The following is a 222,790-nucleotide window of genomic DNA, read 5'->3' as shown; positions in this document are numbered from 1 at the left end:
TCCTCGGGATTTTTGGATTAAGCAGTTTCTGCCTCGGTTACCGAACCTGCTTCAATACATTGTTACTGTTAAAAATGCATTTCCAATAAAGTGAGTATTGGAAAAATTAATTTTGCTGCTGAATGTAACTACTAAAGTAACTTGTAATCTAACGTAGTTACTTTTAAAATCAAGTAATCAGTAACGTAACTAAGTTACTTTTAAAAGGAGTAATCAGTAATCGGATTACTTTTTCAAGGTAACTTAGCCATCACTGTGTATGTATATGTATTAATGTATTAGTATATCTTGTCATAGTTTGAGTACATACACTACCTACCACACACACACACACACCCCTACCTAAATGTATGTATAGTTTGTATGCATATCTATAGTATATGTATAGTATATGTCAGTCATGCCAATGATGTCAGTCGTATCAGTCATATCAGACATGCCAGTAAAGTCAGTCATGTTCTGCCAGTCATGTAAGTCATGTCATGCCAATCATTTCAGTCCAGTCATATCAGTCCACATTCATACTTTGAATACACAGACAGTCATGTTAGGCGTGCTAGGTGTACAAGGAGTGAAATAAAGCATCGGCTCTGGCTCCCTCAATCTCTCTCTGTTGGTAATATACAGGCCCAATCATGTATAGACACGTGCAGGCCTTCCCATATTGTTCACATAGATGCAGCCCTAGCCAGATGTGCTATTTCTGTGTCTCCTTTTCTGACACACGCAGATGTCATCACACACTATCTGTAGAGCACACACTGGCCAAACCCAAACTGTCAGTACGGGAGATGTAGGAGATGGAATCCCCCGCGGATGTTTTTAAGAAAACGAACCCAAGCGTCTCGTCCGCGCACCGGACGATAGAATACCCGCGAGTGGAAAGCCACAGCGTGCTGAGTTTAAAGAGCTAATACGAGGGAGAACCGAAAGTAAACGCGGAGAGACTCGACGCGTAATAACAGGGGAGAACTGAAAATAATAGCGGAAATACTCAATGCCAGTAACGGGGGAAAACAGAAAACAATCGCGGAATAACTCAACGCATAGCGAACACACAGAAAACCAAAAAGGAAAAAACAAGGACGCCAGGGGAGGTAGATGGCTGGCCGGCAAACGCCGCGACGAACAAAAAACACTTCCCAAGAACCAAAACCGCACTGTAAAAAAAAACAGTTTTTTTACAGGTTTTTCCCCAATAAATTTTACAGTTTTTTCCTGTATTTTAAAATGACAGGGAAAGTGTATTACAATTACCAGAACAAACTGTTTATTTAAAAATGTCATGTGATTTAACAAGAAAAATCTGTATAAATTAAATACATTATAAATCTGTTTTTTAACAATTCTTAGATAATAATTTTAACTAAACAAACTGTAAAAAGGAAAGTAATATTGATTAATCTTAATGAGACAAAGTAATAGAATCTTCTGGAATTAATTTCAAGGAAATATTACAAGACAACATTGATGCATGTTTTAATTTAAGTTTTGACATGTTAAATATGTGATTTTCATGTTATAAAAGTGAGTAAAAAGTAAAATGTTCTTGACTGTGATTTATTTTTATATTTATAACATACATAAAGAGTTAAGGCGTTCCAGATCCATCTCATTTTCAATCCACTATTAAATATGCACTGTATCTGTATCACTGTATCTACACTGTAAACCCGGATTAGGTTTTAATAAATTATTTTAGTAATCATTAATTATTATTTCATGTTTCATAAAAAATATTGCCATTACTAAATAAAACTAGTTGTTATCATTATTGAGCTGAAATAGGCATTGCAATGATCATGTTAAGTAAAGATAACTGAATATGTTAAGTTTATGATTGGTAGGGGTGGGGCCTGTTTGAATCGGACCACTACACAGTGTGCATGAAGAGTTGTTCTGGTTGTGCATATTGTTTGAAGAACCTTTCGTTATCACCCCGCTGCAGCCCAAATGCATGAGTTTTGAAATCAGTGTTTCTTCAAATGAGTATTTGCAACGTCAGCTTTCAGTGCATGTAACTTATTTAGTTAACGCGTAATATATTCTTATCGGTTCATATAGTGCTAGAACATGTGTCTGGCATTCCTGTCCGATCATAGTTTAACTATAACCGTAGCGTTGAAATGTGTGTTCTGACGGTTCGGAGTTTATGGCTCATTTTAACTATTAATGTTATATATATTTTTATATTGAAGCGTCGGTCCAATGGGGGACGGCGCTACTTCCCATGAGTCTCTGCGACTCCGGTATCGTTATCTGTTAATGTGATGTCTATGCATGTGTTGATTAATTGTGTACTTGATTATGTGCATTACTTGGTTTAAGTCCCCCTTCATCAATTTATGTAGTTGTACTGTGTGAATTATTCTATGCCATGTTTGTGTAGTGTTGTCGTGTTATTGCCATTCTCTCATGTTTTGTGTCTAAATTAAGTCTCTTCTGCGTGATCGTGGGGTCTGGCGTGATTATGTTGTTGAGGCAGTTTGAATTTAAAAAGCCTTGTGCTGCGGTGGATCTGTTTGCTACCTCTCCTTCCTACACCACACTGCAATATTGTTATAATTGAATGTGAACTAGAGTAAAGACCACATTCAATTTTAGGAATATTTCCTGTAAAATGACAGTGTTGCATGTTAAGTGTTATAATCACCGTTTTTTTACAGTTTATGTATGTTTTTAAATTTACAGTACTTATCTGTTTTTTTACATAAACTGTAAAAAAACGGTAATTTTCTGGAAACGGGGGGCGCCAGAAAATTGCCGTTTTTTTACAGTTTATGTATGTTTTTAAATTTACAGTACTTATCTGTTTTTTTACAGTAATTTTCTGGCGCCCCCATTTCCAGAAAATTACCGTTTTTTTACACTTTTTTTTTTTACAGTGCGATAGGAAGGATAACAGCGGGAGGAAAACTTGAGAGAGGCCAGGGAGCGGCGCAGGAGGTAAGTACTCGAAGCAGACAGGGAAATAAACAAAACAGCAGAAACAAGCAAATGGCAGGGTGGCGAAACACCGAGTCGAGACAACGAGAGAAAAAACGGTCTTGAGGTTGACAATATGAAAGCAGATAACTCAGCGGTGAGGCACTGCGTCTGTCATCCTTATAAACACAGGATGACAGGTGAATGCCATTACCGCTGATTTGTCTGTGGTCTGACTCGCAGTGTTCTGAATTGTTTTCTGCATCTATTGGTCTGTGTAGTAGACTGGTGGAAAAATGAACAAGATGTTGAAGTTTATGATTATATTCATGAATTCATTCTTCATTCAAACTTAAATTAATATTTCTCATGTTAAATACTGAAATGCGATTAATTTCGATTAATTAATTACAAAGCTTCCGATTAATTCGATTAATTTTTTTTTATCGCGTCCAACCACTAATATATATATATATATATATATATATATATATATATATATATATATATATATATATATGGATAGATAGATAGATATATTCAGGATTGTAGTGAATCGTGAGTCACAAGTACGTTAAGCTCTTGTAACAAGCGAAAACACAACGTGACGAGCAAACTTGAAAACTTAGTGATCACTGAATGCTACGAAAACAGGCATAAGCATAGAGCAGCAATAACCAGTAAGACATAAACATTAAAGAGCAAAGGAGAGACGGGATAATGGAGTACACCTAAATGTACAGAGTGTGATAACAGAGAAGTGAAGAACTTTACCAATGGGCGTTGCCGACAAGGAGAACATAAACACAAAGCACATGGTGACACACTGACGAAATGATTTTCTCAATTTTTTTTTTCACATTTTGTCTCTCATAGTTGAGATCTACCTATGATGTCAATTACAGGCCTCTCTCATCTTCTTAAGTGGGAGAACTTGCACAATTATAAAAATCACACATCAAACCTAACATGATTTGGTTAAGTGAGATAATCATTTATTGTTCAACATAATGTGTCATACAATATATGTTATCTGGAGAATCATTCTGTTTGTAATTATGTTGACTTTAATCTTATTTCTTAATCTACAGATTTTGAAACAGTTCCAGAAGCCATTGGAAGCAATGCCTACTGTCTTTACAGCCTTTAAACATGGCCTGACGTTTGAAGCCAGCACTGCATCTTGTGAAAATTCATTTTCCACTCTTAAAAATGTCTTCACGGAGCATCGCCAAACTATGCTTCATCAACGCAAGGCCAATCTGATCCAGTTGGCATTTGAGAAGGACTTGACTCAGAAATTTAGGAATGAATGGAAGGACAGTGTCTTAAGAAGGTTTCAGACACTACACAAACGCCGTCTGCCACTCTACTAAAAGTGGAGTAAACCTCTTTCTGCTCATCACACCTCCTCCCTCACATGCACAAACTTAGGTTTCTTGCAGGCAGAACAGTTCTGCTCCTTGTACTCCCTAGCTGTTGTAGTTAACCCTCCTAGCATGAATGTTTACTTCAGTCAGTGTTCTGACATCAGTGCTTATGTTTTTCACTGCATGTGTTTTTGCATATATTTGACTTTTAATTTAATTGAATGAACAAAGCACTGCACTATTGTTTTTTTTTGTTTGTTTGTTTAGATTTTGGGATTTTATTGACAGATTGTTGTTTCTCAGCACTGGAGTCGCCATAGAGCCGCTGTTCAATTTTAAGCAAATAAAAGGCTTTTTGAAAAAAATGTGCCCCCCTGAAAAAATACAATGCCCCCCCTTTAAAATGTTTCTGCAGCCGGGTCTGGTCTGACTGCTTGAATATTACGTGCGTCAGGTGGGTAAACATGTGGGTCTGGTTCAGGGTCTTTTGCTTGTTGGTCGGTCATTATCAGGGGGAGACCATTCTGCTGTGCCATGTTGTGTAGCACGGCACATGCTCTCACTATCCGGCAGACTTTTTCTGGGTTGTAAAGCAGTCTCCCACCTGATGCATCTAAATCTAAACAGCGCCATCGGCCTTTTAGCAGCCCGATGGTGCATTCTACAACAAAGCGTGTCAGAGTGTGCACGTCATTGTAGCGTCCTTCTGTTCTTAATCTTGATCTATTCGGGATTAACTGATGCGTGAGGATGGTTTGCGCATTTACTTGCAATTCTCTATTTAACCAGATGATGTCACTATTTCCCCACTCTCTCTATCTCTCTCTCCGCAATGTTTTACAGGTTTACGGCAGCTCTAGAGTTTGCTTAAAACTACGCACGTTTTTACGCCACATACTTTTTTATAAATCACAGTTTTTGCGCAAGATGTTGCGTGCGCACATTTCAGACCCGTTTTTGTGCGTACGCACGCTTTATAAATGAGGCCCCAGGACAGCACGTTGGCTTGCTGGTTCTTCTCCCCAGGCCGGTATGTAACCTGAAATTGGAAACGGGAGAAGAATAGGAACCACCTGTCCTGGCGAGCATTCATACTATTGGTGGTCTTAATGTACTCTAGGTTTTTATAATCCGTGATGACGGTGAACGGACGTTTTGCCCTCTTTCGCATAGCTAGCAGCTCACGGTCCCCCACACCATAATTTCATTCTGCTGCTGTTATCTTTTTAGAATAAAAGACTATCGGTCGGAGTGAACTGTTCTTCTTGGGCCGCTGCAATAAAACGGCGCCTACACCAACATTTGATGCATCTACCTCCACTATAAAGGGCTGGTTAGGATTGGGTTGGTGTAGGACGGGCGCCTCCACAAACGCTCTCTTAAGCCTTGTAAACGCCTTTGCTGCCTCTGCATTCCAGTTTAGCTTGTTCTTTCCCCCGTGCAACAGATCAGTAAGAGGCTCCGCAATTTGGCTATAAGTGCGAATGAAACGCCTATTAAAAAAATCGTGAAGCCCAGAAACCTCTGCAGCTCGCGCCGTGTGTGGGGCTGGCTTCATTTCACAACCACCTCCACCTTTCCTGGCTGCATGTGAATGGAGCCTGGCCTGATGGTGTAACCCAGGAAGTTCACCTCACTGAGATGGAACTCGCACTTCTCCAACTTGCAATACAGGCTATTACATCATGTATGTGTTGGTCCGGGGTTGGCGAATAGATCAAAATGTCGTCTATGTAAGCGACAACACACCTATTCCGGTATTCCCTCATTAATGAACGCCTGGAAGAACGACTGAGCCGATGCCAAGCCATACGGCAAGACGCGGTACTCATAGTGCCCGGTAGTGGCCGTCTTCCACTCATCCACCTTGTGAATGCGGATGAGGTTGTAGGCGCTGGGTAGATCTAATTTGGTGAAAATCCTTAACTGCTCCAGTGCCGAAGGCACTAAAGGCAGTGGGTAGGTGAAGTTTCCCAAGAGGGAATTGAGCCCTCAATAATCCATGCATGGCCTCAAACCCCCATCCTTCTTCTTAACGAAGAAGATGCTGGCTGAGGCGGGCGAGGTGGAGGGAGTAATATAGCCCTGCAAGAGAGCCTCCTTTATGTACTGACCCATTACTCTGTCCTCCTCCTGTGACAGTGGATATACACGACCTCGTGGAGGAGTAGTGCCGGCTTTGAGTGTGATGTGACAGTCCCAAGGGGCGATGAGGTGGTAGCTGAGTGGCCATGGTGGCCTAAAGACCTCAGCTAGGTCATGATAGGGAGCGGGAATGTCTGGAGTGGCGCTGATGTTGGGGTTCTCTATGCTGGTGGACTGCGCAAACACATTGGGGGATGACCGAGTGCCTCTGAGGGGCGCAACCCATTTTAGTAAATGTCTCATCTGCCAATCAATCACCGGGTTGTGCAGTTTGAACCAAGGGAGACCTAATGTGAGTGAGTGACGTGTAAAGGGGAGAACATAAAAACTGATCATCTCCTGTCGGCCCTGTACTGAAAGAGTGATGGGAGCAGTGCGAAAATAAATTAATCCACCACCCACAGGCCGTCCATCCAGTGCATGCACACGACGGGGCTCCTCCAGTCTCTTCACGGGTACGCCTAGCCGGTCTGCCATGCTCCTCCTCATTATGTTTCCCAAGGCTCCCGAGTCCACTAGAGCGAACACTTCCAAAGACATCACCCCTTGAGACACCATAACTCCCCAAGTCAGTAAATTGCCCATCAAGGAGTTACTCACCCGAGCGTGCCCCCTCCCAAAATTGGTGTTCATCCTCAGGGGGTGTGGACACTGGAACCTGCGGGGTGATGGAAGACGACGCTCTACCTCTCCTCTCCTGGAGTAGCCTGTCAAAAGTGATGGCTAGGCGCACCACCTGGTTAAAGTCCAAGTCCTCATGACGACAGGACAGCTCGGCTTTTAGGTCGGGCCTCAGTCCTGCCAAGAACACGTCCGTCAAGACGGCGTCATTCCACCCGGTCCAGGCTGCTAAAGTGCGGAAGTGCATAATCTGCTGCGCTGCGGACTACCTGTCGCAGCTGCAGCAGGCTCTGTCCGCACGCTCTCCCCCTAGTGATTAAACACTGCCTTGAACTCGTGAACAAAATCTTCGTACATGTTTGTACAGGGCGCTTCCCCCGTAATTCCAGGGCTTTACCGCTCAGCTGCGACACCAGGAAGGCCACTTTTTCCTGGTCGCCGAGCTGTGGTTGACTGGCAAAGTATAGCTGGCACTGTACCATGAATCCCTCACACCACTCAGGATCCCCTCCGTACGGCTCAGGAGGGGCGATGGGAGCTCTGGCTGGCGCTGTCCTTGCTGCTGGGACCTGCACAGACAAACTCTGTAGGCAGTTATTTACCATTGTCAACAGGGTTCTGAGCTCCTGAAGCTCCTGTTGCTGTTTTCCAAGTGCCCTGCCTTGGAGGGCGAGTATCTCCAAAGGAGAAGGCTCCTTGCCTCTGGCTGCTTCAGGCTGCACATTCTGTGATGTCTGAGATGCGGGGACAAAGGCGGCCAGAGGCGAGGGTTGAAACTGAGGAGGTTTATTATCCATAAGCGTAATAGAAAAGGCAAACAAAAATAGAACTGTAAACAGACAGTGTTAGCACTACTCTAAGTAAATAGTGAGCACACAAAGGTAGCAGCAGCAGAGAGGTCCAGCGTGAAACATCCAGCGAGGCAATGTGCAGCAGTGGACCGAAAAAAAAAAGGGTGCACACATAATGGGGAACAGGTGCTAGTATTCAGGTGAACGGGACGGTAGGAGTGGTTTAGTGCTCGGGAGCGTGTGTTGTGAGCAGTGTTGGGAACGTTACTTTAAAAAGTAATTAGTTATAGTTACTCACTACTTGTTCAAAAAAGTTAACTGAGTTAGTAACTGAATTACTCTATAATAAAAGTAACTCGTTACCAGGGAAAGTAACTATTTGCATTACAGTTAAAAAAAAAAAGTTATATGCCAATGAATAAGGATTTTTTGAAAAAGCAGTTTTCACAGTCAGTTGAAATGATTAGATCATAAAGATGTTTAACTTTTGATATTTATTGCACATCAACAGACCAGTGCAGGATAAAATCCTTTAAAATCCCAAATCTTTGGGAAAAAAATAAAAAGCAAAAGTAAACAGTAACACTATATAAAGTGCATTTACATCTATCAAATTAAATTAAATTCTCAACCTGAGACAACTGGACAATAAAACCTCTATTGTTAATTAAATAAATCAAGTACCCAGTCTGGTAGACATTCAGGAACTTCAAATATTTTCTCAAATAATGTTTATATCGCCACCTTGAAAATGCTAATTGTTCTTCGGCTTGCTCCTGACTCGTCATTTCAGCCTCTTCTCCGTTTGTGTGTCACTGGCTTGCTTCGGCATGCATGTAAAAACACTGACTCTGATTGGCTACCATAATGCTGCCTTAGCCAATTGCTTACTGACTTGTTAAGTTAAACAGGTGTTACACCAAGAACTGTGACCTGTCAAAATCTGTTACTCCTCACTAGCCGGGTCAGGGGTCCACTCAGATTACTGTTAGTATATCAATAAATAGTAACACACCGCTTTTAATGACCAGTAACGTCAACGGCATTGTAACGACAGGAAAAGTAATTAATTATATTATCCCGTTACTGACAAAATGACACCGTTACCTAACACTGTTATTTTTAACGGCGTTATTCCCAACACTGGTTGTGAGTGATCATGAATGGGGACACACGCCCTCTAGTGGTGATCACTAAAATCCTCTACATGTGAACTGGACCAACATGTATTTGTATGCAGGTTCTGACGATTATTTAACGATTCTCTAACAATTGTTAATCAGTCTGTAAGTTTTCACAACTGGGAGACGAACGCAAATGCGAGAGGTAACTGAATTTATTGAGAGAGACACTCTGAGCCTCTTGGAGGCTAATCGTACCGACCTGTACCACACGGGTGCGGCGAGGCATGTTAAACACGAGACAACTCTGATTTAAAAGACAAGCAGTACGACTCGGAGCCTCGTATAGGCCAACCGTGCCGACCAAGTGACACAACGCAAAAACACAACCAATGAACAAACCAATATACACATACCACATAAACCAGGACATCAAGGGACTCACATAGGCACTGAAATGTGAACATCCAAACAAAACAAGAAGTAAAACGAAATGAAACAAAAAGAACAAACCCACAGGAGCACAGAATTACAGGAATGCAAATCTAAACTAACAAACCTGACAGATACACAACCAAACCAAAAACCTAAGACACATCAACACAATCTAGGAAATACATGTATGCAGAAACACCGATGATATTAAACAGCCCTGCAAACTTAACAAACCAAAAAAACCAAGGACAAAAGCAATCGGCTACTTCACCTAATCCTTGGTGGCGGGGATTAAGAAAGACAGAAACGATAGGTGAGTACGACTCAACGACCAAGGTCAAAAGACAAAGACTGTACCCAACCAGACAGATTAAACCTAACCACGGAGAAGATGCGAGACTAAAGCACGGGTAACGGACAGAATGACTCACGCCAGAAGATCCAACATCAGGGAATATAACCAGGCTTAATCAACAGAGAAACTCAAAGCAGCTGAGTGACTTCAGTAACAGAACTAAGACAGAGGGCGGGGCTACCACTACACAAAGATGACTAAAACGTAAGAGACAGGAGGGACGGAATATGAAGACGTAACACAGTCTCTGCAGCTGGGAGAATTCCTTAGTATTCTTAAAACTAGTGGTTATAGCACTACTAAAGAACAATGATTGGCAAAATCATTCAGTCTAGTTTCAGAGCCCTAGTTAAGGTCATAAATGACCTGAGATTGAATAAAGATGCAGGCAAACTCTCCTTTTTATGCTAGGTTTAAGTGCCACTTTTGACACTGTTGATCATGAAATCTTTCTTGATTGACTCCAGAACTTGGTAGGCCTTAGTACCATGATCGGGTGTGATTATTATGTTGCATTAGGTACTTCTTCCTTCACACATCAAAAAACAACTTGTGGGGTCCCCCAAGGGTAAATTCTTGGGCCTTTACTATTCATCCTATATATGCTTCCGTTACCACATATCATTAACAAACATGGTATTAGTTATCATCAATATGCAGATGACACTCACTGCACCTGTTACCTGTCAGTTTTAGAATACTAAGGGTCTGGTGATAGTTTTTAAATGTCTTTGTGGCCTTGCTTCTCTTTTCCTTGGTGAAATAATGGTTAGATATATTCCAGTCAGGTCTCTCAGGTCTTCAAACAGCAATCTACTCGTAATTCCTAAAATACAATTAAAGATTGGAGAGGGTGTATAACGTTTCACACTCAAGCAAAGTGCAGGGAACAATTGCAGGGAAGAAAAAGGCTTATTCACATCATGAAGGACAGTAACATCCGGAGGAGAACAAAGTGCAATGTGTCCTAAGGACAAGCTAAAAGCGCGTTTGCATGAACGTCTCGGCATATCGCTGAAACATAGACACCGCTAGTAGCATATGACTTCAGTGTCAATTCTGACCAAAAGAACTACTAACAGTAGATGACAACTTAGACATAATACAAAGGAAAACAAACTAACACAGAAGTTCACGACTCTGGTTTGTTCTAATTAGTTTAATAGCTTTGCCATCTTATTATTTTACTACATTAATTATTGTTGTTTTCTTCTATTTTAATAATTGTCATTTTATTATTTTATTACCTTTATTACCTATAAGAGACAACAAGGTACAAATACCATCTGTCAATAAACTGCCACATATAGCGCCGCCCTCTGCCGCTGTCTTGTATGGTCTGCCCTAGTCCGACCTTGTTTTTGGTTTCCTTGGTTTCCTTTCTGTCTATCACGCCCCTGTATCTCGTGTCCCTGCCATAGTGATTATCATGGTCAGCTGTGTCTTGTTTCATTCCTCGTTTAGTCTGTGTTATAATCCCGTGTTTCCCTCTCATTGTTGGTTATTTTAAGTTGCTATATTCATTGCTCCTGTTCATTTCTTTGTGAATCCTGTGTCCTGGTTTGTTCTGTGTTTCTTAGTTGTGTGTTAGTGTTTTGGTCTAGGTCCTGTTTAGTTATTCTCCCTTCGTCTATGTATCCCATTAGCGTCTTGCTCCATGAATTTAGTTCATCAACTACTTGTGGGTGTTTGTTACTTTTGAGTTGGCTTGTAGTCAGGCCCGTTGACAGTCTTGCTGGGGCCCGGGACAAGAAAGTTTCATTGTTTCATCGCAATGAACAAAGTCATGTTTGCAGGGTTCATACACCTTTATAAGGTGGAATTCAAGCACTTGTACGTCACTTTAAAGGTCCATTTCAATATTTTCCAGCACGTTAAACTTAATTAAGTTAAATATTTTTACATATACTCGAAATGATTAGAAATAATTCGCTTTTTATCACATTATTTAATGGTGGTTTATTTTCAAAACGCCCAATATTAACATTCTTTCATGTTTCGTCCTGGAATTACAAGAGGCTCGTATTTGTTAATGTAATACAAGGGAACTGTTCAGTCAGATAGCTATTTGTTGTGAAACCAGCCGGTTACGGTCGGTGCTGGATCAAACCATTTTTCAGTGGGAGGCGGGGGTGTATGCACTTAACGGAAAATATGAAGATAGGTAAAAACATATATTTTAGCCATTGAGGTTATTTTGAGTACCAAATTTTATATTAATGAAAGATTTCAAGATTATTTAAAAATTATAGACTAAATAAAAAATAAATTGCTGAGCTCATTGATGGGACCCCCTGGGGCCCGGGACAACAGACCCGGTTGTCCCCCCCTGTCGACGGGGCTGCTTGTAGTTGTATCCACAGTCGTCTGTTATTTCTGTTTTGCTCATGCTTGCCTGTAAAACCATTGTCTCCTACACACCTAGAAGTATTTGATACACTGCCAATTTTGCAAGTGTTCCCACTATTCCCACTGTAAATTTTTCTTTAAGCCCTCATTACTCATTATCTATTAATGACACCTGTTTGAACATGTTGCCTGTGTAACGGGAAGACTCCATTACAGAGTGTGCCTGAAGATACAGCCCTTTTTAAATAGGGGCACCACCCATATTGAATTAGTGCACATCACGAAGGGTACTTAAACTCTCGTTTGTTCTCGTTAGCCCGGAAGCTGATTGATTTGACGGGACGAGAGACGCGCTCGGGTCTGGGTTGCAAGAGTTTTTACCCATTCTCATGGAGTTTCTGGGTTGCAAGAGTTTTTACCCATTCTCACTGAGTTTGAGATTGTTTGGGGCTTTTAGAAGCTTGACTGGGTGTGTTGTGAGCGGCATATGAGCGGTAAGCAGGATGATGATGGGATACATTCCATGTCATTGGTGGAACAAATTAATTTGCTTCATTTGTTCGCGTGCTGTAGGTCGCTGAGGTGGCCAAGTACCGGGCGATTTGAGTTATTCCAGCCATTGCACGGTAGGGCCGAGCTTTGAGCGCAGACAATGTTTAAATGATGTTCGTCCTAGTTAAAGTGCGTTATTGTTTTACAGGAGCCATCAGAGTGCGCGTTGGAGCTAGGCCACTGTTTTCTCCCCTTTAATTGTCTCTTTTAGGGATTGTAGTCTTTTAGCGTCAGATGTATTTTATGGAATGTGATTTATTGTTGATGTGTTTGTATTTTTAGCCCGGTGGTACTGTTGTGGAACGGTGGGAGCGGAGCGAGCGAGGTGTTGGCGGCACCTACATATTTGGGTTTATTTGCAGTGTATTTGAGTTTATTTGGATCGTTTCACGCGGATGTGTGGTGTGGTTTATTTGTTTATTGAGTTGTTTGTTTGGTTTATTCTTTTAGGTGCGCGCCAACCCCCGCTGGTGGAAGTGAGGTAACCTGTGTTAGGTAGCTGCTCCTAAAAGCTTGTGGCTGTACCGCACGGTGCTTCTTTTTAAATAAAAAGAATGTATTGTATTTTATATGTTGTACAATAAATGATCTGCATATCAGTCTCTGCAGTCCAACAATTTTATTTCCGCTGGCAGTAATCTAGCGCGGGTGAGACGTTATTGATTGGGTTCCCTCTAGTTGAGGGTGGCGTAGTCTAAAGCTTATCATAGTTATCGCCGTGTGACGCGGTGAGCGTTACACCTGTATAAAAGACATCTGTACACACAATCAATCCATGCTCTCCACCATGGCCAAGACCAAAGAGCTGTCTAAGGACACCAGAGACAAAACTGAAAATTGTCTTGGTGTGGCAGGGAAGTTGAAAAGAGTCTTGCCCTCCCAGTATTGAGAGAGAAAAGGCTATTTCTCTAAAGCTGTGCTGGAATGTTTGTAGTCTGACAATGCTATTGAGAGTGGCCAGACTGCTTTCTCGAGGTGAGCATATATTACATTTCGCAATCTATAAGTATGAAAGAGTATTTTTTTTTTTTGTTTTAATTTATTGGAATTCACAGCTGAACATTTTTTTTTATTTAGGAAGAGCTGCAGCAACTCATGCACCTATTGAACACCCACAATATTCAACCCAGCAGGAATGCAGTGGCACCACATGAACGTCCGTTTATGATGTACACTCTGCCACAATTTTGGGGGGCAAGAGATTACCTGAAACATGTCTCCCAACAAGCTGTTGATGTTTGTAGAGAAGAATGCCAAGAGAATGCCACTCTTCAACTTAAACCCAATATCTTTGTGTATTCTCAAAATGTTATTTTGTTGTCTCAAAATGAATATTTAGTGCTCCAGTGACAACCTTGAACAATATCCCACTGTATTATTAAACATGTACATATTTTACTTTACTATTAGTAGCAGACAATTCAACGGTTTGTACAAATATTGGTATTTCATCTGAAATTATAACTGCTTGTAAACCTAGACTGTAACGTGCGGAGGAGCAGACACGACGAAAAACGGAAACGGTGCAAACACAGAACTTTACTGACACAAAACACGTAGCTTCAATACGGTAGTGCAAGCACAGTACAGAAACACTCACACTGGCATGAAACCTTAGACAAAGACGAGCACAAGACATTGCGCAAACGCACATTAAATAGGTGATTAACACAAACCCTCGTGATCTTGAGACAAGGCACAGGTGCGACTACGAACACGCTCACAGACAACCCACACCCACGGAACTACTAATATGGACATAACAGCACACAGACAACGTAGCGGCATGCCCACAGGGAAGGGTCCGGAGCTGTGACCGTGACATAGACAACACCTGTTACTCTATTATAGGGCACAATAAAGGGTATAATCACAAGTGACAAAACCACATATTTAGTTTAACTTTGAGCACAATGTTTTTGCACTGCATTTGTATGACTTTATTAATGGTGAAAAACACACAGACAAAATTATGAAAAACAGTCGGTTTAATAGAATACAAGCTTACATTTAACCCTGGTCAGAAAGTGCCACTTAACTGCATTTGCACAGATGAACTAACAGTGAGATTGACCATTATAATACTTATCTCTGTGTAATAAAAGTCTCTTCTCTAAGTGAATGACACTGTTTTCTTTTGTCCTCATACAAGAATGTAAATTTGAACAAAAATAGGACCAGAAACTACTATGAAAATATTTAATAATTCTAACAAAAGCTAAAAAATGAAAATAGGAATCTGTAGTTACATGAATTCTCCTGGTTAACACGTTCAGCACATTAACGTAACGACATTTTCAGAAAATTTTCATTAAAACAACAGTCATATTCACTGCTTGACACTTCTTGTGATCATGAAAACTTATTTTCAGAACATAACAAATGTATGTATATGTATATATATACAGTTATTTTACCATACTTGCATAAAAAAAGCTATGGGTGATTAGCTTTAGCTCTATCCAGTGTATTCCCTTACCTGTTACATATCTTTGATTATGAGAAACACTCCTAACATATCTCATAGACCTGAACATTTGCATGTACTGTATACCCTATGAAAACTTTCCTTCAAATAGTTACAGGGCATACTTTGTGGACCCTTTGCTTTAAACTATGTCAATTATATAAACATTTTTATTGGATAGGATGCTCTCCATTTCAGCCCATAACTCAGGATAGGAGTTATAAGTACAAGGCAGCTCCAATACAGGACCACATGTGTGTGCAACAAGCCATCTTGATAGACCATCCAAGGGTGTGAACAGGATTTCAATCTTCTCAACACACAAAACATCTGACCCTGTCATAAATCTCAGCATAAATTTTTTCTTCATACATTTATTCTATCTCCTGTGCACTGGTGAAGGTTTCCCTGAGTATCTGTTGTGAGACTTCAGACATGTTGTCCAGTGCATATTTTGGTTGCTGGATTATCTGCTTGTGTGCCACCTGCAGCAAAATTGATTTCAGGTTGTTTTGTGTGGGAACTATTGTCACTCCCATGTGATCCATAAGATCCATTAATTCATCTTTGTCATCACCAATGAGATCTTCCTTTAGGGCTTTCAATACTAAATCTCGTTCTGTGTGGCTCAGGTATAAAAGCAGGGATTCATACAACTGATGAGAGGAGACTGAGTGCTCCCCAAAAACAAGTGCCACTGTAAATGCCTGTGCCAGATGTGTTGGGAAATATCCATGATCTTTAAACCCTTTGGCTAAAATCCTACCTATAGATCTCCATTCCTCTTCCTGATACTTTGGACAGAGAGATGGTACCCTCATCTCTTCTCCCTCTGCTGAACAATCCAAAAATTCTGACCAGAAGGCTGAGTAGACATCTCTGGATACACCATCTGCATCAGCTTCTTTTTCATCAATGAAACTGTATGTTAAAGAATGGGTGACTATAGCTGGATCTTTGAATTGGCTAATCATCTCTTCCAGAAGGGTTGCTCTGTGAAGCCTTATTCCAACATTCAGAACTTCATAGTCTGCATTTGAGAGGACAGCACTGTCAACTGAATGGTTCCAGGGTGGGTGTTCAGTCTCTCCAGAACTTGTCCAAGGAAGAATGATGTCATCTGTTGGCTGAAGGATGTCTGTAATTATCACATCAGGATCTTTCTCTTCATTCAGATGACCAGGGTCATGCAGCAGAGTGTCATCTAACTGACATGCTGATGGTTCACCAAGAAATGGACCAATGGTAACTTCAGATGAGTTAGACAGATAACTCACATCACTTGTTTCAACAACACTCGATATGACAAAAATAGGTTCACTGCATTCTTCTTCTCTGCCCTTACGTCTGCATGTTTGTCAGCCTTACTTATTATATCTGATTCAGATTCATCATCATCAGTTAGAAACCTTGTGTTGAGGTAGAATCTTAGTATGCCCATTTTTAATACAGAATAGAGTTCTCCAATAGTAACATCATCGTCAAGCTCAGATTCCTGATAGTCTAAAATGTCATGACTGAAGATTTCCCATTTTCCTTTTTTTGAGTTTCCATTGGGGAAAAACAGATCTTTGGCATGATGTAATATGTCAGCTTTTTTCGCTTCTTTGGACAAATCTAGAATTCTTGTTCCTCCACCAGAACGTTTTCGCACTTGCTTTCCCTCATGAACCCACCCTATCTCAACCTTTCTGGTCTTTTTTACTGCTGCCTTGTTGTTCCTCATATGTTTACGAATTCATACAGGGCTCCATGCTGTCTTCACCGTCAGCGTCTTCATTTTCTATTGTCCTTTTCCTAATTCCCATTTTCTGTTGAAGCTTTTCTAAAAAAGACTGTCTTTTAGCATCTGTTCCATCCTTCTTTTGACTTTCTATGCAGAAGTGTCTTGTAGCAATCCTATCCCCATAGACAGGAATATACACGGCCAGGCTTTCATCATTCAGCTCTCCTATAACCACTGCATCTACCTGTAAAACAGAAATGAATCTATCAGCACTTTAGCCTAAGGTATGGATAAATAGGCAAATCAAAATTTTAATCATGATCATGAAACCGGTCTTTGCTAGAAGACAGTAATACGTAAAGTCTTTGACCAAACAAAGGCCTTTATTGTGTTCTGCGAACACCCTCAATTACCATAATCAATAACCAGTTCCTGGTCAGTTTAATATAAGTGTTTAAATTAATGCAATGCAAATATATGTCCTCAGATAACTGAAATATTTAACAGTATAATAAATGTGTTTTGGCGTTGATTTTATCATACTACTAAACTAAATAGTACTTCTCTACAGGGACTAGACAAGTTGTGTGTCACGGTACAGCCCCTGACCCCTCCCTTTTGGGCATGTGTTTATGTCGTCTATGTCTAGACGTCTGCATCTGTGGATCTTTGTGGGTGTCTGAGTGTGTTCATCAGTCTAACCTGTGCCTCGTCTAGTGATCACTCGGGGCTTATGTTGTCTGTCTTCGCGCAGTGTCCTGTGCTCGTCTTTGTCAGAGTCTTACACGTACTTCTGTGTGTGTGTTAAATGTGCGCCGTCTGCGCTATTTTTGTTACAATAAACTGACGTTTGTGTAAAGACCATTGGACTCGTGCCTCGTCCATCTTCCTGCGCCCAGCGTCACAGTGTGTGTGTTTGTACTGTATTACCAATGTGTGAAGCTTGAATTTATTAGAAAGGGAATTTAGACGAATAGAGTAGAATATCCATGTCTGTCAAACTCTAGCTGCTTTAACTCTAAACAAGCAGCATCACGTCTGATAAAATTGTGCTTTAAGGACAGAGCATTTTTAAAAAGTGTATTCATGCGTAGGCTACAGGTAATTTGATATGAAAACCTGCATTCTGACTAGTCCTAAAACAGCCATACTTCAGGTTTTGTCAGTGTAAAATGGGGGAAAATGAAGCCCCAAAATTCATTTACATAATTCAAATAGGAGCACGCTGGTTATATTATGATTCGCACATACACACACGCACACATGCACGCTCGCTCACTGTAACGGACGGACACACACACGCACACACACACACACACACACACACACACACACCTAGCTGTGGTTAATGGTTGCATTTAGGGCTGCACGATTAATCGTATTTTTATCGTTATCGCGATGTGAAGTTTCACGATAAACACATCGAAAGAGCCACGATAACTCCTTGAATAACAGCAAACTCAAATTGCATTATTCTCGTCCAGCAATAGAGGGAGCTATTCGCGCTGCAGACTATGATCACGTGACGTAAGTAGGCAAGAGGCAGAGTGAGGCAGAGTTGCCAGGTTCGCGGTTTTCACGCCAAATTGGGCTTGTTTGAAAATCCAGCCGCGGGTAAAAATTCTGGGGCCGCGGGGTGCGGTTTTTTGGGCTACTTTTGAGTTGGGCTACTGCGGAAGTTACAAGTCAACACTAAGAATCGATCGCGATATAATACTTAATTTGTCTCCAGTTCACACTCGCAACACCCCCCCCCCCCCCCCGCCGATAACTTACACTCGCAGATTTTGTGCGGAATACTTTTGTAGGACCTGGCAACCCTGGAGTGAGGTGAACACGCTCATCAGACACGCGATTTGGTTTAAGCCTGGTTGGCGAAAATAACGTAATCGCGGTGGCTTCGCCCGTGTGCAATTGCCTCGCGCGCTGTCGATTCACGAGGTCGTGCACCTCTCGAATTTTGTAAGTTCGCGCGCGCCGCGTCTCGGCGCAATGAGAACAGTCATGTTTGCAGGGTTCATACACCTATACAAGGTGGAATTCAAGCACTTGTACGTCACTTTCAAGGTCCATTTCAATAATTCCCAGCACGTTATTGAATTAAATATTTATACATATACTGAAATAATTCGCTTTTTTATCACATTATTTAATGTTATTATTTATTTAAAGTTCGTGCGCGCCGCGTCTCGGCGCAATGAGAACAGTCATGTTTGCAGGGTTCATACACCTATACAAGGTGGAATTCAAGCACTTGTACGTCACTTTCAAGGTCCATTTCAATAATTTCCAGCATGTTATTGAATTAAATATTTATACATATACTCTAAATGATTCGAAATAATTCGCTTTTTTATCACATTATTTAATGGATATTTATTTTCAAAACGCCCAATCTTAACGTCTTCACGTTCTCTCATGTTTCGTCCTGGAATTACAAGAGGCTCGTATTTGTTAACGTAATACAAGAGAATTGTTCAGTCAGACAGATATTTGTTGTGAAACGAAGTAGTTACAATTTCAAGCCTTTTCAAATACTTTAGCCTAAATTCCAGCACCTGAAACACAAAGCAACATTAAAATTGGTCAGGTAAAAGTTCATTCCCCTGTATTTGAGGGGTGTTTTTTTATACTACTAGGCCTACATATCGTTTCGGACAACACTGCAAAGAATGTGACACGGCAAGATTAAACGCTTCCGCCGTTCGCGGAGGTTAACGAGGTGTGCGGAGTCGCTCACTCCTGAAAGTATAAACCTAGATTGAATCTATTGTTGAATAAACCTGCAAAATATTTGAAATTATTCTGGATTCATTACACAGTAAAAAACAAAACAAATTAACGTGCTGCTGTTCAGAGAGACACTACATTTCTGTATTTTAATCTTAATTTATCGTGGTTCACATCGATATCGGGATATCCAACAATGTTATCGCACATCGCAATTCTAGTCCATATCGTGCACCCCTAGTTGCATTCTATCACACATACTTGAGTAAAGTTAGGTAGCTACATTAGCTGTGTTCCATTCCTGCTAGCCATCATCGTTTCATTCTAAAATGGCCAAACTAACCTTATCTTGCTTCATTTTCAAAATGTTATGCTCTGGAAGTCCACGCTTTCTCAGAAACGTCCAAAGGTTCACTACCTGCCATGGCTGTTTCTGTCCTGAATAATAAAATATGTTAACTGGAGTACGGAGTGCTCCTAATGTTAACGTTACATACACGTATGCCCACTTATGTCGTTTTAACGACATAAGATCTCGTAATAACGAGATAGTTTTCTCGTTTTAACGACATAAGATCTCTTAATAACGAGATAGTTTTCTCGTTTTAATGACATAAGATCTCGTAATAACGAGGTAATTTCTCGTTTTAATGACATAAGATCTCGTAATAACGAGATGCTGAAGAAATTTTTTTAAACATTATTGGCAGCAATCCGTACTTGCGCTGTACGTCGCGCTGAACTTCGCGTTTGTGTGTAGGCTAATAAACCTATGTTTCACCACGATATTTGTCGTCGTGCCTGCCTCCGCCAATCATCACAACTAGTATGGAAGCCCATTCCCGCCACCTAAAATAAAAAAAAAACAGCTCATATATATTTTTTTCTCATTATTAAGTAAATTGATATCTCATTATTTCGAGATAAGTCATTATTTTGAGATATTAAGTCATTATTTCGAGATAGTATCTCGAAATAATGACTTAGTATCTCAAAATAATGACTTAGTATCTCGAAATAACGACTTAGTATCTCAAAATAATGAGATAGCAATTTACTTAATAATGAGAAAAAAATATATATGTGCTGTTTTTTTTTTCTTTTAGGTGGCGAGAATGGGCTTCCATACAACTAGTGCACTTTCTGCTGCAGATAATCTTGTTTCTGTCCAGGCACAACACTATCCATACCACTGTAATTTATACATTGTACATTTTTCACTGCAATTTATACATTGTAACCTCTGGTGTAAATTTAAGAACTCTACTATAGTAGCTTATATTTATTATTTATTTAGTGTGTATCTCTTGACTATGTATATACTATGTATATATATGTATATACATTCTTAGGTATTTGTTAATTACATGGTTGGCATTCTTAGCGAGGACCAAAGTAAGTTTATCATTGTATCTAAGGAAACCTGTTTCCTCTGACAATAAACACTTTGAACTTGAACTTCCTAAAATAAATTCAGTAAATGAAAATAAGTTCCTAGTTACCCCAACATTAGGCTGGTTATCCTCTCTTGACAATGTAATTACTGCATTTTATTGGAAGCACCAAAAGCCTCAAATCAAATTAGCCATGCTCCAAAATTGTTGTACCTCATCACCTTTAAAGACAATGTCTCTATAAGGGGGTGTGATGGGGAGATGGTGATGCAGACAACAATACTGGCTATATTGCCAAATGCTTTCGCTTTCCTTCCAAATCATCAGAATCAGGTGTTCAAATCACTTCCATGGCCACAGGTGTATAATATTAAGCATATAGGCATGCAGACTGTTTTTACAAACATTTGTGAAATGAGCTCTCAGGAGCTCAGTGAATTAGAACATGGAACTGTGATAGGATGCCACCAGTTGTGAAATATCCTCACTTCTAAATATTCACTTCTAAATATATAGACAGTCAACTGTCAGCTGTATTATTCGAAAGTAGAAGTGTTTGGGAACTATAAATTAGGAATGGTATGTCACTTAAGCTCACATATGAGTCAAGGAAGGTGAGCAAATACTTTTGGCAATATAGTGTATATTAGCATAGACAAAGGTTGGTAGCAGATGTTATAAGGACTAGAATATTTATGATATGTCTGCTGCCATTTAAACTATAGACGCTGGCTCCAGATAGGTTAGGGCTGGCTCTGCAAAGGGCCAGCAATGTGCAAAGCAACATGTACTCTTACAATAGAGACATGTTTGGGCTTGTAAGGCTGGCAGTTCAATCCCCATGAGCAGCAGTAGCTGTGGCTGAAGTGTCCTTGAGCAAGGCACCTCACCCCCTGGGTGCAGCAGCCAGCGGTGGTCTACTTCCCTGCGTATCACCCACTAGGTTAAACGCAGAGTGGAATTTCCCTAAAAGGATTCATAAGGGTGCTTCTTCTTTTTCTTCTTTTCTTCTTTTCTTCTTGAATAACTTTACTTCTTGTTCCTCTTGCGGATTTGCAGCTTCACCACTTCCCACTCTTGTGTCAGTTTGTCAGGTGACAAATCAACTGTCCAGAGAAGCAAGTAACACTCACAGTCTCTCTGTATCTGTATCTGTTTTGTCTCTGATTGTCACATGAAAAATGGACTGGAATTTTCAAGTCTACTTTTTCATATTTTCTGGTAAGAACAAACTTAGCACAGCTATTGTATATGTGAATGGCTTTCTTATTATTAATTGATAATTCAGTCCAAATTCAGTTATCTGTAGTTTTTGTCTTGTAGTCGATGGTGGCTCAAATGTATCAATGTTAGCTTTAATAAATTAGTTACTGTAACAAAAAGACTTACTTATAATGGACAGATGGAAATTTTCAATAAGAAATTACAGAGTCTGATGCAAAACATTATACATGAGACAAGATCAAGAAAACAGTAGACAGAGCATATATATATATATATATATATATATATATATATATATATATATATATATATATACACCATGTCGTGAGTGATGTCAGCAGCACAATGCAGATGGCACTACAATGCATGTAGTTTCTGTTCAACTTAAGGAACCCCATCTCTAAATGCCTCTTTGAACAATTTGAACGAATCATAGTACTGAAACAGCCCTGGTAAGGGTCATGAATGATTTACTGCTGGCAGCTGATTTTGGACTAGTGAACATCCTTGTCCTCCTTGATCTTACTGCAGCATTCGATACTGTCTGTCATGATACATTGCTCCACAGACTGGAATCCTGGACTGGTATCACAAAATGTACATTTCAACTTTTTGAGATCAGAACAATGAAACAATTGTCAGTTGAATACTCATGTGACCATTGACATCCATTAATATTATTCAGTCTCCCTAAAATAAAAAATAAAAAAATAATAATAATAGAATTTTATTTATAAGCACCTTTCAGCACACACAAGGACACTTTGCAAGGAAATAAACAACAAGAGAGTTTATATAATAACTAAAAAGGATTAGAATAAATGACCAACAATTTAAAATAAATACATAAATAAAAAACATTAGAAAGAAGAAGAAGCAGACGAGAAAAGAGACACACACACACACACACACACACACACACACACACACACACACACACACACACACCCACCATGTCGTGAGTGATGTCAGCAGCACAATGCAGATGGCACTACAATGCATGTAGTTTCTGTTCAACTTAAGGAACCTCATCTCTAACAGCCTCTTTGAACAATTTGAATGAATCATAGTACTGAAACGGCCCTGGTAAGGGTCATGAATGATTTACTGCTGGCAGCTGATTCTGGACTAGTTAACATCCTTGTCCTCATTGATCTTACTGCAGCATTCATACTGTCTGTCATGATACGTTGCTCCACAGACTGGAATCCTGGACTGGTATCACAGACATGGCAATGGCCTGGTTCCGGTCATATCTCACGGACAAGCAGCAATTAGTTTCTCTGGAAGGTTTTAGATCAGACACTTTATCTCACTCCTACAGTGTCCCTCAGGGTTCAGTTCTTGGCCCCCTTCTTTTTATCATCTACATGCTTCCACTTGGTGATATTATCCGACAACATGGTCTTCAGTTCCATTGGTATGCAGATGACACACAAATTTAAATTTGCATGAATCCTTCTGACCCATTGCCTCCTGATGCATTGGTCAGCTGTTTAGTTGACATTAAAAGATGGATGAATAACAACTTCCTGAAACAGAACAGTAATAAATCCGAAGCCATTCTTGTGGCATCACCTTCCACACTCAAAAAGATTGGCCAACCAACAATATCACTTCCGGGTTTCGTTACGTCCTCGGTGGCACAGGTTCGCAATTTAGGTGTTATTTTAGACTCCAAACTCTCTCTGGACGCTCACATAAAGAACGTCACAAAAATAGCCTTTTTCCACCTTAAAAACATTTAAGCACCCCTCCCTTACTGACTCAGTGGCTGAGACACTTATACATGCTTTTTTTACTTCTAGACTCGACTACTGTAACTCGGTTTTAATTGGGCTCCCTACTAATAGCCTCAAGAAGTTGCAGTATGTCCAGAATTCGGCAGCTAGAGTACTTACGCACACCAGGACATGGGAACACATTACCCCCATATTAAAAGACCTGCACTGGCTTCCGGTCCAATACCCTATATAGTATAAAATACTGCTTCTGCTTTTTAAATCCCTGCACGGTTTGGCTCCTTGTTATCTTTCTGGCTTACTGGCTACATATACTCCATCATGCTCACTTCGGTCTGCAGATGCTCACCTACTATCTATACGCTCTGCAAAACTCCATATGTATGGTAAAAGAGCATTTAGTTTTGTTGGTCCAAAGTTATGGAGCTCCATCCCGCTGTACCTCCGCACATGTACATCATTAACTACTTTTAAGAAGCTTTTAAAAACTTGTATTGCCTTCTTAAATATGTAGGTTCACTTATGTGTGTGTTTATGTGTGTGTGTGTATTTGTGTGTGTGTGTGTGTGTGTCTCTTTTCTCGTCTGCTTCTTCTTCTTTCTAATGTTTTTTTATTTATGTACACTACCGTTCAAAAGTTTGGGGTCACCTAGACAATTTTGTGTTTTCCCTGAAATCTCATACTTTTATTTATCAAATGAGTTGCAAAATGAATAGAAATATAGTCCAGACATTGACAAGGTAGAAATAATGTTTTTTTTTTTTATTTGAAATAATTTTCTACTTTAAACTTTGCTTTCGTCAAAGAATGCTCCCTTAGCAGCAATTACAGCATTGCAGACCTTTGGCATTCTAGCTGTTAATTTGCTGAGGTAATCTGGAGAAATTTCACCCCATGCTTCCAGAAGCCGCTCCCACAAGTTTGATTGGGTTAATGGGCACTTTTTTCGTACCATACAGTCAAGCTGCTCCCACAACAGCTCAATGGGGTTGAGATCTGGTGACTGCACTCCATTACCGATAAAACACCAGCTGCCTGCTTCTTCTCTAAATAGTTTGTGCATAATTTGGAGGTGTGCTTTGGGTCATTGTCCTGTTGCAGGATGAAATTGGCTCCAATCAAGCGCTGTCCACAGGGTATGGCATGGTGTTGCAAAATGGAGTGATAGCCTTCCTTATTCAAAATCCCTTTTACCTTGTTCAAATCTCCCACTTTACCAGCACCAAAGCAACCCCAGACCATCACATTACCTCCACCATGTTTGACAGATGGTGTCAGGCACTCTTCCAGCATCTTTTCAGTTGTTCTGCTTCTCACAAATGTTTGTCTGTGTGATCCAAACACCTCAAACTTTGATTCATCTGTCCATAACACTTTTTTCCAATCTTCCTTTGTCCAATGTCTGTGTTCTTTTGCCCATATTAATCTTTTTCTTTTATTAGCCAGATATTGCTTTTTCTTTGCCACTCTGCCCTGAAGGCCAGCATCCCGGTGTCACCTCTTCACTGTAGACGTTGACACTGGCGTTTTGCGGGTACTATTTAATGAAGCTGCCAGTTGAGGACCTGTGAGGCGTCGATTTCTCAAACTGGAGACTCTAATGTACTTGTCTTCTTGCTCAGTTGTGCAGCGGGGCCTTCCACTTCTCCTTCTACCCTGGTTAGAGCCTGTCTGTGCTCTCCTCTGAAGGGAGTAGTACACACCATTGTAGGAAATCTTCAGTTTCTTGGCAATGTCTCGCATGGAATAGACTTCATTTCTCAGAACAAGAATAGACTGTCGAGTTTCAATTGAAAGTTGTTTTTTTCTGGCCATTTTGTGAGTTTAATCGAACCAACAATTGTAATGCTCCAGATTCTCAACTAGCTCAAAGGAAGGTCAGTTTTATAGCTTCTCTAATCAGCAAAACTGTTTTCAGCTGTGCTAACCTACTTGCACAAGAGTTTTCAAGGGTTTTCTAAATATCTAATAGCCTCCTTACAGAGTTAGCAAACACAATGTACCATTAGAACACTGGAGTGATGGTTGTTGGAAATGGGTCCCCATACATCTATGCAGATATTGCATTAAAAACCAGATGTTTACAGTTAGAATAGTCATTTACCACATTAATAATGTATAGAGTGTATTTTTGATGCATTTAATGTTAGCTAAATTGGAAAAAAAAAAAAAGAACATTTCTAACTGACCCCAAACTTTTGAACGGTAGTGTATTTATTTTAAATTGTTGGTCATTTATTCTAATCCTTTTTAGTTATTATATAAACTCTTTTGTTGTTTATTTCCTTGTAAAGTGTCCTTGTAAAGTGTGTGCTGAAAGGTGCTTATAAATAAAATTCTATTATTATTATTATTATTATTTTAGGGAGACTGAATAATATTAATGGATGTCAATGGTCACATGAGTATTCAACTGACAATTGTTTTATTGTTCTGATCTCAAAGAAGTTGAAATGTACATTTTGTGGCTTGCTTATCAAATCCTAAAAATAACTAGATGACATATAGGGGTTCTATATATATATATATAGAACCTCTATATGTCATCTAGTTATATAGTCTATATGTCATCTAGTTATTTTTAGGGAAGGGAAGGAGATAGCAAATCGACGTGTCTCATACCAGACCTCATTTAGTGGGTGCTTAGGGGGGGCAAGGATATTGCGATAAGGTGCACTGCCCCCCTCCCCCCAAACCACCACTGTAATAAAAGTTGGTCATTTTATCCTGAAATTATGTGTTCTGTCTTCTTCTTTCTCTCTCTCTCTCTCTCTCTCTCTCTCTCTCTCTCTCTCTCTCTTTCTCTCTCTCTCTCTCTCTCTGTTTAATCTAGGAATATTTTACTAACAATAAATGTTTAAACAATATCAAGATATATGGGAATGGAATTCTGTGAGCAGTATGATTATCAGAATCGGAAACATTATCAGAATCAGTTTTATTTTTTATTTGCCAAGTATGTTACACATGCAAGAAATTCAAATTGTCTTGTTTATAAACTCATGGACATTGCATTTGGAAATAATATTAAAAATTGGTTTGGGTGTCCCGGGTCCTAAAACGAATATTTGGCTTTTGATCAATAGCATTCCAGTCAGTGGAAGCATTTAACATTGAGCCAAATGCTTGGAAGGAATTTTCCCCAAACCAAAAGATCATTTTTGGATATAAAGTGGTGCAGAAAGATACATTAAGGTGAGTAATGAACGGAGTGCTCATTGAAATGTTCAGTATTGCACTTTATGTTGATGAAGCAAAGCTTGACGATACTCCTGAGTTCTGCAAGTGTTTTATGCAGAGGATGAGTGAAGGTGTCAAGAAGTGAGTCCAGTTTCCCTCTCATCCTCCTCTTAGTCTCTGGACTGTCCATTATTGGCCCCACAAAGGTTGTTCTTGATCAGTTTCTTCAGGCTACAGGCTACTACAGACTCCTGTAATTCTCCTTAACATCATTCCTTAAATGATGCAACCCTAACACTAACCCTAACCCTATATCACACAGTCAACTGAGAATGAACAGGGAAGGAGATAGCAAAGTCCCCTGGGATGATCCAGTGCTACACATGAAAAGAAAGACTTTACTGTTTTATCTCTGTAAACTGGCATGGGAGAGAATGCTAATGGTGCCTAATGGTAGTAAATCTGCTCAAGCTTTAGGCTACTACTCTGCTCTTATCGACTGTTCAGGACACCACTCCCTGATTAGTACCCAGCTCCAAAGATGTCAAGGAGCACATAAATTATCATTCTGAAAAATAAACAACTGTAATCGTCACAGTGAAATAGATAAATACAAAAGTTTAATTTAGCTAACATTTTTTTGCCTCTCCTCAGTGTGATTGTGAGTGATCCTTTATTTCAACAAAGTGAGAATAAAAGAGGACAAGTTTACAGCTGTGCAGTAAAAACAGGAAACTGTTCACCATTACAAATAAATGGTATTGATTCACATTCAGCATTCATATTTAGAAATTACATTTTTCCAATAATGTAAAATATTGATGCGTGACATGTTAATTCTGACATGGCATTTCTTTAGAGGTGTTTTTGGGGAAAAAATGCAACTGGTTTATCTATATTTATGTTTTACAATAGTACCTGCTGAGGCTGTTAATATGTCACTTGGACTTTCAATGACTAGAGGTCTGCAACCTTCTAAGTTATTGGTAAGATTCAGATTCATTATGCATTTGATTCCTCATTATGAGGATGGATCAGTGCACACATATCCCTCTGTCAACATATTTTACTTTTGAATACAGTCTAAATTTGAAAATATGTAAAATCCAATTTTAGGATTATTTTTCCATTGCTTGGTTAAGGGTGGCATTTATGTAAGCAAGGTCTGTGTTGCAGTTATTTAAGTAAAAGCAAACCCTGTCTCTCTCTCTCAGGTGTGCGGCCCCACCATTCCCAAAGCGTGTAAAGTAACTACTACCTTCAATGGCATGTGTTTTATTCATGAAACCAATGTTCCAGAAAGCCCTATCCCAAGGGCTTTAAGAGGTCATTCAAACACACCCCACCCTCCAAACAGCACCAATCACCAATCTTTCTTTTACTGAATCTGCTCTATTTCTGAAGGTTTTCTTTTGTTCTTCATCCTCAGACTGCCCACCTCCTGCACAAACAGACATTGCCTTTTTATTGGATGGCTCTGGGAGTGTTAATAGAGATGATTTCTCTAAAATGCAGACTTTTGTTGAAAGACTTATCCGAGGGTTAATCAACCGAGATATTCAGGTACAGCATGCACAGAGAAGTCTGTAATAAATGCATTGCAATTTCACCCAACTGTTCAAAACCTTGTATAAGGTGAAAAACATACTGTGTGCAATAACTAGAGCACTGCCTTGTGCAGGGAAAGTAATGTCATGGCACCATATGCAGTGGCATGGTCCAAAGTTCTGGCACCCCATTGCAAGAGGAAGGGTGGAAGCTGTGTGTTTTAATTTTTCTCCTTTTTTTAACAATCACCTCCTGGGGCCCCCATAAACTCAAGGGCCTCCTGGGCCAGTGAACATCTGCTTGCAATGTTTTTGGAAACATTAAACAGCACAACCTTCCTATGCATTAAGTAAAAAAAACACCTGCCAGAACTCATAGCATGAGCTGAAGTAAGAACAGAGAATAACAGAACAAAAAGTTTTGGCATAACTGGTGCAACCAATCAAAACATTTAACAAAGTACAATTCCACATCAACAAAAAATAATCTGCATTCACACCACAATACACACAGCTATACTTATATAGTTATACTTACATAGCTATACTTGCATTTCTCTGGAGTGAGTAGTAACTGGAGAGTACTGAAGAGTATGCTGTGCTGTTGCACAAAGATAACACTGTATATAAATAAGTAATCCATCTGACGTGCTGGCAGTAATCCATCTGACATACTGGCAGTAATCCATTTGATGTGCTGGCAATAATACATCTGACGTGCTGGCAGTAATCCATCTGATATGCTGGCAGCAATCCATTTGACGTGCTGGCAGTAATCCATTGGCAGTAATCCATTTGATGTACTGGCCGTAATCCATTTGATGTGCTGGCAATAATACATCTGACGTGCTGTCAGTAATACATCTGATAAGCCAACAGCAATCTATGTGATGTGCTGGCAGTAATCCATCTAATGTGCTTGCAGCCATCTATGTGATAAGCTGGCAGTAATCCATCTGATGTGCTGGCAGCAATCTATGTGATGTGCTGGCAGTAATCCATCTGATGTGCTGGCATTTATCCTTCAAAGGGTGACCAGGGTAGCCGAAGGCTCAGATGAGGACAAGATAGGCAGTGCGGTGGCAGCACTGCTGGGAGAAAACTGTGGGCTTTTATTAGGTAGAGACACAAACGATACACTAGAGACTGAGTTAGGTGGGGTGTGTGTGTGTGTGTGTGTGTGTGTGTGTGTGTGTGTGTGTGTGTGTGTGTGTGTGTGTGTGTGTGTGTGTGTGTGTGTGTGTGTGTGTGTGTGAGAGAGAGAGAGAGTCAGTAGGTGTGCGGTGTCCAGTGCACCGTGACAACCAGCTATTGGCACAAGGATTACTGCTAAGATTTTATATCAGCTGTACTTTAATTTATGAATTTATTTTCACAGTTTGCTGTTGCACAGTTTTCAAATGATTGTACCATACACATATCATTCAACAACTTTAGAGACTTCAGTCAAATAATGAACATTAAACAAAAAGGTCGAGGAACCTACACTGCAAGGGCCATCAATAAACTTGTGTAAGTATTATTCATGTGTATAAATATATTCAGCCCTTTATGTGCATTATATTTGTAAATTACTATATTTTTATAAATTATTATTATAAGGAAATTTACATTTTGCTTATTTAACTCACAGCCAGTATATTTAGTATGCTTAGTTTTATTTAATCATCATAAATATCTTTTACCTGGGCCAATCTCAAAATGATCCTCAATTTCATGTCCAATTTTATAATTTTTTTCACAGGAATGAACTATTTACCAGCAGGGCAGGGTCCAGGGCAAATGCTAACAGAGTTTTGATTGTTATTACTGATGGTGAATCAAGTTATGGCGATGACAATCTGAAAGAAGCAATTGAAAATGCAAAACGGAACAATATCATTAGATATTCTATAGGGGTAGGAAAATTCTACTTGCAGACATTTTAAGAATAAAGATATTCTAGAACAAAAAGTACTGGTTAAGCAAATGAGATGAGGCACAAGATGATACACAAGTTTCAGAAAACGCACTTAATACCCTTGTTGGCAACTCAGCTTCTTCTTTTATTTCTTTGCAAGGTTGGTAAGGCTTTTGATAGTGAATCTGCACGGGACGAGTTGAAAACCATTGCATCTGAACCACATGATGAACATGTGTTCAAGGTGGAAAACTTTGACTTGCTGGACAAAATCCGTGATATCCTGGAGGGCAATATCATTGCGATTGAGGGTATGTTAATAGCTCTTTTGATGTCCCAGTCAAATTATTCATTCAAATATTACAAATAAAGTTTTGTTTGTCTTGTTTTGTTTAAGGAACCCAGACTTCAGGAGATTCCAATAAAATGGAATTTGCACAGGACGGGTTTAACGCAGCATTTACTCCAAATGTAAAGTTACTGTTTTGCATTAGTTATGTATTTCTTTATTGAGAATGTGTGTGTGGACTTGTGTGTGCACATATATATATATATATATATATATATATATATATATATATATATATATATATATTAGTGGTGGGACTTTAACGCGTTAATTTCGATTAATTAATTACAGGAAAATTAACGCACTAAAAAAATTAACGCATTTTAACGCATTTAACGGACGAGACACTTTTGCACCGTGGAATGTTTCTCAGTGCGCGAGTTCCGGGCATACAGATTATGGACACACAATAAGATGATCATGATGGAGATGACTGAAGAGGCTACGGTGGTGGATGGGAAATTTAAATATAAGAAACTTTCAGATGGAAGTACAAACAAAAATAGTGTTATTTACACTTTATGTAGGAAGGAGTTCGCTTATCACAGGAGCACTTCCACCCTTCGTTACCACCTCAACGCAAAACATGTTGCGGCTAAAGCTGGGCGTACACTGCGATATTTTAAATCGTGTACTCAGCTCCAGCTCAAACTGTACGACTAAATCGCAGGGAGAGTCGGCTCGTGGAGCTGCTTCAACAGTGCGATACTCTCACGAGGAGCGATTTGAATTTCAAACATGTTTGATGTTCTTGCGACGCTGCGATTTCTGATCGGGAGTTGTGAATCGCTCCTCGTTTACCTGTGTAAACTATACGATGCACGACACGCGATTGAGCCGAAACGAGTGAAAAATCGGCTGAAAATGGGCCAAAAATCGCACAGTGTACGCCCAGCTTAACGCGCAGGTCAGTAATGATAACTTAGCTGCTAAATGTATTCCTAGTACGATAGGGTGACCAAACGTCCGTAATTCACATCCTGTGAGGAAACGTCCTGGTTTTTAAATGACCTTCATTGGACCATTAAGACTGGATTAAACTTTCGCGAATGGCCGTAGCGCGCGACTCCGCACGCGTTTATACATGATGCGTCACATTATTTGTGTTGTCCGCTCTCTGTGGTCGAAGATAAATGCTTACAAGAAGCGCTGCGAATTGCGAACTGATGCAAGTTACGAACTACCGTCCAGGGGTGAGTTTCCCAAAACGTTCTTAGCGCCAAGTACTTCTTAACCTCGTACGTAAGAACGAGGTGACGAAGTACTTGGCACTAAGAACGTTTTGGGAAACTCACCCCAGAAAGACAATGTCGAAGAAAATCCAGCAGCTGTATGATGAGGAAAGAATTAAAACAGGTTATTGTGAAGAGTGCCACAAATGTGGCTCTGACTGGGGATCACTGGACCTCTGTTAGCAACAAGAATGATCTTGGTGTGACAGCTCATATTATAGATGATGAATCTATAGATGATGAAGATCCAGTCATTTGCTTTGAGCATGCAGAAGACCACTTCTAGGCACTATGAAGATGCTTATGGCAGAGGCCTGGGAAATTAAAGAAAGTCTACCATCTAAAATGGTATTAAAAAACATCTTCTGATTTACTTCAATTCTTCCAATATCCTGAGCAAAACTCCCTAAATTAAACAACATTTTTGGTCAGAATTTCCAATGTTCTGAACTGTTTTCTGCACACTACACATATATTGGTCTTCGTAGTAGACTGGTGGAAAAATAAACAAGATGTTGAAGTTTATGATTATGTTCATTGATTCATTCATCATTCAAACTTAAATTAATATTTCTCATGTTAAATACTGAAATGCGATTAAAATGCGATTAATTTCGATTAATTAATTACAAAGCTTCCGATTAATTCGATTAATTTTTTTAATCGCGTCCCACCCCTAATATACAGTTGTGATCAAATTTATTCAACCCCCAATGCTGCGAAGGGTTTTATGGAATTCAGTGCACATTTGTAATTGTGTTCATAATGAAATCTTACAAGGACTTGTTAAATAACTAAATGCAACTAAGATAGCATCAATTTTTTTTGTCATAAAGTATTAAATGGCCTTTTTGTGATTTCTTCATTGACACAATTATTCAACCCCTTTACGACTACCACTCCTAAGAACAGAGGTTCATTCCAGTGTTTTCCATCAGGTATTGAAAACATCTGTGGATGTCAACGAGCAGCAATCAAGCATGATAAGCACCAATTAGGCAGATTTAAAGGGACTGTGATACTCAGCTCCTTCTAGACATCTACTGGTGTGTTTCCAAGCATGGTGAAGGCAAGAGAATGGTCCCAGAAGACAAGAGAAGAGGTTATTGCTCTTCACAAGAATGGCAATGGATATAAAAAGATTGCGAAGTTGTTAAATATTCCAAGAGACACTATCGGAAGTATCATTCGCAAGTTCAAGTTAAAGGGCACAGTGGAAACGTTACCTGGTCGTGGCAGAAAGAAGATCCTGACTGCGACTGCTGTGCGCTACCTGAAGCGTAATGTGGAGAAAAATCCCCGCGTGACTGCTAAGGAACTGAAAAAAGACCTGTCAGATGTGGGCACTGAAGTTTCAGCTCAGACAATAAGGCGTGCACTGCATAACGAAGACCTCCATGCCAGAAAGCCCAGACGCACCCCCTTGCTGACTCCAAAGAACAAGAAAAGTCGACTGCAGTATGCCAAAAGTCATGTGGACAAGCCACAAAGGTTTTGGAACAGTGTACTGTGGTCAGATGAAACTAAATTAGAACTGTTTGGGACAATGGACCAGCGCTATGTTTGGAGAAGGAAGAACCAGGCTTATGAACAAAAGAACACCTTGCCTACTGTGAAGCATGGCGGGGGGTCAATTATGCTTTGGGGCTGTTTTGCTTCTAATGGTACAGGAAAGCTTCAACGTGTGCAGGGTACCATGAATTCCCTTTAGTACCAGGAGATCTTGGAGGAAAATGTGATGGAGTCAGTCACAAACCTGCGGCTTGGGAGACGTTGGACCTTCCAACAGGACAATGATCCGAAGCACACATCCAAGTCCACTAGAGCATGGTTGAACATGAAAGGCTGGAACATTCTAGAGTGGCCATCGCAATCACCAGACTTAAATCCAATTGAGAACCTCTGGTGGGACCTAAAGAAGGCAGTTGCAGTGCGCAAGCCTAAGAATGTGACTGAACTGGAGGCTTTTGCCCATGAAGAATGGGCTAAGATACCCATAGGTCGCTGCAAGACACTTGTGTCAAGCTATGCTTCACGCTTGAAAGCTGTCATAACTGGAAAAGGATGTTGTACTAAGTACTAAAATATAATGCCACTAGGGGGTTGAATAAAACTGATAATGATGTGAGCACAGTAAAGACATTTGTGGTTATTCCATCATAAATATTATGTTATGTTTGTCTAATTTATAAGTGCCTCTTTGATATAATTGTAAATAAGATGACTGAAATGATCAAAATCAATGTCAAACTGGCCAAAACACTTTATTTCAGTGGGGGTTGAATAAATTTGATCACAACTGTATATATATATATATATATATATATATATATATATATATATATATTAGGGGTGGGACGCGATAAAAAAAATTAATCGAATTTAATCGGAAGCTTTGTAATTAATTAATCGAAATTAATCGCATTTCAGTATTTAACATGAGAAATATTAATTTAAGTTTGAATGATGAATGAATCAATGAACATAATCATAAACTTCAACATCTTGTTTATTTTTCCACCAGTCTACTACGAAGACCAATATATGTGTAGTGTGCAGAAAACAGTTCAGAACATTGGAAATTCTGACCAAAAATGTTGTTTAATTTAGGGAGTTTTGCTCAGGATATTGGAAGAATTGAAGTAAATCAGAAGATGTTTTTTAATACCATTTTAGATGGTAGACTTTCTTTAATTTCCCAGGCCTCTGCCATAGGCATCTTCATAGTGCCTAGAAGTGGTCTTCTGCATGCTCAAAGCAAATGACTGGATCTTCATCATCTATAATATGAGCTGTCACACCAAGATCATTCTTGTTGCTAACAGAGGTCCAGTGATCCCCAGTCAGAGCCACATTTGTGGCGCTCTTCACAATAACCTGTTTTAATTCTTTCCTCATACAGCTGCTGGATTTTCTTCGACATTGTCTTTCTGGGGTGAGTTTCCCAAAACGTTCTTAGTGCCAAGTACTTTGTCACCTCGTTCTTACGTACGAGGTTAAGAAGTACTTGGCGCTAAGAACGTTTTGGGAAACTCACCCCTGGACGGTAGTTCGTAACTTGCATCAGTTGACGCAATTCGCAGTGCTTCTTGTAAGCATTTATCTTCGACCACAGAGAGCGGACAACACAAATAATGTGACGCATCATGTATAAACGCGTGCGGAGTCGCGCGCTACGGCCATTCGCGAAAGTTTAATCCAGTCTTAATGGTCCAATGAAGGTCATTTAAAAACCAGGACGTTTCCTCACAGGATGTGAATTACGGACGTTTGGTCACCCTATCGTACTAGGAATACATTTAGCAGCTAAGTTATCATTACTGACCTGCGCGTTAAGCTGGGCGTACACTGTGCGATTTTTGGCCCATTTTCAGCCGATTTTTCACTCGTTTCGGCTCAATCGCGTGTCGTGCATCGTATAGTTTACACAGGTAAACGAGGAACGATTCACACCTCACGACCAACTCCCGATCAGAAATCGCAGCGTCGCAAGAACATCAAACATGTTTGAAATTCAAATCGCTCCTCGTGAGAGTATCGCACTGTTGAAGCAGCTTCACGAGCCGACTCTCCCTGCGATTTAGTCGTACAGTTTGAGCTGGAGCTGAGTACACGATTTAAAATATCGCACAGTGTACGCCCAGCTTTAGCCGCAACATGTTTTGCATTGAGGTGGTAACAAAGGGTGGAAGTGCTCCTGTGATAAGCGAACTCCTTCCTACATAAAGTGTAAATAACACTATTTTTGTTTGTACTTCCATCTGAAAGTTTCTTATATTTAAATTTCCCATCCACCAGCGTAGCCTCTTCAGTCATCTCCATCATGATCACCTTATTGTGTGTCCATAATCTGTATGCCCGGAACTCGCGCACTGAGAAACATTCCACGGTGCAAAAGTGTCTCGTCCGTTAAATGCGTTAAAATGCGTTAATTTTTTTAGTGCGTTAATTTTCCTGTAATTAATTAATCGAAATTAACGCCCACCACTTTAAGTCTTTAATTAAGTCTTTAATTAAGACTTTAATTAAGTCCCACCACTAATATATATATATATATATATATATATATATATATATATATATATATATATATATATATATATAGAGAGAGAGAGAGAGAGAGAGAGAGAATGAGAGTGTGTATTGTCAAAAGTATTCGCTCACCCATCCAAACTATCGGAATCGGGTGTTCCAATCACTTCAGTGGCCACAGGTGCATAAAATTAACCACACAGGCATGCAGACTGTTTTTACAAACATTTATGAAAGAATGGGTCAGGAGCTTAGTGAATTCCAGCGTGGAACTGTGATAGGATGCCATCTGTGCAACAAATACAATTGTGAAATTTCCTCATTCCAAAATGTCCCACTGTCAGCTGTATTATAAGAAAATGGGAGTGTTTGGGAATGACAGAAACGCCACAAAACCACAGTAGGCCACGTAAACTGATGGGGCGGGGTCAATGGATGCTGAAGTGCATAGTGCGAAGAGGTCATCAACTTTCTGCAGAGTCAATCACTACAGACATCCAAACTTCATGCCTTCAGATTAGCTCAAGAACAGTGCAGAGAGTGCTTCATGGAATGGGTTTCCTGGTCGAGCAGCTGCATGGATGGATGGATGGTTTATTGTCACATTGTACAAGTACAAAGTGAAATTACATTCTCCGGGACCAGTGTTAAGGCACTGGGAGCCCTGAGTCAGAGAAGCCGCAATAGCACTTTTGCACACAGCCCTACACTCTTCAGGACAGGGAGAGAAACATAGAAAGATAAACATTAGGAGGAGACAAAAAAATATGACCACAGATTATTCTCACAACAGGACAACAGTCTGTCTGCATGCAAAAAATCCCCATAGCACATACAAGCATTGATAACACAGACAGTAAGCAGTGAGAGGCGTGATTCATCCAGATAGGGGGGGGGGGGGGGGGGGGGGGGGCTAGAGGCCTGGCACAGGCGAGTGTGGATTTGGCTTTTGCCAGGAGATCGGTACTTGTCTGACTGCTTTGTGCCAAGTGTAAGGTTTGGTGTATGGGGGGATTATGGTGTGGTACCCCCTAGTTCCAGTGAAAGGAACTCTGAATGCTTCAGCATACCAAGTCATTTTGGACAATTCCATGTTCCCAACTTTGTGGGAACAGCTTGAAGCTGGCCCCTTCCTCTTCCAACATGACTGCACCAATGCACAAAGTAAGGTCCATAAAGACATGGATGGAGACTGGTGTGGATGAACTTGACTGACCTGCACAGAGTCCTGACCTCAACCTGATAGAACACCTTTAGGATGAATTAGAGCAGAGACTGAGGGCGTACTCACACTAGGGTCTGTGATCCGGGCCTGGGCACGGTTCCCTGCCGAAGCACGGTTTGTTTGACTAGTGTGATCGCTCCGAACCGTGCCCGGGCCCGCTTGAAGAGGTTGGCCAGGGCACAATATACTTGGACTCGTGTGATTGGTTCATTTTGCCGTTACTCAAACATGACGTATGTAATGTGTAATGTGGTCAGATGAGATGAAAATAGAGATTTATGGCCTAAACTCCACTCACCGTGTTTGGAGGAAAAAGAAGGAAGAGTACAAACCCAAGAACACCAGGGCGACTGCACTGCATTGAGGGGAGGATGGATGGAGACATGTATCGCGGGATATTGGCCGAAGTACACCGCCCGAGCAACTAAGGAGTGGCTACATAAGAAGCATCTCCAGGTCCTGGCGTGGCCTAACCAGTCTCCAGATCTGAACCTGATCGAAAATCTCTGGAGACACCTGAAACTCTGTGTTGCACAGCGACAGCCTAGAAACCTCAAGGATCTGGAGAAGATCTGTATGGAGGAGTGGGCCAAAATCCCTGCTGCAGTGTGTGCAAACCTTGTAAAGAACTACAGGAAACATCTTACTTCTGTAATCGCAAACAAAGGTTTCTGAACCAAGTATTAAGTTTCGTTTTTCTAATGTATCAAATACTTATTTCCTGCAATAAAATGCAAATTAATGAGTTAAAGTATTAATAATAATTAAAAGTCCTTCAGTGTGATTTTTTGGATTTTGTTTTTAGATTCCATCACTCACACTGGAAGAGCACCTATGATTACAGATTTCTACATGCATTGCAAATGTGAAAACCTGCAAAATCGGCAGCGTATCAAATAATCTTTATGTGCTGGCATAAGTTTCTAACATTAGACGTATTACATTACCTTACTCAGTGACAAGTATATGTTCATGCAATTACGTATTAAGAGTCTGTGATGATGGTGATCTTTATGTCTTTAGGGAAACATAATACTGAGTGCAGTTGGAGCTTTCCAATGGAAAGGGGGATACCAGGAGTATAATTCACTTGGACAAGCCTCCTCCTCCTTTCAGAACGGCAGTGAGCATGACAGTTACTTAGGTAAGAATCCAGCTATTTTAACAACTATAATTAGTAGAGGAAAAATGTAAGATGTCACTTATATTTATTTTCCAAAAAGCTACCTGATATAAGATTACAAGAGGAACAGTAATCTTACAAAATAACTATTGAGAACAGAAACAAAAAGCAGTCGAAATATATATAAAAATCCTTAAAATTACTTTTTTAAAGAAAATAAATACTTGCTTTGAGACTTGGTCACATAGCTGACTTAGGAACATCTGGGGACCTCTAGAATCTCAGATAAAAGTGATTCCTTAGTCAATTCCAGTAGGTGGTGTGACGCACAAGGGAAGTGCAAAAATAAGGAAGTGATCATGCCAGTCTCAGGAATAACGGAGATGTAATGAATAAAAAGTGCACCAACTCAAAACCCATAACTAATCTGAATTAAGGAAACAATAACCATTAGTCAGCTTGTACATAGTTAAGACATACATAGACAGACAAACAACCCTCAGGTGGCGAACACCCAAGGTGGCGAACCCCCTCAGGTGGCGAACCCTCAGGTGGTGAACCCCCTAGGTGGCGTCACCTGAGGGACCAACACAATGCAACAAGGACTAAAAATACATAAATACTGCTGGCCCCTTCCATACTATGACAGGTGGTCATAATTTTTCTCCAAACATGGGAGTTTGAGGTACTGGTTCCCAAACACAGAATCATTTCAGTTGCAGAATATTTATAATAATAATAATAATAACATTTTATTTAAGAAGCGCCTTTCAGGAAACCCAAGGACACTGTACAGGTAATAAAAGCATAGAAAAGTAAAAAGTAGATCAAAATACAGTATTACAGAACTAAAATGACCAATAAAATAACCAATAAAACAAATTAAAACAAATATTGCTTAGCTGTAGGCTATCTGGAAGAGGTGAGTTTTCAAATGAGCTTTGAATGCTGAGAGGGATGAACAAGAGCGCAGGTCGAGTGGCAGACTGTTCCAGAGCTTTGGACCAACCACACTGAAGGCTCGATCACCAACAGTGCACAACTTGGTGCTGGGCACCTGAAGTAGATGCCGCTCGGATGAGCGCAAGGTGCGCACTGGAGTGTAGGACTGAAGCAGACCACCTAGATAAGATGGTGCACAGCCATGCAGTGATTTGAACACCAGTACAATCACCTTGAACTGTATGCGGTACTGAACCGGGAGCCAGTGTAGATGTTTCAGCACAGGTGTAATGTGCTCCCAGGATTTGGTGCAAGTTAAAATCCTTGCAGCTGCGTTTTGCACATGTTGCAGCCTGTTAAGCAGCCGAGCCGGAAGTCCATGCAGAACAGCATTGCAATAGTCAATTCGTGAAGTAACGAATGCGTGGACGAGAGCCTCAGCGGCATTTTGGGAGAGGAATGGCCGGATTCTGGCGATGTTCCTGAGATGAAAGAAAGCTGTCTTACAGGTATTCTTGATGTGCTGATCAAAAGAGAGTGTTGAATCTAGAGTGACTCCCAGGTTTCTAATAAGGGGTGATGAATTTACAATAAAACCAGGAAATGAGACAGTAACATTGCTAATCTTCTTCACATTAGCTGGAGAAGCAATTATTACAGCCTCTGACTTATCACTATTTAGGCTAAGAAAATTCTCAACCATCCATGACCTCACATCAATTAGGCACTTTAGCAGAGCAGGAGGCGGTAGGCTGAAAGAAGGTTTGGAATAAATGTAAATCTGGACATCATTAGCAAAGCAATGAAACTGCAACCCATGCCCACGGATAATGTCGCCAAGTGGGAGCAAGTAAAGTATGAAGAGGAGTGGGCCAAGGACCGAACCCTGCGGGACACCATGCGACAGAATGCACGAGTCAGATCTAAAACCTCCCACTGAAACAAACTGATGCCTGTCAGTGAGGTAGGACTGGATCCAAGCAAGTACAGTTCCAGATATTCCAATCTGATTACAAAGGCGCGTAAGTAAGATGTTATGGCAGACTGTGTCAAATGCAGCTGTGAGGTCCAACAATACAAGTAGATTTACAAATCCCTGATCGGCTGCCCTAAGCAGATCGTTAGTCACCCTCACTAGTGCAGTTTCAGTGCTGTGATTTTTCCTAAAGCCGGACTGAAACACCTCAAATAGATCATTTGATTCAATGTGTTCAATCAACTGAGCAGCTACAGTTCGTTCCAGAATTTTAGAGAGGTATGGAAGATTTGAGATAGGTCTGTAGTTCGCCAGAACATCAGGATCTAGGCCATTTTTCTTGAGAATAGGAGTAATGGACGCTAGCTTCATGGAAGCTGGGACTGTGCCTGAGATCAATGAAGCGTTAATACACTGGGTAATAAGGGGGCAGACTGAGGTAAGACACGCTTTCACCCAGGATGTTGGGGCCGGGTCGAGTTGGCATGTAGTGGCTCTTGAAGAAGTAATTAATTGAGAGATGTAACTTTCCTGCACAGTCTCAAAAGAGGACAGACAACTGCCAGTGTAAAGTGTAGAAGAGGAATCATAACCAGCAAATGGTGGAATGGATGGAAATTGTGAATAAATTGATGCTATTTTATGATTAAAGAATACCATGAACCGAGAACATAGTTCTATTGATGGAATTGTGTTTAAGCATTTTGCAGGCTGGAGTAGCTTATTTATTGTTGAAAACAAAACTCTGGGATTGACTTGGGTACTATGAATGACATTTGTGTAGTAGAAAGTTTTGGCTTTCTTTAGTTCCTCCTTGTAATTGGCGACATAGTCCTTGTAAGCATGAGCATGCACAGTTAAGCCAGTTCTCTTCCAGAGACGCTCAATTTGTCGTCCAGCAGCTTTCATTTTGCGCAGCTCTGGTGTAAACCAAGGAGCAGAATGAGAAAATGTAACTGTGCGAGTTCTATAATATTTGGTGTATTCCTTAGATATATTTAATTCCAAGAATGTATGTGTTCCCATTACCAGGTTATTCAATGGCAGTAGGAAGAACACAGTATGATAGATACGTTATTCTGGGAGCTCCAAGACATGGACACAAAGGAAGAGTGACCATCTCATCACTGACCACAACAAAGCAGCTGCATTTGGATCCTCCAGAGGTTGCACATGTGACAGTTCCTTTATAACCACATACAATACTATACTAACAAGTAAAACAAAAACCAAAGTTTTCAGAACATTACAGTAGTTGACAAAAATGGCTTAAACACCAATGCATAAAATTATACTTTTATAGCAATAATGACATGGTCTAAGACCCTGATACTTCAACAGTGGAACTTTCACAGTCCCATTTGAGAACTATGAAAATGTCACTTTCTCATAGCCTCAAATAGGTGCCTACTATGGAGATGGAGTGGGTGTTGTAGACCTGAACGCTGACTCCTATGCAGATCTACTACTAGTTTCTGCTCCACTGTATATAGATGATGATCAAGAAGGAAAAATCTTTGTCTACTCCTTTTCACACAGGGTAAGGAGAAAGCAGAGCAGCTGCTTAGTTATCATTTACATTTCTCATAAACCAAAAGCCTAATTTTTTTCCCTCAGGTTATATACAAAAAGCACTTCACTTCTTGCCATTGCAGACTTATAGTGGCTATTTATTGGTTGCCTCTTTTAAGTTTTATTTTCATACTTTTTAAGAACTAACTTCTTTTGTATAATTTTCATCAGTCACAATCACAGGTACTATTTGTACAGACACTGGAGGGAATGGTAGGACAAAAAGGTAGGTTTGGATCTTCTCTGGCCAGCCCAGGAGATCTAAACGGGGATAAGTTCACAGATGTAGTTGTAGGAGCTCCTCTGGAGGATGATGGACAGGGAAGCATCTACATCTTTAATGGAAGATCAGATGACATCTCTAAAACCTTCTCTCAGGTAAGGGAAAGCAAGAAAGAGATTATGAATGATGCATTTTACAATCATTGACTCTGCCTAAATTGTTGCTAATTCCCCATTTTGTGATGACAGAGAATCAGTGGTTCATCTATACTCAGAAATCAAGGGTTTTTTGGCTTGTCTTTGAGTGAATTTGCTCTGGACCACAGTGGAGATGGTCTACTAGATATTGCTGTTGGAACAAAAGGAACAGTCATATTGTTCAGGTTTGAACAAATGTAGTCAGCAACACACAACTAAGCTTTTGCCACTGTATAAACAAATCATGTTTCAAAGTGTGTATTCATATGTATGTTTATGTTGTGTGTGGGAACTTTAGGTCCAGACCAATTGTGACTTTGGTGACCACAGTGACCTATAATCCATCCAAAATCCCAACCAAAATCACCAATTGTGAAAAGCCTTTAGAAAACACCTTGCATTTGTGTTTCAGGATGAGCTTGTTAAGTTACAGTCAGAAAAAAGGTATGTACAGATGTGCAAAAGTCTTATAAACACCAGGAGATTCTAAACTGTTAATCTGAACGGAAAATGTTTATGGTCAAGTAGTAGGGGAGTTGATCTTGTGATTTGAGGGTTGTAGGTTTCACGTCCCACACTAGGCCATGACTGAAGTGCCCTTGAGCAAGGCACTTAACCACAACTGCTCCCTGGGTGCAGTGGATAGGGCTGCCCAGTGCATACACAGCCATATAGTGTTCACTAGTGTGTGTTCTCACTGCACAGATGGGTTAAAGGTGAAGGAAGAAAGAAGAAATTCTGACTGGGGTGTAAATCACAATTGGAAACTAAAAAACACTTAAATCTGCCTGTAAAGACATACAAGGTGCAATTTGTAGTTGGATATTGTATTAAGGTTGTAACTATGATGAAATACATATATCCAAATTATACATTACATTTACTTTAGAACTCTGAAGGCTCTAATGTTCATAACATTCCAAATTGTGTAAGATGTATGTCAATTTATTGCAATGAGGTGGGCATAATTGTACAATAGGGGATATGACGTTTAAAATTTGCTCAGGTGCTGTACCCATTTTTGTTTAAAACAATGTTAGTGCTTCTGCTGCTTCAGACTTTCTCTTCTTGCAAATGCAAGAGCAATTTGGTATTTGTGTGTCGTCAAGTAGGCATGTAAAGATTTGTCTAATTTTTCATTACAGTATTTTGACTGTGAATATTTTCACCCTAAAATATATCTCACAATTGCATTTTTGTAAGGGAAAACATTTATCTTGTGACTATTGTACGCCAGGGTGATAAGAGGGTGGAAACATTCAGAGTAGAGTGAGAATGAATTGTGTGAGAATTCTCATTACATTCCAGGGTCAAAAAGCCAGGTAGACGGGAGAGAAATACACGATTTACTAGAATCACAGGGTTAGACATTTCATTGCAATAAACACAATGACCATAGAACCACAAACCATACCACATTGACTTGAAATGGCTGAACATGAAACAAAGACCAGACACTAGTGACCAAACACACAGGGATAAATATATATAGTAACTAGAAACAAAGCAAGGAACTGCAAGAGATCACCCCGCCCCCGCTGTCTATCACATCCATTGTTTCCCCTTTTGCCTCGTCTTTCCATTCTCTGTGTTTACCTTTTCCCCGCTTCAGTTCAGCCCCTTGTTCTAGTCATGAGTTTCACCTGTGTCATGATTCAGTCTTCACCGTGCATTTAAACCTCTCGTCTCACCCTGTCCTCGTTGGTCATTGTTGGTTGTACTCCAGTAGCTTTTCCCTCTGCTCTACAGTGTCTCTGGACTCCTGCCTACCTGAATTGATTCTCATTATTGTATTTCCGTTTGGTTTTTGGTTTTTTCTCTCCCCTAAACTAGTTTTGTAATCTGTTGTTCACCTCTGTGCCGTTTAGTTCCTACTGCTCTGTTCCCCTTGTGTTCTTTAGCAAGGTCGTTGTATTACGACTTGTTTTCATGCTTGACTTGGCTTAGTTTCGCATGTGTGTCTCGTGTTTTTTTCTGGTTTCGTTTTTCCAATGTACTTACTTTTAGTCTGTTTCTTTCTGTTTAGTCTTTTATTTAGCCTGCCCTTTAGGTATCCTGCCTGGTGTTATAATGTTTACTGGTCTTGGCTTATCACCTTGTCTACCCCACTGTCTATTTAGTCCAGTCTTGTTCATACCGAAGTTAACTCAGTGTTAATTTTAGTACATCTTTATGTAATTTAAATATTTAGTTGTATCACAGTTTAAGGGAATGAGAGATCTTAATCTAACTGCATGCTGCAAACACAACCACACCCACAGATTCAATATAACTCAACTTCTTTTGGTAATTACTCTAATCAGTGCATATGTGCCAGTCCTTTAAACAATGAGAGATATGATATGACCTAACAGTTCTGCTCTGACTGGCCTCCAAGGTTTGATTCTTGGGCCATTTCACTCTTTCAGAAACCTAATTTTCTATTTCAACAAAATAGAATAATAGTGCTTACCAGAGGTGGAAAGATTACTGAAAAATTGTAATTGAGTAAAAGTATCATTACTTTGCCTAAAATCTACTCAGAGTAAAAGTAAAATTACCCATCTCAAAATTTACTTGAGTAAAAGTACAAAATTACTTCATTTAAAATGTAATTTGAGTAAAAGTTAGTTACTTTCAGTTATTTAATGCATGGATGAATCATGAACCAAATTCAACACAAGTTGTTTTAATCGATTTTAGTGTATTTAAGTGCACATCAACGCTTGCAAAAAGGTCAGCTGGGCTCAGGGACATACTTCCTCACAGCACAAGGACAGTCACAACCTGTACCATAAAGTGCAAACAATTTTCAGTCATATTGTCCAATGGACAAAACTATGATAAGAATAAAGAAATTATATTCTTTATAAATTATAAATTATTCAAAAAACAAAATGCACACAAAATTAAGTGCCCACAAGATGCTACAAATCAAACTAAAATGCAACAGGATTCCACTACTCACAATAAAATGCCCACAGGATCCCACATCAAAAATAAAAAAATGCTCATAGGATCCCACAATTTAAAAGTAAGTGCTCACAGGATCCAACTATTCAAAATACAGTGCCCACCGGATCCCACTATTCACAATAAAATGCCCACAGGTTGCCACAACTCAAAATAAAATATAAAATGACCACAGGATCCCACATCTCAAAATAAAACAAAATGCGCACAGGATTCCACTATTTAAAACGCTCACAGGATCCAACTATTCAAAATACAGTGCCCACAGGATTCCACTTTTCACAATAAAATGTCCACAGGATCCCACAGAACCTGATAGATAGAAGATTTAAAGATAGAACAATCTCATCCTTTTGGAAAAAACGTGCACCAGATTACGACCTGATTATGAGACAATGGAAAGGGCGCGCGCAAGGCAAGGCCATACAATTGGCCTTCAGTTCTGGGACTCGAAGTTTAAATTACTGCCCGCATTTAATTTTTCACCATCAATATTTTTTTACTCAGTAATTTGAGGCCGTTCAAATGTAGTGAAGTAAAACTACTTGGGTCAAAATGTACTCAAGTAAAAGTAAAAATTAAATATTTCAAAAACTACTCAGAAAATTACAAATTACTCATAAAAAGTACTCAATTACAGTAATTTGAGTAAATGTAATTAGTTACTTTCCACCCCTGGTGCTTACCCCTTGCTTTGGCAGAGTTTCAGCTGATTTACTGAAGTTATACTCTTAAGCCTTTGGTTGCTTCTAAATATGTGCTTGTTTACAAGATGTTCAATTTGGTCTTGTAACGATTACAGGTATATGTGTATCCTTCTCTGATGAGAAAGAAGGATCTATTTTCTGTTTTTGATTTTCAAACTGCTGAAGAAGTTTCACTGTTTCCACTGCCAGGTCTCAATATTTCTCAATATCTGCAATATCTTTTGTGGTTCAAAAGTTATCAGAAGTCTTTCAGAACATTGCAATTGGGAAGGTTTGATGTGTTTAATGTGCTGTACATGGTGTTAAACATGGTGCTCTGTGTTCAGTACCAGGGACAGCACATTGAACACATTGAACACACTGAACAGGCTGTGTTCAATAGCTCTTTAATAAACTAAAGCAGTTTATGCTGGGATTCCTTATCCACTGGAGCACTCCGGTAAGAGAGGTGACACGGAGACAGGGAATGCAGTTTTGGTCTTTACTTTGACTAGTAGCTCAGCAGGAGTGTACAGAGTTACAGTGGAATGGTTTTCTGGAATAACAAATACAAACACTAAGTCCAAGAAAGACACAACCATTCTTCATATATGAACTTTCTTAGTTACAAACGCTAATAATGTGATTAAATCGCACATTAATTAAATAGTAGTGCATTTTACATCTCTGCTGCTAAGCTCATGTAATATCTATAACTTTAGTAAATATAGTTAACTGTACTTAGCGGTAGGATAATTAAAATAACTAGCACAGCTACAAATAACAACACAACCAGAAGATATGTGACTAAAGTTTCATGAGCTGTAAACTGACCTCTTCACGAACACATTAACTGAACTCTTTCAGTGAGGAAACAGAAAAACGTCTAGCTTGCTGCTGCAGCTAAACACCGGGTGCTGAGGACCTCCTCAGCGCTGCCCAACTATCGCCTGAACTAAAACCCATTCTATGCCTGTCTTAGGCCCCGTCCACACGACGCCGGAGGTTTTTAAAAACGGAGGTTTTTGTCTCCGTTTTAGCCTCCCGTCCACACGACGCCGGAGGTTTTTAAAAACGGAGGTTTTTGTCTCCGTTTTCAAAAATATCTCTGTCCACACGACACCGGAGGTTTTTAAAAACGGAGCTTTTTGTCTCCGTTTTAGCCTCCCGTCCACACGAAAACGGAGGTTTTTGAAAACGCCTTCCAAGGTGGAGACTTTTGAAAACTCCGGTCTCTGCGTTGTCGTGTGGACGGGGAAAACGCATGTTTAGGAAAACACTGACGTCACATAGGGATTCTGCGCATGTCTTTTTTTGTTTACATTCGTTCAGCTTGTTCAGCATGGACAGCTCCGTGATTGCTTTCGTTGTCACTGCAATTGGCGTATTATTAACATGTGTACAGTTTAATTTAATGTTACTTTCGCATTACATAACACAGCGGAGGTGCCTAAATGCGCTGCGTTCAGTTTTTTCAAATCGTTCCCATAATCCCTTTCGTGTCATATTTGGTCGCTAAGTTTAGTGTTATAATGTCTGTAATGTGCTTGTGATAAAGTGCTATGTGATGAATGTGTCTGTACAATGTAAGCTTCTAATCGATGTATGTATGAGTGTTTTTAATGTGCTTGTCAAACCTACCACCCCCGTGTGTTCGTACTCATTCGATACCCCGCACCCATTCAATGTATGTGTAAGTCCGAGTTCACAAGCATTACCCGTTGTGTTGAAACAGGGCTGCTTTCTAATAAAGAAAGCAAGTATTCAAAATGGCTCGTTCCCTGAATCAATCATCCGCATTACACGCTACATTATTGTTAACTTTGTAAATCCTGTAAAGCGCTTTGGGACAACGTGTGTCGTGAAAAGCGTTATACAAATATATTTGATTTAATTTAATTCTTCAAGTGTTTTGATGTCATTCTGTGGGAAGTACGATCGCCCTCTACTGGGCTGGCATGTTAATTGCAGCGTTTCACGGCTGCGTATCAGCTGCGTATCCATGCTGAACAAGCTGAGCGAATGTAAACAAAAAAAAGACATGTGCAGACTCACTATGTGACGTCAGCGTTTTCCTAAACATGCGTTTTCCCCGTCCACACGAATACGCCGAGACCGGAGTTTTCAAAAGTCTCCACCTTGGAAGGCGTTTTCAAAAACCTCCGTTTTCGGTGACCGAAAACGCCGTTTTCGTGTGGACGGGAGGCTAAAAACCTCCGTTTTTAAAAACCTCCGGCGTCGTGTGGACGTAGATATTTTTGAAAACGGAGACAAAAACCTCCGTTTTTAAAAACCTCCGGCGTCGTGTGGACGTAGATATTTTTGAAAACGGAGACAAAAACCTCAGTTTTTAAAAACCTCCGGCGTCGTGTGGACGTAGATATTTTTGAAAACGCTGATCGTGTGGACGGAGATATTTTTGAAAACGGAGACAAAAACCTCCGTTTTTAAAAACCTCCGGCGTCGTGTGGACGGGGCCTTAGTGTGCCCCCTAGTGGCGCCAGAAATAAAGTCTTAGAAACTGAAGGGAATTCGCAACAGGCTGAGTATTGAATATCTTTTGAAATTTTTGAGATATTGCATATTTTGCAAATGACGTTTTCTCCTTTTTTTAAGATTTGTCTGCAAACATTCAATATACCATAAAGCTTGATGCAAAACGACAGAGCAATCGAGCATTCTTTTTAGCAAAAAATCGCGATCTGTCCGGAAATACGACTGTTATCTTGGATGAGGTATGTAAAGATCATCACTTCTGGATAGAGGTGAGTGCCATGCTGGCTTTGTTCTGGCAGATCTTTTAAAACTTGAGTTTATGCAAATTCAGTGATCTAGTTAAGAACTGAGAAAAGCTATTTAATTTCACCACCCACTTTTGGAAACACTTAGTTTGCATGTACAGTTGTGATCAAATTTATTCAACCCCCACTGAAATAAAGTGTTTTGGCCAGTTTGACATTGATTTTGATCATTTCAGTCATCTTATTTACAATTATATCAAAGAGGCACTTATAAATTAGACAAACATAACATAATATTTATGATGGAATAACCACAAATGTCTTTACTGTGCTCACATCATTATCAGTTTTATTCAACCCCCTAGTGACATTATTTTTTAGTACTTAGTACAACATCCTTTTCCAGTTATGACAGCTTTCAAGCGTGAAGCATAGCTTGACACAAGTGTCTTGCAGCGACCTATGGGTATCTTAGCCCATTCTTCATGGGCAAAAGCCTCCAGTTCAGTCACATTCTTAGGCTTGCGCACTGCAACTGCCTTCTTTAGGTCCCACCAGAGGTTCTCAATTGGATTTAAGTCTGGTGATTGCGATGGCCACTCTAGAATGTTCCAGCCTTTCATGTTCAACCATGCTCTAGTGGACTTGGATGTGTGCTTCGGATCATTGTCCTGTTGGAAGGTCCAACGTCTCCCAAGCCGCAGGTTTGTGACTGACTCCATCACATTTTCCTCCAAGATCTCCTGGTACTGAAGGGAATTCATGGTACCCTGCACACGTTGAAGCTTTCCTGTACCATTAGAAGCAAAACAGCCCCAAAGCATAATTGACCCCCCGCCATGCTTCACAGTAGGCAAGGTGTTCTTTTGTTCATAAGCCTGGTTCTTCCTTCTCCAAACATAGCGCTGGTCCATTGTCCCAAACAGTTCTAATTTAGTTTCATCTGACCACAGTACACTGTTCCAAAACCTTTGTGGCTTGTCCACATGACTTTTGGCATACTGCAGTCGACTTTTCTTGTTCTTTGGAGTCAGCAAGGGGGTGCGTCTGGGCGTTCTGGCATGGAGGTCTTCGTTATGCAGTGCGCGCCTTATTGTCTGAGCTGAAACTTCAGTGCCCACATCTGACAGGTCTTTTTTCAGTTCCTTAGCAGTCACGCGGGGATTTTTCTCCACATTACGCTTCAGGTAGCGCACAGCAGTCGCGGTCAGGATCTTCTTTCTGCCACGACCAGGTAACGTTTCCACTGTGTCCTTTAACTTGAACTTGCGAATGATACTTCCGATAGTGTATCTTGGAATATTTAACAACTTCGCAATCTTTTTATGCCATTCTTTATTGCCAATCTTTATTGCCATTCTTGTGAAGAGCAATAACCTCTTCTCTTGTCTTCTGGGACCATTCTCTTGCCTTCACCATGCTTGGAAACACACCAGTAGATGTCTAGAAGGAGCTGAGTATCACAGTCCTTTTAAATCTGCCTAATTGGTGCTTATCATGCTTGATTGCTGCTCGTTGACATCCACAGATGTTTTCAATACCTGATGGAAAACACTGGAATGAACCTCTGTTCTTAGGAGTGGTAGTCGTAAAGGGGTTGAATAATTGTGTCAATGAAGAAATCACAAAAAGGCCATTTAATACTTTATGACAAAAAAAATTGATGCTATCTTAGTTGCATTTAGTTCTTTAACAAGTCCTTGTAAGATTTCATTATGAACACAATTACAAATGTGCACTGAATTCCATAAAACCCTTCGCAGCATTGGGGGTTGAATAAATTTGATCACAACTGTATACTCACTAGCGACCATTTTGGGCACACCTATCTCACAGATGCTTTATACAGGTGTACAGATTATAGATTGCAGCCCATCTGTTGTAAAAAAAAACAATTCATCAGATATAATCTACCCCATCAGTTTGTAATGAGAGCACGACAGCTGGCTGGATACTAATTATCGTTACACTAAATCCCATATCCACTTTCATATTTCACATCGTCTATACATCAAATTAATCTGAAACTATAGTCAAAATGTCAGTGTTCAGTAAAATCTTGCAAATCAGTATAAATCTGTTAGGATCAATAATGCTCCCATCTGTTGCTACTAAAGCCTACAATTTTTTGTTGTTTCCTGCCCCACAGGCCTGCCCTGAGGATGCTCTAAACCCACTGTCCAATGAGTTAACATTTACATTTGAGGGCCTCCCTACTAACACAATGGAAAACCTAAGGCCCATCCTACATCCAAGCATAAAGAACACTTCAGATCATAATGTAAGGAAAGACAGAGAGTGAGCCTTTCATCTAAAAGTAACAACAGACACAGAAATACAGCAACAAAATACAAAATATAAGGAAGCCGGTTTTAATTTAACAAAATCCACCTTAGCTGCATTTATCTACAGTAGTTGCCATCTGAGTAGAATTATAATGAGAACTAAACTTAGTAGTAATGTCATTGACAGTGTAAACTAATTTCACAGCTGGATTTTGAAATAAACTGTGGAAACGATAACGTCTGCACTGACAATCTCAAACTGGATTTCAACTTCTCTGGGTATGGACTTTATTTGTAAAACACAAACATGTAATTATTTGTAAAACACAATCCCAGTAATATACTCATCAGAGGTCACAATGTGGTTACAGTTCATTTACTGTCTGAAGAAAATGTAATCCACTTCAATATTTATCTTTATATTGTTACTTTATTTATTATCTTTAGTGTATTGACTTCATATAACTTTTTCCAGATCCTCAGATATACAAGTTGGAATCATGCAAGATTTGAATGTCATGGTGTTTGTGCAGAACAGAGGGGAAAACTCCTACAACAGTCACATAACTCTTTCCTACCCCTTTGGACTGTCATTCAGGAAATTCACCAGAAAACAGGCAAGACCAGTATCGACACACATTTCTTGCCCTACTTGGACACACATTTATTGCTCTACTAGCTTATGCTCTATGGGCCCAAAGTGTGCCAGGAAAACATCCCCCACACCATTACACCACCACCAATACCAGCCTGAACTGTTGACACAAGGCAGGATGTATCCATGCTTTCATGTTGTTAACGCCAAATTCTTACCCTACCATCTGAGACCAGGCAACATTTTTCCAATCTTCTATTGTCCAATTTTGGTGAGACTGTGCGAAGTGCAGGCTCAGTTTCTTGTTTTTAGCTGACAGGAGTGGCACCCGGTGTGGTCTGCTGATGTAGCCCATCTGCCTCACGGTTCAACATATTGTGCATTCAGAGATGCTCTTCTGCATGCCTCGGTTATTTGAGTTACTGTTGCCATTCTGTCAGCTCCAACCAGTCTGGTCATTCTGCTCTGACCTCTGGCATCAACAAGGCATTTGCACCCACAGAACTTCTGTGGATATTTCTGTGGATTGGATATTTTCTCTTTTTTGGACCATTTTCTGTAAACCCTAGACATGGTTGTGCATGAAAATCCCAGTAGATCAGCAGTTTCTGAAATAAGACCAGCCCGTCTGGCAACAACCATGCCACGTTCAAAGTCACTTAAATCACCTTACTTCCTCATTCTGATGCTCGGTTTGAACTGCAGCAGATTGTGTTGGCCACGTATACATGCCTAAATGCATTGCGTTGCTGCCATGTGATTGGCTGATTTGACATTTGCGTTAATAAATAAAGTGGCCTGTGAGTGTATATACAGGTTAGTACACATCATTTAGGGCATTTAGCAGACGCTCTTATTTTATATTAACATACCGCTTGTTACAATAGGCCAGTCCCAGGGCTCAGGGGCGACGCCCATTGCCAGACACACCTCCACAATGACACTTCCCCGCTCAGCCACCCGCCTACTGACACACCTTCCTATTACTCATGCGCCTGTTATTATTTTATCCCACCCTATAAACACCTAAAGGTCCCGCGATTCAGTGCTGTGTATTCCTTGAGCCTGTCCAGAAAGAGACAGCATAATCCACAACCTGAATGTGTTGTCTTTTGCTCCTCGAGCATGCCGAGTCAGTTTGGGACTGTATTGCAGGGCCTAGCGCCTTCTTTCTGTTCTTTGGTGAGCCGTTTTGCATACTTCTCTGTTAACATGGACATTAAAGACTTAACAGCTGCAATCTCGCCTCCTGCTGCTTCTGCCTCGTCACAGTGCTCCATTTCATACTAACAGGAATTGTTGAATCATTGCTATGCAAATGTTTCCATGGTTACTTTCAACATAATATTAAACCTAAAATAGCTATGCTTGATATTCTACATTGTTTACCTTCTTTTTTGTTTCCAAATGTGGCTAGCTTGTCCCTTTCCATTTTACATTACACTATGGGACAATGGTGTCCATCCAAACCATACTCAAACAACCATGCTTTTTGAGTATACTCACCTTTGACATTTTTAGCTATAGGCTACTATATACTCAAAAACTAGTATTAATCAGTATTAATAATCAAACATTATTTGAGATGGTTAGGATGTTGCTGAGCCGCTTTGTATTTGTCATACATGTTGCTGTGGCTCTTTGTATTTGTCATACATGTTGCTGTGTGTAATGTGCTAGTGCTAGGAGGCAGACACACTCGTAGAGAGCAAGGTCTATCAAGAACTGGGCTGATATCCCTATTTGGGGTAACATTGCCCACACGAAGCACATGTGACCAACGCAGTATCTTAACTAACAGTAAAGCAATGATCACCGATCACTAGAGGGAGATCAGGAGAATCAAAGAAGACACAAACACAAAGGAAAGTACTCATAAATCCTAACAGATATATTTACAGGAAACAGAACACAAGCAAAGTACATTCTACACTGTACTAGAACTACAAGCTGACAATATAAGTCAAGACTACTAACAACAACCTACATAAAAATATACCTACAAAAGGGAAGAACTAGCTGACAAACTGAGACATGACATATGAACACAGTACAGGGGACGGAAGAAAAAAAAAACTAAGGAAACCAAACTGAAGCCATTAGCATGAACTTGAGCGGATGCGAGAGACAGCCAGAAAGTACAAAAGCAAACTAGAATAACATTAATGTATCATATGTAATCTGGTACCCACATCATGTATTTGTGATTGTAGTTATTGAAGTGTGCTTTGTATTGCTTTAAATATGTGTATATCATAAATAATGATAACAAATAATCCTTGTTTTACCTTCTGCCCAATAGGGCAGAGTGGAATGCACATCTTTGGACAGTGATCAAAAGGTTTCTCTGGGAACCACTACCTGTCACATCAGTAAACCCATCTTCAGGGAGAATGACTTGGTGAGTCAAAAACATTTGATCTGCAGTTATATAGTTAGTTGAAAAAAGGGGAATTGATCAAATGCTGATCAGTAATGTTAGATCAGTATAGGATTAGTATTGGTATAGTCAGGATTGGGTTGCAAGTTGTTGTTAGAATAGAGCTAAATTAAATATTAACTCATGATTAGTATATTAGTGACTGTTATGATTGGGTGGAAACAGTCATTGAAAAATATTCACTACATTAGCAAAGAATAATAATTTTTATATTTCATTGTATACACTGACCCCCATGAAGGTGGCATCGAAATGACCAATATAAAGTATTATGTGAATGTTTTCTGTTCATTTGTGCTGTATTTGTACTGGAAATTGCTACAAAAGTCATCATTTTTGCTTCTTCCTGCTTTTGAGAAATTAAACAATATGCCTATGATTACCTGTGTTGTCAACCAACCCTTCTGATCAACAACCAAGTCACAACAAAAGTGTGTTGTTGGTTTGTTTTAAATTTGTAAATTTTAAAATTTGTGCTGGTCTGTACTATTTAAGAAAACATTAGCTTTTTCCACACACACACACACACACACACACACACACACACACACACACACACACACACACACACACACACACACACACACACACACACACACACACACACACACACACACGTTGCTTTACACAGCAACATCTGAGAGAGATGTTCATTTATAATAAAAGTCCATAACAATTATGTTACACAACTGAATCTTACCTGCATTTCTCCTTCCTAATGAAGATTGTTTTCATGTTAGAAATGTTGTGTACAAGGTATTACACAACTGCAACAAAAATGTCTTAACTGCAGTCTATCTTTCACATAATTTAACTTGTATTGACATATATTCTTCCCAATCTCCAAGCAAGTCTATTGCTCTCTCTTTTCATTTATTTATTTACTTTTTATGTAGGCTTTGGGCAATTTATACAGTACGTCTAGTGTGGCCATTATGTAGTATTAATCCAGTATTAAAGGACCTTAATGAAATGTTTTGAATTAATTTAAATGTGTTGCTTATCTGGTTTTCTTACATTTACCATATTACTTAGTGGTAACTATGGTGGTCAGTTATTTAGTTCAGCTGTATGGCCCAATTTGACAGCAGCCTTTATGGCCATGAGGACACTTCTATGGGCTCATCCCATTAGCTTTATGGAATCAGAGTGTAAAATATCTAGAACTGACTCAACTGGGTCCAAGAAAACACTGGCAACAGTCTGGAGCATCTCTTTACTCAGAGGCAATAATTCATTGTTGCAGTCTATGGGACAAAGGGGAAGCCTTCAAATCAGCTTGGACTCATGTGGGTCCCATGTCTCTTGATCTACCTTCACTCTCAAGCTCCAATTTCACCACACAGAACACAATGCAAGAAATATAAGCAATGATTAGGAGCTGACCTGAATGTAGCTTCAGTTTTATGTTGCTTGAAAGTTTTGGTGTTTTGAGTGCCACCTTGTCGTTAAAGCTTATTACATCACATCTTTTGTCTAGCTGGCATTTTTGTGATTTGTAATTTGATGTAGCCTACCACTTTTTTGCCTGCTTGAGTCAGTGAGCTCAGTGGTTTATAATTCTGTACTCAAAACAATTGATTGAATGAAATCAGATCTTCAAGCTTCAAATTGCCTCTTTTCTAAGCAGACCCTAACAAAATTGTTAAAATTGTTAATAATCTTCTGGCCCCTACATCTGATCAATGTAATGCATTTCTTAGTTTTTTCACTAACAAAGTCTCAGTTATCTATCAGGATCTGCTGAAGGATTTGTCATCTTGTAAATTTTTCTCTTGTTTCTGACCAAGTTCCATTAGATTTAAATACATCTGCCATCACTCCGGTTATCAAAAAACAGAATCTTGACAATACTGTTCTAAATAATTATTGCCCAATATCTAATTACCATTTCTCTCAAAGATCCTCAAACATGTGGTGGCCTGGCAAGTACTTCTGTACATGTCTTCCAATAATCTCTTTGATAATTTCCAGTCTGGAGACAACTCTTGTTTATGTGTTAAATTACCTTATTCTCTACTCTGATAATGGCTATGCTTCTCTTCTTTTACTCCTCGATCTCACTGCTGCCTTTGATACAGTCAATTATGCAATACTGTTCTCACAGCTCCGTGATCTTGGTTTTTCTGGTACCCTTATTTCTTGGTTCACTTCATACCTTTCGGATAGACTTGGTCAGGGCTTGGTCCTAAGACCACTGCTCTTTTCCATTTATATTCTGCCACTCGGTGAGTTGTTATGGCAGTATGGATTACAAATCCATCTCTATGCTGATGACACTCAGCTTTAAACCTCATGCCCCTTTCCCACCCCCATCCATCACTAAATGTATCTTTGAACTCAACCTGTGGCTGCATGCTAATTTTCTTTTATTAAATGCCCATAAGACTGAGTTTCTTATCATTGGTACTAAGTCTGGGGCCCTTTCCCTTACATTGCTTACTGTTGCTGGTATGCTGGTCAATTCATCCCCTGTTGCACGTAATCTTGACGCTCTGTTTGATCCGACTCTTTCATTTGAACATCATATACGTTCACTCACTAAGTCAGCCTTCCTCCAACTCCGCAATATCTCCCGCCTTCGTTCATTTCTGTCTCCTACATCTGATGAATCCTTGGTTCACACTCTCATCACTTCTAAACTAGATTACTGCAACTCATCTGACCCTGGTCTCTGAGTTGTTCCGAGATTCAAGTTGAGCACCATGGGTCGATCTTTTAGTGTGGCAGCTCAGACCCTCTGGAACTCTCTTCCCCTCTCCCTCCGTCTCTTAACATCTCTTAACACATCCAAGGCTCAACTAAAAACCCATCTATTCAATCGACATTTTCTCACAACTTCAACTTTTTTATTGGAATTGTTTGCTGTTTTTCCAAGGATCCATTTGGGTCAGCTGAAGAAACATTCATTTGAAGTCTGCATTGAACCTACAACCTTAGCCACAAATGAACAGAAATGTTTACAATCTATTTCTGATCAAATGGGTTGCCTGCTTCACAGTAGCAATATGGCGTCAGTCTCCAGATATCCATATTCTTTTTCCAGGCCATGTTTGACATTACATATAGCATAAACAAAGACAATGATTTTGACCAGATGGTGACATTTACTGCAACAGCTGACAGGTATGTTCTAATATTCTACTGAATGATGCATTTCACATAATGAGTTGTATTTAAGTGGAACTTTTTCATATTTTGTTAAATGTTTTCAACCAATCACAGCACACTGTAGTTTTGGTCGTCAGTCTAGTGCTTTGTCTTTCCTTTGTCATAATTAATTCCCTGTGTGAATGAAAAGTCATGCCTGAAGTTGTACATAGACAACTCATGTAGCAGAATATTGTATGGCATGTTTGAGAATTTTTCTCTTGCTCTTTAGTTTCAAAAGACAATACAGACAACATTTTGGAAGCATTTAAATTATTTATTTTACAGTACAACTATTCCAAAACATTGACCTGTCACATTCAGAATGTCTCTATTTAGAATATGAATGGAACTCACCACAATCAACTGTTTCTGCATGTGTTGTAAAAAGAGTGATATCTACAATAAGCACTTTACCAAAATATACTAAACTTTACAGTGGCAATGACAAGCACTCTGAATACAGCGAACTCTCCAAAAACAGAACGATCGATGTCAAATATGCCATCTATGTAGCAATGATAAGGTATGTTCTTTTTTCTTCTTTATGTTAGTTCTTTCATTAATTTTTCCTTTCTACAAATTTAGCCATTTCCAGTTCCCAAAATTGCCATGCCATTTCTGATGAAGGGTAAAAAATAACCCTCATTTCCCATTAAGCCTATGAAAACTGTGTCACGGTCACAGCTCCGGACCCTTCCCTGTGGGCCTGTCGTTATGTCGTCTGCATGCAGTTATGTCCATGTTTGTAGTTCCGTGGGTGTGGGTTGTTTGTGAGCGTGTTCGTAGTCGCACCTGTGCCTTGTCTCGAGCTCACGAGGGTATGTGTTAATTACCAATTTAATGTGCGTTCGCGCAACGTCTTGTGCTCGTCTTTGTCTAAAGTTTCGTGCCTGTGTGAGAGGTCTGTTTACGCTTGCCCTCCGCACGGAGCTTACACGTGTGTTTGTTGTCATTAAACGTTTTATGTGCACTGTTCGACGCTCGTCGTGCCTCCTCCTTCCAGCGTCACAAACTGCATATGAAAACACAATATGAAAACACATAGTTAAATCTATTAACATTGTCCTACATCTCAATATACTCAGCATACTGAGAAAATTTTTCTGAGAAAATTTTTTTTTGATCCTGTACACACTAACAAGTTCAACATTTAGGCATCTGTTCAAGTTTTAATAACAATATACTACTGATTTTATGTCAAGGCATGAGAATTCCAGCATACATATTAACTTCACTGCAGGCAAGAACAATCTTCAAAAAACAGTCACACAAATATTCAAGGTAAGAAGAAAAAAATGCTTTTGGCATTATTTGAAAAACAGTAAAGTTTTCATTCGGCTGAGAATGGGTTAAAATACCCCCTCCCCAACCCCCTTTGCGACAGATGGAGAATGACCTAAGGGACCTCAACCTCACTTTTTTTATCAGAGTCCCCATAAAAGTAGGAGATGAAGACATCTGGACCAATAAGAACTTGCAGGTACAGTATATGTGTAAAAATACACTGCAGTAAAGGTAAACATAAGTATAGCAAATGTTATGACTAGTACTGTTTAACTTTACAAAAACAAGTTTTACTGGTACAAAGCATTATAAAGCAGACTGTTTAGTAAATATCCAACTGTCTTTAGGAGCAGTTGTGAACTTTTTTACCTCCTGTCTTGCCCTACATGTAACTACAGTGACTGGTATAGCAATATTATTCCAGAAAATTCAACCCTGATCATTCTTTTCAATCTAAAAGCTGCATGTTAACTGCAATACTAATTATTTTCAGCATAATAAATGTATATAATGACAGACTTAATATTTTGAGAAACTTCATACACAATAAATTTTGTACATTATTAAAGTGCTATATTGGCAAGAGTTCCATTAGGCGTTAGTTGAAAATGTATATAATATCTGATTCATTGACTTAAAGAATGTTGGTACTGTAAATGAACAAGCAAACAGGGAAATGCAGAGTTCATCACAATACTGGAATGAATCAGATATCAATTTGAGGACAGATATTATTACACTTCTATAATGCTCACAGTTCTGGATCATCTTTATTTTATTAAATAATGAAAAAGAGAGCATTTTGCCATGTAAAAAAAGAGTCATTCTTGAGTGAAATGTTCTCTTGGCACTCTGTCTTAATGTAAAACTTTAACTGGCAAGTGAGTGTCTCTCCTAGACTAGCTCACATCAGTCTTGGGCTGTGAGACGGTTGAGTTGGCGATGGGTAATTTGGTCCAATGGAGAAATAAAGTGGAGGGAAACTTGGTTATTATTAGAAGTGCCATCATTTAGAAAAAATCCATGACAAGACACCAGTCACTGGCAAAAGTGTGCCGCTATTAGACGTAAAAACATTTGCAAGCTATTTGGATACGTTATGCATGTAACTTGAAAGGAGTATGGTTTGAGATAACCTTTTACAGGAAGTTTTGAGTGAAGTGTAGCCCCTGCTCACAACACACCTTCCTTGAATGACCCCATTATAGATTATTTGTTTGTTTTTTTGGTGTGTGAATGGTAGTGTAAGAGTTGTACCTGTGTTAAAAATTGTAAAGCGACCTTGAGTACCTAGAAAGGCGCTATATAAGTTGAACATTCATTCATTCATTCATTCATTTTGCTTAGATTGAAGGTTGCAGTTTTAACAGAGATGAGCAACCCATGAGCTTGGATTTTCTGACAGAATTACAAGGGCACCACAAGTTGGTGAGGAATTGCCAGGATTTTGTTTCATTACTCACAATTCATCAGTAATGCTGACAACTAATTCTAAAAACTATTCATATGTGGTCTTTGTTAAGGCTCTTCTCTGTTTTAGAATTGCTCCGTGGCTAAGTGCAGACTGTTTACTTGTAACACAAATCTCATGAGAAGAGCTTCAAAATTCTACACTATCTCTGGGAATGTGAGCTCAGGGTGGATCAAACAGGTACATTTCTATGAATATATAATTCTATATAAGTGATACTGCCCATTTTCCACTGTAAAACCAGACAGTTCTAAGTACAGATAGTAGCCATTCCGATCACATTTCCACTTGAACACCAATTGTGGCAGTGAGAAACCATCACTGCCACAAATATCTGATTTCCAGCACAAAGTTGTAGAACATGAAACTGTAACTAGTCTGAAAAGTCCAGAACTATACATGACTATAGTAACATTTACATTTACGGCATTTAGCAGACACTCTTATCCAGAGCGACTTACAAAGTGCTTTGCTTCTGATCACAGAATACATCCTAGGAAATAGTACAGATAGGCCAGAATTCAAGACATCATTGAGTCAGACTACTACTAAACTACAGGAGTCAATATCATTACCTAGTGTTTTGCAAGTTAGGCATTTGCCAAGAAGCACAAATAACCATAGACAGACACACAATTTAAGAACACGGCAAGTGGTATCAGCTGAGTTAGTGCTCTGGTAAGAACTCAACAAACAGGCGAGTCTTCAGTCTACGCTTGAAGATAGCAATAGACTCTGCAGTCCTAGCAGCTAATGGAAGATCGTTCCACCATCTTGGAGCCAGGACGGAGAATAGTCTGGAGCTTTGTCTTCCATGAGACTTTAAGCATGGAGTTTCAAGTCGAGCCAAGCTTGAGGTTCTAAGTGTTCGCTGTACAGATCAGCTTTTGACCATGGACATCATGTAGGGAGGGGCCAGTCCATTTTTGGCTTTGTAAGCAAGCATCAAGGTTTTATATCTGATGCGTGCCGCTACTGGAAGCCAGTGAAGAGAGCGTAGTAGAGGAGTCACATGTGAGAACTTGGGTAGATTGAAGACCAGTCATGCTGCAGCATTCTGAATTAGTTGTAGAGGTCTGATGATCCGTAGAGGAAGACCTGCAAGTAGGGAATTGCAGTAGTCCAGCTTAGAGATTACTAGAGACTGCACAAGCACTTGAGCAGCTTCCTGTGAAAGGAAGGGTCGTATTCTCCGTATGTTGCAAAGGAGAAATCTGCAGGATCTGGTCAGCTTTGAAACATGTGTTGAGAAGGACAACTCGTTGTCCAACGTTACACCTAGGCTTCGAGCAGTTTCTGGTGGTGTTAACAAGGTGTTCTCAAAGGAAACTGTGAGGTCGTTGTGTGGGTTTGGGCTTCCTGGAATGTACAAAAGCTCAGTTTTGCTAGGGTTGAGCTTGAAGTGGTGAGAAGTCATCCATGAAGTAATATCTGCCAAGCATGCCGAGATACGCCTAGAGACCTGGGTGTCAGAATGAGGGAAGGAAAGAATTAGCTGGGTGTCATCAGCATAGCAATGATAATAGAAACCATGAGACAAAATAATGTCACCAAGGGAACGAGTATATAAAGAGAAGAGAAGAGGGCCTAGGACCGAGCCTTGGGGGACTCCAGTGGAAAGTTTACATGGATTGGATGTAGATCCTCTCCATGTTACCTGATAGGAACGGTCTTCAAGATATGACTGGAACCATTTCCAAGCAGAGCCAGTCACGCCTAGGCTAGAAAGAACAGAGAGGAGGATGTTGTGGTTGACAGTGTCAAAGGCTGCAGAAAGATCTAGAAGAATTAAAACTGATGATAGCTTGTTAGCCTTGGCAGCATGGAGCTTCTCGGTCACTGCTTTGAGGGCAGTTTCTGTTGAGAGTGCCCGTTTGAAGCCAGACTGATTAGGATCATGGAGTTGGTTCTGGGTGAGGAAGAGAGATAATTGGTCATAGACTACTCGCTCCAAAGTTTTTGACAGAAAAGAAAGAAGTGATACCGGTCTGAAGTTGTTCATGTCAGAGGTGTCAAGTGTTGCTTTTTTCAGGATTGGTACCACCCTTGCCATCTTGAACACGGTAGGCACATGACCCAAAACTAAGGAGTTGTTGATGATTGCCGAGATGAACGGAAGGAGTTCTCTTGACATATTCTGGAAAAGAGTGGAAGGAATTGGATCCAGTGGGCATGTAGTAGGATTGCTAGAAGTCAGAAGTTGATGTATCTTGTCTGAGGAAAGAGGGGAGAAAGAAGCCAAGGAGTTGAGTGTTGGGTTAGGGGTACTAGTAGGAAGGTTGGGAGCTGGGGAGAAGGACTGACAGACTGCTGCAATCTTCTCTTCAAAGAAGATGACAAAATCCTCAGGAGTGAGAGAGGATGGAGGAGGGGGTGAGGGAGGGTTAAGGAGTGAAGAAAAAATACTGAATAGCTTGCATGGGTTGGATGCAGATGATTCAAATTTCTTTCTGTAGTAGGCTGACTTTGCTGATGTGACTTCCAGTGAGAACTTTGAAAGGAGAGATTGATATGATCAGAGGTCTGAATCTAGGTGACTTCTCTTCCACCTCCTCTCTGCAGTTCTTAGATCTCTCCTGTGGCTGCGAAGCACTTCAGTTAGCCAGGGGGTGGATGGAACAGATCTCTTAAGCCTGGGGGAGGGAGGACACAGAAGATTGATGGATGAAGAGATCGTAGAGAGGAAAGTATCAGTAATTGTGTCCAGCGAGAGAGAAGACAGACAATTCTGATGAGGAAGGGAGGACAAAATAGTGGTAGCAAGGGTTGAGGGATTGATGGAACGCAAACTTGGGTGAAAGTAAGAAGAATGTACAGGGGAAGTGTGAGTGGAAATGGCAGGGAGGGGGAAAGAAAAGGATAAAAGGTGATTGTCTGACAGGTGGAGTGGGGTGACTGTGATGTCCGATGTTCCGGTGTCTCGTGTAAAGACCAGGTCCAGAATGTTGCCTGCTCTATGAGCCGCAGTGGATGGGTTGATGGTGAGGTCAAATGACGACAGCAGTGGAAGGATGCAAGATGATTTAATTTTGTCGGATGGAAGGTTGAAGTCTCCAAGGAGAATGAGAGGGTTTGCTTTAATGGTGAATTGACTAAGGAGGGTATCAAGTTCATCAATGAAGTTCTCAAGGGAACCTGGAGGGTGATAAATCACAATGATGTGAAGAATAGTGGGGTAGGATACAGTGATAGCATGGAACTCAAAGGAAGAAATTGAAAGAGCTGAAAAGGAGAGTTGGGTGAAACGCCACTCTGGAGATAAAAGTAGACCTGTGCCACCTCCCCTTCCAAGGCTTCGTGGGGAATGGGTGAATAAGAAGGCAGAGGACAGAGCAGCCAGAGTTGCAGAGTTCTCTGGAGTGATCCAGGTTTCGGTCAGAGCCAAGAAGTGTAGCAAGTGGAGGGATGCAAGAGCTGAGATGAAGTCAGCCTTCTGGACAGCAGATTGGCAATTCCAGAGTCCTCCAGTCACTGTGATTGGAGATTGTGGTGAACATTGTGGGTAAGTTAGGTTCCTGGTGATGCAATGGCTATGATGGTATCTATGAGCTCTGTGAGATACATGCACAGGAATTGGCAGACACATTGTGGAATAAAAACAAGCTTTATGAATACTAGCAGGGTAAGAAAATGGCAGAATAAGTTAAGACTTAGCTGGGTTAGAGATTCAGTGTCTATGGAGGAAAGTAGATGAAACAAAGAGCGTAGAAAGTTACTGCATACCGTAGCGGAGTTGTCCTAATTTATCTGTTTTAGTCAGTGCTGTATCTGCCCCTTAATTCACACCTTAGACCAGGGCGAAACTACACCTGGAGTGACTAATTACAGCCAATAACAGCTAACAAGCAACAAGGTTATGGTAAGAAGCCTAGAATCTACCAGAATCTGAGGCAATAGTAATTAAACTCAAGTCCTACCTTAACCAATCACAGGATGTTCCAAGACTAGATACACAAAGCACACTGTAACTGTTTTGGTCTGCAGTAAAAAAGAGGCTTGTGTTATAATTTTTCCTGTGCATTTAGTTGTAAATGTGTCCCCTCTCTTTTTCAGACTAAACTCAAGTCAGTCAATTTTGAGCTAATTAGTACAGCAACTCTGGAATACGACAAAAGTAAATACATCTTCATTCCTTCCGATTCTGCGCCCATTGTCAAGGTAATGTTACAGTTTTTTTAAATGTTTTTTAACACACTTTTAGGTGCTGCATATGCACGTACGCATGACTGTAAATGACCAAACACATTAAAGTTTGATTTTCATTTTGTCATTTTAATGTACCCTCTCTAATGTTGCCTTTATAGCCACAGTCAGCAGTCAGCTAATGACTTTTGAAATGCTAATATAGTATATGTCAAATGATCACCTGTTTGAATCCATGCTTTTCATATATATTCTTGTCTTGCATACAGTAACTTAATATTTCATTTTCTGGTATGTAAAAACACAATTTGTTTTTGATAATGTTAATCTTGTCAGTTAAAATGTATCAAAAGGAAACATCATTATGCAGTCCAGAGGGGTATTGCACAGACGTGTGGACTCGAGTCACATGACTTAGACTCGAGTCCGACTCGAGTCACTAAACTGATGACTTGTGACCTGACTCGACAACATCACTTATTTTAACTAGGATGACCAGATTTGGGTTTCTAAAAAGGACACCTTTTACAAATTTATTTTTTAGCGGCGTGTGTGTCAATTGTTGACGGGGGGGTAGCGTGTGTCAAACCCTAGACGTCGGATTGGCTACCATGTATGTCAATCAAAATACAACCGTCAGTGCAGATGGACGATAGCCTGTCATTCATCCACTACTTTTTAATGTCATGCGACCCACACTTCCTTCGCAAAATACCGGACGATTTTGAAATTCCCCCGGACATTTTTTTGGTCTCAAAAGTAGGACATGTCCACGGACGGACGGACGAATGAACGAACGAAAGTCACTGAGGGGGGGGGCTGTAGGTGACGACGACAATTGCGACATCTCACTCAAGCGAACCGAAACACTCAAACACCTATCGTTAGTTAGTCTGACTAACTTAATATACTACTAATCAACTGCATCAATTGTGTTAAATATTGAAATTACATCTGGTGACTTGACTAGGACTTGAAGTTTAAGACTTGGGACTTGACTCGAGACTTGATTGTATTGACTTGGGACTTGACTCGAGATTTGATTGTGAAGACTTGAGACTTACTTGTTACTTGCAACTTAGTGACTTGTTCACATTGTAAAAATCAAGTAAATTGTACATACCACTAAACTTTACATTTCTAAATATATTAAGTGAAGGTTACTTAATTATATTGAAGGCAAAAGATATATGTACTTAAATTAATTATGTACAGTCCATTTAGTTTTTCTTCATACATACAAAATTTGGAGTAGGGTTTACTTAAAAAAACTTAGGAAAGTTTTTTCTACGTAAAAACAGCAAGTAAATTGAACAAACAACAAATATATTGTTTATTACAGTATTATTTTCTGATACAAAACATAAATTTAAATGTTACATGCTGTGAAACCAAAGAATTGCACAACATATTGTGAAGAAGCAAGAAAACTCACGCCTTTTATTGCTGCAGCAATAATTCCAGCACACGCGAACAGTGTGTCAATTTCACACAAGAGATGAACACTTCACTCTTATGAACACCTATATAAAACGCAATCTCACTCACCTCTCTATTCTAGCTACTAGACACGGTAACGGTGCCTAAGATGAACTCAAGTGGCATTCTGGGTAGATGAATGCCCCGCCTCCTACTAAACTACAATAACTCCAGGCCTAGCCTGCAACGTTACAATGTATAAAGCTTTAAATATTCTTAAAATATTCACATATTGATAAAATAAATAAAGACTTCAGTATCTAAACTACATAACTAAGACGTTAACAGGGCGAAGCCTTTCCAAAAACACACTTGAACCTAAAGTACATTCAAATGATATCTACACTGTTAATACTTTAATGGTGACCATCTGTATTTCTGAACGTAAATTGCTAATCCCGGTTAGCACAAGTTACTTTGCTAATACTTCTGTCAGGCAGGTCAATAATCCAAACTGGAAATAAACTAACATTGCCTGAGCTAAGCTAATTGTTTGGTTCGTTAAAATGACAGGCTTATCTCACATCTAAACATAACGTTTATTTTAAAAGTGGAAAATGTAAGTTAAACTGTACGTTAAATCTCTGATGCACTCCGTGTGAAAAACGTTTGACTTGTTGACATCACTGCGCATGTGTGGATCCTGCAAGTGACCTTTTACTTGCTGTTTTCAGTTTTGCATCTCACAAAAAGAAAAAAATTACAAAAACGTTGTAAATTTTACTTTGCCATTTAGACTAAAATTTACAAATGTATTTGAAGACAAACAATTACAAAGAAACACCAAGTATTGCATATAATTTTATGTGAAATTCTTAAGTAACTAGACTGTACTAGATTATTCTTTTAGATAGTACTTAAATAAACTTAATAATATTTAAAGTCAAAAAATCATTTTTTACAGTGTATGTTGGTTATCCTGGCTGAATTTTGCCTTGAGTTGGTTGCAGGAAAGCAGGTTAAATCCACCCCAGTCAAGTTACTATGGTCGCCACTTCACAGTTCACTTTTCGTGGACTCGCGGATTTCGTGAAATCGCAGATTTTCGCTAATTCGTGGATATTTTGCAGAACTCAATCTGTGGAAAAATATATATATTTGAGGTTTTACATTAAGAAATCCCAAAATGTCGCCTTCCTTGACTCACATGTGAGCTTAAGTGACATCCCATTCCTAATCTATAGGGTTCAATATGACATTGGTCCACCCTTTGCAGCTAGAACAGCTTCAACTCCTCTGGGAAGGCTGTCCCCAAGGTTTAGGAGTGTGTTTATGGGGATTTTTGACCAGTCATCCAGAAGTGCATTTGTGAGGTCACATACTGATGTTGGATGATGTGAAGTTTGTACTCTCAATAAACGACAAACACCAAATAAGAAGTGGAATATGATTTACTCATTTGACTCTTTTTGCTCTTGCTTTCGTCTCTAACATTGTCATCCTATATCCTACAACGCATGTGCACCTTTCCTTTGTGTCCTATCATGGTGCATTAAATATCTTAACATTACTACAGACGTTACAGACGAGAAGGCCTGGCTCTCAGTCTCCGCTCTAATTCATCCCAAAGGAATCTTGCTTTGTGCTCTGGTGCACAGCCATGTTGGAAGAGGAAGGGGCCAGCTGTTCCCCCAAAGCATGTAATTGTGCAAAATGTCTTGGTATGCTGAACCATTCAGAGTTCCTTTCACTGGAACTAAGGGGCCAAGCCAAGCTCCTGAAAAACAACCCCACATCATAATCACCCCTCCACCAAACTTACACTTGGCACAATGCAGTCAGAGAAGTACCGTTCTCCTGGCAACCACCAAACCCAGACTCATCTTGCCAGATGGAGAAGCGTGATTCAACACTCCAGAAAACGTGCCTCCACTGCTCTAGAACCCCGTGGTGGCATGCTTTACACCACTGCATCCAACGCTTTGCATTGCACTTAGTTATGTATGGCTTGGATGGAACTACTTGACCATAGAACCCCATTCCATGAAGCTCTCTGTGCACTGTTCTTGAGCCACTTCATGGCTGAGTTGCTATCATTCCCAAATACTTCCATTCTCTTAATATTCATCTGACACTATTTAGGAATATTTAGGAGGAAAATTCACAATTTGTTGCACAGGTGGCATCCTATCACAGTTCCATGGTGGAATTCACTGAGCTCTTGAGAGAAACCCATTGTTTCACAAATGTTTGTAAAAACAGTCTGCATGCCTAGGTGTTTAATTTTATACACCTCTGGCCATGGAAGTGATTGGAACACCTGATTCCGATAATTTGGATGGATGAGCGAATACTTTTGGCAATATGGTGTATTTGAGGATTAACATATGAAGATAGGCCTTAAAGTTAGGTTTATATTTCACATATCGCAACTGGCGCAAGGTTACACATACTCGAAAAATGACAGTCGTGGAGGCTCCACTTTCAAACATTTTCAAACTGTAATGCAGCATACGCTGCTGAGCGAGGAGGCGGACACAAATGCTGAAAGCGAGATTTAATGAAGAGAATTCCATATTCGTGGTCATTGAAACAGGCACGGGTCTTAACAGGAGGGCAATCCAAATATGACGGGTTTTCCATCCACCGAGTTTTTGCGCATTTTGAAAATGCGCATGAAAAAAGCTGGATGGAAAAAGACCAAAATTCGAAAAAAGCTCCAAATATCGCAAAAAGATTTTTACGCTAGGAGGAGGTGAAAAAGTTAGACTATCGCATCGCCAAAATTCGGAAAAACTGGATGGAAAAGGGTTTTTCGCATAAACGATGACGTATCATGCCTCAAGTCATGTGGTTCTGTACATGATCGCGATGTAAAGATGGCAAATGCATACAAAAACAGTTCTGGAGAGAGCAAAAATTGAATTTAACTTCTCCATGTATATAAAAGAAAAAGAAAAAAATGTTTCAAAACCTCAACGTGCAAAAATGCGTAACTGCCAGATGGACGTAAAACCAATATTGTTTGGCGTCCTCTCACGTGATCTAAAGTTTATTCGCATAACTGTAATGAATGGAAACAAGGCTTAATTCGCATTTATTTCTGCCGAAACTTGGAAATTGCGCATTTTTTTTCCGAAAGGTTTGGATGGAAACCCGGCTTATGACAGAAAAATCAACATGACTAACAATACTGAACTTAAACACACACAGCAGGGAAACACTAAACAGGCAAGCGCAAAGTACTAGATAGGTTATTTTGTGGATTTTGTTCTATCAGGGACAAGAGAAACACTGGGACTATAAATACGTAGATCTAACAAGACACAGGTGGAAACACTGACGACACGGGTGTGGCAGATGGAGGGAAACTATGGAAACAGACAAGCAGGGAATACAGACACAAGGAACAGGGAACCGGAGTGACAGCTAGAAGAGGGGGCGTAGCCCTATGTGACACAAACACTTTCAAGGTCAATTTTCAATATTTTCCAGCACCTTACAGCTGTAGTAAAAACCCCTTACAGCTGTTTATATAAGTACACATATACTCAAAATGATTAATAAACCTTTCATTACATTAAAAGTAGGGGTGTAACGAGATGTAACTCAGCGATATTTCTCGTCGCGTAAAAAATCTGTCTCACGGGATTTGTGATACAGCAAGCAGCCAGAATGACGTCAGAAAATACAGGTATTACTTTTGAAGATGCACCCGCCACATTCAAATCGTTTGTTTGGCAGCATTTTGGGTACCCGGCGGAAATGATAAATGGTAAGAGAGTGACTGATAAGACACGGGCCATATGCAAACATTATATGAAAATAATGCCAGAGGTAGCAGGGACAGAAAGGCACACTTTGGCAAGTTGAGACAGCAAAGGATATCGGGAGCAGTGTGGGGATGCTAATATGTGGACATGCTAATATTCTTAAAAACGAACATGGCAGTGTAGTTGCAGCAAATTCAGTGACATACTTGGTCAGGCTCTATTTGCACTATTTGCACTCTGTATTGACAGAGAAGAACTTTTTATTTTGCGCATAATACAGTGAGTCCCTGCTTAACAACGGGTCCGGTTAACGACGGACCAGAGTTACAGAGTTTTCGCGCAATGCACGGAGGAGCAATGGCAGCACAGTAGAGTGTTGTGGGGTGTTGTGCACGAGAACATTGTTAGTTTTTTTCTATCCTGTATTTACACTTAAAGCGTATCTAAATCTAGGGTCATGCTTAACGACGAAAACTGCTTAACGACAGACTTTTCAGTCTATAACCCCGTCATTAAGTGGGGACTCTCTGTAATATTAAAAAAATTAGAAATATTTGTATTTTAACTTTTATGAATTTTTTTTTCCAATTTGTAGAGGAAGAAGTTTATTAAAAGTTCATGCTTACATCGTGCATGTTAAGAGTTATAATAAAACATTTCAAAATGCATGTGTAACTCAGTTAAATAAGTCTGTTGTCCAGTCATATAATTTGTCATTTTAGTTTTCTTAAAATCTCATCTCATCTCGTGAACCCAATATCGTGTCTCGTCTCGTCTCGTGAGCTGAGTGTATCGTCACACCCCTAATTAAAAGAGATGGTACCATGTTTGGTAATTGTAGATGTCATGGTAGGCTGGCCCAGATCCTCTGGGGAGATACCCATCTCACGCATCAAGTAAATGCTCCTGCCATCCTGCCTCACAGGTTCACCAGGTCCCTGGTGCCAGGTCTTGATGCCAGGTCCATTTCTAGCTAGACAAGTTTGACCAAGCAGCTCTTGTTTAGCTGTCCTGGGATTTCCTTATTCTACTTTTTTGCAATAGCACTCAGGACTGGGGTGAGCAGGGGGTGGGGGGGTGTTGCAGAGAGAGTTGTGCAAACGATATTTCTGTGAAACAGAAGTCAAGCTAACAACAGAGTGTGACAACAACCAACACAACTGACAGACATGCACACAGCAGACTGTAACTAAGGGTGCCTACACAGGGGGAGTTGTGTCTTTCCATTACAATGTTAAAAGGCATTTTTAGATGTTCTCTGAAATAACTTTCACATTACTTCTGTCCCAGTTTTGTGAAAAGATGAGAGCTACTTTAACACACCTGTATTAAATTTAAATTAGTAAAAAGATTGATGCATTCAAATTGGCAAAGAAATTAAACTACTTCAAGAAATACCTGGGCTGTATACAAAAGAAAGACCAGCAAACATACAGAAAATGAAGGAGACTAAACCAGGGACACATGAAATCAATTACAAGGGGCAGGATTACAAAATACCAGGCCAGGCAAACCAGACTGAAAACATGGAACATGACAGATGGGGGGCAGAGCCAGGCCTAACGACTGGTGGTATCAAAAAAAAAATTCTGGATCTTAAATATCAGTGAGTGGATTTTTTGTGAGTAAATTTACCCTTAAAATGTAAATGAACACACCAGCTTGATAATGCTATCTTTGGACATGATGTGCAGCTTGTCAGTCTGAAATCAAATTATTAGCATTAAACTACGTGAAATTCAGTTTGTTAGTCCTGCTTACTATCAGGCTACATTTTGATATTATATTTAATGTATTATTGTTTCTACAAAATTCTGGAACGTTTGCGCCAAAGACATTTGTCGATGTGTGTGTGTAGATTATTACCCAGGTGGAGGTGTATGAGGAGAAAAACATCCTTAAGGAGGTTGTTGGAGGTGCAGTAGGAGGCCTGCTGCTTCTGGCTCTCATCACTGCTGCTCTCTACAAGGTCACTGCAGCTCGCTATATTGAAATGTCCTGAATTCCTGAAATAATGCATAAAAATCTGTTCATGTCTTACAGTACATTTTCTTGACTTGATGTGTCTTTCTATAACAGGCTGGATTTTTCAAAAGCCGTTATAAGCAAATGTTGGATGATGCAGACACAGGGGCCGAGGGGCCTAAAGAAGAGATGAAAGCACATGTGGAAGATTCAGCCGCTGCGCAGTGATCACCCTGCCTGAATTTGTCGAGCTGCCAATGTTGCAATCTGCCAATGTCAGTCGCTCAGTTCCCTTATAAAACATATATCTGCCAGCTGTTTCATGCATTTAATGCTTTAATTGCAAACTAGCTCAGAACTGAAAGTCGTTCTATATACATGTGTATATTTGTCATTACACTGTCTAAGATGTTTCTGGATACAAATTATTGTGTTAATAATAAAAATTGTATTTCAAATGGTTAAACAAACTGAAATAATTGACAATCATTTATGAACCTAATATTTATAACTGAGGATGAAGCCCAGAAGACAGCTCCTATGGACAAAGTCGACATGCTGGTGTCAGGGTTCGACCCAGGCACGTGCCTCCTGCTGCCACTAGGCGGAGCCCGCGAGCTGGAACCAGGGGCAATCAAGCCCGATAGGTTGCACCTGTTCAGCAGCCTATTTAAGACAAGCGACTTCAGCAACTCATTGCTGAAGTTGTTTGTTGTTCCGTACACACACACAGCCCAAGCCAGTTTTCTCTCGTCTCCGGACTACTTCTAGTTTCTCTAGTTCTCCTGTTTCTACCCTGAGCGTTCTCAGGTTGTTTTTTGTTTCCTTCGTCTTTTCCCTCTGTTCTACGTTGGTTTGTTCTCCAGTGTTCTGGTTAACAGACTGACAGGTACCAGGTAGAAGCTATAGGTCTTGTTACCATAGCTTCATCTTTTGTTTCTTATTTTTTCCCTTCCTCTCTGACACGTCGAGTCTGTCTCCGTGTAATTTTCGTTTTTCCCGTTTTTCTTTTGTGGACGCGTTGTATCTTTTTCCGCGTGTTTTTTGTTTGTTTTACTTACCTGCTGGTTTATGCACACGTCGAGCTTCTCCGTGTTGTCCTGTTTCCCTCTGGCTTTTTTTTGTTTTCATTTTTTCCCGCATTCGCGGAGGTTTCAGTTGGCTGTTTTTTGCCGTTTGCTTTAACGGGTCGCGTTTGAGTCCTCATCACGTTTAAACCAACGCGTCACCGCCGTGATCGGCGGCGAGGCGTAACAGCTGGATGTGTTTGTAAACCAAACCCCCCTCCTGATTGCAATGTCAGACACTGACACAGTGGTGAAGCTGAAATGGATGCTGTCAGTCTGCTACGATCTAGGCAGGTGGTTGTGACCATGTGCATGTAACGAATGAAAGACAGAAAAAACACAAACTTTTCCTTGCTCCACACTTGCACAGCTGATGAAAGACATCTCCCTAAAATGTCCAATTTCTCTGGAAACTTGTGTGTGTATGTGTACATTTTAGACTCGGGGTGCATGGACATGTGCAATAAAGAGCAATATTTATTTACAAAATAAAGACAAACCAACACTAGGAGACAGAGAATGACGTGGCATTAGGACAAGATGTATGAACCAGAAGAGAGGATCAGTGACAACAATAATGCAAGGGAATCTACGGAGAACAAATTACAACGAAATTACAGGAGACGCATGCACTACACTTCAATAAACATGTAGACTGTAGATTCTACAGTGTAGAACATGTAGAACTAGATTTGCATTTCCTGAAGGAAATACGAGAGAGCTTGAAAAGGTGTGCCATGTTCTGACTAAGGTTATGGCTAATACCCTTGAGTGAGGAAGGATAATGTCAGTGTCCGGCCTGGGACCAAGATTTGAGTAGTGTGTGTATTAAGCTGTGGTATGGGAGGTATTTCCTGCCAATAATAAAACTAAAATGAAAATACCGTTTTGCCATTTCTTTTTCCATACATGTGTGAAAATATTATGACAAAATAAAATCACTTAATTTGCAATTTAATTTTTCACTCGAGCACGGGTCATATGTGACAAATATAAAATGAAAATTAAAAAGGAGGATTGGCGCTACCTGCTGGTGATTTTCTTTTTCCACTTTTCTTTTTCGTTTTCAACTTCACCAGCATGCAAATACATGTAAATGAACAGTAGGCGGAGCTACAACTACAGAACCTCCCGTGACTGTCCAGGAGTTGGCGGATGCTTTAGTCCAGGTCTGGGAGGAGATCCCTCAGGAGACCATCCGCCACCTCATCAGGAGCATGCCCAGGCGTTGTAGGGAGGTCATACAGGTACGTGGAGGCCACACACAATACTGAGCCTCATTTTGACTTGTTTTAAGGACATTACATCAAAGTTGGATCAGCCTGTAGTGTGTTTTTCCACTTTAATTTTGTTTGTGGCTCCAAATGCAGGCCTCCATTGGTTAATAAATTTGATTTCCATTGATGATTTTTGTGTGATGTTGTTGTCAGCACATTCAACTTTGTACAGAACAAAGTATTCAATGAGAATATTTCATTCATTCAGATCTAGGATGTGTTATTTGAGTGTTCCCTTTATTTTTTTGAGCAGTAAGTGTGTGTGTGTATATATATATATATATATATATATATATATATTAGGCCTGTGTTGAAAAAATCGATTTTCCGATTCAGAATCGATTTGCATAAGATGATCTGATAATCGATTCGTACGTCCAAAGATTGATTTTTTTTTTTTTTTTTTTGTGAACTTTTACCCCCGCCTCGTCACTGAATTCACGCAGGCGTGCTCGGTCTAACTACCTGTAAAACAACATGGCGTCGGACAGTGCCGGTAACGACGATAGTCAAATCGGCAATCTAAAAGCAGAAGGACAGTTTATCCAGTGTCAGTTTAGTTAGTCCATGTCACTGACAGTTTACCCAGTGTTTTTACAGTTTAAAAAAGTTTAAAATGTTCTTGTAACGTTGGGCGCAATGCGATGGACGAGACAGAATCCTTTGCACATTCCAAATCGTTACGTTTATTACATTTACAGAAGCGCAGACAGCGCACATAAAAGACGTTTACATAGAACATGTGTGACTCAAACAACGATGAGCACAGGACGCTGCGCGAACACACAAACCCCACGATGTGAGACGAGCCTCAGGTGAGACGGACTATCGCAAGACGCACCTGCACCCACGGAGATCTACAGACGCAGAGGAGTAGACGCAGACAACGTTAACACACGCCCAAAAGGGAGGGGTCGGGGACCGTAACATGATAGTTCTGTTCTTATATTCGCACTTTAAAGAAAAATACACGTTTACATTTTATACTTTCAGTTTATTAAGTGTGAGCACTTTTAAAATAAAAATGCATTTGGTAGCAACAGCTTTTGGGTGAATTCTTAATTATTTCAATCATAATAATAATGCACTGGTTAGTGTCCCAGTAGGAGTCCACTGTTGCAGATATAGACACCTCAAAGATGTCCTCTGTATATTGTCCTGGATTACCTTTCTTGAAGGTAGATTTATGATGACCCTTTTCACCAGTCTTCCAGCCATCAGTAACTACCAACTACCAGTAACTATTTGCTGATTAATATCGATATAATACTAGTTTTAACATGTTGCTTCTGTACATAGTCAGGAAATAGCTCAAATACATTTTTAATAACACTAAACCCCGAATTGGATCGAATCGATTAAATCGGATTAAATCGAAATAAATCGATTCTTAATCTTCAGAATCGGAATCGGATCGATTCTTGGAATTTGAATCGATACCCAGCCCTAATATTTTAATATTTTTTTTCTACATTCACAAAATCAGTATGGGAAACAATAACCTCTTAATGTATGCTCCTATGCTCGTTTGTTTAATCTATCTCTTTTAAACAAAGTGCGCAGCAAACACGCATCGTGAACCGAATACGGAGCTGCGAATAAGTAACCAAACGAATCTGAAACTGCGAATAAGTAACCAACTTCAGCGTCGTCTCTTCGGCAACGTCCAACCTAGGCCGACCTCGCACTGAGCGGTTTTCCATGGTCCCCGATCCAGACCTTAAGCGTTCTACCACTTCACATATATTCCGACATACAACAGTATTAACCTGCAAGATTACTTCACATCTAAGCAATATATAATCTGGCAATTCGCCAACCTCACAATCTCATTTGCCATTTCTAGTAAAACGTCAGCCATGTTGCTGTGTGCTGCCCTCTCTGGATTTCACGGGAGGTTCTGTAGTTGTAGCTCCGCCTACTGTTCATTTACATGTATTTGCATGCTGGTGAAGTTGAAAACGAAAAAGAAAAGTGGAAAAAGAAAATGAAAAGTGGAAAATGAAAAGGAAAATCACCAGCAGGTAGCGCCAATCCTCCTTTTTAATTTTCATTTAATATTTGTCACATATGACCCGTGCTCGAGTGAAAAATTAAATAGCAAATTAAGTGATTTCATTTTATTTTTAATTTTGTCATAATATTTTCATACATGTATGGAAAAAGAAATGGCAAAACGGTATTTTCATTTTCATTTTAGTGTTTTCATTTTAGTTTTATTATTGCCTGGAAATACCTCCCATAGTGTATGGTCTGTGGGAATGTATTTAAAATGTAAATGTAAATGTGCCATATTTCTTCAATTGTGATTTTTTACACCGCAATCGAAATTTGTCCTCCGCTTTTAACCCATCTGTGCAGTTAGAACACACACACACACACACACACTAGTGATTACTAGGGGGCTGTGGATCACACGTGTAAAGGTGTATGAACCCTGCAAATATTACTTGGTTCATTGCGCTGAGGCGCGGCGCGCGCGAAGTTACAAAATTCGAGAGGTTCACGAGCTCGACAGTGCGCGACGCCACCGCGATTACGTCATTTTCGCCGCTGATTTTAGTTTAAAAATGTAACGTTTAATCTATCGCTTTTAAACAAAGTGCGCAGCAAACACGCATCGTGAACACACCCTTTTTGAATAAGTAACCAACTTCAGCCGCCGAACACGGAGCTGCGAATAAGTAACCAACTTCAGCCTCGTTGGCGTGTGAGTGTGTGAAGACAGTCAAATGCGTGTGTCTCACGTTCAATGCGTGAGAGTTGGCAACCCTGTATATTATATTTGGTCGTTCGTGCTGTTAAATAAAGGAGACTAACACTATACAAAACACGCCATCATCTTTGGAATATTCATATCAATAACATTTCTCCATTACTTTGACTAGTGAGAATAGTAAAGTGTCCCCAGTGTCCAGGAGCAGTTCGTTGACAGCTTTTTCAACGTTTTCGTTTGCATGAATTGCTTTTGTGCGGTAGTATCATCCTAACGTTACTTAATGTTTTAGTGCTGCGAACCTTTGATTGTTTCCACAAAAAACTTTTATTATTATATGTTCATTTTTATAATATTGGGCCAGGTGAATTTCGCTTCGACATGGGCGCTGTGCTGATGTTTGCTGTGTAGGTGGCAGTATATGTCCAGTAGGCCTACTGTAGCCTACCACTACCACAAGAAGAAGACTGTTAGCTACTAGTAACGAAGTGGTCCACTGGAAACAAGGATTTTGTCGATGTTTCGTTGGAGTTTATTGTTTTAGTTCATGTTTCACGTCTACTTTTGCCAGTTTATATCTACTTTATTGTGCAAACATAAAAGACAGGTAAGCTACCTGCTTCGTAACGTATTTTGACAGTCTAACTAGCTAGTTATCATTACAAAATAGTTAAACCATGGTTATTATTGCAATCTGCAGGTCGTTTACACTCTTAAAGCATCATATAATTAAATCGATGTTGCGACTTATAATATTTATTGCAGAGAGTGTTTATATCAAATGACTACCCTGAGTTTTTATGATATCCACTAACGTAATGCTAGCTAACGTAGATCTACCCGTCAGCCATTGTTTAGCAGCTGTATTAGCTTAGTGATTTGAAATTAACAGGGGAATATGCATGACAATTTACTTGAGAAACTACAGTTTAATGTAATATAATTGATGTGGTTTTATCTGCAATAGTATAAGTACTAAACAAAATATATTCTTGATTCAGAAATTTACTTTCTTTCCTCAAAATCAGTTTTTTTTTTCTATGGAATCGGCATGTGCCTGTTTCCAGCCTTGATATTCATGTGGGATCAGGGAGGAATTGGGTAAACACTGGAATGATTATATGACTCCTATCATATCTGTGATCGGTGGAATTGATGTGCTGATTTTGTGCTGTTTCATGAGCGTAAATATTTTAATATTATATTTTATATAGCCAGAATAGACTCAGGAAATTTTAAACCGGTCCTTCAGCAGTAAACGCTGTTTCGTGATACTAAAAAGGAGTGTAGGAAAGGAAAATAATGATTATCCATTCTTTATTTAGTATCACAAAATGGTGTTATAAATGGATGATTATCCATTTCTTTTCCTCCACAAATTCTTTATATTTTTTCATTCCTCCATCCACCCATAGGAGTGAAGTGATTTTATAACTATTTTAAATACAACTAAACTGAAGGTAGAACTAGATTGGCATTTCCTGAAGGAAATACGAAAGGGCTTGAAAAGTTGTGCTGTGTTCTGACTAAGGTTATGGCTAATGCCCCTAAGTGAGGACTCATAAGGTCAATGCCCTGCTTGGGACCAAGATTTGAGTCTAGTGTGTATTAAGCTGTGTGTGGAAATGTATGTGTTGTTGTGTATGAAGGTGTGTAGCGTTTGCTGTGTATATGGTGTGTATTGTGTATGAATGTTTGCAGTGTGTGTTGTGTGCTTGAAAAAGTCTATGCTTGTATGTGAGTGTGAGAGAGAGTGATTGTGTGTGAATAATGGTGTGTATACGGTAGGCTTGTCACGATACTAAGAATTACAACTTCGATACGATACTTAAAAAAATATTGAAATTCGATACCATTTTCGATACCAAAGTCAGATACGGTGCTAATTTCCGTTTTAAAGCCTTTTTATTTTTTTTTTATAAACAAACAAATGAATGTTGCTTTGTGTTTGAAAATGCTTGAAATTGTAACTTCATTTCACAACAAATATCTGTTTGACTGAACAGTTCTTTTGTGTTAACAAATACGAGCATCTTGTAATTCCAGGATGAAACATGAGAGAACGTGAAGACGTTACGATTGGGCATTTTGAAAATAAACAACCATTAAATAATGTGATAAAAAAGCGAATAATTTCGAGTACATGTATAAATATTTAACTTATCCCAACAAACATGCGACGTCAGAAAGACGTTAAAATCAAGTCTGTATCACGTCGGTCAGTCCAGACCCATTTTTGCATGTCTGGTGGACGTTCAAAACTGGTTCAAAATCTGACAGTGTGACTAGGACCTTAACCTTTTAACTTAACATGAACGTCTATGACGAGTTTTCTATCTGAACGTCTGACTAGGACCTTTATTGGATGTCAGGACGTGCAAAAACTGCAACTGAACGGCAGTAATAGACGTTTAAAAAAGACGTCGCTAAAACTTTCATTCTGGCTTTTCAGTGGACGTCTTTTGAACGTCTGACAGAGTGTCTTTGCTCGTGCTGGGAAATATTGAAATGGACCTTGAAAGTGACATACAAGTGTTTGAATTCCACAAGGTGTATGAACCCTGCAAACATGACTTTGTTCATCACGCTGAAGCGCAGCGCACGCGAGGTCGTGCACCTCTCGAATTTTGTAACTTCACGCGCGCCGCGCCTCAGCGCAATGAACAAAGTCATGTTTGCAGGGTTCAGTTCAAGCGCTTGTACCAATATTTCCCAGCACGTTAAACTTAATTAAGTTAAATATTTATACATATACTCAAAATGATTCGAAATATTGTGCTTTTAATCACATTATTTAATGGTTGTTTATTTTCAAAACGCCCAATCTTAAAGTCTTCACGTTCTCTCATGCTTCATCTTGGAATTACAAGAGGCTCATATTTGTTAATGTAATACATGAAAACTGTTCAGTCAGACAGATATTTGTTGTGAAACGAAGTAGTTACAATTTCAACATTTTCAAGTACTTTAGCCTAAATTGCAGCACTTTTCAAACCTGAATCACAAAGCAACATTAAAATTCGTCAGGGAAGTGTTCATTCCCCTGTTTTGAGGGGTGTTTCTTTTATACTACCACATATAGTTTCGGACAACACTGCAAAGCGGAAAGTATAAAGCCTCCACAGCTCACGGAGGTGCGCGCGGAGTCGAGCGCTATGGTCACTCAACCAGGCTTTAGCGCCCTTGTTGAAATGTTCCAAAAGCACCGCTTGCAAACGGGCTTGTTCATGTCCTTCAGTTTTCCATCTGTATCTGCTTCGAATCCAACAGCACTGCGTTTGCTTTAGATGCCATATTAGCATTACAAACTGTCCTGTGCATTACGGCAGCTTGGGTGGGTCAAACGAAAGCGCATTTTATGTAAAAAGAATCGATACTTAAGGGAAACGAGTATTGTACCGTTTCAGAATGTTCAGTACCGATACGTATCTATATCGATTTTTTTGACAACACTAGTATACGGCATGAATGAAGGTGATTGTGTGGGTGTACAATGGTCTGCGCTGTGTGTATGAAGGTGAGTACAATATGCATGTGCATATTGTGTGTCTGTGTAATTGAAGAACACCTCCTTAGGTGTTTCTTCTGTCTGTGTAGTGTGCGAGTGATTGTGTGTGAATGAAGGTGAGTGTGAATGTGTGTATGAAAGTGTGTACGGTGTATGCAAAGTGTGTGTGTTTGTGTCTGTTTATGCGAACAACACCTCTTTAGATATGTGTCTGTCTGAGTTGTGTGTGTGTGGGGGGGGGGGTGCGCGACTGCTTGTGAGAGGATTAGAGTGTAATGTATGTAGAGTCTAGTGTGTATTAAGTTGTTTATGGTGTGTGGGAATGTAGGTGGGAATGAAGGTCTATGGTGTATATGGTGTATGTTGTACATGAAGGTATGTACAAAAATTGTGGTTTGTATGAAATTGGGTAGTGTGTATAGTGAGTATTATGTGTATGAAGGTGTGTATTGTGTGTGGTGTGTATGAAGGTGTGTAAGAAAGTGCTTACAGTGTGTGCATAGTGTGTCTGTGTTTCTGTGAACATGAAGAACACCTCCTTGGGTGGGTGTGTGTGTGTGTGGAGTAGGGCTGAGCCGCTGGCTGTGAGAGGATGAGAGTGCAATGTAGAGTCTAGTGTGTGGGTATGAGTGGGTATGAGAGAGATGTGTGTGTTGTTGGTTGGGGGAGGGGGGGGACATTTAAAATAACTGCCACTCTGTCACTGCTTCTCTTGGAGAAGCCTTGTTTTAGTCAAATTTGCTCCTTCTGAACAAACAGTCGTAGTTTGGGACATATTTTAACAAAGAAATGGTCAGAGAGAGGACCTCCTGGCAACGAGTTTTGTCTAATTGTGTGTGATTTGACTCAACATTGTCTGATAATGACAAGTTAAACATGCTGACAAATTGAGACAAAGTCAATTCTGAGTTTTAGAGATTTACATGGGAGCCAATGGGGCAGTTTTCGGTGCCTAAGGCCAAACAAGCTCATAACTCTAAAATGATTTGATGAACTGGTGAGATATTTAAGAATATTTAAGGTTTAAGGATTTTACAGCAGTTTATCCAGGAGGTTATTTATAATTTTTCATGACAGCACACACACTACCTGGCAGTTATAATGTGAAACTCTGAACATTCTGCCATTGAATTCTATGACGCTTTTAAAAATTTGAAACTTAATCGTATTAAAAACTACAAATCCTATTGACTCAGAAAATACATAGCACAAGTCACAGCATCAAGACCTTCGAAACAGTTCAAAAGTAGTCTGCACATTATGCGGTTCAGGCTGTAAACGCAAAAATGTAGACAAAAAGAAGCAGAAGAATAAGAAGCATTTGGATAACAAAAGATAACAACTTTTCAAGCTAATAATTAAACATTCAATACTGATTGAACTATTAGGTACAGTCACCAAACTACACTTCATACTGATGGCACACATCTATCCACACCTTCTGTAACTTCTTCAGCTGTAAGAAGTAATCTTTTTTCAGTTAACATAGCCATAAGCTCTGTTCGAAATAGACTACTACATACTGGATACTGCATACTGGACTCAGTTGCATTGGACGCTGTAGCTCTGTTGAAAACGCGGGTTGTTTCATTTACACATAGTGCTCCATGGTACACCTCAGAACTACATCAGCTAAAAACAAAAGGTCGACAGCTAGAGAGACTATACTCTAAGACTGGACTTTTAATTCATAAACAAATGTATTCTGATCATGTACTCCATTATAAGAATGCACTCTTAACAGCAAAAACTAATTATTATGCGAACATTATCGGCACAAATGCAGGGAACACTAAAACTCTTTTCCACACAGTGAAAAGATTACTCAAACCTTCCGATATAAATATGAGCAGTAATAACTCAACTGAACAATGTTCTGTTTTTTTGAAGTTTTTTAATTCTAAAATTGCTGAAATTCATAAGCAGCTAATTTCTGATAATGGTCTGCAGTCTAGTTCACCACTAGTGAGTGTTATGAATCTGTCTCCATCAACTGTTTTGTGTGATTTCTGTCTTCCAACCGAAAGTCACATCTATGAACTTATTTCAAAATCAAATAACCCCACATGCAACCTGGATCCTATTCCCACAGCTTTAGTTAAAGCTTGCTTACCTTCTATTGTTTCTCTGATGACCTTAATTATTAATTCTTCCTTGACTGCAGCTATAGTTCCGCCTGCACTGAAAGTTGCTATGATTCGACCAATTTAAAAAAAACCTGGTTTGGAGCCCAATGATTTAAATAATTATCGCCCTATTTCGAACCTACCATTTATTTCTAAAATTCTTGAGAAGGTAGTTGCAGCACAACTTCAAGCTTACCTTGATGACAATAATCTTTTTGAACAGTTTCAATCTGGTTTTCGTCCTAAACACAGTACAGAGAATGACCTTCTCCGTGCTGCTGATTCAGGCTTGGTTTCAATTTTAATTCTTCTCGACCTCAGTTCAGCCTTTGATACAATATCACATCAGCTTCTTTTGGATCGGCTGGCTGGTTTTGGCCTCTGTGGCGCTGTGTATCAATGGTTTGTCTCCTATCTTGCTGATAGAAAACAATTTGTTCAAATTCAGGATTGTCGATCAGAGACTTCCAGAGTTTGTCACGGTGTACCACAGGGTTCAGTATTAGGGCCACTTTTATTTATTATATATCTTCTTCCTCTTGGCAATATTTTTTGATATTATGGGATTCATTTTCATTGTTATGCTGATGATACACAGCTCTATGTGTCCAGCAAATCAGCCTATGTTCTTTGGATTCACTTACTGCTTGTATCCATGATCTACACTTATGGATGACAAGGAATTACTTAAAATTCAACAACAGTAAGACTGAGGTACTTCTTGTGGGTTCTAAGTCCACTATCTCAAAAGTTTCACCTTGTTCTCTTCTCATTGCTGGAATCACTATACCTGTCTCTACGCAGGTTAAGAGTCTTGGTGTTATTTTAGATAGTACTCTCTCTTTCTCCGATCATATCAGCAAGGTCTCTCGGACTGCCTTTTATCATTTGCGAAATATCTCCAGACTACGTCCTATTTTAACACAATACTCAGCAGAGGTTTTAGTTAATGCTCTGGTTACATCGCGCATTGACTACTGTAATTCAATTTTGGTAGGCATTCCTAAAAAGATTATTCACAGACTCCAGCTAGTTCAGAATTCTGCAGCACGAATAATTACACGCTTAAAATCTTTTGATCATGTTACACCTCTGTTGATTCTGCTGCACTGGCTTCCTGTGTAGGAGCGGATTCAGTTTAAAATTTTGCTTTTAACTTTTAAGGCACTACATAACCTCTCTCCTGGCTATTTAGCAGATCTCCTTCAGATATACACCCCGTTCTCTGCGGTCTTCATCAGCAATGATAAAGTTTTGAAATAAACTTACTTAAATAAATTTACCCCATCTTGATTGGTGCAATGATATGAGCAACTCCTAGAAATCAGATTGGCTGTTGTTGCGCAAATATTCAGAATCAGGTGTTCCAATCACTTCCATGGCCACAGGTGTATAAAATTAAGCACCTAGGCATGCAGACTGTTTTTACAAACATTTGTGAAAGAATGGCTCGCTCTTAGGAGCTCAGTGAATTCCAGCGTGGAACTGTGAAATGATGCCGCCTGTGCAACAAATCCAGTCGTGAAATTTCCTCACTCCTAAATATTCCACAGTCAACTGTCAGCTGTATTGTAAGAAAATGGAAGTGTTTGGGCTCATAGGCCACACAAACTGATGGAGCAGGGTCAGTGGATACTGAAGTGCATAATGCGAAGAGGTTGGCAACTTTCTGCAGAGTCAATCACTGCAAACATTCAAACTACATGTAGCCGGTACTTGTCTGACTGCATTGTGCCAAGTGTAAAGTTTGGTGTATGGGGGGATTATGGTGTGGGGTTGTTTTTCAGGAGCTGGGCTTGGCCCCCTAGTTCCAGTGAAAGGAACTCTGAATGCTTCAGCATTGTGGGAACAGTTTGGAGCTGGCCTCTTCCTCTTCCAACATGACTGTACACCAGTGCACAAAGCAAGCTCCAAAAAGACATGGATGGCAGAGTCTGGCGTTGATTACCTTGACTGGACTGTACAGAGTCCTGACCTCAACCTGATAGAACACCTTTGGGATGAATTAGAGCGGCAACTGAGAGCCAGGCCGTCTTGTCCAACATCAGTACGTGACCTCACAAATGCACTTCTGGCACTAAAGGGTGGACCAATGTCATATTGAACCCTATGGATTAGGAATGAGATGTCACTTAAGCTTATATGTGAGTCAAGGAAGGTGAGCGAATACGTTTGTGTACTATAAGGTACTTGAAGTTGGGCGACAGCCTGGCAATATTTGTCTCTCTATACTGCTTCCTTAGGTTCTTATTAGTTACATGTTTTCTTATCAAAAAGTATTTTCCAACTACTCGTTTTTCTCTGAATTATTCTGATTATGGCCACCTAGTTGTTAGATTAAAGCCATAAAGCAATTAATTACAGAATCCATTGAATATTGAATTCTACAGTCCAGGAAACTAGTTTCAATATCACAGAATTGTTTAATCAAGTGGGATACACTTTGGGATATTTTCTTGCTTATTATGCATTTTTTAAAGGGTTTCACTGAAAAACTTTCTCATCTCTTCCTCCCCCCTCTTTTAAATAAGACATGAGTGAGGTGGAACTGTCCTGCCTAGCTTATGTGAAGATGTACCTGCACGCAAGCCTGTTTCCTCGCTCCAGTGTGAATGGGCTGCTGTTATCCTCAAGTCCAGAAGAAGGAGCTGTGTGTGTTACAGACTGTGTGCCCCTGCTGCACTCCCATCTCCCTCTGGCTATGATCAGTCAGCTAGCCCTTACACAGGTATGCAAGTCTCATACATGAACATGCACCATTTTGTTTAGATTCAGGGAGGTTGTTAGTATATCAGGTAAATAGGGTTGCAGCGGTAACCGGTTTCACGGTATACCATGGTATTAAAATGCATGGTTATCATACCGTGTGCGTTTGCTTATTTGCATTATAAAAGGCAAGCCAGCGGAGAAACTCACCCGCGCATGCGCAACTCTACTCCGGTTCAGGTACTCAGCACACAGCGGTGAGAATGGCAGGAAGTGCATTAGACTTAACAAATTTTTTTTACAAAAAAAAGGCTAAACTAAAATCAGCGGCGCAAATGACGTAATCGCGGTGGCTCCGCCCGTGCACGAGGGTCTCGCGCGCTGTCGATTCACGAGGTCGTGCACCTCTCGAATTTTGAAACTTTGCGCCATGCTTCAGCGCAATGAACAAAGTCATGTTTGCAGGGTTCATACACCTAAACAAGGTGGAATTAAAGCACGTCACGCATATATAAAACGACGTTAAAATGGTACGCATATGTGGGGAAAATTGCCCAATTCTAAAGATCGATCTCAGGTTTAATAAATCGATATTGAATCATTCAAATGAAGATCGATTTGAATTGAAAAATCTATTTTTTAAACACACCCCTACTGTTCAGTCAGACAGCTATTTGTTGTGAAACCAAGTACTTACAATTTCAAGCATTTTCAACTACTTTAGCAGAATTTGCTGCTACGCCACTGCTACTGCATATCGTTTCGGACAACACTGCAAAGAATGTGACGTGGCAAGTATGAACACTTCCGCCGATTGCGGAGATTCACGCGAGGTGTGCGGAGTTGCGCACTACGGTCACTTGCGAAAGTAACATAATACAAGAAGATGATAAAATCCTGCACCTAACATCTGGAGTCATGCAAAAGGCTTGGCTAGGATATATTAACCAACCAACCACTATGATCTAATAATACCCTACTACTATACTCATGACCCATCGTGTCAACTACCCAGTACTACTAAGAAACTACTGCGATGACAAGATAGATTTCACACACCCTATGCACACACTAGTTGCTTGAACAGAACACAGCAGCAGCTACAATCTGATACTGGCTCAACAAGGATCCAGAAGCAAAGCACACCCTGTTCATGGTACTTTGCCTCAACTGCCAAGTACTCAGACCACCACACAAACCTGGACTGACCTTCAAAACAAAGTAACAAGGACACGCACAATACCTTGCAAGCTTTTCATTGGGGTCATCAGGAAGGCACCTCCCTTTGTTGGTGTTTCGTGGAATTGAGCCCCTAACACCTCCAGAAGGCTCATCAGTGGAGTCTGGCATCCCAGACCCACCCCCCTCCAAACTCACAAAGTAGTCCATCACAAGATTTTGCTACCGCATGCTCCATTGTGGAAGGCATCTGCTAACAACCTTGCTACCCATATCTCACATCCCAACATCACACACACCAAACAATTTATCTCTTCAAATACTATCCTTACCCCACCTAACCTCAGCCCTTCTTAGCCACACCCACTGACTAGATCTCTCAGCTACCGCTGACAACTCCTTTACCACTGCTCTCATCACACAGCCTCTAAATCCAAACTCAGCCAGCAGTCTTGTGGTAGACTTCGCCACAAAACCCCTAGCCCCTACCTCTACGGGTCTAATATATGCTTGCCAGCCCCGCTCTCTTACCTCAGCCACCAAATCTGCATACTTCAACCTTTTCTTTTCATATGCTGCATCAACTTCAAATGGAACAGTTAACTATGAAATGCACAAGGTTGTGACTACAATACACTCTGGGACCTGTAATATCATAAACCTAGCTTATAAACCTAGCTTTTTAAGGTCCTTGCTTTCACTGGATGTGAAAGACGCCATTAATTTACATGTGTTCATTTTGAAATTCTGACGTGCCCATTTTTCATGTTAAAACCAGACTCTGTGTGAAAGCCTTAAAATAGAAATCTCTATTGTGAGGATCATGTCAGAAATAAATCCTCTCTTTCTGCAGTATCTGGTTATATTCCAACTTTGCAGTAAAACGGACCTTTACAACAGTTGTTGATCAGACACTGACCCAGGCTCAGTTTATCAGATATTAAATAATTTAAACTTTAATAATTGTAGGCCTACTGAAATCCATTATTTAGGTTTCTCTAATTTTGCAGTATTTATATAAACTATATATAAAGGTGTACAGTTTATAAGTAGACATTTTGTGTACAATAGTTCCAGGTTTCTACAATAAATAGTTCATTGAACAACAAAAAACTTTTGTTGTAATTTCTTTAAGGGTCAGTGTAACTTTTAATAATATATGTAACAAACTGTGACTCAGAAAATAAACTGTTATCATACCGTGAAAATCTCGTACCGTTGCAACCCTACAGGTAAATAAGATGTACTGGTGAAACAATTAGACATCTTGATGGGCCTGCCGTATCTATTACTGCTGTTCTGCATATTGCGCCCTAAGTTATGGAAACATCCAAATAAATGTATAAGATGAGTTGGAAAAATACCAGGGACTAAAGAGGTATGGCACTGGTAGTTATGTCTGAAATCCCATCTGGCACAGGATGATATGGCCAGGGACATCAGCACTCTGCCACAAGAACCTTGAATGACAAAAGAGAGGTGAAGTGACAGCAACAAAATATTCCAGTTTGCCATAACTCTCAATGCCCCAATGGTAGTTTTCCTTATTCAAGGTACAAATAAAGAGCCTGCACCTTTTTGATCTAAGCAGATGTGGTGGATCACAGTGTGCTATATCATTAAGGTCAGTGGCGTGCACAGACATTTTGGGGGGCAAGTGCTGGGGGGGAAGGGGTGAAGGGCACTTTTTAGCGCATGTGGAACACTTCATTATAAAAAAAAATTACAAGCACATGTTTGAAATTTGACTTTTATTTGTAACATTCTCTAAACGTGAGTTTTCAGTGGAAAAAAGTCACGCAGCCGACTGATAAAATTCATATCCAATATTAACTATATACAGTCATGTCCTTCAGTTAACTTCTGTTTACCCTCCACTGTCTGCAGGCCTTGTTGCATATATTTTGCAATTAGTCAATCAATATAGGCCTACAATTAAGACAGTAAAAAGACTGAAAAGTAGGAGAAGGAGTTATAGGCTACTGAGTGTTGTCATTACATGAATGCAGATGGGCATTTTTCACAGGTAATGGGGAACTTCCCGTTTCTTCTTTCACAAATGAATGTGTTAATTCTACTTTGGTAGATTGAAGACCAGTCGTGCTGCAGCATTCTGAATTAGTTGTAGAGGTCTGATGACCCGTAGAGGAAGAACTGCAAGTAGGGAATTGCAGTAGTCAGCTTAGAGATGACTAGAGACTGCACAAGTACTTGAGTAGCTTCCTGTGAAAGGAAGGGTCGTATTCTCCGTATGTTGCAGAGGAGAAATCTGCAGGATCTGGTCAGCTTTGAAACATGTGTTGAGAAGGACAACTCGTTGTCCAACGTTACACCCAGGCTTTGAGCAGTTTCTGATGGTGTTAACAAGGTGTTCTCAAAGGAAACTGTGAGGTCGTTGTGTGGGTTTGGGCTTCCTGGAATGTACAGAAGCTCAGTTTTGCTAGGGTTGAGCTTCAAGTGGTGAGCAGTCATCCATGAAGCAATATCTGCCAAGCATGCAGAGATACGCCTAGAGACCTGGGTGTCAGAATGAGGGAAGGAAAGAATTAGCTGGGTGTCATCAGCATAGCAATGATAATAGAAACCATGAGACAGAATAATGTCACCAAGGGAACGAGTATATAAAGAGAAGAGAAGAGGGCCTAGGACCGAGCCTTGGGGGACTCCAGTGGAAAGTTTACATGGATTGGATGTAGATCCTCCATGTTACCTGATAGGAACGGTCTTCAAGATATGACTGGAACCATTTCAAAGCAGAGCCAGTCACACCTAGGCTAGAAAGAACAGAGAGGAGGATGTTGTGGTTGACTGTGTCAAAGGCTGCAGAAAGATCTAGAAGAATTAAAACTGATGATAGCCTGCTAGCCTTGGCAGCATGGAGCTTCTCGGTCACTGCTTTGAGGGCAGTTTCTGTTGAGTGTGCCCGTTTGAAGCCAGACAGATTAGGATCATGGAGTTGGTTCTGGGTGAGGAAGAGAGATAATTGGTCATAGACTGCCCGCTCCAGAGTTATTGATAGAAAAGAAAGAAGTGATACCGGTCTGTAGTTGTTCATGTCAGAGGTGTCAAGTGTTGCTTTTTTCAGGATTGGTACAACCCTTGCCATCTTGAACACGGTAGGTACATGACCCGAAACTAAGGAGTTGTTGATGATTGCCGAGATGTACGGAAGGAGTTGTCTTGACATATTCTGGAAAAGAGTGGAAGGAATTGGATCCAGTGGGCATGTAGTAGGATTGCTAGAAGTCAGAAGTTGATGTATCTTGTCTGAGGAGAGAGGGGAGAAAGAAGACTTATTAATGAAAGTAGAGGCTGTATGGGCAATAAGGGTATTAATAGTGTCCGTGTACTATGGTTGGCACTGTCAGAAGAAGGATTAATCCGTTCTCAACCATCAAGTTGAATTCCAATGCTAAGTCCATCACACAAATGCCTTTTTCATACTTCTCTATGATCGCTCTTTTCAACTCTATTGTTATTCTTTTTCCTCTTTTCTGCTATGTCGTTCTTGGGACCCATGTTTTTTGTCTAAAACAGTACTAAAACCACAAACAAAAATACAGCAAAAGCTTGGAGCACAGCCTCAAAATGGTTTAAAACATGTTGAACAACTAGTGGCATGTGAACGAAGCACAAACTGTATTTTGTTTACAAAAGTCACGTGAGTCGGTTCGGATTGCGAAGTTTTGTTCAAGCTTCGAGGCAAAATATTCTCAAAATTTTGCGTCGAACTCTGAATATGTCGAGTACTGAGGCGGTCGAGTTCCGGGGTTCTACTGTATTTTATAATCAATAAAAATTTGACTGGTAGCCAATGTTGTCCTTCTCAACACGTTTCAAACCTGACCAGATCTTGCAGATTTCTCCTCTGCAGCATACATAAATATTTTTTTCACAGGAAGCTACTCGGGTGCTTGTGTAGGTACCATGCTAAACCAGCAGGTGGCAGTACCACTGGTAACACATGGAACAAGCTTGCTTTGATGGAAGAAAGGGTGTGTCTAAAGTATGTGTATTCCAGGTGTTTAAATACCCTGATCAGCCATCCATTTCTCTCTCTCTGGTTTGACCGACACACAGGTCAGAAAGTTAAGACGGCCAACAAAGCACTTTGTTGGTACCTTGACTTCCGGGTAAAGGGTACGCTGTGCGCGTCTGTGCTGCCGCTCCTTTCACCGGTGTTTCTTTTTGCTTATTCTCTTATTTATTTATTTATTTTGTCATCATTAAACTATCTCAGTGTCCTCTATACTCTTACATCTCTGGATTAAACAAGGATTGCTCTTGTTGGATCTATTCCGAGTTGCGTGAACTCACTGAATCTACTGCAACTACCCACTTTACTTAGCCGGCGGCTTTGTGTTTACCTGCGAGCTCTCTGTGTGCCGTCATCAGTCCCCTGTGATTCGACATGCATGAGTGAGTTTTTCTCTCTCTGTCTGTTGTTTCTTACCAGTCTGTGATCGGGGATACTTATCGCCGATTGTCAGCTTGTGGTGCTGGTCGGTAACACAGGCTAACGCAGCGTAAGCATTAGCTTTTCCGCTTTGCTATTGTGTCTACTATGGTGGTCTCCGTGCTAACAGTTCTGGTCGTTATGCTGGTCTCGAGTGCTGCTGAGGATTTCCAGCGAGTTTACTCTCTGGGTGAACTTTACAATCTTCGTTTTCCATCTCAACTCGACTCCACTACATACGGCATGTGTCTCTCCGCTGGTATCGCCCGTCGGCCTCCTTACATTCACCGTGGATCTAGACATCGCTCTCTAGTGCACCGATCCTCTGTCTCCAGCATTCCGGTGGTCTTCAGCTCTGTTCGTCTCCCCAAGCTCGGTCCGTCGACGCCTCGACGCGGAGTGGACCCTCGAGCCCTGAGAGAGGTCCCGCGGTCCCGGGTTTTTCCTACTACTCTCCGCCCTTCATCTGATCATCCTCGCCTGCTCAACCTGGGTCTGTTCAACTGTCGTTCCATGACTGACAAAGCTGCCCTTATCAACGACCTCATCGGTCAGCATCGACTCGATTTCCTCCTGCTGACTGAAACCTGGCAGTTACAGCATGACTACTACTATTTAAATGCTGCTGCCCCGCCTGGGTTTAAACATCTCTCTGCCCCTAGACTGCGTGGTCGTGGCGGTGGTTTAGCTGTCATATTTAATAGCAAATATACTTTCAGTGAAATTACGATTCAGAAAACGATTAAAAAAATTCACTGTGAATGCATGGCAGTTAGAACATCTGGTTACAACTCATCTGTATTTTTGTTAGTTTACCGCCCCCCTAACAGCTCGGTCTCTGAATTCTTGCAAGAACTTGGTGAAGTCCTTTCTACTCTCAGTCCTCTATCAAATTCTCTGGTTACCCTTGGAGACTTCAACATCCATATTGACTCTGTCTCATCTGGTTCTCTTGAATTCTCATCACTGTTACGCTGTTTTGAGTTGCATCAGCTTGTTGATTTTCCTACCCATAAACATGGTCACATTTTGGAATTAATTTGTTCCATTCCTGGAACTATTACCAATGTGGTGGGTCATGACACTGGGGTATCTGACCATCTGTTTATCACTTCATGTCTCTCTCCTAGCACTCTGCCTCCTTCCTCCAAAACACTTCTCACCTACCGTAAACTTACATCTGTAAACTCTTCAGTGTTCTTCTCTGCCCTAGAATCATCTCCTTTTCCCACTATTCCCTCTATTCCCAATCTTGACACTGCCCTATCAGTCTACAATCATTCCCTCTCTGACACTCTGAACTCTTTAGCGCCTGTAATAACTCTATATGTTCCCTCCACCCACGTGTCACCCTGGTTCACACCTGACCTACGTGTTCTAAAGAAGGCGTCTTGAGCAGCTATTTAAGAAAACTGGTTTGCCTGTTCATCACCAGGCTTATATTGACCACCTGACCAAATATAAGGATGCCTTAAACTCAGCCCGTGCTCTATACTACACGTCTGCAATAAATAACTCTGGTTCCGACCCCAAGCAACTATTTAAAATTGTTAATAATCTACTGTGTCCCCCTTCATCTCCACTGGCCCCTACATCTGATCAATGTAACACATTTCTTAGTTTTTTCACTAACAAAGTCTGTTATCTACCAGGATTTGCTGAAGGTTCAATCACGTAGTTCTTCTTTCTCCACTTCCTCCCAGATGACTGTCTCGCCCTCTCTGTCATTCTCCACGTTTTCTCTAGTTAACTCTGATAATATAATAAAACTCCTCACCAGTTCTAAGTCTACTACTTGCATTCTTGATCCTATACCTACATCTCTGCTTAAACAGGGCGTCTCTTCTCTGTCCTCCTCTATCTGTCATCTTGTTAATCTTTCCCTTGTTTCTGGTCACGTTCCATTAGATTTAAAGACATCTGCCATCACTCCGGTTATCAAAAAACAAAATCTTGACACTACTGTTCTAAATAATTATCGCCCAATATCTAATCTACCATTTCTCTCAAAGATCCTTGAACGTGTGGTGGCCTCCCAACTACTCCAGTACATGTCTTCCAACAATCTTTTTGATATTTTCCAGTCTGGTTTCCGTGCTCGGCTCCGCTCTTGTTTATGTGCTAAATTACCTTCTCTCCTCTGATAATGGCCATGCCTCTCTTCTTTTACTCCTCGATCTCACTGCTGCCTTTGATACAGTCAATCATTCAATACTGCTCTCACGGCTCCGTGATCTTGGGTTTTCTGGCACCGTTATATCTTGGTTCACTTCATACCTCTCAGATAGGCGTCAGTTCATACGCTTGGGTAATTGTAAATCAGATTTAGCTCCGGTTGCTCAGGGTGTTCCTCAGGGCTCAGTGCTAGGACCACTGCTCTTTACTATTTATATTCTGCCACTCGGTGAGTTGTTACGACAGTATGGATTAAAATACCATCTCTATGCTGATGACACTCAGCTTTATCTCAGCTTTAAGCCTCATGCACCTTTCCCACCCCCATCCATCACTAAATGTATATTTGACCTCAACCTGTGGCTACATGCTAATTTTCTTCTATTAAATGCCCATAAGACCGAGTTTCTTATTATTGGCACTAAGTCTGTGGCCCTTTCCCTTGCCAATACATCACTTACTGTTGCTGGTATGCCGGTCAAATCGTCACCTGTTGCACGTAATCTTGGGGTTCTGTTTGATCCGACTCTTTCATTCGAACCTCAGATACGTTCACTCACTAAATCTGCCTTCCTCCAATTCCGCAATATCTCCCGCCTACGTCCATTTCTGTCTCCTAAATCTGCTGAAACCTTGGTTCATGCTCTCATCACTTCCAAACTAGACTTCTGCAACTCTCTCTTCTATGGTCTTCCCTCTAAATCTCTTCGGTCCCTTCAGACTGTTCAGAATGCTGCTGCTCGTGTTCTGACCCAGTCAAGGAAGTACGACCATATAACACCTGTCCTAGAGCATCTTCATTGGCTTCCGATAAGTCACCGTATCCAGTACAAAATTCTAGTACTTACTTTCAAAGCACTCTCTGGTTTGGCTCCCATATACCTGGCTAATCTTTTGCACCGCTATGTCCCTACTCGCCGGATTCGGTCATCTGATACTGGACTTTTAGTTGTTTCCAGATTCAAGTTGAGCACCATGGGTGGTCGATCTTTTAGTGTGGCAGCTCCGACTCTCTGGAACTCTCTTCCCTCTCCCTCCGTCTCTTACCATCTCTTAACACATTTAAGGCTCAACTAAAGACCCATCTATTTAATCAACATTTTCTCACAACTTCCTCAACTTAGTTCTGTTCTATGGGTTTTTTCTTGTCTGTCTGTCTTTTTTTTTTGTATTTCTCTGTACAGCGTCCTTGGGTACTTTGAAAGGCGCTATAGAAGTGGAAATTATTATTATAGGTTAGACCTATTAAAGAGAGGCTCCGTCATTTATCTCTCTCTGGTTTGACCAACACCGAGGTTAGACCTATTAAAGAGGCTCCGCCATTTCTCTCTCCGGTTTTCTTTGAGAGCACGCGAACTTTGGTACGACTAACAGCAAACAGCTGAAAGTCGTATTACTTCATTAACAAGCCCGAGTTACGGTGCAATCTAACCAAAAACCGATCAACGTTACCACGGCAACAGATTCACCGAACTACTTCAATCAAGCTTGATGACGCGGCCACACGGACTGAAACGAAGGCGATCAATTCCCTGTTAAACCGTGAACGAGACTCTCATTCGTGGATTTCATATCCAGAAGGACCTGGATGACGTCGCTTTTTATCAACGAGGACCCTGTGGTGGAAATTCCCTCCTAATTCCAGGAGAATTCAGGGAGGACGACAAACATCTCACAACCCTCAACACGCGAGACTCTTACCGGTGGGCATAGTTTATAAAAGGGCATAGTTACTTGAACTGAAGAGTTAACTAAGTTTTCTGTTAATACATTCTGAATGTGTTTAACTTTATTTTCATAATCTTCATTAAGATTTGTATATACAAAGTTCTCCACCTTGCATGCAAACTCTCCATGTTTTTATCTGATTAATGGGCAACTTGTAGTCTTCCCCATTTTCAGACACATCACATACATTTTTAGTTAAGCCAGCTCCATTACCCTTTGTTCTGACCACGTTGGAATAAACCAGCTGAGCTCATTAATAATAATAATAATAATAATAATAATACATTTTATTTATAAAGCGCCTTTCATGAGACCCAAGGACACTGTACAATAAAAGATTAATAATAATAATAAAAATGATAATTAAAAATGTTATATAATAATAAAAACCAAACAATGATTACACAAACAATTGCTCACTCATATGCTAGCTGATATAGATGAGTTTTCAAACAGGTACGTAACTGTAACGGGAGATCATTCCATAGTTTAGGACCAGCAACACTAAAAGCCCTGTCATCTAGAGTACGCAATTTTGTAGATGGAACTGCTAGAAGATGTGAGTTAGAGGAGCGTAAAGTGCGTGTTGGAATATAATTCTCCAAGAGGCTAGACAGGTATGAGGGGGCAAGGCCATGACGAGATTTAAAAACCAGTACCAGTATTTTGTACTGGCAGCCAGTCAAGATCCCTCAACACCGGCGTAATGTGCTCCCGAGATCTTGTATGGGTCAATACCCTGGCTGCAGCGTTTTGGACATACTGCAGCCTGTTCAACAGCCGATTGGGGAGACCATGTAATACTGCATTACAGTAATCAATACGATGTTAATGTTACAAATGCGTGTATAATGGTCTCAGCAGCAGAAAAGGAAAGATATGGGCGGATTCTTGAGATGCTCTTGAGGTGGTAGAAGGCAGATTTACAAATATTTTTAATATGAGGCTCGAATGACAGTGTTGTGTCAAAGGTAACACCCAAGTTGCGGACCTGATCCGAGGAAGAGACAACAAAGCCCGTTATAGTGAAGGGGATGTTACTGAGCTTCCTGATAGTCGCAGGTGAGGAAATCAGCATGGCTTCAGATTTTTTGCTGTTTAGGCTTAGGAAGTTATCACTCATCCAGGCCTGAACATCAGTTAGGCATTCAAGCAGTGTAGTTATAGGAAGAGTATGAGATGGTTTGGTGCAGATAGAGATTTGTACATCATCTGCATAACAGTGAAACTGGAGCCCATGCCTTCTAATTATATTGCCAAGAGGCAGCATGTACAGTATAAAGAGCAACGGGCCAAGCACTGAACCCTGAGGGACACCATGGGACAACACACACAGATCCGACTGATATCTCCCAAACGAAACAAACTGCTGCCTATCAGCAAGGTAAGATTGGAACCAATTTAGCGCAGTTCCGTTCACGCCAACCAAAGTAGCAAGCCTGGTAAGTAGCAAGTTATGGAAAACCGTGTCAAAAGCAGCAGTAAGATCCAATAAAATCAACACATTCAGCATACCCTGATCAGCAGCTAAAAGTAGATCATTCACCACCTTTACCAGTGCAGTTTCTGTACTATGATTCTTTCTAAAACCAGACTGGAACACTTCAGACAATTCATTTGATTCCAGATGATCATTTAGCTGAGAAGCAACAGTTCGTTCTAACACTTTGGCCAGAAAAGGTAAATTAGAAATTGGCCTGAAGTTTGCAAAGTTGTCTGGGTCTAAGCCAGGTTTTTTTAGCACAGGAGTAACTGCTGCTAACTTCAAACACACTGGAACCAATCCTGAAGTGAGTGATGCATTTATGGCCTTTGTAATAAGGGGACAGATGGCAGGGAGACACTGTTTCACCCACTGTGTTGGGATAGGGTCTAACTGACAGGTAGTGGCTCTTGAGTTTAAAATGAGCTGAGCAACAAAACCCTCGTTCACAGTAGAAAAAGTGGAAAGATGCTTACCCGTAAATTGAACAGACAGAGAGTGAAGATTAACAGAGGGTGAAATGACGGGAAACTGTGCATAAATAGTCAATTTTACGATTAAAGAAGTCCAGAAACTGTGAGCAGAGGTTAACGGAAAGCAATTGAGTGGGCGTATCAACTTATTGACAGTTTGAAAGAGAGCTCTGGGATTGCCATTTGCGCGTTGAATGAGGTTGTAGTAGTAAAATGATTTTGCTTTTTGCAATTCCTGTTTGTAATAGCTGACGTGGTCCTTATATGCGAGAGCATGCACCGTCAAGCCAGTGCTCTTCCAGCGACGCTCAAGCTGACGAACCACTGCTTTCAGCTTACGCAGCTCTGGTGTGTACCAGGGTGCGGGATGAATAAAAGTTGCTTTGCGAGTCTTTAGTGGTGCCAATTCACTAAAGATAGCAGAGAGGGTACTGTCATAATAAGCCACAAGTTGGTCTGCATTGTGACCATCAAGATCAGTGTGATCGGTCTGACTGAGCATTTCCATGAGGACAGGAGGAGTGATATTTCTAGTATCCCTAAAAGAGAACTGGTGTGATGCGCGCTGCCCACGCTTAAAACATGGAATGACAAAATTGAAAAACACAGCCTTATGGTCCGAAATAAATAGTTCAACTCCACACAAGTTAGTAGGAGCAATGCCAACAGAACAAACTATGTCCAAAGTATGACCTTTGTTATGCGTGGGAAAATTTACATTCTGAACAATATCAAAACATGTGAGCAGATCTAAAAAACTTTTAGCAAATGAGCAGTTGTCAGAATCAACCTGAATGTTGAAATCACCAAGCAGCAGCACATTAGGGTACACCGGTATAAGAGAACTGAGCATGTCAGAAAATTCAGTAATAAAACCCTGTGATAATTTCGGTGGCCGGTAAATGAGCAAAATCAACACAGATCTGGAGGCAGAAATAAGCAGTGCAAGACATTCAAAAGAAATCAGAGGGGGAAGTGGAATCGTTCTAACTTTAAGATTAGATCTGTACACCACAGCAAGTCCCCCACCCCGACCCGATAAATGCGGCTGCGATACGTATAAATAATCAGCAGGTAAAGTTTGGTTTAGTGCGATAAAATCATTAGGTTGCTGCCATGTTTCAGTCAAAGTACAGATCAATATTATGCTCCACAATAACTTCAGCAATGAGTGATGCTTTGTCATTAAGAGAGCGTACATTCAATAGCGCAGATTGAACGTTAAAGTCAGTGTTCATTGGAGGCATATTTATTTGAACATATTGTAATGTCCGACCACTAGTTTGTGTAGACGAGTCTGGCGTTTCCAGGGTAATGTTTGGACGACACGATGACCAAAGTGTGGGAATATTGTTCAGATGCGGTTTGTAAATGAATGTGCGTCCAGAGCCTCGGTGGCAGTATTTAGGTCTCCGTAATATGCCGAGGTGGCGAAGACGAAGAAATGAATCAGGGAGTTTATAGTGAGTGTTACGTAGAGCGTGTAATTCACTAAAAGAATACCTTACAGTCCTTGCAGCCATGCTGAACTCACAGTCTTATTAACACAAACAGAAGCAGCAGCAGAAATGCGTAATCCATAAAATAAATGCCAGTAAAGATCCACGCCACAGGTAAGAACAGGTGTAGCAGATTTGAGCCGGCAGAAGCTGCCCAGTAAGAATACGATCCAGCACGAGAGTGAACAAAAGGAATAAAAATACAAGCATCTAAAAAAGTATTAAATTTTAAAAATATCGGAGAGGTGAACAATTTAAAAATAATAATAATAATGAAAATGCAAATTTAGCGGGGGAGAAGCGGCAGCCAAACACGCCAGCGTACTCTCGCAACCCGGAAGCCATGACATAACATACAGTCGCACTGCTCTACTGTTTAAAGTCGGCGCCATTTTAGTTGCTTTGTTCTCCATAGGAGAACTGAGACTACAACTCCCGCCTCCTCACAAGCGCACGTGCACACACTTATTCTCCTCCCCTTTTTAAAAACACACACACACTAGATACCCAGTCTTCACTGTTAATATACTGATCCTTGTTGATACTGTTTGTTTTAGAATAGTTGGTTTTAAATAAATGTATCATTTATTTTCACTGAATTGTCTGTGTTGATGTCATTCAAAAGTGGTTGTTGCCAAAGAATTCATAGTTAAATCCTTCAGATACCAGACCATTAATTGCCTTTAATTGATAACTAAACACTGTGGTTCTGGTATAATTAGAATGAGAGTGATTCTAAATTAATGAGACTGATTAATAATTAAGGTAAAACAGATTATATTTACCTTTAAAGGAGTAGTAGGTGAAACCCCTACATTATGCATCCTTTTGTCATCTCAAAGCTGAAGTATGTGGGTCTTACTCTACGGGTCATCAGAACTTTACAACTGATTCAGAATGCTGCAGCAAGACTGGTCTTCAGTCTCCCCAAGATCACACATCACTCCACTGCTACGCTGTTTTCAACCATGATGCTTGCCTACAAAGCCAAAAATCTACATGATGTCCATGGTCAAAGCTCAAACCGTCCACAAGCACTCAGAATCACAAGTATGGCTTGACTTGAAATGCCATGCTTAAAGTCTTACAGAAGACAAACCTCTCTGGTATTCTCTCTATTGGCTTCAAGATTGTGAAATGATCTTCCACTAGCTTTTCAGACTGCAGAGTCTTGCCATCTTCAAACGTAGATTGATCCCTGGGCGCCTACCAGGTCAGGTGTTCCCACATATCCAACTGGGAGAAGACCCCAGCGAGGACCAAGGACACACTGGAGAGATTATATCTCTCGCCTGTCCTTGGAACGTCTTGGAATTCACCCAGAACAGCTGGAAGAGGTGGCTGGGGAGAGTGAAACCTGGGCCCAGGCATGAAAATCTGTCACCTTTCGGCGAAATTCGGTGTTTTGAAGTTAAAAAGGGTGACATACGTGAATCGTGTAGATCCGAGGCGAGAGATTTTATATTTATATATATATATCAGTAGTGAACTGCAACCAGTAAACCTGGGCCCGCTCCCATCCCCACCGAAAAAAATTGTTTCCTCTCCTAATTAACTGCAATAAAGAAAAAAAAATGGAGACGACAGTACAGCTTTAGACACGCAATAAACAATAATATCTGTACTAGATAACTTCTTAAACAAAATAAGGTTCCACAGCTCCGAGTTCCTCGGCAGCGGAATATGTAAACAACGCGCACAAGGGCATCAAAGGAATGAATTGAAACTAGCTAGCGGTGGTACGCTAACGCTAGCTAGCGAGGCCACAGCGGCCGGAAATTATCATACAGTTGAGCCCGCCCACTAAGATGGCAGATATGACTGGTCAATTTTACTGTCATTTGAAACTAGTATTTCGCTGAATTATAACTGCCTGGTCCTCTGTAAATGAATAGCAGGACCACCAATCACCAACATTCTGCGGAGGCATCACAGTGCTGATAGGGGGAGACACAGGCTCACAGGCTTCCACTTAACCCCTCACCTTCAAACACAAATTGAATAGACACGATTGAATAATTTATTTGCTTATATTTTTGTAATTGTTTAGATGTTGATTGTCAAACTGTAAGTAGATAAAATAAAATGGGATAAATTATATGTAAATATTACGGGTGGGACGCGATAAAAAAAATTAATCAAATTAATCGGAAGCTTTGTAATTAATTAATCGAAATTAATCACATTTTTATCGCATTTCAGTATTTAACATGAGAAATATTAATTTAAGTTTGAATGATGAATGAATCAATGAACATAATCATAATCTTCAACATCTTGTTTATTTTTCCACCAGTCTACTACACAGACCAATAGATGAGTGCAGAAAACAGTTCAGAACACTGGAAATTCTGACCAAAAATGTTGTTTAATTTTGGGAGTTTTGCTCAGTATATTGGAAGAATTGAAGTAAATCAGAAGATGTTTTTTAATACCATTTTAGATGGTATATTTTTCTTTAATTTCACAGGCCTCTGCCACAGGCATCTCCATAGTGCCTAGAAGTGGTCTTCTGCATGCTCAAAGCAAATGACTGGATCTTCATCATCTATAGATTCATCATCTATTATATGAGCTGTCACACCAAGATGATTCTTGTTGCTAACAGAGGTCCAGTGATCCCCAGTCAGAGACATATTTGTGGCGCTCTTCACAATAACCTGTTTTACTTCCCTTTCCTCATCATACAGCTGCTGGATTTTCTTCGACATTGTCTTTCTGGACGGCAGTTCGTAACATGCATCAGTTGACGCAATGTGCAGCGCTTCTTGTAAGCCTTTATTTTCGACCACAGAGAGCGGACAACACAAATAATATGACGCGTCATGTATAAACGCGTGCGGAGTCGCGCGCTACGGTCACTCGCGAAAGTTTAATCCAGTCTTAATGGTCCAATGAAGGTAATTCAAAAACCAGGACATTTCCTCACTTAAAAAAACCCGGGACGACCGGGACAGGATGTGAAATACGGACATGTCCCGGGAAATACGGACGTTGGGTCACCCTATACATTTAGCAGCTAAGTTATCATTACTGACCTGCGCATTAGCCCCAACATGTTTTGCGTTGAGGTGGTAACGAAGGGTGGAAGTGCTTCTGTGATAAGCAAACTCCTTCCTACATAAAGTGCAAATAACACTATTTTTGTTTGTACTTCCATCTGGAAGTTTCTTATATTTAAATTTCCCATCCACCAACGTAGCCTCTTCAGTCATCTCCATCATGCTCATCTTATTGTGCGTCCATATAATCTGTATGTCTCGTGCACTGAGAAACATTCCACGGTGCAAAAGTGTATCATGCGTTAAATGCGTTAAAATACGTTAATTTTTTTAGTGCGTAAATTTTCCTGTAATTAATTAATCGAAATTAACGCGTTAAAGTCCCACCACTAAAATATATATATATATATATATATATATATATATATATATATATATATATATATATATATATATATATATATATAATAACTTAATAAGCAAATAGAGCACTTCTGAAATTGGCAAGAGACACAATGGCAATTTCCGCCCAGAACCATCATAGAGGTCAAATTGCATTTATACAAATGTTTTTCATTCATGTTATTCATTTATTGCGGGACGAGAAGCAGGACCTAGTGTGGACGAGAAGCAGGACCTAGTGTTATCTACACCGGGGACAAGGCAGAAGAGCGTACATTTACCACTACATTTACCAGATTGTACATTTACTACTACTGTCACAGTACAGCTCCCGACCCCACCCCTTTGGGCGTGTGTTTATGTCCTCTGTGTCTAGTCGTCTGTGTATCTTCGTGGGTGTGGTTATTTCCGAGTGTGATTATTAGTCTCACCTGTGGCTCGTCTCTCGTCATCACTTAGGGTTTATGTGGTTTGTCTATTTAATGTGCGTTCGTGCAGTGTCCCGTGCTCGTATTTGTCTGAGTCTCACACGTTTGTGTTATCATTAGATGTGCGTTGTCTGCGCTATTTGTTCATCATTAAAAGTAATTGCTGTGTTGGAGCCGGTCTTCGTGCCTCATCCTTCCGCCTACACAGCGTTACAGAAAGACAAGCCGAAACAGTAAAAATGCCAGGTCGTTCATCCCATGCCAAGAAGGGGAAGAGGGCGAGTCGACACCACTACCCCTCTACCCCTGTGCGACACCGTGATGTTCCCACAACAGAGGAGGAGCTCGAGCAGGACCCAGTATGTGCGGCCCTGCTACGGTACGCACGGGAAGCAAAGGAGGAGTCGAAAGAGGAGCATTACCACCAGGCTGCCTAGCGAGCTTGGCGAGCGGAATCCCGCCCCCCGACGACGGACTTCTCTCCCCTGTCAGCTGGCAGACAGGGGTTTCCCACTACGTCATCTCCACGCCCCCCGGAGGACCCGTTGGTGGTGTATGCGGGGATGGTGGGCGTGACCCCTCCCGAGGAAGAGTTTGGAAGTGAGGACTCGGGAGAGGGAGAGAGAGAAGGTGGAGCCAGCTATTCCCCGTCGGTGTACTCTGCCCCCACAGAGTGCTACGGGGAGGACGCGTGTCCCCCTTCATCTGTGTATTCCGCTCCTACTGTCTACTATGGAGAGGGAGAGGAGGAGGTCAGCCCTCCGCCGTCAGTTTACTCAGCCCCTACTGAGGACTAGGGTGAGGAGGAAGACTATGGCAGCCCTCCTCCATCTGAGTGTTTCGCTCCCACAGTGTACTATGGTGAAGAGGAGGAGGAGAACGACGTAAGCCCTCCTCAGTCCGAATACTCTGAGGGCGCGTTCTATTCCAAGAGGGAGAGTCCAACGCCTACTGACCACTCCGGGGAGACCGTGAGGGAGAAGAAGCGTTGGAGAGAAGGCGTGCCTCTTTCCTGCCCCGAGGGCAGCCCAATGGACTGCTCCCGGTACGACACATCGGAAGAGCCGATGAGGGGGAGTTCGGGCAGCTCTGAGGAAGAAGAGATGGAGTTGGAGGAACCCGTACAGGGGACACGGCCAGTGGAGCGACCTCCCAGGGGAGTTGGGGGTCCCCTAGGGGGAGTTTGGAGGGAGGAGACGGAAAGGCGGCAGGCGTACCCTGCACCGCGTCCTCCAACAACTTCCCTGGCGACCGGTTGTGCGCCCACCGAGAGGGCTGCTGGGGAATACGCCACGTGCAGGGGATCCACGCCAAAGGCGGAGGGAGTACCGCCCACTGCAGTGCCTGCAGGCCAGGGAGCGTTTTCTCCCTTGGCAGCTCTCCTGGCCATGACAAACGTGTTCCCATGTCTGTCAGTACCTGTGTTTGTGTCTGTCCCAGTGTTTTTTCTGAATTCCCTTTTCCCTCTTGTGCCGCTCGTATTTCATGTTCCGATGTGTGTGTTTGTAAATGTGCCGTTATGTGTGTCTAATGTGTTTTCCCCTGTCTTCCCAGGGAGGGTGTTCTAGGCCCAGACACAGGACTGAGGGCTCCGGATCCGCCCATCGGTGTGGGTTTGGGGCGTTCGGTCCTGTTGGCATCCCGGGACGGGTAGTGCCCTTGGTGAGGAGCTCTGTCACGGTACAGCTCCCAACCCCACCCCTTTGGGCGTGTGTTTGTCATCTGTGTATCTTCGTGGGTGTGGTTATGTCCGAATGTGATCAGTCTCTCCTGTGGCTCATCTCTCGTCATCACTTGGGGTTTATGTGGTTCGTTTATTTAATGTGCGTTCACGCAGTGTCCCGTGCTTGTCTTTGTCTGAGTCTCACACGTTTGTGTTATCGTTAGATGTGCGCTGTCTGCGGTATTTGTTCATCATTAAAAGCAACTGCTGTGTTGGAGCCGGTCTTCATGCCTCGTCCGCCTACACAGTGTTACAACTACATTTACCAGATTGTACATTTCCCAGTGGATTTAATTGGGTTAGTAATGGTTTCAATCGTTTTCATTTTTGCGGTAAAACAAAGTTACTGCCGTTTGCTACAGCTTGCGTTGAACACTGTCAGAGCAAGCCACAAGCTCTTGTGAAGAATAGGTAGATAGATAGGCCACGTCAACCCTGTGTAGTTAACAGTGACATAAAATAGGACGTAATGGTAATCACCGTATCCCCGTGCCATCACCTGTCATAACACCCTACTGTCCCTTTCTGCTGTAACTGAATCTCCCCAGTGTGGGACTAATAAAGGCTTATCTTATCTTATTTCTTATCTTTAGTGCACATGTTCTAAGGTGACTGTTGAAAATGTGCTGCATGATTCCATGCAAACATGCCCGTTTAGCTTAAGCAGTGTGGTAGAATCCTTAACACAAGCAAATTCGTAGTTTTTTGTACTTTTAATCAGCAAAAGTCAAAATGAATATAAATTGTTATTTATTAAAACTGTTATGGTTTTACAAATTGTGCTTTCTGCAAGCTTCTTTACCATTGAAGCTGAACTGATAATCAGGTTTTATGGACTTTCATACTGCTGTGCAAGATTTTGACATTGAAAATACAAGGTGCTACTATTAGTAAATATGAATAATTTTCAGTCCAGGGGTGGCATGATATACTTTTTAAAAACTTAGACATTGCTCATGAATAGGTGTTTATACCTTAAACAAGCCATAGCATTTTTGTGTAGTCAGTGTCATTCCATACCAATGACTATAACCATTGGAATAAATTTATACATATACTCACCGGCAACTTTATTAGGTACACCTGTCCAACTGCTCATTAACACAAATGTTGAGTCAGCCAATCACATGGCAGCAACTCAATGCATTTAGGCATGTAGACTTGGCAAAGACAATCTGCTGCAATTCAATCTGAGCATCAGAATGGGGAAGAAAGGTGATTTAAGTGACTTTGAATGTGGCATGGTTGTTGGTGCCAGATGGGCTAGTCTGAGGATTTCAGAATCTACTGGGATTTTCATGTAAAACTATCTCTAGGGTTTACAGAGAATGGTCTGAAAAAGAAAATATCCAGTGAGCGGTAGTTCTGTGGGCACAAATGCCTTGTTGATGCCAGAAGTCACAGGAGAATGGCCAGATTGGTTTGAGCTGATAAAACAGCAACAGTAAGTCAAATTAACCAGTCGTTACTACCAGTGTTAATTTTGACAGCAATTTTTTATTTGATTTAGTCTTTTGACTATATTTATGACTGTTTTAGTCATAATTTAGTCATTGGATTTGTTTTTAATCTTAGTCTAGTTTTAGTCGACTAATTATCAAAAGAATTTAGTTGACTATAATATAAATGGTGTAATAGTCATTATATACACTTGCACAAAATTAAATTTATTAACCAGTTACAGAATATTATTGTTTGTATGTGCAATATTTACAAACACAAATTTCCAAACAACTTTATTGACCTGAACTTAAAATTATTGAGCATAATAACAAAACATTGATGACCAGTATGTCCGCTCTACCTGAAAACATATGGAGTTTGTTATGAACAGGACATATTACATTCTATATAAAACTGGGTTCTGGAAAAACAGCAATGCCATAGCCCGCAGATGTTTCATTTGTCGTATTTTTCCCGACATCATCGTCCCATATGGTTTACACACCATCTTCTTTTTCTCAAAGTCAAAGGAGAAATGTGTCCATATATCGCCGCTCACCTTTCTCCCTGCTGACATTGTCGAGTTGAATTTCATGAGTGACCACAGTTCACAGGGTAGTATGGTCTTCCCGGGTTGTGTGCGATGTGAAGAAGTTAGTACTGATTAGACGGTTACCCGGTTTGTCCTGCCTCTCCGTGTACGCTAAAGTAGTTACAGTTGGATCTCTTATTAACTTATCTCTACCTTTCTCAAAAATAAATCAGATCTGATTGGATGTCGTCGCTGGCCAATATTTCCGTCTCGTTTTTATTAGTTGACGAAAATGTCCATTAATTTCGTCATCGTTTTTATCCCTTCGTATAGTTTTTATTTAGTTATCGTCTCGTTTTTGTCATGAAAAAAAGGTTAGTTGACGAAAACTATGTCAAAAATTATTCGTCAGCGAAATTAACACTGGTTACTACCAAGGCATGCAAAAGAGCATCTCTGAACGCACAACACGAGAACAGGAAACTGAGGCTATAATTCGCATAGGCTCACCAAAATTGGACAATAGAAGATTGGAAAAACATTACCTGGTCTGATGAGTCGATTTTTGCTGCGACATTTGGATGGTAGGGTCAGAATTTGGCATCAACAACATGAAAGCATGGATCCATCCTGCCTTGTATCAATGGTTCAGGCTGGTGGTAGTGCAATGGTGTGGTATATATTTTCCTGGCACACTTTGGGTCCATTAGTACCAATTGAGCATTGTGTCAGTGCCACAGGCTACCCGAGTATTGTTGCTGACCATGTCCATCCCTTTATGAACACATTTACCCATCTTCTGATGGCTACTTCCAGCAGGATCACACGCCATGTCATAAGACTAGTTTCTTGAACACAAATGAGTTCACTGTACTTGAATGGCCTCCACGGTCACCAGCTCTCAATCCAATAGAGCACCTTTGGGATGTGGTGGAACGGGAGATTCACATCACAGATATCTAGCCGACAAATCTGCAGAAACTGCGTAATGCCATCATGTCAATATGGACCAGACTCTGAAGAATGTATCAGAATCAGAATCTGGCTTTATTGGCCAAGTATGCTCACACATACAAGGAATTTGTATTTGGTTACAGTAGCTCCCAGTGCACAATAACGTCACCGACATAAAACATTTACTCACACAAACACAAAACAGCATTCAATTGTAAACAGTGTGCAAAGTAGTATATCTGCAATAAAGTACTGAGTGCAGCAGTAAAAAGGCACTGAGGTGCAGAATGAGTTAAATAGATAAATTAAACTGAATTAAAATAAGGCATGTAGGTAAGAGGAAATTACTGGCAGAGACAATAGGTACAGTGGTTCTTAGGCTCCATCACCAGATTAATAAAGTGCAGTACAGGTGGTGAACAGGGTGAGAGGGACGAGCTGGATGTATTGTAAGTAACAGTCTTGTATGTATGTGACTGACTGTATCCTGGATGTTGTGTGGTAGTGTTCAGCTGTTCATGAGTGTGATGGCATGTGGGAAGAAGCTTCTCTTCAGTCTGGTGCTCTTAGTCTTCGGTTGTCTAAAACGCCGTCCTGAGGGAAGACGCTGGAACAGGTGGTGTCCAGGGTGCAAAGCATCAGACACAATGTTCTGTGCCTGCTTCCTGGTTCTGTAGGTCCTGTAGGTGTGTAGCTCTGGCAGGGTGGGTAGCAGACATGTGAACAAGTCACTAACTTGCAAGTAACAAGTAAGTCTCAAGTCTTCACAATCAAGTCTCGAGTCAAGTCCCAAGTCAATACAATCAAGTCTCGAGTCACGTCCCAAATCTTAAACTTCAAGTCCTAGTCAAGTCACCAGATGTAATTTCAATATTTAACACAATTGATGCAGCTGATTAGTAGTATATTAAGTTAGTCAGACTAACTAACGTTAGGCGTTTGAGGCGTTTCGGTTCGCTTGAGTGAGATGTCGCAATTGTTGTCATCGTCACCTAACCCCCTCGCGTCCGTCCGTCTGCCCGTCCCCCGGTATCCGCTTTCGAATTATCATTGGTGCGGACCGCTGACACAAGTCCAGTTGCTCATGTGGACCCTTGTAAAAGTTCATTTTCTACCCCTGAGTTATCACATCCCAGCTAGCTAGCTAACCGTTATAGCATTATGTGAAATATACATAGCAGAGACTTGCTTTTGTTTGTGCAGCCTCAAATGTCGAACAAAGTTTAAAGTGGCTGCATCTCCATCTCTTATCCTGACTCCACATGTCTTGCATGTCTTAGTTCTTTTATTCACAACAGCATAATCTTTATGATTGAACAGGATAATTTTTGGGAGCATGTTGCTTGTCCTCTCCGCACAAATTCAACACTGCTGCCCCCCCCTCCCCCTCTCCCACGATTGGTTATGGATAAACTGAGCTGCACGGTTCACATTTTACAACACCATTTAATACAAAATGATCGTTATGTGATTCTATATTACTTATTTATTATGTTAAAATAAGGATTTCAAGTCTTTTCAAGTCTTAAAGCTCAAGTCCGATTCCAAGTCAGTAAAGGTAAGTCTAAGTCAAGTCGCAAGTCTTCAGTGATGTTGTCGAGTCAAGTCACAAGTCATCAGTTTAGTGACTCGAGTCGGACTCGAGTCCAAGTCATGTGACTCGAGTCCACATGTCTGGTGAGTAGTGTCACACCGATGGTCCTCTCTGCAGACCTGATGATGCGCTGCAGTCGGTGGGTGTCGTGTTTTGTAGCTGAGTTTCCCCACACTGTGATGGATGCAGTGAGGACTCAATGGTGGCGGTGTAGAACTGCACCATCAGCTCCTGGGGCAGGTTGAATTTCCTCAGCTGACCCAGGAAGTACAGTCTCTGCTGAGCTTTCTTGGTGATGGTGCTAAGGTTGTAGTCCCATTTCATGTCCTTGGAGATTGTTGTACCAAGGAACTTGTAGGAGTCCACGGCTGGCACACTGAGTTGGGTCAGTTTGGTGTGTAGATGTCCGGGGATGATCATATTGAACGCAGAGCTGAAGTCCAAGAACAGAACTCTTGCGTATGTACATGGATGGTCAAGGTGCTGGAGGATGTGATCAAGACCCATGTTCACTGCATCGTCCACCGACCTGTTGGCTCGATAAGCGAACTGCAGGGGGTCTAGCTGGGGGTTGGTGAGCTCCTTCAAGTGGGTGAGAACCAGCCTCTCAAAGGATTTCATGACCACGGAGGTCAGTGTGACGGGTCTGTAATCGTTCAGTCCTGTAATGGTGGGCTTTTTGGGGATGGGTATTATTGTAGAGCGTTTGAAGCACGACGGTACGACACACAGCTCCAGTGATTTGTTGAAAATCTCTGTGAAGACAGGAGCCAGTTGGTCTGCGCAGATCCTCAGGCAGGAAGGTGACACTCCGTCTCGGCCTGGTGCCTTCCTCACTCTTTTTTTTTTTTTTTTGAAGAGTCCGTGCACATCTCATTCACTGATCTTCAGGGCAGGCTGGATGGGAGGCTGAGAGTCAGGGGGGTGTGAATTGGTGCCATCAGGTGGAGCTGGGCTTTTCAAACCTGCAGTAAAAGCTGTTAACACTAGGAACCCGACGGCCGCGAAAATTTTCGCAAGGCTTAGTAAGGTCCATGTAGCCCACTCCCCTGCTGTGAAGAGATTAACGCCCATTGTCTTGGTAATGCGGTGGAAGCGTCTCACCCCCAGCTCATACGCCTGCCAAAGCACAAGCGGCTCACCTCCAAGCTCATACAAGGCACCAAACGTGATACTTCACGAAAAACTTGGTTACAAACAAGCAGACTGTATATGTTACCGATCCTACAACAAACAGCGGAAATTTTGTAGACTCGTGTTTCAAAAGATACAATTCAAGCGCACGTAGAGAGTTTCTCAAATGAGTCCCGTCAAACAATAAAAATAAATAAAATTGTCTGAACCTCTTTGTATATTGTTTGAAGCTCTTTGTATATTTACTACACTATATAATATTTGTTACACTTTCTGTTTCCGCGTTTGAATTCGCGTTTGAAAAGCTAAGAAATTATATGGCGCAATTATATATATGGCTGATAAATGTTGTGATCTAAACAGCAGACTGGAAAAGGAGAGGAAAAGACAGGAAGAACAAATTCATGTGCTGTAAAACAACTTTATTTTGATCAAACATGGATGTCTATTCCGGGTTTCTTGAAGTGGAATGTCAAGAAAGTTGAGGGTGTCTTGAAGTTGAGGGTGTACTCGCCAGATGCACTTGCCGCATGCAACACACGCGTTGATGCTGTGGAGAACAATTCAAGGTACACCTTACATTTTGAATAAAATCTTTCAGAAGACAAAAATACGTAACATATGTGGTGTTACGTATGTAGGCCTACTTATCAACGTACCTTCATGTAGTTGTAGCCAACAGTTGCTACACAGCCAGGGTGTACTCGCTGCATGCAACGGGCCACCGGCGTGTTCCTGCGTGCACTGTGTATGCACGCACCTTCATGATGTCTGTCAACGGCGCACTGCAAAGAACAAAGTACATGTTATATTTTGAACGAATTTATTCATGTGTACCAGCCAGGGACCCTCTTTCTTACATTTGCGGCAGGTTCATCGTTCATCGCTGCCAAGGTCAACGGGCCACCGGCGTGTTCCTGCGCGCACTGTGTATGCACGCACAGAAGTACATGTTATATTTAGAACGAATTCATTCATGTATAAATTGATTCTGTGAAAATGTCACAGGCATGGGTCATAACAGAACGGGAATCCAATTCCAGCAACCATGAGAAAAATAACCAGCAACCACGACGAGAAATAAACAGAGGACTAACACGGAAACAGACATGAAATGGCAGGAGATGCGGGGCAGACCGTGACACCGGGTTTCATGATGTGCGACTGTGGAACAGAAAGAGAAGAGATTTTTGGTTATGTTCAAATAATAGTGTGTGTGTATATATATATGTGTGTGTGATTGGTTGTCTGTATATATATATAATATATTTATATATATATATATATATATATAAATATACTTATCGACGTACCTTCATGTAGTTTTAGGTACACAGTTGCCACACAGCCAGGGACACTCTGCCCTACACTTGCGACAGGTGTACTTGCCGCATGCAGCGCACGGGGTTATGCTGTGGTTCCGGTTGCAGTTTGTCTGCACCTGACACGTAGTCTTCTTTCCAGGAGCAGGCGAAGGACGTGGCGTTCTCTTCAACTCCTTTTCCTGTAGGAAACGAAGACGGAGTTCCTCAGCAAGAGTACACATAAAAACTCTCCTACTCTCTGTGGACCCCGTACATGCCGTGTACAAAACATGCGCGTTCATCGCTGCCAGGTCAAGTATGTTATAAAACACTGCAACGGGCCACCGGCGTGTTCCTGCGCGCACTGTGTATGCACGCGCCTTCTGGTCCATGATGTCAACGGCGCACTGCAAAGAACAAATACAAAGAAGTACATGTTATATTTTGAATAAATTCATTCATGTATGATAAATTGATTTATCAATGCCAACACATGCATACCTTCGTCCGGTTGTAGTCCGTCACAGTGTTTGGCTTCTTTTTGCGGTCGTCTGCAATCTCCACGTGCGTGTGCATAGTGCTCAGAACGCAAACTGTTTTGTTGGGCTTGGAGGCATACACCGTCAGAAGCGCATCATCGGATCTGTACACCTCCGTTGACAACTTCTCACGTCCCTTGGCGTTTTTGGCTTCCAAAGGAACTTCTCGGCGAATCTTGTTCATTGTCCCAAGCAGAGTCGTGTTGCATTCCAGCAGCTTCTTAGCCAGGGAAAGAGATGTGAAAAAATTGTCTGTGGCTACAGTTCTGCCCTTGCCCAGGTATGGCTTCATAAGCTTCATCACCACATTCTCGGACACTCTTTCCCCCTTGGGACGATCGGGGTCCTTTCCAAGGTATGGAATGGCGTTGCACATGTACTTTGTGTTCAACTCAGAAGCAACCCAAAACTTTATTCCAAACTTGTCCGGCTTTGAGGCAATGTACTGGGTGAATGGACAGCGAACCTTGGTCGGAAACAGCTGCTCGTCGACTGTCAGTTCCTTGCCTGGGGTATAGCACAAAATGCAGTTGTTCACAAATCGCTGCCAGATGTCCGAAATCGCAGCAAATCTGTCGCTCTTTGCACGCTCCGCACGGGTGTCCTTATTATCAAAGCGCAAGTACCGCATGATTTCTTGGTAGCGGTCCCGTGCCATTGTCTCCTGGATCGAAGGCACAGCGAACATTGCCGACCAACAGTCCGACATCGCTCCAACTGGACAGAGGACTGCTCGTAGAAATAGGATTGCTACGAATGCCATAAACTCGCTGACCGACAAACTCCAGCTGCTGTCTGTTCTGCGGGCTTCATGGACAGTGCAGTCTGTGATGATTCGCAGCATCTCCATGTCGAGCAAACACAGAAAACTCTGCAGTCTGCTTGTGATCCTACGCTGTATTAGTAAAAGTAAACAAATGACGCTAGGTAAATTACACGTACTAAATATCATTCAAACACAAGCAGAAACACTGGAAAGAAATATGAAGTTACTATACCTTTGCATGCTCTGTAGGCCCGGACGGCTCAACAAATGTTGAATTAGGCAAACAGCTGCTGACACGAGAGCGTGCGATGCCAACCTTCTCCCAAACAGTTCCATCTTTTGCCCGTACGGTTGGTGCAGGTGTGGTGTCAGCCTGTGTCCGTCTCTTCCTTGGAGGGCTCTGTTGTACCTCATCCGATGTACTGCTTCTTTCTTCATCGGATGAATCGCTGGTCAAAAAACAGGAGGGTCCTTCTCCCGCATCGGACTCACAGCAGTCCTCGTTGGTCAGCAAAGCCGCAACTTCTTGACCGGTGAACGTCCTCTGTCTTGCCATGGTGTTTTGCGTCGTCTCCACACAGGATAGTAGTGAAAATGTAAGTCGCCTGCCTTTGGGTTTCAGCTTTTATCATGACTCTGAAGAACACACCCACAACAGCGCATACTAATTATACTTTATTGTAATAGGTGGCGCTTCACACATAACGCCGAAACCGAAACCGGGCTAATCCCCTGCATACACGGGAACAATAAAAGTTGATTGGACCCGTGATAATGGTTCACGGCAATCCGTGAATATCAGTCAAACACAAGCATAAACACTGCAAAAAATATTATATTACTATGCTGTATGAGTAAAAATAAATAAATGACGCTAAGTTATTTACACAAACGAAATATCTTATTTACACAAACGAAATATCAGTCAAACACAAGCATAAACACTGCAAAAAATATTATATTACTATGCTGTATGAGTAAAAATAAATAAATGACGCTAAGTTATTTACACAAACGAAATATCTTATTTACACGAACGAAATATCAGTCAAACACAAGCATAAACACTGCAAAAAATATTATATTACTATGCTGTATGAGTAAAAATAAATAAATGACGCTAAGTTATTTACATGAACGAAATATCTTATTTACACAAACGAAATATCAGTCAAACACAAGCATAAACACTGCAAAAAAATATTATGTTACTATGCTGTATGAGTAAAAATAAGTAAATGTACAAATAAATATTACTTTACTATACCTTTATTACTTTGTTGCTGCTATTGAAGTGCATACACAAGAAAATCTGGGACGCTTGCTTCATACATAACGCCAATACCACGCTAATGATAATGTGTTTCACGGGAACAATATGAACCCGTGATAATGGTTGGTTCAGCCATGTAAATGTGTGGCGCTATTGAAGTGCATACACAAGAAAATCTGGGACGTTTGCTTCATACATAACGCCAATACCACGCTAATGATAATGTGTTTCACGGGAACAATATGGACCCGTGATAATGGTTGGTTCAGCCATGTAAATGTGTGGCGCTATTGAAGTGCATGCACAAGAAAATCTGAGACGCTTGCTTCATACATAACGCCAATACCACGCTAATGATAATGGTTCACCGCTCTAAATAATACTTATGTCAATATGTAGCGCTTCACACATAACGCCGAAACAGGGCTAAACTTTATTTATTTATTTTAGACTACAAACTAGACCTGGTGCACACAGACTGCACACAGACTAGACCTGGTGCACCACAGAGCTCCTGCCACAGAGCTCCTGCCTGTCTTTCTGCTCCTGTCTTGCTCTGAAATTAACATATGTATGGTCCTGCTAATTGGGCAGGAGAAGGAGGGGTGATGTCCTCAGAACCTTGAAATCTCAGGAGTTCCAGTGTTAAGGTCATCAGCCAGTTGACGATCTCCCATTGTCTGGTGGGGGGTTCTTTTGTAGCCTGAGAGATTGTGCCGGCATCTCCAAACAGCTGATGGCTCATTAGTGGACATCAGTCTGCTCAGCTTGGTGGAGTAGCTCTTCTTAGCAGCTCTGATCTCTCTGTTGAGTGTGTTCCTTGCGTTGTTGTAGAGTGCCCGGTCCCCGCTCCTAAATGCTTCCTCTTTAGACTGGCGCAGCTGCTTCAGTTTGGCATTGAACCAGGGCTTGTCATTATTGTATCTAATGCGAGTCCTGGTTGGAACACAGATGTCCTCACAGGCTGCTTGTAGCGTCGTCAAACACACCAGTCTGTTGACTCCATGCAGCCCTGAAGCCTTTCTTTTGCCTCACTGGTCCACTTCTTCACAGTACTAACCTCAGGCTTGGCCCGCTTGAGCTTCTGTCTGTAAGTTGGGAGAAGATGGACCATAGAGTGGTCAGATAGGCCCAAAGCAGCTCGGGGAACAGAGCGATATGCACCCTTTAATACAGTATAGCAGTGATCGAGGATATTACTCTCCCTGGTGGGGCAGGTAACATGCTGTCTGTATTTAGACAGCTCACTAGTGAGTTTAGCTCTGTTGAAGTCCCCTAAAATTATGAAAACGGAGTCTGTGTGTTTATGCTCCACGCTGATGATCTGGTCAGTGAGAGCGCGCAGTGCCTCGAGCACGCACGAGCTTGGCGGGATGTAAACTCTGACGAGCACCACGGAGGAGAACTCACGCTGGCAGTAGAACGGTTTACAGTTTATGAACACAGACTCCAGATCAGGACTGCAGGTCTTCATGAACACAGTGACATATGTACACCACCCGCTGTTAATATAAAAACAGATTCCGCCGCCTCTAAGTTTTCCCGAGGTCTTCGCGCTGCGGTCCGCTCTGTAGAGGTGCAAGCCAGGATGGCCTCGGTGAGCCAGGTCTCGGTGAAGCACAGCGCCGCAGAGAGAGAAAAGTCGTTATTGGTCCGGTTCAGAAGTGAAAGTTTGTCCATTTTATTGCCTAGCGAGCAGAGGTTGGCCATATGAATGCTTGGTAGTGCTGTGCGGTGTCCGCGCCGACGAAGTTTAATGAGCCCCCCCCCTTTGCGTTCGCCTGCGTCTCCGGCCGAGCGCGGCTGCTCTGCTCACTAAAACTTCCAAAAAGCAGTCCGAACAGGAAATCAGGAGTAATGCCTTGTGGCATGGACTGCCTGATGTAGAGGAGATCCTCTGCGCTGTATGTGAACGTATTAGGTTCACATGTAGCGGCACAAACAAACAAAAACAGACAAAGTGCAACGGAGCTTCTGACCAGTGTCGCCGTCTGCGGCGCCATCTTGATCTAAAAGTTTCCAGTATTTTGTTGAATCTATGCCACAAAGGATTAAGTCAGTTCTGAAGACAAAAGGGGGTCCAACATGGTACTAGCAAGGTGTACCTAATAAAGTGGCCAGTGAGTGTATGAATACATTTAAATTTACACTTATGGCATTTGGCAGACGCCCTTATCCAGAGTGACTTACATTTTTATCTCATTTATACAAGTGAGCAGTTGAGGGTTAAGGGCCTTGCCCAGGGGCACCTCAGTCATGGCCTCAGGCCTCAGGTTTAAACTTCTAAAAAAGGATATAAAGCACCTTTGAAATGTGTACCAAATTGTATATAAATTCTTTGATAATTGACAACTTTCATATCATGCTTCCTTCTTTCTGCAGGTGGATGTATGGTGTGCACAAACACAGCAGAGGATTGTGGGATACTATCAAGCCAATGCCTGTTTATCAAACAGCAGGTGATTCTTTCTTTGTCATTCTCTCATTAGATTTATTGTTTAATTTTAGTCTCCTTGATGCACAAACTCTTTTTAGTGTACGTCCCTGTTTCCTGTATCAAAGCCGACTTTTTATACTATAATATCACAGCAATACTATTCATATATGTATTTTTGTCTACTAACTGGATTCTAAAAAATTTGGGACACTAAAAAAAATTGTGAATAAAAACTGAATGCAATGTTGTGGAGGTGCCAACATTTAATATTTTATTCAGAATAGAACACAAATCACAGATCAAAAGTTTAAACTGAGAGAATGTATAATTGTAAGGGAAAAATGTTGTTTCAAAATTTCATGGCATCACCAAATCCCAAAAAAGTTGGGACAAGGCAATTTTTTCCCCTGGGTGACATCCCCCCTTCTTACAACACTCAACTGATGTCTGGGGACAGCGGGGACCAGTTTCTCAAGTTTAGAAATAGGAATGCTGTCCCATTCATGCCTAATACAGGCCTCTAATTGTTCAGTCGTCTTGGGCCTTCTTTGTCGCACCTTCTGCTTTATGATGCGCCAAATGTTCTTTGAAAAGATCTGGACTACAGGCTAGCCATTCCAGTACACGAATCCTTCTCTTACGTAGCCATGATGTAATAATTGCTGCAGAATGTGGTCTGGCATTATCTTGTTGAAAATTGCAGGGTCTTCCCTGAAAGAGATGACGTCTAGATGGGAGCATATGTTGAGAACATAGTTCTCTGCATTAATGGTGCCTTTCCAGACATGCAAGTTGCCCATGCCACAAGCACTCATGCAACCCCATACCATTAGTGATGCAGGCTTCTGAACAGAGCATTGATAACTTGAGTTATCTTTGTCCTCTCTGGTCCGGATGACATAGCATCCCAGTGTTCCATAAAGAACTTCAAATCATGACTCATCTGACCACAGAACAGTCTTCCATTTTGCCATACTCCATTTTAAATGACCCCTGGCCCAGTGCAAATGTCTGAGCTTGTGGAGCTTGCTTAGAAATGGCTTCCTCTTTGCACTGTAGAGTTTCAGCTGGCAAAGGCGGATGGCACGGTGGATTGTGTTCACTGACTATGCTTTCTGGAAGTATTCCTAAGCTCTTTTATACCCAATCATGTTGTCAATTGACCTAAGTATGGACTAGACATTTCATGTTTGATCCCCAACATTGTGGAGACCTGAGCAAATCCATTTGTACAACCTTAGGAAGACCAAACGTAGTAAAAAATGTAAGTAGGGCCTTAACAATGATCTGACTAGTTATCTTCCTTAAAGGAATAGCTTCAGGAAAGCGTGTGACTGCACATATGATTGTTAAGAGAAACTGATTTCCCATTTTTGTTTTGGGCAAAGGCCCAACACAATCTATTAAAACCCTCTCAAATGGTTCGCCTGTTACTGGAATCGGCTGTAAAGGAGCTGGAGGAACAGGCTGATTTGGTTTGCCTATCCTTTGACAGATATCACATGAACGACCAAAGTTTACAACATCGGTACGTAAACCGAGCCAAAAGAAATGTTGTAAAATCCTTGCATATGTCTTAGTAATTCCCAAATGTCCAGACCAAGGATGATCATGAGCAACACTCAAGACCAATGAACGAAAATCAGATGGTACTACGATCTGAAACACAGCATTTGCACAGCTGGTGATTGAGGTCCATTTTCGCATCAACAGGCCATCCTCCAAAAAGAAGGAACATGTTTATCTTTCACCTCATCAAGGCCACACACAGCATGAAAACACTTGTTTAGACTGGCGTCTTGTTTCTGAGCAGAAACCAAGTCCACTCTGGTAAAATTACCTTGATTTTCAACTAACTTGTACAACCCATTTCCCTCTTCTACAGTGGGTAGTTTTGGAGAAGACACCATTGGGACTTCTGCTAGAAAAATATCTGATAAGCCAATTGGCTCATCATCACTTCTAGCCAACCTTTGGGACCTAGTTACAGCACAAGCAGGAAATATACTGCTTTCAGTAACACACTGGGCTTCTGGCTGTCCTGAAACTACCAACACAGTAATTACTCGTCCTCCAGCCAAATCATTTCCCAAAATCACATCAATGCATCAACAGGCAATTCATGTCTAACACCTATCTTGATATCACCACATACCAGATCTGACTGTAAAGAAATATTATACACGGGGATACCTGTATGTAGCTCATCTCAATCCCTTGGCAAAGTGCATAAAACCCACTAAAAGACTTGGGGACAATACACCTTCTCGAGTAAAAGACTGTGCCACGCCAGTGTCACGTAACATGACAACAGGGTGAACTACATCAGAGCCTAACACAGATACTAATCCCTTTAGAATAAAAGGATGGAAGCATTCATCAGGTGAGTTTATAGTTAACAGAATTATTCTGAACCAACCCTACTGTCTTGTCCATTATTTGGTTTACATTGTTTTTCCTGTCTCTCTTGCTTTCGCTTAAGACTAAAACAGTCAGCAGCTTTATGACCCAAATTGTGGCAATAATAACACTCCAGCTGCTCAAATCTCCCATTTTCTTTACTATAATGTGTAGGGGACCTGTGAACATGCTTTTGCATACTGGCTGGCTGAACTACAAAGTTGCTCTTATGAGTTAAACTTTGCAAACTCATCTGCTAGAACAGCAGCTTCTGTATTCACCTTGCTCTCATTTAAATATACAGCAATTCGATCTGGCAGACACTTCTTAATATCCTCCAACAACATGAGTTCCCTCAACGACTGCGGATCAGAAACTTTATGAGCAGCAACCCACTTATCAAATAGAAGAGCCTTTTCCCTTGCAAACTCCACATAAGAGAGTTCAGATGACTTCTTTAATTCCCGAAACTTCTGTCTGTATGCTTCAGGGACTAGTTCATAAGCACGTAAAAATGGCGGTTTTCACGGCTTCATAGTCCATACTTTCAGACAATGACAATGATGAGCTTTTCCAGTCAACTTACATTGCAACAGCAATGTCCAAAACTCCTGAGGCCACTTTAAAGAAACAGCAATACGCTCAAAAATACTGAAGTAGGTGTCCACCTCAGACTCACGAAATGGAGGAACAAGGGCAATATGCTTAGTGATAGAAAAAGACGGCAATGATGGTTCATTAACAACTGCTGCCTCAGCACCAGAGCTAACAGCAGGAATCTGAGAAAACGTAGACGGCTCAAACCCAGTAGGACGAGCTGGAAAAACATCCGACCGGTAACCAGTCCTTGGGTAATCATTCACTCTCAGTTCCAACTCACACAGACGAATTTATCTCTCTAGTTCTATTTCCATCCGACGAGACACTATCTTGTATTCAAACTCTGCTTTTCTCTGCTCTGCCCGTGCCTCTCGTTCCATTTCTAATCAAGCGAGCCGCACCTTCAAAAGAGATTTTTCTCTAGACCCAGATGACAAAGAAAGTGGTTCAAACCTAGGCAAGGTTGCCTGCACTTTAGGATATACACAGACAGCCTCCCTCTCAGACACAACTGGAGTATGCATGTCTCCCTCATGCTCCTTGACTGTGCTACCACCAGTAGATGAAAGTGTTTCCTGGTCAGAGTGACTTAAAGCACCCAACTCCATCAATTTGTCAAGCACAAGTTGTCGTATCACATCTTTCCTTAACTGTCTAGTAGCCACAACCTCAAGATGCTCACACATGCTCAGCAAGTCCACCTTAACAATAGGCATCTTCTTTATTACACATTAATAAATCACACCCTGCAGTTGCACAATCCAAATGAGCGGAGCTGAACACACTACACGATAGAGTTTAGATTCTCTGCCCGCACCCGAACTTGAACCGCCACTATCCTCGGGTCGGACCGGACCGGGCGTGATCGAGCTTTTTTTTTTTTTATCACTATTAGCTTAATTGGTAGAGGCAAAATTATGTAATAATTAGACGAAATATTATATCGACAATATTCTTAATGTATACAAAGTTCCACATGTCAAACTACGAAATTGCAAAAGGCAACGTGTCACGCGCAGTTTTCCTCCACAAGCGTAACACCGAGCCCGCCCTGCTGTGTTAAATTGGCTGGTGTGCAACATGGAGCCTGAACAAATAAAGGTATGGAAATATTTTAATCAAGTCGTGGGTAGTGACAATGTGTGTGTCTGCTTTGTGGAGTGCAGTAAGTGGCATGCTGCTAACTTACGATAGCAAAAAAACGGGTACTTCTTCAATGAACAGACACATGAAGCAGGCTTGCCATGGCAGAAAGGATGATAGTCAGCCTTCAATGTCCTCTTTTGTTACTTCTCCAAGCATACCCCTGAGAGCGAAGCAAGCCCTAACAGAGAAATGCGTTGGGTTTTGTTGTAAGGACATAAGGCCATTTTACGTTGTAAGTGGCCAGGGCTTCCAGGAACTAGCTCAAGAACTCATCAACGTTGGCGCTGCATATGGTCGTGTATCAGCCCAGTCCATCCTGCCTCACCATAGCACAGTTTCCAAGGTTTGCCTAGAAAAGGCAGAGGAGAAGAGGGAAGTTCTGGTACAGACCCTCAAAGATGCTCTGAAGAATGGAGACGTGGGAATGAGCACAGACATGTGGACTGATGACTACAAAAAGATAAGCTACATCGCAATAACGTGTCATTACGTCACCGACGACTTTGCATTAGTTGGTAAAACTCTTACCACAGCAATGTTTCCCACTGAGGATGCGAAAACAGGGAAAAACATCAGACGGGAGATAATCCGCCTGCTGGTGAACAAATTTGGCCTCGACCCTAGCTCCCTCAATCGAATAGTGTGGGTAACAGATGAAGGCAGCAACATCATCAAAGCCCTGGAAATATATAGGAGACTTTCTTGTCTCGATCACTTGATTAATACTGTCCTTCGCCACGGTCTCCATTCCGACGCATTGGCCGACAAAGCGTCAGACATAGGAGAGACAATATCTGCTGCGAAAGGACTCGTGAAACATCTCAAACAATCTGGCCTTGTTGCGCAATTATCGAAGACAGTGCTACAGATGGGAGAGACACGATTCAGCACCGTTTACCTCACACTGAAGTCAGTGCAGGACATCTTCCACGAACTATGGGAGAAGCTGGAGACGTGCGGTGAGCTTCAGCGCATCGAAAACATCGCCCCAGACTTATTGGACTTTCTGGTCACCTTTTTGGAGCCTTTTTATAATGCCCAGAGAGAGCTGGAAGGCGACAAATACCCAACTATCAACCTGGTCTGCCTCTGGGTTGAGAGACTGAAGAAGCATTGCGAGCCCTCTCCCATCGACTCTCCACAGCAAGCCTTCGTGCGCCAGAGACATGCTGAATTCATACGACAAAAAATCAAAGTGGACATGCTGCACAAAGTGGCTCTTTTTCTGTGGCCAAAATTCAGCAAGTTGAGGATGATGACTGCTGCGGAAATATTCGAAGTACATGCCTATGTTCGCACCCTACTCTTTGCTTAAACCACCTGATGAAGTAACTCAACAGTTTGATTCTCTGAATCTTTATCAGCTTATATCACATCCTACTAGATACAATCTCAATACTCCAGATAAGGCTACTCTGATTGATGTGGTTCTTACAAACTCACCCTACATGTACTATTCTGGTGTATTTTGCAGTGATCTAAGTGACCACTGTTTCATTGCTTGTGTACGTAAGAGCCACTCTGTACAATTACCAGTTAAAATTAGCAAGAAGAGAAATTTTAAGCATTTTAATAACCAGGCATTTTTACGTGACTTGGCTGAGGTCAATTGGCAAAGAGTCAGTTTGGTACCTACTATAAATGAGGCATGGAGTTTATTTAAAGATCTTTTTATCTCTGTTATTAATAAGCACGCTCCTGTCAAGAAATTACAATTGCATAAAAAACTGAAAAAGTCCTTGGTTTTCTAAGGATTTAGCTGTACTGTTACAACAAAAGAATGTAGCCTGGCGTAAAGCACGCTTATCAGGGTCTATTCCCGATAGGATTGCTTTTCGTCAAATTCGAAACAGGGCTACTCTAGCAGTACGTCAATACAAGGCTAACTATTTTAAAGAACAGTTTAAACGTTGTGGTTCTAATCCTAAGCAGTTTTGGAAAACAACAAAACTTCTTGAAAATAAATCCCCACCCTTACCATTTTCGTTAAAATATAATAATATTCTGATTACTGATAGAAACTGTATGGATAACACCTTTAATCAGCACTTTATAAAGTCAGCCTCCACGTCTGCAAATCGTGGTGGATTAAATGGTTTAAGTCATGGTTCTGTCGTTTCAGATTTAGTGATTACTCCTTCACTGCCCCAACTACTAGTCAAACCATTACTGAGGGTGATGTTTTGAGTGAATTACTTACACTAGACCCTAAGAAACCTGCAGGGTCAGATGAGCTAGATCCATTCTTTTTTAAAATCGCATTTTTATCCTATTTCAGATATTTTTAATTTATCCATTTACACGTCCCAAATACCAGCAGATTAGAAAACAGCCATTGTCCTACCTCTTTTTAAGAGTGGTGTTCAAACTGACCCTAATTGTTACAGACCCATTTCCATTTTGCCTTGTATTTCCAAGGTTTTGGAAAAATTGGTTAATAAGCAATTGCATGATTATCTTCACAGCAATGATATTCTGTCTGGTGTACAGTCAGGCTTTCGGCCAGGTTATGGTTGTGTTGGAGCGGTTTTAAAAGTTTTAAATGATGTTTATTCAGCACTGGATGCTAAGAAACGTTGCGCTGCAATATTTATTGACCTAGCCAAAGCCTTCGGTTGATCATTCAGTTCTACTATACAGATTGGGCAGCATAGGGTTTACGGATCATTCCTTAACCTGGTTTAGGAACTATATTTCTCTAAGATCCCAGCAGGTAAGGTTAGATAATGTTTTCTCTGATGCTTGTCTAGTTACTAAAGGTGTTCCACAAGGGTCTGTATTAGGCCCTACGTTATTTTCTATATACATTAATAATATTCCCCTTGCTGCTGCTAATGCTTCTATTCATTTATATGCAGACGATACTATCTTGTATGCCACTGGTTCCTCTGTTGAGTCTGTACTGGCAACACTGCAGGATAGTTTTCTCCAAGTGCAAAATGCCTTTGCAGATTTAAAATTGTCTTTAAATATTTCAAAGACCAAAATCATGTGGTTCGGTAAGAAAGGTTCCACTTGTAAATTCACCACGAGAGAAATATTTAGGTATCTAGTTAGATAGTTCACTGATTATAATAATCATGTTAACAACTTACAATCAAAGGTCAAGGCCAAGCTTGGTTTTCTGTATAGAAACTGTTCATTTACTCGTGCTGCCAAAATTACTTTGGTTCAGATGACTATTCTCCCACTGCTGGATTACGGTGATGCAGTTTACAGACTATCATGTAAAGGAGCTCTTCAGAAGTTGGACACACTATCATTCTGCTCTCAGATTTGTTACAAATGCTCTCTTTAGAACTCATCACTGCTCCTTGTATTCTCTGGTTAATTGGCCATCTTTACATACTCGTCGCAATATTCATTGGCTTACCTTTATTTACAAGACACTTATAGGGAAAACGCCTCCCTATTTACAGATGCTATTACAGCCTGTGTAACCCGTATTAAGGGTGCAGTTCCAGAAACCTGACTTACTGATTAAGTATATGTGCAATGAGAAATTTCCCAATTGGGCCGATCAGAAAGATGCTAGTCTCGACCGCAGAGCCAGGGCAACCAAATAAGTAAAAGACCACGCTGAATTATGAGAAGTGTGTTTGGAAGAGGAAAATTGCACTTCCATTTAATATAAAGCACAACAAAAGAAAACTGTTGGCGTCAGACATATAAAATTATTACCCGGGTAATTGAAAATAAAACAAATATTTCAAATTATATGTATACAAGGAAATCAAATATTCACCCACAATGCGTTCAATGTGATCACAGTTCTTAGTTCAGTGTCCAAGGGATTCACCAGGTTTGAGCACGTGTACAGCCTTATGACTGTGGGGGTGCAAGTTTAGCCTACTGCACCGCGGAGTGAAGTGACTCAGTGCCAGTGGTGAACGGTCTTGAAATCAATGGTTCAGTTTGCTGCATGCAGAACAAAAACTCTCGGTTCAAGGGTCTGGGCTCGGCTCGCCATCCAATGTGTCCAACCTGAACACGATGTTCAATGCTCCGTTTCTCTCTGTCTCTCAAAAAACCTGACCGATGCAGGGGATTCACGGTGGATTTTCAAAGTATAGGCGGTGACGTATGGAGCTATTATAGTGTCACCAGAACCTGAACCTGAAATCATTATTACTTGTAAAAACAGTCTGTAAAATCCTCGCAGGTATGCAAAAATTTGAGTTAAAATTCAGGTTCAGGTCGAAATTCAGGTTCGGGTCGCAATTCAGGTTCGGGTCGAAATTCAGGTTCGGGTTGAAATGCGGTTCATCCGGGATACGTAGGATGAGCAAACAAACTCAGAGCTAATCGAACTGCATCTGGCCAATCACAAAACATATCAGAGGTCATTGGGAGGCGCGTCTTTCTGCTAAATTTCCAGTAAGAGTGCGGTCCCTGTTTGGCGTGTAAGTAGCATGTAAGCAGCACGAAAGTGACCACTGTGCCACCCAGAAATGGCACCTTGTGGCATCTGCCACATAATCGTGGCACTTATTGTGGCCAGTGCTGCGTGACTGTGGTCTCCGTTGTCCAGAAATCCGCCTGCCTCTGCTGACAGACATCTAAAGAGTCTTGGGTGACTGCGTATCGGCCACTCGCTTAAAATCATCCCGACGAGCTCCGAATCGCCATTTGTTGAAATGGAGATGGTTCATAACTTTTGTTTAAAAATTATGTTTAGTGAAATACTAGCTGACATCCAGCGAGACAGCTCTATATTACTAGTTCAGAATACTGTTTAGCGATAACGTCGAATTAAGATTATAGGAGGGTACGTGAATCTACAGTGGTAGACTGTTAACGACAGCACTAAATTTAAAGGGTTTATTATTATAGATGTATGGTTATCAGTGAATGTTCCTACACGCCATCAGTGTCATTTAAACCTCTGCGAGCGAATGGCATCGCATTTAGTATTTGTGCAATTTGTAGTATATTTCGCTTTGTATTGGTTTCTATTGTTAGTCTGTTACGACCCCACGATGTCATGGGTCTAGGTTTGGGGTGTGGGGTAGTAGCATATGCATAGTGGACAAGATGAAATTAGAGAAGAACGCGAAAACCAGACGGATACGTAAGAAAACTCTTTACTGCAGAGTGGTAATGGGTAGAAGAGCCTTTTCTACGCAGCAAAACACTGAACAGACACGTACGTACAAAAATACACGATTAACCATAAACCAACCAAGGAAAGGAGCAGTAGATGGCACCAAAGAAAAGAAACAAACAAAATATACTACACTAAGTTAACAAAGCAAGACTCACACCTTACTAACATAAATAAAGAAAACATATCTACGACGATAATCTCAAACAAATATACATACACGGTGCTCGCCTCTATACTGGTGTTTCTTATAAAACATCCCTGCATGGCTGTCTATATAAGTGTGCACATGCTACTACGATCTTAGTCCATGGTGGCGATTTTCACAACGCTATTCATGACAATTCATGACAAAAGCTATCGCACAAACCCTCACCTCTCACATGAGAATCATGAGCTACAGTTTCTCAAAAGTCACACACACAACCGTAAAGGCAGTAAATGCTCGCGTCGCCTCCCGGCAACTTCCAGCAACTCCGTCATGCAGATTATGAAGCCGAATATCCTCCCCCTCATCCAAATCACGATCTTCGATTGGCCGACAGAATCCACCCGTACCGAGGCAATCCACCTGTTAAACCAAAATTAACCGAAAGAGAAAACAACCTCCCCAAAATCCACAGTTCACGTAACACCGCAGCATCAGCCATCAACCACCGAGCGGCTACTGCCACTCATTGTCTACCAATAATCTAAATTCGACATTATTGTTAGAGTATGTGTTCTGTATGAGAGTATGTGGTATGTGGTGTGTGCATGGGCAGTGGCGTGCACAGACATTTTGGGGGGCAAGTGCTGGGGGGAAGGGGGGGGGGGGTCACTTTTTAGCGCACGTGGAACAATTCATTATAAAAAAACTACAAGCGCATGTTGAATGAAATTTGACTTTTATTAGTAACATTCTCTAAACGTGAGTTTTCAATGGAAAAAGTCACACCGCGGCCAACTGATAAAATCCATATGCAATATTAACTATAGTCATTGTCCTTCAGTTAACTTCTGTTTACCCTCCACTGTCTGCAGGCATTGTCGCATATATTTTGCAATTAGTAAATCAATATAGGCCTACAATTAAGACAGTAAAAAGACCAAAAAGTACGAGAAGGAGTTATAGGCTACTGACTGTTGTCATTACACGAATGCAGATGGACATTTTTCACAGGTAATGGGGAACTTCCCGTTTCTTCTTTCACAAACGAATGTGTTAATTTATGTTGCCTAACAAAACCTATACAACAGAAAACGTTCAGCTTAACACATAGATTTGCAAACTGTACCTTAATTATTTGTATGTGGTTGTCCTCACGTTATCTATCATTGATTTGGGCTAGTGCAACTAGTTTATCAGGTGACCATCGGCTAAAAATGCTTAGTAGTTTGGTGCTGTATGAGACATTTTACTGCACAACAAAATGATTTCATGTTGGGCTTAGAGGGCAAACAGTACGATTTGACTTGATGTGTATGTGACCTGGCTGGTGGGGCACGGGAGAAGAAGTCTATCTGTGACCGTGTGTGCTGTGCTGAAGACGCTTCCTTCCACTCGCTGAACTGAACTGCTGCTGCAGCGCATCTGGTGTTAAAGGAAGAGAGAGGTCGGGTGTGTGTGAGGTGGAGTCTCATTTCAGGGCATTGTTTTTAATCGCTCAGGTTTTCAAAAGATCATTTCAAACCGACCTCAGTAAAATGATAATAATAATAATAATAAACGAAGTTTCAAAAGGGCACTTTCGTTGATAAAGGGCAGAGTTGGTGGTGCTTTAGCACCACCTGAGGTCTAATTGTGCACGCCACTGTGCACGGGTAAGTTTGAGTGTTTTCGTGTTTATCTGTACTCGTTCTCTGGTATGTTCGCTTTAGTCATCCGTGTAGCGGACCACTTGGATTAATCACACAAACAATGCTCGGAGCTTCGACTGGTGTATCTTTATTCTCTCCTCCTTTTCGCCACCGACATTTGACACCGTGAAAACTACAAAATGTGGCAAAAAATAAAAAATAAACACAGATGCCCTAGCACCATACCTCATAGATAATGTGTAGAACAGGGTCCAAACTTTAAATGCGTCACTCCTAGCAAACTTGCACATGAACTCAACTTTGTTATGAGCCGCAGCTCTTACTGAAAACAAAACAACAATCACATCTCCCTTCGTTTTAAATTAAATAAATCACTCTTTTGGATTAATACAATTTTCTTCCTACCTCCTTCTGCTTCCAAGGTCGCTAAGTTTGAACTTTGTTTTACATTTGACATACAACAACACAAAAAAAACAAAGCAAACTACAGTAAAATATCTTCCACAAGTGTCAACAAGGATATAACAAGTAATTCGTTTGTTCTTGTGTTTTTTCAAACTGGAGCAACGTACATCGAACGTGCACAGAAGAACTCGCGCTGAAGAGCTCGCGCTGAAAGTCTCGTGCCGAAAGTTTAGTTCAGCGATAACAGGAGATAGCAGAATAAGCAAATATTCAATAATAAACAAATAAACAAATAAATAAATATAAGGCTGTCATTTACAATCCGTGTTGTGTCACTGTAGTGGTTTGTGGTGTCGTCTAGTTTAGTCATGCCTCATCATGATCGTGCTGTCCGTGTGTCTTCTATTATATTAACGTAGTTAAGTTAATGTTAAATGTGAAACCCCTTATATAAAATGCTCTTCTCAGCAAGTGTCCTCCCACTGATAACACTTCACCCCCACGTCACAACATAAAACAGATTTATTACAGATTGTTCATCAGTGAACGTTCATCACGCCATCAGCGTCATTTAAACCACTGCGAGCAAGTGGCATCGCATTTGTAGGATTCGTGGAAATGAAGATGGTTTATATTTTTTGTTTGTTAATTTATGTTGGGTGAACGATTCGGAGCTAACCGACAGCTCCAAACTACGAGTTCAGGATGCTGTTTAACGATTGTCGGGAGCCGCTCGGCTGACAATCTAGACTAACAATAGAAACCAATACAAAGCGAAATATACTACAAATTGCACAAATACTAAATGCGATGCCATTCGCTGGCAGAGGTTTAAATGACGCTGATGGCGTGTAGGAACATTCACTGATAACCATACATCTATAATAATAAACCCTTTAAATTTAGTGCTGTCGTTAACGGTCTACCACTGTAGATTCACGTACCCTCCTATAATCTTAATTCGACGTTATCGCTAAACAGTATTCTGAACTAGTAATATAGAGCTGTCTCGCTGGATGTCGGCTAGTATTTCACTCAACATAATTTTTAAACAAAAGTTATGAACCATCTTCATTTCAACAAATGGCGATTCGGAGCTCGTCGGGATGAATTTAAGCGAGTGGCCGATACGCAGTCACCCAAGACTCTTTAGATGTCTGTTAGCAGAGGCAGGCGGCGTTTCTGGACAACGGAGACCACAGTCACGCAGCACTGGCCACAATAAGTGCCACGATTATGTGGCAGATGCCACAAGGTGCCATTTCTGGGTGGCACAGTGGTCACTTTCGTGCTGCTTACATGCTACTTACACGCCAAACAGGGACCACACTCTTACAAGAAATTTAGCAGAAAGACGCGCCTCCCAATGACCTCTGATATGTTTTGTGATTGGCCAGATGCAGTTCGATTAGCTCCGAGTTTGTTTGCTCATCCTACGTATCCCGGATGAACCGCATTTCGACCCGAACCTGAATTGCGACCCGAACCTGAATTGTGACCCGAACCTGAATTTCGACCTGAACCTGAATTTTAACTCGAATTTTTGCATACCTGCGAGGATTTTACAGACTGTTTTTTCAAGTAATAATGAGTTCAGGTTCTGGTGACATTATAATAGCTCCATAGGTGACGAATCTCAAATTCCAGCTCACGGCAAGGAAAAAAACACTGAAAGTAGCATTTGCTGTGCTCTACTGCACTCTCACCAACTCTACTTCTGTCACACTTCAAGCACTATTCGGTCAACTCCGAACTGAGTGTGTACGCACCGCCTGCGGGAGGGAAAAGAAAGAATTCCCGCGAACATCGTCTAAATGTACCTGCGTGTATCACGCAAGTTCATTGGCTGATTGTGCAGGTTTTTGCAACCCAATCACTGCCAAAAGTATACACTATTCTTAATAAAATTATAAAATAAAATAATTTGGTTTTGTCATTATTTAAAAGGAGTCACGTTTTAGTCTACTCTAGTCTACAATATTTATTTTGTTTAATTCAACTATATTTCTATATGGTTAGTTACTTCTAATTATCTAAGTTTAACATCTAACGTCTCTCTCTCTAACCTGGGTTACATCTGCATACGTTCAACACCAGATCTTCCCTCTACATTCAACTTGTACTCCATAAAGTAAACACTTCTTATGGCTCCTCTTCATTTCAGTCTGCTGCTGCACACGACTGGAACATGCTACAGAAAACACTAAAACTGAGTTTCTGAATTTAATAATTACATACAGGACATTTTTACGGACACTTGCACTTGTTTATAGTAAAATATATATGAGTGTGTGCATGTGTGTTTGTATTATGTTTTATTGTGTCTGTTATTTTCTGTTGTGATTGTGTTGTTTAGTGTGGATTATTTTTATTTTTATCAAGTGGCTCTGCTACTTGCCAGGCGGCCATTGTAAATAAGAATTTGTTCTTAATGTCTTGCCTGGTAAAATAAAGGTTTAATAAAAAAAAAAGTAATCCTATAAACATTTTTAGTTGTTGTTTGCTTTTTAAACCCCATTACTTGAACCTTTCCATATAATTTTTTTGCTGTTGTGTGGCAATTTTTTTAAATATTTTCAGGCAGGCACATTTTATTTAAAATATTTTTGACATTTTGCACAGTGCCTGTCTGACAGTTCGATATGCGCACTGATGGTTAATGTTCTCTAATATTTCAGTAAAAAATAAATAAGTAAATAAATAAAAGCTGAATAAAGCCAACCTACCTTGTTTATTCATTTATCTGAGTGTTTTAGGTTTTTACTTTGAAGTGGAAAAAAGTCCCGAATGAGAACGGGATCCCGTTTAAGGTGCTCTAGATAAAAAAAAAAAAAAAAACCCCGATTCGACTATTAGTCGACTAAAGGGAAAATCTGACTAATCAGATTAGACTATGAAAATCCTTAGTTGAATACACCTCTAGTTCTGAGCATTCATTACTTACAAGGACAAGTTGGTTATGATCTTTCAGGTAGGAATCAAACCAGGAGAGTGTTTAACCTCTTATGCCAACATCAAGGTGTAACTTTCAGAAGTAGGGGTGTCACGAGATCTCGTGAGATTTCTCGTCGCATTCAAAATCTGTCTCGCGAGATTAGTGATCCAGCAAGCAGCCAGAATGACGTCAGAAAATACAGGTATTACTATTGAAGATGCACCCGCCACTTTCAAATCGTTTGTTTGGCAGCATTTTGGGTACACGGCGGAAATGATAAATGGCAAGAGAGTGACTGATAAGACGCGGAACATATGCCAACATTGTATGAAAATAATGCAGTACACCACGGTTAATACGAGCACGATGCAGAGACATTTACAGCACCACCACAGCTCAGTACTCAAATCAACATATCTCACTTGAACAGAGGTAGCAGGGACAGAAAGGCGCTTTGACAAGTTGAGACAGCAAAGGATATCGGGAGCAGTGTGGGGATGCTAATATGTGGACATGCTAATATTATTAAAAATGAACATGGCAGTGTAGTTGCAGCAAATTCAGTGACATACTTGGTCAGGCTCTGTTTGCACTATTTGCACTCTGTATTGACAGAGAAGAACTTTTTGTTTTGCACATAATACATTGAGTCCCCGCTTAACGCCTGGTTAACGATGGACCGAAGTTACGAACGACTTATTTAGCAGTAGCAACACACTGGAGTGTTGTGGAATGTTGTCGAGTATTGTGTACGATAACATTGTTAGTTTTTTTCTATACTGTATTTACAATTAAAGCGTATCTAAATCTAGAGTCACGCTTAACGACGAAAGCTCTTTTACGACGGACTTTTCCGTCTCTAACCCCGTCGTTAAGCGGGGACTCACTGTAATATTGTTCGTGCTTGAAAAAAGGAGAAATATTTTTATTTATTTTAACTTTTATGGAATTTTATTTTAATTTCAATTTGTAGAGGAAGAAGTTTATTAAAAGTTCATGCTTACATCATGCATGTTGAGGTATAATAAAACATTTCAAAATGCATGTGTAACTCAGTTGTCATTTTTCATTTTAGTTTTCTTAAAATCTCGTCTCGTTCTCGTGAACCCAATATTGTGTCTCGTCTCGTGAGCTGAGTGTATCATCACACTCCTATTCAGAAGATATTAAAAGGTCATTAACTACTTTAATCAGTGCAATTTCAGTGCTGTGATGGGGTCCAGACTGAAATAACTAAAGAACATGTTCTGTCTACACAATATCAGGGTTTTTTTTTCTTGCTTCTTTCTGGACACACGTTTGTGAACTTGCTTTATGATAATGTTGTTAAAAGCATTATACCAATAGAAAATAATATTATAGTGCATCTCTCATACTAGTCAAAGCATATACTATGGACAAATGCTTTTAATAATTTCCTCAATGAAATGCTTGCATTTCCTCTCTTCCCCTTGTTTCTCCTGAACAGCCCCACTCCAGGCGCTTTCAAAATGGCAGAGAAGATTGTGGAGCACTACAGTAATGCAGTTTTACTAATGGTAACTGTTTTGTTATTCAATTATTTGAATTGCAATTGTTTTTTTCTTTTAAATTAATGTTGTAGTATATAAATTATATATAAATATATTTATTTATATTAATAAAATTACATTTGTATAGTAATAATAATTAACACTAATAATTAATATATTATAAGCTTTTTAAAATTTTAGCTTTTAAAATATTTTAATATTTGCATTGAACAGTAATTGAATGTACATGAATTTTTAATAGTGTAACGTGAATAAGCTTTTAACTTAAATGGCATTTATACAGGCTTTTATTGATTTAATGATTCTTTCACTTATATAGTCTTTAAATTGTTACATGAATTTTATTCTTGTGTATGTCTTAATGAAAGATTGAAGGAAGAAAGATGTCTTCAGGATACCGGGTTCCTCCAATAGTGGTATATGAACATAAAGAGTCCCGTTGGACCCTAAAAGACAAGCATACGTAAGCAAATACTTCTGCCTGTTCTTTTGGTCTCTAGATTAAGCACTAGATTAAATAATGTTTACAAATTATAGTGTTGAGTAAATACGATTTAATGGGATTAAAATGTATTAAATTAAAACAATGCAGTCTTCAACAGTGATTTAAAATACTACCTCCCTCATAGAATAATGCTTCGGCAGTGGGAGGAAACTCGTTCAATTGCCAATCAGTTATTGAAGTCAAGGGATCACACACTACTGGTGGATTTTGACAGCCATTTGGACGATATAACAAAGGACTGGACTAATCAGAAACTCAATGCCAAAATAATGGAGCTTGCCTCACCAGCTAATGGAAATATGTAAATTGATATGCACTATTAAACAACTAATGTCAAACTGTATGTAATGTAAAAAATAAATATATTTAAAACTTCTAACTTTTGTGTATTTGTAATATTTGTGTATATAACTAATATTGGTATAATACAACTAAACTTAAAATCCAATTCACTTAATTATAAGGCTTTTATTTAGATCAGAAATTATATAGGAAAGGTTATACTTTACTAAAGCCTCAAATACAGCAGACATTTATACAGACTGTCTTTCTCTATAAATCTTAGTGTGTGACAGGCAATGAAGGTGTGAAAATAAAGGAGGCAATCACAAGAGTCTCGGGATAATGGTATTTTAATACACAATATCAGGGTTTTTTTTTCTTGCTTCTTTCTGGACACACGTTTGTGAACTTGCTTTATGATAATGTTGTTAAATAAAAGGTGGACTTAACAGTAGTGTAACACGGTGAGTGTAAATCTTTTGTATGAAATAATGTGTGCCACAATTATTGACACCCTTGGTGTTTAGTACTTTACCACCTCCTTTTGCCAACAAGAGAAGCACTTAATCTTCTGCTATAACTCTTCACAAGATGGAAGAATACAGAAAGAGGGATCTTCGCACAACATCTCTAAAGAGTCTTGGGTCTTCTCCTATGCACTCTCCTCTTCAGCTCACACCACAGGTGTTCTATTGAGTTGAGGTCAGGGTACTGATATGCCTCCCAAAAAGCTTGTTGGCATGTAGATAGCGCCTGGTGGTAGTTTGGGAGACCTCGTAACCCCAAGATGTTACCATTTGATTCAATTCTTTTAGTCAGCTTTGGAGAACTCTACTTCTCTTACCATCCTTCTCACCTTCTCACACTTGTCCTCTTCCAGGCTTGTTTGTCACAGTCCCAGATGTTTTAAACTTTTTGCTGATTGCTCTGACTGTAGATAACGGCATCTGCATCTAAGTGGCTATTTTCTTGTAGCCATTGCCTGATTTATGAAGGTGAACACTTAAGTAGTTTGTTCTCTTTCCCATGTTTGAGTGAATAAGTAAAATAGGCCTGTGTAATGCCATATTTATACCCCAGGGACCAGGCAGTTATTAATTACTAATTAAAGGTTCCTAGATACTTTGATCCAATTTATAAACTACAGTAGAAATTACATAAATATTTTTTTTTCACTTGAGTTGAAGGTTGTTTTTTTCTATTTATTCAGAGTGAGAGTATGCTTCTGGAATAAAAAATATATATATTTGAAGGCTTTTAACAAGGGGTGTCTATAATTATGGAGGGTGCTGTTCATTAATTAAACCAATCATCACCATACCTGCACAGAGTGAGAATAAAGAAAAACATCTGTGGATACTGAAGTCCACATATCGGTGGTAAGTACAACACTAAAAGCATGTTTTTCCACTATGTAGTTTTTGAAAGAGGCACATGTTTTCCACCCAAATAATTACAGCAATGAAATAAAGAACTCAATTGCTCATCTGGACCTCCCAACATTATTGCCCTTAACAGTGACATCATGTAACAACTACAAGAAAGGCATGTGGGTTGTCATTGGGAAGGAAGACAAGTGACTTTGGTAACATCTAGCTGAATCTAGTTTGTAATAGGTCTTGTGGTTGAATATATATAAAAATATGAAGTCAATCCAACAATTGTGTAGTGTCTTGTTATTGCGAAGAAGGTTATTGATCAGTTCCTAGTCTTTTGCAGACATGCTGAGTGATGTACATGTCGTTAGTGGGTATTTTCATCACTCCTGAGTCAAAAAGGTTAATGTGGAACACCTTAACTGCAAGAATAAATGTGCAAGGTTGATGTCTGTCAAAGAAACTACAAGAGAAAAACCAAACATTACTCCAGAGAAATATGATTGCTAACAAATAGCATTAAAACTCAATAGCAAATGGAGGATGTCCCAATTGCACACATCAGTAGCATTTGTAAAAGGGGTAATTCTCTTACATTCAGTTCCTTTTATAGTACTCTCAACCCACACAGTCTTCTGACAGACCCCTTTGTGAAGATATAAGGGTATGTTGTTCTTCAACTTTCATTTACCTTCTGGCCTTTAACAGATTCCTCTGTTATTGATAAAATTATTGTTTCCTGTCTCAAGGTGAAATATCAGGGTCAGGGTATCAAGAACATGTCTTCTCTACTTCCTCATGCTATAAACACATTGTTTGCAGGTACTTTCATACCATGGCTTGTAGATAATCCAATCATAATTATTAACATCAAATCATAATTTTTCATTACACTGACAGCTATGGCTGCTCACAGTTGTAGGCTGACCTTCCAGCTGAACCTTCCAGTTCTTCACTCACAAACGCTTGTCTGCAGAAGAGCAGACGTTCATCATGACCGCCACATAGTCCCTACAACCCAAGGATTATATGCAAACACCTTGATACTTATATTGACTGATCAATATTCTGCAGAAGCTTGAAGCATAACTTGAAGAATATGGAAAAGTGATAATGGAATTCTTCTGGCTAAATCCTACCAATGGTGAAGTGAAGGCTGCCCTGACAAGCAGTAAAAGCAGTGTGGTGGCACCCTATGTTATGCAGCCTTTGCTCAATCACTTCTAATGAGTACTCTTGAAAATCAGTTATTTAAACCCCCAAATTTGTGATGCTCCCCTCTGCATTTTTCTGACCAGGAACAAATCCAAAGCCTTTTCAATCAATTCCTACAGTCCTTTGACACAGTGATTATTCTCACACTCCACCTATTTCGGTTCTTGCAAAAACCTTCCTTTACAAAAATGCATCCATCTGATCTCAGTAGCATAACATTAGCATAACTACTGTTATATACGCACATGATGTTGGTATGTGCAAACATTATTAATGTTGAAATGTGCACACATAGAATGGAAATTTCCTTATGTTAAATCAGTGGTTCCCAAACTCCTCCCCCCCCCCCCCCCCCCCCCCCCCATTGACTAGGGATGCACCGATTCACGTTTTTCACTTCCGATACCGATTCAGATATCTGAGGCTTAGTATCAGCTGATACCGATCCGATAGAGTAAAACAGTGCTGAATCGACTTAAAGCATTTTTTTTTAACACAGACATACTGAATTACAAGTTTATTGAAAACTCTGCACCAGTACAGCACACTTAAACACACATAAAAACATGTAAAAACAACACAACTTGCATTTGTTCAGTCAGTGCAATTATGAATATAACATCTAATGTAAAATAAATAATACCAAAGAACCTGAAACTGACAAAAACAAAAGGTTCACAACTTTGGTCAAACATGAAAAAAATAAACTGCAAGAAACCTTTGAAATGGTTCAAGAATTCTAAATATAATTTAAAATAAATAAGGAGATGAAATAAGAGAAACAGCAATACCTATGCGGCTAGTTTGCTAGCGCAGACATCACGCAGAGCACAAAGCATGTAACGGCCAGAAATATGTGTACTGTCTCTTTAAGGGAGCGAGTTGAGCGAGCGTATGGAATATTGTTGTTTTTTTTAGCTTTCTGCCGTAGACCGACTCAGACCACTGCTCTTTATTTTATCTTTATTTTATTTCTGTAAGTAATGCATTCAATGAGCTTTGGACAGCCAGCAAATAAACGGACTAAGCGCGAGTACGAATGAGTGATTCACCTCTATGGGGCTATTATAGTGTCACCAGAACCTGAACCTGAAATCATTATTACTTGAAAAAACAGTCTGTAAAATCCTCACAGGTATGCAAAAATTCGAGTTAAAATTCAGGTTCAGGTCGAAATTCAGGTTCGGGTCGCAATTCAGGTTCGGGTCAAAATTCAGGTTCGGGTCGTAATTCAGGTTCGGGTCGAAATTCAGGTTCGGGTCGTAATTCAGGTTCGGGTCGTAATTCAGGTTCGGGTCGAAATTCAGGTTCAGGTTGAAATGCGGTTCATCCGGGATACGTAGGATGAGCAAACAAACTCAGAGCTAATCGAACTGCAATTAGCCAATCACAAAACATATCAGAGGTCATTAAGAGGCGCGTCTTTCTGCTAAATTTCCTGTAAGAGTGCGGTCCCTGTTTGGCGTGTAAGTAGCATGTAAGCAGCACGAAAGTGACCACTGTGCCACCCAGAAATGGCACCTTGTGGCAGCTGCCACATAATCGTGGCACTTAGTGTGACCAGTGCTGCGTGACTGTGGTCTCCGTTGTCCAGAAACGCCGCCTGCCTCTGCTAACAGACATCTAAAGACTCTTGGGTGACTCTGCGTATCGGCCACTCGCTTAAAATCATCCCGACGAGCTCCGAATCGCCATTTGTTGAAATGAAGACGGTTCATAACTTTTGTTTAAAAATTATGTTGAGTGAAATACTAGCCGACATCCAGCTAGACAGCTCTATATTACTAGTTCAGAATACTGTTTAGCGATAACGTCGAATTAAGATTATAGGAGGGTACGTGAATCTACAGTGGTAGACCGTTAACGACAGCACTAAATTTAAAGGGTTTATTATTATAGATGTATGGTTATCAGTGAATGTTCCTACACGCCATCAGCGTCATTTAAACCTCTGCGAGCGAATGGCATCGCATTTAGTATTTATGCAATTTGTAGTATATTTCGCTTTGTATTGGTTTCTATTGTTAGTCTAGATTACGTCTGTTACAACCCCACGATGTCATGGGTCTAGGTTTGGGGTGTGGGGTAGTAGCATGTGCGTAGTGGACAAGATGAAATTAAAGAACGCGAAAACCAGACGGATACGTAAGAAAACTCTTTACTGCAGAGTGGTAATGGGTAGAAGAGCCTTTTCTACGCAGCAAAACACTGAACAGACACGTACGTACAAAAATACACGATTGACCATAAACCAACCAAGGAAAGGAGCAGTAGACGGAACCAAAGAAAAGAAACAAACAAAATATACTACACTAAGTTAACAAAGCAAGACTCACACCTTACTAACATAAATAAAAAATATATATCTACAACGATAATCTCAAACAAATATACATACACGGTGCCCGCCTCTATACTGGTGTTTCTTATAAAACATCCCTGCATGGGTGTCTATAATTGTGCACATGCTACTACGTTCTTACTCCATGGTGGCGATTTTCACAACGCTATTCATGACAATTCATGACAAAAGCTATCGCACAAACCCTCACCTCTCACATGAGAATCATGAACTACAGTTTCTCAAAAGTCACACACACAACCGTAAAGGCAGTAAATGCTCGCGTCGCCTCCCGGCAACTTCCAGCAACTCCGTCATGCAGATTATGAAGCCGAATATCCTCCCCCTCATCCAAATCACGATCTTCGATTGGCCGACAGAATCCACCCGTACCGAGGCAATCCACCTGTTAAACCAAAATTAACCGAAAGAGAAAACAACCTCCCCAAAATCCACAGTTCACGTAACACCGCAGCATCAGCCATCAACCACCGAGCGGCTACTGCCACTCATTGTCTACCACTAATCTAAATTTGACATTATCGTTAAAGAGTATGTGTTCTGTATGAGAGTATGTGGTGTGTGCATGGGCAGTGGCGTGCACAGACATTTTGGGGGGCAAGTGCTGGGGGGAAGGGGGGGGGCACTTTTTAGCGCACGTGGAACAATTCATTATAAAAAAAATTACAAGCGCATGTTGAATGAAATTTGACTTTTATTAGTAACATTCTCTAAACGTGAGTTTTCAATGGAAAAAGTCACACCGCCAACTGATAAAATCCATATCCAATATTAACTATACAGTCATTGTCATTCAGTTAACTTCTGTTTACCCTCCACTGTCTGCAGGCATTGTTGCATATATTTTGCAATTAGTAAATCAATATAGGCCTACAATTAAGACAGTAAAAAGACCAAAAAGTACGAGAATGAGTTATGAGTAGGCTGAGTAGGCTACTGACTGTTGTCATTACACGAATGCAGATGGACATTTTTCACAGGTAATGGGGAACTTCCCGTTTCTTCTTTCACAAACGAATGTGTTAATTTATGTTGCCTAACAAAACATATACAACAGAAAACGTTGTATGTGACCTGGCTGGTGGGGACGGGAGAAGAAGTCTATCTGTGACCGTGTGTGCTGTGCTGAAGACGCTTCCTTCCACTCGCTGAACTGAACTGCTGCTGCAGCGCATCTGGTGTTAAAGGAAGAGAGAGGTCGGGTGTGTGCGAGGTGGTGGCGCATTTCAGGGCATTGTTTTTAATCGCTCAGGTTTTCAAAAGATCATTTCAAACCGACCTCAGTAAAATGATAATAATAAAAAACGAAGTTTCAAAAGGGCACTTTCGTTGATAAAGGGCAGAGTTGGGGTCTAATTGTGCACACTACTGTGCACGGGTAAGTTTGAGTGTTTTCGTGTTTATCTGTACTCGTTCTCTGGTATGTTCGCTTTAGTCATCCGTGTAGCGGACCACTTGGATTAATCACACAAACAATGCTCGGAGCTTCGACTGGTGTATCTTTATTCTCTCCTCCTTTCGCCACCGACATTTGACACCGTGAAAACTACAAAATGTGGCAAAAAATAAAAAATAAACACAAATGCCCTAGCACCATACCTCACAGATAATGTGTAGAACAGGGTCCAAACTTTAAATGCGTCACTCCTAGCAAACTTGCACATGAACTCAACTTTATGTTATGAGCCGCAGCTCTTACTGAAAACAAAACAACAATCACATCTCCCTTCGTTTTAAATTAAATAAATCACTCTTTTGGATTAATACAATTTTTCTTCCTACCTCCTTCTGCTTCCAAGGGCGCTAAGTTTGAACTTTGTTTTACATTTGACATACAACAACACAAAAAAAAACAAAGCCAACTACAGTAAAATATCTTCCACAAGTGTCAACAAGGAATATAACAAGTAATTCGTTTGTTCTTGTGTCTTTTCAAACTCTGGAGCAACGTACATGAACGCGCACAGAAGAACTCGCGCTGAAGAGCTCGCGCTGAAAGTCTCGTGCCGAAAGTTTAGTTCAGCGATAACAGGAGGTAGCAGAATAATCAAATATTCAATAATAAACAAATAAATAAATATATTTATATAATATAAATATATATCCGCGAATATAAATCCGTGTTGTGTCGCTGTAGTGGTTTGTGGTGTCGTCTAGTTTAGTCATGCCTCATCATGATCGTGCTGTCCTTGTGTCTTCTATTATATTAACGTAGTTAAGTTAATGTTAAATGTGAAACCCCTTATATAAAATGCTCTTCTCAGCAAGTGTCCTCCCACTGATAACACTTCACCCCCACGTCACAACATAAAACAGATTTATTACAGATTGTTCATCAGTGAACGTTCATCACGCCATCAGCGTCATTTAAACCACTGCGAGCGAGTGGCATCGCATTTGTAGGATTCGTGGAAATGAAGATGGTTTATATTTTTTGTTTGTTAATTTATGTTGGGTGAACGATTCGGAGCTGACCGACAGCTCCAAACTACGAGTTCAGGATGCTGTTTAATGATTATGTCGGGAGCCGCTCGGCTGACATTCTAGACTAACAATAGAAACCAATACAAAGCGAAATATACTACAAATTGCACAAATACTAAATGCGATGCCATTCGCTCGCAGAGGTTTAAATGATGCTAATGGCGTGTAGGAACATTCACTGATAACCATACATCTATAATAATAAACCCTTTAAATTTAGTGCTGTCGTTAACGGTCTACCACTGTAGATTCACGTACCCTCCTATAATCTTAATTCGACGTTATCGCTAAACAGTATTCTGAACTAGTAATATAGAGCTGTCTAGCTGGATGTCGGCTAGTATTTCACTCAACATAATTTTTAAACAAAAGTTATGAACCGTCTTCATTTCAACAAATGGCGATTCGGAGCTCGTCGGGATGATTTTAAGCGAGTGGCCGATACGCAGAGTCACCCAAGAGTCTTTAGATGTCTGTCAGCAGAGGCAGGCGGCATTTCTGGACAACGGAGACCACAGTCACGCAGCACTGGCCACACTAAGTGCCACGATTATGTGGCAGCTGCCACAAGGTGCCATTTCTGGGTGGCACAGTGGTCACTTTCGTGCTGCTTACATGCTACTTACACGCCAAACAGGGACCGCACTCTTACAGGAAATTTAGCAGAAAGACGCGCCTCTTAATGACCTCTGATATGTTTTGTGATTGGCCAGATGCAGTTTGATTAGCTCTGAGTTTGTTTGCTCATCCTACGTATCCCGGATGAACCGCATTTCAACCTGAACCTGAATTTCAACCCGAACCTGAATTTCGACCCGAACCTGAATTACGACCCGAACCTGAATTTCGACCCGAACCTGAATTTCGACCCGAACCTGAATTACGACCCGAACCTGAATTACGACCCGAACCTGAATTTCGACCTGAACCTGAATTTTAACTCGAATTTTTGCATACCTGCGAGGATTTTACAGACTGTTTTTTCAAGTGATAATGATTTCAGGTTCAGGTTCTGGTGACACTATAATAGCTCCATACACCTCTCCTCTGTGTGCTTCGTGTTTCACTCGCCTGTTAACTGTCCAAGTTCACTTCTATCTGGGACAGAGTGGATATTTAAGGTTGAACTAATTCTGACGAGCGTTACAAGCATAGAATTAGACTGAATATATCTGTTTTTATGGATCGGTCACATTGTCACCCGATCTAGAATTTTTTCAGATATTAATATCGGAATCGGTGCATCCCTAATATTGACACATGTGCACATGTTTTACTTCCAAGCTCCGCGCCCCCCTGCAATAGCTCCGCCCACTTTGGGAACCACTGTGTTAAATAAACAAATGGACAGTTAAGTTGTACTGACAATATAAAGATAACAAAAGGTCCACTCAACAAAAAATGTACTGTTTGTACACTTATACAGATCTATACAATTATAGTTTGCCAACACCCAGAGCTGCAGCTTTGAATTATAAGTAAATTGATCCTTTATATGCAAGTACACCGAAATATAATGGAAATTTAGTTGAATCATTCTAACTGAACTGAATTTAACCTGTTGACATTTCATTTGTTCTGCAGTTGAATAAACGTAAATAAGCTTTTGTCGCTGGTTGACTAATTATAATAATAAAATTCCCAGCTTCAAAAATATTACAATGTGCAAACACCCCCATTTGAGAACTACTCCTTAAACACACTGTATATGTTTTGTATTAGGTTTTCTAAGTCAACTAAGCAAATGTGAGGTTGCTCTTTATTTAAAATAATGGATGACTGAAAACTGAGGATGGTTAACAACTTCACTTTTTTGAACTTGAAAGCTTTTTTGCAACATGAAATTGTACTTTTGTTAATGATTGTTTAAAAACATCTACCTTCATATCCATTATGGCATGAAAAATAATGAAACAATGGGTCAGCTGAATCCTTTGAACAGTAAAGGTTTTATTTATTAGTGTTTTCAGAAACAGAATGTCTGCAATATTTATACAATTAAACTATCTGTAATGTCTTGATTCAGATGAAGGAAACAGAATGGCTGCCAAGTAATGCTTGCTCCTCAGTCTTCATATTGTCTATGTACAAAATGTTGGACAGAATGCAGAGAATTAAATTAGAGGGCTTTAACTGGTTGATGGGGTAACTCCACAAGATTTAAAGTAACCTCTCCTGATGGAGACTGATGAGCCAAGTTTTGAAGGATGGCAAGAGATTTACGGAAGGACTGTACCTCCTCTATTAGTTTCTTAGCCCAGGGAAGAGAAATCTGAAGGTAGAGAAAGAGAAGACCTTTAGAGGGTTTTAAAGCAATATTTACAGCTATATATACACACAATACCCTCTTTAAGTCATGCATTGATAATATCACGAAGACTAAATTTAACTTTAGGATAGAGATTTATCTAAACAAACTAAACTAAGGATCTATATCCTTAGTTTGTGTTTGGAGTTTGCTTGTCGCGTTGAGTCTTTTGTTCTTCCTGGTTTTCCCTGTACTCTGTATGGTAATTTACATCAGCGCGTTTCTCATATTCGTTTTTGGTGGAGGCTTTTGTTCTTGGGTTTCCCTATCACTTTAAAAACCTTGCTGTGGATCTCGCGACTGAGACCCTCCATGTTACATATACAGTACATGACTGTATAAAATGTAAAAAGCACACCTTAATATTACTGTTTTAATGAATGTTGGGAGTTTTTGGAAATAGTTAAAAGAACAATGTGAAACCAGATATTTTTTTACACCAGTATTATTTTTATTGAGGAAGTAATTTATATCTTTTGAATATATTTTGAAGCTTTAAAAAAGCATTTTTCTTAGATCTATACCATAATAAGTTAAAAGGCAAAATCTCAGTGTCCTGTGCTTTAATGTGTCTTTACCTTAATGATGATATGCTTGTCCATAAGATTATCCCCACTGAAAAGTTCCTCCCCAAAACAAAGTGTGATTTCATTTTGAGGTGGATCCCCTCCAGTGTGGAACTCCTTCAGCTCTAAAAGTTAAATAAATAAACAAAACAATTATAATGATAAAACAAGTATGTATTTTTATAATTCACTTGTAAATGATCATACTAAAACTAAATTTCTTGCACTATATAAGTAGAATATAGGACATTTGTTTTATCATGAGCCCTGCACAACACACTTCTCAAAAATACAGACAAAGACAAACTGTACACACTGAATTATACATTTAAGGGAAAGTAAAGATCACCCGATCTTTATCTCAAAATGCTTTATATTGAAATGATTGTTTGCATGATTACACAATCCTGAAATATAAAATAAAAGTAAAACAAAACAATCCAACAAGCTATGTATAAGTGAGTCTCAATAATTAGGTCTTTAATCTGTGCTTTAAAAAGCCTCCACCCTGGTGAAGCAGGCACGAAAGCATCTATATCAGCTCAGATGGCTAAGGAAACCAATACTGCAAGACCCCAATAGCTCTTTACCTGCACTGCAATAATTTGGTCTGTTCTTTCTGGGAGTATTACTGCTTGGAATGACCACAGCAGCTCCCAGCATAAGAAAGCCCTCCACAGATTGATCCAATGTGCTACGTGTATCAGGATATCATTGCCTGAACTAACTGACATCTACTGGCCCTCTGCAGCACTCCCCCGCTCTCAATCAACAAATGAGAGACAAAAATGAAGTAACCGCCTGAAAACATCCCAAAATACCATAGATCTCAATGCGCATGAAGCCCCAGAACTGCACATTTACCGAGAAAGCATTCAAGTAAATTTCCAGTCTAGCCTTAAACATTGATGATTCTTGAAATCTGACAGGGAAGTTATTCCAGTGTGGGAGATTGAAAGGTAATAACTCTGCCTACTGTGGTAATTTCCTTATTTGAAAGAGTCTGCGTGTATTTAAGGAAAGACAATTTAGTGCTTCATAGGTCATTAGAAGTATTTCATAATAAAAAAAAAATGTTTATGGGGAGCTGGGAGCCAACGTAATGAAGCTAAGATCAGAGCAATGTGATCACACTCAGTGTCGTCACACTTGAAGCTGTAATCTATGCAATGTACATGTGGCTGAAGCTTAAACCAAAAATGCTAAAAGTTAATATAAACATGTTTCAGTTAAACAAGTTGCACTGCATATGAAAACATTCAAATATCTAATTTAATGCACATTTTAACAATGTGCATTAAATGTATGTATGTTTTGGGCAGGTCATAAATACCTTGGCTAAAAATGTCCTTGTTGAAGAGCATTGTAGGCTCTGTGGCTCTCTCCATCTTGTGTGGTCCCTCTCCACAGTGTGGCCCCCTCCAGAACACTCGTCCTTGGCAAAAACGTTTGGCATAGATGCCCCCTCCGGTGGAGGTTAGTACCACTCCTTTCTCCATAAAAGGTAAAAGTTTGGAAATAATTGCCAGGCTCTCACTAGAGACTACATCTGAGGGAGGAGGCGGGAGAGAGATGCGGGTAAAGCTGGATCCATTCAGAGTGGGAGGGGAGGGAGAGTGGGGCACATACGCAATCCGAACATCACTACCCATAACCTCCCGCCTCAGAACCTCCTGGCCAATATAGTACACAGTGATGTCGAAGGAGTGTGATGCTGCAAAAAACAAGAAGAAACACGTCAATTCCAATATATAAAATAGACTATATTAAATCCTTTCTAAACAGAAAGTATGCAAAATAGTTTATATCATAATTAATAATAATAAGGTTATTAACCAATTACCTTTACTATCTCCAGAGGGAGGAACATTTTCTATCAAGACGTTCAGCTGAATTTCATTCATCACTGGAGAGAAAATTTTTTATCATCATAGTAGCACAAGACAATTTCAGAGTTGCACCAATGACAATTTTCTTGGCCAATTACGATTTCCGATTTTCTTAACACGTCTGGCCATTTATGACTCCTTCTAAGAATTATAAAGGATAGCATCCAGAAAAAATTGTATTCAGATTTTCTTTTGACAGAACCTTCTTTCAACCCATATGGAAATGTATGCTAGGTCATAGGAAAAATTTTTGATTTTCAGAAATTTTCAACCTCTTTGTGCGGGACAGTCACATATTTTCATTACTTTTCACATGTCCCGCAAATTGAGATGTTGTCCCAATTCGTTACTGACAGTCAAACTCCAGATTTGAAATGTGTTTTATAATCTGGCATTTATCAACTGGCTGTGTGGACAAAGCAGTGAGGGCTGTGTGATCATGTCAATCATGATCATCAGTTAGCATCAGCTTCATAAACAAACATGAGTGAGTTTAAGCTGCATACACGTATGAACTAAATTGGACTAAATCACTGTGGTGTTCGTGTGGCTGTGTCTGTGCCCCATGACCGGCATGGTCTCAGTTATGAACAAAGAAAGGCAAAATTCAGCCAATGAGACAAATTCAGACCACCTCACTACATTGGTTGTCTCAGTATGGCTTGTTTGTCATTTATTCTGTAGTCTGCTTGGTTTGTGCAACCAAAGTCATGATTAATGATTTGTCTTGCCACTTTGTTTGGAACCCCATATTTTGTATACTGTAAATAATTCACTCACAGTGGTCATTCTTAAAGATGACTGTCGGCTCTGTTGCTTCCATTTTATGAAATGTGGTTTCCTTCCCTGTGTTGGTTTCAATCTCCTGCAGTTCAAACAAAATCAATGATAAAACTGCAAATAAATGTGGAACTAAATTTCTCAATTACAATTATTACCAGTACAGTTACAGTACAAGCCTGGCAGACAAACCTTTGTTTCTCCTAATGGCTTGGCTAATAACGAGTTTCCCAAATCAAAAATTGGTACATTATATATTTGGCAGTTATTTTCTTACTGTAGTGATTTGTTGAACAGAGGCAGCCTCGTCTTTGATCATTTTGGGCTGACTCTCTTCACTGCCTTCTGCTTCACTCCTCCTGCTCCTTTTGATTCTTCTCACTGCTTTGTCTCCACCTTTCTTAACTTCAGCTAATCCTATGCAATGGAATGCAAGTCCATTTATATAGCACCTTTCAAGCATAGATGTCATTCACAGTCATTTATATAACAATATGCAAGTTTTAGTTTTTAGTGTTTTACAAACCCAGCTTAAACCTAAGATGGAACTAACAGAATACCAATTGAAAGTCCATTAGTGCCAGCATAGGCTTAATCTCTGTGTGTGTGTGTGTGTGTGTGTGTGTGTGTGTGTGTGTGTATATACATACACACACACATACAGTGTATACTCATGATTTTCTTTAAAAAAAAAAAAAAGACAGGGGGTAACTGGGACCTTGGGTATGCAATTTCGTTCTACCTCATGTACCACATGTGCTGTGGATGAAAATAAAGTCTCCTAACCTAACTTGATTGTAAAATAAAAAAAAACTCACCTTTTGACCAGCTACCCTAGCAAGAGCACCATTTCAGATGTCGTTAAAGGAAATTTATTCTTGTACTGACTGATATTTATGCTCTTCAACTCAGTTGGGGCTCATGTACATTGAGTACAGATACACAATCTTGTAAGGTGGTCAGTGCATTGAGCAGTGTGGTTCTAAAAGAAAACAAATGCAGTGGTACACAACTAAAAACACATAAAAACTGAACAGCTAAATACTATGGTGGGGTATTTCAGTCAAATTTGATGTATATTTTCAGAATTATTAAACTTATCATTCCACAAATAGCAAGAAAAGTTTTTACATCTATTTTATCATTCAATTTTATTTTCCATTTACAAAAGTAAACAATGCTTTTGTTCCTGGACAATGCTTTTGTTCTTCTTTTCTCTTCTCTTTCTGTATTTTAAACAGAAGAGTATATTTGCACTAACCATAAAAATAACGGTAAACATAGCTCTACAGTAGTAAGATAACCCTAATGTCACAGTCTGCTCCGACTCCTCTCTTGGACTTGTGTTTGTATGTATGTTTGTGTGTTTCTTAGCATGTATGTGTTAGTCTATGTTCATCTGTCTCTTGTCTTGTTATTGTTATATGTAGCTCTCGTGTCTTGTAATTCTCGGTGTATTTGCACATCTTGCATGTTGTCTTGTAATGGAAAATTTCATTCTTTGTTTTCCATGAATCATTTTATTAATTTACATAAGTAATATGTAAACATTTAACACTTTGATTATAATTTAAATAATTTGTCTCCCTCCCTATCTCCTAAGTTCTCACCGTTGTGTTAAACCATGCATGTGAGCACCCTTTGTGTAATTTGATCGTTATCTATCATTTTCTGCTGACCCCTGCGAACAGAGAGATAGCTTTTGGCAAGGTGGTCTGATTTGGGGAGGAGGACTGGCTGGCTGGTTTCCAGCGGGACTTCTCTGATCCTGCGCTCAGAGAGGATACCAGCCAGCCAGCTGATAGTTCTCCTCCTTATCATTTGTCCTCCTGTCCTCCTCCAGTTATGGCAGTAGGGAGTCACCATCCGGGAGGCAAAATCTTCTCAGCGCACAAGGGAACCAGGACTGGTACAATCTCTCACTTTCCTCTTACTCTTCTTTCACTCTCCTCGCCACCTCAGAGTGGGGCTCCCCACCAGAGCTATTGCCCCATTATTCCACTTTATTCGAGTACAAAAGTCAAATTTATTCATATAGTGCTTTTTACAACACGTCACAAAGCTGCTTTACAAGTACATGGTTCCAGATCCAGCAAGCCAGGGGTGACAGTGGCAAGGAAAAAATCCCTAGGTGGTGTTTAGAGTATAAAAAGAGCTTCTCAGAGTGTCTCTCTGAAGACAAGAGGGTAAGATGATCACCAATTCCACCATTGTTGTGCAGAAAGAGAGTCTTCCAGCTCTTCGTTATATGCAATTTCCTTTTTCCAGCCACTTATTGCTACTTGTCACAACTTTTTGGGATTTGGTGACATTGTGAATAAACATAATTTTCCTTTAAAATGTTAAATGACAGATCATTCTATTGATCATGTTCTATTACGAATAAAATATTGACATTTGCCATCTCCACATCATTGTATTCAGTTTTTATTCACAGTTTGTTTAGTGTCCTAACTTTTTTTGATCTGGGACTTTTTATCCAAGTGATTGATGCGTTGCTTTATTAAATGGTCTTATGGCCATGGTGTGGTTACTAACAGTGATTGCAAACTGCTACACATAGCACTCAAACTGTGTGTGTTTCTAAAAGTCATCAGTGTATCCTCTTACCTTGCTCATCAAGTGGTACAAGACGATACACCTTATAAGGTTCCGAGATGTCGAGCTGGGACCTTTCTGTGACTTCACTGAACTCCGGACTTTTATTTAAGGCACAGCGGAGACGAGTCTTCCAGGAAGCAGGATCAGCCTGGCCCTTTTCTGAGAGCTTCCCCTTATACTCCGCCCAGGCCTGCTAGTGTGAAAGGTTCAAATTCCAAAATAACAAATGTTTAGTACAGTAATGCATATATGTGTTCCATATGTATTCATTAGAATTACGTAATTGTTTGGAATTAGGCCTTCTATAAGATCTACTTTGTGCTTTTAGGAATGATCAAATATTTATGGTGGTATTGCAAGTTCTAAAACATGTGATGCCTCTAGTGCTATGAAAGAGGTGCTGTCTCCAGTGTGAAGTGGAAAACAGCACAAAGAGACAGAAAACAACCCGAGACCTTAAAAATAGCAGCATCTTCCTCACTGCGGAAGTCTTGTTTTCCAGCATGTTTCCAAGGTATACGAAACATGGTCTTTTCAGGGTTGTCCCATACAAGTCCAGGATATTTTCTGCTGTTCACCTACACAACACAGAGTAAGACAAAAATGAAATTCTGCCAGTTTTGGTCATATTGAAACGAAATGTGCCATAATTTGTCAATTGTGATTTTTTTTTTTACACCCCAATCGAAATTTGTCCTCCGCTTTTAACCCATCTGTGCAGTCAGAACACACACACACACACACACACTAGTGATTATTAGGGGGCTGTGGATCACACGTGCCCAGAGCGGTGAGCAGCCCTAGCCCGGCGCCCGGGGAGCAGTTGGGGTTAGGTGGCTTGCTCAAGGGCACCTATTCTACACCTGAGTACACTAGCATCTTAAGGTACCTTAAGATAGGAAAATATATTGGAAGGGCCTGTGAGAAATTACATTTTTGCTGTTTACTTTTATTAAACACACTTATTATGAAACATGTACAGTTTCTCAAAGGATAAAACACAATTTCTGAAACCTTGCTCCATATTCTAAAAGATTAAACACAAAACCTCATCTTCAAGGAGAATTTGCTTCAAAAAATATTTACCAGTGTAAAAAACAAAAACCAAACACTGCTCTCACATCATAAATAATGCAATCAAAATGATTTACACTATCAAGCAGTCAGTAAACAGTACACCAAAAAATAGAAAACACATTGTTTAACACAGTTCTCAAGGAGAAGCAATTTTTTACATAATCTCAAAACAAATTTCTTATATTTCTGTCATTGTCTTTTGATGAATGAAAGCAGCTCTAACATAGTATAAACTGATCAGAAACTACTACTCTGCTGTACTACTCTATGCTCTTTGTCTCTGTGACATTGTAATTCTTGTTCTTTGCTAATATGAGCCTGCAGCCAGTCAAAATCTATTGAGCCATAGGTACTGTAAACAAATGTTCAGGGCCATACAATTTGTTTACAATATTGTACAGTATACAGCCTACAATGCACTGTACTACAGTATACAATATTACAGTAAAAGACTAAAATCAAAGAACTAAACTAAACAAAAATGTGATCAATGTGCTTCTACTTGTCTTTGGACTGGGTCACGCCAAAGCACTTTATCGACATCAAAGGCAATATTTTCCTTCTTGAGGCAACAGGAGAACTTTTGTGTGCCATGTCCAGCCTTGACATGACTCCACACCTACATAACCAGTCTGAATCCATGGCATGGTTGTGTCACGTCATTTGAAAGAAGTGAAATCAATTTTGATTTAATCAATTGTGTACTTTATTTGTATTGCCAATTGTGCCACTTGTGTTTACCAGTATGGATGACGTGCATTAGAGTGCAAAATATGTTTTGGGTATGAGAATTTGTTTAGAGTTTTGCTGAAAAGTGTAAGATCTGCAAATTGTGTTTTACCATGTGAAATGGTTTAAGGTATTGACAATTAAACTGTTAAGACAATTGTTAAGAACAATTAGCTAAATATGAGTTCAAGCAACTGAGAGCTTTGTTTGGCCAAGGGTTTAAGTGTTTGAGCAGTTTATAAAAACTGTAATGATCTTCTAACTGGATACAGAACTAATAGATCAATGGCTGCACAAGCATTCAATCATACTCACCTGCTCAACCAACCACGATCGCAGTCGGCGCGTACAGCGAATTTTACCTGATGCCATCTGAAAGAAAACAAGTGAACAATCATGCCCAGTTGACAGCCTGTGCAGACCTATTATGTAGATATGGTGGGTTATGTTTTGAGAATGGATTCTTATGTTCTATAAAGTTTGCTTAGACATATTAGTACCCATTTGATTTATTTGAAGTTTTCCAAAAAATTAAACCTTTAACAGAAATGTAAAATTAATATATAATAGTCATAACATCATCACCACCACCACCACCACCACCACCACCACCAACAACAACAACAACAACAACAACAACAACAACAACAACAACAACAATAAACTAAATTTACAAAACCTTTTATGAAAATCTTTACAAATTAAAAGTCCTCACTGATCTTACATTTCCTGCTCTTTCTCTGCAAATAAGTCAGGGAAGTGCTTTATAGGCCTAGAGTTGTATGAGAATTATGAGGCCGAGTTTAAAACAGATTGTTTAAGTGTGCTACACAACAGACGCAAACCCTCTAAATGTGAAAACTGGACATCTGCCATTTCAGATGTTTACCACTGTCAGCTCGGGCTTTTCACGCCCTCTATAAGTAGGAAGTGATAAGAGACGTGGCGTAATACCGATTGACGACAAGAGTTTATTATTATATTTCAGAAACACATTAAAGCTAGCCAGTAAACGCTAAAAGATGAGATATCTACCATCTAGCTATCTACCTGTGTCCCCGGTACATGTCTGCTTTATGCACTGACAAGCTGTATTAACATTGTAAAATAAGGGACATATAACGTTACTATCCTTTCTACACTCTGAACTGTTTAATGCTATTTTAATGGTATTTATAAACTTAACTGCTATAGATATAGGTTATATATGTTAGAAATGGTATAGGTTGCCACTTTCAGGTAATCTATAGCATGTTAAAAGTCACTGACAAGCATTTATTAAAGAATCGCTTACCATCTTCAGTTGTTATTGTTCTTCTTTGTGGAAAATAATTCTCGCTTTAATACGAAAACGTTATTTTGCTGAGTTTTTGAGCCCTTCAGCTGATGCCATCTGAGACAGAAAGTCGCTCCTTTTCCCAGAAATCACGTGACTATTCGGTACGTAGCAAATTTATCCTGCAAGCGATTGTAAATTTTTCAAACCACCAGGTGGCAACAAAGCCACATAGTGGCATAACAAAATAACTAACAAACTTAACAACTTCAGGGTTCATACACTTTTTTGACAATCAATTTCCATGACTTTTCCATGACTTTGAGGCAAATTTTAATGACTATACATTCTCTAAACATATGTGTAGACATGACAAATGAGAAAAAATCCAGGCCAAAATTCCACAGTATATCATAAATTAATGACAAGCCACGTGGTTTAATTGAAAAAATAAACATTTACCGTATTTTCAATATAAACCGGAGTTACGACCTACTTTTTTTTTTATTTCGCGCGTGCACGGAGGAGCAGTGGCAGCACAGTGGAGTGTTGTGGAGTGTTGTGTACGATAAGCTGAGGCAGCACAGGCTCCACTGCAGCCCATCTCGGCAACACGATCGCTCTTTCTCGCGTTGTACGCACGAGGACATCGTTAGTTTTTTTTCTATACTGTGTTTACGATCAAAACGTATCTAAATCTTTTCAGTCTCTAACTCCATCGTTAACCGTGCACATTTTGCACGCCCCGTGTCCTTGTCTTTCACAAGCCATAGCTTGTATTTGTCCAACTGAAGCAGTCATTGTTTAATCGGCATTTACCAGCATTACGCTGATTTACATCAAAGTACAATCTACAGCTCCGCTTGGAGTCCGACGCTAACGCAGTGAACTAATGTGTGAAGTTACGTTAGCGGTCCGCACAATGAAAAAAAATGGCTATATTATATTTATTAATTTTTTCTTCCGGTTATCAGAACAACATACCTTTATTGTGTCAAGCAAATTTCCATGACTTTTCCAAAACATTTGAGTATTTTTTATTTTTCCAAAACTTATCCAGGCCTGGAAATTGCTATTTTCAAATTCCATAACTTTTCCAGGTTTTTCATGACCGTACGAACCCTGCAACTTGACCCTGACAAAATACAGGGGAAAAACAGCTGGAAAGCTACTGAAACCTACATTGTCCACTCAGTGAGTAACCACTGCAGTAACTGACTCTTTTCATTTCTACTCTTTTCTCTCTTGACTTGTCACTCGTGGGATACAAACAGGGAGATATAATTAATGTGGCATTAGTATTATTGTATCAATGGCTGCATTCAGGCCAAGATGAACAATGGAGGTGTGAGCAGAACACATCAGTGACACATGACCCATTGCCCTTAACAGTAGGTCACAGAAATCTAACTAACCAGTAAGTTTCTAGACAACTGTTATTCTAAAGATGCACATTCCAAACATATTTTACTTTTAAACCCACCATCACTTGACTCCTGTGCTTTGTAATGACTGCATGAACTGAAATGGCAATTAATTTAAAAAATGAAATAAATATTTCTGTTGACATGACAGTAATACAGCTGACTGAATTTTTTAAAGAATTTATTTAAAATTATAAATTAAAAAAATTTCAGTCACCAGATGACTGTTATCACAGTAGCTAAAACATCACTGAAAATGTGTTTTAAAACCTGCTTTAAAAATATAATCAGGACTGCATTTAATTCACAAGTTTAATTTCATGGACACTACTTACTAAGTTTGCTTAGTAATGCAAATTAAACGCCTAATAGACAGAAGGGTTACTGTTGGTAAATCAAATATAAAATATTTTAGTGAGGCATAGTATTGATAATTGATTATTCCCAAACATTCTGGTTTGCGTATTGTGGTGGCATACAGTGCACACGTAATTTAGTTTTTCTTCACAAGCTGTCTGACAATTGCATTGATCTGTTTAACACATGACTTCCATAGGACATTCTGATGTTTTGAGGGCTTTTGTCACAATTTCAGGAGAAATCAAATGAAGGGAGTTATTTATTTAAATTTAGGATGTTTGTAGTATGCTTTAGAATTTAGTTTTTAAAAAGTACGTTTTCTCAATATTTTAAATTAAGACTTGTTTTAAAAAGTGATTACAATGTTGATTTAAATGGTCAATAAAAGCAATCTTGAAGTATAAGCATTTTGAAGTCAGCTACATAAGCCCAATCAGTGGATGTGTGCATAATGGCCAGTTTTAAACTCAATAACTAGTCACTTCTAAAGACTCCCCTTTATATCAAATCTTTCGTGGGACCTTTTCACCAAGGGGGATTTCCATCAGCTTCTGCAAAAATACAATATGAACATATAGATTATTAAAAGAAAAACAAATTTCAGAAATAGTTACACATATCACATTGGAAATAGACCAATATTAAAAGCACCTTAGTTCATATTATAATATTAACATTATCATAACATAATCTTAAATATGTGCTAGCTATTTGTCAAATTTTACAAATCACATCACTGTCTAAAAAAATCTGAGGTAAAATGTCAGTAGCAAATCCTATAGTGCTCTGAGATACAGCATTCCCTTTAAATGATAGGGTCTCATCAGCTGCCACCTAAACAACAAAACATGACATATCTCTTGTATAGATATGTGAATATGTAGAAAGAGTTACCTGCCGTAGTCTGGCATGATATGTCTCATCATTTTCATCTTCCACTCTGTCACAGTTTACTTGGTGTCTTTTGCAGGCACTAATCAATTCACCCTCATCAAATAGGTAAGCAGGGTCAAGTGAGTGGGCATTGATGAGGCTTACCAGATATTCTCTGTAGTGTTTGCTGTAAAGTACAAAGCATATTTATGCCTTTATATTGCTGTTATAACCTAGCATCTTGCAGCAGTACTATCCTTTGTTTATACAGTTAATAGAGGACCCACTTCAGACATTCTGTTCAGAAATTCTGTCACAAAATGAATTAGATTCACCCTTTCATGGATTTATTAAATCATTGAAACATAAGATGAAATATAACATCAATGCAGTTTATCAGCCTTCTGAGTGTCATTTCGATTTCTTTTTGCAGGCAGTAATATGTGTGCAACGCAGCATCGTATGTGGGCAGCGCAACAGCCCCCACCAAAACAAGAGTCCCCACTTTGGGAGTGGAGGATGCCATACTGTACTTTCTTCACCGGACCCACTCTCATCTGGACAGTGGGGGCAGCGCTGTGAGAATCATGTTCTTTGGTTTTTCCAGCGCCTTCAACACAATTCAGTCCCTCCAACTGAGAGAATGCTAGTGGATCCACACCTGGTCTCCTGGACCACTGACTACCTCACTGACAGACCTCAGTATGTCAGGCTGAAGGACTGTATATCAGAGACTGTGGTCAGCAGCACAGTAGCACCACAGGGGACTGTACTCTCCCCGTTCTTCACATTCTACACCTCAGACATCCAATACAACTCTCAGATGTGCCACATGCAGCTTTCAAACGATACTGCCATTGCAGCCCGTGTACAGGGAGAGCAGGAGGAGGAGTACAGGCACCTTGTTGATGACTTTGTTGCATGGTACAACGGGAACAACCTGCTGCTGAACACCTCCAAGACCAAAAAGATGGTGGTAGACTTCCGCAGGGCCAGGAGACTCAACCAGCCTGTCTCTATTGAGGGGGTTGATGTGGAGAAGGTTAAGACCTACAGGCATCTCGGACCACACCTGGATGATCGACTGGACTGGTCAGCCAACACAGACATCCTGTACAGAAAGAGGCAGAGCCGGCTCTACTTTCTGAGAAAGCTGGGATCCTTCAACATCTGTAGGAAGCTCCTGCAGATGTTCTATCAGGCTGTAGTGTCCAGCTGTCTTTTCTATGCTGTGGTGTGCTGGGGAGGCATGAAAAAGAGAGACGAGATGCTTCTGGACAAGCTGTTCAGGCGTGCAGTGTCCATGATTGGTATGGAGCTAGATTCTGTTGTTACGGGGCAGAGGGAAGGACACTGCACAAACTGCTCTCTGTCATGGATGATGATGGTCACCCACTGCACACCACCATTATGGACCAAAGGAGTACGTTCAGTGGCAGGTTCCTGTCACAGAGGTGCTCTACAGACAGACTCAGGAGATCCTTTGTCCCAAGAGCCATCACTCTTCAACTCCTCCCAGTGGAGAGAGACAGTTCAGAGTTACTGCGTGAAGTGTAAGCTTCACATCATACTTTTATATTTTGTAACTCTCTTGCTATCAAATAAATATTGCTTAATATAAGACCTCGACTTCTGTGACATAAATTCCACCACAGTATGTATGTATGTTATTTATTATATTGTTTCAGTTCATACAATCATCTATTCCATCAATTCCTATTATAGTCCATCGTATTGTAGTCCAGATTATTATTATTTTTTACTTCATAATCATATTGTCATTTGATGTAAGGCAGCCAGAAATGCTAGGTTTTTGTACCTCTGTACTGAATCATCTAGAAGTCTAGCTTGTATTCAAGTCAGTGTTCAATTTAAATAGGTCACTCACATGCAAAGTCCTGCATGGCCTTCCACGGTTTGGACTCCACATGGTGCATCTAGCACCTGTGCTCCATCTTTCTGCTCCATCACTCCACATTCATCTTGATGACAAACACATGAATTAAAAAGTAAATTAAAGTAGGTAATGCATATAAACCCTTCTAAAACTATTATTATGTCCTGACAGTAGTAATAGTTTTATGAGACATGTAACTTTCTAGTTACATCTAGTCCTCCTTATGCCATTTGCTAGAATCCAACACATATTAGTACCTTAATAAATACTTACAAGAAAGCATAGATTGGAATAAAATATTTAAACCAGTATAATGCTTCTGTGAAGCGTGTAAGACTTACTAAACACACAGTGTGACAGTTAATGTAAATGGTGAGACAGTAGAAAACAATGTCATAACTGTTCAGGTCATACCCGTTGCTGTCCCATCAGCGTCCGTGTTAAACTTCACCCCACCCATCTACAAAGAAGAACATTTATGATCACACATATATATATATATCTCATATATCTCAGTGGGGAACCGTCAGGGCCCTCTACGCCCTCTCAGAGGGCCTAAAATATTCTTAAAACATTACATATATATATATATATATATATATATATATATATATATATATATATATATATATATATATATATATATAGGCCTATATAATTATCCAATTTAATTTTATCTACTTACAGTTTTACAATCGACATCTAAACAATTACAAAAATATAAGCAAATAAATTATTCAACCGTGTCTATTCGATCTGTGTTGGAAGGTGAGGGGTTAAGTGTAAGCCTGTGAGCCTGTGTCTCCCCCTATCAGGACTGTAATGCCCGCTGTTCGTTTTCAGAGGGCCTGGCAGTTATAATTCAGCGCAGTACCAGTTTCAAATGACAGCAAAATTGACCAATCATATCTTCCCTCTGAGTGGCTGGGCTTAACTGTATGATAATTTCCGGCCGCTGTGGCGACGCTAGCTACCACCACTAGCTAGTTTCAGTCCTTTGATGTCCTCGTGCGCGTTGTTTACATATTCCGCTTCCGAGAACCACGGAGCTGTGAACCTTATTTTGTTTGGAAACTTATTTTGCTTATCAAGTAATCTAGTACAAATGTTATTGTTTATTGCGTTTCTAAAGCTATACTGTCGTCTCGGTTTTGTCTGTATTCTTTAATGCAGTTTATTAGGAGAGGAAAAAAAATTTCGGGGGGGTGTAGCGGGCCCAGGTTTAATGGTCACGGTTCGCTACTGATATATATATATATATATATATATATATATATATATATATATATATATATATATATATATATATATATATATATAGCAATGTAAATAGCATTTGCTCTTTGATACAATATCTGCCCTCACCAGGGCTCTCAAGTCTCACGCATTGAGCGTGTGACACACGCATTTGACCGTCTTCACACGCTCACACGCCACACTTCCGATTTCACACGGCGAGAAAAAAAAATCTAGTTTATTTACCTCCGATCCATATCTATGTCGCCCTCCACTGGCGATCGATCGCGATATACAACCCCCCCCCCCCCAACAACTTACGTTGCCCCCCCCCCCGCTCAACAACTCACGTTCGCGCCCCCCCAACAATTAACGTTAGCCACCCCCGTCAACAACTCTCACACTCTGACATGAATCCAAAACTTGAGAGCCCTGGCCCTCACTTTGGTACCTTTAGTAAATCCTGTAATCTAGCTGGCTCCCAGTCTCGTAGGTAGGAAAGGCAGTCACGAGGATGGTGGGCATGTAGTCCTGTCACTGTGCACTGAGCATATGTACATCCTTTCTAAAAGGCAAAGAAAAGGTCAACTCTACGAAAAAGACTTTTCTAGTGACTGTCATTTTCAGTAAGTTGAATCACTAAGAAAATTGTATTCATTCTGCCCATTAGACTCTTTTATTTGGAAAAATGCATTTGGCTCAATGAAATTTTTTAAATAATAGTCTCAGTCTGTGTGGCCAATTTCCAAGATACCAGTTTAAATTCCTCTCATAAATCACTCCTGAGAATCATGTACAATGCCCTCCACAAATAATGGCACCCCTGGTAAACTTGAGCAATATGATAAATAAAGCTGTGATAAAACAGATAAAAAAGATATGATGGACTCCGTTACATGGAAATTTTTAATAAAAACCAAACTGGCAGAGTTGTATAGTCCAGGTTCAGAAAGTAAAAGTCCTCACCAGGATTTTGCTCAGGCTTCCTGAATTGTGTTGATTCCACTCATTTTACCTGGATTGCACTAATTAGAAACCTAGCAAGCTTGAGCAAAATCCTGGTGAGGACTTTTACTTTCTGAACCTGGATTATACAACTCTGCAAACTGGCATACCCAGGCAACCTAAATTGGTTATTCCAGTTCCTTGACCTAAACCCACTAGAAAACCTGTGAGGAAACCTATGAAGATGATATTTCACACGCGCTGGTGTGTGTGTCAATTGTTGACGGGGGGCACCAGAGCGAACTAGCAGTAATAAACTAGATGTTTGTTTTCTGCGTGATTCTACCGTTTGATTTGTTGCTATTTAAATATTTGTTTATTAACTGTAAAAACTGCAGGGGACCAAAACTGGCTTTTGAAAAAGTGGGGGGGGGGGGGGGGGGCATAGATTTGTCGCTATTTAAATATTTGTTTTTAACCGTAAAAACTGCAGGGGACCAAAACCGGCTTTTGAAAAAGTGATTGTGTGAAAAAGCGCCCCCCCACCCCCCAAATGACGTCCGTGGTACTGCCTATCAATGCCATGTATGCCATGAAATGCCATGAAATGTTGGATTAGTCCATGAAATAAATCCATGAAATCAATCATTTTTGCAAAACTGAATTCGTGAAATTAAAGAAAGAAAGGCTGTAATTATAGGGAAAAAAATTAAAAGATGTAGTCCTTGTAAAGTGAAACTACACAAAGTATTGACTGAAGAAGTTGCCAAAATTATGGTGCACAATTTTTTTTTTTAAGATTTACATTTTGGTTAAGATTTTGAATGAAATCTCAAAAGGCTAATCGATAAAAATGCATTTGACATGTATGTTTTGCTCATGTTTACCATATTTTTGGAGGGCACTGTACTAGTTTTTCAGTAGTTCTTTATAAAGCACTTTTCCACCAGACTATAACAAACGTCTCGTAATTTATAGCTAGTAACAGCATGTCAAAAAGAAGGGAAGACATTTAAAAATTCTTTCTGATCAATCACATTCCTACCTTGTGGAAAGGATTGTTGCAGCCACAGCAAAACTCATGTCTACATTGGCTGCAGGTGAAATGCATACAACCTCCTTTTGCCAGGGCATACTGAAACTTACAGCTTGGACAATCTGAGAAGTAAAAGGGTTGAGGAGGTTGAAAAAGTTCTGCAAGTCAGGTGGAACTTTTTATTGCATTTAACCTCAATTTAGAAATACAGTTTTCGCTACATTTCTAAATGTAAAAAAGTTATTGTAACAAATAAGACAAGTGCTTTGCTCACTATAGATCTATGATTAAAAGGTGAAATAAAACACAAATATAGATACAAGCTAAAACTGACATTTTGTATAAAAACAATTACCACAATACCCTTCGGGTGTGTGTATGTGTAGTATGTGTAGTCCGTGTCCATGTATGCACTCCCTGTGGGTGTGGTTGTTTGTGTATGTGTTCACCCGTCTCGTCAGTCTAATGTGTTACACGCGGTACTTGTTATGTGTTTAGTATATATTGTGTTTGGTAGTCCTGTCCTGTGCTCATCTTTGTGAGTCACTATGTGTTATGAGTGTTTGCTAAGCGCTACTCGCACAGTTCACTGTGAATGTAAATAAAGCTGTGTATGTGTTGGACACTTGTTTCAGCATCCTGCATCATTCCTCGCTGGGCTGGGATGGGCCCAGATAAGGTGTACTATACTAGCTCAGTTTGGGTTGAACTGTTTCGAGTGTCTGGCTCAAGAATAAGTAATCTGCCAAATACCTAATACCCTAATAATAGTAATAATTCTAATCATCATAAAATATTCAATTATGCACTAAATATGTTCTTTCACACTCTGAATTTGGAACATTGCTGAAATGTTAAAGGTCTGAACAGACCAGTGAAGTGCATGAAAATTTCTGCTCATTTAAAACATTTAAAGCTGATGTAATATTTCTACAGGAAACACATCTTGAGAACTGTGACCACTCAAAATCAAACTTTCCTTGGGTTGCTGAGGCTTTTCATTCTAAAAGGAGTGGCCACACTAATTAAAAGGGGGATTGAGTCCCTTATTAACAAAACTATTGCAGATACAAATTGTAGGTATTTGATTGTTTTGGGCTGTTTATATAACACGTTATTTATGCTCCAAATATTTATGGCTTTATGAATAAACTATTTGGCTCCATCCCTTCTATTAACACAATTTTTGATTATTCTATCATTTATTTACAGGGTTCGTACGGTCATGAAAAACCTGGAAAAGTTATGGAATTTGAAAATAGCAATTTCCAGGCCTGGATAAGTTTTGGAAAAATAAAAAATACTCAAATGTTTTGGAAAAGTCATGGAAATTTGCTTGACACAATAAATGTATGTTGTTCTGATAACCGGAAGAAAAAATTAATAAATATAATATAGCCATTTTTTTTCATTGTGCGGACCGCTAACGTAACTTCACACATTAGTTCACTGCGTTAGCGTCGGACTCCAAGCGGAGCTGTAGATTGTACTTTGATGTAAATCAGCGTAATGCTGGTAAATGCCGATTAAACAATGACTGCTTCAGTTGGACAAATACAAGCTATGGCTTGTGAAAGACAAGGACACGGGGCGTGCAAAATGTGCACGGTTAACGATGGGGTTAGAGACTGAAAAGTCCGTCATAAAGCAGTTTTCGTCGTTAAGCGCGACCCTAGATTTAGATACGTTTTGATCGTAAACACAGTATAGAAAAAAAACTAACGATGTCCTTGTGCGTACAACGCGAGAAAGAGCGATCGTGTTGCCGAGATGGGCTGCAGTGGAGCCTGTGCTGCCTCAGCTTATCGTACACAACACTCCACAACACTCCACTGTGCTGCCACTGCTCCTCCGTGCACGCGCGAAATAAAAAAAAAAAGTAGGTCGTAACTCCGGTTTATATTGATATTGAAAATACGGTAAATGTTTATTTTTTCAATTAAACCACGTGGCTTGTCATTAATTTATGATATACTGTGGAATTTTGGCCTGGATTTTTTCTTATTTTTCATGTCTACACATATGTTTAGAGAATGTATAGTCATTAAAATTTGCCTCAAAGTCATGAAAAAGTCATGGAAAAGTCATGGAAATTGATTGTCAAAAAAGTGTATGAACCCTGTATTTATTTATTATTATTATTCACTTTATATATATATATATATATATATATATATATATATATATATATATATATATATATATATATATATATATATATATATACACACATGTATATATATAAAATATTGGATCTACACGATTCACGTAGGTCACCCTTTTCAACTTCAAAAGGGCGAATTTCGCAGAAAGGTGACAGTCTCTCTGCTCGGCTACCCGCCTGGGTGCTGCTTCAACCGCCGCTAACTCTGCTCGGCTACTAGCCTGGACGTTGCTACAACCGCTGCTAACTCTGCCCTGCAGATATGGTTTCAATCCCCAGACTTTTCTGTTTATTATTTTTATCTCACATTATATCGTCCACAAGTATACCATCAGCAGGGGGACATAACAGGTCAGTCACTATTTCCAGCTGCAGGACAGATGCTGGTATCTCTTATCATAATCGAGACACTACCTCCTTTATCCTTACAAAACTCTTACCTTTAAGTACATGCATTTCTTATTTTTTAAAACCCTCGTTACTATCGTGTCACATTATGAGGCTATTTTATGACATGACTAAGTTACCATCAAAATCTACTAAACCCATTAACAAACACAATTGCTCACAAAAAGGTCTCTCTGTATTTTGTCGTATGTTAATTATTATTTTACTTATAATCTCTGGAAATGTACATGTACACCCTGGACCTATCCCAGGTAATGTAACTCAGAATGATCTCTGTTTTGATGATTTTTGTACCCAAAGTAACCTGGGATTTTTGCATATTAATGTAAGAAGTTTGCAGTCAAAAATGGATCAGTTAAGAATCTGGATCCATAGCTCATCCCCGGACGTGTTGGTCATAACAGAGACTTGGTTGAGAAGGTCCATAGACTACCCTGATATTCTGTTGCCAGGTTACAACCTGTTTAGACAGGATAGATCTTCAAAGGGTGGTGGAGTAGCCATTTTTATCAGAGATAATCTTTTGAGCTCAGTTTGTCTAGCAAAATCAATTCCAAAACAGTTTGACTTGTTAATTCTTAAAATCAAGTTATCAAACAACGTTTCCCTGACAGTGGCTGGCTGCTACCGTCCTCCTTCAGCCCCAGCCTGCACCCTTTCAGCTTTAGGCAATGCGTTAGCACCTTTCTTAAAATCAGAATTCATTCTCCTAGGTGATCTAAACTGGGATATGCTTAAACCTCCTGATAGAGTTTGGATGCAATTTGATGCTTTAAATTTACATCAACTGATTTCTCTTCCAACCAGACATGATCCCAAAAACATCGAAAAAGCTACTTTAATTGACATTATTCTTACAAATTGCCCTTATAAATATCAGACTGGTGTATTCTGTGGTGATATCAGTGACCACTGCTTTACCGCATGCATTCGGACAAATAGTGCCTTTAAAAAATCTGCTCAGATCAGCTATAAGCGCAACCTGAAACACTTTAACTCGCAAGCTTTTCTGTATGACTTATCTATTTTAAATTGGTATAGAATTGACTTGATTCCCTCAGTAAATGATGCCTGGAGCCTCTTTTATAATATGTTTAGTGCTGTCATTAACAAACATGCACCTTTTAACAAACAAGAATTAAAATGAGACACAGCCCCTGGTTTTGTCATGAACTAGCCGAGCTTTTACATTTAAAAAATGCCACTTGGCGCAAGGTACGCATATCCAAGACACCTGCTGACTACTTAGCTTTTAAAAGACTCAGGAATAAGGCTACACAAGCAGTTCGCAAAGCAAAAATTGATTATTTTAAAGAAGAGTTTTCCCTCAGTGGCCGTGATCCAAAAAAATTCTGGAAAACAGTACGTGCCCTTGAAAACAAGCAACCTGTCCAGCTTCCTCAGTCACTCAATGTAAATGGTCTCATTATTTCGGACAAAGTGCAAATGGTTAACATTATAAACTAACATTTTATAAATCCTGGTCTTTTCTCTGATACTGCTAAGTCTTCTTGCAGTCTAAGTAGTTCAGATACTGATTTGTCCCCCAAGCTATCCGAGTCATCATTTGCTTCTTCAAGTTCTTTAGATGCTAGTCAGAATTTCACTCTGAAACTGGTCTCAGTAGGTGAGGTGTTGGATGAGCTACTGAAATTGGACAGCAATAAACCAGCCGGATCTGATGAGTTGGCCCCGTTCTTTGTTAAGATAGGAGCTTCAGTAATTGCAAAACCAATTGCGGATCTTTTTAATCTGTCTTTACGTACTGCAAACTTCCCACAAGCATTGAAAACAGCTCTGGTACGCCCTCTTTTTAAAGGGGGAGATCAGACAGACCTCAATTGTTATAGGCCAATCTCTATATTACCGTGCTTATCAAAGGTGTTGGAGAGGCTTGTTAACAGACAATTGATCAAATATCTGGAAACTAATAATATACTGTCGGAGTTTCAGTCAGGTTTTAGATCAGGTAACGGCTGTGTCTCCGCCACGCTTAAAATTCTCAATGATATTATCTCTGCTTTAGATAACAAACAGTATTGCGCAGCAGTTTTTACAGACTTGGCAAAAGCTTTTGACAGTGTCGGTCACTCAATTCTTCTAGATAGGTTGGGCTGTACTGGGTTTACAGAACACTCTTTAGCATGGTTTTCTAGCTATCTTACAGACAGAGTACAGCATGTTAAATCTGATAGCCTGTTGTCTGAGCCGTTGGGTGTGTTCAAGGGTGTCCCTCAGGGTTCAATTCTTGGCCCTACATTATTTTCTATTTATTTGAATGATATTGCTTCCATCAACAAAGATTCATGTATCCACCTTTATGCGGATGACACGGTTCTTTACGCAATAGGTCCATCTCCAGAGACCGTAACCAATACACTCCAAAAAAGTTTTTTTAGTATACAACAGTTTTTTCATACTTTACAGTTACAAATTAACACAAAAAAAACCAAGTTTATGTGGTTTAGTAAGAAGCATCCTGCTTCTCCACCAGACCAAAACATAATAACATGTGAGGGCACGAATTTATGCCAGGTCACAGAATATAAATACCTAGGCATTTGGTTAGATAGCACTCTATCATTTGCCACACATATCACGAAATTACAGTCAAAAATTAGGTCTAAAATTGGTCTCCTTTACAGAATGCGTTCTTGTTTAACCCGCTCAGCTAAAGTGACATTAGTGCAAATGACCATTCTGCCCATGTTTGATTATGGTGATATCATATACAAGTCTGCTAGCAAACATCTTCTTTAAAAACTAGATGTTCTTTATCACTCTGCTATTCGATTTGCCATAAATGCACCCTTCAAAACTCATCATTGTTCCCTTTATGCATCTTTAAATTGGTCATCATTACACATCCGTCGTACCACTCACTGGTATAAGTTTATTTATAAAACACTCCTGGGCATGTCACCTCCCTATCTATGTAACTTATTAAAATTATCATCCAACACTTATAATACTCGTTCGGCGCAACTCATTACACTGAAAATCCCTAAAACAAACACAGTATTTGGTTCATCGTCATTTCAATCTGCAGCTGCCAGAGACTGGAATTCCCTGCAAAAATCATTAGAGATTAATATTTTTATATCCATGTCCACTTTTTAAAATGTTATTGCGAATGTCCTTACTGAATGTTGTAACTGTAGTGTCTAATCTATCTGCTCTTCCAAAGAGCTCTATTTCGCACCTACAGCGAGTTCAGAACGCGGCTGCAAGGGTTCTGACCCGCAGGAGAAAGAGAGATCATATTACACCTGCACTCCACTCACTGCACTGGTTACCTGTCAGCTTTAGAATAGATTTTAAGGTTCTAGTCATGGTTTTTAAATGTCTTCATGGTCTTGCCCCTCTTTACCTAAGTGAAATGATGGTTAGATATGTTCCAGTCAGGTCTCTCAGGTCTTCAAACAGTAATCTACTGGTGATTCCTAAAAGCCGATTAAAGATTGGCGAGGGTGCTTTTAGCCACTATGGCCCAAAGCTCTGGAATTCTCTTCCTGAAGAGCTCAGAGGCATTTCATCCCTGCATAGTTTTAAGAGCAGTCTCAAAACATTCCTGTTTAGATCCGCTTTTAGTTAAAACTATTAAGATAGTTTCTTATCTTATTTACTTTACTTTTTATTATCTTACTTACTTCACTTTTAACTTTTTATGTTATTTTAATATTTTTATCTTTAATTTCTTTTAACATTTTCTTCTGTCTTTTTGTCTTTGTCTTATCTCCTTTTAATGTTTCTTTTATTTATACTGTAAAGCACTTTGAGTTACATGTATGTATGAAAGGTGCTATACAAATAAAGATTATTATTATTATTATTATTATCATCTTATAATGTTTTATTTATTGTTTGCTTTATATTATTGTCTGCTTGTGATGTACGTTCTTCAAGAGGCTGTGCCTCTTGCCAGGCTGCCATTGCAAATAAGAAAGCTGTTCTTAATGATTTGCCTGGTTAAATAAAGGTTAAATAAAATAAATAAAAATAAATTTTCATGCTTGATTCATAGGCAACTTGCCTTGGCATCCTGCCTCATTGTCACACTGTTGTTATCAATATCGAAAGCAAGTGACTAACTGGTATTCATAGTACCATTTACTCACTAATGCCATTGTCACGCAGAAATCCAGCAAGGCCTTGTTTTTGGTAGTCTGGATCATTTTCTCTTTTCCATGCCTGAAAGTCATTACATGACAGACCTTCATGTTGCTCTTCCCACTGTTAACATGGAAAAAAAAAACTCTTTAAAATAATTTGCATGGAAGATAAGGGACACAGACAATCATGTGCTTACTAGTCATATTTAAAATTAGCTCAGGTGTTTGTTTACTCACAGGCTTTTTGCATTTGGAACAAAAGCTTTGCTGACAATTTGGGCAAGTGACTTTGAGCTCGTCTTTATCATTGATAAAGCCATTAGTGCACTGCATAGTAGAGGGAGGAAAATAATAAGATATTGTTATCAGTACATCAAGGTATGTTTTGATTGGATGCTACAAACTTGGAGTTAAAGGTAACTCACATGACAACACCAGAGGAACTTTGGATCCTTCATCACAGCATGTTCCATGAGCTTTTTACCAAACAGCTCATGTATTTCCGGTTCCAGATACGTCCTTAGCTATGAAAGCAGACAATGACACAGTGACCCAACATGGCAAAAAATATATTATAAATTCATTTTAGTATTTAGCTGTGATTTGTATGCACATTTCTCACTATTTAAAAAGTGTACATGATTTTCAATATTGGGTGGAATTAAAGAAAGACTTACACTGTGCCAAACTGAGCTATCGCTCAAGAGGAGTGAGCTTAGGACAAAATGTGTCTAAACTCAAACTCAATGTGAATAGATGAATAAGTATTTAAGAAGTGGGTTAGGTTGGTGGACAAGGTCTCAGCAATGAAAAGGCTAATTCAAGGCACAGCCTGGAGGAAACTGTGGGTTTAAATAAGGGAAGTTAAATAAGATGCATGCATATGTAACGATCAATAAGTGTATGATTTGGAACATGGGCGTGAATGAGAGATGTGACTGGTAGAAGGGCTGGTAATTGATGGTCTAGAACCCAGATTGACTGGGCGCTGATGATTAACTATGTGCAATCTGTTGGTTTTTTTCCTGAGCTTTACCTGGAAGAAATGTAAGCTACCATGGAAACAGCTCATTATACCACTTTATTAGAAGCCCCTACCTACATTTACTGAGCACTTTATCAGAACACCTATATTAAAGGTACATCTATAGGCATAAATGTGAAGTCTGTAACCCAGCTGTTGGCATCCACAGTGTGGATGCATGCTTATGTGTTTTCTGTGTAAACCACAAACAATTTTGAATGTCAGTAACAGAAAGAGTACCTGCACATCCAAAATAGAGAAATAATTGTCAAGGGCATCAGGGTGGTTGATGTCTGGCTCCTCACATGCAGGGCACACCATGTCTCTGATGTGCTTGTCTCTCAGCACTACTGTAAAGTGCTGCTTAAAGCACTCAGTACACATGGAGCACTGGCATGATATCAAAGAGTGCATCTGTGTATATTTTCACAAGATAGAAAAATAATTATAATATAATACATTAATATGTGGTACTATAAGGGTTAAAGCTATTGATTAAATGGTGCAGATGAGCTAAAACATTTGAGAAAAACCCTTAGGTTCAACATTAAATTGGTTAAAGGTAGGAGGTGTAATTTTCCATTTGTCTTCTAACAAAATCCTAAGGAATGTCAACACACACCTTTCTCTGGGGAAAAATGCCATAGCATATTGTGCACTCATTTTTGAGAATACGGTTGATGAAGTCTTTGTCGTGGTGTTCCCTCACTGCATGGATCACATCTTCTAGTGAAAACTCAACATCGGGTTCCTGAAGCAAGGATAGGGCAAGCTGGCAGCGACCCCAGCTGGGCAAATTATACAAACCTAGGAGTCTACAGCATAGCCACTAAGAAAGGTAGAGAAAGAGATGGGTTACTCAAGAATTAATTACACTGTCAGAGGCATTAATGTAGGCTTACTTTATGAGCTTATATACCAGTCACACACCTCTTTGTCATCATGATTGATGTCAAAGTTGATATTTGCCTTTTCTGTCCAGATATGTTTGTGTAAAGGCTGTAATAGAGGGCACTGTAGATGAGACAGAGCACCATCCAAGTCCCCCGCACTGATGAATAAGGCCTCCTCACATGCCAATTTGTCCACAAAGCCCATTGACATAAGCGCATGAAGCTATACACAACACAAACACACACAAAGCACAGAGATTATTGCAGATTCATTGAACATGTATAAATTTAGCAGCTGTTATTATTCCTGACATGAGATAAAAGCTGAATATATATGATACAAGTATTTGAAACATTATTTGCTCACCTTGGTGGCTCTATCACTCAACAGCTGCGCAACAGCTTTCTGCGTATTGCCCTCTGAGGCGACCCATGCCTGTTTGGCCTCCGCTTTTGACAGCCGAATCTCTGTGTTATGCTGCTCCCCTGACCCAGTTGGGGTCCCAGCATGTTCTGTTTTGCAGTCCAGTTGGACTGAGGCTGCCAAGGCACAGATCTCTTCCAAAAGGTGAGGCAGCTCAGAGTGCATCCAATCAAAGACTCCACTGCCCCCAGACGCCTGGAGTGCAGCATACACCTCCTCTGGGCCAAAACCTTTTTTTTCACCTTGCTGAATTCAGGGAAAAGAGGAGGGAAGTAGTAATAATAATAATAATCTTTATCTGTATACCACCTGTCAGTCTTGTTTTTGTCTCCTGTTTAGCCCCTTCTGTCTGTCAGTCATGCCTATGTTTTTGCTTTCCATATGCTTGTATTCCACATGTGTATGTATGTCACCTGTGTCTAGTTTGGTTGTTCGTTTCATCCATGCATTTAAATGCTTTGTGTTGTATCCCTGGTTGTTGGTTATTATTTGTCTCTTTGTGATGTTCAAGTTATGGTATGTTCATGGTCATATTGTGTTTGTGTTAGTGGGTGCCATGTCTAGTTAGCCGTTCCTTGTTTAGTTCTGTTATGTTGCTTTGGTCAGTTATATAATAAACGCTTCTGCGCTTGTATCTCACTTCTTGTGTAGCTTAACTGGCACTAAGTCAAAGCGTTACAGCGTTACCTGTGACTTATTGAGATTCTCTATTCCCCTGTATTTATACCCTGTGTCCTGAGTCCTTCGTTGCTGGTCATTGTTTCCTGGTTATTTTCCAAGTGTGACATTTTGCATGTTCCTTGCCCCTATGTTTATAATTCATTCTGTGTAATGTCTTTTTGATGCTCTTGTCCTCACACTCTTTTCTCCGCATCATGAATCACTCCCACCTGTCAGTCATGTCTTTGTTTTGTTTCTCTATGTGCTTATGTTTTGGTTTTCCCATGTGTTCCCATGCCACACCTCTGTCAATTTGTAACCATGCCCCTTTTAATCGTTGTCGCCTGTTTCTAGTTTAGTCCTCTTGTTAGTCCTGTGTATTTAGGGTTTCTTTGTTGTGTCTATAAGTTTCTTTCTGAGTGTTATAAGAATTTTTGGATTACTATTTTCTAGCGTTATACTATTGGTTTATGTCCTTTGTCTGTTTTTTTACTTTTCTGTCTGTATCATGTCTTAACCTGATGTGCATGTTAATCATTTGTCTATCTCTGATATACCCAGCTTTCTGACCTCGGACTGTTTAAGACTGCCCACTATTCCTGCAAAACAGGTGTTGTGCCAAATTCAGCACCCCGCCATGTGTGTCCACTGGTCAACTGTCCCTAACCTGTCTCCCCGGTACTTCCATTAAAATAACTGAATCTGTGACTTGCAGGAACACAGGACAACTCCAATAGGCCTTGGGCCTCTCATCAGTTTTTAACAGTAGAAGCATTTTGGATGAGAGATGCAATGAGTTCAAGAACCAGAAAATAAGTCCAGTTGTTTTCAGTGAAAGCACTCAAGATGAAAAGGAAAGGAAATTAAGTTCAGTTCAGAGATCAGTCTTGGTTGTGCCATAGGCCAGAAAAGGTAGCATAACTTTAGGTAAATCCAGAGGTGTCAATTCCAGGTTCAGAAAGTAAAAGTCCTCACCAGGATTTTGCTCAAGCTTGCTAGATTTTCTAATTAGTGCAATCCAGGTAAAAATGAGTGGAATCAACACAATCCAGGAAGCCTGAGCAAAATCCTGGTGAGGACTTTTACTTTCTGAACCTGGAATTGACACCTCTGGGTAAATCAATCTAATACAGAACAAGATGTCTCTACCTACTTTGAGGTGATGGAGAAGTTTTAATCCATCTTTTCTGATAGATTCCTGATTTTTTATGTCCAAGGTTGTGAATGAATCTTGAGACTTTTTAAGAGATATAACATCGTCTTTGCTTGGCAGGGGACTGAGCAGATTAATATTCTTGCTAACTATGTCTTCTTGAGGCATGTCGCACATCTCGCATCTCAAGGCCGGTTTTAGATTAACAAAGGTACATTTCTGGCATTCCCACTACATCAGGAAAACAAAAAGGAAAAAAGAGACACACACTGATAAGTAATTGCATACACAGTTCTGTAGAAAAAGTCCATGTAAATAAAGTCGACACAGAAGTGGCTGTTTGGGTTTTCTCTAAATGGCCAGTATTTTAAATAGTAGCAACTTCCTTCTTCCTTATGAGATTCAAAGATTGGAAGTAGGATAAAAAGAACCTACCTCTGTTCCTGTACAGCTTTGTGGGTTTGTGTTTAGTGAAATGTTCTGCTTGGGCAGATGAGGATATTCACAAACTTCACACAGGACAGTGGTGCTAGAGTTCAATGTGGTACAACTCATACATGTCCACTCTGAGGGGAAGAAAGAAGGTGACAGAAGATATACAAGTTGCAAAAAAATACTTGTTTATTCAGACAAACTCAAAGGGAGTTAATTTAATTATTACTAAGCACCTGTAAAAACAGACCTCAATAAGGAAACATCCTAATTTAAAAATCTGGAAATTATGAAAAGCATTAACCTCCTTTTCCTTCGACAGTAGCAGGACTTGTCAAACAGGGTGTCTGGCAGCTAGTACAGACCTCAACATTGGCCACATTCACTGTGGTGCAGTGAACACACCTCCATGCACACGAAGAGTGACTGAAGTGGAAAGAGACAACTGTCACTATAAGCCCATTTAAACTCAAATTTCAATATGCACTTTTGGTTCTTTACATTTTCAATAATGCAATCCAAATATATCATTTTAAGTGATGCAGGGGCTGCATTCAATTTCTGAAAGTAAAGAAAATCACAAAGTATGAGCAAATCATGTTTACATAAAGAACATTATCCATTGTTTACTTCCTGCCTCATTGTGAGAATATAAATTCAGAGGCAAAAATTCACTCTTTGTGGAAAAAAAAAAACTCTAGATTTGTTTAGAAATAAATGCTTTTGTCTGTTTAGTAGATATATAGATACTATTGCATCTTCTTTCATTTCACTTCAAGCTAACTGTGAAATTTAGAAAATAAAAATCCCACCTCACAGAGAAATCATATTTCAGTCGAAGAGGAATTTTTCCAAGCTACAAAATAGAACTGCCAAATAAATGTGACCTAAGACAGGCCCCATTTCTTTCACTTACATGACAGGCGTGAAGGGTGGGGTCCCACTCACAGTCTCTCGTTCGTGATCTGCTCGGGCAGGGTGGGAATGGTACAGACGATCACATTCTGTACACAAACGTTGGGTGCAGCTAATGCAGTATGATGAAACTGAGGATACTCCACAGATGGCACACTTCTCTGGAGGAGTATGAAAGACTATAGCATCTGATATAATCTCTTGATAATCCTAAGAAACAAAATAAGTTTTATTTACAGTTCATAATTTTAACATGTTAAAATATTTACTGATTTTTTGTATGTTGTAATAAATAGGAAAATTATAATAAAATTGTGGTACACATGTATGATGATTAAACAATAATGACATTAATAAAAACAAACCTTTTCTTGCTCTTGTTGAAGCAAAGGTAAACTCCTTTCAAAAAACTCTGGATGGGAATGTGTTCCCTATATAAAACAATCACATTATTTAGCCACTGGTTCACAAATAACATGGCGTAACAACATTTTGTCAGGAAAACACCTTTATACAGCATGTAGAGAGAAAAGGCAACATTTACTGTGGTAAAGGATAGTTTAGTTTCAACATTCCTTGTGCTACAAATGTTTAGCAAGATTTCAGTCACAATTTCTTAAAAAGAGATTCACTGAATTAATCACATACTGATGTATACAGGCTATGCTCACATTAGCATTTTATTAGGCATAAACCTAATGACCATTAAAGATAGCACATATGAGAAAGTTGGAAGCACAAAATATACAAAAAGTATAAGAAATGTTAGAAAGCTTGTAGAATGTTTATTTAACAAGGGCAGAGAATGTGTGGGGTAAAAAGATGAAGCAGGATTTAATGAAACAAAGGAAAAGTCATACTAGTGTCTTTGTGTTCAACCTGGTTTGTTGCTAACTCTTTGGTTTTGGATTTGCCCTTTTGTATCTTTGCCTGGATTAAACTGTTTTGTAGGAATATTGACCTGGACTGTTTTTGACTCTTTTGGATTCCATTTTGGGCCTTCTCCTCTGATCTGGTTTTGCCACTTGCTCTGCCTGACTGTGCTCCACTGATCTGGTTTTGACTCCTCCTTTGTCTGGCTGTGCTCTCACTATTAAACCCTGTTTAACAAAGTCTTCACGCGTCTGAGAGTGACATAGCAGCCATAACACCTGTACATACACTAATCCATTACACATAACAACAATAACTGACAGAGCAGGTTACAACTGAAAGGTGAAAGAAAAAAGGAAGAAACAAAGACATGATGACAAACAGGTTACAAAGTAAATATAAGGGGAACTCTACACAGGGGTACAGGGGTATGGTACAGAAAACAAAGCACATAGAACTGGAAAGATAAACAAAACTCAAAGAGTGACCACCACCACCATTAGGGGAAAGCTGCTGGTAAGGGGGACCCTCACATTACTAAAATATTTATTAATAATCACATTATTAAAATATGTATTGATCATCTTCAATTACTGAAATCATGTTAGCAAACCTTTAGGTATTAGGTATATATGCTTTTCATTACCCAACACTGCAACAAGAATTGTTGGTCCCAAATAAGAAGCATAACATAGAATGAGTTAACTTGGCCAACATGGTTATCTTTACCTTGATGAGTAAATCAAGCTCCACAGACAGTGTCATGACCTCTGTGGCCACTGCTGCAACCTTTTGGACATTGGGACTGGTGACTTCTTCAGGAAACATAATGCAGTCTGGCATCTCAGTTGTGTAACCATACAGACCCAACACATTTCTGCTACCCTGTAAAAAAGAGATAAATTAATAATGGTTCTGAAGTCTGCTCTCTGTAGACCAACAGTTTTATCTACATTTGAATGTTGTCTTGTCATTATTCCTCTTCCAATGGGTCAAACTAATAATTCATGTTGTACCAACTTATTCGGGCTTCTAAAAGACATCTTGATGTGAAGTGTACATATATTGAGTTATAAATTGTACTTTTTTGGTGGTTTGGGGACATATGTACAACAGAAAAAAACATTTGATTCTAGAAGGCAATATTGCAAAATACTGAATTCATGAATGAATTTGGAAATTAATTGATTTGTGATGTTTTCTAAAGCAACAATATAGTTAGTCTGAATGGATCATTAAAATATCAACATTTTTCAATATGTGAATCAACACATCCACCCAAGTGGGTATTAGCCATTCTAAAAATTATCCAGATCATTCATACAATCATGTTGTAACTTGGAATTTAACTGATGTAGACAGAATCACATATTCAAAAGTGGGTTTATTGTTCTTTTGCTGCACAGCCAGCCTTTGTTTTTATTCTTTGAAGTTGAATGCAGAATAAAGACTTTTAAACAAACACATAGCCTTCCCTTCTCTCCATGCTGCTGTTAGATAGGTTATATTATACTTGAGCTTTGTCAACCACCATTTTGATTGTCAAAACATTACAATGAAATTATAAGACACCTCCCCCCCTCTCACCCCTGCTCCCTCAAGCGTGTTGACGGAAGGGGTGGCTCCTGCACCACCAACCACCACTAGAGAGAGCCGATTTGCTAAACCAGCCTAATTAGACTGGATGAGCTACACCTTTGAGGGCTTTACATAGGTTGACTTCTCAGCTGCTCTTGGCTGAGTCTTTTAATGAGTGTTCTTGTGGCACAGGTTAGCCGGTATGGTGTCTTGATTAGTAATTTTGCTCCTAATCCTCCTTTCCCTCCTGGGATTCTTTTCCATTTAGTATCTGTTTTCTTCTGTGCCATTCTGAGGTTTTCTAACCTTTTCTTAACTGATTCTTTAGTCTTTAGTTTCTCTATTCTTGAGATAGCCAGCTCTTCCACTTGCATCATTTGTTTTTTTTTTCTTCTGGTTCGAATATTTCCAGAACATTTTTACCCGTATCATGTCAGTGGAGGGTTTTGTTTGTTTGCATCTCAGATACCTAGCATGTGGGGTCTTGCCTCCTTAAAAACCTGTGGTGGTCGAATGACCAGCTATTTAACATCTATGGGTTTTTCCCCACTATTGGCAACCCCCCATGTTACAGCTACATTCGGCTTATGTATAGGTAGTCCCTGTTATGGTATCTATAAACCATCATTTGGAAAATGCAACAAATTATTCTGATCATCATAATGATTTGCTTATTTATAAATACTGGCATCCAATGTTAGAATAGAAAGAATAAATTCCCTTTGGAGTCCAGCTCCTCCCAAAATTTTAGACCTTAAGTAACAATGTGAACAACTTGCATGATTTTTGTTTTCCTGGCTTATTAGTCACTATTTCCACCAGTGACATTTTCATTTACAGCTCTCTAGGAACAGAAAAGGCTGCTCTTTTTTAAAGCTTTTAACATGCTATTTTTATGACTTTCCGAATATGGTAAAAAAAATTATATTTGCTGAATCTGACATGGCACAATTGAACAAAATGTAAATTAAAAATGATTTTCTTGCAAGAGGACCCAATGTCTGTTGTTAAATACTATTATTAAATGAAAATATACTGAACAAGCAGCACAGGGGGAAGCACAGCACACAATTTGCCAAATGATAATGTGGTAATGGATTATTAGTAAGCTGTTATTATTTAAAGAATATATAATATAAAATATTATACCTTTATAATGTCGACTACAGACTTAAAGACGGGGTTGTTGTATTTGACAGTGCGCCAATACAGGGGCCTCTTGGGGTTGGTTAAATTACAGCCATACTTCACCAAAATGTTGAGAGCTTTTATTAGCCTGCGCAGGGACTCCAGAACCTCAAAGTGAAGAGAAACATTTCCAAAAATTAGATGAGTTAAATAGTAGATGTGAAACACAGGTGCATCTCAAAAAATTTGAATATCATCAAAATGTTTATATATTTCAGTAATTCAATACAAAAATTGAAATGAGTATGTTATATAGATTCATGAGCGTGATCTATTTTAAGTGCTTATTTCTGTAAATGTTGATGATTATGTCTTACAGCCAATGAAAACCCAAAATCATTATCCCAGAAAAAAAGTATTGAATGCATTTGCTGTACATACTTTTCAGTAGGCCAACATTTATGAAGTAAAAAAATTTTTTTTCAGTTGGTCTTATATAATATTCTAATTTTCTGAGATAATTATTTTACGTTTTCATTGGCTGTAAGCCCTAATCATCAACATTAACAGAAATTTACATTTACATTTTATGGCATTTGGCAGACGCCCTTATCCAGAGCGACTAACATTTTTATAATTATGTATTTAGAAATTTAGAAATAAACAGATCACTCTGTCATGAATCATGAATCTATATATGCGTTTCGATTTTTGATTTGAATTACTGAAATAAATTATACTGATGCATACTGATGGTATTCTAATTTATTGAGATGCACCTGTATATTTTACATACATAGTCTGATTAACAAGTCCTACTGCACAGCTTAAAATACTAAAAATAATTCAGTTCTAATCTGCTACTGTTGTCTGTAGATTTCCAGTATCTCTTACTTCTTTTTGGTTCTTTCCAGTAATGTTTTCCATTATTATGTTTTCTGCAGGGATGTTCCGGTATCTGCTGGACACTGGAATGTCTGTCTCTGCCATAGCAGTTACCAAGGGCCTGGCCTGCTCGACAGAGCTTGATGTAGCTAGACATGACTCCGCTCTTGATCTCAACTCCTCAAACCGAGCATCAAGTGAAGACATCCCGGGCAATCTTATTTTGCTGTTTACATGTGATATAAGCATACATTTCACTCATTTAAAATTCATTCAGTACGTGAAGGAGTTCAATAAGATATTAAACGTCAATACGATTTTTAAATGTTTGCTCCTAATTACAGTCCTTACAAAGTCCGAAAAAAGACCATGCGTTAAACACTGCACTTTATCCGTGTTAACAAATGGAGTTTGAGCCCTAATGTCGCAATTCTGTACCGTTCTGTTCCATCGGATCTGCGGCTAATCTAAAACCTAAGTTGTCTACATTTTTTAGGCTAGTATCTAATTTTCCACATCTTACCTCACGCGGACAGTAGTAGTATTTAGGGATTTAAAAGATGATTAATGGAACAAATTCCAAACAGTGTGCAACCAAAACATATCGTGTAGTTCGCCTTATCCACATCTCTAGAGCAAACTGTTTGAGGAAGTTGGTTGGTTTCGATACATTCGCAGCTTTCTTTAAGGTGGGCGCAATTTTTACGTGAAAATGGAATATTTTACATTGCTAAATAAATACAGATTTTTTTTGTAAATTAACAGCAATCGTAAAGTATATTTCCACCAAATATTTAATTACGTTGAAGTTGAAAAATGTAACGTAAAATAACGTTAAGTTTTGATTGCCTTCAGAGAATCCTTAAATATCTTCAAAGTTGGGAGGAGTAGCTGGTTATTCAGGTATCGCAGAGAACGAAAGTGTTTTTCACAACTGCAAGACTGTCTCCTCTTAACCTGCACTTCCATTGCATTGCTTTGAAATTATCATTATTTGCGAAAAGCAGCTAAGAATGTCGAAATTCAAGATAAGCGTAGAGAACGCGGTAAAGGTAAGCGCTGCATTTACGTTTTTACACATTATTTTTCACACGAACGAGCGCAGGCGTGTTGAGCGAACCAACTGAACAGTGAAACGTCTTTGGTAATAGTTTGAATGTTCAATAGATGAATGTGGCTTAGTAAAATAAGTCTATACAATTACTACGTTTACTATTTTATCCAGAGGATCAGTACTAAGCTGTATTAAGTTTAGTTGGGTAGGCCTTTAACGGGCGATGAACGATACGGCGCGGTTTAGTCATCGTTAAAATGCACGGCGATTATCCTATCTGTGAATTTATTTATGTTTAAACTGAAACCGAACAAAACTGTTATTGCTGCTGTGAAAATATAGATTTTGTTCTGTTACCTGTATTTCCACAGTGACTTGCAAATTGTTAGTGATGTTGCGTTGTTATGATGGGTTTCACTTTCATTTTGAGCCGCGACAAAAACGCATGGCTAAAATCTCGAGTAAAATTCTCGAGTAACTTTTTACATGTTCTTGGTCCTAGCAAACTTGACCACAAAGTTTAAAATATTAAAATTCTACTGTGTATATTCATTAATAGTTTTTAAAGGGATGCAAATGGTCGGATCTGGATTTCCCAAAGATCATGGGAGTTTCCAATTTCACTCTCATGGTACAATGGTACTACAAAACCTTCAGGTGCACCTGCAGTACTCAATAAAAACAAACAAAGCTAATTTAGGAAATTTTGAGTGAAGTGCAAGGTGTGTAAAGAGCATATTGGTATGCATAGGACTTCAGCAGCCATGCTGTAAATGTGTTGCAGTGTGGGGAGTGTTTTGGTATGGAGATAAGGAAAAGTGAACTGCAGAAACAAAAATGGGAGGCAATACTTTTGTATGGAGTAGAGTTTCTCATTATTGTAATGTAGTGTGGCTGAGGCAGGGTGACAAGATGAGAGCAGATTTAACGAGCCCAACAGAGGAGTCGGGGACAGATCATGATAGAACCCCCACCGAGGGACGCTTTCTCCTGGAGTGCCCAGCACCAGAAATCAGACCCTAGACCCACAGTGATGGCCTGGACTAGAGTGTAGAGCTGTGGCAACAAGGACACTCCTAGGAGCAGCCTCCCCCTGGGGAGAGCCAATGAACCAGCCTATGACCGCCTCCATGGGAAGACAGGGGGAGACAATGACAGGACAAGCACAGGGACAGGATGTTACAACCCTGTCTTGGTTTGTAACATACAGTCAGCAGTGGTGAACCGGGGTAAAAAATGATGACTGAACGGGTAGCCTATGGTAATCACAACAAATGGGAGTAAAGTTGTGACAGTGGATGGTATGACAGTGCAATGCAGAACACCAGTGGTGTCAGTTTGACCCAGTGCTGAAAACAACAGTACAAACAATCATAACCCACACTAACTGTAACCCACAGTATTACTTAACCTATTGTGAAAGTACTGTAAGAAAACAAAAAGACACAAACATCTCCCTAACTCCTTAACTCTGGACCAAACACAGTGGAAACCAAAACCCAAAATTACACAGCAGTCAACCCTATGTGGAGTTATATACAAAGTGACTTTTGGCAACAGTAACAATAAAGCGAATCTAAGATCATAGTTCAACAGACAGGCACACAGTCAGAATAACCAAAGAGATGCAAAGGAACAAGCCCAAGGGCAAGGGCCAGACACAGAAGTAAAAGGTCAAGAATATGAAGGAATACACAATCCAAAAGGTAATCTACAAACATAAGTTGAGCTGGAAAGCTGGCTTCCTGAACTCTCACAGTTCTGTTGACCACTTCAACTTCCTGGTTTCAGTGCCACAGACTGGCACGCCAGCCAATCTGGATCCAAGGGGCACAGTCTGGGGTTAATTAATGATCATGGGTGCTGAGCTGCAACAGAAAATGCAAAACACACACACAAACAAAGCAAGAACTTATGGTCTCTCACACTGAGACAGAGCATCAGCCACAACATTGTTCACCCCTTTTTTTGTGTTGAATAGACAAAATAGATCCTTGTAATATGATGGACCAGCACGGGTAATGAGGACAAACACAGGCACATTCACCAACAGGGGCACAAATGGAAAAAGAAACCTTGGCACAAACACCAGGACCAAACACACAGGAGTAGACAGGGGGCGCATCAGAGGCTAGAAGATGCATGCTAACCTCAGGAGTCCGTGGGGAACCCGCATTAGCAGCTGGCTGTCGTGCACAAACAACTCTGTAGCAAACACTGGTGTCTTTGCAGTGTGTGCTGGCCACCTTGCGGCAGGACTTCTGGCTGCTCTACAGAGGTGCTGGCTGGCCCCTGCTCCTCTTTCTTCCTCTCTGAGTCTGAGGGTTCAGACGCGGCAAGGGATGCTCGGACCTTGCAGTGGCAGCGGGCCTGCCCTTTGGAGAGGCAAGCACAAGTCTTGGAGGGGTGCTTACCCATCCTGGCAGAGCATGCACCAGCCATAGAAGGATGCGCACCAGAGATACCCTGATCCTCCGTCTCCATCTTGGAGATGGAGGTGAGGGAGGGTTCCTCCATTGCCACCTCCAATGAAATAATGATATTTATTTTTGGGCCCATTGGTATCAATTGAGCATCGTATCAATGCCACAGCCTACCTGAGTATTGTTGCTGACCATGTCCATCTTCTGATGGCTACTTCCAGCAAAATAACGCATCATGTCATAAAGCGTGAATCATCTCAGCCTAGTTTCTTGAACATGACAGTGTGTTCATTGTATTTGAATGGCCTCCACAGTCACCAGATGTCAATCCAATAGAGCACCTTTGGGATGTGGTGGAATAGGAGACTCATATTGTGGATGTGCAGCTGACAAATCTGCAGCAACTGCGTGATGCTATCATGTCAATATGGACCAAACTCTCTGAGGAATGTTTCCAATACCTTGTTGAATCTATGCCACAAAGGATTAAGGCAGTTCTGAAGGTAAAAGGGGGTCCAACCTGGTACTAGTAAGGTGTACCTAATAAAGTGAGTGTATGTGCCTGTCTGAAAATAGCAAAAGAGTTTTTTTGGACATGGACATGCACAAAATGTTCCCAAGAAAATAGAGACTGATGTGATATTGCTTAATAAAATATGTTTATTAGTAATCTGCTTGTCACGGTACAGCCCCAGACCCCTCCCTTCGGACGTGTGTTTGTGTAGTCTGTGTCTATATATGTTCTCCCTGTGAGTGTGGTAGTGTGTTTGTATGTGTTCACACATCTTGTTACTCTAATGTGTTACATGCGGTGCTTGTTATGTGTTAAAGTATATATTGTGTGAGTTAGTTCCTGTTGTTTGTTCTGCTGCCCGGCTACTAAGCGCAGCTTGTGTTATTCTTTAATAAAACTTTGTGTATGTTTACACATATTCGTCTCAGCATCCTGTCTTCCTCGCACCGAGACACTGCTACTGCTATAAATTCAGTTGGCTGCAAAACATACTTAAATATTCAAATTCATTTGTATTGTAAGTACTGCACAATATGTTGGTAGTAATTCAATGGATTAATTTTATGCATATATATTTCCATATCCATTATTACTGTGAAAGATAAAATGAGAACTTGCAAAACAGATCTCTTGACTCAAGTTCTTCTAATCTCTAGGTTGAGAACTTCCGCCAGTCTCTTTATCAAAAGGTATGTTATTCAAGAAATTTGGTCAATTCAACTATCTATATATTTTATAACAATGCATTATAATTGATTTTATAGCCCCAGCAAAAAAAAACAAACTATTTTGAATAGCAGTTGCTGTTTCTGTAGGCTGAGGACCTTTTCTCTAATCATATTCCAAAGAAGATCTCTCAGCTGGATAATCTTCTGAAGGTAAACACCATAATTACTTGAGAAATAAAGAGTACAATACAGTGTATAAGGAAATACAAGTGTTTCAGATGTAATTTTTGGTAGAATTTTTTATTTCATTAATGTTTAAAATCAAGCAATTTAAGCAACTACAAAACATGAATTAATACTAATGTAACAATAAACATTGTTTATTAAAGTTATAATGCATTTATCTTAAAATAGGCTACCATTCCAATGGCATTAACAATCTTCATCAGAGCTCACATCTTCTAAAAAAAAAAAAAGTAAAAAATATGAAAAATAATTTCTGCACATATCTTTTCCATGGTCATTGTGTATACATTTACAGCTGCCTTTATATAACTCATAGCAAAAAATGAAAAAATTAATAATATATAATCAATAAAAATAAATACATTAAATTACATTATGACCACCTTCTGAATCTGCACTGATAATTTTATTGGCTCTTTACAATATAAGACCACTTTGTAGTTCTATAATAACACACTGTAGTCCATTTGTTTCTCTGCATACTTTATCCTCCTTTCACCCTGTTTGAATAGTCAGAACATCCTAGACCACCAAAGACAGGTATTATTTGGGTGGCGTATTAAGGGGCACAGCGTAATTGTAGAACTACAAAGTGCTCCTATATGGTAAACAAAACTGATTTAATGTTCAATGAGTGCTATCTCAAATACTAACCAAACACATTTCAGACATTATGTAATTTAGCACATTCAGCATCACATTATCTAAAGTAAGATGTACAAACATTACATGAACCAAAAGTTAAACTACGAATGAAGTGATAAGTCTTCACGTCAGGAGCATAGCAAAGACAAGACCAGAATTAACTTCTGAGCAATTAACTTAATATTCGAACAGAAATGTAATTCTCTATCCGTATTATGGAAAGGCAGACTAAAAATCCCACATACTGTTGTCACACTTTAAAGTTACCTTACATTCAGACATGCATATTTATCACAAAAGTTATAAATTATTAAAACTAAACGAGTTAGCTTTGCGCCTAAATTTGCCATCCCTACAGTTGTTACATTATCTTAGTCTTACAGTATCACGTTTCAGCAGGATGGATTCTCCTCTTCCCCTTTTTATCATGATTTAACTGTTCGATAAGCTACTTACTGTGCTAGAAAAATGTTAGCTACCTGGCTATCTACAACAGTACCATGAGGCTTTAAACTGCAATAGCATAAATGCTAATCCCTCGGTTTATAAAACTTAGTTTGGTCAAAAAAGGTAACATAAATGCTATTGCTATGTTTTTCTTTATATTAAGAAAAATATGTTTGAATGTTTTTTGAATATTGAATAAGAAAATTGGAGCAAACTTTGTGCTTGTCTTGAAGTGTGCACTTAAACACTGCCTATGACATAAAACACTGTCTATGTAGTCCGATCGCTAGGTTTTTGGACAGACCCATTGAGACACAAGAAAACAAAGTAATATGTGACAAAAAAAAATATACCACTGGTTTAATATGTAATCTCTATCTCTTTATTCATTTCATTATTAGGAGGAGGAGTTTTGCATTTCTGACCTCTCTTCACTCCATGCACCACTAGACATTCCCATTCCTGATCCTCCTACACCTGAGGATGAGGTTGGAATGCCCTTGGAATTTGAAGTAAAACATTTATTAACATTACAACATTTGATGGCTAATACTGGCATGCATTTGTTTCTCACAGGAAATGGAGACAGATAAGAATGATGAAGAGGAGAAGAAAAAGAAACGTAATTTTTTTCAGGATTCCCACATTATTTTGCAGACTAAAGAAAAGCAGGGGTCTGTGCCTACCCCACCCATCTGTAGTATCCCTAACACCACCCCAATTCCATCTCCGCTCCATACCTACCTTACTTAGCATATTCCTAATATCCATATACTTATATCCACATCCACACCCCATCCATAGTTGTCTGAACAGGGTTATATTTTTCTAAATATTTTTAGGTAAATATTTTTCTTTACCTAAAATATATATATATATATAATTATTTTATTTTATATATTTTATTTATTTTTATATATAGTTTTTTCATTTGGGTTGGTTTTATAATTGGAACTGTACTATGTTGAATCCTATGATTATTCTAGGATACAAATATAGGCTAATTCACATTATTGCAACAATGTAAATATTTACTTATACCTTTTTCCTCAATTTGCCACACTTATTCTTCAGTGACATTGCCAATTTTGCAACTATTTCTGCAAACAAATTAATATGTAGTTGTTAGCTGCACACAAATGTGTAGATGAGCATATTCTATTAAGTCCTATATCCATATATGGGTGAGATTCTACCACCCCAGTTGAAAAACATGGTGAAAATAGGGAATAAGAAAACTCTGGACACTCACAAATGTAGGAAGCTCCTAGCAGAGGCAACACAAAACACGTAATTGCACAAACAGCAACATAGACAGGAAAATACAAGAAGAAAAGCAAAGCTGAATGAACACGACCCAACAGTGTGCACAGTGAAACGCAAGGGTTAAACAGGGATAAACAAGACACATGCAACATGAAATAATAATCAGACGAAGAAAAACATTTAGAAATCAGGTATAAATACAGATGCCAATAAGATCTAATAAAACACAAGTGAAAACAAAATGAAGGATGGTAAAAGATGTAACCAAGGAAACAGATGTCAGGGTAGAGCCAACCATGACAGCAAGACATGGGGCAGAAATTAGTGTAAAAACCCAAAACAAAAACTGTCAACCTAGGAATGCCAGAGGGGTAAAATCATGAAAGCACTCATATATTAAGATTCATACTAGCATTGAAGCTATCACCATGTCTTGGGATGTCTTAAGACATGTCTCAAAACTCAGCACATCTTCCAGGCACTGTACTGGTGAGCATTGCACAGGCACATGTGCTTGTGTTGAGTGATCAAGTGATTGTGTTGATTCAGGTGAATGTGTTCTTGCTGGCTGAACAACGTCACTATATGTGAGCAGCTAATGCTCAAAACACTTTCAATCCATGATTATCCCTCTTACAGTAAAGCTTATCTCCTGACAGTTTGGGAATATTTAGAATTTTGTCTCCACACCTTTATATTAACATAAAAATCTTCAGTATTACCACTAATAATTTGTATTTGTTCTATGTAGATTTCAGATTAAACGTCCTTTAACAATTATCTTTGTATTTTTTCCTCAAAGCTCCCAAATGTGGATTTATCAAAGGAAATTGCAAAATCATGAAGTTGCTGGATATTGTAAAGCCAGAGATTACCGGTCTCAAGGAAACCTGCATAACAGTAAGTGAGAGAAATTGCGTTTGGGTTTTAACCACTATCATGTTACATATTCAGTACGTTTTTACATCAGCCATGGGAATTCCTGGATCTCCAGAGCATCTCACTTCATGGGTTTCTTGCTCTTCATATGATATATTTCAACTTATTTTTTATGCCTTTCAGCCTTTTATATAAACTGTTTATATGCCTGAGCACATGTGGAGTTCTCTCGACACCTATGCTTGATTTATCACTTACCACTAACAGAAGTAAGCAGGGCGGTGCATATTAAACATCGTACACAAGGACTTGTCCTTACTGTGCTAAAGACTAAAAAGTTGATTTCTGTCCACCTAACAGATATTTTAAAAAACTGTAAAAAGTAAAATTATACTTTTTCATCAAAATATAAATCAGTTATGTTTAATTTGACTGTTTTCAGAGTAATAAAAGGTTATGGATAGTACCCCTGGATAGATATGGATAAACATATGGATCTGTGCTGAATGAGGTTGTGCAGTATTCATTAACTACTTAGTTGAATAATTTGATATTGTTCCACACAATATGACAAGATGCTGTATTATTTGAATCCACAATACAGACACACAAAAGGCTACAAAACACCCCAGGTCACATTCTCTCGTTATCAGTCATTCTGCAGCTTTTTTATTGTTACACATCTTAAACAACTTTATATGTGTACTAAATTCAAATTCGTGCTAGCTATCAGGCACTAACCTCATAGTTCTGGTGCAAAACTAATAAAGGATTCATTTTCTTTTCTGTTGTACAGGTTACCTGCTGGATTTCATATCTAATTCCCAAAATAGAAGATGGAAATGATTTTGGAGTTGCAATCCAGGTAAATTACCAACATGCTAGAACTAGTATTTTCTACATTGTTGTTGTTTTCTTTACAATTTATCTTTTTAGAGTACACGTTTCATCACTGAGTACCAGCAGACTGCTAGCTTCATGTACAAATGTGATGAAGATATGATTACATCTTCACAGTAGTGTAATTGCATAGTTTTAAGACTGAAAGGTGATGATGCTATTAAGTGTTTCCTGCAAACAATCCCTACACCGAAAGGACAAATATTGAACAACAGTAGGTCCAATGATAGCCACATTTGCTTTCATGAAGAGTATAACTGTATAGCTATAACTGTACGGGCTTACTAAGTTTCGCTTATTTTTTCTTTCTTTTATTTCAGGAAAAAATCCTTGAGAGAATTGCTGCAGTGAAGACAAAAGTGGAGGGTTTTCAAACCAACATTAACAAGTACAAAACTCATATGAAGCATTTTATAAGCAGTTTTATCTAAGACTAACTTAAGAATAAGATGCTTTCTTGTGCATTTCCTTTCCATCTAATTTACAACCACTTTGGTCTTCAGGTATTTCACAGAGAGAGGTGATGCAGTTGCTAAAGCTTCCAAAGAAACTCATGTTGTAAGAGTCTTGCACACTAAGAACTTCACATTAGGACATGATGTTTGTCATTTTAAGGCAAATAATTAAACAGGAGAACTTACTTGTACTATTTACTGTACTATAGATGGATTACCGATCACTTGTTCATGAGAAAGATGAAGCTACCTACTGTGAGATCAGAGTGATTGTGTTGGACATTCGTGGTTTTTATGTGAGTACATTCACTTAATGCATATGTGTAACAACTTGAGTATCATGAGTTAGATGCCTTCCATTAAGGACTGTATTAAAAAAAAACATTCCAATATTCTTAAACCTAATCTCCATGTACTCAATACATATCATGAAGTCTATTTCATGAAGTTATTGACATTTCATATTACTGAAAAAACAACATTAGAAATAACAGTAGAAACAGTAGAAATAAACATGTTCTTGAATTTCAGTCATATCTATTTGTAAAATAACATTTTTATTTTACATTAGACTCTTCAGATGAAGAATTTGTGGTCATTTTTATTGTCAACGTACTGTAAACCTACCTTTTTTATTTAGGTTTTCTTTTGCACATTTGCGCTATACAAATATATTTGATTTGATTTTCAAAATTTACAAAAACCTGGCAATGGAAAAAACAATAATGAGAATCCTGATAGACCTACAAAAATAGCAAGTTATCTAGCAATCGGTAACAAACCAAACTACAGAACATATCCTTTGTTTTCCATGCCAGCAAGAACTAATCATCTTAGCTGCCGCTGCTCCTATATGAATCCAAACTTTGAGGGGGACATGTCCCTGTCCTCTGTCTAAAACTATGCCTACTCTCATGTACATTTTACATGCTCTTAGGAATTACAGAATAATTACCATTACAGGTTCCCCTGCTCCATCCAGACTTTGTACTCAAACTGTGTTCTGTAAATAATACGAAAAACTGTCTCATCACAAGATATTTATTGTTAAGTGTACCAGCTATAGTTTTGTTGTTTAATGTTTAAAATATTGAAATAATTGAGCAGCTGTCCTTAAGCTTGTTTTGTGAAAGCAATAAGGTTTTTCAGTTATTTTCTAAATAGAAACATTACTGCCCATGATAATTAACAATAGATGTAAAAGAATACTGTGAATGTTCCTTTTAGCCAGCAAACTATTTTTTGTTTTAAAGCAACCATGAATAAGAAAATGTGGTGTATAAGTATTAGAGGTTGAAAATTGTGGGTTTTTTTTTTTTTTTTTGAAAATATGCCTGTTCACAGCAGTTATTTATCTTGTGCCAATATTCAGGCAGAGCTGTATGACATCATCAGCAAGAACTTGGAGAAAGTCACAAACCCCAAGGGAGAAGAAAAGCCCTCTATGTATTGATGATGAAGACAGAGAGCATCGATGTTTGTTGTTGTTTAGTCCAGTACAAATATTTCCAATAACTACTCATTTTGACCAATAGCTGTCATTTCTGAAACTTTATTTGGTATCAAACAAATAAATCAAACTTGAGGCAATACATCGGCCTGTTTTGTACTGCTACTAAATCAGGTTGTTGTGGTTACAGTAAAGGTAAACAAAATTCTGAGAATTAATTTTGATAAAGTTCCACATCTGTTGCATGTACTTCATTGTTGCAGCATTTGAGTTTATTCTAAATTATGTAATGGATATTCTAAGACTACTTGACTATAGCTTCAAATTAAATCTGCATAATGTTCGATGTAGTACAAATACTGCTTTAACTCAAACATTCACAATTTATTTTTTTTTCCATTTATAACAAAAAAAATCAATTTAGCAGCCTCACTAAGACTTTTAAGATAATTTTCATTATTATGAAAACTAATAATAAACTAGTAATGGTAACTCAAAAATGTTCTTACAATATTTTTTTTCAGTTGGTACAAAATTTCAAGATGAAAAGATTAAAGGTGATCCACATCTCATACTTCTGGTCCTTCTCCTCCTGGGATTAACTGGATTAAACAATTTGCATGAACACATTTACAACATTTATATACTATGCGTATCAATCATGTATTAAGCAAGCACTAACAAATTAAAAGCACAATTGTTACAATAGTACATTCAAGAGGTATGTTTCATTCATTTTATCAAAGCTAAATCTCCAGCTTTGAATCTCATTGGTAATACCACAGACATGTTAAACAGCATTTGACCAATCATTAAGACATTACGTCTGATACATTCACTGTATTCATTCCATTCAAAATTGATGTGAATGTCAGGCAAGTTTCAAACTGAATGTAATATGTGTAAAATTGTTTTGAAATAAAATTTGATTTCATAATATCAACCTTACTTACTATTTAGCAATTATTTTAAAATGAGTAATAAGGTATCTACCACATCTGATTAATGGACATTAGTCCCTTACTAAAAGACAGATTTAACCTTTTTTTTCTTTGATTTTGGTTCTGCTTCACGAATTCAGTTTGACCAGTTTATGTTTGTGCATCACCAATGAGCACGCTGAAAAAGATACATTTCTGCAAATACTGTCAAAGTTGGAAAATAATGATCCAGGAATGGATGATTTCTAATCAATTCTTACCATTGTGATGTTGTTGCCATTGAGTAGAATTTGATCCAGTTTTGTTATCCTTCTTCCTTCTGGGGTAATTTCGCTGGATAAAGACAAAGTTATAATATTAAAATAAGTGCTCAAGTTCAGTAAGAAAAATGGGTAAATAAATGTGCAGCTACTTACAACTCTGTAACATCTTCAAGTACCATGTCTGATTAAATAGGTCAAGGATCACAATCTATTTGGTACATTAGTACCAAAAAGGCTACAACAATTTCAAGAAAATGAAGCAGATGAAAAATATTTAAAGGATACTGACAAAATCATCAAACCCCAATAAGGTACCCACTATTTCTTTGTCATTTTTCATAACGATGTGAATTCGGGAGCCAATGCATTTGTCCACCAGTTCTGCAAATCAATGCAGATAACAGCAGTTACAGAAACAACAAATCAAATCAACAATTTGCAGGTATAAAAAGGTTGCCTTTTAGTGCTTGACTGTTGTATAAATTGTGAAGTTGCTACACATAGCATCCATTAATCCATGAATTTTCCATTTCGATATTGGTCCCATTTGGATTTGTGATGCCTATATCTATGAACATTAATAGCTGTATCAGATAATCCTTGAAAGACTTCAGAAAGGGGGTGGTATGTAGACTGGTTAACACACCACCTCACTCTTAAGCATATATACATATTAGATGGGGGTCATGTTTTTAATCCTTTCAAATCAGATGCACAACATAATGCAAGAAAATTATAAACAGCAACAATTTCTTAACTTACACCAACTTGAAAACACGTATTGAAACATGTGGCTAGTATATATTAACATTCCTATTATCACTAGTTAGTGACCTGGGATAGCTCATAACCGTTCATTCATTTAATCATTACCAGTAGCCTGGTTTGTGAAATCTGCATCTATGGACGTCACTCGGTTCACGACTGCCTTTTTCAAAGTTCCACATTTTAAATTAGAAATCCTAATAGACAAGACCTGAGAAGGATTCAGTCGGAATATCTGAAGCCAATGATACAGACAAAATAAAGAATATAAGTTTTAACTCTGTGACGAACTAGCCGTAAGAAATAACTAACTTGCAAGCCAACCAGATGCATTGGTGTTTGCTAAGTTGGCTAGCTAGCTAAACAACATCTCAACGGCTGAGCAGGGTTGTTAGCTAGTCAGTTTATGAGCACAAAATGTATAACACAACGGTAACTTCACCAGTTGGGATGTAGGGCTTCTTGAATAAAATAAAATAAATTACGTTACACTGCGCTGACTTTCACCAAGTAAATACAAGACCTAACGATGATACACCAGTAACACCATCAGCGTGTCTTTCTGTCTGTTACTGTTAAACAAAACCTAAAACCTAAAAATAAATTTAAAAAATAGCATGTACAAGTAAGGTAAATGTCTTAGCTAGCAAGCTACCAAAGCAGGTAAATCACGGTAATACAGTTTTATAAATATTGTTTATACCAAGTGGTAGCAATTGCGATGGATTTGATGTCTGGGTTGCCGCCATGTTGCAAACAAGCTATATGAAAAGAGGGATGGACTTCCTGTCGTGTTTATCCAAATATTTCAAAATAAAAGTCAACCAAAATGTAACAGGTAATGTATGAATTTAAAATAAATACGATATATGTATTTGAAATCGTTTAGACGAAATATTATATACATGAAAGACAGTACATTATATATTTCAATTAGAACAATACAAAGAATAGCAACTTCAATTCGTATATGATTTAATTCGCAACTTTAAGTCATGTGCTGCCCATTATCTCTGGTCCAAGGGGAAAATGAATCCCCCGAAATCAAGGGGCAGTGGTAAAATAAGAAATGGGACTGAGCCTACGTGTCATGAAATCTTTTTTCCAGAAAATGAGCATTTTCTAAGTTTTAAGCAATGGTATTGCTGTAATGTTTTTTTCTGTTATTACTGAGACTTAGTTGTGCTATTTGAAGGTTCCATTAATTAGGGAGATATACAAAAAACTTGTTTGTATTATGCACACGACGTACAAAGTGCAACAACAGATTTAGGTTTTTATCTACTTCATACAAGAATATATCTGCTTCCATGTTTGTTAGGCCAGGATCTCTCCGTATTGTGTGATCTAAGTGAAATTCTGCAGTTGTTGAGAAGTATTGGAGAATGACTCAGTGAACTCTCCGCACTCCAGTCCAGATTGTGGCGCAATACACGTATTTGGTTTGGCCGCAAAAAAACCGAAACGAAACAGGAAGAAGGTATAAAATGCGGCTGTAGCTGATTGGACAGTTCTTCCGAAGTGGGCGGGTACTTGTCGTTTGAAAATAGCCATTTGAAAAAATATCCAGTGTATGTCGTTTTCACTATTTGTGCACCATTTGAGAAGGTCTCACCTATTTTCAGTGAGTCCAAAATCCTCTAGAAATCCAATAGACTAACTGCTTCGTCATATTGAGAGTGTACAGTCGGACAGCGTGGTCGGAGTAATCAGTCGGTAAGTGAGGAAAAGTGTGGGAAAACTCGCGGCTAACGTTAGCTTAGCTAGCTAGCAAACGGGCAGTGTGCTGGTTCGTGCAGTCTGGACGGCTAGTTAAGCTAGTTCGTTAATCCCGACTAGTTTAGCTAGTTAGCGTTAGCTAACCTGGTACCAGTTTGATCCGGTTGCTAGTTTCATTTGTTCACAACTAATCAAAACTACTTGTATAAGCAGCTACAACGTAGCTAACTATATATTCCGTCGTCTTGGCAGAAATGGCGCAGCGAGTGGCCGTGAGTGATGTGGCTGCGTGTAAACGGACCTCGAGGGTCCGTGTGGCCGTGCGACTCCGACCCTACATGGACAAGCAGGACGAGAAAGGCGAAGGGCCATGCGTTAGAGGACTGGGACCCCAGACTCTTCAGATCATCAATTGGAGGAACGCCACTGAGACTTTGCAATATCAGTTAGTGGTTCATTTTTTAATTCGGTTTTTTTTTTTTACCAATTACCTTTGCTGTTTTCTTTATGATCTTGCTGACTCTTGGAGCATCTTAACAGGTCTTGGTCTCTGTGTGGTAGACCCTGATTCGGTAGCTGGTGCTAATATTAAATTTCTCTCTGCAACAAACCCAGCTGCACCATAATGTGTAGCTGGGGCAAATATAGAGAATACATTTCACTTACTATAAACATTAATTTTATTAAAAGCTTGCAATAAGAGCACTCTTAATGTCTGCAGTTAGTGTTCATGTTTTTAAACTACATTATTTTCTGAAGATGATTGTTTGTATTTCCCATTCTTTAAGCTTTTTGTGTTTTCTGGTGTAGGTTTGATGTTTTTCATGGCGAGCAAACCACTCAACAGGAAGTTTTCTTGTCATCAGTGAAGCCCATTATCCCCCATGTCCTTAGTGGTCAAAATGCTAGCGTCTTCGCCTATGGCCCAACTGGAGCTGGTATGCCTTTTTACTGCAAGGCAGGAGAACTGCAAATTTTATGATAAAGGTTGTAGAACATTTAACAACTTCAGTTGAATGGGCAATCTTCCTGTTTTAATTCGGTTTTGTAAGCAGAATGATGGGTTAAGTTATATGTATATTTGCTGTATTTACACTATTTACTATTCTGTAGGGCTGCAAATCTTTGGTAATCCCATGATTCAATTCAGGATCGATTCTTGAGGTCACGATTCGATTCAAATGCGATTCTCTATTCAAAACAATTCTCAGGAGCTACTTCGGTCTGGTGGCATGAAAGCAGAGTACATTTATAAAGATATTATAATTGTAAATGTTTTATCAACATATTGCAATAATGTAAACACACAAAGGTAAATCCAAGACAATGTGTCTGATTTATTTATTCTTGCACATTTTTACCTTGTACAAACACAACACAATATCTTTGAGGCTGACACTCAAGCTACTTGAACTGCTCACAGTTATCAGAACACTACATTAAACTAATAAAACTAGTAAAATAAATAAAATTGGTAGGCTTAGGTTAGCTTCCAGAACTTGCCACTACTCAAAAATGTAATTATACAAAAATACTGCTCTTTCTGTAAAAACAACAAATTGCTTCGTACAAGAATTAGGCTTAGGCTAGGTGCCAATTTCTGAGACCACTTCCAGAAACAAAATTACACATTTTTTCTTTAACAAATCACAAACATTAATAATGTATGATAATTTATATGTATATATATATATATATATATATATATATATATATATATATATATATATATATATATATATATATATATATATATATATTGCAAAAATGTGTTGTTACATTAATAAAATGGGTAGGCTTATGTTAGCTGCCAGAACTTCCACTTCACAGATGAAAATATATTTTTATATATATCTACTGAACTGAATACATTTAACTGAACTGATCAGTTTCTGAATGGTGCCTGTAGCGTTTCATGTGCGACAGTTTTAGCTTTCAGCCAGTGTTGTGTCGAATTCCGACTCCCCTCATTTATCCGCATATAAAGACGCTACAGATGATCTTGTCGATTTATTTTTCTATGCATAAAGAAGAGTTAGACTTTAATTATCCATCACAGCAAACTGCATTATCTATGTCCAAAGACACAGTGGCTCAAGGGTGTTAATTATTTTAAATACAATACACACCGGGTATGCCGAAGTTCACTTCTGACCACGGCTTTGCAGTGTTACAGCAGTATGTGTTTCCAAATGGTTGCTTTCAAAGACCGCAAAGCCGTTTAGACTTCATACTTTAGTGGTGCAACAACAAATACCGTACACTACACAACCCTCTTTAGCCTAGGCTAGCATGCTTGTACATAGTCAAAGCTATTTCCTTGTTTTGCCTAGCACTACAGTGGCTGAGAAGGCACACCCGCACCCGAAAATAAAATCGATTTTTGAAAATGAGAATCAATTTTGAATCGTTTAATGTTAAAAACGCAATTCGAGCTCGAATCTATTCTTTCCTGCACCCCTACTATTCTGTATGGTATACTGTTTTATGCGAAAGTGTTTGCTATGGTTTAATTATGCTGTTTACCTTTTATCCATTTTGTGCACACCTCAAATGCAGTCATCATTAAAATTGATCCATAAATTTCGTTTATTGATCTGGTTAGAAGCATCAGAATTTTAACTTCAATGTTTAACTATATTAATAGTTTAACCATGTTAAATGACTGTAATTTGTGTCCTCTCCACTTTGATATGGTTTTTCTATGGCAACAAAAAAACAATTGTAGAGGCACACAACAGCACACTATTGTGTAGCTCTCATAGAATGTTTTCATCTTTAGAAACATGAACATGAGATTACAGTATTTTGATAAGGCTACACCAACTGACATTAGAACAGACATTCAGTTAACTTTTTTTCAGATGTAAACAAATAGAAGAATTAAAGTTTGGACCAAAACACAGATTATATTTAAGAAACTAAATGACACTGCCAAGTCCTATGGTTTTTTTCTTTAGTTTTTCCCTTAAGCCCCATATCCTATATTTTCAGGAAAAACCCATACCATGCTGGGAAGCCAAGAGCATCCTGGCGTGATCCCCAGGGCCGTTCGTGAGGTATTGCACCTGGTGCGCACCCAAGACCAGGAGGAATGGGAGTTCTCGGTCGGCATGTCCTACCTAGAAATTTACAATGAAAAGGTAGGCACACAGGAAAAGCAGGTCAATGATAATTATTTTTTGCTTGATGTTCAGCACAAAATCAAATTTTCAATTTATTGTTATAAAAACAGATCTGTAAACTTCATTTTCTTTGGCGTGTTAATTATGGTGCTATGTTTTTTATTAAAGCGACTGCATATGTGAATTTCAGAGTGGTTTGTGTTCAGAGTATTGGCATATTTCATATTTATCATCTTTGTTCCGAGCAGGGTTCGTGCGGTCATGAAAAACCTGGAAAAGTTATGGAATTTGAAAATAGCAATTTCCAGGCCTGGAAAAGTTTTGGAAAAACTAAAAATACTCAAATGTTTTGGAAAAGTCATGGAAATTTTTTTGACACAATAAATGTATGTCGTTCCGATAACCAGAAGAAAAAATAAATATATATAATATAGCCATTTTTTTTTTCATTGTGCGGACCACTAACGTAACTTCACACATTAGTTCACTGCGTTAGCGTCGGACTCCAAGCGGAGCTGTAGATTGTACTTTGATGACATGTAAATCAGCGTAATGCTGGTAAATGCCGATTAAACAATGGCTGCTTCAGTTGGACAAATACAAGCTGTGGCTTGTGAAAGACAAGGACGCGTGCAAAATGTGCACTGTGTGGTTAACCAATTGTTAACGATGGGGTTAGAGACTGAAATGTCCGTCGTAAAGCAGTTTTCGTTGTTAAGCGTGACTCTAGATTTAGATACACTTTAATCCCTAATACAGTATAGAAAAAACTAACAATGTTCTTGTGCATACAGCATGAGAAAAACTGAGGCAGCGCGATCGCTCTATCGTACACAACACTCAACAGTGCTGCCACTGCACCTCCGCGCGAAATTAAGAAAAGTTGGTGGTAACTCTGGTCCGTCGTTAACCAGACCCGTCGTTAAGCGGGGACTCACCAGCTTTGTAGATGCGACTTATATTGATATTGAAAATACGGTAAATGTTTATTTTTTTTTCAATTAAACCACGTGGCTTTTCATTAATTTATGATATACTGTGGAATTTTGGCCTGAATTTTTTCTTATTTTTCATGTCTACACATATGTTTAGAGAATGTATAGTCATTGAAATTTGTCTGAAAGTCATGGAAAAGTCATGGAAAAGTCATGGAAATTAATTATCAAAAAAGTGTATGAACCCTGTCCGAGGTTTAAAAAAAATAATATAAAAATATATTTTGGGTGTGTTAAACTGTGCTGTTAAATGAGCCTTTACTTCAACATTTTAGCAAAAACGTATCTATACATAATTCAGTTGATTGGGGTGGGGATTCTGCAACAGCCTCTGCTGCAGGTAGCTTTAAGTTTAGTCCCCTCTCGTCTTTTATCCGCCAAAGTGCAAAAACTTGAGATCTTGTATAAAGTATGAGCTGTTGGTATTATGTGCCAATATTAAAACCTTGCTTGTCTTGGGCCATTATATGAAAGTTAATTTGAAATCATTCTTCTACTGCAGGTTCTAGACCTCTTGTCTCCAAATTCTCAAGATTTGCCAATTCGTGAAGATAAAGATCGAAACATCGTCATCCCAGGACTGACTCTCACTCCACTCTCCTCCTTCTCTGATTTCCATACTCATTTCGTTCCGGCCAGTCTGAACCGCACTACAGCCTCCACCAAACTCAATCAGCGCTCTAGTCGAAGTCATGCGATTCTTCTTATCAAGGTAGTGCTGTCTGTAATGCCATATCCCCATACATTAAAAGCACCTTTAAAGGTCATGGGTACTGTGTGGAAGCTCAAACTTCTTCTTCCAACAAAAATTACTAACGGGGTCTACTGCAAAAAAAGAGGGTGAAAATGGGGAGATGCAATGAAGAGAAGCATTTCCTGAAAATATGGTAGTTTGTTGCCAATGTTTACATTTATTTTGGTTGATTAGAGCTCCTTTCCTGCTGTCTTTTATAATATTAATCTTTAGAGTAAAACTGTTTTTAAAGTGTCCCAAGAACAAACTATCTTGTGATATGTGCATTTCTTTTGGTTCTTCACAGGTTGTCAGATCTCAGCGTGTTCCTCCTCACCGGCAGCAGACTGGAAAGCTCTACCTAGTCGATCTGGCTGGTTCAGAGGACAACCGGCGCACAGGCAACCAAGGCATTCGTCTCAAAGAGAGCGGAGCCATCAACCTGTCCCTCTTCACCCTCAGCAAGGTTGTGGACTGCTTGAATTCTGGAACTGGGGGCCGAGTTCCCTACAGGGACAGCAAGCTCACCCGGTTGCTTCAGGACTCGCTGGGCGGCTCCGCTCATTCAGTCATGATCACAAACATTGCCCCAGAGTACAAGTATTATTTTGATACCTTCACCGCACTCAACTTCGCTGCCAAGTCGAAGCACATCATCAATCGTCCATTTGTTCGTGAGACTGTGTTAGAATGTACAAATAATGAGAATCCGGTTGTAAGGAAGAGGGCCAGCGAGGAACTAGAAGCCGAAGGATCTGGAGAACCCCAGAGTAAAAGGCTGAAGGGGTGCAAGAGGGGGGAACCGCAGCCGCCCCCACCCACACATCCACACAGGTCTGTTCCCCAAAGAACTGAGCAACTTATTTCATTGTATACTTTTAGCACTATATAGAGGCAGTCATGGCCTGGCGGTTAGGGAACTGGTCTTGTGACTGGAGGGTCCTGTGTTCGATTCCCAGACAGGCCATGACTGAGGTGCCCTTGAGCAAGGCACCTAACTCCAACTACTCCCTGGGCGCCGGGCTAGGGCTGCCCACCGCTCTGGGCATGTGTGATCCACAGCCCCCTAGTAACCGTGTGCGTGCGTGTGTGTGTTCTGACTGCACAGATGGGTTAAAAGCGGAGGACAAATTTTGATTGGGGTGTAAAAATCACAATTGACAAAATATGGCACATTTCATTTCATAACAGGTCTTGGCCTTTTGTGATGGGCCATGATTTGGTAGCTGGTGCTTATAACAAAAGATCCCCTTTGCAAAGACCAGATATTCTGTAGTATCTCCAGGCTCAATAAAGGGGAGAATAATGTTGAACCTTTTTATGCTGACAATTTGAGGTAAAAGCAGCAAAGGCCAAGCTTAGTTTTTTGGTTGCCATGAATTTTTAAACCAAGTGAGTATCTCTTTCAGTCCAGTGGATTCGACAGTGTTGGACAGGCTTATTGCTTTGGAGAAGATGATGATGGGCTCCCCAGAGAGAGAGCGCCTCAATTTGCTCAAGACAGTCGCACAGTCCCGCAAAGAAATTCAGGTGCATCAATGCAAAAATCTTCTTTTGTGGAGTATGTGTGTTGAACTTTTCATTACCAAGTCCCAAGTTCCTGTGGTGGTGTTTTCAGGTCTCCAGCAGCATAAACGTTGTCCTGTCTACCCCGACCCCCGTGTCTCATTTTTGGTCTGTACAGAAACTAAAGGAGAAGCAGAAGGAGCTGGAGGAAAGGGCAGACATGCTCAACAAACTGACAGGACGTCATAGTGGAGTAAAGGGTGAGCAGGAGGCTCCAGGCAGCAGTGCACCTCTCTTTAAGACGGATCTGCCTGTACTCCACAGGAAACAGTCTACAGTAGCCAAGCCCAGGAAACAACAGGCAGTCGTCACCCCATTACAGGGTAAGCGGTGGTCATAAATCCAGTCACCAGAACAACTACTGAGGATAGAGTTGTCTGGTCAGACAAATGTGGGTTTCTTATCCATCGTGCCGAAGTAGGTCAGGGTACCCGCGGGTCCTTAAAGTCTTAAAATGTCTTAAATTTAGTTTTACATATTCAAGGTCTAAAAATGTCTTAAAATGTCTGGAATTTTAGGAGGGGAGGCATTAAATAAGTGTGTTGCTCAGTTTTTCTCTTTTATTTTACCGATGTATATCCCACAATAATGATCATTTCCGCAACGGCCGTATACTCCGCCTAATGGCAGTAGTACGTCACCCAACAGGTGGAAACTGCAGACGATGCTTTAGCTGCATAGCAAGCTGCTTTTCATATTTGAGGGCTGCGGCGGGGACAACAATACAAGGCTCCGATACAGACATGGGTAAATGTCCATTCAGTGAAGTGGCTGGAGGATGAAATATTGTGGCTGGCTGAAATCTTCCAGTGATTCGTATGAGGCGCGATGTGAACTTGCCGAAAAACATTCAAACTTGGTACAATGGGCTGTAAAGCGCTGGATTCTCATATGAAATCTGAAAAACACAAGCGATATGATAGCACTCGTAATAGTAATGTGCATATCGAGTCATTCGCTGCTAACTGCAGTTTAACTGTAAGTGCCAAAAATGATTTGTCTACTGTATAGTGCGACCAAACGTCTGTGTTTCCCGGGACGTATTTCACATCCTGTGAGGAAATGTCCTGATTTTTAAATTACCTTCATTGGACCATTCAATTTAAATGTACAGGCACTAGGGCACTGCGCACGGCGCTGCATGTGCCGTAACCCCTCAAGCTTTGTTTATACATGACGCGTCGCGAGGTTTCGCATGCCGACAATGACGTAATCGCGGTGGCTCCGCCCCTGTGCGAGGTCCCCGCGTGCTGTTGCTTCGCGAGGTTGTGCACCCCCCCCCCCCCCCCCCCCCATCAACAATTTACACTCGCCACCTTCTCCAGGTTCAAATCTCACTCCAAGAGAAAAGTTGGCAACCCTGGTATTATTTTTTCTTGTGAGAGGTATTAAAAAGGTCTTAAGTTATTTAATTTGAGATTTAAAAATGTGCAGATACCCTGGTAGGTGTCTGGATTTGGTGTGAGCCCTGAGGCCATGGCAGCATCCTGTTTAGAGGGAGTGTTACAGGCAGGGGGCAGTGTGATGTGAGCCAGGACCTCAAGTTGATCCTGAGTCTTGATGTTCATTTGTGAACACTGAGGCACTTTTGTATTGTTCTTTATTTTTAATTTTTTTTAATCAGCCAGTTAGTTTAGTCAGTGAGATCACCTCCTAACTGATGGCTCACTGTCTCCATAGCATATAGAAGTTAGATATATTTTCTTGGAAAATAATTATTAAAATACATATTGATTGATTCAGTGAGCATGCTTGGATGTGGCATTTCCAGCACTAAAATGTGCCAGGCACACAGTCACAAATCTACTTGCATAATACTTCCAGCATCTTTTAGAGTTGATGTTTAATCAAATAATATTCTGTTCTGAACCCTAGATGAAGTGTGTAACACTACTAAATAAGCATGTCCAGTAATGTGCCATTTGGTGTGTAGCCCTTGTCTCCTATTAAGGTTTTAATGCAGTTTCTACCTTCATATCCCTAGTGTCTCAGGTACAGCCCTTACAGCAATGTGCTGTGGTTGCCAAACCATCTCAAGGTGTTGAAAAGAAAAAAAAACGGGCTGAGGTAAGTAAGAACACACACACACAGATGTGGTCTCAAACAATACACATCAGTTATGTTCCGGAGTGAGGAATTAATTTTTCATTATAACATAATCTATTCATTATAACATTCATAACAATGATCACACTACATTTAAATCCATTTTCTATCCATTTTGACAAAATGTGGGTTTTCACTTAGTAGTGCTTAAACAGTAATTACTATAATGGTAATGCAGTAATTGCAGTTAATTGTGATTCTCGAATCTGTTTGTTCAGATCTCTGTGGGTAAGGAGAACAGCGGCCCAGGCTCCTGTGGGGAGGAGATGAACTGGGAGTCCCAACTAGACTCCTCTCTACTGGAACAGTCCAAAAAAAAGATCCTCCAGACACTCAATTCTGGTTCGCTCAAAGAGCTGAAGAGCCTTCAGCTCATTGGAGATAAGAAGGCCAAACTGATCCTGGGCTGGAGGGAGATCAATGGAGATTTTATCCAGGTAGAAATAAAAAGCTAATGACCAGCTTAAGTCCACCGGAGAGTACAAACACAGGATAGAGTATCGGGTCAGTTGCACATGCAGCAGAGTACCGAACAGAACACTGGAGCCTTTTATAATGAGCTATTCTATCATGGCTCCCACTGATCATGGAGTTTTCAAAAATCTGTTTCAGACATAAGGGGATTTAATCAATTTTTGTTTGTCATGGAATATCCAGGAGTTTCATTTGTAGCATCTTAAAAATAGGATTAAAGGGAACTGAAATTAGGGCTGAACGATTTTGGAAAATAATCTAATTGCAATTTTTTATCTATAAATTGCGATTGTGATTTAAAATCGCGATATTTTCCCACTGTTTTCAGGAAACTCTGTTTCTGCATTTTTTTATACAGCTCCGATACAGGGTTGCCAACTTTTCAAGATCGCTTGGAGTGAGACTTGAACCTGGAGTGGGTGGCGAACGTAATTTGTTGTTATGGGGGGGGTAAAATTGACTAAATTTAAGTATTATTATTATATCGTGATCGATCGATCGCCTGTGGTTGGCGCCAGAGTGAAATAGTAACTTTTCAGTCTAAGACGCTCAATGCGTGAGAGTTGGCAACTAGAGGTGAAACGATTCTTCGAGTAACTCGAGTAATTGGATTACATCTATTTTAAATGTTTAAAATCCCGCTTTGTACTACTACGCAGCTCCGGTATCATTGTTTTACACTGACTGTTATAACTGACGCACAGGTTTAAGGCAGCGTGATTTGTTTTGATGGAAATGTCGGAAAACGAAGATAGCGGTGTCCGTAAAAGGGCAAAAACGTCAAAAGTGTGGGACCATTTTTCGCTGCGCAAGGTGGACAACGTAGTGCAGTGTATTTACTGTAAAACGGATCTGGCCTACCCAGGGCATAATTTGAGCCGGATCCTGGCGGAACAAGTTATTGAACAAATAATTCTATAAAAGACATTTTTCAAACACAAGATCCACATTCAGGCTTCCTAAATCACATAAGAGCTCTCCCTTTTAGCGATGCCTTTCTGCGTCTCCATAAAGCTAAAAGCTAGTTATACTTTCGCGAGTGACCGTAGCGTGCAACTCCGCGAACGGCGGAAGCGTTCATACTTGACGTGTCACAATTCTGTGCAGTGCTGTCCGTAACGATATGTGGTAGTATAAAGAAACACCCCTCAAAAAAAGGAATGAACATTTACCTGATGAATTTTAATGTTGCATTGTGTTTCAGGTTTGAAAAGTGCTGGAATTTAGGCTTAAAATGCACTTCTGCACTTAAAACACTTATAAAACACACGTAAATCATTTAAAAGTAATTTATATAAACGGATTGGCTTGTTATTTTGACATTTGTGCGCCTAAGCGTTGCGTTTTGTGTGCGATCCGGTGACATTGTTGGCCTCAGTGACCCCTTGTCTCATGCCGCTGTTTGCGTTCCGGCATCGTTTGATTTACAAATTAAGAACTGGGCCTACCATAACAGTACTTCCTCAATGCTTCAGCACCTAAACTGAAAGCATCCGCACGTGAACTGCGCTTCTCCAAGCGGAATAACAGCCAATTGCTTGCTCATTTTAAGAGAACTTTCATGTTGCATTACACACTATCAATATTATTGTGTTAAAAACACAAAAGTGTGATTTTATCCGATGAATCGATGAAAAAATCGACAGAATACTCGATTTAAAAAATATTCGATAGTTGCAGCCCTATTGGCAACCCTGCAGGTATAGTAACTTGGCTAAAATATGTGCGTGAGGGCATTTGGTAGCGCATATCCAGTGTGTTTAACAAAGCCATGAAGCCGGGCTTGTTCACTATATTAACGGGCATCATGTCTTTCACTATGAACTCCGTTACTGCCAGAGTTATTTCAGCGCGCCGCTTCCAATTATATCCATAAGGAGTTACACTTTCAATCGGTTCGGTCAGTGAACCCGGTCTGCTGGATCGCGGTCAAGCTATCCACACTTTCGCGATTCATCCACGCTTTAAATCCTATTGCGCCTATATGCGTGATTTTACGGTATTTCGCTGCTCACCGCATACTAAGGCTGTATAAGTGAAATACTTTTGCATATTTGAAGATGCAGCACTGGTCGTTGGCATTTTAGCCTTACAAATATCATACGGGGCTTTGTGGTGGTTTTTTTTAATGCTGAAGGTTTGTAGTGTTACCTCGCGTCGTAGTAACAGTAGCAAGGCACGTTTTGCAGGGTACCTGACGTTGAGCAGCATCTTTTTAAAAGCCAAAGTAATTTCACACAACTGATGTGCTGCCCCTCTTTGGTATTAGACTTTCAGTTGTGTCGGCTTCTGTCGAGCCTGAAGCCATTGTGCAACAAGTTAAAGTGCGCTGTGTTAACTTCACTTCTCCACCTCCCTGCCTCCTGCTTGGGTTTGTTCCGTTCGTCCTCAGCTCGGCTCGCTCCCAAGTCACGTGACCAGTTTAAATCGCAGCCTGTGCGATTAGAGAATCGCGTTTTAAAATATCGGGAGATTATCGCAAATGCAATTAATCGTTCAGCCCTAACTGAAATGTACTTAACATGTGTCCCATGTTGAATGTTTATTACTTTATTGACTTTGTTACTCGATTTATTTTCTGCAGCCATTTAACATTCTCTGTAAAAGTCAGAAAAATCTACTGTTTTATTAACTGATGTCCTCTTTCTAGGTGGAAGACTTGAAGAAAGTTGAAGGCATTACAGCAAAGCGCTTTTCCTCTTTCATTAAGGTAAGGCTGGGCTTGCTGGAAGTTTTTCATTTGTGTTGAGTATAAATCATGCCAATTTGAGAAGACATTCTTTATTTAAACATGGCTTTATTTAAAGTTTCTCAAAATTAAACGCTTAACTTATTCTGCGTGTGTGTAAAGTTGTATCCTTTTCCATCTTCCACAGGCAAACATTCTCAGTGTAATGGGGAAGTGAGTGAGTGTGTGAGTGAGAAAATGTGTATGGAAAGGAATAGCTTTTTCTTTTTTGTGCTCCTGTATACATTTAACAAAGTGACTGGGGCTTGATATGTAATTATGTGCATACTTTTTGTTTTAATGCTTTTTAATTATTTTTTTTTTTATAAAATGCATTTCTAGTTTTGCTATTTAACTGTGTGTGCATGTATGGTGTTTTTATCCAGAGATGGTACTTAATAAAATACCATGCTGGGGTCACAATACCATTTGTCTGTTTTCTGTCTGATGGTCTCAGTTTAATTTAAGTTGGTGTTTAGTGTCCTGTGTTAATCTCTCCACCTATAAGGGAGGCTATGGTCAGGTTAGGATGTTGAATCCTTTAGTCGAATATTATAAAACAAAATCATGAACAAATTATAAGTACTATTTAACAGAAGTGTTGATATAATTTTTATAATTATTAAATTTTCAAGGTGTCTGAGACCTGGGGGGCACTTGCTCAGTACCTTGGCTGTTCCTGCAAACTTCTGAACGGAGATCGCTGATGTCGTCTCTGGGATCTGGTGGAGCCATTGTCCAGCTTAAGACAATAAACCTAGTTTAAAGATTCTAAATGAATTCTTCTTTGAGATAAACATGTTCTAACGTATTTGTCAAGGAAAGTCAGTGATGTGTAACAGAACTACATATCTCACCATTTAAATTTTTGACATTTTGTGTCTAGAAACATGACCTTTTGCTTTCTAGAAACACGGGTGCTAAAAACTCAAAGTAATAAGTAATTAATATATCCTGTTTAAGTACATTCAGCCTGAACTGTGTAATCACTATAGTCAAAGTCAAAAGTATACAGAACTTTTTACAACACCCACAGTTGCAAAATGGGTTTACACATATCTGAGCTGGGAAGGGAGGGGGACATCTGTGATGGTGGGAGGAGCCATAGCTGGTGAGACAGGTTTAGGCTTAAGAGCATGACATCAGTTGTAGGTTTATCTCAGCAAAAAGAGAAAATATTATTAGGTATGTCAGAGGAGTCTATATTGGTGAGTACAGTGTGTAAGGACAGACTCTGGCACATCTAGTTATGGCAGCACATATAAAAGGGCGGAGCCAGAAAGGAGCACAGGCAAGGTTAGATTTTTTGAAAAGTAGTCTTTATGCTGCTTATAAGAATGATTAAGGTATGCAGCCAATGTAAGGGAAGAGCTGTATTAAATTTAGTTAACGATCAATTACCACAAAGTATGGCAGTGAATCTGCTAAGCAGGATGAAGATTTAGAGTGCAACATCAGAGACATTAGTTCAGGCTCTTGGATTGGGATTAATGATTCGAGTATGGTTGTTTTGGATTCAGTGTAACTGCCCAATGCCACAGAAATATTCGGAGCCAGGGGAAGCAGTAAGAGCCCTGGCTAACAATATCGAGACTTTAGCTATACAGGTTTATGCTCATGTGCCACCTGTGGTATAGAGTGAGCTGGCCCGAGACCATTTCATCATGGAATGGTCACCACCAACACTCACTCATGCAACCTGCCCAAGTCATTCTATTTGCCACTACAGATTGCACTGTTATCAGCAGCTTCGTAATGTGCAGATGTTATTGATTCTGTGGTCAGGTCTGTGCAGTGAAGTGTGTCACAGGAGCCGGTGTGGTTGGAGGAGATGATGGAACTGAGGGCTAGCCACAACCACAGCCATGCAGCCAGTGGCACAGACACACTGGAGCTGGATGTATGTCCAGCCAGGTAATTTGGCTAAGTCTTTGGGAAGTGGGGGCCAGCAGGAAATATGCCAGGTTTTCAGTGAGTGGGACTTAACAGGTTCCTACACTCATGTACCGCATTTATTTGTATAGTGCCTTTCGTACATACATGCAACTCAAAGTGCCTTAATAATAAATAGAACAAAACAAACATAATAAAATAATGTAATAATTACTGCTGTCAATTCCAGGTGCCGCGATTAAAAGTCCTCACCAGGATTTAGCTCAGGCTTCCTGGATTGTGTTGATTCCACTAATTTTACCTGGATTGCTAATTAGAAAATCTAGCAAGCTTGAGCAAAATCCTGGTGAGGGCTTTTAATCGCGGCACCTGGAATTGACAGCACTAGTAATAATATAATATTGAAGTCTTCAGGTGGACACTGAGTTGATGGTCACAGTAGCCATGCCAGAGGTTGTGCCTGCAGGCTGGGATGGGAAATCCCTGTCTGCAGGAGCCAACCACAAGGCAGCATTCTGCACAGATGACGGGATCTGGCAATTTAAGGATCGTGCTTTCAGACTTTGTAATGCTCCAGCAGTGTTTGAAACAGTGTTTTAAAGGAGAGGGTACTGGAAAATGTCCCATGGCAGGAGTGCCTGGTCTTCTTAGATGACGTACTGGTCCTGCATTCCTGTCTCCTTTTACAATTTCCTTCAAAAGACAGAGATTACTACTTGAAGGACTTGGAGGACTGCTTGAGGCCCTGTAGCAGTTATAGGTTCTACTGTAGCAGGTCCTTATGAGTTCACCTATACTGGTGCCTTTTAGAGCCTAACCTACTCTTCATTCTGGATACCGATTCCAGCAGAGCGAATACGCGTTCAGTACTCTCACAGATGTACTGAATCTAGCAGAGAGAGTGTACGTTCAGTACTCTCACAGATGTACTGATTCCAACAGAGAGGGTGTACATTCAGTTCTCTCACAGATGTACTGATTCCAGCAGAGAAGGTGTACGTTCAGCACCCTCACAGATGTACTGATTCCAGCAGAGAAGGTGTACGTTCAGCACCCTCACAGATGTACTGATTCCAGCAGAGAGGGTGTACGTTTAGTACTCTCACAAATGTACTGATTCCAGCAGAGATGGTGTACATCCTCTACTGATGATGGCTGACACAGGAGGGGAAAACTGTGTAAGGGACCACAAGGGCATTCTAGGCCCAGGTATAAATTGCTCTAATAATAGTTACACATAAATATACTGCATGCACTTTCAATCTTTTTACTTTCCAATAGTGTTGAATTTGCAATTATCATTTAATTAAGATGACAAGAGAAAGGGTTCACATGTCCTCACGCCACTATAGTGACAAGGTCAAAGTCAAACACATTATGTTGTAGGCTATATATATTTATTTAGTTATGTGTTTGTGCTTCTTTTCAGGGCATGTAACAAATGAATTAAAATATTTGTTAACATATGCTAAGTTTCTAGCGTTTTAGAAAGGGCCCATTTCCATCACACTAAACGGCAACTTAAATTGAAAAAGCTCGCGTGTTAATTCCTATGTTTTTGTAGTTATTGTGTTTTTTCAGTAGGCGGCGCAAAAAAATGATCACAGCCCACTGAGCCTGCTACTGTTGTTAACCATTTTTCTTTGTCGTATTGTCTCGTTCATTTTCAGAAATTACCACAGGGAAACAATTAAATATATGTTATCAACCAACCATTCTTGCCTTTATGTTGTTTAATAATAGGTGAAACTCGAATGTGTGTTATGACCTCTGAATTACAGACCACTGACAAGGCGACAATTTAATTTCCCAATTTGCTGAGTTTGCTTTTCTCAGATTCAGGTAAAAAATATACCACTTTGGTGTTTCTTTCTTTGTCGGTATAATGTTCGTTCTGTCCCTTATGTTTATTAAGCTCAGCTCCCCTCCCACCCCTCCTGTTTTATTATTTGCGTTGTATCTACAGACAGGGATTTGGCGATGGGTATAGCCCAAGAACGTTTTCATCCGCCGCTCAGTGATTTACCTAGTGTTTCGTACCTAAAAGGATGCGCAGGCTCTCTACAGTATGACTACTATTTCTCTCCGTTACGACTTGTGCTTGTTTTTCTTTTGCAAGAGAGCGACCTACAAGCGCCTTGAACTGGACAGTGTAAGGTACGTGTAGCCATGCTGAAACCTGTCAATTGGGGGGTTGGGGGAGTGAAGGTCCTTTGTCTATTTATTGACACAAAGGCAGTCATACCCAAACTTGGAATATTCATTATGCTGCTTAATTTTGGGTTCGCTATCTCTCTGCCTGATATTTGTTATTCAGTGATTCAGCCAAAAACAAACAAACAAACAAACAAAAACAAACAAACAAAAGCAATTCATTATGCTGTATATTCTACGATGCCGTTACTCTCTCTTTCGTTTTCACTGTTACTCTCCTTTCTCTCTCATTATACCATTCGTGTTTTTAACATAGAGTTTTGAGATTGCGATTTAATTCAACAAATATTTTGACCAGTTATATTCTCAGCCGTCGAGAGTCTTGTAGGTTAAATGATCAGTGCGTTTGTTTATCAAGTCCCTCAAGGTTCTGCCTCTATGTCAGCACGTTGGTTTGCGATTTGACTGAAAATATTTCACATTTTCATGAGATATGCTTCATATATTTATTCATAATTTTCTGTTTGAAGCAGTGACCTATATATCGCATAAGAGATTAAAATTTCATTAAAATCATTTTGATCCTATCAAATTACTAATAAAGGATAGCAATTTCCAAAAAAACACCCTCTTGTAATTTATCAGTGCTGCTAATCAGTCAGACATTCAAGAACCCTTGCTTATTACTGGAGGTTGTAATTTGCAGTCATCCAGGGTGGGTGATACGACTTGCTTTCTGGCAGCCTTGAGCCAAAGTGTGACTACGCATCTTATTGTACATTCTGGATGATTTCAGAGGTTAGCATTAATCACAGTCAGCTCATAGAGTTTCAGCCTGTTTGAAACAGAGATCTTGTTCATGTCATCACCTCACAGACCAGCAGGATTTCCCTGTGAGCTGCAAAGCCAATCTGGCCTCTTCTGGATCTGCTGTCGTCTCTGAGGACATGGACCACCATAAGGCACTGTCGGACTCACTGCTTGGTGCCCAGGATGAGGAGCCAATTGCCTCTCAACCAGAGGCAGCTGAGGATTTTGCCCATGTGACTGACTCCTTCCCTTGCCTGCGCCCTCTCTCTTTGCCCCAGCAAGCCCAGGAAGGGGCACACCATCCTGGAGAAGTTATTGTTGACATCAGAGAGAAGACTGAGAATGGTAGGAAACTACTTTAATTTAGCCAGAACTTGGTAGTTGGAATACAAAATCTTTAATCATATTTTCTTTAAGAATTGTATTGTTTTGTACATTTGACTTTTCTTTGTTTTTTAAAGTCCTACACCATCTGGGCAGAGTGGCCTGGTAGACTGTTAATAAATTGGATGAGATGAACCAGGAAATATTTTGGAGACTGCTGAGATGTGCAGAATTTCAAATATTTGCATTGTCAGCTAATTATTGAATAATTGAATATCTAAACAATACTTATAAATCCTTAATAGAATAATTCTGCTTAAATAATTAATTATTATTTTAAGATAATTAAATTATAATAAAGACAAAATATTACAGAAAAATTAAATATTACAGCAAATGTCACATTGGCTCAATATCATTCTAGAAAATATACAATGTGCACATGACGGCTATGGACTGAATCAGTAGTTTGAGTACAATAGAATTGCATGTGCCTGAAAGCTAAATGTAACATTGATTACTGCAATGTGCTCTTTGTCAGGCCTGCCAGACTGGTACCCTACGAAAGTCTTAAGACAATGTGAGATGCTATAAATAATCTGCAGTTTTAGGTGACATTCTTTTTTGTAAGGGGCCGGCCACTTTGTATGATTGTGTAGGTGAAGTTCATATAGCAGATTGCTTTGTTTCACAGTTTCATTATTTAGAATGTTATTTTGAAATAGTTAGTATATTGTGGATCTCAATATATAGTTTTTTTGTACAAAAGAAAAGTGTGTGTGTGTGTGTGTGTGTGTGTGTGTGTGTGTGTGTGTGTGTGTGTGTGTGTGTGTTTAACAATGTAATTAAAAATAATTCTAATTAAAAATGGCTGAGACAGTGGGGAGTTGGAGGTTGGGTTCATTATTTTGTTGGTTGGTTTATTAATTTTTAAGAACTACCAGGACAGTGTTCTTTCACTGTTGGCTGGGGAGGAATTTATGGTCATGCAAGTCAAACTGACATCAGCTGAGGAGAAAGATTTATTTTCCAAGCAGATCTATGAATTATTGCAGACATATGCTTTCGAGTAGTTATAATGAATTTTTCCCATGTGTCTTTGCAGGTCAGGGGCTCTGTTCTTCTCGAACAGAAGCTAAATTGTCACCATCTAGTCTTATAACTGCACCCCGCCGCCATCACTCCGTACCATGTGCACGTCCCCCTCCACTTGGTCGTACACGAATGGCGGGCAGGTCCAACTCCATAGCCTATACGGCATTCTCACCCCGTCCCTCACTCTCCCGCCATTCCAGCCTGGCCACCAACCCACCCATGGACCGCTCCAAACCCAAGGACTACCTTGTCCTGGCCATCATTGCGTGCTTCTGCCCTGTTTGGCCAGTCAACATTGTGGGCTTTGTTTACTCTGTCATGGTAAGTGAAGAGGGAACAGGGGCAGTCAGGTGTTGTTAGGGATTAGTGTCAGGCAGGGCCGGAGTGGACTCCTTTTTCAGCCCGGGAGTTTCATGCCCAAATCCAGCCCAAAATTATTTTTCCTTCCCAATCGGCCCAAACTAGAGATTGACATGAGCCAGCCCATCGGGAATCCTCCCAAATCTCCCGATTAGCCACTCCGGCTCTGGTGTCAGGTGTTGTTTGGAATTAGTGTGAGGAGTTTTTTGGGGTTACTGTTTGGTGTTGTTTGGGGTTAGTGTCAGGTGTTGTTTGGGATTAGTGTCAGGTGTTGTTTGGGGTTGGTGTCAGGTGTTGTAGTGTTAAGGCAATGTACCATTATATTTATCTACTGTGATGTATGTTTTACTGATTATAGAGTTTAAATGATGCTGAGTGTATGGGGGATTATCTTCATCTGTTTGCATTTAGTCCCGAAACAGCCTAGAACAAGGGAACATCGATGGAGCCAGGCGGCTGGGTCGGGTTGCCAAGCTACTTTCCACTGTGTCAGTCGTGGGTGGGGTCATCATCATAGTGGCCTGTGTGGTGAATCTATCAAGTAAGTGGCCTTGGTCTGAACGCCCAGTTTTCCCAGTGCCACTGATTATTTTTCTCTCATATGTACTGTGCAAATAATCAGCATGTCATAATGCTGTCATGCTTTTTCTTTTCTTGCAAAAGAATTCCAATTACATTTAATATAGCCAACTATTCAAACAGAACCATGGGAGAGGTCACATCATGGGTCCTGAAGTGGGATACTAATAATGATTTTTATTTAAACTACAAATTATAGTATTATTAACCTGTACATATCTGTTATAGTTTTAATTTTGTTATTTTTTGTTTTTGTACCTTTGCAGTTAATGTGAAATCCTGAGGGATACTTTTGCCTTGGAATCCAACTTCACATCAGGCCACTGACTGGAAGACAATGGCCTAAACAGTCTGACTCTCTTCTTTACCACAATCTTAGCTAAGTGGTTAATTAATAGGCTGACACCTGTCATATCTATGTCATGAGCTCTCATGCAAAGCTGAATTAAACCTGAAGCACCACCATGAGAAGTGGGAGCAAAAATACCATTTCTTGGTGTCTCAAGCTGTAATGCCATGGTTAGGACTGGGTTACCTATAATAGAAAAGTAAGCGTTGAAAGCGTTGAAAATCTGGCAGTGAAAATCTTGCTGCTTAGTCTCTTATTTCAGAAAAGCGTATGTTGGCAGTTATCATCAAGGACTTCCAAAAGTGGAAGACCAAATACCTGAGAAATAAATATTACAACATGTCTGTGTAAGGTAAAGACTTAATTTGCAGTTTGAAAAGGATTGCATTTAAGTGCAAATATATTCAGCAGCTAGATGGGCTGGCTTGGACTCCAACCTCATATTTTATGGCAAAGAATAATCAATTCTGGAATGCTGGAGGTGAATGGGAGAAAAGAACTCTCAAATGCATACATTTGTATATGCTGTAACATTTGAATTATCCACATTCAGATAAAACAGTATGCAAGTATTTCAATAATAAATAACAGTGTAAATAAAAAATATGCCAATATTATAATAATAACTCAATACCGCTTATGCTAGTGCATTTGTTTTATAATCATGGAGATTGTGCTTTGATCTTTGTACTAAAGGGATTGTAGAGTCTACATACAAATAATTGGTCACATTTAAAATATCCATCACATCCATTTTATACTCACGTTATTTATAATTCTCAGCACGGAAGTAAATGAGTTGTAGTTTTGGAACCTGGTGAAGGAACAAGAAGGCATGTGAAGGATAATATCTTTGCTCTTCAAAGTTGGGAGAAGATATCAGTTTAAATAATGTTGAGTGTCAAATTATGCATTTCATGCATTTTGTGTTGGTGTACATTGTTTATAGATGTCTTTTTGTATTCATTTATTTCTTTTTGATAAAATATATTTTTATAGTGAGTAGCATACATTTGTCATGCCCTCTTAGAAAATATTGAGTTAGTTATTACATAGAATATAGCAAATGTATTTCAGAAACAGCACTTCTTCATTTTGTAGCTACAGTAGCATCCACGTTGCAGTACATGTCTTTCTGAAATGGAATAAAATAAATAAACTGTTGTTACTATGTGATGTAAAGTCTGGGAAGTGAACTCACCCCTATTCTCTTGTGGGAATAGGAATGACTAATTCCAATTGGTTGCTAGGAAAACAATTGGCTTTCAGTGAAGCACATATCATCTCAAAATTATGGTAGATATATTGGTGATATCATTTCACCACTGAATCAAGATGCACCGACTGTCCTAAACAAATCACACAAATCACAGACAGAAATCTGCTATTGTAAATATCAAACTGGTTATTGTTCGGTGACTGTGAGTATTGAATAACCAAATAATTTTGGGGTGGAAAACAGACAGAATATACAGCCATCCCTGTGTCCTGTAGCAACAAATGAGCATTGCTGAATGTTAAGGAAATGCCAATGATGCTGCTGATGATAATGATGCTGATGCTGATGATGGTGATGATGATGATGGTGGTGATAGGGATGATGAAGATGATGATGATGATGATGATGAATGTGATGGTAATGATGATGATGATGGTGATATTCTGTATAACAGCACACTTTTTTATGATATAAATGACCGTTTGGTGATGTTACTGGGTAATAATTCAACAGAATGCGCTTGACTCCACCAGCTTGAAGCTTAGCTATCAAAGGTGTGCTGCTAAATATACGATCAAAAAAACCTACAAACCTACTGAAATACTTTAAATTTGTGCAGATTGTATGTGATTTTTAAAATAACCTAATTAAATATAGGCTAGTCATCCACTACCAAGTAGGCTTGTGTGTGCTTGGCGTCATCCCCCAGCCCAAGTCTGTCCTCAGTGTCGATGTCGTGCCGAATTCCGACTCCTCGGCAGAAACATACTCCTCTCGCGTGCACGCGCGACACACAGGCATAAAGACGCTAAATAATATTCGCGATTTCCGAATAATAATAATTTTCTGTATAAACAAATACAGAAAATATGTTTCTATGCATAAACAATGGCGAATATTTAATTATCGTTCACAGCAAACGGCGCATCATGATATCCAAACAAAGAGACTTACACTGATGCAAGGATGTAAAATGTTTTAAATTAAATATAACCCCCCGTTTCTTGTTGTGTAAGTCTATATCATATAAAGCGCATGCTTCTAAATTCAGTTGGGGACCAGCGAGGGAAGTAGGATTCTACCGAGGAGTCGGAATTACTACAACTGTTACGGGCATGAGGGGGCAGGGTAGTCGTGAGGAGCAGAGCAGTCTCACTGTAGCGGAATTAATTAATAGCCCAAAGGGGGGACTGGGATGAACCAACCAACGGGTGATTAAACTGGACACGACACTTTTGGTTGAGTTAGCACAAACATAAATCAGCCTCTATTAGCAGATTGTGTGAGATGTTACCACATTAACTAAAACGATGTACCAACGAGATTATGCTGCTGCTGGGCTTTTACAGTGAGAACGGAATTTTCTTGTGTTTATCATAAGAATCGTGTCAGAATAGGAGCAAATGAAAGATTATGTATTTTAGATTCTAAAAGGTGGCATGATTCCAAATCACTGCACAAACACTGACAGTAAAATATGCACACACAATTTGGTAGTATATGTTGCATTGTGTGTATTGTTTTATTTAATACTTAATTTCATCTTTTCATTTATTGAACCCAAACATTATAATGAAGACTTCAAGATCATTTGAAAAGTTGACACTGGAAGTTACAGAAGTTGTTTTTTATTTTGTGTTTCGATTACATAGCTGCTGTGGCAGCGGTAGCGCTATAGATCACTTAAAATGTTTGTAGATAATGTTTGTAAGGTAGATTTTTTACCAGTTTCCGTTTCCATTAGCCTACTTGTATAAACAAACGTTTTAAGCGTTAAGTTAAAAAAAAACAACAAACAAACACTTGGATAGAAACGTAGCCAGGAAGAGAGAATTGCACGGGTTATTCAGCCTGCAGTACTATGTCGTTTATCTAAATTTAGTACAGAGTAAATCCCACAGTCCCAGCAGTATCCCACTACGCTGAACCTTACTGAAGTGAACATAACATTTAATTACTTAATAGTACATTCTGGCATGCATAAACTTCAGGTGCATTTCCTCTTTACAGGTTACAAATTTATTATAGAAACATGAACATTTTATTTGACTTTCTGCACTGGAAGTTCCAGTAATAAAACTAAATATTTTTTTCTAGCTGTTGGCATGTTCCGCTTCATAATATTTATAACTGACGTTATGAAGATGCTGAGATCAGTTTTTCCATAGAGTTTTTCTACAAAGGAACTAAATGTTGCTGCACATACTCCAATTTTAAAAATCCGGATGTGACGCAGAATGCGGCGCCGCATTTAAATTTGATTTCAACAAGGAAGTGTGAGACATGAAACCGTTTCAACTGCTGCATTAGCTAGATAGCTTCTTGATATTTTGAAACAACCGACGCGTAAGTGATGTCAATATTTTTGTTTATATATATATATATATATATATACATACACACACAAATACGCTAGTGTAATTCGCGTGAATCGCTGTGGTGTATATATGTTGTATATGGTGTTTCATTTTTTAATGTTGCAAACAAATATTGGTCCAAATAAAGCAGTGTCAGTAACCAGCTGGTTGTTTAGCAAAGTCAAACACAATCATAGTTTATTGACTATAATGACTAACAAGGTTAACTAGCTGACAGCTTACAGTTATCGATCAGTGAGAAGGAAGTTTGACATTCAAAAAAGTCCTTGTTGGTTGTTTTGTGTATTTTCAGAGAACACTCCAGAGATGGCTGCTAAAGGAGCCAAAGAATCTATTGTAAATAAACTAGGATTTAAAAGCAGCGTTTCAAAGGCTGTGGAAGCTGAACTAGAGAAAGTAAGAAAGGAAAATGCCCAGCTGAAGAAAAATTTGGATGAAATGTCAAAACGAAAACTTAGACCCACGTGTCCTGACTCTGATAAATCCAAGCTTCTGGAGGTGAGTCACTTTTGTACCGGTGCCCTGATGGCCTGGTGGGCTGTATCATAGGTTATAAAAAAGATGCATGTTTTTCTAATTAACCCCTTTTGGGTGGAGTACCCTTTCCTGTGTGCTTGCCCCATATGCTTATATACTCTGATACTCGATTTTGTCTTGTGCTTTTAGGTGATGGTCATCTTTGGTTCGAGGTCACTTGCTCAGATACTTTGAAGTGATTATCCGTTTTCTTCCTACTCAATTGATTTCCTTTTTTCAATAGAGGATTGTATCACTGGAGATGCTGAGAGAGAAGAATTCGACGCAGTTGCTGGCAAAGGACCAGGAAATCACCTCTCTGAGGCAGCAACTGGCTGCCAAAAGCGGACAAGTAGTGGTTTCCCTGCAGAACCAGCTGGATCAGACCAGAAAAGAGGCAGAGCAGAGAGAGAAACTATTTCAGGCCCTCTCACATGAGACGGAGGACCTGAAAAACAAGTTGGCAGCTGCTGCTGAGAGGTGCCAAACGCTTGAGAAGCGCGTTACTGATGTACAGGTGAGAGACTTCCTGTGTTCCCCAACTGGCCTTGAGAATGCTTTACACATCTTGGATGTTAATCTAATTGTGTACTTTGCTATGCTTTCTATACGGATGCTCTAAAATTTCCATATGTGAGATTAGTCACTGTTGTATTTTTCATGTAGTTTATGTATAATCAGAATCGAGAGCATTTACATTTGTTATTTTTATGCCTTTTAGCAGAGTCTGCTAAAACCTTAATATGAATCACATAATTGTGGTTCTTTTAAATGGGATATACTGCTAGTTTGGTGTTCTGAGATACAGGAATTGACGATAACTGTGATATAAAAAAATGTATATATTGAAATCATGTTAATAATACACATTAAGTAAATAAAGCAGAGGTTGTGCTTTAGGGATCAATCATCTGTACTGGCAGATGTAAATAGCTAGTCCATGGTGTGTCACTCAAAAGACAGAATGCTTGGTAAACTCAGAAGTCTACTCAGCTTGCATCACCATATGATTTTCATACAAGGTAGTGACAACTAAATGTTGTTTTGATATAAAAAGGAAAGGACAAAATAATTATATAAGCAATGGCTGGCATTGCATTTATTATTTGGCATTGGCTAGCATTATAGTTATGAAAAAAATTAGCTTGGCACAGGATTAGTCAAAAAGTCAAAGTCAACTTTATTGTCAAATCTGTGATACGTACATACACAGGACTGAAATTACGTTACTCTCAGACTCCAGAGTGCAGCGGTAAACATCTACTTCTTAAATTAACATTAACTGAAACAGTAGAAAAAACAATAGTAATGGTAAAAAAATATAATGGAGTATGTGTATATATAATAAAATGAATAGAAGGTAGTAACCTGCCATTTATCTAAGTCACAACTAATAGCAACTAATGTAAACAAACATTATTATGTAGTTGAGCGTACACAGTTTTGGAAAGCCAGTTAATATGGGTAATATGCATGAATCGGGTCCAGCTATGTGAAAACAATTCATGAATCAGGTTCAGCTCAGTGGGGCTCTATTTTAATATCATCTACAATTCTGAATTGCCCACATATAACTCTTGCATTAATTGCAAATTAATCATGAAAATGTGGTGCTAATAAGTCAAATATGCTTTAGAAAAGGCATGCACTATCGGATTAATCAGACTGATTATTAAGAAGGACTGATTAGTGAAATAAAGGGTCTGTACGTCCAGTTGACATTTAGACTAATACAACAATCAAACTGAATTGCCAAATTGTTTCAGATTCTCGTCTGAGAATCTTGTTGGATTCTCGTCTGAGCAATTATTTTACCGTAGTTTCTCGTGACCTTACAGGTATTAATGTTGATATTAATGTATATCTTATTTATCTAAATTGAAATTATGCATTTTGTTAATCTACTTGGCTCATATTTACTCCAATATGCCAGCTTGATCGTATAAATTCATCAAGGATGAAAAACAAAACTAGGTGAAAAATGCGTGTGTTCGTATTATGATCCTGTGCAGGTTTGATGAGAAAGTGTCACTGTTCCTTTGCAAGCCATAAAATGCCACTTCCAATGACACCATGTTTAGCCATAAGACCCAAACGATGTGGGCTGGTCACATCACATTCAGGTAAATTGTATTTGTTAGATTATATCTTTTGAGACTACTGTAATCAGAATGCTGCCAATTCAAGCCCCACATTTGCCAAGTTGGCACTGTCTGGCCCTTGAACAAGGTCCTTAACTTTACTTTGTTTGTGCTCGGTCAAAATTGTAAGTCGCTTTGGTTAAATAAATGTAGGGGGTTTGCTGATTGCTGGACAGACTATGAAAATCAGTCTAGATATGATGTAGATATACAAAAATTGGATTTGGCTGGCAGTCTGAATATTGCCAAAATGCTTGATTATCGATATTTACTATCCTTTCCCTATGAAAATTTGTTTTTGACGACCACGTTCAGACTTATCCACTAGATGGCGCTAGATACTTAGACATTTTTACCTTGTCATGCAGAGGAATATTTCGTTTCTCTCTTTATATCTAGAATCTTCGTAGATCAATACAAACCAAGGTTAGAATGTTTGTTTTTCCCTTTATTTGTAATGGTATATGTTTTTTACCTTAGTAGCTGATGTACTCTGATCATCTATAGATTTTTATTTTCCGCACACAAATATGATTATAAAAATAGTTTAACCATAGTTTAACCTTCCAGGTTCGAATATCTGACAAGCTTCTGATGCTAGGCCTGTTGGTCAGGTTAAACCACATCAGCAGATCTCTCAGTACTTTGGACTGACCTGGAGATTTTTGCTTTCTTGTCAGGCAATTACAATCAATTTGATCGTAGTGATCAGACAGTGAGTTGCTTAACTTTTTGTGTGGGAAGATACTGCCATTGGTATGGCTATAGTACAAGTTATGCACGGGGCTCTTTTTTTTTGTCCAGCATCGATCATAAAAGGGCTGCTTAACATGGTAGTAATTCCACTTCTAGTATTTCTGTCTGTTCTTGACTGTTGATCTACCTCTTTGTTAATCATGCACGTGTTTGTGTGAGATGTAAAAAATGTAAAAAAATTTTTTTTTATTATTAATCACACTATGTATTTTATAAATAGGTACCACCAGGAGAGGTTGCAGTGATCCAGGAGCATCTGCGAGACGTGAGTCATGACTCTTCCCCATATTGATGTACCAAGAACCGATACTTCATTGCCAAGTCAACTCTGATATCTGAAAACGTTCTTGTTCCTACTGAAGGTACCAATGGTTTCACAGCTCTCCCAGCCCACACGAGGGCAGCACAATAAGTCTTCACGCTAATAAGCCAAGAACGCTAAAACACAAACACGAGAAATTACATCAGCAGAAGCCACAGGTCCGCTGCTACTAGTTAGAAAAAATACCAAACGTTTCGTATGCAGATATATTTGTCCTTTGAGTCTGATGGTCAAATGCGGACAGTGCAAAGCCCAACAAACTGTGTCTGCAAACCTTTGAGAGGGGATCCCTGTTTGGCGTGTGTGTGTGTGCGCGCGTGTGTGTGGGGGGGGGGGGCTCTTGGGGCCTAGCGGCATGTGCCACAAAATGCATCACCAGGAAATTGCACATTGTGGCACTTTGTGTGGCTGGTGCCACTCCATTGTGGCATGTGCTTTATAGCTGGCTTGCTAGCTCTAAATTATGAGTTCAGAATGTTGTTGGAGGATAACATGTCGAATTTAGATTATAGTAGCCATGGGCTACAGAGGCAAATAGTTAACGATAGCATTGTATATTAATAGGATTTATGTTTCAGTGAATGTTCATGTTATCCATGCCATCAGCATAAAATAACACATTGTGAGTGACAACTGGTTCACGACTTGGTTCAATAACTGATTTGCCTGAAGGAGCTGCATAAAAAAATAAAATAAATAAACATGACATGTTTTCTTCTCTGCTTCATGCCATTGTGTTCAAGGCCCTGGAGAAAAATCAGCAGTGGCTGATTTATGACCAGCAGAGAGAGGCCTACGTTCAGGGCATCTTGGCCAGGATCACAGAACTTGAGCAGCAGCTAAAACAAGCCAAGCAAGCACTCCACCAGCCTCACAAAGATGACAGTTTGGAAGGTAGAAATGGCGAAAAAACTCTGTCTGGCTTCAGAGCAATATGATACTTATGGAATATATTTGGTGCGGTTGTTCATGCTGTGAGTCCTCTTATAACTGATCTCAGCATCTTTCTCATGTTGTTTTACCATAACAACAAATGATTCCTTCTATGTACTGTAAGCCATTGTTCTATGTGTCCACATCTTGTTCTATAATTGCGAGTGAATGATTCATTTACAGTCATTAAAAAACGTACTTTATGTTTCTCATCTCGCTCTTTGTAAACATTGATTTTATGCTGCGTCATTTGGTCAAACGTAATTACCACATGTGCAATTCATGTCCATATAAAACAGGTCCAGGGTCCCCCGCTGCCCAGACAAACCAGGATGAGCTGCTTCAAGTGGTCCGACAGCAGCTGAACGAGGAGCGGGCACAGGGTGCCAGCGTACGAGCCGAACTGAACGAGCTAAGGGCCAAGTATGAAGAACAGACCCAGGAGATGAAGCACACCCAGGAGGAGCGGCGGAACAGCCGGCAGGCCTTGGTAGAGGAGAGGAAGCTGGCCGCTGAGCGTGCAGCTCGGTTGCAGGCTGACCTGGAGGTGGCTGATGTCCGGCTGGAGGAGGAGAGGAAGAGGATGGCTGAGATGATGATGCAGGTAGTGTGGGGGAAGGGAGTGGGGATATGTAGGTTGCATGCCATGTATAAAATGAATCATTGGGCAAAAAAATCATTTACAAATGTTTTGACGTTTCCCAGTTGTAGCAGATTAGTCTGAACTTGTTTTGCGTGTGTTTTGCACTGGAGGTATAAGACCCAAGGTAGGTAGAAAGTATAATAATGGGGTGAAGCTTTTTCACCCAAAGCCTTTTGTTAAAACATGTAATATATTATTAAGCTACATAATATAATTTGAAATACTTAATTTCATAAAAATAGCATGGATTGTACCTATATACAAATGTAAATTAAAAGTGGAACCATATTGATGATCAACCATATAACTTTATTCAGTGGAAGAAAGGAAGTGATTCTGGATATTCAACATGTTTTTTCTTCATATGTCTGTTAGATATTAGTTCAGGTCTAAATGCATTATGAGGTTAGTGTGTGAAGGTCTGGGTGTGTTTATGCAAAAGATTTTGGATGAAAGATTTTGAGACTTGCTAAATAGGGTAAGCATTGTGTAGGTAAATTGGTGAAGCTAATAAATGAAACATCCATGCACCAAGTATATCTTTATTAATGTATTTAGAATGTGTGGAAAATTGTGTAAATTTTAATTTCTGGCAGTTTTAAAACATGGTTCAACCTGTATAAGGGCTGTTAATTATCATGGATAACTGGATGGTTTATGAAGTTTGTACATCATACACAAATACAACCTTTTTTCCTTTGAAAGGTGAACCTACTTCAGAAATCCCTATTGAACCAGCATGAGGAGCAAAAAAAGATTGCTGTTTTGGAACAACAGGTACAAGATCTTACTTTTTAATGACTTATTTACAAGAGATATCTAATTCTCTCTAAAGCACTCACCTTCATTTGGCAGATCCAGTTGTCAGCTAGAGATTTTGAGAATGAAAAACTAGACCGTCAGAGTCTACAGCACCAGCTCCATAAAGTGCTGAAGGAGCTTCGTAAGGCGAGAGACCAAATTACACGGCTAGAGTCCTCAGTAAGTCTCATCCATACTGATAGATCACATTTATACATTTTTACAATTATATATTATAATTTATAAATATATTATAAATTATAATTTTATAATTAAAGTGAGTGCAAATGTCTGGTACAATTGTTCAGAAACAGCACCGCGAAACCAGATTCTCTGAGCCCAGTTCATACAACAAACTGGACTTGGAGAGACTGACCATTCACGACCACATCCTGAACCCTACATCTCCAACGAAGAGTCACAGCACACTGGACGAGAGCATCCTGGAGTGTCCCAACTGCCAGGCATCATATCCCACGAGTCAGCACAGAGAGCTCCTTGCACATCTCGACTACTGTTTCAACTAAGACTTCATAAAAGAAAGAAAAAGGAGTTGAGCGTTTGATAGTGTGCCTACAACTTTTATTTTCTTAATATTTTATATTTTTGTGCTTCTGTTTTAGCCTGCTTAACATTTTCTGCATTTTCTGAAAATGTTCTGTATTTTTTGGATAAATCACTGGTGTTCTTTTGAATATTCATGAGAGGATTAGTGGTGCATATATGTGGAAGATACTCAGGAAGATATTAATTTATGGTAGTTGTAGCATCTTCATAAGCAATCTCGTGATCACACTCGTGTATATTTTTGTTTTACTATGCATACCTTTGGAAAACGGTAAACTCAGAATATCATGGTTCGTTTTTGTGATCAGATTTTTCTTGTTTCTTTTTAACATCATGTCCACATCTTTTCACAACCTACAATACAACATGGATTCAGAAAGAATGAATGCTTCTTGAATTCGTCTGCATTTGTCTTACACCCATTTAAGGCATGTTGTCAGAGAAGGGGCCATGCAGTGTAACCAGTTAAAATCAAATTTGATGCTTTAGCTAATTAAATTAGGGGCAGTCATGGCCTGGTGGTAGGAAACTGGTCTTGTGACCGGAGGGTCGTGGGTTTGATTCCCAGACCTGAGGCCATGACTGAGGTGCCCCTGAGCAATGCACCTAACCCCAACTGCTAGGGCTGCCCACCGCTCTGGGCACGTGTGCACCACAGCCCCCTAGTAATCACTGGTGTGTGTGTGTGTGTGTGTGTGTGTGTGTGTGTGTGTGTGTGTGTGTGTGTGTGTGTGTGTGTGTGTGTGTGTGTGTGGGGTGGGGGGGGCTCTTGGGGCCTAGCGGCATGTGCCACAAAATGCGTCACCAGGAAATGGCACTTTGTGTGGCTAGTGCCACTCCATTGTGGCATGTGATTTATAGCTGGCTTGTTAGCTCTAAATTATGAGTTCAGAATGATGTTGGAGGATAACATGTCGAATTTAGATTATAGTAGCCATAGGCTACAGAGGCAAACAGTTAACGATAGCATTGTATATTAATAGGATTTATGTTTCAGTGAATGTTCATGTTATCCATGCCATCAGCATAAAATAACACATTGTGAGTGACAACTGGTTCAAGACTTGGTTCAATAACTGATTTGCCTGAAGGAGCTGCATAAAAAAAAAAACATGACATGTTTTCTTCTCTGCTTCATGCCATTTCTTAAAAATCACAATTAACAAAATATGGCACATTTTTTAACATCTTTCTGCATATTTTTGTTGAGTTTCATCTTGTGGTTCAGATTATTCATACCGGAACAAAATTTATATTTTCAGTAAATTTAATGAAAGGAACAAGTTGCAAAGAGATGTGTTCACTAAATAGTCTGAAGATGTCAAAAACAACCAAAACACTCCTGAGGTCACAGATTTATTCTCATCAGCAATTGTATTGAACAATAGAATGCTTGAATAAGTAAAAGATTACATCTTGTAACATGATACACTAACATTAGTAAAATTCAAATCTTTTTCTCCTACGGTTGGCATTTGCAATGCTGATACTGGATTATTTTTAAATGAAAAATTGTATTTACATGAATACTAGACATAGGAAATGTAAGGGTTAACATTATTGGTACTTCTTCGGTAGAACTTTCAGGCCTTGCAGAAACCTACAAAGAGGGAAACGGAGCCAATATATTCTCATGAAATCATACTTCAGTGTTGTGCCATATGATTATAGAAATGTTGATGTTATTGAAAAATGTGATTTAATTTATACTTAAAATTTTTCCTAAGCTATAAAATGAATTACCAAGTGGGACAAACATACCATTGTGTGAGACCCTCCTGTATTTGCCCAGGAGGCATAAATCCTGTTTCTTCTGGGTCACAATCTTCTGGTCTTCAGGCCTTAAGCCAGAAGGGTGACGAGAAAAGATGAAGGAGTAACTATCAAGGCAGGTTCCATCAGCGTCCACCTCCCTGCAGGCATAGTGGATTGCGTAGTTGTCGTAGTCGGTGTCAATGATCCAGTGGTCATCATCTGTCAGGTCACATACAAGATAAGGGTCCTCATTAACCTGGATAGAGCTGTAGCACTCCTAACATGTAGGACTAGGGTTTTCTAGGGCAGTCATGGCCTGGCGGTTAGGGAACTGGTCTTGTGACCGGAGGGTCGTGGGTTCGATTCCCAGACAGGCCATGACTGAGGTGCCCTTGAGCAAGGCACCTAACCCCAACTGCTCCCCGGGCGCCGGGCTAGGGCTGCCCACCGCTCTGGGTACGTTTGATCCACAGCCCCCTAGTAATCACTAGTGTGTGTGTGTGTGTTCTGACTGCACAGATGGGTTAAAAGCGGAGGACAAATTTCGATTGGGGTGTAAAAATCACAATTGACAAAATATGGCACATTTCATTTCACATTTCATGTAAATTATGATCATAAGAAAAGAGCATGAATATATATTGGGGTGATTCAGCCACATAAATATTTCTAGTTTGGCTTACATCCAGTCTGAAGGTATGCTGCAGCTCCCCAATATCGGAGCTTGGACTTGGCTGGGTCTGCTGACTCGTCGAAAGTGGAGAACATGTGGGCACAAGTCTCCCAGTTGCTAAGGTGTGAAATCATAAAGCAGACCTTCAGCTTGCGGAATCAGCTGCACCAAATATTACCTTTTGAAGGGCATTTTGAACTCACTTCATAATTATCACTCTGCCAACGGCGGTGGCCGTCATTTTGCCATCGTCCTCCACTTTGTAATCAGCAACAACATTGTCTAGAAGAAAAAGTCCTACCGGGTCTTTCTTGGCTACAGCATACCATGTTCCTTGGAACTGTGAGACAAATGAAGTCTAGCATGTGGAGTCCCTCACACACACTGGAATCCCTCACAAACACACTGCTTTGGTAAAGATGCACTAAGACAACCAGTTTTTCTAAAATACATTTTTACTTACTCTGTTTTTGTCAAAGTTCTCTTTGACAGGGATGTTGCTAACCAGGCAGTCTTGTGCCCAGCCTGTTGCCAGGAAACAAAGAGCTACAAAGAGTCCCAGCATGCTGCTGTCTGCTGGATCTGCAAAACAGGGTCAAAGGTCAGCACTAAGAGATATTTGTGAAAGCAGCAGTTAAATAGGATCCACAGTCCCCTGCAGAGTAGTCTCTGTGCCTCTTCTTGGACAGACAAACAAAAATAAATTTATGCTTGTTTGTCTTTGAGAAATAAGAAAATAAGAGCATCTCAATACATAATCCCCTTTTTTGTTTTTTTTCTGAGAATAGTGAGATCTTCTCAACCACATCGTACCTTTTCGGACTGTACTGGCAGAGGAGTGAGGCAGAATTGGGGCTTGTTTGTTGTACTGAGCTTATATAGGATGTGCAAGCTGTTTCACAATCCCTCCCCGAACCTTCAACTCTGGCCCCCAGCATTGCACTCATTGGTTAGGATTTTTTGCATAACTGAATGGCGTATCTGATAACACCGTGGAGTCGACCTCTGCACCCTATCAAAATATCTTGTGTAACTAGAGAAAATGTAAAAAACAGACATATACATATATAATTTTATATACTCCACTGCCT

At 39.7% G+C, this 222,790-nt stretch overlaps 10 protein-coding genes and 1 long non-coding RNA gene across 19 annotated transcripts; 6 read left to right on the top strand and 5 right to left on the bottom strand.

The window, feature by feature from the left end:
• The first annotated feature begins 22,070 nt into the window (after positions 1-22,070).
• Positions 22,071-71,817, top strand: LOC143510879 (integrin alpha-X-like). 3 transcript variants are annotated; one of them, XM_077000724.1, is made up of 30 exons: positions 22,071-22,202; positions 27,035-27,143; positions 27,783-27,886; positions 28,044-28,114; positions 28,343-28,454; positions 28,558-28,691; positions 30,054-30,187; positions 30,420-30,573; positions 30,736-30,886; positions 30,973-31,046; positions 38,437-38,557; positions 41,487-41,620; positions 41,848-41,994; positions 42,198-42,404; positions 42,498-42,631; positions 42,745-42,890; positions 48,701-48,849; positions 50,975-51,106; positions 51,316-51,389; positions 51,586-51,727; positions 54,008-54,106; positions 57,192-57,271; positions 57,735-57,821; positions 58,501-58,579; positions 58,683-58,778; positions 59,930-60,010; positions 60,123-60,233; positions 64,107-64,211; positions 71,247-71,357; positions 71,468-71,817. In XM_077000724.1, exons 1-30 carry the CDS (start codon positions 22,163-22,165, stop codon positions 71,579-71,581), a joined length of 3,432 nt encoding a protein of 1,143 aa, XP_076856839.1. In that variant the 5' UTR covers positions 22,071-22,162; the 3' UTR covers positions 71,582-71,817. The 3 variants fall into 3 exon arrangements, 2 of the variants coding, with proteins under 2 accessions (XP_076856839.1, XP_076856841.1); XR_013130099.1 differs by lacking the exons at positions 71,247-71,357; positions 71,468-71,817 and having other exon boundaries at positions 60,106-60,233; XM_077000726.1 differs by lacking the exons at positions 22,071-22,202; positions 27,035-27,143; positions 27,783-27,886; ... (1 more) ...; positions 28,343-28,454; positions 28,558-28,691 and adding an exon at positions 29,775-29,794 and having other exon boundaries at positions 71,468-71,816.
• A 4,810-nt stretch (positions 71,818-76,627) lies between these two features.
• On the top strand, positions 76,628-132,074 carry emc9 (ER membrane protein complex subunit 9). Of its 2 annotated transcripts, XM_077000716.1 has the most exons (7): positions 76,628-77,020; positions 83,835-84,205; positions 84,579-84,775; positions 115,223-115,299; positions 131,136-131,205; positions 131,568-131,662; positions 131,829-132,074. In XM_077000716.1, the coding sequence occupies exons 3-7, from the start codon at positions 84,581-84,583 to the stop codon at positions 132,007-132,009; spliced, it is 618 nt and encodes a 205-aa protein (XP_076856831.1). In that variant the 5' UTR covers positions 76,628-77,020; positions 83,835-84,205; positions 84,579-84,580; the 3' UTR covers positions 132,010-132,074. The 2 variants fall into 2 exon arrangements, with proteins under 2 accessions (XP_076856831.1, XP_076856829.1); XM_077000714.1 differs by lacking the exon at positions 83,835-84,205 and having other exon boundaries at positions 76,638-77,020; positions 131,829-132,068.
• On the bottom strand, positions 109,412-110,144 carry LOC143510877 (uncharacterized). The gene is made up of 3 exons (XR_013130098.1): positions 109,819-110,144; positions 109,618-109,743; positions 109,412-109,508 (listed from the first exon to the last, which is right to left on the bottom strand). It is a non-coding gene; the product is annotated as an uncharacterized LOC143510877 (long non-coding RNA).
• Positions 132,075-141,353: 9,279 nt separating the features above from the next.
• On the bottom strand, positions 141,354-150,802 carry irf9 (interferon regulatory factor 9). Of its 2 annotated transcripts, XM_077000711.1 has the most exons (11): positions 150,668-150,802; positions 149,689-149,745; positions 148,023-148,145; positions 147,577-147,757; positions 145,244-145,383; positions 144,967-145,051; positions 144,141-144,203; positions 143,631-144,011; positions 142,310-142,422; positions 141,660-141,695; positions 141,354-141,504 (listed from the first exon to the last, which is right to left on the bottom strand). In XM_077000711.1, exons 1-11 carry the CDS (start codon positions 150,668-150,670, stop codon positions 141,496-141,498), a joined length of 1,191 nt encoding a protein of 396 aa, XP_076856826.1. In that variant the 5' UTR covers positions 150,671-150,802; the 3' UTR covers positions 141,354-141,495. The 2 variants fall into 2 exon arrangements, with proteins under 2 accessions (XP_076856826.1, XP_076856825.1); XM_077000710.1 differs by having other exon boundaries at positions 141,354-141,695.
• On the bottom strand, positions 150,700-175,750 carry LOC143510872 (E3 ubiquitin-protein ligase RNF31-like). Of its 3 annotated transcripts, XR_013130096.1 has the most exons (23): positions 175,593-175,750; positions 175,079-175,295; positions 174,206-174,352; positions 172,208-172,363; positions 170,971-171,036; positions 170,607-170,815; positions 169,995-170,116; positions 169,694-169,824; positions 169,259-169,489; positions 167,389-167,691; positions 167,059-167,244; positions 166,751-166,957; positions 166,369-166,542; positions 165,530-165,628; positions 165,342-165,431; positions 165,111-165,225; positions 158,430-158,542; positions 156,891-157,004; positions 155,618-155,663; positions 155,195-155,288; positions 153,328-153,493; positions 151,146-152,984; positions 150,700-150,831 (listed from the first exon to the last, which is right to left on the bottom strand). XR_013130096.1 is itself a non-coding variant. In XM_077000709.1 (22 exons), the coding sequence occupies exons 2-22, from the start codon at positions 175,274-175,276 to the stop codon at positions 152,937-152,939; spliced, it is 3,015 nt and encodes a 1,004-aa protein (XP_076856824.1). In that variant the 5' UTR covers positions 175,277-175,295; positions 175,593-175,750; the 3' UTR covers positions 150,982-152,936. The 3 variants fall into 3 exon arrangements, 1 of the variants encoding a protein (XP_076856824.1); XM_077000709.1 differs by lacking the exon at positions 150,700-150,831 and having other exon boundaries at positions 150,982-152,984; XR_013130097.1 differs by lacking the exons at positions 150,700-150,831; positions 151,146-152,984 and adding an exon at positions 154,208-154,417 and having other exon boundaries at positions 153,356-153,493.
• Positions 175,751-175,962: 212 nt separating this feature from the next.
• On the top strand, positions 175,963-186,959 carry psme2 (proteasome activator subunit 2). The gene is made up of 11 exons (XM_077000712.1): positions 175,963-176,121; positions 179,717-179,749; positions 179,876-179,938; positions 181,468-181,554; positions 181,643-181,688; positions 183,135-183,232; positions 184,008-184,076; positions 184,432-184,499; positions 184,615-184,669; positions 184,776-184,862; positions 185,939-186,959. The coding sequence occupies exons 1-11, from the start codon at positions 176,083-176,085 to the stop codon at positions 186,017-186,019; spliced, it is 726 nt and encodes a 241-aa protein (XP_076856827.1). The 5' UTR covers positions 175,963-176,082; the 3' UTR covers positions 186,020-186,959.
• lsm5 (LSM5 homolog, U6 small nuclear RNA and mRNA degradation associated) lies at positions 186,103-188,768 on the bottom strand. The gene is made up of 5 exons (XM_077000713.1): positions 188,689-188,768; positions 187,506-187,601; positions 187,374-187,401; positions 187,218-187,290; positions 186,103-186,618 (listed from the first exon to the last, which is right to left on the bottom strand). Exons 1-5 carry the CDS (start codon positions 188,732-188,734, stop codon positions 186,586-186,588), a joined length of 276 nt encoding a protein of 91 aa, XP_076856828.1. The 5' UTR covers positions 188,735-188,768; the 3' UTR covers positions 186,103-186,585.
• Positions 188,769-189,500: 732 nt separating this feature from the next.
• kif22 (kinesin family member 22) lies at positions 189,501-201,842 on the top strand. The gene is made up of 12 exons (XM_077000707.1): positions 189,501-189,701; positions 189,957-190,149; positions 190,515-190,642; positions 192,699-192,847; positions 194,327-194,536; positions 194,865-195,391; positions 195,967-196,087; positions 196,242-196,446; positions 198,108-198,190; positions 198,448-198,666; positions 201,354-201,413; positions 201,580-201,842. The coding sequence occupies exons 2-12, from the start codon at positions 189,959-189,961 to the stop codon at positions 201,607-201,609; spliced, it is 1,923 nt and encodes a 640-aa protein (XP_076856822.1). The 5' UTR covers positions 189,501-189,701; positions 189,957-189,958; the 3' UTR covers positions 201,610-201,842.
• A 3,115-nt stretch (positions 201,843-204,957) lies between these two features.
• Positions 204,958-211,030, top strand: prrt2 (proline-rich transmembrane protein 2). Of its 3 annotated transcripts, none has more exons than XM_077000705.1 (6): positions 204,958-205,166; positions 205,444-205,481; positions 206,355-206,633; positions 207,718-208,028; positions 208,479-208,608; positions 208,913-211,030. In XM_077000705.1, exons 3-6 carry the CDS (start codon positions 206,426-206,428, stop codon positions 208,927-208,929), a joined length of 666 nt encoding a protein of 221 aa, XP_076856820.1. In that variant the 5' UTR covers positions 204,958-205,166; positions 205,444-205,481; positions 206,355-206,425; the 3' UTR covers positions 208,930-211,030. The 3 variants fall into 3 exon arrangements, with proteins under 3 accessions (XP_076856820.1, XP_076856819.1, XP_076856818.1); XM_077000704.1 differs by having other exon boundaries at positions 205,291-205,481; XM_077000703.1 differs by lacking the exon at positions 204,958-205,166 and having other exon boundaries at positions 205,192-205,481.
• Positions 211,031-212,401: 1,371 nt separating this feature from the next.
• On the top strand, positions 212,402-219,909 carry cep55l (centrosomal protein 55 like). Its single transcript, XM_077000700.1, has 9 exons — positions 212,402-212,560; positions 212,885-213,090; positions 213,353-213,625; positions 216,226-216,270; positions 217,071-217,221; positions 217,560-217,864; positions 218,609-218,680; positions 218,759-218,884; positions 219,013-219,909. The coding sequence occupies exons 2-9, from the start codon at positions 212,899-212,901 to the stop codon at positions 219,229-219,231; spliced, it is 1,383 nt and encodes a 460-aa protein (XP_076856815.1). The 5' UTR covers positions 212,402-212,560; positions 212,885-212,898; the 3' UTR covers positions 219,232-219,909.
• Positions 219,910-220,614: 705 nt separating this feature from the next.
• rbp4 (retinol binding protein 4, plasma) lies at positions 220,615-222,576 on the bottom strand. Its single transcript, XM_077000706.1, has 6 exons — positions 222,513-222,576; positions 222,163-222,281; positions 221,903-222,039; positions 221,710-221,816; positions 221,033-221,245; positions 220,615-220,871 (listed from the first exon to the last, which is right to left on the bottom strand). Exons 2-6 carry the CDS (start codon positions 222,262-222,264, stop codon positions 220,855-220,857), a joined length of 576 nt encoding a protein of 191 aa, XP_076856821.1. The 5' UTR covers positions 222,265-222,281; positions 222,513-222,576; the 3' UTR covers positions 220,615-220,854.
• Between the last annotated feature and the right edge of the window lie 214 nt (positions 222,577-222,790).

Source organism: Brachyhypopomus gauderio, chromosome 3 (assembly GCF_052324685.1).
Source record: "Brachyhypopomus gauderio isolate BG-103 chromosome 3, BGAUD_0.2, whole genome shotgun sequence".
Taxonomy (NCBI): domain Eukaryota; kingdom Metazoa; phylum Chordata; class Actinopteri; order Gymnotiformes; family Hypopomidae; genus Brachyhypopomus; species Brachyhypopomus gauderio.
Note: the sequence above shows the minus strand (reverse complement) of the source record. Positions and strands in the feature narration are given on the sequence as shown.

Coding starts and splice junctions, on each gene's coding strand:
- LOC143510879 (XM_077000724.1), top strand. CDS start 22,163: ATGGACTGGAATTTTCAAGTCTACTTTTTCATATTTTCTG. Junction 30,574..30,735: donor TCATTAGATATTCTATAGGG/GTAGGAAAATTC, acceptor TTTCTTTGCAAG/GTTGGTAAGGCTTTTGATAG. Junction 71,358..71,467: donor TCACTGCTGCTCTCTACAAG/GTCACTGCAGCT, acceptor TTTCTATAACAG/GCTGGATTTTTCAAAAGCCG.
- emc9 (XM_077000716.1), top strand. CDS start 84,581: ATGAGTGAGGTGGAACTGTCCTGCCTAGCTTATGTGAAGATGTACCTG. Junction 84,776..115,222: donor GTCAGCTAGCCCTTACACAG/GTATGCAAGTCT, acceptor TTCTTTCTGCAG/GTGGATGTATGGTGTGCACA. Junction 115,300..131,135: donor GCCTGTTTATCAAACAGCAG/GTGATTCTTTCT, acceptor TCTCCTGAACAG/CCCCACTCCAGGCGCTTTCA.
- irf9 (XM_077000710.1), bottom strand. Junction 145,384..147,576: donor TGTACCACTTGATGAGCAAG/GTAAGAGGATAC, acceptor TCCATTGCATAG/GATTAGCTGAAGTTAAGAAA. Junction 144,204..144,966: donor CATCTTTAAGAATGACCACT/GTGAGTGAATTA, acceptor TTTTCTCTCCAG/TGATGAATGAAATTCAGCTG.
- LOC143510872 (XM_077000709.1), bottom strand. CDS start 175,276: ATGTCTTCACTTGATGCTCGGTTTGAGGAGTTGAGATCAAGAGCGGAG. Junction 172,364..174,205: donor CTGTAGTCGACATTATAAAG/GTATAATATTTT, acceptor TCTTTTTTACAG/GGTAGCAGAAATGTGTTGGG. Junction 167,692..169,258: donor AACTTCTCCATCACCTCAAA/GTAGGTAGAGAC, acceptor CCCTGAATTCAG/CAAGGTGAAAAAAAAGGTTT.
- psme2 (XM_077000712.1), top strand. CDS start 176,083: ATGTCGAAATTCAAGATAAGCGTAGAGAACGCGGTAAAG. Junction 184,500..184,614: donor TTTCAAACCAACATTAACAA/GTACAAAACTCA, acceptor TTTGGTCTTCAG/GTATTTCACAGAGAGAGGTG. Junction 184,863..185,938: donor TGGACATTCGTGGTTTTTAT/GTGAGTACATTC, acceptor GCCAATATTCAG/GCAGAGCTGTATGACATCAT.
- lsm5 (XM_077000713.1), bottom strand. CDS start 188,734: ATGGCGGCAACCCAGACATCAAATCCATCGCAATTGCTACCACTTG. Junction 187,291..187,373: donor CTTGAAGATGTTACAGAGTT/GTAAGTAGCTGC, acceptor GTCTTTATCCAG/CGAAATTACCCCAGAAGGAA. Junction 186,619..187,217: donor ATGGCAACAACATCACAATG/GTAAGAATTGAT, acceptor TGTTTAATCCAG/TTAATCCCAGGAGGAGAAGG.
- kif22 (XM_077000707.1), top strand. CDS start 189,959: ATGGCGCAGCGAGTGGCCGTGAGTGATGTGGCTGCGTGTAAACGGACC. Junction 190,643..192,698: donor CTATGGCCCAACTGGAGCTG/GTATGCCTTTTT, acceptor CTATATTTTCAG/GAAAAACCCATACCATGCTG. Junction 196,447..198,107: donor AGTCGTCACCCCATTACAGG/GTAAGCGGTGGT, acceptor TCATATCCCTAG/TGTCTCAGGTACAGCCCTTA.
- prrt2 (XM_077000705.1), top strand. CDS start 206,426: ATGGACCACCATAAGGCACTGTCGGACTCACTGCTTGGTGCCCAGGAT. Junction 206,634..207,717: donor CAGAGAGAAGACTGAGAATG/GTAGGAAACTAC, acceptor GTGTCTTTGCAG/GTCAGGGGCTCTGTTCTTCT. Junction 208,029..208,478: donor GCTTTGTTTACTCTGTCATG/GTAAGTGAAGAG, acceptor GTTTGCATTTAG/TCCCGAAACAGCCTAGAACA.
- cep55l (XM_077000700.1), top strand. CDS start 212,899: ATGGCTGCTAAAGGAGCCAAAGAATCTATTGTAAATAAACTAGGATTT. Junction 213,091..213,352: donor ATAAATCCAAGCTTCTGGAG/GTGAGTCACTTT, acceptor TTTTTTCAATAG/AGGATTGTATCACTGGAGAT. Junction 213,626..216,225: donor AGCGCGTTACTGATGTACAG/GTGAGAGACTTC, acceptor TTTTATAAATAG/GTACCACCAGGAGAGGTTGC.
- rbp4 (XM_077000706.1), bottom strand. CDS start 222,264: ATGCTGGGACTCTTTGTAGCTCTTTGTTTCCTGGCAACAGGCTGGGCA. Junction 222,040..222,162: donor AGAACTTTGACAAAAACAGA/GTAAGTAAAAAT, acceptor TTTGTCTCACAG/TTCCAAGGAACATGGTATGC. Junction 221,246..221,709: donor AGCATACCTTCAGACTGGAT/GTAAGCCAAACT, acceptor GTGACCTGACAG/ATGATGACCACTGGATCATT.